The 251,266-nt window shown below is 49.0% G+C and overlaps 1 protein-coding gene across 7 annotated transcripts; it reads right to left on the bottom strand.

The window, feature by feature from the left end:
• Window positions 1–30,016: 30,016 nt before the first annotated feature.
• CACNA1E (calcium voltage-gated channel subunit alpha1 E) lies at window positions 30,017–248,895 on the bottom strand. Of its 7 annotated transcripts, none has more exons than XM_043520850.1 (48): window positions 247,963–248,895; window positions 227,432–227,537; window positions 226,711–226,850; window positions 197,179–197,282; window positions 194,264–194,416; window positions 192,181–192,362; window positions 155,389–155,492; window positions 124,886–125,001; window positions 120,437–120,490; window positions 119,914–120,003; window positions 119,318–119,527; window positions 117,353–117,465; window positions 116,893–117,005; window positions 116,585–116,716; window positions 116,134–116,206; window positions 114,527–114,644; window positions 113,907–113,974; window positions 110,512–110,609; window positions 107,017–107,073; window positions 101,995–102,612; window positions 100,330–100,619; window positions 93,718–93,877; window positions 92,907–93,036; window positions 90,456–90,515; window positions 88,941–89,047; window positions 80,862–80,873; window positions 77,151–77,247; window positions 75,225–75,385; window positions 74,126–74,263; window positions 73,145–73,346; window positions 70,854–71,018; window positions 69,705–69,815; window positions 67,730–67,813; window positions 67,469–67,594; window positions 66,687–66,752; window positions 63,431–63,522; window positions 62,613–62,778; window positions 60,547–60,674; window positions 57,677–57,773; window positions 49,405–49,510; window positions 45,706–45,813; window positions 45,022–45,122; window positions 44,500–44,606; window positions 40,229–40,337; window positions 37,707–37,835; window positions 35,476–35,656; window positions 33,001–33,191; window positions 30,017–31,130 (listed from the first exon to the last, which is right to left on the bottom strand). In XM_043520850.1, exons 1-48 carry the CDS (start codon window positions 248,226–248,228, stop codon window positions 30,591–30,593), a joined length of 6,879 nt encoding a protein of 2,292 aa, XP_043376785.1. In that variant the 5' UTR covers window positions 248,229–248,895; the 3' UTR covers window positions 30,017–30,590. The 7 variants fall into 7 exon arrangements, with proteins under 7 accessions (XP_043376785.1, XP_043376787.1, XP_043376786.1 ...); XM_037907417.2 differs by lacking the exon at window positions 57,677–57,773 and adding an exon at window positions 51,352–51,448 and having other exon boundaries at window positions 30,018–31,130; XM_043520852.1 differs by lacking the exon at window positions 80,862–80,873.
• Window positions 248,896–251,266: the final 2,371 nt, after the last annotated feature.

The following is a 251,266-nucleotide window of genomic DNA, read 5'->3' as shown; positions in this document are numbered from 1 at the left end:
CATCCCTGCGTGGGAGCTGTAGCCCAGCTCAGGACAGGGCCAGTTTCAGGCTTATCACCCCCCCATTTCACACACCCAGAGGCACCGACTCTGTGCGTACTCCAGGGCTGTTTGGCGGCGGGTGAGAGGCACTGGGGGGAGGGGACGGAGCAGGGGCGGGTAGAGGCGGCACGAGGGTGGGGCGTGATCAAGGGAGGGGGCGGAGCGGAATGGGAAGATGTGGCGCGAGGGCGGGGCGTGTTCAGGGGGTGGAGCGGGGCGGGAAGAGGCGGCGCGAGGGCGGGGCATGTTCAGGGGAGGGGGTGGAGCAGGGCGGGAAGAGGCGGCGTGAGGGCGGGGCGTGTTCAGGGGACGGGCGGAGCAGGGGCGGGAAGAGGTGGCGGGAGGGCGGGGCGTGATCAGGGGAGGGGGCGGAGCGAGGCAGGAAGAGGTGGCGCGAGGGTGGGACTTTGAGGGAAGGGGCGGGGCCTTGGGCTGGAGCGGAGCACCCCGCCGGAAAGAAGAAAGTTGGCGCCTGTGCGCACACCAGTGTTATGTTGACGTAACTCCATTGGTCTCAACAGCGTTAGTCTTGGTTTAATGTCAATGTAGCAAGGAGGAGAAACCCAATGTGTTTTCCCCCTCCACTGTCTCCTCCCTTCTGTCTCCATTCAGCCTCCTCTCCTTTTGTCACCATTGCCGGTTGGTCAGCTGCTTTTAGCCTGCAACACATTGTCAGCAGCTTTTGCATCTGATGGCATCTGCTCCAGTTAGAGACGCGGAAGTGTTTACTTGAGATTCAGAGCACAATTGGAACGGCTGCTCAGGTACCATGCTGCTGGGCGCCTTTTGAATACTCAACTGTAGAGACGCTCAGTGCCAGATTATAATCTCATTTACACTGGGCTAAATCCAGAGCATCTCCTGGTGAAATAAGTGGAGCTAGTCCGGGATGTACACCAGTGTAACTGAGATCAAAAGCTGGCCGTAGGATGGGCTTGTTTGGCGGAGAAAGACTCTGTGAAAATACACTTGCTGATCTGGGGTGGAGTCAGGCAGAGACATCAGCCACTAGAAATTTGTTGCCTGGGTTGTTCTCTTCCAGCAAAAGACGTGCTGAACTATGGTAAGAAAAGAAAGATTTTAGGGCAAAAAAAACCCCTGTCTCGCCCCGACGTGAACAGCTCCTGCGATGGGCTCAGGACACATGGATAACTTAGGGTTGCAGTTTGCACAGAGCAGACCTTTCTGCCTCCAGAAATGGCACGTGCATTGCTGCTGGATTACCGTAAAGACCGACCGCCTCTCTTTGCCAGACACGTAGATACCCGCAGGAGGGGCGTGGTAGATGATCACTGATCCGATTAGAGATAGATGCCCCGCCCTGAATAACAATGTAGTTTCCATACATCTGGTAAAAACGCTGGCATAGATGTGACAGCCTAAGGCAGGGATGAAATGACAGCGCAGAGCAGAAAGCCAGCTGTGACCCTGCAATGAGCTCATAGGCTCGCTGGCCTTGCTGCCATGCTTCAGCCAGGGTTTTGATGCCGTCACTGTAGAATCAAACAGAAGGCAGAGGTAGTGCTAGCCACGATGTAGCAGCTGCCAGCGGGTGGTCAGAGGCTAGGACACACCGTACCAGTCAGTACATGGGGTCCCCAGGTTCTAGGCCTGCTTCCTGATCACAGTATCACAGCAATGAGCCGCAATGGGACCCTTGTGGCTGCTACACAGAAGCTATATCAGGGGAGCCAAAGTCTATTGCTTGTCTATTGCTTGTCCCAGCAGATGATTGATTTTGGCCCCATGCTGCGGGGAACGTGGCCAATCTACGACTTTGTCTATATCTGGGCTCAGTGCAGGGAGATTTCATAGAAAACCAGAGAGCGATCTGTGTGTTGATGAACAGCCCTGGCACTAAAACACTTTGAAGTCAGCTCCCCTTTCCCCGATGTCGCTCCTGATTCAGATGCTCCACAAGCCCGCTCAGGAGAACAAAGCAAAGAGTGCCATTTGCAACCTTATTTCCCCACATCATCCCCAGTCAAGAGTGACGCTGCCTAGGAGAATGCGGGTTTACCTTGGGTTGTTCCATAAGAGAAGAGAGCAGATGCCATTGCACCACTCCTTGGAGCTCTGACTTTCCAGAGAGCATTACAACATCTTCAGCAGTGCTTTGCACTCCAGAACAGACGGCTCAACACCCGGTTGGTTAGCCAAGTTATAGTTAAATTGGGGGCGTAATAACAACTCTCATTTGCCCTAACATTCACAAGTGTCCGTCACATGTGAAAGCACAGTAGCAATATAGGAAATAAGACAGGGACATCTCTTTCCCTTTTTAAAGATAAATTTGGTTTCTCCCATACACCCTCTAGCTGCCTCATAGACACATTATCATGCAGCCGTATTAGGACTTTCTGGTTTTAAGTATCACTTTAAAGTGTAAGTGTGTAAATTCACAAGCCACCGCTTTATCGTCAACAGGGGTTGGCAAGTCCAGTGAGCAAAAGGCAGTCTCCCGCTGGCCGTGCTGGCTGGCACTGTGCAGAGCTTAGCTCAGCCGGAAAGGGCTCTTTGCACCGCTGACACAGAGCGAAAGCTCTTAGGGAAAGCACAGTTCTCTGCCATCGCTCTGACTTTCACCGCGGCCCCTGCCAAGTTGGCACGACTCACTTGCGCTGCAGAGATTTTTGAGATATGGCTCATTCGACTCCAGTTTCCTTCCAAGAAGAACCCATGTCCTTGTGATGTACAGCACGAAGCAGGCTACGGTGAGAGAGGGTGCTACAGCAGAGCACTACAGGCCACACCTGTCCCCCCAGCCAGGGAACCTGTATGCAGCCATACCTTCTACGCTACGCCCCAGGGCAAGTGGGACGAGGATGCTGAGACAGTTGGCAGGAGGGGGCTGGTCTACTAAAAGTGAAACCATCGCAGTCACTTTCCATGTCAAGGGCGGAGAGAAGGAGCTGGAGTGTAAACATGCTGAATCTAGGGCAGCCAGAGCACCCATGCAGCAGAGACAGCCTGTGGTGGGCTACATATGCCTCCCCGTCGCCTCCTGCCACAGCTGACAAAAGGTTATAGTGGCCCAAGAGCCCAATTAACCTACCAGGCTGCACTTGGAGGGGTGTGAGGCCTAACTGGGGATCCAATCCAGCTACGGAGGGGCTGGGTCTTCATAAAGGGAGGAGCAAGTGCCAGAGGAGGCCCCGGGGGAGAGGCAGGTGGGGGAACAAACCTGCTAGATTACACCCTGAGCTGGAAGCCTGATTGGAGTCCGGGACTGCAGCCTGCTGAAACCCTGGGTAGAGGGAGAGTATGACAGCCCCTGGGTTGGGAAAGTGAAACCCGGGCATTTAGGATGGGGCTGGGACAGTCTGAAGCTGGGGCTAGCCTGCAAAGAAGGCGGCTGCCAGCTCTGAACCCAGCTGGGTTGAAGATTCAGTATTTTGCTATTTTCTGTCAGGCTTTAAGTGAAGCACTTTGAGGCCCTGCAAAGGGATGGACTTGTACCTGGCTTGGCCGGAGGGCCAGCTCACACCAGTGGCCGAAATAGGCCAAGGAGGCATGGGAGAACCGGAGTTCCAGCTGTTGCAATGCCACATACAGCTGTGAGGGGGCATGGTGCAGTGGCAACTTTGCCACACACCCTGATGTCTGGCGAAGCATCCGTCATGGCCAAGGGCTCACACCCTCCAGGCCTCTTCAAGGCCAGCTTCTTGGTGCAATCCAATCTGCGGGAGGCCCTGCAAAGAGTTCTCAGAGAAATGACGGTGTGTAAAATACACGAAGGTGCCGCTTCTCCCTCCCTAGGCGTTCCCCCATTCACATATTAGAGCTTCTCCAGGTCCCCGCAAAGGGTCTGAGTGGGCAGAGAGAGGCAAAGGATGAAGCTAAAGGGGATACTCAGGAGGCGAGCAAGGTGGGGTCAGTTCGCCAAGGTAATGGCAGACACCTGAAAGGGGAAGCTGGTCTGAATACGCCTTCCATCCCTCCTCAGACAGGGGGAAGGCAGGTTTAGGAGGAAGGTGTTACATGCCCCAAGCCATCGCCATGAGGCACCTGGGGGCAGTGGGTAGGGAATGAAAGGGCTTGAGGATAAAGGTTTCGCTCAGGCCAGTGCAAGGAGCTCACCTTTGACAGGCTCAGGATGAAGCTACACTGAGCTGAAGCGGGGTGGGAGGGTCATTGGGGATAGCAGAGGGAAGTGAAAGGGGGGAAATGGGTCACTTTCAAGCCCCAATCTTTGGGGCGAGACTCAAAGCGCCTCAGACTTTGTTTTCATCAGGCCTCATCCTTCTCCATGAAGGAATCAAGGCCATTGCTGTCACCTACATTGGGGGGGAAATTGCAATGTCAAAGCGGCTCTCCTTCCGAAGGGGCTGAAATGGGCCTGTTTTCACCTGGCCAAAATTCTTTGCAATATATGTTTCTGATGATCAAAAAATGCTCCCAAGATGACCCCCCTCCCCAGGGTTACAAGAATAAAAATGTCATTAGCTGGTTTAACAACATTTTCAATGCAAAGATGGGGGGAGGAAATAGCAAAAAAAACACCCACAAAATATTTTGAGCGAAACAAAAAATTTCATGGCAACAATTTTCACAAAAAGTTTAATTTGCTTATAAAGGCTGTATTTTTTAAATGAAAAAAAGCCTTCAGGCACACGTTTCAGAAAGACTTACATGACTTCAGAGCCTCATTTTCAAAAGAGACCTGGGCACGTAGGTGCTTAAATCTAATTGAAAATCAAAGGGACTCAGGCTCCTTGGTGGGACTTTGGCACTTCTGTGAATGTTTCACTTCATTTAAAAGGTTCTGACCAGCTTCACCCGTCACCCACAGTGAAGGCAGGGTGGGGTCTACAGCTGCCATACCACATTCCTCTGCTGCCTTGGTGTAAGCATCAGCTTAGTCTCCATCAGCCCCATAGCCCAGGGGCTGTGTTATTACCTTTAGTGCCTGAGGTCCAGAACCACCGAGCCCCCACCCCAAACATTTAAACCAGCGAGTGCTATGGGTCTTCAGCACCTCTTGCAATCAGGCCACGCATTGCTATCAGGTCACTCCTAGACTCACTGGGTGACTCAGTGGCATTTGTCACCATGAATGCTTAACAGCTGGAGTCGGGCACTGGGTTTTTGGGAGAGCCTTCGTTTGGGTTAAATCTTATCTGTTGCAATTACCCTAGTACTGCTTTTGGCAGCCCGGTATAACCCACTCCCCCTGCTTGCTTTTTTGAGTGGCATTCCTGAGAGACCTGTTTTAGGGCCGCTTTTGTTCTATATTCCTGTGGCTTTCACCACAATCTATCATAAGCAGCTGTGCTCTGCATTGCCGTTGTTCTGCTTGGCTATATTTAACCTTTCCATTCCCTCCGGATGAAATGTTTGACTCAGCGGCTGACAGGCTGTGGGGGAGAGCAAACAATGGCTAGAATAATTTTATGCCACTGGATTCCCCTGAGCTGGAGGTGCCTCAGTCAGTTTGAAGCCCCAGCTGAGTGTTTTTTTCCCACCATAAGGGTTCCACTGACTCCATCTTCATTTAGTATGGCCAGAGGCAAAAGTAAGCTGGTACGCCCCGGTACGGCGTACCGGCAAGAGCCGGTGCACTGTACCGGCGTAGCCCAGTGTTGTCGGTAGCTACCCGTATGGTGTTCTGCTCTTGTTCGATGATGATAACAGTCGGCTGTGTGCATGTTCCCTCTGTGTGCTGCCCCAGCTCTGCGCAGATAGCGAACACAGCAGACCCCGAGAGAACCCCTCAGACTCTAGTAAGGTACAAAGGAACCTGAGCCAAGTTTATTGTCAAACGAAGCACAGTAATAGTTCCCTATAGACTCTACAGGGCATACTACGAATTTGTGCTCCCTGGCAATGGACACAGCTCAGTCAGTGGCGGGACACTCCACTGCCCCCGAGGCTGGACAAAGATATGCGCTCCGGGACCTACTTTTATACCATTGCAGGACAGATTACTCATCCTAGTTCAAAGGAATCTATCCATCATGTTGTCCTTTTGACCCTGTCTTTAAGATGCACCTGCCTGTTCCTTGTTATGTCTGTGGAGTGTCTTGCAGCCGTCTTGGCACAAGTTCCTCTCCTTAGCACTTATGTGTGTGTGCGCACGTGCCTCTAACAACCTTTTCTTAGAATCATAGAATCATAGAATCTCAGGGTTGGAAGGGACCTCAGGAGGTCATCTAGTCCAACCCCCTGCTCAAAGCAGGACCGATCCCCAATTAAATCATCCCAGTCAGGGCTTTGTCAAGCCTGACCTTAAAAACTTCTAAGGAAGGAGATTCCACCACCTCCCTAAGTAACGCATTCCAGTGTTTCACCACCCTCCTAGTGAAAAAGTTTTTCCTAATATCCAACCGAAAGCTCCCCCACTGCAACTTGAGACCATTACTCCTTGTTCTGTCATCTGCTACCACTGAGAACAGACTAGAGCCATCCTCTTTGGAACCCCCTTTCAGGTAGCTGAAAGCAGCTATCAAATCCCCCCTCATTCTTCTCTTCCATAGACTAAACATCCCCAGTTCCCTCAGCCTCTCCTCATAAGTCATGTGTTCCAGTCCCCTAATCATTTTTGTTGCCCTTCGCTGGACTCTCTCCAATTTTTCCACATCCTTCTTGTAGTGTGGGGCCCAAAACTGGACACAGTACTCCAGATGAGGCCTCACCAGTGTCGAATAGAGGGGAACGATCACGTCCCTTGATCTGCTGGCAATGCCCCTACTTATACATCCCAAAATGCCATTGGCCTTCTTGGCAACAAGGGCACACTGTTGACTCATATCCAGCTTCTCGTCCACTGTAACCCCTAGGTCCTTTTCTGCAGAACTGCTGCAAGCCATTCGGTCCCTAGTCTGTAGCGGTGCATGGGATTCTTCCGTCCTAAGTGCAGGACTCTGCACTTGTCCTTGTTGAACCTCATCAGATTTCTTTTGGCCCAATCCTCCAATTTGTCTAGGTCCCTCTGTATCCTATCCCTACCCTCCAGCGTATCTACCTCTCCTCCCAGTTTCGTGTCATCTGCAAACTTGTTGAGGGTGCAATCCACACCATCCTCCAGATCATTAATGAAGATATTGAACAAAACCGGCCCCAGGACCGACCCTTGGGGCACTCCACTTGATACCAGCTGCGAACTAGACATGGAGCCATTGATCACTACCTGTTGAGCCCGACAATCTAGCCAGCTTTCTATCTACCTTATAGTCCATTCATCCAGCCCATACTTCTTTAAGTTGCTGGCAAGAATACTGTGGGAGACAGTGTCAAAAGCTTTGCTAAAGTCAAGGAACAACACGTCCACTGCTTTCCCTTCATCCACAGAACCAGTTATCTCGTCATAGAAGGCAATTAGATTAGTCAGGCATGGCTTGCCCTTGGTGAATCCATGCTGACTGTTCCTGATCACTTTCCTCTCCTCTAAGTGCTTCAGAATTGATTCCTTGAGGACCTGCTCCATGAGTTTTCCAAGGACTGAGGTGAGGCGGACTGGCCTGTAGTTCCCAGGATCCTCCTTCTTCCCTTTTTTAAAGATGGGCACTACATTAGCCTTTTTCCAGTCGTCCGGGACTTCCCCCGATCGCCATGAGTTTTCAAACATAATGGCCAATGGCTCTGCAATCACATCCGCCAACTCCTTTAGCACTCTTGGATGCAACGCATCCAGCCCCATGGACTTGTGCTCATCCAGCTTTTCTAAATAGTCCCGAACCACTTCTTTCTCTACAGAGGGCTGGTCACCTCCTCCCCATGCTGTGCTGCCCAGTGCAGTAGTCTGGGAGCTGACCTTGTTCGTGAAGACAGAGGCAAAAAAAGCATTGAGTACATTAGCTTTTTCCACATCCTCTGTCACTAGGTTGCCTCCCTCATTCAGTAAGGGGCCCACACTTTCCTTGACTTTCTTCTTGTTGCTAACATACCTGAAGAAACCGTTCTTGTTACTCTTAACATCTCTTGCTAGCTGCAACTCCAGGTGTGATTTGGCCTTCCTGATATCACTCCTGCATGCCCGAGCAATATTTTTATACTCATCCCTGGTCATTTGTCCAATCTTCCACTTCTTGTAAGCTTCTTTTTTGTATTTAAGATCAGCAAGGATTTCACTGTTAAGTCAAGCTGGTCGCCTGCCATATTTACTATTCTTTCTGCACATCGAGATGGTTTGTCCCTGTAACCTCAATAAGGATTCTTTAAAATACAGCCAGCTCTCTTGGACTCCTTTTCCCGTCATGTTATTCTCCCAGGGGATCTTGCCAACTTCTGTGAGTGGGACCTGCCTCTGGCTCACAGCCCAGCTTTGCTTATCACTGCCTGGAGGTACTTTGGTTCAGGCTTTACTTTAGTTCAGGCTTCAGGCCTCAGACTGGGCCTCTGATACAAGAATTCATGTTTCAGGCCCTCCGCTTACTACACCCAGCTTCCCCAGGGGGCAAGAGCCGGTGCACCGTACCGGAGTAGCCCGGCTTCCCCAGGGGGCAATTTAAAGGGCCTGGGGCTCCCAGCAGTGGCTGGAGCCCCAGACCCTTTAAATTGCCTCCAGAGCCCCGCTGCTGGAGCCCTGGGTTAGCGGCTGCGGGGCTCCGGCGACTATTTAAAGGACCGGGACGGTAGAAGCAGGGGAGCTGCAGGCCCTTTAAATAGCCCCTGGTGCCCTGGGGTAGTGGGAGCTCCAGGGGCTATTTAAAGGGCCGAGGCTCCAGCTGCCTCTGCTGCCCCGGTCCTTTAAATAGCCGCTGGAGCCCCGCTGCTTCCCCAGGGCTCCAGCAGCTAATTAAAGGACCAGGGCAGTAGAAGCAGGGGAGCCCCGTGCCCTTTAAATAGCCCCCGGAGCCCCAGGCTGCTGCTGCTACGCCGGTGGAGGAGGGGAGGAGGGGGAGGAGAAGGACTGGGGGGGCACTTACCTTACAGGGTGGGCTGGGGCTGGCTCTGACTCCCTCAACCCCGCCCCTTCCGCCCTAGGCCCCACCCCTTCCAGGGGCCAGAGTTAGCCCCAGCGTATCAGTAAGTCACTCGACTTACTTTCACCCCTGAGTATGGCTGAGATTGCTTCAGTAGCAACTGGTGATTTCTTTTGGGTGCTTCTTTTTTCCCAAGGGGGGGGGGTCAAGTTGGTTTCCCCTCCCAAAGGGTCCTGATTGCCAGACAGTGCTGAGGAACCGCCCTCTGAGTAGCTTGGCCTCCAAGTTTTGTCATTGCACTGTCCCCCCATCTCCTCCCAATTAGTAGGCACATATCGTTGCTCTCTTAGCAAAGGATTACACATTATCCGCTATGCACTAGCACCAGGTTGAGGGCATTGCTTAGGGATGATTTAAACCCACTTCTTCATACTTTCATCTTCTCAAGGCTACGCTTACTGTAATTCTTTATTCTCCAAAAATTCTGGTCCCTTTAAACCCAGGCTGGAGCTTATCCGGAACAGTGCAGTTACTATCCTTACAGGAGACTGGAGTCTATTACCTTTCCTTGGGTATGTCTTCACTGCAGAGTTAACACAGGTGAGCGGCATCTGGGTCGGAGCAGCTGGGTTAGCCTAGCTCAGAGTGCGAGTAGCCATGCTGCAAAGCTAGACTCGAGCGTATGGTGTCCTCACTGGTGTTGGTCTCTCCTGTGGGTCAATAGAACTTCTGCGGGCTTATTCTATTGTTCTTTGTGCTGCAGTAAATTTCCCAGTGAATTGTGGGAGAACTTGTTTGTCCTTCTGGCCTCACAGGGGAATTGTGGGAAGGCACTGGAGGACTATTAGCACTCCAGTGATCTAGCCTGAGTCCTCATTGCAAAATAGGCAGGTTACCAGCTCCAGTGAAAGCCTCACTTGGGCTCTACCTATACTACAAGCTGAGCCATATAACCTGGGTTGAAAGCACCCCTATACTTAGGTGAGAGGGTTTTGTTTGTGAAGAGAAGGGGCGGGGGAGGCTAAAGCCAAGAAAGACCATTTAAAAGGGCCAATTTCACAAAGCTGAAAATAATTATGAGCCAAATCATCTGAGGGGAAGAATTTAATCAGAAAAATGCAAATGGTAGTTGAGAATTGTTTAAGAACACTTTACTAGATGCCGAAAATGCCACAATCCCATAATTGAAGAAGAAGGTTGTATTGGTTAAAAAAAAGTCAACCTGATTTAGAGGAAACGTGAAGGCAGTTATAAAATAATACTACATAATGAATGGATGAGAGGGGCAGTTGATAGTAAAGAGTATAAATCATAAGCTAGGAATTGTAGAAAATTGATCAGGGAAGCAAAAGGATACAAAGAGACCTCTATGACCCCCAGATCTAAGGAAAATAAGTTTTTAAAATATATTAGGAACAAAAAGAATTGTAATAATGGTATTGGTCCATTACTGGATGGAAATGGTAAAATTATCAATAATAAAGCAGAAAAGGCAAAATGTTTTATAGCTAGTTTTATTCTATATTTGCAGGGAAAAACAGATGATGTAGTCATATCATATGATGATAACATTCTTTCCATTCCACTAGTATCTCAGGAGGATATTAAACAGTAGGTACTAAAGTCAGACATTTTTAAATCAGCAGGTCCAGCTGACTTGCATCCAAGAGTTTTAAAAGAGCTGGCTGAAGAGCTTACTGGATGTTAATATTGATTTTCATTAAGTCTTGGAACAGTGAGGAAGTTCCAGAAGACTGGAAGAAATTTAATGTGTCAATATTTTAAAAGGGTAAACAGGATGACCTTAGTAAGTATAGGCTTGCCAGTCTGACACTGATTCTGGGCAAGGTAATGGTGACTGAGATGGGACTCAATTAATAAAGAATTTTTAAAGGAGGGTAAAATAATTAAGGCCAATCAACATGGGTTTATGGAAAATAGATCCTGTCAAACTAACTTGAAATCTTTTTCTTTATGAGATTTCAAGTTTGGTTGCTAAAGGTTATAATGCTGATTTAATATACTTAGACTTCTGTAAGGCGCTTGACTTGGTACTGCATGACATTTTGATTAAAAAACTAGACCAGTATAAAATTGATATGGCACACATTAAATTAATTCAAAGCCAACTAACAGATGGGTCTCACAATGTAACACTAAATGGGGAACCGTCACTGAGCCTGTGTGTTTCTAGTGGAGCCCCACAGGGATTTGTTCTTGGCCCTATGCTAGTTAACCTTTTTATCAATCATCTGGATGAAAACAAAAAATCATCACTGATAAAGTTTGCAGATGACCCAGAAATTGGAGAGTGGTAAATAAGGAAGAGACAGGTCACAAATATAGGGCAGTCTGGATCGCTTGGTAAGTAGGGTGCAAGCAAACAATATGTGTTGTATTCATGGCTGAATGTAAATCTAGGCTGAATGTAAAGAATGCAGGCTCCAGTTACAAGATGGGGGACTCTATCCTGGGTATCAGTGACTCTGATAAAGATTTGGGGCTCATGGTGCATAATCAGCTGAACATGAGCTCCCAATGCAATGCTGTGGCCAAAAAAGCTAATGTGATCCTTGAATGAAGAAACAGGGGAAGAAACAGTAGGAGTTGAGAAGTTATTTTACCTTTGTATTTGGTACTGATGCGACTGCTGCTGGAATACTGTGTCCAGCTCTGGTGCCATAATTCAATGAGGATGTTGACAAATTGGAGAGGCCTCAAAGAAGAGCCACAAGAATGATTAAAGTATTAGAAAACAGTGATAGACTCAAAAAGCTCCGTCTATTTCGCTTAACAAAGAGAAGGTTAAGGGGACTTGATTACAGTGTATAAATACCTACATGGGAAACAAATATTGAATAATGGGCTCTTCAGTCTAGAAGCATAGAATCATAGACTTTAAGGTCAGAAGGGACCACTATGATCGTCTAGTCTGACCTCCTGCACAACACAGGCCACAGAATCTCACCCACCCACTCCTGTAACAAACCCCTAACCTAGGTCTGAACTATTGTAGTCCTCAAATCATGGTTTAAAGACTTCAAGGTGCAGAGAATCCTCCAGCAAGTGACTTGTGCCCCACGCTGCAGAGGAAGGCTAAAAACCCCCAGGACCTCTGCCAATCTGCCCTGGAGGAAAATTCCTTCCCGACCCCAAATATGGCAATCAGCTAAACCCTGAGCATGTGGGCAAGACTCACCAGCCAGCCACCCAGGAAAGAATTCTCTGTAGTAACTCTGATCCCACCCCATCTAACATCCCATCACAGGCCATTGGGCATATCTACCCCTAATAGTCAAAGATCAATTAATTGCCAAAATTAGGCTATCCCATTATACCATCCCCTCCATAAACGTATCAAGCTTAGTCTTGAAGCCAGCTATGTCTTTTGCCCCGACTGCTCCCCTTGGAAGGTTGTTCCAGAACTTCACTCCTCTGATGGTTAGAAATCTTCATCTAATTTCAAGTTTAAACTTCCTGATAGCCAGTTTATATCCATTTGTTCTTGTGTCCACATTGGTACTGAGCTTAAATAATTCCTCTCCCTCTCCGGTATTTATCCCTCTGATATATTTATAGAGAGCAATCATATCTCCCCTCCACCTTCTTTTGGTTAGGCTAAACAAGCCAAGCTCCTTGAGTCTCCTTTCATAAGACAAGTTTTCCATTCCTCGGATCATCCTAGTAGCCCTTCTCTGTACCTGTTCAAGTTTGAATTCATCCTTCTTAAACATGGGAGACCAGAACTGCACACAGTATTCCAGATGAGGTCTCACCAGTGCCTTGTATAACGATACTAACACCTCCTTATCCCTACTGGAAATATCTTGCCTGATGCATCCCAAGACCGCATTAGCTTTTTTCACAGCCATTTCACATTGGCGGCTCATAGTCATCCTGTGATCAACCAATACTCCGAGGTCCTTCTCCTCCTCTGTTACTTCCAAGTGATGTGTCCCCAGTTTATAACAAAAATTCTTGTTATTAATCCCTAAATGCATGACCTTGCACTTTTCACTATTAAATTTCAACCTATTACTATTACTCCAGTTTACAAGGTCATCCAGGATCTTCCTGTATGATATCCCAGTCCTTCTCTGTATTGGCAATACCTCCCAGCTTTGTGTCATCTGCAAACTTTATTAGCACATTCCCACTTTTTGTGCCAAGGTCAGTAATAAAAAGATTAAATAAGATTGGTCCCAAAACCGATCCCTGGGGAACTCCACTGGTAACCTCCTTCCAACCTGACAGTTCACATTTCAGTTGTGACCCGTTGTGGTCTCCCCTTTAACTAGTTCCTTATCCACCTTTCAATTTTCACATTGATCCCCATTTTTTCCAATTTAACTAATAATTCCCCATGTGGAACCGTATCAGATGCCTTACTGAAATTGAGGTAAATTAGATCCATTATGTTTCCTTTGTCTAAAAAATCTGTTACCTTCTCAAAGAAGGAGATCAGGTTGGTTTGGCACGATCTACCTTTTGTAAAACCATGTTGTATTTTGTCCCAATTACCATTGACCTCAATGTCTTTAACTACTTTCTCCTTCAAATTTTTTTCCAAGACCTTGCATACTACAGATGTCAAACTAACAGGCTTCTAGTTACCCGGATCACTTTTTTTCCTTTCTTAAAAATAGGAACTATGTTAGCAATTCTCCAGTCATATAGTACAACCCCTGAGTTTACAAATTCATTAAAAATTCTTGCTAATAGGCTTGCAATTTCATGTGCCAGTTCCTTTAATATTCTTGGATGAAGATTATCTGGGTCCCCTGATTTAGTCCCATTAAGCTGTTCGAATTTGGCTTCTACCTCGGATGTGGTAATATCTACCTCCATATCCTCATTCCCATTTGTCATCCTACCATTATCCCTAAACTCCTCATTAAAGACTGAGGCAAAGTATTTGTTTAGATATTGGGCCATGCCTAGATTATCCTTAACCTTCACTCCATCCTCAGTGTTTAGCGGTCCCACTTCTTCTTTCTTTGTTTTCTTCTTATTTATATGGCTATAGAACCTTTTACTATTGGTTTTAATTCTCTTTGCAAGGTCCAACTCTACATGGCTTTTGGCCTTTCTCACTTTATCCCTACATGTTCTGACCTCAATAAGGTAGCTTTCCTTGCTGATCCCTCCCATCTTCCACTCCCTGTATGCTTTCTGCTTTTTCTTAATCACCTCTCTGAGATGCTTGCTCATCCAGCTTGGTCTACAACTCCTGCCTCTGAATTGTTTCCCTTTCTTGGGATGCAGCCTTCTGATAGCTTCTGCAGCTTTGACTTGAAGTAATCCCAGGCCTCCTCTGCCTTTCGATCCACAAGTTCTTCAGCCCAATCCACTTCCCTAACTAATTTCCTTAATTTTTTAAAGTTAGCCCTTTTGAAATCAAAAACCCTAGTCACAGATTTATTTTTGTTTATTCTTCCGTTCAGTTTGAACTGAATTAGCTCATGATTGCTCAAACCAAGGTTGTCCCCTACAACCCTTTCTTATATGAGGTCCTCAATACTCAGCAAAACCAAATCTAAATGGCATCCCCTCTTGTTAGTTCAGCAACTACTTGGTGAAGAAATCCATCAGCTATCGCATCCAGGAAAATCTGAGCCCTATTATTATTACTAGCACTTGTCCTCCAGTCTATATCTAGGAAGTTAAAGTCTCCCATGATCACACAATTCCTATTAGTATTTACTTCATTAAAAACATTTCTCTAGCAGAGAAAGGTATAAAAACGATCCAATGGTTAGAAGTTGAAGCTAGACAAATTCAGACTGGAAATAAAGTCAATTTTTGACAGTGAGGGTAATTAACCATGGGAACAATTTACCCAGGGTTGTGGTGGATTCTCCATCACTGACAATTGTTAAATCAAGACTGGATGTTTTTCTAAAAGATCTGCTCTAGGAATTATGTGGGGACATTCTCTAGCCTGTGTCATACAGGAAGTCAGACTAGATGATCACAACGGGCCCCTCTGTTCTGGAATCTATTAATCTAAAACATTCAGGTAAGAGCCCAGGCTAACTCTAGCAGGGAAGAGATTCCCCTTAGAATCACTTCAGCCATACTGCACATTTCACCCACCACACCTCAGGGGGAAGGAATGCAGTCTGCTGGGGTTCTGTAAAACATTCCTCCCACAAGGGGCTGGTTCTAACACCCAGTCCTTGTTTTGCAGCTTCTGTGGGGCATTCAAACACAATTAGCTGAGCTGCCTCCTCTTAAAAATTGTCAGTCAGGGTTATTGGCCAGTAGACAGAGGTTTGAAAAGCCTGGGGGCTCTTTGGGAACCTCCCCCCACACATGGTTTCATCATGGAAGAATTTCCTTTGTCATAGACTTGTGGATTTTAAGGTCAGAGAGGACCATTATGATTACCTAGTCTGACAGGCCTCACCCCAGATGCAAGCTCAATAAGGCATGGCAGAGTGGGAGCACATCTTTTAGAAAGAGATACAGCCTCGATTTAAAGATTTCCCGTGATGGAGAATCCACCACATCTCTTGGGAAGTTGTTCCAATGATTAATCACGCTCCCTGTTAACAACATGTACCTTATTTCTGGCTTCCACTTCTTGCCACTGGTTCTTGTCAGTCTCCTTGTTTAAAGTGCCCTCTGCTCTCGGTATTCTTTTCCCCATGTAGGTCCTTTCAGACATGACTCAGGGCCTGGCTACACTGGAAACTTCAAAGCACTGTCACAGGAGCGCTCCCGCAGCAGTGCTTTGAAGTGCGAGTGTGGTCGCGCGCGAGCACTGGGAGAGAGCTCCCCCAGCGGCCCTGGTAATCCACATCCACGAGGGGATCAGCTCCGAGTGCTGGGAGCGCGGCTTCCAGCGCTCGGCGCCTGTCTACGCTAGCGCTTCGAAGCCCTCAGACTTGCTGCGCTCAGGGGGGTGATTTTTCACCCCCCTGAGCCAGCAAGTTAGAGAGCTCTAAAATGTAAGTGTAGCCAAGCCCTAAGTCACCTCTTCAACTCCTCTTTGATAAACTGAATAAATTGAGCACATTAAGTCTCTTACTGTGAGGTGGGTTTGCCAACAATTGACAGCACAAAGGGGAAAACAGCACACACATTGAAGTAAGAAAAAATACAAAGGCAAGTACAGCAAAAAGCCAAACGTGATAGGTCAGAAAAACAACACTTCACATGTGTTCATTGCTTTATGCCATAAGGAAAATCAGAAAAGAACCACCAATGGAAAGAGAAACAAGTAATAAGAAATGAGGAAAAAGAGGGGCTATAGAGTATCAGACAGATGAAATACCATAGGCTGTAATTCTCTTAGAACGTTACTTAATTCAAGAATGAGAATTTAGGACCTAACTCTAGGAAAGTATCCATATTCATGGAGTCACGTAAGTAGCGTACGCATTGAAGTAAAAGCCTCTTAACACGTGCTTACTTGCTTCCCTGAATTGGACCTAAAAAAAGGAGATTCCAGCCTCAAAGGCCTTTTTCGGTTCCAAAGAGATTAGCATCGTGGAGGCAGTGGACTCGTGTGTCAAGACCATTATATTTATCAGTTGCTGCAAATTCCTTGGCCTGTATTGTTTTCTTCTAATGCTTGAATGAATAACATTAGCCGGGGTAGGATTGATTCGACTCTTCGGCAGGCAAGTACCTTGGCCAGTATTTTCCTGTCCCCATATTCATCACAGAACAATTGGAAAACTGACCTGTTAATCTTTTATGCCAGGAGAGAGTTCAGAATTATTCCTAGGCCACCCCTAGCACGTGGTGTCTAGCTGAGCCTTGAATATCTCCAGTGATGGGCATTCGAGAACCGCCGCTGGCAGGTTATTCCATTTCTCTAAATGCTCTCTAAGGCCCTGGGCTAGCAGAGCTCTGAGTGAGACTCCGCCATGCTTAAAAGTTACGCATGTGCCGTGCTGGACTGCTGCCTGCTTACACAGAACTCAAAAGGACCCTTCATCTTGACTTCAAGAGAAGCAGGAGCTTAGAGACCCTAATTGGGGGAGGGATAGCTCAGTGGTTTGAGCATTGGCCTGCTAAACCCAGGGGGGTGTCAGTTCAATCCTTGAGGGGGCCATTTAGGGATCTGGGGCAAAAAAAAGTTGGGGATTGGTCCTCCTTTGAGCAGGAGGTTGGACAAGATGGGTCCCTTCCAACTCTGGTATTCTGTGATACTTCATCTCCATTTTTCCTCCTCAGTTTCAGTCCATTACTGCTTGCTCTGACCCCAATTACTACTAATGAGACTAAGTTAGCCTGGTCTCCTTTATAACTTCCCCTTACTGCCTGTATTTGCAATCATTTGTCATGTCTCCCTTGGGCTTTTTTCTGCCCTCTGCGATAAATAAGCCTAGTTTTAAATGTTCTAAGATGAGCAGAGTAATTTCCTTGCTCTTTTATTGAAATCATTTATTGGTGCTGCCTTTTTAAAAACAAAATCCTTTTTTAAAACCTATAAAATATTTATCACAGATGCACGGCCTGCAAAACTCTTTCACTGCTGATTAAGAACCAGCTATTGTACTGAGAACCCTCAGCTTTTTAAATAGCTCTGCAAAAATGGAGAGCCTGACACAGAATACATGTTCTGATTACTTTTCTGCACACTTTGGACCAGACGGCCTCCTCCAAATGATCACACTGCGTTGTCTTATTCCCTGCCAGAACTGTGTTCAGAGTAGAGAAGTGCAACAAGCAGGTAAGAGAAAACAGTATCCTGTTGGCTTGTCAAACGCCCTGAAGTTGGCATGAAAGGGGCATGGTTATGACACATATTGAGCCCTGGTACCCTGAATTTTCCTAGTCTTTTTTATTATTCTACAAAAAGCTAATGGCTTAGCTAGTGCACTGTGTGCTACAGATAGCTACACTATGCAAAAGAAGGGGGAGAAACACATGATGCCAAATACCATGTTGGGTATAAACAATTCTTGGGTGTTTTGATGCCAGCATGGTTTCAAGAACTTTTTAATAAACTCCCTCATATACAATTTTTAATTTAATTTCTCTTGTAACAAAATGCTTTTATGACATTCACAGAACAACATGGGTTTTTTCTGGCAACCTTCATGCCTTGAGATCTTCACTGATGTCAATCAAGTCAATTTAGTCCTGTGGATAAAATTGCTACCTCATATTTCAGGGATGTCCATTCCAAATCATCTTGGTGACACATTGTTATTAAAAACTTGTTAGAGCTTTTTCTCACTCTGTTGGCAAAAAATGCATTACTACATTTTCAAAGTCTTAATTATTTATAGCATTCCAAAATCCACGGCATTCAACATGTTTAAAAGACTTTGTTGAAGCAGTACAACATGATATACAGTATTACCCACCAGAATACTGCTATCCTGCCATTTAAGAGCATGGACATGCCTGCAACATTCAGAAAGCTAAACCTGGTGTCTCCATATCCACTGGGGAATGGAGAGATACTTCTGGTGCAAGACCCTTGACCCAAGGTATTAAGCAGGGAGTGCAAGTAAGATGGAGCACGTTGGTTGTGTTTTGAAGGGAGCTGCCACTAAAGGTAGGCAGCTTCACATTGCCCACACAGCCCCAATGGCATATAGTTCAAGAGGAAGGGGTATGGCGTGCAGAAGAACGTTACTGTAATTCCTGGGGAAGGAGTTTGTGAGGAATGTCGAGACCTGATCATGTTAAACTGTTGTGTTTAACGTTTTGAATGGGGAACGTTATATTTCAGTTTGTTAACAAAAATTCTTGTTGAATCCAAGCCAGAGCATAACTTTATTATACAGGTAATGCCAGAGCTTATGCAGGGCTTGGCTAATAACAGGTGTTTGGGTTATTTGGCTAGCTTGTGGCTCTGTTTCATGACTTCGGCTACCATTACTAACTCGGTGTACCTGTAACGTTCCTAATGTGGTGCAAGCATTTTTGTGCGTCACAAGCCAGTGAGAGCAGGATCAAACCCGAAGTCTTATTTTAATGAACTTTTGCAAAATTTTCCATCTAAGAATGTTACCTGCTAGCTTGGTGTGGGCATTCGCTAACTGCCATACATGAACTATTGGAAGCCTCTAGCCAATTTTGTCTTTTTCAATGGGTTGTTTCCAGTGTACTGCAGCTGCCAGACTAGAAAAGCAACAGTGGGTGAGTGATGTCAAGTGAGATCAGAGAGACTGCTAAATCCACAACCATCCTAATGAATAATTATAAGGGAATGTAACTGTTCTGAATGAAACAGAGTCAAGAATGCCACACTGGGGCATGGGCCAGAGAAAGAGTGTCTCACCACCAGAAATGATTGGTGCTGGTAAGAGTTTGTTAAAGAGCGTGCAAAATGACAAGGTGCGCTTGACCCAGTTTTGTGCAATCTACCAGAGTCAACACAGAAATGAAATGTCTTTGAACCACCAAGCAACAGCATGCACAATATAATTAAATGTGATGTCCTCCCAAGGAAGGTCACTCCGTGTGTATTATTGTATGTGCTACAGAACATGTGTAGAGAGGCACTGGGGCAGATCCTCAGCCAGTGTTAAGCATCATAGTTCCATGCTGGAATAATTTAAGTCAGCTGAGGAGCTGCCTCCTGCGTTCTGTTCCCAGCTCTTCCACTGACCTGCCGGATGGCCTTGAGTAGATCACATCAACTCTCGGCCTCTGTTTCCCCTTGTGGCCTTTGTCTAGTTAGATTGAAAACTCCTTGGGACAAGGACTGTCTCTTCCCACATGTCTGTACAGCACCTGATAGACAGTGATCCCAGCTGAGCCTGCTGGGCGCCACTGTGACACAAATCAGAAGAGAAAGAAAAACAGGAAGCCGCTGGGTTAATTCTTTAGAACAAGTTTTTATTTTATTTTTTTCTCTGACAAAAAAACATTAAAGTTTTACATTCCTCCCCCCCCCCCCTTTTTTTTTGGTGGTTTTCCTCTTGGAGCCAAACGAGCATTTATGTTACAATATATCCACCTCGTCAACATGCAGTGCTGAGCTCAGCAGCTGGCTTGGGAGAGGTGCACCCAGACTTCCACAGGGATCACGGCTTTGGGCTGCCAATAAGAACTGTATTTACTGGAAGGGTCTCAGACTTGCCCTGGATGTGCCAGGACTGTGACTATGGGGAAAAAACGAAAAGGGAATGCTGTGTGCCCATTTGCTGAGCATGTACTTTGCACCTCAGCAGCTGCTCTGCTTTCTCTTAGTCAATCCTCACATGCTTCGGGTAACAAGCAAATGAAAACTGCACAGAGTCAACTCCAGAGGCAATGGTTATTGTTGAGAACAGCTGGATGTCTCAGTACCAACTGGGGATCAGTTAGCCAGCTGTGCACTGGTAATAGTATTGTATCAGTGCACCTCCAGTTGGATTGGACTGAGCGGGGTCTGGTTTATCCTGAAACACTAGATCCAGATCCAGAGATTGAACTATTTCCCTGATTTCCTCTGCCTCCCCACAGCCGGCCATGGCCCTCTCCCTGCATGGACATTCTTGTTAGCTCCTCCCCCACCTGATGTCCTGCCGTGGCCCGCTCTCTACATGGAAGTATATTGTTACCGCCTCAGTTTTCCCCCTGCTATGTTGAAAGGTTATTAAGTCATAAAGAACATGTCATGGTTGGATTTAAGAAAACATCCCCTTGGTTTGGAGGTGCTTGCTTCAAGTACAGCAGTGATGCTTGGAACCTGACCATAAGTGGAGAGCTTAGCAGCAGAATCTCATGGGCTTGTCAAGGGGGAGAAAGGTTCTGTTGGCTGTCAAGCCTTCTTTAGGCCATGGAAGATACATTATAAGGAAGCAAAGTTAGTCCGGAGACTTACAAAAGGGTATGCAGGCTGCAACAGTACCTTGAAACAATTTGCTCCCCTAGGGGGAGCCTTTCCCTTAGCTCTCTCATTTTTTGGTTTTACAGGCTGATACAGTATTGTCCCGTTTGCTTTCAAATCCCATGACCCCCTTTTATCCCCTTCTAGAAGTGTAACCACACCCTAGACTCTGCAAGGTAGATCGAGTCAGTCCATGCTCATGGCGCCAGTGAAAAGAAAGACTCCCAACACTGAGGTTCATAGTGTAGCTGCAAACGAACAATTTCTGTATGTTAACAAAACACCAGTGTAGCTGAGTGAAAAGCTCTGCTTAGGCTCCGTATCCATGCTAGCGATGGGTGCTCATTACTTGGCCGATGAACCCAACAGGTTTTCAATAAACCAGCTGGTATCGGCGTATCATCGGATCCAGATGATCCCTCCTCAAATCATTTGGCCGAGGGCTACGCTCGAATGGGGGTGGCAATGTTTTAGCTCGTTTCACACAAAGGGGCAAATTCTGCTCTAGTTCTATAGATGCCAGCCATCCCTCAGTGTTTTATTTTAATGGCACTTTGATTTTTACTGTTTCTCCTCGCTCCTGTTTTTATGGTTTCAACAGCAACTAACTTGTCAAACTGGAAATCTCAAATGATTCCCACCCAAGACCACGGATAGTCAAGAAGAAAATGCTTCCATCTCCTAATCCAAATATGTAGTGAAGTGTCTGTGCAATACATGGGGGGACAAGGGGAGACAGACATTCCATACAGGAGCTGGGAAGTACACAGCTCCCCTGACTGGCAGCTTTAACACCTGGAGAGAGATCCAACCTCCATCCTACTTCAAAGTTTTGGCTCCAGGAGCTGGACATGCCCCTTTCCCATCACCAATCTCAGTTCTGATTTGAGTGTCATGGCTCCACCTTTTGGAGAGAGATTGAGTCTCCATTCTGATTCAAGGCGTTTTGGGAAACAGCTTGAACCGGAGACTGCTTTCATGTGTCTGGAGAGCAGACCAACCTCTATAGGTGCTCAGATGTTATGGCAATAAGCAGAGTGTAAATACTTAGCTTGATCAGATAGATCTCTCTAACCTATCTCAGTCCCATTTGAAGCCTCTGGTGCCATCACTAGGCTGGAAACTCCATCTAAGTCCCGATCCTGCTGTAGTATTCAGACAGATCTGAGCCCACTCCTGGTTCTGTGCTCTAGGATCTAAAGTGTCAACTGATCTCAGTCCTGAATCCAGATTTCACTACTTGCAGAGCCACCTGTAGCCAAAGCTAGATTCTAGTTCCAGCCACGAGCAAATGACCCAGTTGGCAACTTCATGGCCAATCAATAAATTCTGAGCTGAAAGATCCATTATTTCCCTGGTGGCATAGACCAGCACTCAGTCTAGATTCCTGGGGGCCAGGGGAACACACCTTCCCTTCAGTGGGGGGACCAGGATAAGCCTTCATAGGGGAGAGAGATCAGTTTGTGTGCTGAAGTGATATTAAGCTTGAAACACGATTTTAAAAAATTAATATTTCAAAACTCATAAACTTCATTGCACACTTGCTTGTCTCTGCTAGAACCATAATAATGAGACATAAGTTATAAGCTTTAAAACCAACATGAAACAAGGACCCTCTTTATAGTCCTCCCCCCAACCTAATGCACACACACAAAAGACCCCCACCTCCCACCCCCAATAATGTATTTACACAGAGCATGGCTTATTGTCATAAATCTTTTTGCATTTAGAAGGTCAAGATGCAAACCCCTTTATTTACAATATGTATGGGGGGGTCATCTCATCTACACCCCACCCGCCCATAACCACCTCCTATCCCAACAGTTTGTACCATGAGGAGATATGCCTTTGCAAGAGACCTTTGGAACAAGCTGATAGTAGCACAGCTGCCTTCCTGCTGCTGGAGAATCCGAGTCAGTTCCTCAAAGCTGACTGGTTCAGAATTATCCAGCTGCTGATTACTTCCGGTCAGTTCTGGAGTAATTCGTCTTCCCTTTGTTTTGTTTAACTGTGACACATTTCTCTGGTATCAGACTGCAGGACAGTACAGCCATGCACCCCTCCACCCCAGTGCAGCTGGAATAATAAATGTGGGCTTCATCCTTAGGTTTCAGAGGAAACAGCTAACGGGGATGAATAAGGCAGGTCTCACCTCTTGATCCAGACAGGTACTGAGCATCGACAATGTTCCTTAGTCACAGGGAGTTACGAGAGCCAGAATGGGCCTTTTACCGCTACTGATTCTTCCTGTATGCTCAGCCAGGCCCAGTTCAACGCCCACTGGCACCAATGTGAGTTTTTCCATTGCCTTCAGTGGGCTGCAGACCAGGCCTTAGACACCCCCCCCCTCCCCCCGTTGGTTTGCATTCTCCTCAATTACGAGAGAAATGCTAGTTATTTTTACACTAAAGCTTATCTCCGAGGAAATCGAAGGGAGCCCTCACCGGGGAGTGGGTACCAATGCTCCTGAGGATCAGCTTGGTCTGGTCCATGGCCCCGGTGGCAGTGAAGGCCCCAGAGCCAATGCTCAGCAGCTCTCGAGGCTCTTGCTCTTTCCCCGAGCTCCAACATTCCCCAGACCCCTGCCCCTCACAGCTCGCCAATGGCTCTGAGAGGTGGGGAACAAGCAGGTGGTGATGAGGGCCCAAAAGACCTGACCTGGGCTTAGGGTTGCCAACTTTCTAATTGCACAACAGTGAACACCCTTGCCCTGCCCCCTTCTGACCTCTTTCTCTGAGGCCTCACCCTCTGCCCTGCCCCTTCTCTGAGGCTCTGCCCCCACTCGCTCTATCCCCCCTCCCTCTGTCGCTTGTTCTCCCCCACCCTCACTCATTCGCTCATTTTCACTGGGGTGGCGCAGGGGGTTGGGGTATGGGAGGGGATATGGGCTCTGGGCTGGGGGTGTGGTCTCTGGGGTGGGGCCAGGAATGAGGGATTTGGGGTGCTGGAAGGGGTTCCAGTTTGGGGCCAAGGGGTTCAGAGTCCAGGAGGGGGTTCTGAGCTGAGGCAGGGGGTTGGGGTGCAGGAGGGGGCTCAGGGCTGGGGGTTGGGACGGGATGCGGGGTGTGGGCTCTGGGAGGGAGTTTGGGTGTGGGAGGGGACTAAGGGCTGGGGTGGGGGTTGGGGCACAGGTGCGAGTTTGGGCTCCAGGAGGGAGTTTGGGTGTGGAGGGGACTCAGAGCTGGGGGTTGAGGCATGGGAGGGGATGAGGGATGTGGGCTCTGGGGGGGGAGTTTGGATGCGGGAGGGGGCTCATGGCTGGGGCAGGGGGGTGGGACATGGGAGGGGGTGAGGGCTCCGGGCAGCACTCACTTTGGACGGCTCCCCGCAAGTGGCTACATGTCCTTCCACTCCTAGACAAAGGCGTGGCCAGGCGGCTCTGTGCGCTGACTCTGCCCGCAGGCTCTGCCCCTGCAGCTCTCATTGGCTGTGGTTCCCGCCCAGTGGGAGCTGCGGAGCCAGCGCTCAGGGTGGGGACAGTGCACGGAGCCCCTGTGGCCATCCCTTCGCCGAGGAGCTGAGGGACATGTCGCCGCTTCTACGGCCCGGTCAGCGGTGCTCACTGGAGCTGCCAGGGTCCCTTTTTGACTGGGCATTCCAGTCAAAAACCAGACACCTGGCAACCCTACCTGGGCCTCACTGCACTTCACCTAACCTGAGAGGCATCAAGCTCCAGGGAGCTGCTGTGATGCATTGTGGGAGCAACATCTAGCCAAGAAAAGCCCAGCAGCCGGGTGCAGGCTCATCAAAGGGTCTTTGTTCAAGTCTCCTTGGGGGTGTTGTGCGCTGCCCCAAAGCAACAGGGGCTCAGGTAGTTATTGGCTCAGAGCTGCAGAGACAGTGGTTGCTGCTGGCAGACAGCTGCACCGTCTCCAGTTTCACTTTACATGGAAAGATTTGGGTCAGAAATCCCCTGAGCGAGTCTTTACATTTTGGCTAAATGAAGGACTTAAAAGAGTGAAAGGAAATGGATGAGCCTGGACTCATATACAATGGGGCCTGTACTGCCTTCTCCTGGCTGACAGGCGGCCCAGCAGATATGTTCACAAGGTCTCTTCTGCCTGCCTCTCCCTGCCATTCAAAAACACTCCTGTGAGCTTCCTGGGCAATAACATGTACTACAAATTGCAGGAGAGACGCTCTTCGTACTGCCAAGCAGCTACCAAAAGCTCTTTATAACGGCAAACAGATTGGCAGGGGAAAGCTACATATCGGAGATGAGCCTGGACCAAACCCCCAGACCCGGACCGCCCCAACTCTCTGAGCTGAATTCACACAGCCCAGTGCAACCTGAGTCTAAAGCCCCTGAGAGGGCCCTCTGCTCAAAACACAAAATGCCCCACCCCCTCGAAAACACTGAAAGTCAGAGCCACATGCGTAGCCCTGGCAATGACAGCCCAGCCCTTTAATCACTGTTGGTTTGTTTTTAAATGCACCCATCCCCTTATCATCTGGTGTCTGACATATTAAAACCAAGCAACACAATAAATGAAACTGCTACGTTTCTGTATGGTTTGGCAGGTGGGCTAACGAGATCAAGCATAATGAGGTAGAGAGATCCTGCAAAGATGTTTTGGATGGCAGAGAATTACTGGGCAGCCATTTGGACCTTGGGTTAACCCTCATTACAGTCTAGCAGGATGAGACCTGGAAACTGGCCAGCATGGGAGCTGACAGGCCTGATGGGGGATACTGAGAGAAGTTAAGGCGCTGGAAGGGGGTGGTCCAGGTCACTTTTAGGGATGCTTTGTGTGACTTCAGCAGCTGAAAGAGCTGTGCGGGGATGGATTCATCACTTGTTTAGGGTCAGTGAGAGGATCAGATAGCTAGGAGAAGGGTAGGATGGCTGGGGAGGAATTGGGCAGCTTGTTGGGGTGTTTGGGGCTGGCAAGAGGATTTGGCACACAGGAGAGAGGGACAGACACTCCATGGAGTGAGGCGCAAGGGCACAGAAAGGCAGTGAAAGCATTTGGCACCTAGAATACAGATCTTTCCCCCAATCTCTGCCCTCGAGAACTGGGCAGTTCTGAGAGCTGGCTGAAATTTTTCATTGAAACATTTTTTCAGAAACTCAGAAAACGATGTGGGAGGCTGATCTTCACTTCCTGTTGCAGGTCAGCAAATACCACTGGGATTTCTAAGGACCGAGCTGTAGCTTATCCAGTGGGTGGTGCAGAATTAAACATCACGTGTCTAGAGTTAGGTTCTGAGTGGTCGAGGCTGCTGCACAAAATGGACAAAATAAAACACAATAACCCCCCGACAGAAACGAGGGCATGACTGCAAGAAACTAAGCTAAGGGCCACGTGCTCACACTTCCCAGATAACCCACCCCAAACATGTGCCTTCAGAGCACAGCATCCCCTCCTAGTCTGACAAGCCACACCAATGTAACTGTAGATGCACAATTCAGCCATCACGATTGGCTCGAGTAATATAGTACATTAGGTATTATTATTACATAGCATCTTCGGTCCCAAAGCATTTATACAGCCCCTAAGCCAAAGTCTAGTCCTGCTGAAATGACTAGCAAAACTCCCACTGACTTCAAAGGAACCAGGCTTTGGCCCTGTATGTACAAATATCACTCCTCGCCCTACTGAAATGCAACCACCTCTGGGGTGGAAACAAAACAGCCATCCTACACTAGCATCCTTCTGCCACAGTGGGCACAGCAGAGCAGGGGGAATTCAGGCTGGCAGAACAGAATTACCAGAGCAGTTACAACTGGAGCCGGAATTTAGCCACACACTGTATTCTAAATAGTACAGTTCCTGTATTAGGAAGTTAACCCAGATGGCTCAACTTCATGAACTCTACTACGGATAAGCACACTCGTCCCGAATATGCTGCACCACAGTACTGCAGGCAAGCTTACTCATCCTACACTGCTCAAGCCTCTTCCTACAGCTGGACAACCCCCGAGTTCCCCAGCACCCCTTATGCTGAATCCGCTACCGCTCTCAGCAGGAGCAGGATTTTAGCCTATTTATCTGTACAGGTACCTTAAGACAAAAGCTGCTATATAATAATACCCACTCCATTATATTATTGTTGCCAGCCGCTGATTGCTGGTTTGTTCCCTTACATTTGCACATGTGTATGTGGAAGGGAGGGGCCAGGCCATCCTGGGAACACTGGCCGGTTGTTTTACTGTGAAGCGTGGGCAGTCAGCCCTCTCCTCTCAGACTGGATTTATTTTGTGCATAGCTGGACTTTAGGAAAGGAAAATTTCAATTTTCAAGCAGACCAGGCCAGCCAAAAACTAACTGCAGACAAATCCATTCCAATCCAGTACTGCCTGCCGGGTAAGCTTTTGGTCTGCACTCGTATATGCTTTGTGCATTCAGGTCCCAGTTCAGTATAGCATCTAAGCACATGCTTAAATCCTTCCTAATTCAGCGTAGTTAAGCATGTGCTCCCATGCTTTGCTGGAGAGGGATGGATTGCTGAACCAAGGCCTGAACAACCTAAAAACGGAAGTGAAAATCAGCCTCCTACCTCAATTTCTGCATAAAGGCCACTGAATGGGAGAAGAAACGGTTGATTTGCTAAATCTGTCCTTTGGTCCTCTGAAGCACTTGTGCCAGGTACTGCACATTGGGGACAGCACACACAGCTGATTACATATGTGCTTCCCTTGAAGATTATTGCTGAAAGAGAGAAGACAGAGCATGTGCCTAGAAACCCACCTTCCGAGGGAAAATCAGTCCTGTTCAGGTTTTGCTGTTTACAAGAAAGCCACGTCATATAGAATAAACGCGCTCCCCCGTCCTTCTCCCACAGACTGAGGTGCTATGCACGTGCAGAATTGCAGAGCTATGGGAGAAAAATGGCATAACCGCGCAATAAACTGCATTCATCTTGCTCCTTCATTCCCCTCACTTGCACTCTGCCCACTAATCCATCCTCACACCAAGATGACTTCGAACAGCTGAAAACCCTGAGCAGCTCCCCAAATCAACCTGCCACGGAACTGTTTCTTCTTGCCCTCAAATGTGGAATTTCTCCCCATCATAATTAGACTGAGCAGAGGCCCCTTGATAGGTGATCATCATTCCTGACACAGGGACAGCTCGATGGCCAAATACTACATGATGCTGAAGTGCTAGAAATGGGAGCTTTAAGGGGAGATTTTTTAAAGGCCCAAATGGGAGTTAGGTGCCCAATGTTCACTGACCTTCCAATGAGATGTTGGTGCCTAACCCCCATGGGCTCCTTATCCCATTGGAGAGGGGAGATTCTCAGCGAGATACACAGCATGCTGCTCCTAGCTCTGGGCCTTTAGATACTTTGAGATACTGGACCTTGCAGCCATGACGTTTTTATGGTTAATAAAGCTCATTTTAGGTCCTGTTGCACCTGGCTAACAGGTGAAGGGATACAATAAACAGTCCCAATACACCTGTCTAAAACTTGCCCCAAATGGATTGTTTCTGTACACTGCATGGCATTATACAGCACGATGGTTTAATGGAAAAGTTGAATGGGCCCTTGGTTTGGGTTGAGCTGACAATTCACCCCTGAGTAACATAACCTTCTCAAGCCAATGCTAATAAAACCCCGCTTGCATGACACTGTCCCATCAGGTACTTCATATATATATTTTAAAGCTTCTCAAACAAACCTTTTTCAATCCATACGAGATTGAAGGCACGTTGATGGTGCCAATCTGTTTGTGAATTGGGGGAGAACATTCTGCCTAGAACTGCTCCAGAGTGCCCGTAATTTGCCGGTGGAAGAGTAGGCAGCAGGCCACGAGGAGGAAGGTTAAGATTTTGGAAACTGACTGGGGTCACATGGCTCATGGCGAATTGAGAACAGCTGAGAAGCTAAATCCTCCAGTCGGCTTTGAAAATCTCAACCCAGGTCTCCTTGGTCAGATCAAAACCCTCCTCCATTCCAGGTCAGAGGGTTGCCAAGCCCAGGAGAAGTTCCAATGATTGTGGTGATGCAATCCACATCCAGTTCCTGCACCTGAACTAGGGAAATAAAGGATGCTGCCCACATTTTTTCCAGTAGGGACATGGGGACTGGATTCAGTCTGTAGCATTGCCTCTGCAGGAGACCTTGAAAGGCTAATATGCCTGAGTGTCCCTCCATGCAGCGATGAATCTGCTTGGGGAGAAGGACTCACCCCCCAATGGCCATGCTTTCCATCTACACCTTCCATCCCCTCTCTAAACCAATTAGTTTGTTTTTGAAAAGTACTGTGCTCAGTCCTTCAGTTTCATTGTTCGAGAGGGTGGATTCATTTCCTCTGGGTCTCTTGGGTTAGGACTGCGCTGGGCAGAGATTTACATACTTCTCTGCATCACCTAGCCCTGCTCAACTGGCACTAGGGTGGCTCATTAGGGCAGAGTCTGCTCGTGTTTGCCAAAGCAGTTTGCTAGTGCACAAGACTTTCACGCTCAGCCAGTACAAAGGGGCATCAATCAGGACCTGATCCAAAGCCCACTGATATTAGTGGGAACACTTCCACTGACTTTAGTGAGCTTTGGATCAGACCCCTAGTGCACACTCTGTCTGTGCATCAGTGAAACACAGAGGCACCTGAGCCGCAAGGACGGGAGAGTATGGTGCCAGGCCAGCTGCACACACGAGAGGGAGTGGGGAGGTATTGGTGTAAAGAGATATTCCCACCCCTTTCTCTAGATTTTCATAGTCCCATAGCCCAGCAAGGAACTCAAATAAGTGCCCAAGTGTAAACTGTGAAGTGGTAACTTCCTTGGCACACACTCAGATCCTCAATCTAGCTGGTGCTCAACCACATGCAAAAATCACAGCCCAGCCCAAAATAAAACCGCCACCCATGTTAATATCTCCCGGAAGGTGTTTTCTTTTGTTTTAAATCTACCTACAACTGTATTTAGCATTTCAAACAACAGGTCTGCCGCCTTCCAGGCAGGGGAAAAGAGGAGCCTGACCCAGCCTCGTTTGTTCAACTGAACAAGACGCAGGTTAGGAAAAATACCCATACCTGGCACCGTAACTCAAGAGAAAGTCTTCGCCTGCTGGCTAGAGGTCCTGCGGGAGAAAAGTGGCCCTGAAGATAGCGTGCACCAGTTGACTAAAACAAATACCTGCATGTGTATATCTTTATATATACAGCATATAAATATATATACACACACATACCGTATATACACACACACACACCTATAGTTCTCAGTATATAAATAATATATGTATGAGCAAGGTGGTTACGTTCAGCAGCATTGCCCCCAGCCCCTCCTCCCACAATCTCCCCATGGTACAAGCTGTTTTGTTTTGGTTTCACCCGAACCCATCCCCTCCCACCATGCACAGCAGTGGCTGGCTGTGTGCTGGGCCCCAGTGCCATCGCCCGCCCCCACCCCACCTTCCTCCTGGCAGTTTTGTCACTAACACATCTGGGAAGCAAACCAAAAGCCACGGGCAGCACAAGAGAACCCCAATGATGGTGTCTGTGTCTCTGGAAGGGCCCCGCATCTGTCTTGATCATCCCACTCTGACTTCCCAAGGGAAAAATGAAACGTGCTCAAAGCCGCCTGCCGGGATCTTTTGCCAAGCTTCAAGGGAACAAGGCAAATACAAATAAATCTCTGGGTCCTGGCTGCTTCCTGCTGAGTTTTGCTTGGCAGCAGATCCATCCTCTGGTTTCCCATAGGCATAAAGTCCTCTTTCGCTTGGGAGGGGCATTTCCATGGTTTCACACTCATCCCACTGGTGCGTGAGCCTTACTGGACCAGAGGCGTGCAAGCGAATCAAATGCTTCTTTGTGCAGAAAAAAAGTGGGGAGTGGTCAGCGGGTTCAAATTTTTTTTTGCACAAAGATTTTATTTCTCCTGCATTTGATTTTGGGTTCGTTTCATTCCCACGCGTGGCGAAGAGCATGCAACAGAGGGAGGGAGCGGCCTCTAGCACTTGTCATCTTCTTCCGTATCACTTAGCACATCGATGCTAGCCCCACACATCACCCCTTGCGCCGCCCCTCTCCTCCTTCTCCTGTAGTGCCCGTTGGGCATCTGCCAGCCGTGCCGCAGGGGAGGGGCTGACCCGATGGTGTTGGAGCGGCCAAGACTGGTGGCTACAGCAGCCTCAAAGGTGAGCGTCTCCTCCTCGCCGCAGTCTGAGGCGTGGGAGTCGTCGTGCAGGGCCAGGTATGGCTCCGAGATGTAGCGCTGGGGGGTGGAGTGCCGGCTCTGCTTTCCCTGCGGAGAGCTGGAAGACTCGGTCAGGCAAGTGTCGTTTGTCTCCAGGGCCTGGGAGAACAGAGGGGACCCCCCCTCCCTCTCGTCAGGTTGCGGGGAGTTGTCACAGGAGTGCCGCATCATGGAGGCATAAGAGAGGAGCGGCCGTGGCTTTGGTGGGACCGGAGGGAGCTGCCGGCGGCCTCGTCTCGGGGTGCTGGTGTCAGATATAGAGGGGATGGAGCTTTCACTCAGAGAGCCCATGCCCTGCAAAATGGAAGGAGACAATCACGTGTACAGCACAATTGGGATGGGATGGTTTGGTCAAAAGCTGTGTCCTGCCCCTTCAGAAGCCCCTGATGAAAAGTCATCTCTCCATGGCTGTGTCTTCCCTAGAATATGAGGTGTCTTCTTAATTCCAATTAGCCACGGGAGAGCCTGGTCTTGAACTCAACCTGCAAACTCCTGTGAATACTCCAATCTGCTTTGTCTTCATGAGGATTTTACCTTGAGTTACACCTGGGCTACACCTAAAATTCCTCGCTACATTGCTCAGGGCTGTGAAAAATGTCATGCTCTATGCAATGGAGTAAGATCAACCTAACCCCACTGTAGACACCGCTAGGTCGACGGAAGAATTCTGGTGATGTAGGGAAGCGTCTATGCTACAGCATCAACGCCGCAGCAGTGCCCCTGTAGTGTAGACACACCATAGCTAACTCGAGTTAAAAACACACCGGCTGCGTCTACACTCAAACCACTGCAGCTGCATTGCTGTAGTGCTTCCGCGGAGCCAATCACAACAGAGATGAGAGGGGTTCTCTCATTGGTGTAGCTAATCCACCTCCCTGAGAGGCGGTAGCTAGACTGATGGAAGAATTCTTCCATAGACCTAGCACTGTCTACACCAGGGGTTGGGTCAGCTTGACTATGTCTTTGAGGGGTGAGAATTTTTCACACCCCTGAGAGACGGAGCTACGCCGATGTAGCTCTTCAGCATAGAGCAGCTCCTGGTGAAGACCAGGCCTCAGGAAATTAGAACAGAGTAAACGGAGGTGGAAACTGTCTCAGCTGCTCCCACTTTCCTTCAGTGATCTCACAATGGTGTGCATTGGGCCTCACAATCATCCATTTGTGCTTTCACAGTCCTACACTTGTTGCATCACAAAGGTGCACCGACAAGGTCAGGGACGGACGTCTGCAACCCCACATGGCGTCAGTGGTACTTAACGGTGTTCTCAGACACACTGACAAAGAAACTGTTCACATGAACAGGCCTGATTCTCCCCTGCCGTGCTGCTTGGGCAGCTGTTTGCACTAGTGGAAAAGGGGTGTCAAATACTACCAAGAAGAATGGTACCATTTCACACCCACACATCATGGGTGTAAATGATTGGACGAGGGGCAAGGCCATGGAGAAGCTGGGCTTTTGTCTTGGTTGGGGGGATGATAGGGAAGAAAAGGCAAAAAACCCTTAGACTTAAACAGGGATGGGTTGAAGGTGGCTGGGGCTCCTATGGCAAAGAGCTATATGGAGGAATGAGACTCTTCCTCAGCTACCGGTAGCACTACAATAAGCTTTCTAATTGATGGCACATGGCAGAGGACCTGGTACTATTATCACCAGTCCCCTGCTAGATTTACAGAAGAGGCACTTACGTTCCTGGGCACTGTGCTTTCACAACGGCAAACCACACAGGTTGCACTAGGATAATACAATAACACCCTGTGTGGTCTAGTGGATAGAGCCCTGAACGGGGACTCAGGCGTCCTGGGCCAGGGTCTGCCATGGACTGACTCTGTGACCTAGGTCACATCACCTGTCTGTGCCCATGTTTCCCCTCCCACCCATTGTCTGTCCTGTCTAATTAGCTAGGACGCTTTTGGAGGCAGAGTCTGTCTCTTACTATGTGTTTGCACAGCCCCTATCACAACAGAGCTCCAGTGGCAGGTAGGACTTTTCAGCGCTACCATAATATACAGAATAATTGACCAACGGCTGCCTAACCCCAGAGATAGGAGTGCAGGGATCTCCGTGTTTTTACAGATTTCCGGGGGGAATGATTGCTTGCCTCCTTTCCTGCCCCAGGATCCCTGCCTGGAACAATGGTGTTTGGGCTGCTGGTTTCATCCCTACCTGCCTGTTTGGCGTCTGCGACCTGCCCTCGCTGGGTGACCTGGACTGGCGCCGGACAGGAGACTCGCCGTCTGCCTGAGGACTCCTCTCCTCCGAGTTGCAGCGGGAGATGTCCGGGGACAGCAGGTGCTTGCGTTCTTTGGATCGCCCTCGTTCTCTGCCGCCCGAGCGATGTGTCTCGGACCTGTGGCCTGGGGAGGACAAAGCCAGACTGTAAGGCTCCCCAGTGGGACAGCTGCTGCAATTTCTTCAAAGTGGGGGTCCAGAGATCATAACCACTCTAGGAGGGTGCTGTTGTCTTAACTCTAATGTCCAGAGCTCCCTCTCTCTCATACTCTCTCCATTCTGCTAAACCAACACTTCCTCTAGGCCAGGCAGGTGCGGGGCTGTCCCCATGCCTAGTATCCTGTAAGAGCTCCCTCTGCCCCACCAAAGGAGGAGTGTATCTCTACTGCCTAGTATCTTCTTACACCCTCCTCTTCCTCCTAAGCAAAGTGCTCATGACAGCCGTTGTGATTTCCTTCAGTCTGCGGTGACTCTGTTCATAGCAGGGAAATTGCTCTCCTCTGGATAGTTAATGACCTCTTTCCTTGGGACTGACAAAGTCTTTCTCCTTCCTCTTTCTCCAGAGCCTCAGTGCGTCCTCTGACACCATGGACCACTTTCTCCTTCTGCGGCACCTTCTGAACTGTACTGCTCCCTCCTACAATGGTTCTGCTCTTTTTATTGGGCTGTTTCCTCTCTGTCTCTGATGGCGACTCCTCCTGTGTCAAAACACCACCTTGACTAAGCCCCAGAAGGCTCAATTCTCAGCCTGCTGCTGTTCTGTGACTTCTCCTTCTCAGTCAACTTATCTCCACCTTTATGCTTCCCTGCAGCACCACTCTCAGCCGGATGGAACTGTAAGTGCATTTGGTGAGCCCCGCCCCATGTACTTTCGACCTGTCTGAACCAAGTAAACCCCAGGACTCTGTCGCAGCTTCTTTCAGGGGAACTTCTTTCAGGGCCATCCTCAATCACAACTCTACCTCTCGCCTTCTTGGCGCAGACCTCCCATTTGCCTCCACTGCCTGTAATCTTAGCATCTGAACTTTTCTTCTCCCACATCGCCCGTGCCTGTAAACCTGCTCATCACCCGCTCCACAACGATGCCAATGCAAGCCACTGCCTCACTTTCAGCGGAAATTCTCATCCATGCTTGAGCCATGGCAACTCTCTTCTCCATAGCTTTGCCAAGTCCCACCTCACCAGACTCCAAGAGGTGCAGAATGCTGCAGCCCTGTCTCCATACAGTTCCACTGGCTCCCTGGTCACATCAGGATCCAGTTCACACCTGGTTTCTCAGGTCTTCTACAGACTGACTCCAGCTTAGCTTACAGACCTGATTTCTCTCTACTTCTCACTCCCTCTTGGGGCAGCTCATGGATATACACCAATTTTGTTTTGGCCCATCCCTGCATAGCCCCCTCTTCTCCTTCACATAAATAGCACTTGCCAATCTGAAAGCCAGTGGCACCAAACTCAACTGGTGCTGCAGTGAATCCTTTGCACCTATAGTGGGAGCCAGAGTTGAGGATCTGCAGCCACTCATGTAAGGCAGGGATGGCAAAGGTGACCACTGCCAATCCTGATGCTGCCTGGGACAGGGGACAGATGGCATTGCTGCTGTAGAAGAGTGCTGGTGCCTCAGCACAACTCCTGTACATGCTGCTGCCGGCGTGAAGGAGCAACAGGAGACCAGGATGGGGGTGGCCCCCTTCAGGGTTAGAGGAAGAACACCCCACCCCGAGTAGAGCGGAGCCAGATGGACACTGGAGCAAGGGCCTGGTTGGTAGCCCAATCATAGGGGCCTGAGACAGATGTTTTGTGGCCCATGCCAGCTGGAGGAATGCTGGACCGCAGTGGGAGGGACCCCAGACCAAGACCCAAACATGGGCCACCAGCTGGCCTGCTGCAGCTGTTCTGGCACCTCATTTTGGCAACTCTTGGACTGCAGGTGCAACTTTTATAGAACACTATTTCTTCCCTGGTCTGCCTGCTGCCCCCTCTGCTTGTTCAGCCCCTGCTGCTTTTCTGTCATCTCCACACCTGGTACAAGGTAGCTTTCCTCTTTGCAGCTCCTGCATCTCTCTGGCTCATGGACTCTCCATCTATTTTCAGATTTCATAAAAATATGTCTCCCTTGCCCATATTTCTTAGCAGCTCCCTCACCTCCTTGCTCCTTGTGGAACTCTCCGAATGTATAATTTAATCCTGTATACTGTTCTACTGCACATCTCACATGAGAAGAGCAATGAATGATGATAAAGCTAGACTGGACTGGACTTCTAGTTCTCGATTCTTTACCATTGTCTTTGGGCAGAGTGCTCCACGACTCTGCCATACCCAATAGTAACACTGAAGCTCCGCCTGCAGAAAGGAGTGAATTACTCACCCGAAGAAGATTCTTGTACTCTGGGAAAGAGCCCCCCTCACCTGAGTCTGCATTCAGGCGGCGAGCAGACAGCTGCAGCGAGGAGTGGTAACTGCGCCGGCGCGACTTGTAGGTGTTTTCACTGCTTCGCTCCATGGAGAACTCATCCAGCCAGGAGCTGTTAGGACGCTTGTCCCGGATGGTGGAGAATGATCGTCTCATAGAGCTCGTGTCTGTAACCACCTGGAAATGCACCCCATGGGATGATTAATGGAAGCCAGCAGCAGCAGCAGGGGGAGGCAGATAGCCCACTCCAAAGTCAAGGTGTCTAATATCAGAGAAAGACTAGTGCAGTGTCTCCTGCTCAGACACCTTCCAGAAGGGAGTGCAGGAAATTTAACAGCAAAGTCTCCAGAGCTGCTCCAGCATCTATCACTGATTTAAAAAGATAGGGCCAGATTCTCAGCTGGTGTTAATCAGTACAGAAAAAGGAAGTGCAAAGGAAATTCAAAAGGGAAGAGAAAGGAAAGCTCCTATTGGCTTATTCGCTCCCATGTCTCTCTCCTTTTCAATGTACTTGCATAACTACTGCCATATTTCCATGTACTTCTCGGCCTGTCCCCTTCTCACCAGCCCACCATCCTGTCCTTCATCCCCTGCCCTTCCCCATCTGCCTTCTCTCTTGTTGCTCTCATAGCCGACTACCTGCCCTTCTAACTTTATACACTCTCCATATCCTTCACCCCCCTTACACCATTTCTCTTCCATCCCTCCATCCCTTCTGCCACCTTATTCCTCCCCATTCCCTCTCCTCTCTCATCTCAAAGGATCTTTTACAGTTTCCATGCTTCTCCTCTTCCATTCACCATTTCTTTCCCCTCCTGTAATCCAACCCTTGTTTTCTTCCCTTTCTCCACTGTTGTCTTCTCTTGTCCCTGCTTGTATTTTTCTTGCCTTTCTTCATCTGCTTTTCCCTTCTCCATCTTTGTATCCATTCTTTTCCTTCCCTTCTCTCTCCCACCCAATCCCCTCTCCTTGGATTTATCTCCCTTTCTCTTCTTGTGCCTTCTTTCTGACTTGCTTCCCGCCACCTCCCCTTGCGGCTCGTGCATTTTTCCCTTTAAAACAAAGCTATTTCCTTCCATTTCCCTCCAGTCCCTTGGTGCTGTTGCCATATTGCCTCCCTTCCCCACACTGTGTTCAGCCACTCCTCCCAGAGCTGGTAGAGCAGCGTCTGCGTCCATTTGGACTGTCTCAGCCGATTTGGGGATGATTGTGCAGGCAGTATTTGGGAAAGATACAACAAAGAGCCATTAAACATCCATCCATCCATCCATCCATTACCAGGTGCCAAATTACCAGTTCACTCAGTAGCATCAGCAAAGCAAAGTTCTCCTTATCTCCCCACTCCCCAAAGGGCCACTGTAGACAAGCAATGTGGATTTAACCCAAAGAAAGTACTAGGAACATTACATCCCACCCCCTTTGGCATGGAAGGGCCTGTTGATACTGTCCCCACTACTGAAGAAATATGAGGTCCTGATACTCCGTGTCAAAGGGTTATGAAAACAACCCGAGAAAAGCTTTCATGTCTCGGTCAAAACAGAATACGAGACAAACAGACAGAAAAACCAGGCAGACAAACAAAGAGATGGAGCATGGCCTGGACTGATCAGGACAGACTACCCAGGGCCAGACACGTGTGCATATGTTTGGGACAATGGCAGAAGAAGGAAAGCAGAAGTTGGGTAATTGTCAGTACTAATGTTTGTCAGGTGGGGAGGGATACTTTGAAAGTGTTGCATGTTGAATGAAACACCAATGAACCAGTCCCGCTGAACGACAATGGGGGTGGGCTAGGGGGAGCAGAAGGATGGTCCAGTGGTTTGGGTTCTATCTTGGGAGATCCGGGTTCCATTCCCTGTTTCACCACAGGCTTCCTGTGTGACCTTGGGCAAGTCTCTCTGTGCCTCAGTTCACCATCTGTACAATGGGGATAATAGCATCACCCTCCCAGGGGTGTTGTGAGGGTAACTACAGTACGGACTGTGGGGTGCTCAGGTACAGTAGGAATGGGGGTCATGTCAGCACCTAAGATAGACAGTTTCCCAATGCCATCCAGATAGAGACCCACTGGAAAAGCACTAGCGATAGCTGGCACACTGCAGTAGGGCCTGGCAGTGCAGCATCAAACATATCACAGGGAAAAATATGGGCTCTCTTTTCATATCAGATAGCTACAGCCATGTACTTCCACTTCTGCTTGTCCGGCTATGGTTTTGTTTGGTGTTACCTGGGGATCCACAGTCAGGCGTGGCATGGAGGAGGCCCTCCCAGATACAGCGCGCTCCTGAGTGTCCACGGGGAGATAGTTGCCACGGTTAGAGGGCTGCACGCTTTGAAACTCTCTAACCTCTGGCTCCTGGAAATAAACACACAGCCAAGCTCGTGGGATTTTGTTTGATTAGGTCACCACTCCTCTCCTGCCAGTGTCTGTGCTCCTGTTGGACTGGGAACCACTTGACAGGAAGGGAACCTGCCTCTTTCAAATCTCAGGACCAGAGTGCAGTTTTTTGGTTGGCCAAACACTGAGAATGGCTGGATTTGGTATTAATAGCCATTTCAGACTCAGGCTCCATTACAGAGACCCAGCTCACAGGTTCCTGCGCTGGCTGACACCCAGGTAAACTTCACTACTTTTTTATTTTAGCAATGAGAGAAGGAAAACCAAGACTGATTTTTCTAGCTCCCTGGAATATCTACCCTTCTGCTGCTTAGTTTTCTTTTATTTCCTTTTTTTAAGCTTGCAGAATCTTCTATGTTTTGATTTTCTAAAAGATTTTTCCAGTCATGCCCAAGTTAAATGAATCAATGTCACATTTGTATATTTTGGCTAATTTCTGGCTTTAAAAATCTCTTTTGTTTTGGTCAAAGAGGAAAAATGGAAGCAAGTGCTACTGTTTTGGGTTGCCAGGAAGTGACATTAGATAGATGTGGGTCATCATCAGGAAGTGACAATAGAAGGGATGAATTCAGAGACCCCCTCCTTCATAGCCAGCAGTCTCCACAAAAGGTTGACCAGGCAGTTTCCATTTTTGGCTGAAGGGCTGAATTGTATGGAGAGGTGCCGTGTGTGTGATACAGAATTCACAGAGATAGTGCTACAAACTCTGAGAAGCATACAAATCAGACTGGAAATGTACAGTGATACAATACTGCAGTCCAACAAGTGTAAGGGTGGTGCCCAATGCACACACGTGGACATATATACACATACACAGACACTAGTGCTGCTGACTGGAATGTGGGCATATGTGTATGTTCACGTTTGTGCAACACAGTTCAACATTTCAGTTTCGATAATGGACACCAGCACTGACAACAAGATGAACACGAATCCCAAAGCAGCCGATACCATCGTTCAGCACAGGGTACCCACTGAAATGAGTATTTAATAAAAGGAATCGACCTGTGAAGAAAAGGATAGTTTACTGCATTATATCAATCCATTGTACTACAGCATCACAAAGTCTTAGAGCACCTCCCAGTCTGTGATATTTCCTGTGCACTCATGTCCTGGGCCCAGAAACAGAGAGAGGAGGAACACTGGGCTGCTCAGATGTTCTTTAGAAACATAGTTAAACAGCACCAGGCACATGGCATCCTTAGTAGCTCTGATTAACATGTCGGGCCAGATCTTCAGCTGCTGTAAACTTGCATAGCTCCAATGGAGTCCTGCTGATTTACACCAGCTGGCCATCTGGGTCTACCTGTCAATATGTGGTGTGTGTACATTTTGCATCTCCACACTCCCTACAAACCAGGCCTGTGCATGATCTGAAACATACCAAGATGGGCTCAGAATGCTTGCGCGTGCTCAGTACAGCCGTACAAACATGGGCTCTCTTTCTCCCAAAAGACTACTGGACCACTTGTCAAGTAGCCAGAGGAGCCCATGCACTATACATGGGGGAGGAAGCAGGGCCCTTAGAGTGCTGCATGCGTGAAGAGCCAGCTGAAGCCCACCTGCCTTACAATGGAAGGACTCAAAGGTTAAAACCATGTTAAAAGCAATTCTAGAGAAGGATCTAGCATGAAATGGGTTTCCATATTCCTTTTATGTAGGGCCATCCTGGTGTGACCTCTTTTAGGACTGGACCCAAACCCCACTGAAATCAATGAATGGAAATACTCTCTTTGACTGCAGTGGGCTTTGGATCAGGCCCTTAGACAGGAATACGTCTTAATTTGTTACAGTGGGTTCCAAAAGATAGTTAAGAGATCAGTGTTCTCCCTCTTTTGCTCCTGCTATTGATCCCCTATTGGCAGAAGCCGGCACATCGTGACCTTACATTGTCAGTGACAAGAGATCCACACTTCCCACTGCCAAGCAGGAGGATGCTGGCAAAGAATTTGTTTCCCAAAATCAGGGTAGGGGTAGGGGAGTGGGAGGGGGGTGGAGGGAAGAAGTAGCAAGAGGGTTGGTATTATTGCTTGGACCAGTGGTTCTCAACCTGTGGCCCGCAGGCTGCTTGCGGCCCAATCAGCACAGAGCTTCAGCCCATGTGACATGCTCAGGGCCATACAGGTAGTATTGGATGTAGTATAACATGTTTTGGGCTGCATATGTGGTCCACAATGGAAACAGGTTGAGAACCACGGATCCAAGAAGGTTTTTGAGCGGTGTGCATGTGTGTGGGACCGCCCATGCCCGCAGGTTGGGGCAATAAAATTGGAACTACCTTTTGGAAACAGAGCAGGGCAGTGGTGCTGAGACCATAAAGGAACTACATTAAAGGCAGGGCATTGGTTTACCAGAGATTGCTGCTCCTGGAACTGCCCATGTGTCGAATCCATACAAGCCAGTTGGAATATCTCTTGAGGAGAGAGTGGACTCAGCGACGGGTACCCACTCCGGCTGCTCCTGCAAAGATATTCCAACTTCAGAGAGACAGAGAGAGAGAACAAATCTTCATGCTGCGATCACTGACGGCCTCTCTGACTTAAACCTCTAAAAGAGAAAAAGGCGACCTCATTTCACTCAGCACTGCATTCTCAAAGTTCTCCTGGCTAAAGGCGCTCCTTTGGTGGGTACGCTGTGAATTGAAATTAACAACTTCTCATCTCCCATACAAACGTCAACCTAGCATTCCTGAGTACTGTCCTGACAACTGGCACTTCACTGAAAGGGGACACCTGTTGTGCCACCTGCAATGTGGGAGCACAGTGACAGTTCCAAAATGAGCCTCCACCTGGCGGTCATGCTTGGCTGACAATCACAAGAGCTTTACTGTTCCTAGATTGACATTTTGTTTCTCTGTGAAGCAGTCCAGTTCTTTTGCAGCTAACGGTGGTGCAGTAGTACAGCGATGGCTTCCCCAGGGATGCCTGCGATTATGGGGATGGCATTACTAATGTGACATGCACGTGCCTGGTGGCTGCACTATCTCTGAAGAACAGGGTGTTGTGTCACTCATGACAGAAGTGTCAGTCATGTTCAAGCATTATTGATTTTTTCTTTTCCTCTTTTAAAATTTTTTCAGGTGAATTTAGAGTTGGCGAAAGCCACTAGATTCCCAGACTGAAGTGCACACTGACTCTCAGAAACGGTACAGCAAGAGTAGAGTCAGGGCAAGCTTCCTCATACTGTGCTGCAATGGCCCTCAACTCTGACCGAGAGGGACCACCTCTAGGGAACGAGAGGGTAACACAGTCTTTATGCCACATTTCTCATTTATCCCTTGGCCTCTCTGCTGAGACTGATACAGTTGCCACCGGCTATGGTGGTGCTTGCCTACTGGGAGAAAGGTTGAGACCATGCGCTCACTTCACATGAGCCAAACAGCAATCAGATGGCAAGGACTTAGAATCCTAGAAATTTAGGGATAGAAAGGACCTTGAGAAGTCATCAAGTCTAGCCCTCTACACTGTGGCAGGACCAAGTAAACCTAGATCATCCCTGACAGGTGTTTGTCCAACTGGTTTTTAAAAACTTCCAATGATGGGGATTCCACGACCTTCCTTGGTGGCTATTCCAGAGCTTAACTACCCTTAGAAAGTTTTCCCTAATATTTAACCTAAATCTCCCTTGCTGCAGATTAAGCTCATTACATCTTGTCCTACCTTCCATGAACATGGAGAACAACTGATCACCAGACTCTTTATAACAGCTCTTAAGATATTGGAAGACTGTTATCAGGTCCTCGCTTTAGTCTTCTTTTCTCCAGACTAACCATGCCCAGATTTTTCAACCTTTCCTCATAGGTCATGTTTACTAAACCTTTTATCATTTTTGTTGCTCTCCTCTGGACTTTTTCCAACTTGTCCATATCCTTCCTAAATTGTGGCACCCAGAACTGCACAAAGTACCCCAGCTGGGGCCTCACCTGTGCCAAGTAGAACTGAACAATTACCTCCTGTGTCTTATAGACAACATGCCTCTTGTTAACACTCCAGAATTATATTAGCCTTTTTTGAAGCTGTATCACATTGACTCGTATTCAGTTCATGGTCCACTATAACCCCCAGGTCTTTTTCAGCAGTACTACCACCTAGACAATGATTCCCCATTTTGTGTATTTGATTTTTCCTTCCTAAGTGAAGAACTTACTGAATTTCATTTTGTTGAATTCAGACCAATTCTCCAATTTGTCAATTTTGAATTTTAACCTGTCCTCCAAAGTGATTACAACTGCTCCCAGTTTGGTGTCATCTGCAAATTTTATAAGCATGCTCTCTACTCCGTTATCCAAGTCATTAATCAAAATATTGAATAGTACCGGACTACGGACTGACCCCTGTGGGAATACACCCTCCCAATGTAACAGCAAGCCATTGATAACTACTCTATGAGTATGGTCTTTCAACCAGTTGTGCACCCACCTTATAGTAAATTCATTTAGACCACATTTTCCTAGTTTGCTTATGAGAATTTCACGTGGGGACTGTGTCAAAAGCCTTACTAAAATAAAGGTAATATCATGTCTACTGCTTCTCCTCATCCACTAGGTCAGTTGTCCTATCAAAGAAGGAAATTAAGTCGGTGTGACATAATTTGTACTTGACAAATCCATGCTTACTATTACTTCCAACCCTATCATCTTCCAGGTGCTTACAAACTGATTGTTTAATAATTTGCACCAGTATCTTTCCAGGTATTGAAGTTAGGCTGATTGGTCTATACCTCCCTGGGTCCTCCTTGTTCCCCTTTTTAAAGATAGGCACTATGTTTGCCCTTCTCCAGTCTTCTGGGACCTCCCCTGCCCTCCAAGAATTCTCAAAGATAATTGCTAATGGCTCCAAGATTGCGTCAGCTAGTTCCTTAAGAACCTGAAGATGAATTTCATCAGGCCCTGCTGACTTGAACACATCTAACTTATCTAAACATTCTTTAACCTGCTCTTTCCCTATTGTGGCTTGTGTTCCTTCCCCTGGTTGTCAGTATTACTTGTGTTGAGTATCTGGTCATCATTCACCTTTTTCATGGAGACTGAAGCAAAACAGGCATTAAGCACCTCAGCTTTCTTCATGTCATCAGTTATTAGCTCTCTTTCCCCAGTAAGTAGAGGGCCCACACTTTCCTTTGTCTTTCTCGTGCTCCTAATGTATGTAAAGAACCTCTTCTTATTGCTTTTATGTCCTTTCTTCATGTAACTCATTTTGTGCCTTAGCCTTTCTGATTTTGTCCCTACATGCTTGTGCTGTTCTTCTGTACTTCTCCTTATCATTTTGACCATGTTTCCACTTTCTGTAGGATTCCTTTTTGATTTTCAGGTAATTAAAGAGCTCCTGATGGAGCCATATTGGCCTCTTCCTATCTTCCCTTTGCATCGGAATAGTTTTGACTTATAGTCACTACTAATCTTGACCTGGTTTTAAACTAGGGACCTTGAAGTGAAAAGCTCACTATCTCTTTACCAGTCCCAGGCGCATACTAGTCCTACTTGATCGTACTGCTGGTTGTTCTGCTAATGCCATGCTGGGTTTTCAGTGCTGTCTACATAGAGCTTAGTGAAATTTGTCTTCTGAAAAAATGCAGATTTGGGACAACTGAAACTATTTGCAAATTCACGGTGATTTCGGCAAATTATTTTGGCCCAAGTAAAAAAAGAAAATAAGTTTGAAAATGTCAGAACGACATTATCAATACACAACTTCTGAATTTTTTTTGACAAGATTCAAAAGGGCAACAGTGGGACAACTGCAGACTGAGTGCATCCCACTCCAAAATGGCTTATACCTTGGGGGGTAGGGCACTCACCCAGGAGACCTGGGTTCAAGGCCCTGTCCCTGAATGATTCACACTTGAGTCTACCACATCCCCGGTAAGTGCTCTAACCATGAGGATATTGGGTGTATGGGGGGGGCTCTTCCTCCTTATTTTCTGTGACTCTAGACCAATGGTTTTCAAACTTTTTGTACTGGTGACCCCTTTCAAACAGAAAGTCTCTGAGTATGACCCCTCTCCCCCTTAAAAATTAAAAATGGCAGGGGGGGGGGATTTAATTTAATGAGGGCTTGGGGCTGTCAGCTCCATGGAGTTGACAGCTCGCAACCCCCATGTAACCATTTTGTGACTTCCTGAGGGGGTCATGACCCCCCGTTTGAGAACCCCTGCTCTAGACCTTCATTTCATTTGCTTTTATTAAAAGGATCCAAAATGAAACATTTGAGAAGTTTCCCAACTTTTTCAATTCATTGAAAAGTCCGAGACATTTCAGGTTCGGTGCGTGAATGGAAATATTTTTCCAGTTTTTTGGAACTGCCAACGAACTGAAAAAACAGTTATTCTCATAGTTCTATGTCTATGTGGCTGGATACATGTTGATGCTGTCCATGGGCTGAAATGCGGCTCTTTGTGGTCCTTTGGTAACACTAATGAAAACACACCAGAAACTCATACTTCTGGACTCATCCTACAATGATCGAGATGTTTCTGCTGACTGCCAGGATTTCCTTTTCCCATAGGCTCTGCCTTCTACCCCTATCTGAACCTCCAGTGCCATTCATTCAGGAAATAGAATAATGTCTGTAGGAACAGAAATACCAGAGCAGATATTCTACAGATATTTAAGGGCTATACTTACAGGCCTGAAAGGGTGTCCTGCTGGACGTAAGGTAAAGCTTTGGCATTAGAAAGGATCTCTGGAGGCAGAGATGAAGGCTCCATGCGCTGGAACATAGGGGCGTTTTTCTGTAATAAAAGATAAACAGACTGAGTCTGTTTAAAGTGCAAAACATTTCTGCTGCATAAAAAAGAAATCCCTTGTACAGAAGGTTAAAAGCATGACAATGCTCCCCCTTTCTGAATCCATCTTCTATCTGTTTAGTATAACCTCTACACTGCTATGAATACATTTGCTTTAAATCACTCACCTCTTCTTTTACCCGTCATCTCCTTCACTCACCCATCCCTTAAACCTTCAGACGGTCACTGTCTTAGTGCTGTGCCAGCCACGTGCTGCCAGCAGGTCGAGAATCTGTGTGTGGTCAGCATCTTGTCTGAAGGCCACATTGATACAGAACCCTCGCTCTGAAGGCAGTGTGAGCTCTCCGCTCTCCCCACAGCCAAAAAGCACCAGCCAACTCTTGCAGTGGTTGAACCTCACCTGTTCCTCCAGCTGCTGCTTCTGCTTCTTTGCTTTGCTCTGCTTATAGTAGTCCATGATCATCATGGCTGCATATATTTTGCCCACTGTTAGGTCAGAAGCTGCAAGCATAAGGGGAATACTTTTATGTTAGCAGAATCAAGAGGTGGGAAGGTCTGAAGACTCTATTGCCCACCCCTTTGCGATCTCATGATACCCATCTTACTCTCCTGATCCTCAAAAGACAAACTCTGTTCACTGCTCCAGAAGAAATGGAATTAAAAGACCAAGTATTGTGGTTGGAAATCCCTCCAGATTTAGGACAGTGTGGAGGTGGACAGCTTAGAATCACAGTAATGAAACATTGGAGATATGCAGCCTCATCAGGCAGTTGCTGTAACACCATCAACAGAAAGGGGGAACAAACAATCCTCTCCCCCCCACACACATATGGGTCAGAGGATCCCCCTGATCAAAGGGGTTTGATCTGAGAAGATCACTGCATGCTATTTATTTTCCAAGCGGGTCCAGGGTATTGGGGTGGAGCAAGGAGAAATTTTGCTCGAGTTAGAGAAAATCTCCTCTGGGCTTCTCCTTAAGCAACGTGCTGCTATTGCCATGTTTCTGTTCCCCTTGCGGGAGATGCCTCCCGCACCCTGGCATTGTGAGAAGTTGGCAGCAATGATGCAGAAGGAGGAGACTCACTTTTTGGCAGGGGCACTAGTACGTCCAACATCTTCTGGGACAGGTGAGGCCAGATGGCCAGAATCTCCTTTTGCAGCTCTGAATCCAACTGCTGCCAGTCTGCACCACCTGGAACAGAGAGACAGAATGGGTCCACAAGACTACCGATGGGATGGGCTGCAGGGAGGACGGGAGGTCCTTATGGGTATGTCTACACTGAACATAAGAATGGCCATACTGGGTGAGACCAATGGTCCATCTAGCCCAGTGTCCTGTCTTCTAACAGTGGCCAGTGCCAGGTGCTTCAGAGGGAATGAACAGAACAGGCAGTCATCGAGTGATCCACCCCCTGTTGTCCACTCCTAGCTTCTTGCAATCAGAAGCTAGGGCCACCCAGAGCTTGGGGTTGCATCCCTGACCGTCTTGGCTAATAGTCATTGTTACACATATCCTCCATGAACTGATCTAATTCTTTTTTGAACCCAGTTATACTTTCGGTCTTCACAACATCCCCTGGCCACGAGTTCCACAGGTTGACCATGCGTTGTGGGAAGGAGTACGTCCTTTTGTTTTAAACCTGTGGTCTATTAAATTTCATTGGGTGACCCCTGGTTCTTGTGTTATATGAAGGAGTAAATAATACTTCCCTATTCATTTTCTTCACACTATTCATGATTTTGTAGACTCTACCAGTTCCCCACTTAGTCATCTCTTTTTCAAGCCAGACAGTCCCAGTCTTTTCAATCTCTCTTCACATGGAAGCTGTTCCATACCCTTTTTCATTTTTGTTGCCCTCCTCTGTACATTTTCCAATTCTAATGTATCCTTTTTGAGATGGGATGACCAGAACTGCATGCAGTATTCAAGGTGTGGGCATACCATGGATTGAAATAGTGGCATTATATTTTCTGTCTTATTATCTATCCCTTTCCTAATGGTTCCTAATGTTCTGTTAGCTTTTTTGACTGCTACTGCCACTAAAAACTCATGGCCAGCCCGTGCCAGCTGACTCAGGCTGATGAGACTCGGGCTAACGGGCTGTTTAATTGCGGTGTAAACGTTCGGGCTCAGGTTGAAGCCTGGGCTCTAGGACGCTGCGAGGTGGGAGGCTCCCAGAGCTCGGACTACAGCCCAAGCCCAAAGGTCTACACAGCAGTTAAACAGCCCCTTGCCCCAAGCCCGAGTCAGCTGGCACGGGCCAGCTGCTGGTGTCCAACTGCAGTGTAGACATACCCTATGAGTCCAGCTCCATGCCCTGGGCATAGCTGAACGTAATCCTTTCCGTCTCTAAAGTTAAGATGGATTTGCTTTTAAATGATATGGCACCATGCAGCCATAATTGAGAGAAAGAGCCACTACCAAGTGGCAACTCCGAATGGGAACATCCAATGGCATAAAGTGCTAGAAGGGAAATCAAATCCACATAAAAGCCTCTCACCCAGTGCAGATCTCCCTCCCTCCATCCCCCCACACCTGCTGCTAGCCCACTGTCTCTTCCTTTAAACTAAGTGCTGGTGAAAGGTATTGACAACCTGGGAGAACAGGGGTAACCCAGGTGTGATGTTACTGACATAACCTGCAACCATATAGATCATTGTTGCAACCACTGTATGTATTTGCAGCAAATATTGTACAAAGATTGCCATGTAAGGTGTCTATGGAAAGGTTGTGATTTGCTGATTATGATTATGCTGTCTGTATGTGTGTATCATTTTTGTATTTAAAGTTATAAGTTTTGGCTCTATACTGGCTGTATTTCAAACTTGTGCTGTGCTTCTGGGTGACACCGCAGACAGTTTAGCATCAGCACTGTCTAGCCTGCTTGATGGCCCATTAAGGACCATCAGCTATACAACTGACCCACTGAAAGAAGGCAGATTTACCTTATGATTCAGCAACGCATGCAGGGACATGCCTATGGACAGAACTCTAAGGTTTTTTCATGCCACGTACTGGAATGCTTGTCTTTGGAACAAAGAAAGAAAGGCCACATAACAAGAGACTATAAAAGGCTGCTGCATCTCCTCCATCTTGTCTTCAATCCTGCTTCTTGCCTCTCGAGGGACTTTGCTACAAACTGAAGTTCTGAACAAAGGACTGAATGACCCATCCCAACTGTGGATGTACTCTAGAGACTTGATTTGAACCTGCAATTTATTCCACCACTGCTACAAGCCTGAACCAAGAACTTTGCCATTACTGTATGTAATTGATTTCATTTAACCAATTCTAGCTCTCATGTATATCTTTTTCCTTTTATGAATAAACCTTTAGATTTTAGATTCTAAAGGATTGGAACAGCATGATTTGTGGGTAAGATCTGATTTGTATATTGACCTGGGTCTGGGGCTTGGTCCCTTGGGATTGGGAGAACCTTTTTTCTTTTACTGGGGTATTGGTTTTCCTAACCGTTCATCCCCCTAATGAGTGGCACTGGTGCTGATACTGGGAAACTGGAGTGTCTAAGGGAATTGCTTGTGTGACTTATGGTTAGCCAGTGCAATAAAACCGAAGTCTTCTCTGTTTGGCTGGTTTGGTTTGCCTTGGTGTGCAAAGGAACCGCAGCCTTGGACTGTAACTGCCCTGCTTTAAGCAATTTGTCCTGAATTGGTACTCTCAGTTGGGTACCACCAAAGCCAGCATCGTTACACCAGGCAGAGCCACTGCAAGCTTCCCTATATGGCCTTACCCACGGGCTTCACATTTCACCTGGTGCAGCCACCTCTGGGATGAGAAGCTAATTGCACCCCCGAGACCCATTCAGACCATGGCCTCTTAGCTGAGGCTGTCAAGAAGGGCGCCAGTTCATGCCAGATTTGCTGGCGACATGGATACTTCTCCCATGGCCCCGTGGCTGAGGCCACCACTCTAGTTCACCCTAGTTCACACAGGCCACTGGACAGCTGTGAAATCGGGGTGGCTTTCAGTCTCTTACACCTGGCCCCCAAGACACCCAGTACCATGCTCTGTCCATTGGACTTTCTACTTGTCTCTTGTTATGGACCAAGAATGGGCAGAGTATTGGAGTGAAGTAATTTCCACATCCTCATAAGGGTTATTTTAAATATTTCCCTTTCTAGGGGTCTCCCTCCAGGGCTCCACCCACTCTCCCCCACCTTTCAAGGTCCCACAGGCTGCTGAGCACAGGGTGTGACTTCCACAGGCTCCTATGAATGCTGCTTTCTGCCCTTTGGGCAAAAGAGGTTGCTAGAGAACATAAGGTACTTGGGGTCGGTTTTTGTGATTCTCTTCTGTTAGGAGGAGGGGAGCTCTCCTACTACATCTCTCCCTCTGGCTGTCATGGCCAGGAGACACATTCCTGCTTTCTGAGCACCACAGCTTCAAGTGGAAAGCTGCCCATCATGGAAGAGGGCAGCGTCAGTACTTATGAGGAAAGCAGCTCCTTCTGGACCCGAAGATAGTTTCACACTGGAAAGGTTACAGAGCCAGCCGCAGACTGGGGTTGATTTCTCTCTTGCCTTCTCTTACTAGCAATTTCCTCCATCCCTGCATCTGACCCCAGAGCAATGATCCCACACTTTGCCCTTCGTGTCCCCGTGATGGCAGTACATATTGCTCAGCCTGCCAGAGGAAGCAGATAGGACTGAATGAACGGCCCCCTGCCCCTTGCCAATGTAATAAATAAATCAGCTCCACCACCCATCCCGCCGTCTGCACTGACCGCTCCTGAATCCTTGTGCCGCTGCTCCCCACCCTCACCTTTAGCGATTTTGATGTCCAGCGCTGTTCGGATCAGCGCCATCAAGGTGGAGGTGAAATGGACCGTCATGTCCTCGGCCACAGGCATGTTCATCAGCACCAGCCTCTGCGCAAGAAAGAGAAAAAACAGCAGGCAAAAAACAATATCGAAAAACACATTGAGCAGGCAGGAGGGGAAAAAGCAAGAGAGCATGTAAAACAGCACAGCCAAAAAAAGAAGGGCAAGGATCAGCCCCTCCCTCCCATTCCAGCTCCTTCCACCCCCAATATTCCAGCTCACTGCCTTCCTATGCCTGTCATTTGGCTCTCCAGGACCCTATGCTACAGCCCAAGAGCAACCCCTTAGCCTGGGGAGTGAGGGGATGTTCCCTGTGCTTTCTGAAAGGACTCCTGAAAACTCAGGGATTCGGCTCTGAAAATTACTGAGGTGGAGACAGCCCCGGGGGATCGTTCCATCTCCTGCTTCAGAGCAGCTCTGCAATCCAGCTTCCGCCTCATCCCCTGGGGACACCCCTAAACCATGGGCACTTCTGATTGGCTGGCTTGCCTAGTATGCAACATCCTGGCGCCCCCTTTTTGAGTCTTTCAGAGATGACATTTGCTGGCATATGATCACACATGCATAGGATCCAACTTATCCAAGGGGGAGATAGAGAGAGGGCAGCCGGGGAGAGAGAGGAAGGCGACCAAGGCAGGAGAGGCAGGCCATGCTCCCTTCACCCAGAGTGGGACAAACTCAAATGGCCAGATCCACTTTCCAGAGAGTATATTTTGCTCTGTGTATACATCAGGATTTCCCTCTCCCACACCGACCCACACCCATCCCATCCTTAGTGCTTCCTGCTGCATCACGTACAGCAGTTCTCCTGGGCACGTAGGTTCTCACCCGGCCACAACGCTAGCAGGGGTGTACATGGGAGCAAGAGGGAGTGCTTGTGCGAGTGTTAGCAGCTACAGAGGAATATGTGGGTGCAGAAGCTGTTGCTAGCTGGAACACCGCAGACACTATCAGCATTCAGTAGGAATGCTGGAAGCCAAGTTCCGGGGAGATCCTCCAGTGGCTTTTGAACCAAGTATCCCAGTCCCTGATCTTGGAGTCTCCCTCGTAATTCTCTTTGAGTTTTGTCTCCAACAGGGTATCCCACTCTGCATACCTTTTTGGGCCAGCCTGCCCAGAGCTCAACATTGCATAGCTCCTGTCCCATTCACAGCTTCCTCCCACACCACACATCCCATGCAGCTGGCCAGCAGGTTCTAGAGTGCCTCACCAGAGGCAAGAGCAGAGGGCACTGCGCCAGCAGAGCAATCAAAGGGTCAGTTAAAGATAGTCATTCTAGCGCCCAAAGGTAAAAAGCCCCAGCTGGCAAAGGGATGGGACTCTCACCAGCTCAACCTCAGCATGGAGTGTTCTCTTTCCAGATTGCACGAGCTCTCCCTGGGGAACTAGTGCCAGGCTGGCACACCATGATCACTGCACGTCCAGGCCTACAGGAGGAACCCTCATAGCCTACCATCTTCTCATTTCAACATTTCCAAGTGAGCTGGGCTGGGAGCTGGGAGTATGGTTCAGGGTCATGTAGGTGATGGGACATCCTGGAGTTTCCTCCATCACTTGGAGGAGGCCTAGTTCCAGAGATCCCCTATCAATCCCACCTGGGGGGGCTGTCCAATTGTCTCTATTGCAAAGGGCCTGTATTATCCTTCCACTTCCCATCCTTATACTGAGCCAGATTTCCATCCTTTCCCATAATAGGAATGCTACATCCCTGGGTGTCCTGGTGAGTGTGTCAGACCCAAAACAGAGCTCTGTCAGAGTGGACAGTACCTCTCCTTATGGGGCATGTGATTTCTGATTAAATCAAACCAGGCTGGAGCTTCCTGAGTATTCAACACTTCCCCCTCCCCCTCAGCGCTAGCCCAGAAGGAAGGAAGGAAGGGTTGGTCTACCTTATAGGCCACTTTGGAGGGACATCTCTTGCCGAGGCCTAGCGGTGGTGACATGAGAGTCAGCATTTCATACATCTCAGTGTAATGGATGCGGCCACTGCTCATGGAGGAGGAAGGGGTGGATGGGAAAGACGGGGAGGAGGAGTAAGGGAGGGAGGGTGGAGGAGAGGAGAGGGAGGAAGATGCAGCGAGAGAGAGAGGAGAGGAGAAGAGGCATTCCCAGAGAGCAAAAACAAACAAACAAACAAAATAATAATACGGGAAACAGGAGAGAAAAAAACAAATGGACAAACAGGAAAAGAATAGGAAACCCGTTAATCAAGGCAAATCATACACAAGTGTCTGTCCTGATGCGGATTTATATCACTCCGCACACAGCCCCAGGAACGCCAGCTTAAACCACTCGCGTCTCCAGCTCTCTGCTGCTGCTCCTGGCTAGTTCTACTTTTCCCTGCAGTTTTGGCATTCGCTTCCTAGTCTGAACCCACCCTGCCCACCCCTCCAAAATACAGTTGCGCCACAAGTCCCAGGGCTGTGTGCAAGTGGCATAAATCAGATATACGGCGCTGAAGCAATGGGTTATTTGGGATGTGGTGGCACATACCTCGGTGCCACAGAGGAACCAACCGTGTTCCATGGACTCTGCCGTTTCTGCCCTTTCTGGGTCCCAGGCACTATGTCAAAATGTCACATAACCCATGGCTGGAACGTCGTGTATCCCCATCTTGTAATGTCTATGCAATTGGGGGCAGCGTCTTGCATAGAAGGCAGTGGGCCAGGGTCATTCGTCAAAGGAAATATGCCCAGTTGCTTCCGTCTGGCCCTGTGGATGGAGCACTTTCCCACCATGCACCAGTGCAAAAGGCATGCTAGTGGCTGAGAAAAGAAAACCAGGAGGAAAGTTCTGCATGCCATGCTCCCGCCCCGGCTCTCTCCCACATGCTACTGCAAGTTCCACCAGGTTGGAGTTTAAAGAGTCTCAGCAGAGGCAGCTGTTTGGTCTTCCAAGATTGGAGCTCATTGGGATTCCCCCAAATGGAACAGTTACTAAGATTGCTTCCTTGACGGATTCCCACCTTGTGCTCCTCTGTTTGCAATGACCTGTCCAGATCTGTTGAGCTGAGGAACAGTATCACATATTTGTCATCTGATGGATTTCCTTTCTGGGACTGACCTCTCCCACAATGAGACATTTGGGCTGCACCTCTCTTCCTGCAAATACTGAAGGCAGTTCAGATAGGTCTCACAGGGCCCCCAGGCTTGGCCACTTCTCTTCTGCCCTTGCACCAGATGAATACTTCAACATCTATATTGAAACACCAGATGGATAAATGTAAATGCTTAACAGTGACCGTATTAACTACACACATGGAGTGGCGAGGCAGCCATTGCAGAGGCATCTGAAGAAGGTATCTCAGGTAGAGCTGACTGGGAGAGCGGTCAGTTCTAGAGAGGAAATTGTCAAGGAACAAACATTCCATTTAGGATCCTGACCTCTTTCCCAATCAGATGTAGCGAGCAATAAGGAAACATTAGTAGAGAGAGACAGATAAGGAGGACAGAGGAAGAATATTTCCTCTTCTCTAGTATTAGTCTAGTTTGGGAGCAGCAGCTTCCTCTTGAATGATGCTACCACCAAGGACTGGAGGTACAGGTTGCAGTGCTATCTACAGGTCTTGCTGCATAACCTGGGGACAGCTTTGCAGATTATCTTTGTAGCAGCTGATGCCCTTTCTGTCCAGGACGCCATCAAGGAATGTAATGAGTGAGCTCTGTCCCATCCTGGAATTGGCATATTAGTGTCTGCAGAGACTTCAGAAATGCAGCACTCGATCCAGCTGGCTATGGAGGATTTTGATGTGCTCAAGACCAGGCATTTAGGGCAAAAGTAAACAAATGAAGATGATGTTTCCTGAATGGGTCCATTCCATCTGGGTAAATTTTAGCAGTTCTTTTCACAGCTAGCATGCACCCTGCTCCTCCCCGGAAGTGAGGAGCTTTTCACCAAAATGAAGGAAAAATGATTTCCTGTGAGGCGCGGAAGGAAGAGTTTACCTTGGTAATAAATGACTGATGTATGAGAGCTATGTTATCCTCACAGAACATGCTGTAAGCTTTGTGTCTTCTCAGAGCAAAAATTTCACAGGCTTCTTATCAACACGATTGTGACCAGAAAACTTGTCTTTATGACAAGGAATAACAGGGAAACCGGGGCCATCAACCCAAATGGGGTGGGTAATTGGCTTGTAGCACTGTGGGCAGATCCCAGACAGGCCTAAATTCTGGTTTGGATGGAAGGGACGTTGATCATCTGGCAATCCATCAGTAATTGGACGTCTGCTTTTATAGCACTGTTTATGAATGAGATGCAAAATGTGATGGGTGGAGGGTCTTAGGCTCAATTCTTGGCTGACATATAAGAAATCCAGGACAGGCATGCCTTGTTTCCCAACTTAGCATCACTAAGAGGATCCTGTTTGTATGCTCTGCATAAACGGAAAGGGCAGAAAGCCTGCAGGGGGCTGGGAGACTATACATGGCCTTGCACTGCCCATCTTGGTTAGAAATTACTGTTCAACATCCAAAGTGTCAGGGTCAGATAGTCTGGGCTGTGATGCAGGAGTGGATTCGTTCAGATGGGACCAGTCTGTTGGGAAGGTGAATTGCAGGTCTCTGTGACTGCTCTACTAGGGCTGAACCATGGTGACCATCTTGGACAATTTGTGGCGAGAATGACCATCACTTCCACCTTTTTAAAAATAATCTTTTAATCTCTCTTCCTAGTAGTAGTAGAAGGGAAGTGGGTGGCACAAAGAAGCAGATTTGGCTAAACAGTGAATCAGAGCTTCCTTTCCCAGCAATCTCTGGTCTGCGTTGCTGATGAAGAGCTTTGCTTTCATGTTCTGACTGAATGTAAATAGGTCCCCTGGGGGAACCTAGCTCGTTGGATCTCAGCTAGAATACTTCTCATTTCAGCGACCACTTTGATGTGTCTGTCTGCTGATGGCCTAGCCAGACAGCTTTTATATTCAGTGTCCATTTTTGTGCACTGTCCTGAAGGAGGCCAAGCAACATTCTGCCCAGGAGACTATCTCCATCACTTTGGCATTTAGACCTACCTTCTTGTGGATTTATGCATGGCACAGCCATTGTCCCATCTGAACGAATCAGAGCGTGTTCCTTCTTCACCTCTTCTTGAGTCATCAAGAGCCTGATCGCTCTTTTCTCTTTGATCTTAAATATGTTCGTTGTGCCCCGTGGGTCCCAAGCGTGCTCCTCAAGCTGAAAGGCTGGTGTTTGTAGTCGGAATTTTTGGATGTGGATTGTGGAGGAAGAATGGTACCATCATGTGTGCTTCCTGTTTTCATCAATTGTGGGTGGCACCCCTCCTTTCCTTTGCATCTCTTGTTGGGAATGGTTCTAGGAAGTATTTAATTTGTGCTGGGGCTTGCCAGGGCTGAGCCCCAGCACCTCTCAGCTTGGCAGTTCATAGCCCCAGCACCCCTGGGCTTGCCGTGCCAGTTATGAAAGTCAAAACATTGCTTGAGTCCCAGCACTTAATTGCTTGAGCCCCAACCCTTCTTTCATTACAAATTAAGCACTGGTTCCAGACCTGCAATAGGAATCCCTGAAGCTCTTTCATGGGCACTCTTGCCCATTGAGTGATCTCTATATATAAGCCCAGAAGACTCAGTAGTTGCAGGTGAAGATGGATGGAAGATGCTGGGTTCCTTGACACCATGGAGGTAGTGGAAGTTAGTGTCTCCATCCTGAATTTCACCACCTTCATTGACCAGTCCAGCCTCTAGAGCTCTAAGATAGCCCCACTCCTCCAGATTTTTATCTGACTATGAGGAATTGAGGGGAGAGTTCCAAGCAGTTTTCATGCTGAGAGACGGGCTGTTCTGTCCCTAACTCTGGGACGTGAAAGATCTCCTTCAGGATGGATCGATGCTTCTCAGCATCTCTTGAAGTTGGAGAAGGACTAAAGAAGGGATGGGTAGGGGGAGAATCTGGGGCTCCAAAGTATTCATACTGCGACTCTCTTCTGTATCTACCTGTCAACTAGACTCTCAGGCTTGACAAGTGTAATGCCCATGAATCCACCTGCTATGAATGTAACTTCTTTAGCAGTGAATTCCCTTTGTCATAGTTCTGAGGAGGCTGATGCTTTTTAGAATGTTGCACCAGGACATTGTGGCTTTTGTGAAGTGGGTGGTTGTCAGTGAGACTCTTAGGGCCGCTGAAGAAGCTTAGAAGTCCCTTCTGATCATGTCTTCTATCTTCTTGTCTGCAGGGTATTTTGGGAAGAAAGAACCTCCAGCAAAAATGATCATGCCCTTTGCCAGGAAGGCCACTGCTGCATTGGCTGAAAGGAAGGTGAAGACAGAGTCTTTGGCTTCTCAGCCCCTGTGGAATTTCAGGACTAACCAACCAAGCCTTTTGTCAGGAATCTCCCACTCTTTCCAAATGACTTTTGCAAAGGAGGGATAAAGGGACACACTAACTTTTCTTGTAATTCTGGACAGGAGAGATTTGCTCTTGGCTTTAGCCTACTCCCCATGGTTTCAAACATGCCCAGGGAAAGAATCTCTATGCTTCTCTGGCAGAGGGCTATGTTGGGAAGACAACAGTTCCCGTGGTGTGAAGAAGGAGCTGGTGAAGGAAGATGAGGATCTGGGATGCTTTCTGGCCTCTCTTGTGTTTTCTAGCCATTTTGCCTTTTGGAAGGAAGATTCTCAACCACATCAAAGACGAGTCTATTTTCTTCATTGGGGCTCAGCCCTTGGTGAGGTGGGAGGGGCTTCTGTAACTGATGAGGAAATGCTGGGATACATCTTCCCTGAAAAAGCCAAGATCCCCCACTTGAGAAGGAAAGTTGGAAAGCACGGCAGCCTCTTCACCATGTGAGTCCATTATCCACTTGAGCATAGGGGTGAAGCCACTGGGGATTTTCCCTTTTGGACTGGACCACAGGGGTTGAGGGGACTTTTGTGCTATCCCCAAGGTCATTGAGGACCATCCAGCTTGTTGAGTTCCAGGCGCTGAAGATGATTGACCCACACTCTTGTGACGGTATCCTGGGCTGATGGTGGGGGGATGGGGGTGGAGGCTACACCATGCCATCCAAACTCTGAACCCCCTTCCCTGGTGGAGTGAGGGACTGTAGACTGGGAATGATTGTGGCACAGAGCACCTCTTTTGCAATTCCCAAGAGAGTCTCCTCCCAAAAGGAGCATCTCTGGTTCTTCTGCTTGCTCCACCTGACCTGTTCTGCCAAGTTGGGAGAGAATAAATGGGGAGAAGGAGGCTCAGAGGTTTGTCCTGTTCCAATGCAAAAATTTGGACCCCCTGAGGAAGCGGAGGCAGATGGGAGGAAGATTTTGCTCACTGCTGCCCCAAAACGAGCTTGAAAGATGGGACGGCAAAGGATCTGGCTGGGCGGCCGAGTGGCTGCTTTGTTTGCCCTGCCAGAGGCAGAGAATTTAGCACAAACAGTGGCAGTGTGTGGCCAAGACCCTCGTGGACAAGTCTGAATTGCTGCTGGAAGAGAGGCACAGCCCAGATGTCTTGGACTGGGGGGGAGATCAGAATAAACCAAAGCCATTGAGTCCAGCTGCTGGAGTCCCAATGGGTCACCTGCTCCATTGAGTTGTCATCTTTTTGCATCATGGCAAACCAAGAGCCGTGGTCCCCATTTGTCACCATTATGTGACAGCTCTTCATAGCCACTGTGCACCATGGTAGAAAACTGCAGTGTCCTGCGAGCTACCACAGCGACCGAACCTCTGAACAGGATTCCAGAGATTGATCAATGGGGTCTTTGCCTCGGCCACCTGCCTCGTTCTCCTTTCTAGTTTGCGCTCCCTCTTTCCGGTGACATTCCCGCACCCCTGGCTTTTATTCCTTCTCATCCTCATCCCCTAGTTGTAAACAACATTTGGTCTCCATTCATCACAGGAAAGAGTTCCCATTGGGACAGCTCTGTGATTCTTGGAATTAAAGGTGCCTTCTCTGTGCCACAGGCAACATTCACATGCTGCACAAGCGTTTTGGGAACTCCAGGGTTCTCTGCTTTAGGGAGGAAGGCAAGGGACTAAATTTGTCTAAATCCACATCAATGGGGCTCTAAGACGGATCCCCCTCCCCTGTACCCTAAGGTAACAGCTGCTGGTTCTGGGCGGGGTTGGACCTCTTTAAACTCGAAGGAAAGCAACGTGAGGGTTCCCTTGTGAGACGCAGTGGTGGTGGAGCAGAGGAGGGTGAAGGAGGGGTTAATGGTGCGTCCCGTTGCCAGGTTATGGCTGGGGACTGGGAGGCAAACCTTGCACGCCACCCTGTAGGGGCAGTTCTTTCCCAGGCCCAGAGGAGGCGAAATCACCCGTACTAATTTGTACATATCCTTATACGGGATCCTGCCGCTGTAAAGGAAGCACACGTGGGTTAATAGGACACTGAAATAACGGAGAAGAGGAAACGAGAGCTTAACCAGGGGTCAGAGACCTAGTTCAGGTCCATGTCTCTCTCTTTCTGGCTCCAACAGACCCAGACTGGAGAAGGCTGTGAAAAATCACCACTATATAAGCATAGCTACCACCTTCTCCACTCCAAAGGGGTTAGCACCCTCATTCTCATCCAAACTGGGGATTCCCCGTGGAAAGTCTTGCCCTAAAGGTGCACTAGCTCAAATACCCCAAGTCCCAATAATGCCATATCGCAAGTCTACAACTGGTCAGAGTGATCTGAAATCCAAGGACATGATTGTACCTGAGTACACAACTACTTGTTTAGAGTTCTAGGAATCTTTGCACTTTTATGGAGTTGCACCTAGTTATACCAGCAGAAAATTTGCCCTACATGGTCAGTTCATTATAGAAATAAGTTAATTAATCCTTACAATATTTCTATGAAATCAGTAGATGAGTATATTTTAACTCCATTTTACAGATAGGGAAACTGAGGCATGGAGAGTTAAAGTGACTTGCCCAAAGCCACCCAGCTGTTCAGTGGCAGAGACCACTGAAGCCTCTCTGGCCACTATTAGAAAAGCCAGGGGGTGAAGCTGCTTTGTCTGTTATTTCCTCTGGTCCCGCCACACTTTTCTCCCATACCCTAGGGAGAAAACCATTCAGAACAGAGTGCAGGCAACTGGACAGAGTACATGGCATCCCTATGGGTCCCTTTATTTAATGTAGCTGGGGGCCTCTGATGACATTCATTTATTTATCTATCTATCCCCTTCTCAACACTTAGACCTGCAGCTCCATTCAGGTGACAGGACCCACTCACATCTAGTGACCCTTCCCCACTCAGCGACGGGGATTAGAGCTGCCACCAATTTAAAAATTAGTCTAGAGCAGCTTGTTTCCTCCCGGTGTTTCCCATAATAACCGGCTAGACTCCATGACAAAACAGCATGGGCTCTCTTGCTTTGTGAGACTTGGGTGAGAGCAGGCACTGTACCACATTTGGAAAATGCCATCCACAGGGCCTGACAGCAGGTTCTTTCTTTGACTGGACTGAAGAACCCACGGTAGCACCCAGTTCCCAGGGCAAAGAGCACTACGAATTGCTGGTATCAAAATGTCACCCTTCCTAAACTTCTGAGGAGAGAATGAGCCTGCTTTGCGCTGCTTGGACCTCCCGAGTGTACATGACCATAGCTTCTCTGCTCTACGGCACCATGCACTGAAGTCTCAGAACTGTACGATGCATGTGCATCTGGTAAGAGGACAGCCCTGCCTACTCCAGCCTTGGGGATGCTTTCACAGCGTGGGATGCTGCTGATGAGAAGCAGTCCTGGGGAGATGGCATCCACTCACTTGAGTCAGGCTGGAAAAGGTGCTGAAGTGGATCACGCTAAGGACAGGTACTGTTAGGAACAATCACTGCCTGGGTTAGCTCTCAGGAAGCAAAAAAATCAGGTTGCAAAGGCATGAGGGTGGATTGATTCCAAATGGTGAGCTTCCAAGTGGAGCAGGGCTCTGGAGCTGACATCATCTCGTGCCTGAAGCCGATGCAGCACCGAGTGTACGTGGTTTCAGAGAGGCTCCCCAAAGTGCTGACCCAACACCGACATGAGATGGAGCCCTGCGGCACTCGCAGTGCCAGTGAAGATCTGCACCCAGAGGGGGCACTCACAGTATTCCTAACGCTGATAAGGGCTGATGCTGTGACCAATAGCCTGGATGCACTCCCAGTGCTGCTGAGGATTAGACCTCAGTAAGCTGCCCCAGAAACACTCCCAGTGACCGCAGGCATGCAAGCTGAAAGCAGACTTCCTGGAGCACTACTGGGGGTTGTGTCTGGAGCAGTCACCCTAAAGTACTTTCGGCTCCACCCCAATGGCCATGTGAGAGACCACCCTGATGCAATGCTTCTTCTCCAGTGTGGCAGCGCTAGATTGACTTGCTCTCCCAAGTGGGAGCTCTCTTTTCAGAGGGATCCTGGAGCAGCTGCCTGAGGAATCATTAGAGGATTCAAAAGCCTTCTCTTGTCTCAACAAGGATGAAGTGCATTGGCTGTATTAAATCTAGCCCTGTCCTCAGGCTCATCCCCATCCAAAGCATCTCAACCCTTTCTCAGTGTCTGAATAAGGTCCTGAGCAGCTAAATTAGCAGGAGCCCAGCTACCTTCGCAGTCTCTCTGCTGGGCTCACGCATTGATTCAAATGGCGATTTTGCACACTCCGGTGTACAAAGTATTTGGGGGCTGGAGGAGGGACAGTTGCTTGCAGAGTGTCTTGAGGGCGTGGGAATCTGATTGGCAGGAGGAAAATGAGAAAGGAGGAAGATCCAGAGCCAACAGTTGGAAGGTGGCGGTGTGCGGAGGTAGCCGGGGACTACCATAGGAGCTACAGAGAGGGATGCAGCAGGAACATCCAAAGGTTTGGATAAACACTGTACGTATTACGCTTATCTGAAAAGAACCAGCCAAAACCTTTGGACTTCAGCCCATCGCTAGTTATCAAAGGAGCAGGATGCCCGGGGGCTATAAGGCGGCCCACGAGCAGGATGGTGGCTCCGTGCCATTGGACCTCCTGGGAGCCAGCCAGTATTTTCCTCTCACAGCTGCGTGTTCCAGCAGCTCTGATTCCCTTCCCTTCCCTGACTGTCCCAGGTATTACAGCCAAATGGATTCCCAAAAAAGGGGCTTCAAGAGGCCAGGGAAAGGAGGAGGAAGTTGGCTACATACCACGCAGCTCTGTCATATTCCGCCCAGATCCGGACAAACTCATCTAAGTGATGAGGCCCCAGGATGGAGGAATCCCGAGTCAGGTATTCAAAATTGTCCATGATGACAGCCACAAACAGATTGAGCATCTAAGTGAAAAGGAAAGAGACAGAGAGAAAGGGATGGAGAGATAGAGACAGAGCATAAAAGAGGGAGGGAAGATGGGAGAGTAATATATGGAAGAAGACAGAAGAAAAAGGAATCTGTAAATAAAGAGCATGGCAGTTTTGTGGCAGCTCCCCCATGCACAGAACTCCTATTGAAGTGCATGCGTGGAGCAGCTACAGAATCAGATGCTTAATTGTCACACAGCCCAATAGTAATATTTTCAAACACAGCATCTGACTAGGTGCATAGTGTATCACAATGGAAATAGCCTCTCTTTGGTGTGTCAGTAGCACCAGGCAGAGGATTCCTCCCTGACACAGTACATGTCAACCTGCGTCCATTACGCTTGGGAGCTGTGGATTGTACTGGTCTGAATGTCCCACTAAACACCAGCATTTAACCTTTTGGCAGCCGAGAGCATGAGTAAGGAACCACACCACACTGGGCAACAGGCAAGCAGGCAGAAAGGGTTAGTACATCTGCATGACTCTCCTGGGCTGTGTCTAGCTAACCAGTGAGAATCTGAACAGCACCTGGGCTCTCCTCACAACAGTGACTTGGCTGAGTCAGGGATCAAAGAGCACAGAAGTGAGGAGATCTAGCTAATGCCTTCCGACAGTGCCTTCCGAACCCCACAGCGTTCTTTAGCTGAGGGGTACACGGTGGAGGCAATGACCTTTTACCACCAGGATACTACACCATTACATTTGGATCACCGCATTTCATGCCCAGGCTCTACCTTTTATTACTTCCATTCCCTTACATACAGTGTCCCCTCTTGTCTCTCTGTCTGTCCCTCTCACTCGCATTTTCTCTATCCCACACCTTTGTCTTCCTTATGAAGGATGGGCAGAGTTAGACACCTGACTGTAACTGGGGTTCTCCATCGCATTTCTGGCTTAGGGGCTTTGCTGTACAGGGAAATTTACCTGCATTATGTAACTGGTGCTATAGTTAAGAATATCCAGATGGAGAGTATATAGCCATATCTGGCACAACAATGGCATTTTTTCAGTGTAGCTCATGTCGCCCTGGAGGCATAGCGGTTCCCAGCCGTGAGGACCTGGAGAGCTACTTTACCTTTGAATGGAGTCCCAGGAAGCAACTGTGAACTGAGACCAGACAGTGTAAGTGGAGCTCTGATACATGGACTGATACCACCTGCTTTGATCAGCTACATGTAGGGATGCCAAGAGCCACAGGCTGAGTGTCAACTGATTCAGTGCACGCGCGGATGGTGCCTTTCCCATGCACCCTCCTGACTGCACCCCCTTTTTTACAAAACAATTGAGTTCACTTCCCGCTCCATGAGTAGGCTCAAATGTGTGTGTGTGCATGCACACGCTGGTGGGGGGACAACTGTAACTCCCCCCAGGTTCCTGCCCCAGAGAGCACACATTCTCTTTTGCAACCACAACTTCCCTGTTCAATGGAAAAATAGGGACAGAAGGCAGATACGGATCACACACATCGACTTGACCCAGACAGCAGGTGGGCCTGCTCTCCATACTGGCAGTCGCAGGGCAGATCATTTGAAATCCTAAATTAGCTGCAGGGCAAAATCTTGCTGAGTTGTATTCGTGACGAAAGGGACAGGCCTCTGGGTTAAAACAGCCCCTCCTTACCCCTGTCCCTGAAACCAGCTAGGCATGGCTCTTACAGTGATAAAACCTTTTTTGCTGTCCCTGGGGTAAGAGTGCTAGCTTCTTTAGCAACACGGGGTCACACCAGGTAATGGAACCTGGAGCAGAGAGCAGAAGGCGACATCTCCCCGAGTCTCTCTGAGAGTGAATCCCACCCATCGTGGAGTAGCGGAGGAGAAGGGAGAGTAGGGTGGGGATGTCCCTCGGTTAGGAGCAGTCGGTGCTGAGTCCTCCCCAGAACTGAGAGATCAATGGAGTGGAAGGAGGCGAACTCACCAGGAAGGAGCAAAAGAAGATGAAGGAAACAAAGTATACGTAAGCCAGATCTGTGCCACAGTGCTCATTCTCATGCTGTCCGGACGTTGCCGTGGTGTCTGGCTCACAGCCTTTGCCTTCCAGGCATGACAGCATGATCTCCTGCCACGCCTCACCTGTGGCACTCCTGCATCCAAAACACACCCACCATTAAAAGCTGCTCAAAGCAGAGCCCCTCACTGCTCCACAACTTTACTACATATGAGTGGGATGCTTGGAAATTCACCACAACTCTCCCTTTGTAAATAAAATCTGCCAGCTCAGAACTTATGGTCTCTGCCAATAACCAATGCCAGCGGCTTCTGAAGATGGCATAAAACCCCCATAATAAACTAAACTATACAGCACTGTATCACGGTGGGAGGCAGGTGGCTTCCTGACTCCAGCTAGTGATCATCTTATGCTCTAAAGCAAGAGGAGAAAGGACCCTTGAATTCCAACCTAGATGGCATGACTGCAGATGCTGTTCATAGACACAGCTGTTTCATTTCTATCCTGCAGCAGCAAGTTCCACAAGTCAGAAATCCAATGCCTGAACGTCAGCAGCCCAAGGAGGATGGGGAGATTAACAGCTCCAAGTGTAAAGCTAAAGAGCCATTATTGTATGTTTGGAGCTAAGGGACTTGTGATCCCCACCCGCTTTTTCTAGCTGGGGCACCCCAGCTGATCTGCTGTGGCAGACACTCCTGCAGCCAGGCAAGCCTTCAGTATTATGACTCAGGTAGGGATGAGATGGGGAAAACTGATATGTTTAGTAATGATTCAAAATGCACTTGTACCTAAAAAGGAGCATAAGGGAGGCCAGGAAGCTGCGGAAGTTGTTGTGACGGTTAATGTGGCTTTCTTCATCTAATTTGATATTCCCAAAAACCTAAGAGCAAAAAGGAAAGAAAACTCAACACACAAGAACTGCCAAGCCAGGAAGTGTACCGACCTGCGCAGCCAGGCACTGGCATCGGTTACCTTCCCTCCCACCTGCCCGTGGAGCAGACAGCCAGTCTGATCTCAGCAAGGATTACACATCACAAAGGCTGCTCCTTCTGCTGGAGTGCATCCTTCAGGTCAGAGAGCAGTTACACTGGCTATCACCAGGGGAGGGACTGCATTAACACAGACAGACACACATATGTGGGGATGGTGAGGAATCCATCTGGCCAGCAGCTGTCTCCTTCAGAAGAGCAGATCAGGAAAGCCGTCAAATGCTTTTCACACTATGCTATCAAGAGGTTCTCTTTGTAAAAGGGTAGTAACGCCTTGGGTTAAATTCTCCCCTCTTTCAAAGCATGTTGGTGCAACTCCATGAAGCCAACCCATCGGTAATAAATGACGGGAGAATCCGGCTTACTGAATATACAGTACAGACCCGTTTACGCGCAGATGTCGGGAGTCAAGCCGTCACGACCGCGTGTTGACGGACTGTGGGTTAAGAGGGCCATGCTGGAAAAAGTGTCTATGATTCACCTAGAAAAAAACACGGTTATTTTCTGCTCTTTCTGGCTCGCATTTTTTTTTCTTTCTTATGAAGTCTGTCATTCGCCACAGATGAAATGCGTTCGCGGCCGATTCATTGGCTGATCGGCTTTCTCCAGAAATCGATACCTGCGCTATGCCGTGACGCTTTTTAAAACGACCTATAAACCCCTTGCTGGCTTGGAATGATTCATCCCCTGTTAAATTTCCAAATTTTGCTGCTTGGGCTTGAAGAATTGGCCCACTGAGTGGCGTTCCTTTCAGCCTTTCCTGAGCAAACCCCGTGTGCATGGCTTTGCCTGCTGTGGGCTTGGCTGACTAGCGCACAGGTTTTCGCTTAAGCCCCACGGCAGAATTGATATTTTGTACAAAGCCATTCAGTTTAGATTCATTTTTTAGCCAGCCTCGGAGAGCAGATTTGGCAAGCCCCATATCTTTTGGAGCTTTGGCCTGGGTTTCTCCGCTATTTACTCGATCTATTGCAGCTAGCTTTTCTTCTGCAGTGTAGGAATGCCGAAGCTTGCCCTCTGCCATTATATTAGGCCTACGGTTAACATTTTCTAATGTAGTATATATATATTATATCTCTCTCTTGCGTGACAGTGACTAAGCGTGCGTGATACGTCTTTACCAATATCAGTAAAGACTTACAATACGTTTCCGCTCCACACTTCCTGTCGATTTCTATGTCAGTGAGTTAGTGAGCAAATCTGTAGCACTATATAGCAAGTTCCTGTACTACGTGTTAACGAGTCTCGCATGTTAAATAGGCAGCACTGGGAGGCATGGCGCTACCACGCGTTAAGTGGATTCGTGCATAAACAGGTCTGTACTGTATGTGCAGACATTTCTGGTACACCTCAATACATGAAAGATTGTGAAGCGCTCAGATATTATGTCAATTGGGGCTGTATAAGTATCAAAGACAAAAGAAATCTAGATATGATGGTTGCTGCATCTTGTGTGTGTTTCAGTGAGCTTTGAATACATGCATCTTGAGAAAGAGGCACGGTCTGAACACAGAACTGGAGCCAGCTAAATTCTAAATCTGACTCTGACAGTGACACTTAACTCATGCCTCAGTTTCCCATCTGTACGATGGGGATAATAGTAGTGACCTACAATCCTGAGGTGTGGTAGGGCTGAATAAGTTTGTGTCTGGAAAGTACTTTGAAGAGGAAAAGTATTGAGTTAGTATCATTACGTATCTATTCTACTTTCAGCATACCTAAAAATACACTAACTGCTGACTATTTTTCCCACAAAGGGTTTTGGAACGTGTAATTGTAGAATATTTTCTGCCTCCAGCTATTTTGCTCAAACACCGCCCACTCAGCACTGCTTGGGGAATTTGTTCACAAAGGTGTTAAAACAAATCAAATACTATCGCACCACAAGGGGGATTAAATCTGATAGCACTTGTGAGGGGCTAAGAAAGCCTGGATGGGGGGGTGGGGAGGCAGGGGAAAGCAGCCAAAAATAGACCAATAGAGCACAGTCAGTCAAATTTTTTTGGGGAAAACCCACTAAACAACTAAATTTCCTCTCAAACAAAGGAAACCAGATTCTCTATCCAGAGCAGGTGGCAATGACAGCCCTAGCAATGACCTCCCCTTCCCCCGCTAGCCAAAGCGCTTCCCAGCTGTGAACGTCAGGCAGTTTTACTTGTCACGATGCCTCAATCACCGTGGAACGAAGCCCTGAGTATTAATAGGCAAAGCTGCCTTCCCAGACATCGAGTGTGGGTCTTGGACAGCCTTCAAACCACAAGATCAATCCTGCAAACCACATAAGCATCTGCTTAACTTTAAATGCACGAACAACCCCATTGACTACAGTGGGGCTACTCCTGTGCTTATGAGCTTTGCTGGACTGCGGCCTAAAAGCCTGTGTTCTGCAAAGCGCTGAGTACCCTCAATTCCCACTGACTTCAACTGAAGGATCAGGCCCTAGCCCTGGTTTCTGCAACACGAGACCTTCCCAAACCCATACAAGGATGTTGGGCAATAGAGATTAGCGAGAGGAACCAAATCACCAAAGGCTCTTGCAAGGATCCTGTCAGACACGATATTAGTTGTGAACTGGATTCTGCAGGTTGGGGCCAGATATTGGTGGGACCTGAGTCATTCCTAAGGTTTTAGGAACTAAAGAGTTCTTCTTGGAAAGAAAGAGGTAAACTGAGCTGTCCATGTGGATTGCCCACTTGAGCATAATATGAGAGATCTCTGATGATGTAATCCACAGGAAGGGTTCCATCCATGTGAACTACATCACTGGAGTCACGGTGACATAATCCCTGGAGAAGGCAGCCTGGAGATGTACATTGTCAGAGGATTCTGGGGGACACACACTGCAACCTGTGGGTGTATTAAACACTACAGCTCCTACTGCGCAAGCCTTCAAACCTCTTCAGCACCTGACCTGGTCAACAGACTCCAACACAATAAGCAGATGCTAGACTGGATAATGCTAAAGTGGATGACAGAGTGGACCACTCTTTACTCTGTCTGCCCCAGGAGAAGAAGCCTTGTAGGAACATACGCACACCTGGACGCCTTTGCTTACCTGCATCCCAATGATTGCATATATGAAGAAAAGCATAGCGATCAAGAGACAGACATATGGGAGGGCCTGAAAGGGAAATACACAATAGTCTGGTTTAGCACGGTAGAGGCTTCAGAATATTAGTAAAATGCAATAGCTTGTGACCTGTGCTAACCCTGCTATTGCCTATTGCAATTAGTTGCAAAGAACCAGTCAGAATCACACTCCTTGCTGGAATGGTGCAACATCTTCCTGACTGCTGAATTCCAAAACAAATAGAGGGACTAGAAATTAAAATGCCACATAATTGTGGTTTACAAAATACAGACAAAGAATTTAGCCTATGCAAAAGTACAACACCCAACAGCGCTACTGTCAAACAGCTGGCAAAGCATGCTGCGTACTGATATGCAAATGAGCACATCCAAAAAGACCTCCAAGGACCCTCTGGAATGGTGCAGTCCCCTCCCCCCCATTTTTTGCAAGGAAGGTTTTATTGTTTCTCCCTCCTGCATTTAGAATTAGAGATGGGTTAATTTTAAAAAGTTCAGAGGGTTGGTTCATATAAACTCTCCACACTTTGGATGCTGATCCAAAATTTTCTGGTTCTTCCTGAACTCCAACAGCTCATAAATATCATAAGAATAATACTTAGTCCTGCCAAGAGCGCAGGGGATTGGAGTAGATGGCCTCTCGAGGTCCCTCTCAGTCTTACAATTCTATGATTCTAAGAATGACCCAAGTTGAGTAACTGTTCCACCACCACACCTGCCCCCGACAGGGGACACTGATGTGTCCTTTACCTTGAAGGACTGCACAAAGGTCCACAACAGGATACGGATGGTGTAGCCCTGGCGGAGTAGTTTGATGAGGCGAGCTGCCCGGAACAGCTTCAGGAAACTCATGTTGAAGCTGCTGGTGTTCACCAGCTGTGAGAAGATCAAACAATCAGAAGAAGGCAAAAATCACTACATCTATCTACACCCCCAAGGAGAGGCAAGGAGCAAGGCACCGCCCTCCAGCCTTCTATCACTGGTACAAATGTCCAAGGTCAGAATATTCACCTTGGTGTCTGTCAAGATGATTTCTGTGATGCTGCCAATCACAGTGATGAAGTCAAAGATGTTCCAGGTGTCCCGGAAATAATTCTGCAAAGAGATCAAAAACATGTAGATGGGGAGCACAATGATGTCAGATTCAGGCAACGCTGAAACACATGCCAAGTCTTCACACATCACCACCACCACCACCACAGATATTGTCTTCTTTCTGTGAAACCAGCCTCTGGAATACTGTCTTGTGTCTGAGGGGGTTGTAGCCCAGAACATATCTATGGTGAGGCAGATTTTCTATAAGGTAACTCTTGCATTGAATAGGCCAAACTGCTAAAAGAACACACAGAATTCTCTTGCATTGTCAAAAGGGGAATATAAGGACAGAGAAACTACTGCAGTCCTTCCTGAAGGCACAATCACAAGCGGGTGAGCCCAGAGCCACAGTTGTCTATTTAAACTATGCAGCGGAGTATCTATCTATGAATATTTAATATAGTCAGGTGCCTAAATGGCTATCTACAACTTCTGAAGTCAATGGAAGTTTCGCCTGAATAAGAATTTCAGGAACCGGCCTACCAATAACACTTTGCCTTTACATAGCACTTTCCATTTGAGGAAATCAAAGTGCTTTAAAAAGGTGTGTAAGTATCATTGTTCCCATCTGATAGATAGAGAAAGTGAGACAGAGAGAGAGTGAGAGCCCAGGAAGTCAGACATGCAGCCGGAAACAGAATCCAGGTCTTTTGATTCCCAGTCCTTTGCTCTAAACACTAGACCATGCTGCCTCCCAGAGAGATAGATCTATGATTCAGAAAAGGGTTGCTGATGTGCTGTGCACCCCAAGCACACATGCTGCTGGGATAGAGGAGGGCTCTTTGCCCTCACAAAACTGTCCACTGACTGGCTCAATATTCTGTCTCCATGTCACGGAGGGCTGTACACGGAGGTTGATTATTCACTATTAATTATTTTTTATCAAGTGCAATAGGTGTACATGGCCCCCCGTCAGCTTGCAACAAAAAAGTCACTGCCCCTTGCATCTTGCAATCTAACAGTAATAGTTCAATGTAAGTGTGCCATATGCTGGACTGCCATAGTGGAGAGCAACCAGATGTCATCCAGCAGGACAGGTGAGAAACAAAAGGAAAAAGAAATAAAGAAAAAACAGAATCAGCTTTTCCTAAGGGTAGCTGAAGACAAGAAAAAGTGTTATGTTCACAAACAACAGATTCCTTGGGCTGAATAATGAGATAATTAGTGGGGAGTGGCTGAGACTCAAGGGAATGATAATTAAATATGAAGCCTTTCACCACTATATTACCAGTTCCAATCTGGTATCAACAGTTATCAATGAATGGGTATTTCATGGCCTGGTTGAAAGGAATTAGGAATCAATCCAGTTCCTAGTGCTCAGGCATCAATGTAGTATCAGCTGCCAACACAACTGGTAATAAACTGGCACCCTGGTTAGCAGCCTCAGCAAAAAGGACAAAGGCTGAATAGGTCTAGACATTGAATTGCCCAGGTGGGGAGGGGTGACAATCTGAAAGCTGTCACCAGCAGTAAATTCACACCAAATATAAAAGTCCATTAAAAGTAACATCACCATTTGGGTTCAGCAGTGGGGGTGACTCTCAGTTGCTCAGATTAAATGAAAACCCCAGATATTTCACTCTAAAATGTTGACTCAGGAATCTGGAAAGCTCCAGATGTTGGGCTGGGAATCTGGAAAGCTCTGGACTGACCAAGAAAGCAGGTAGACATCCAGTGTCATGGTGCTTAAATACTCCAACACCCAGAATAAGTACAGCCCTCAAGAAGATGCCAGAACTAAATACCAGTTACATCCCAGGAAGCTACTTCCCATTACTAATGCCAAAAGAAGAGAGTATTAGCTACACACTAGGAAGCCAAAGTCCACTACCACTGCCAGTTGAACTGAGTACCCAAAGCTGGCATGGAGTACTAGTACCAAATCACTTACCAGGAAGCCAAAAGCTATGATCTTCAGGACGCACTCCAATGAGAACACCATGGTAAATGCAATGTTCAAGTACTTAAGAGCCAACTCATATGTGTAGGGTGCGGAATAGTACTGCCAGAAAGAGAGAGAGTCAGAACCATCTACAGTCAGCTACCAAAATTGGATATTACAATGAACCTTTAGTTCCATGGTAGGATTAGGCTTTGCCCAAGCCCCTGAGATTTATCCCAGGTGTTTAACTATTGACTGGCTAGTGACAAGCCCCCCACCCTTTTTTTTAAACCAGCTACATATCCAGTAATCCTCATTCTGCCCTTCCGCTTTGTTTCTGCTCAGGGGAGAGGATGGAGCTGACGGGAAGAAGGGTCTCCCAGGGGGCAACCACTGCTACATGCTGATCACAGAATCAGCCCACATCACATTACAATCGCCAGTGTCCCACTAATTCATGAGTTCTTCTGTTGAGGGCAATTGTTGTTGCAGCATCACTGCTTGTTACCTACACTGTTCACAACGTAAGGGTGTACTGAACTTTCAAGTGTGCGTTTGTGCTCTTGAAAGAATTTCCTACAGGCTATGGGGACAGCAACAACAGAGATGGGCCATATTAAAACAGGAGAGTATTAGCCATCCTTCTCAAGATTTGAGGAGATGGAAGTTGGCACTTCAGTGTAGAACATGCAAGTGTCTGCACAAGGAAGACAAAAAAAAAAATCCTTGGGTGGAAGAACCTCATTTGGGCAAGCAAATCATTTAGTCAGATTCCTAACGTGGGTGTGAAAAATGCAGGTGCCGTTTCAGAGGCTGGGGTGAAGTCCCTTTGAAAATCTGGCCTGGTGTGTCTTCGGGATTAATTGCCTTCCAGGTTTCACAGCAAGGACTGTGCTCAATGGATTGAGTGCAAACTGGAAATATTTGCTTCAGTAATAAAGACACCAGTGTAAGAGCCGAGGCTGTGACCACATCTGCTTCCCTAGTCAACTACACTAACAGACATGATATGATATGGGACCTGGGTGCCAAGACCCCAGCATCTTCTTAAAACAAATAACATACTTTCTAAATCCCTCCCTGTCTGTTTCACCTCCTCTCCAATTCCCTACACAGAGGCATGTCATCCTGGACCTCTGGTCTACCCGGTCAGCTCACCTTCATCATCAGCACCACGGTATTCAGCGCTATCATGGCCATGATGGTGTACTCAAAGGATGGGGAGACCACAAAGTGCCAGACGCGGTACTGGAAGGTGTGTCGGTTTTGAGGCATGTAGCGCGTGAGAGGTTTGGCACTAATGGCAAAGTCAATGCACGCCCTCTGGAACAAAACAAAGTCTGTTAGCTTGCACTCAGCTTCCCATCTTTCCTCCCACTACCCATGATGTCCTGTTACTAGTTCTCTGCTACAGGCGAATGGAAGAGAGTGAATATTGTCCTCCTGAGCTGCATGAATCCCAAGTCCCTGGGGGTTTCCTGCATGTCATTACGCAGAAGTGTGCTGACAGCCGGGGTAGATGAGCTGGGGAGAAATTGGGCAGAGTATCTGTCGCTATCAGGATCCTCAGGTCCTCCTCCCCTGGAGGTAGGTGGGTTGCCTGGGGCCATGGAGGCTACTCCGATCATTATGCTGGAGACGCAGCCCTACAGAAGATCTTCTGCCATTCGGAGATCTTGGGGGATGATGAGTTCCCCAGCACCCAGCTGAGCTAATCAAGCTGAATGTGGGGAAAGGATCTGTCCCAAGAAGCAGAAGGTCACTATAATCTGCAGCAAAATTTATACCCTGTGATGTAGTGAAACAAGGCAGGATTTTCCCGTGACTGCACTGTAATCAGTTTCTCTCCATTCACATTCAGCATAAAATAACGGCATGAGTTAATGACGTTACTACTGTGGTTTAGGCTCAGCTGGAATAAACTTAGTCAATCAGAGCATGGGGACCCTGTACACTTACTGAGCTGTTACGTGACAGTTATTTTCAGAAACTGTCTCCTATACAGATCCCCGTGTCCTACACTGCCCTCCACATGCACACACTCCCTACAAACCACATGATCACACCAAAGCTGCGGCCCCAAATACTTATTTTATCCAGCTGACAGAATGTAAAAAAACTAAACTTAACTGAATTATGTCTCAAAATGGTTTCTTCACTAGACGTTCCAGGCGAGTCAGACTAGGGTTTTTCCTGTGAACTCAGTAATAGCCATACCCTGGAATAATGAACACGTGTGTCCTTCCACCTTGGCATTTCTTTAGGCCAGGATATGGTTGTTGCCACATGGACAGGAAATGGCCTCAAATTACCATCTGAAAATCACCCATTATTTGGGAGCACTTAGGCAGTAACAGCACAGGAAATCCAGGCAGTTACATGTACGCCCACACCTTGAATACTGCGGTACAGTTCTGGTTGCCTCATTTAAAAATAGATATATTAGAATGGGAAAAGGTACAGAAAAGGACCACAAAAGTGTTTAGGGGGATGGAACCGCTTCCATGTGAGGAGAGATTAAAAAGACTGGACTGTTCATCTTGGAAAAGAGAAGACTAAGGGGGGATATGATAGAGGTCTATAAAATCATGACTGGTGTGGAGAAAGTGAATAGGGAAGTGTTATTTACCCCTCCATATAACACAAGAACCAGGAGGTCACCCAATGAAATTAATAGGCAGCTGGTTTAAAAGAAACAAAAGGAAGTACTTCTTCACACAATGCAGTCAATCTGTGGAACTCTTTGCCCAGGGATGCTGTGAAGGCCAAAAGTATAACAAGGTTCAAAAAAGAACTAGGTAAGTTCATGGAGGATTGGTCCATCAATGGCTATTAGCCAAGATGGTCAGGGATGCAACCCCATGCTCTGGGTGTCCTTAAGCCTCTGACTGCCAGATGGCGGGACTGGATGACAGGGGATGGATGACTTGATAGTTGCCCTGTTCTGTTTATTCCCTTTGAAACACCTGGCGTTGGCCATTGTTGGAAGACAGGATACTGGGCTACATGGACCAATAATGCAGGATAAAATGAAGATGAGGAAAATCATTTTCTCTTCCAGTCTAGGGCAAAGCCTCTCTGGCAAGGAAGCAGACCTTGATTCACAGCAGCCACAGATGGGTTTCCTTTATAACAATAGCCTCCTTTTCAAATAGCTGGGAAGCCTGGTGAACTACTGTTGGCTGCATGGTCAGGACAAAAATGTAATTAGTGAGAATGACTCAAGTGTGATTAAAACATCCTATGTTCCAGAAGTAAATGCAAAGGGAAGGCAGATGTCACATAAGCTGGAGTCTAGGCTGAAGAGAACTTTACTGGATTCCAGCCAGACTTTCACATCACATGCCTTAGCCCTCAGCTCCACCACTCTATACCTGAAGCTGTCTGTTGCCACAGTACATGAAAAACAAATTCATCCTGCCCTCTGCTCTCCTGTTTTAATGTGTTACCTCATTCTTCTCCAGACTGCACTCCTCCATCATTTTGTCTCCTTGCTCCTGGAAAGTGATGATGATGAGAGCCACAAAGATGTTGACAAAGAAGAAAGGGAAGACCACAAAATACACCACGTAAAAAATGGACATCTCCATGCGGTTACTGCGGCTGGGCCCCCGGTCCTCCTCAGTCACATCCACTGAATGCTGCAGCACCCTGGATGTACACGGAAAAAGAAAGGCACAAAGGGTCACATAGATGCCAGTGGCTGGTCCATTCTGGATGCCTCTCCACAGTGTACTTGACTAGGAGAACATCATGTACCCAATGGTACCACCTTTAATATTCATCTCCATCTGTCCCCACTGCGCAAACTGGTTATGGTGATAAAGCAAACCTTCTACCTCACCTGTTCAGTCATGGACACATTCTGACAATTCTGGTTACCTGTTTCATGACAAGATATTCCCCTCTCCTACATTACAAGAGTCCCAGAGCCCTTCCCATTTGTCTACCCTGGCTGGTGGGCTTTGCCAGAGTTAAACATACATCCCTCATAAAAAAGGGGTATCCCAGAGCACCCCCTTGTTCACACACATGGAAGCAGATTGTCCGAGTTCAGCCAACATGGTGAGTGGACTAGCCCACAGAGTTCCCCTTTGACTTACGCTGGGAGACTGACTGGTCTCAAATTCCCCTCAGGCCCAGTCAGGGTAGTGGACTATCCCAGCATTCGCCTCCCAAGAAGAGAGCTGGTTCCACCAGGCTCCTATACCCATTAACTGGTGAGAGTTCTCACATATTGATATAATTTCTTGACCTATCTCCTTCCCCCCAACTCTTCTCTCAGTGCCTTCTACCCCTTTCCCAACTGGAGAAACCCAGTTACTATCCCTACCATTTAAACAGCTCTTCAAAAGGGGAATGTGAAGTTTCTTCATGAATCCTGTGCCCATGGACACCTGCAAGCAGACAAGACCAAGCACAATACTCACTGTGGCCACCCCTCTCCAGTGGAGACAGTGAAGAGCGTAAGCAAAGCCCAAATGATGTTGTCGTAGTGAAATTCATGGCGCTTCCACTCACGACACTTCACCTCCATCTTGTTTTTCTCATGGTCCACGTAGTTGCCTCTGTAAGGTTAGGAGAGAATATCAGGACCTCTTTATACTGCCAGGACTGAAGAGGATTTAATTTTGAGGGGCAGCAGGGACACTTTTCTCCCCTTGTAAGGATGGAGAAATCTTGATGGGGAGAGAAAAATTAAGGAAATTGGAGGTGGGGAGAAACAAGATGAACAGGTTGAAGGAGACAGAGAGAAGGGGAGAGAAAAAGCAATCAAAAAGAGAAGGAAAAAAGAAACCAGACTGGGAGAAGAGTGGGGCGAAAGAGTCAGGGAAAGATTGAAAGAAAAATGAAAGAGAGAAGGAAAAAGGGAGAGCTTGTAGGTTGAGGTTGTAACAGAGAATGTGGCAGAAGGAGAGTTCAGAGCTCATGTGATTCTTCAGGCAGCTGCACCTCCAGATTCTTAGCCCATCACAGGAGTTAATGTGAACATTTTGAACAGGGCAGCAATTCAGAATCAGTTTTTTCCCCATGGAATTTTTAATTGAAAAATGTGCTAGAAAGCAGCAGTGATAGTGCAGGAGCTGCCCTTGGAGCGAAGGAAGCACAGCTCTGGCTTGAGGAGACCAGTCTGTCTTTAAGTGAGATGGGAAGCTCACTGTTCATTTAAAGACAGGCCTTCCCTTACTGATCCCACAGTGGCCTTCTCCCCGGAATGGCAGGGACCATGCTCTGAAACGCAGCAAAATTTCACTTAAAGGATGAGAAAGGAATTCAGCCCTCACGGAGTCCAGACATCTGTACTAGTCCTTTAAACAATGCTTTGTGGCTTTGATTCCCTGGGAAATGAGGAGTGGCTCCAACCCATGACCAAGGACTTACTTCACACCCCAAGCATCTGAGGGGGTGAAAGACCAGAGTTTTCACTACTAGTCCTTCATGTATCTACTTCTCTCCACACCACGGGCAGGAGTGGATGTCTTTACACGGGAAGCAGACTGGATCATGCACGCTGCACAGTGTACCTACATGCAATCCTTCTCTGTGTCCTTAGAGCTGTCCGTACAGTAGAAAAATTTGCCCTTGAAGAGCTGAACAGCGATGACTGCGAAGATGAACATGAAGAGCTTGTAGACGATAAGTATGTTGAAGACATTCTTCAGGGAAGTCACTACACAGTCAAAGACAGCCTGCAGGAGAATGCAAACCCAATGGCATGATTCACCATGGAGAACCTATGTATTTTGTCAGAGGGTGGGACCAAAGCTACCTAAAAAGGACATTTGAGGAGATGTGACTCATTCCTGGTAGGAAAAGGTTGCCAGAAGCAGACACTGTCCGAGGCAGAATAGGCTATTTTATAAATGACCAGAACATCCCAAAATCACTTACGGGAAAGCATTGCCCCAACGGGCACAAAGGATATTTATACCATAAAAAGGTTCTTCACAACCATGTCTCAGGGCAGGATACAAGACACCACAGTACAATTAGCAGTACTTAAGAACAGTTAGTGAATACTTATTTATTTAGCCTCACCTCCAACAAGAAGACAGACTGGATATCTCTAATTACAATTGAGAGACACTGTCCTGTATGGCAGGTAGGCCTGAGGAATACAGAACTGCAGGTAGGTGCCCCAGACAGATATGAGATCCATAACCTTACTTGCACTAGATGTTTACTCTTTCAGTGTGATCATTCTTACCAGGGATTTCAGACAAAAGAACGCTGCTGTTTTGTAAAATATGCTTTTCGGAAATAACCTCGAGAAGGCTTACTCTCAACGGAGTACACTTTTTAAATAAGTCATTAATGTAAAAGCATTCAGCTGCTTTCAGTATACTACCAGCCTTGGGCTTTTTAAAACTCAAGTTTCCATGTATGTGTCCTGTGACCAACCCAGGGTGTGAAAATGCCCGTGCAGCTGGGCTTGTCTTTTTGTTCTCTGTTTGTGCAGCACCTAGCACAACAGGGTCCTAGTCCATGACTGTACTAGACACTACAGTCATACAAAGTAGTAATAATTGCCAGAGCAAATGAACCCTTTGGCCCTCTGCCGGCCTACCTGTGCTGGCAAATCAGATAGGTAGACCTCTGCGCTATCACTTGCAGCAGGTGAAGGCTGACTTTAAAAATCGGGCTCTGTGAGTTCACTCTTGCAAGGGAGTATTTTGTTTTATTTTGTCTCCGCTTCATGCAGGCTCCATTGCAGTATTCTGGACTCTATTCTGAACTCCGCCAGACTAATTAAGTCAGAACGGCAGGGGGTGTGAGAGATACTTCAGCCAGCCTCGTGGAAGCATCAGAACGACCAGCAATGCTGAAAAAGGAACAATTCTCAGTGCAGAAGGAGCTCAAGCAGCCTTGTTGGGATCTAAAGACAGACCTTTAAATTAAGAGCTGAGTTTTCCCGAAGTTGGCTGGTGGAGGGATCCAGGTCTGGGGGTTCGATCAGCCTACCAATGTCAGCATCCAGGATCTGGGGGCTCGTGTTGAGGCTATTTTTCATTGCAGTGGCAGGTTAAATGATTCCTGTATATTGTGGGTGCTGAAACAAGGTTCTTCAATCCCACATCAAACGGGCATTTAAGAATCCACACCTGCTTTACATGACTGAGTATCCATATGTGAAACTTAAGCCGTCTATTATTAGTAAGGTGCCATGACTGAAGACTGAGTCTGTAGAAGACCTGTAAATCAACCTGTAAGGTTTGTTGATTTCTTTGAGGTTTGGGAATGAAAGGCAATTGATATAAAATGCAAGCACTACTCTATCTATTTCTAACTGGGAATTGGTCCTCATTCTGTCAGCTGGAATTCAAATACAATGAGAGAGGAAAGAGGAAGGATCTCTCTTCTACATTGGGGGACACTCTCTGATTGTTACCTCACCAAGATTCTGTCTGAACCTGGCGATAAACGGAACCGAGGACAGAGAATTTTAAGCATTACCTTGAGTTTGGGCAATCGCTTGATGGTCTTCAGAGGCCTCAAGACCCGAAGCACACGCAGAGACTTAATGGTTTTGATATCCCGGCCTTTGTTGGTCCTACAGAGTTGGAAGGAGGCACACACACCCAAAAACAAAACAAAGAGAGGTAATAAACTTCCAGAGTTTGGGAGGAACTCACTGGAGATATTCAACAGCTTTCACTACTTCCCAAAACAGGGACACATGAGAAATCTAGGGCCACAGGCAGCCTAGGTGAGAGCAGGTGTCAATCTATTAGCATCTGTGGGGCTGTACCTGCCTCCAGAAGCAATGGGGTGTTCAAAACACATACTGAAAGTGTTTGCTAATGAAAAATTAGGACTCTCTGGATCAGAGGAAGTCAAGCAGACCACTAAGCTCAACATCAGCTTTAGTGCATTCCCTCTTCAATGAGGATCAACTTCAGTAGCAAATCTTGTTATTGTGAGAAAGACTGAGGTAACAAGGTTAAAGCTGGTGAGCCAACACTTTCGCTGTGCTGGGCCATCTGTTTCAAAGGCACCATGCCACGCAGCATTCCTGCGGTGTCATAAACTCATGCTGCCTGGCAGGTCTGAGTTTGTTTTCCTAATGCAAACGCTTTCTCTGCTCTGTGCTATTTGCAAACGTGAAGAACAAAATGCCACCAATGTTGCAATTTTAAAAAAATTGCTTCTGCTTTAAGAAAATTACCTCTCTATAACAACAATAATGTACAAAATAGAAGAATGCAAATTTCCTTTGTTGGCAAAGTGCTCTATCTACTGGTATCTAGCACAGATTTTTCTATTGCTCTCTTCTCTAGTATCAGCCTTCTCTGTCCCACAAGAAAATCCTAGAAAAGCTTAGGCCATGTCCTCAGTTGTTTCATGGCTGAAAAACCTGGGCACACTCCCATTAACTAGCCTACTATTAGCTGTGGCTTGCTGGGCTGAGGAATGCTTTCCCTAATCAGTCTGACAGGTAATCTATAGCATAAGTTTATACTATGGTTATAAGGAAAAAAACAGATTTTTGTGAAGGGAAATGCTGTTAAAACCCTGATTTAAACTGTGATTTAAAAAAAAAAAAAAAACCCCAAACCCCAAAACCAAGGCGGGTAGCTACCACTATTGTGATCTGAGAACAATCAGAATCTTATTTTGTATTGGTAAAATATACAAGGCTTTCAGTACACTGTGCATCCATCTGCTGCACTTGAAAACCTCTAGAAGGAGACTTATGACAGAGGGTACTTCTAATTGCACGGCTCCTTTTGTAAGGGTTAATACAATAGAAAGCACAATAACAGACAGAACCATAAACAGATGCAAAGAAAACCACTAATTAATACTCCTCAATAACAGTACACCACCACAAATACCCCATTTAACGCAACTGCACAAACATTGGGATTAACCCACTTCATGCTCTGGCACCACCGTTACTCTGTGGGAGATGTTTCAACACATCGAGGCCACTCCCGGAAGTATTTATCAGACTCTCCTGGCCTGTGGCGCTGCTTGTGCAATTTTCACCTCCGATTTTTTATAAAGCTTTTGGGAGACAGACAATTTTTTATTTGGAAGGCAAACTTGCAGCCCATTTTCTCAACCCAGCAGCGTGAGGGTCCCCCGGTGAGATGTTCTCCTCACGAGGAATAGGCTGTGAAAGGGATTGGGGGGGAACATCTAGCTGTCAGTGGCTGACATATTACACTCGGACTGTGTGAGCTTTTTCTCATGAAACCAAGAGCTCATGAGGGGTTTCAACAAAGCTTGCGGAGTTTAGGGTTAGGCCCAAAATGTGAAATCAGGAAGATTTTGCCTTGTCTCAGGTTTCTTTTGGCTTGGCAGGTCCTGGATCACCATCTCCAAACAGGCTTCCTCCTGATCTTTTGGTATCTGCTGGGGGGAGGAATGCGGAAACCTTGGTGGCCCTTAGGAGCTTTTCAGGGGCAACTGTCAGATCCTACCCTGATCCTCCTTCTTCAGGGAGGTGGAGCAATGGCAAGACAAGTCAGCTCTTGCTAAATGCTCAATAAGACAAGCATCTCACAGTGGGACCAGAAAATGGTGCTCAGACTCTATTGCTGTGCACCGCCCTTTGCTTTATTCTGGGACTGAAACGCCAATAGCCGAGTGCACCCTGGAGGTCTCAGCCCCAGACCAAGGTAAAGGGCAGTGTGAAGCAGCATAAAGTGGGACTGGAGGATCATTTCTCATTCCTATTGCTGCAGGATGGAAAAGGATAGGGCAAAGCACCTATTTCCTGAATTTACCTGCTAAGGATTTGCAAGGAGTGGGAAAGGAAAAGTGTTTGACTTGTTCCTTTCTCTGAAGCAGAATGGGGAGGGGGACAGGTCATATAGCCATCCCTGAAAAGTCAGTGGGAGAAGAAGAGCTAGCTAGCCACAAGATTTCCACAGAAGATGGCAAAGTGTAGGTGGAAAGCCCAGGTCTGTTGGGGCTTGTGATCCTCGCCTGAGATGTGGGAGAATTAAGGGATGTCAGGGATCTTCTCCCTCTGTCCCTGCTGAGACCAAGGAAAGGGGCTGCCGGAGAGGGATTTACAATGCCTGGTGAAAAGCATGTAGAACTCTCCATAGTTTTAACCTGGGCATTGGTAAGACTCAGCAATTTCAGCTTAATTTCATGCAGCATTGTCTCGTGTGTCTAAAACACAAGGGGTGCACATACAGACAGTGGCCCTTTAAAACGGCCAACGGAAGTAAAACCATTATCTGTTACACTGCTCTAAAATGAACACCGATGACTGAACAGTGCTATTTCTTCAGTGAGAACATGGGAGTCTCTTCCACAAGATACTCTATTACCACATGGTTCCCAGACAATACTTCTAGGAAAGTTACAGGCCGGCTCACAAGCATTTTGACTAGTGGCCCCTGGGAACAATGTTATCAATCACTTTTCCCAAAGGAAAGGAACTCAAATGTTTTTGGAGACGATCTTCAGGTTTCTTTTCATTCTGGGGTCCAAAATTAAACATACAGGACCTGATTCTGGAGCTATGCTGGTCTATGCCACCCAGTTGAAGGTGATAATTCACTCCGCCTTCTACCACTTGAACACGGAACAGTCCAAACAGCAGAATGCAAGGTTTTGAAAGCTCGGCCAACTGATCCCTCTGATTGGGGTAGCATCTGCTACTGCTTTATGAAAAAAGAAGGATAGGGCATATAACCATGGCTTCCTAATGTACCACGGACATGGTACTCTTCATCGATCTCCACTGTGTGTTTATTTCCAACACACACATACACACACACAGAGAGAGAGAGAGAGAGAGAGAGATCTGTGTGTTCTTCTATCTATCTTGGAATACAAACCCCTCTCTCTCTCCTTGTGAGGATCTCCCATATACACCTGGTGATGTTCCACCTGAGGCCCAGTTCATTGAGCCCTGATAGTCACAGCTGGAAAGATTGAGTATGGGGCACAGAACTTGCATCCTTTACAATGTTCTGATGTGTGCACCCCCACAATTTTGATTTCCCCACCCCACTCCACTTCTTTCCGTCTTTACTTCCTTAGCGTGAAGTGCTGATGACTTTGCAAGGTGGAAAGGACAAATGTAGGCAGGAAGTCATATGGGATAAGAAAACTTCAGTTACACAGACAGACAAACCAGCTTCCCCAGAAGTCCATTTTCCCTGGCTTGTAACCCCAAAGAGAATCAAACAGTATAATTACCCCAATGTATTCCTGTGGGTGATCCAGTCAGGCAGCAGCAAAACAAAAACGAACAATAGGTGGGGAGAAAACAGAGAAGATAAGAAAATCCAAGAGAGAAAGAGAGCCAAGGATGACAGGGAACGAGATCTGCATTAGAGTGGAATCACAAGCCCGTCTCACAGCCTTGGCATTCTGATATTCTACACATTTCAGCACTACAAGGACATGTTTTGCTTGCCGCCCCCTCTCCCCCACCCCCTCACCCAAACTCAACCCAACCTGAATTTAAAAGGCAATCTGTATATCCACGGTACCACTAAGATTTCCTTTACCAGGAACCACAGTTCCAGACATTAACCTCTTCTCCATGGGAAATCAGGAAGGACTAACCTGGAGCCACCCCCCTCTCTTAATCCTGATGAACATACTCTAAATTTGGATGAGAAGAGGAAGCTGATTTGTAGCTGAGGTGTGGTCACTATTATAAGAGAAGCCAGAGGAGCGTGGTATTCTGGATGACACAACGGGCACAAGCCCTACCTATGTCCTCTCTGAACAAAATAGACAGAACATGAAATGAATGTGGTAGTCATCCCAGTCTGGTCCCTGAAGGACATGTACATGGAGCATTATATACTTTGGAGGCTGTATATATAAAATAACTAAGCTAAAGGTTTGACTGTGGGGATTCACTGGAGCTGTGGTCTCTCTGGAACTGCTGTTGTGCCAGGCTTCTCCCCTGTTGGTTCGAAAATTGGTCTTTCATATGAACAGAATGTTGCTGAGAATGTAGCTGGTTATTGTGTTATCTCTAAACCAGGGGCAGACAAACTTTTTGGCCTGAGGGCCACATTGAGTTTCCGAGATTGTATGAAGGGCCAGTTAGGGGAGGCTGTGCGGCCCCCTATCTGCCCCCTCCCCTGCTTCTTGTCCCCTGACAGCCCCCCCGGGACTCCTGCCCCATCCACCCCGCCACACTCCACTTCCCCTGACCGGCCCCAGACTCCCCTCCGCCCCTGACTGTTCGCTACCGCCCCATCGAACCCCTCCTCTCATTCCTGACTGTTTCCCCGGGATCCCTGCCCTATCCAACCACCCCTTCTCTCTGTCCCCTGACTGCCCCCGGGACTCCTGCCCCATCCACCACTCCCCCTGCTCCCTGTCACCTGACCGCCCCTAGATCCCCTGCCCCTGACTGCCCCCCGCTGCCCCACCCAACCCCCTCTCTCCTTCCTGACTGCCCCCCGGGACCACTGCCCCCATTCAACCCCCGTTCCCCGCCCTCTGACCGCCCCAACCCCTATCCACCCTGACCACCACCCCAAACTCCTCTGCCCTCTATCCAACCCCCCCTGCTCCCTGCCCCCTTGCCATGCTGCCTGGAGCACCGGTGGCTGGCAGCGCTACAGCTGCGCCGCCCAGAGCACCAGGACAGGCAGCCGTGCCGCCCAGCTGGAGCCAGCCACGCACCGCGCAGCTCAGAGCACTGGGTCAGGCCACGGCTCTGCAGCTGCTCTGCCCCAGGAGCTCGCAGCCCCGCAGCCCAGAGCATTGCGCCGGTGGCACAGTGAGCTGAGGCTGCGGGGGAGGGGGAAGAGCAGGGGAGAGGCCAGGGGCTAGCCTCCCGGGCCAGGAGCTTAAGGGCCGGGCAGGAGGGTCCCGCGGGCCACATCCATAGTTTGCCCACCTCTGCTCTAAATGGACCAGGATTTGCTGGAGACCGTTTAGCCGACTGACCATTAGATTTGCAGTGGAATAAAATTAGGTGAAATCCAGGTTAACCAAACGGCAGTTTGTATGAAGATTCCCACCTCTGAGTTTCCTCTACATTGGCACTGCTACCAGGAAGCATATGCTGGGAGCTCTGACTCTGAGCACTAGCTCTGGCTTGGATTTAGATTCAGACAGGTGTCCACTAGGTTCATCTGAACTCTGTAGCACTGAAGGTTTTGTTAGTTTCTAATTACAGGTTTTATCTCTGCAACAGTGGTTTTCAGGGCCTTGTGACCCTGACCCATCACCTACACACATGGTCTATTATGAATCAGCTTTTCTATGAGACTTACCACCACTCTCAATCACCATAGTAATGAAGCTCTTCATATCCCTCCCTCACGGGGGTGTTGGTTAAGTATCAGTCTCCCTATTTCACAGATGGGGAACTGAGGCACAGAAAAAGTGATTTGCCCCAGGTCACACAGAAAGTCTGTGGCAGAGCCAGGAACTGAACCCAGGTCTCAAGTCACAGTCTTGCGCCTTAACCATCCTTTCTATGGGAATTTCCAATGGTTTATGCCTTACTGCTCCTCTCCTGCCCTGGCTTGGGAAGGAGGCTCACTCTGACATTAGCAAATGGTTGCACAGGCAGAGTTTCATGCGGTGAGTTTCATGAGGAGACTTCTCAGGACTACGGCTCATCCCCAACCATCAAAACAAATACGCTTCTTTTGTTTTCAAAGGAATCGGACTGGGAGACCCACAATTTGGCTTTAAAATGCTGCTTCACGCTAGTAAATAAACTTTCATTGACAAATTTGTTGATTAGCAGCAGATGACGGGAGTTTCTTCCCATATGAGTGAGGCCTCCTGGTAGGCCTGGAATGCTGATGGAAACCTGTCCACAGCTTGCTTTGGTGTCTACCCTCTGATGCCACAGAAGATGGGGCAGGCAAGTTCTGTTTTTTCCTGCAAGCTGACAAGAACTGGAGACGCTACTCCAGACTGTCACCTCTGGGTTAGAGTGCTGTAATACTTTGAGGCCTCATAGAAAAATGCTGCACAGACTCCCGCATGCCCAAAAAAACTGCCCAGAGGTTTCTGGAATTTCCGCGCACACTCAGCACTCTTGGCATGCCACTCCTCTGAGGGAGCGCTGCTCGCCGCTAGCCCTGCCAAGGGCACACGAAAATTCCAGAAACCTCTGGGGAGTTTTTTTGGGCGTGCAGGAGTCTGTGCACCATTCTTCTGTGAGGCCACAAAGTATTACAGCACTCTAACCGAGAGGTGACAGCCTGGAGTAGCGTCTCCAGTTCTTGTCAAAGAGCAAATTGACAGTGCCTTGGTGATTCATCCAAGGGCTCCCCATATTTATTTGAGCCAAGTCCCTGCTAGATATCTGCTGAGGCCAGTCAGAGCACGACTGTGAAGTAGGTGAAAGTCTGATGAAGCAACATACTTTTTAAAATCACTCTCCCCTGGATATTTAGAAGCAGTTCCCAGCCATTGTCCAAAATCCTGAGCTAATGGAATCATTTAAAGATAAAGTTAGATGTGGTCTGTTAACTATCATATTCCAATTGATGGAAAAACAGAGCCTTTATTTTGACTTGTCTAAACATGGGTTTATTATAAACTGGGTTTGTTTGCATAAATAGGGCTCTATATTATTAGTATTATCAGGGTGCAGGTGAGGTATGAGAGAAGATGAAGAGCATATCAACAGGTGCTGCAGGTTAGGATTAAGATATATTAGCAGTTCTATGTGGAGATTTGCTCTGTAGCTATTTACACTTGACCTCGCTTTGGCTAGGGCTTTAATCAAACCTAAAAAACCACAAAACTTGCACTATTAATGTTATTCTGAAATTGTTACTAGAGACAGTACTGAAAGTTCTTCCATGCTGGGTGTTAGGATAGTGCTGTTTGCTCGTAACTCCAAGAGAACTCAGACCTGCTACTACCAAGGGATGGAAAGACATGCTTCTATCCCAGCTGTTCAGGGCCAAATTAATGAGAGGACTGACAGGACCACGGCTCGAGCTCCCCACTCTCAAGAAGTACAGGGGCTCAACCTTTTATAATATTGTAGAAATGGCTATAGCCACCTTTGGTGAACATGTAAAGCTGCAAATGAGTGCTGCTAGTTTACATAATACCTATTAAGAGCATGAGGGGAGACAATACCTAGCAGTGTATTTAGTTATTATTAATTAATTATTATTATTATTATTTATTAAACAGAGACCTTTGCAGGTATGTTGGGGGGTTTATGTAGGCTACATTTAGTTAGACACATTAGCTCTCCAGGCAGAGTTTGAGTAAGAGGCGTTAAGATGGCTGCTCTCTGTGATGGCATACCAGAGTTTTAGGTGACATGGTGAAGTAGCAGGTGATCTATGGATTTGTGGCTTTACAGATCTGGGTTTGTCTGGATTAGTTTTTAATAACAACCGGGCTGTGGCTATTTGTTTGGAAACCTCACAAGAACTACACAAGGATTGCATGGCTATTTTGTGACAAGTGTGCGCCATCAAACAATAGACTGAATGCTGTGTATCTAGAGAAGCCATTCTTCTGACATCTGGCCTTGTGCACATTGGATTGCATCAGATACACTTTACTGATTCCACAACCATAGGGAAGCATCCCAGGGCAAACCTCCCTGAATGAAGAGAAAGTGTCAAAGCTTGTACAAATTTACAGAACATTCAAATACTCCATGAGTGTTCTAGCGTTTCTTCCCATGAGAAATGCTGAAGGTGATGACATACCTTTGTAAGGATATTCTATACATGCCAACCTCCTCTCCCCGCCTCCCCCCTACCTGGATTCAGTGTTCCATCTCTCACTCACTCAGCTCAAGTCTCCCGATTTCAGGACTCTACCACATTGCGACTGATAACAAACATAACAGACTGACATCACCCACAGACTTAGTGTTATGGGTCGCCACAAATATACAGCAAGGCCGTAAGACAGCCCCTCCTTCACAAATAGCATGGCAGTAACCCAGCTAGATGTGCAAATACCCAGAAAGTCCAAGGCTGTGTGCCTTTGTTTTGCTCCCACAAAAAGCAAAGGTGGACGAGGGAGAGGGGTGCATGGCCCCTGTGTGAAAACCAAATTCCACACAAAGAAGATCATCCAGGGAAAAGAAAAGTGAATTCAAGAGCAACCTGGAAGGCGCTTCCCCTTGAAACCACAATGGAGCAAGGCAGGCAGCTATGGACATTTATAGTTGGTGAACATTCTGCATCTCCACAGGAACAGAGGATGGCAGCAGAAGGTGCCAATGCCTGGCAGTGCCCAGTGCCAGAGAAAAAGCTCCACCCACCAGGCTGAGGAGGGGACAGGCAATCCAAAGGAGAGACAGGTGTTCTTATAAATGCTTTATAATGTAAAAGCCGATTGGAAATCACAAAGGAGCAGCCGTCATTATGCTGAGGCAATTCTTCTCTTCTTTCCCTACCCAAGGTTATGAGTATCAGATCATTCTTCAAAAACAGGAGAAAACTGCCCCAGGAAAAATTTGCAGGTTTACATTATAAAGTGCTCTTGTACATGGTGTAAGCAGCTACTGATCTATATATCTAGCACTACTACGTAGGGCAACATATATGTTTGTTGCAAACATACATGAAGGCATGTAGGCCTTCTCTGTGTTGGAATTTTGAGTGTCTAAACCAATGGATAGAATGCTTTCCATTGAGAATTCAGCTGCTCCCCAATGCCAAAAGATAGATTCCCCTTCTTAAAGATGGCCATAGTTGTAAAGGAGCCAGTTGCCAGTCACTGAGGAAGCCAGGTGGGTCTGCAAAACACTGGGGACAGAACCTGGGCAATGTCTGGGTTGGTGGGAGGGAGAGAATGTGCTGGTGACAGCGTCAGGCTGACAGCTCTGCAGACTGAAGTTCTGTTTAGCCACAGAACAGGCACAGCCCACGTGGTAACAATGCAAGCTCCCCCACATTGCCCTGCTGATGGGCCCCAAACTGACCAAGAAGGACCACCAATGTGGGTGAGAGCAGCATAGTCACCACGTGCCATTCAATCAATCTTTGTCTTTCTGTTGAGGCTGAAAACCAGGGGGTCGGTTAGTGCTAATTGTGGCAGTGGTTTTTGTGATGCAGACACTTGTCCATTGGGAAATGGCCTGAGAAGCCACCAACAGCCAGCAGACGGTAAGAACTTTCAGTAACTACTAGCCTGGATCTGAATGGCGACCAAGATGTGGAAGGCTCCATTACCCTACTACCTATTCCTCGAGCTGCGTAGCCTGTCCTTAATTGCTGGTATCCCCAGTACAAGCAGCTATCCTGTGTGGAGCCACAGCCAGAATAGTAGCTCAAATGAGTATGAGTTCAATCTCCACAAGAGAGAGAACCTGGACAGGAGGCAGGAAGACCTGTATTTTCTCCCACCTGATAGAGCCACTATACAGCTCCTGTGGCAATGGCTGACTCTAAATCACCTGAAGACTATCCAAGGAGTCAGAGTCATATCCCCACCTAGCAGAGCACCTGCTCAGTCACCTGGCAGCCTGGCTCAATCCCCAAGATATGGCACCAGGTAGGTCCCAGAGGGCTGACCTCATTCCCCCGCTTCACTGGTTGGTTTCTGGTTGGGTCCGCAGGTGCATGAGCTAACCTGGTCAGATGCAGAGCCAGCTGAATTCTCCAGGGCTCTTGGCAAAGAGAGAGCCATGACTGAAAGGACCAGAGAGTGTGAGAGAGAGAGCAAGAGCAAGTGCATGAGCCAGTGAGAGAGAGGGAGCGAGAATGAGCAGGTGTATGTGCCGGGGGAGCGGGAAAAGTGACACGCAGAAAGGGGAGTGATGGATTATGGCCCATAATCCATCAAGTGACCTCAGGCCTCAGGATCCCTGAGGCCCCCTGCACAGTACCTGAGCTGTGGACAAACAGAGGGCTTCGCTCTCCACGACTGTCAGTCCCTCCCCTTCCACCAGCACTAAAGCCACGAGCGCACGTTTCAAAGGCACAAAGAAAGAACAACAACATGACAAACTCACAGCATGCTGGCACACAGGACCCTGCTCTCCGCTCCTTCCCTTCTCAGGAGGTACCTGAGCACTGAGCAGACACTGCTCAGCAGGATCATTGGCCCTCGAGACGTCCTTCTCTGAAACTCTTCTTCTACTGTGCCCATCGCCATGGGCTCAGAGCCCCTAGATACCCACCCCCATCCTTCCCATGGAAGTACAGCCCAGCCCCCCACTGAGCTGACACCGCATGTCCTCACTCAATGGGAGGGAGGGGGCTGGGCAAATTGGTAGAAATTAATTCCAACCCCCAAATATCTCCCTTGGAAACAGAAGGAAAAAAGCCAGATCCTCATTGACTGGGGCGAGGCCCTGATGAGGTCAGCATGAGGAGCAGGTATGCTCCTTTTCTCTGTCCCCGTCCCAATGCACAGAATAAGCAGGGCAGTGCCATCCTGGTGTAGTGCCATCGCCTTGGTAACAGTCTAGGTTGCAACCACTTGGCTTCTGCGTGTTCAGGAAGGTCAGCATGTCAGGTTCTTCCCCCACCCACACTGTGTGCTAAGTGCAAAGCATCTCTCCTGCTCCGAATGGCTTTTAAACGGCAAGCCAGTCCTCACGCCATACCCCTCTGAGATTGAGAAACTGCATGCCACAAGCCTGCACCTGAAAATGGAGAATGCCGATCAAGGCGAAGCTAAGGAACTACAGAACTTCCTGCCCCTTGGAACCGGCCTGTCCCTGCTGGCTAACGTACTGCTCCCAGGATGTCCCTGATAAGGCAGCTGGTGGTACAGAGGACAAAGGGGCTAAAACAGCCAGTTGTGCTGCTATCTTTAATGAGGAGCACAAACCTGTAGCATATCCTGAGGGAAATGCCCTCCCCTCCACCAGGAGGAGTGTGATGGGAACTGGCCAGCGGATGTTATCACTGCATGGGACTAAGTGCTTGTTTGCCAGTACCAGCTCTGCGTCACACCGTACTTGTGTCACCTCTATCCACCTTAGGTATAATTAGCAGATGCCTAACTCCATCCCTGCGACCCCTGCTCTCCTTCCTTCTTCCCCCCTCTGCCTCCTCCTTTCTTCCACGTCTGAGGCTGATGTCCCTGGCTGACGTCCCCACCAACGCTGACAGGGAGAAGCCAGCAGCCGCGTTGCTGGGTGGTCGGGCCAGGCTCGTAGGACTCTGTCTCTGCAGTGTGACTGTGGACCGCCAAGGGAATGGGAGGTATTCAGAAAGTGAAGGAGACCGAAGGAGGAATGGATTCACAAGAAAAACCCAGCTGGCTCTTGCTGCCATCCTAAGCTCGCCCCGCCAAGAGCGACTCGACACGCCGCCCTGGGAAGGCAGCGTAAAATGGGAGACAGCCACTTACGCCAAGGCGAAAGCCACCAGTGCCCCGACTACCACGATGAAATCCAGGATGTTCCAGAGGTCTCGGAAGTAAGAGCCGTCCTGCAGGATCAAGCCCTGGTCTATCATCTGCAGGGAAGGGATGAAAACACAGGCAGTAAATACTTCACTTAGCACCATCAAGTAAAAACCGCCCCACAAGGGGCCAGATTTGCAGGGTTGCTGAGGACCCCACTGGTCCCATTGACTTCAGGGAGCATCGTGGTTGACCAGCCCTTGGACTCTGCTGAGCTGAAGCTGCAGGGGGCTGCACCAGGGACACCTGCTCCTGGGCCATCTTGTACCTACATAAGGGGCCTGGTCATCAGAGGTGCTGAACACTCAACTCCCACTGATGTCAATGGGAGCTCAGCACCTCTGAACATCAGGCTTATTCAGTTGCCTAAATATGGATTAAGTAGGTTGACCAGGTAGCAAGTGTGAAAAATCAGGATGGGGGTGGGGGGTAATAAGCGCCTATATAAGAAAAAGCCCCGAATATCAGGACTGTCCCTATAAAATTGGGACATCTGGTCACCCTCGGATTAAGGGGCCTAACTCTAGGCACCCAAGTGTAGAAATCCTGGCCCTAAGTCCTTAGAGGAGCACCACACAGACTCAGCCCCATGGAATTCAAGAGGTGGCCAGTAATAACAGCACAACAATAAGCAGTGCCTATATAGCACATTTCATCAGTAGGTCTCAAAGCGCTTCACAAAGGAGGTCAGGAACATTATCCCCATTTTACAGATGGGGAAACTGAGGCACAGGGAGGGAGGTGACTTGCCTAACATCACCGAGCAGGCCTAGTGGCCTAGCTACGAATAGAACCCAAGACTCCTGTACCCCAGTCCAGTGCTCTCCCCACTGCATCTCACTGCCTCTGTCTTGTTGGGATGCAGTCGGGTCAGGATGTGGAGGAGGTTCCACAAAGGGGGTTTTTTTAATCCAAATTTAAGACAGAACTAACCCCAAGCTGTGATTTCGCATTCTGTTCGCAGCAATGCTCAGACAATTTCTACTCACAACGAGGAAGTCACAGTAAATTGAGACTGTGCCCACAGCCCCCCTTTTCCTCCCCACTCTGCCTGACCTTGCCAGGCTCACTCGGCGCTAAGGGAGAGACGGTTCAGGGCTAAGTTCCGCTGCCTGGAGTCCCCTCACCTCCAACAGCACGGCACAGCTGGCAGTTCCGCACGCCAGGCAGTGACAGGGCGAGGCACAGGAACGGATCTGGGCGGCTCCAGGGATTAAAGTGACAGCCACCCTCATTTACTTTCTTCTGACCAAATATGTTGGGCAGAATTTTGCACAGGCAGAGCAGCGGCCCGCGGGACAGCCCTGACAGCCTCTCTGCTAGCCAGCAGGTGGCAGCACTAAGGAAACAGCTGTAATTTAAGGGGACCCTGTTGGGAAAGCAATGCACGCCCGTCCTCCCGCTCCCCTCTTCAGCACACCTACACAAGCCTTTGGGAGCTCCTCCGAGTGATTCTCTTACCTTTATAATCATCTCAAAGGTGAAGACACCCGTGAAAACGTAGTCAAAATACCTCAGGACCTGCGAAGACAGAGCAGAGGCAGTGGGTGTTTGTGAGGAACATCCCCTCAGGCTGCACACCCTGGGCTCACTCGTGAACCCTCCTAGGGACGCACATTAACTCCTCCACCACTGAAAATCAAAAGAAGGGCCTACATTCTTGTCCTGGAGCCAAGCTAGGAAAGAGCCCATTACCCAGGAGCACGGCACAGCCAGAAATGTAATCCAAGTATCCCATGAAAACTTCCTGGCCATTCATCAAGCCGCTACCTATGCTATAAAATCTTGGGTGTCTTTGTGTCTCAGCCAGGAGGAGCTGGAGGCCTCTCTGCAGAGACTTGTGGCTGGGATGCCCAGTTCCCACCCCTGCAGGTAAAGCCCTCTGTTCCACTAGCATTGTCGCCTCCCCCCAGCTCATGTACCCCACCAGAGCTAACCCATCGCAGCCACTGGGTCTAGAAATCATTCAGCGCTGGGGGCAGCTAAGGAGGATTTCCAGTGGCCTGGGCAGTAGCAAACGCTGCTTTGATTTTTTACTCAGACCAGTGCAACAGGAATGCAAACCCTCCGTGTCCCTGCAGCGCAGTGAGAAATAACTGGGGGCATGCTCATCCTTCCCCTCCCCCACTTCCATTCCGTTCTGGCCCTGCTCTGCTCCCCCACTTCACTCTGCCTCCCATTAACCTTCCCTCGCTGCCCACTCCAGGGCTCCCTGCTGCTCCTGACACAGCACTGACTTCAGATTCCTTCCTCCTCTTCTGCAAACCCTCCCTTCTCCTGTTAAAGGGGCAGCGCCCCGCCACTCTGCTAGCTGGGGGTGAAATTCACTGCTGTGCAGGGTCAGCACCAGGTGTGCATCCTCTTATGTCCCCCCAAAGACATCTTAGATCCTGCACAGCCTTTGGGCTGCCACTCTGCACAGGGATGAATTTCTGCCTGCAAGAACATCAGTAGAAAGGGGACGATTTGACTACTGTGACATGGTATCCTGGGGGCAGTGACTGACCGGCTCACCTGAGCTGAGATTCACTAATGCCAGCTTCCTGACTCACTTTTCCTGTGCAGTATGTGTCACCAACAACAGAGACAAGTAAGGATTTGCCATCCCAGCTTGCTAAATTCCAACTCTGGTTCTGCCCCATGCAGCACGAATGGCTGGTTTCAGGAAGCACTCCTAGAAGGGTCCCTCCGTTCTAGGCGTGAGGCCATTCTACGTGGCTTACAAAGTAACCAAGGCTGGTCTGTGCTTTCATCCCCTGCTCAGTCTGGTTGGTCTGTCAATGCACCCAGGCTGCTTAAGTGCAGGTGAGATCAGATCAACAGCTTGTCCTCCAGGAACTGACAGACGTAACACACCGATTACATTGCCACAAAATACCGGCTACAATAACACCAGAACAAACTGTGATTTCTCATTCAACAAACGAGCCCCCAATTCAATTTTCCTTGGACAAATCAACACAAAACCTTTTTCCTAGCCTCCCTTCTGCTGGATGACGTGATGTGATAAGATGAGACCCACGTCTCTGTCCTGCTCCCTCTCTTTCTTGTGAGCCCTGTCAAACCACCAGCCTCTGTTCACGCTGTTCCTGTGACCATCTCGCGGCACAACCCCTCACTCAGTCTCCTTTCCTTTAACCTTGATATCCCCCAGCCCAACTCAGGCTATGTCTTCACTGTTAAGAAAAGGTGCAGTTTACTGCAGGAAAATCACATGCACTCGCTATCTTGCTGTACTTCCTACTGGAGGCCAGGCTCTGCAGTTTTACCATGCGATACACTAGGCGAGTCAGTTACAGGCAAAGATATAGTGCCAACCTTACCTTGCTATGTCATGGGGAAAACCACAGGTGCTTTGTCGCCCCCAGGATTTCAAGGTGGAATAATGATCAAGCGTTAGTTCTTGGGCAGCCTCAGTTCACTTATCCATCACATCGGACAAGTACCACCAGCCTGCCTCAACCATCCTATTTCCTTCTCTGGCCTGACACCATATCCTCTCCCATCAAACATCCGCCCTTCCTGACCCTTGGTACGCAGCTGTATCTTTCTCTCCCAGCTGACTCTGAGGCCCCCACACATATTCCTAGACTTCAGATCTCCCTCTCTCTAATAGCACGCTAAAGGGTGCCAGGTTTGGAAATGATACGTAAGCATTTGGTTGCTCTGAGGGTTTGTAGTTCTGAACTTGACGCTGAGGCAGGATTGTGGGTGTCATGTGGATGGGCACGTGCAGTAGCAAAGAGGATGCTGGGGAATATATCCCAGCATGCCATCTGCTACCACTCTGCAAAGGAGCAAGACAAGTTAGCAAGTACAAATGCTCTTCCGCCTCTCCCCGCTTTGTTCTAAGCACAGCTGATGGACTGGGCAGGAGGGGGCGGGGAGATCAGTAAGAAAGCGTGCAATCACTTTATTCCTATCTGAGTTGGTCAGGACAGGGTCCTCTGCTGCCAGGGCAATGCTGCTCGCGGCAATCACCAGGAGGATGCACATCTCGAAGTAGCGCAGGTTCACAATGTAATGGCAGGCCCGCCGCACTCTGCAGGAGAAACAGTTCAGAGCAATCAATAGCTGTGCGTCTACATTACCCAGGCCTTAGACAAGGTTACACACAAAAAACTGCATTAAACAGTCATTGGTTCGGTTGCACTCAGAATTAGGAAATGCCAGATTTGTGGTTGCCTGTGCAACCTTAATTTGGCCCCCTGTGCATTGAATCAGGCAGGGATCTTCTGTGGAAAAAACAGTCAATGAAAATGTAATTAAAGATCACAATGCGCACGTTGGGGGGACAAATGGAATAGAGCCAGGCATTGTAGGAGCTGGGCAGCTGGAGTCACAAGGAGTCCATGCACCAGCAGGAGCTGAGCTCTACCCCTGTATGGCTTCAGGGGTAGCAAGCATCAGGCTGCTCATGCATCTCCCAGCCCTGTTGTGTTGCTGAAGCCAGCTGGGCATCTGAGGTTGCTGCGGTAGCTGAGCAGGTGGGTGAGGGAGCCTGGGCCAGTATTGCTCCTGCCCCCCTGGAGCTGAGGAAGCAGCAGCAAATACAGAAAGTTGGTGGGGTGCAAGTAGGGGGCCCCAATGCTGGCTCAGGCTTCCCCAGCTCCTCCAGAGACCCAACTGGCTAATGGTAAAAACCTACAAGGCCCTGACCCATCAGATCCTTCCCTTCTCCAGGGCTCAGTTATTCCGGTACAAAGACCAAAGAATATCTCACGGGTTTGTTGTGCTGAAGATAAACATGGAGCTGTGAGGCACCATCGCTTTGCCTGTCTCTGAACTTTTCTCCTTCTTCCGTTTCTTCTTCTCTTTCTCCTCATCCTCTTTTGTCTCTGCCTCCTTTAAGGGGCTGGCTTCTCCATCCGTCTTGTTGCTAACTGCAAAAGAAATCAGTCCTTTTACTGACCCAGCAGGCTAACAGCTGCATGAGACATTTACCCTGGATGAAAGTACAGGACATTTTCACAGGTGATGGGCTGACCATGTCAACAGCTACAACTAGCTTTGGCTGCAGAGCTAGTGGTGGGTCAACTGGCAACTGGTTGATGGCTTCCTGCCTGGAATACACTGTCACTCCCAAAAAAAGCTCCCTTGCAAGAGCACTTTCAAGAGAGTATTGCACACCGAGGCTGCTGTAAAACTTCATGCTCTTCAGTCATTGCTCTGGCTGCTGCCTTGTGAGTGCAACAACAAAAAGAGCAGGAGTACTTGTGGCACCTTAGAGACTAACAAATTTATCTGAGCATAAGCTTCCGTGAGCTACATCGGATGCATCCTTTTCTTTTTGAGGATACAGACTAACACGGCTGCTACTCTGAAACCAACAAAAAGAATGATGCACACTACTCAACGGCCTAAGAATATCATTTCTCCACAGCGAGAGGGACTGTGAACGGCAAGATTGCTGTTTTACATTCCCACATCCAAGTTCTGCTGTTAGCGAGAGACAGATGAAAAGGAAAGGACAGACACAGACTGTCACGCAGAGACAGAGACAAGGGCTCTAATGAGGCACTTTTTTGTGGTGATGTTTAATTAATAACACAATTTAAAAACTCTCACCTTGAAGGTGAGGGGAAATGTTCCTCTCATTTTTAGGGTTTGATTGACAGGCAATCAGAGTGGGATGGGTTCACTGTAGATAAAGTTTAATTTAGTGTTTCGCATAGGCCTTGGCAATAGGGAAGGAGACAGAAGGGTGGGAAGGAGACAGGGAATGAGGGAGTAGGGAGAAGGAGACAGGATGGAGGTGAGAAAGGGGGAAGGAGAGAAAAGGGGAAAAGGGAAAAGAGAAGGGGAAAGAAGTCATATGAGTGAAGATGGATGGGAAAGAGGGGAGGGAATGAAAGAGACAGTAGGAAGGAGAAATGGAGAGGGAGAAAAAGACAAGGCACAGCCTGAGAGAAAGTGGGCAACTAACAACCACTGTACAGCAAGCCACGACTGTGAGATGCATCCGCACAGTGCAGGAGTCAAGACCAGAATCAGGGGCTGAGTTGCACATTTGAGCACAGCACATGCCCAAAGGGGAGATGCGTCTGTTTTGCCTGAGGGCTGGAGGGTTTGTCCTGAGCAATATGCATCAGGCTGTTCCACCCTCCTGGCACAGGCCTGGCCTTTTTTCTAGCACAGCTCTTGCGGGGGGAGTTTCCCTGTGAGCTCAAAGCACGGCTGAGAGACTCCTCCTGCATTTCTGTGGTTAGTGGAAAGAAGGCCTTGCCCCGCTGGGGATCGGCCTCGGTTACAACCTCCAGTGTAGCTGTACTAATGCAAACCGCTCGTGTAGAAAGGAAAAATCATGTTTCACTCCAGTGCTGCTTTTCTTCATCTGCTTAGTTGTTACAGCAGTGCCTGAGGCCAGGGGTGGGCAAACTTTTTGGACTAAATGCCACATCTGGGAATAGAAATTGTATGGCGGGCCATGAATACTCACAAAATTGGGGTTGGGGTGTGGAAGGGGAGTGAGGGCTCTGGTTGGGGGTGTGGGATCTGGGGTGGGGCCAGAAAGGAGGAGTTGAGGGTATGGGAGGCGGTTCTGGGCTGGGGCGTGGGGGAGGGCTCCGGCTGGGGATGCGCACTCTGGGGTGGGGCTGGGTGTGATGTTATTGACGTAAACTGTGACCGTATAGATCATTGTTGCAACCACTGTTATATATTTGCAGCAAATATTGTACAAAGGTTGTCCAGTAAGGTGTCTATGAAAAGGTTATGATTTGCTGGTTATGATTATGCTGTCTGTATGTGTGTATCATTTTTGTATTTGAAGTTATGAATATTGGCTATATACTTGTATCTCAATATGTTTTGATTCTAAGTAGCCTCAGTGAAGCATCTGGTCAGCTTCTTAAGAAAGGACTATTCTCAGTAAGTGCCCAATCAAGAAACACTTAACTGACAATGGACTTTGGGAGACGCCAATCCACATCTGAGCTTTCCTGGGAACGTTCAAACTAACATGTAAACAATGGCGTTGGCCTGTAAAGAACTGAGTCATGCATGGACATGTGACTTCCACGTGCAGAGAATATAAAAGGTCCTGAAAACCCCTCCATTTTGTCTTCAGTCCTGCTTCTGACCTCTGGAGAAACCTTATTACAAACTGAAGCTCTGAACAAAGGACTGAATGACTCATCCCAACTGTGGATGTACTCCAGAGACTTGATTTGAACCTGTAGTTTATTCCATCACTGCTACAAGACTGAAACAAGAACTTTGCCATTACTGTATGTAATTGATTCAATTTAACCAATTCTAGCTCTCATCTATATTTCTTTCTTTTTATGAATAAACCTTTAGATTTTAGATTCTAAAGGATTGGCAACAGCATGATTTGTGGGTAAGATCTGATTTGTATATTGACCTGGGTCTGCGGCTTGGTCCTTTGGGATCGGGAGAACCTTTCTTCTTTTATGGGGGTATTGGTTTTCATAACCATTCATCCCCGTAATGAGTGGCACTGGTGGTGATACTGGGAAACTGGAGTGTCTAAGGGAATTGGTTGTGTGACTTATGGTTAGCCAGTGGGGTGAGACCGAAGTCCTCTCTGTTTGGCTGGTTTGGTGTGCCTTAGAGGTGAAGAACCACCAGCCCGGGGCTGTAACTGCCCTGCTCTAAGCAATTTGTTCTGAATTGATACTCTCAGTTGGGTCCCACCAGAGGCAGCATTGTTACACTGGGGATGAGGAGTTTGGGGTGTAGGAGGGTGCTCTGGCTGGGGGTGTGGGCTCTGGGGTGGGGCTTGGGATGAGGGGTTTGGGGTGCAGGAGGGTGCTCCAAGCTGGGATTGAGTGGTTTGGAGGGCAGGAGGGGGATCAGGGCTGGGGCAGGGGGTTGGAGCGTGGCTGGAGGCTCAGGAGTGCAGGCTCTGGGTGGCACTTACCTCAAGTGGCTCCCGGAAGCAGCAGCACGTCCCTTCTCAAGGTACTATGCAGAGGCACGGCCAGGTGGCTCTGCATGCTGCCCCGTCTGCAGGCACCGCCCCTGAAACTCCTGTTGGCCGCGGTTCCTGGCCAATGGGAGATGCGGGGGTGGCACTTGCGGCAGGGGCAGCGTGCAGAGTGGAGCCCCCTGGCTGCCCCTATGCATAGGAGCTGGAGGGGGGCCATTCCATTGCTTCTGGGAGCCGTGTGGAGCGGCCCCCGACCCTGTTCCCCAGCTGGAGCACCGGAGTGGGGAAAGCCCCAGACCCCGCTCCCCAGTGGGAGCTCAAGGGCTGGATTAAAATGACTGGCAGGCCAGATCCAGCTTGCAGGCCGCAGTTTGCCCACCTCTGTGCTAGGCACTGTACAAACACAGAGTGGTAGACAGCCCCACCAGGAAGAGCTAGCAGTTGAACTAGACCAGATCCAGGGTGGGAGAAGGGCTCTAGCACACAAGCAGAGTGAACAATGGAATGGTAAGTTTCAGAGTAGCAGCTGTGTAAGTCTGTATTCGCAAAAAGAAAAGGAGTACTTGTGGCACCTTAGAGACTAAACAATTTATTAGAGCATAAGCTTTCGTGAGCTACAGCTCACTTCATCGGATGCATTCAGTGGAAAATACAGTGGGGAGATTTATATACACAGAGAACATGAAACAATGGGTGTTATCATACACACTGTAAGGAGAGTGATCACTTAAGATGAGCTAATACCAGCATGAGAGCCGGGGGGGAGGGCGAGGGGGGAAGAAAACCTTTTGTAGTGATAATCAAGGTGGGCCATTTCCAACAGTTGACAAGAACGTCTGAGGAACAGTGGGGGAGAGGGGGATAAACATGGGAAAATAGTTTTACTTTGTGTAATGATTTCAACAATTTCCATCCCACCATCAACCTCAGCCTGGACCAGTCCACACAAGAGATCCACTTCCTGGACACTACGGTGCTAATAAGCGATGGTCACATAAACACCACCCTATACCGGAAACCTACTGACCGCTATTCCTACCTACATGCCTCCAGCTTTCACCCAGACCACACCACATGATCCATTGTCTACAGCCAAGCTCTACGATACAACTGCATTTGGTCCAACCCCTCAGACAGAGACAAACACCTACAAGATCTCTATCAAGCATTCTTACAACTACAATACCCACCTGCTGAAGTGAAGAAACAGATTGACAGAGCCAGAAGAGTACCCAGAAGTCACCTACTACAGGACAGGCCCAACAAAGAAAATAACAGAACGCCACTAGCCATCACCTTCAGCCCCCAACTAAAACCTCTCCAACACATCATCAAGGATCAACAACCTATCCTGAAGGACGACCCATCACTCTCACAGATCTTGGGAGACAGGCCAGTCCTTGCTTACAGACAGCCCCCCAACCTGAAGCAAATACTCACCAGCAACCACATACCACACAACAGAACCACTAACCCAGGAACCTATCCTTGCAACAAAGCCCGTTGCCAACTGTGTCCACATATCTATTCAGGAGACACCATCAAAGGGCCTAATCACATCAGCCACACTATCAGAGGCTCGTTCACCTGCACATCTACCAATGTGATCTATGCCATCATGTGCCAGCAATGCCCCTCTGCCATGTACATTGGTCAAACTGGACAGTCTCTACATAAAAGAATAAATGGACACAAATCGGATGTCAAGAATTATAACATTCATAAACCAGTCGGAGGACACTTCAATCTCTCTGGTCACTCGATTACAGACCTAAAAGTCGCAATATTACAACAAAAAGACTTCAAAAACAGACTCCGACGAGAGACTGCTGAATTGGAATTAATTTGCAAAGTGGATACAATTAACTTAGGCTTGAATAGAGACTGGGAGTGGATGGGTCATTACACAAAGTAAAACTATTTCCCCCTGTTTATTCCCCCGCCCCGCCACTGTTCCTCAGATGTTCTTGTCAACTGCTGGAAATGGCCCACCTTGATTATCACTACAAAAGGTTCCCCCCCCCCCCCCCGGTATTAGCTCAGCTTAAATGATCGCTTTCCTTACAGTGTGTATGGTAACACCCATTGTTTCATGTTCTCTGTGCATATAAATCTCCCCACTGTATTTTCCACTGAATACATCCGATGAAGTGAGCTGTAGCTCACAAAAGCTTATGCTCAAATAAATTTGTTAGTCTCTAAGGTGCCACAAGTACGCCTTTTCTTAATGGAATGGTAGCAAGTGTCATGTTAGTTCCATAATTTTTTTTTAGCGGGTGTGTATTTAGTCAGGAGGGGAATCAGCTAACTGGGAAGAAAAGGGAAAGGGGTGAAAGGGACAGAGCAGGGGACAAGGTATGAAGGGCAGGTGTGGAGTGAAGCTCAGGTGACAAGATGCAGGTATGTCTATGCTCGAGGAGACACACCCACACTAGTGCTTAGCCAGCTAGCACGCTAAAAACAGAAGCACAGCTGTGATGGCCCGAACAGCAGGAGAGATGATGCCATCCGAGACGCTAGCTACATACTCAGGTTGACTAGCCCTGTCCCGTCACTCAGGCCACTCCCAGCTGCACTTCTCTTCTAGCGCACTAACTCGATGGGTGCTAGCGCAGGTACGTCTCCTCGAGTGGGAGCAGTCACCTCCCAGCTCCAGCACAGACATATTTGGCGAGGGAGGCAAGGTGGGAGCAGACAGCCGGTCAACAGGGCAGGGGAAGGGAGAGAACAGTTTTGAGTCTTTTGACTGGAACGGCTGAAGGTCTCTGCTTTGTTTGCTCCTGCCCCTGACGGCTGGAGTCTCTGGCTGGTTGCTCTCCGCAGTTTTACCCCAAGGCCACAGTGGAGTGGATTGGGGGAGGGGGGGCGGAGAGAGACATGCCCTGCCTGTTTCCTGCTGTGTGTCTGGGAGCGGGGTTAAAGCAGGGATAAACTGCCCTAGATCAAATCACAGTATAAAGCATTTTTGGCTGTCTACACTAGGCAGGTGCATTAGTGCAGCTGTACTGGGCCCTGGCTACTAATGGCTGAGATCCTCAGTGGAGACGTGGCCTAACCATGAGGCAATGGATGTGAACATGGCGAATCAGAGCTGCAAGTGCCGTTATCCTGTGAGGCAACCTGGTAACCACCCAGCCACAGAAAAACCCCTGTGTTGACTTTCCATATGTGGTAGCAACAGTGGGGGCACTAGTGTCATCTAAGCCCATCCAGAGCATCCTTCGGGACTTAGGTCCAACTTGCCACACAGGATATGGGGCCTTGGCTATGAATTCAGGGTTTGAGGGACGATGGGGTGGGGTGGAGGGTTGACAGTGCTGGGGCTGCATGAATGCTGGAGGATTCTCTGGGGAATCCACAGTGTTCCCACCAGCCCTCAGGGGCCACTGCAAAGGAAGGCAGATCAGAGAGAGGCAAACAGCAAAAGAGACAGGTCCTCACTCTGTACCACAGTGGAGTCTTGGACATCGATCATGATGGTGGTGCTCTCGGTGACTTTCTCCATGTTGGCTGTGACGGAGGACAGCTCGGGTTCACTCCTGCTGATGGCTCTGCTTATCTCCATCTGCAAGCTGCCCAGCAGGGCTTGGTCACTGGTCTCCAGGCCGCTGCAGTCCTGCTCTGTCAAGCTAGCGTTCTTCTCCTCGTTGAGCTCATGGGGGACTTTGAGGGGGCTCATTTCCCGCATAGCCCCAGCAAAGGCAGCATCACTGGCTGGGATTTCATTTGTTCTACAGGAAGAAAGGAGGAAGGCAAGGGGAGAGAGAAGGACAGGTGGGATTGTGTGGGAAGAGGTGGGATGGGGGAACAACAGAAGTGAAGATGACAGAGGGGAGCAGGGAGAGCAAATGGAGAAGACAAAGGAGAGAATAAAGAGGGAGAAATGGAGGTTGGGAAGTAAAGATAAAACAGGGAGAAAGAGAGAGAAATGAAACCATGCGTGCTTTTGGAATGATTGTTCTTGCAACATTAGAAAGGCATCAGCTGGAATATAATGAACACAGGATACAGTGCCCGACCTCCAAAAAGCAACCCTCTGTGTCTTAAGTGACCCTTTTAAAGTATTCCTAAAGTTTTCTGTGCAATATTCTTTCGTTAAAGATCAGCCTCTGATAACCAACCAAGTTTTCATTGGTCACTTGCATAGCTGGTTAAAATGGATTTCCCAGTATTTCGTCAGTAAAGGGAGATCTGAAGCACTCCTGGAAATAATGACTATTATATTATTTTTATATTCCTATTTATTAGCAGCTGTTGGATTTGGCTCTGGTGTGCATTGAACTTTTCTCAGCAAGTTCCTCGGGCTACAGCGACACCAGCTGGTGAAGGCAGAAATAACAAACAATTCTATAACATTTTTCATCCATCGCTGTGCTCCAAGTGCTTTAACATCCTATTGCTGGAGACTCCTCTTTCCTGAGACAAGGACTGCCCTGTGTCCACGAAACCCCATGCTGTTGTATTCAATTAGATTTAATGGATTGGGCGTAGCAGCCATAACACAAATGTTACATTTCATGTTGGACCTTGTAGGGAGATGGGGGGAGGGGTCCCACTTAAACCAGGAGCCACGAGGTTTGCTGTCCCTGTTCCCGATCTGAAAATACTTCTCTTATGCCAGAAACTAGACATAGACCTGGTCAGAGCTTTATCACCTTGGGAGGAGACAGGGAGACTTCCCAGACCCTGGAGAAATGAGGATTACAGACCAAATCAGTGCCTTGTTTAAAAGCCAGCAGATGATGGTATTCTACATGATGGCTTACAGAAAGGTTACTACTGCACCTCGGGTGATTACTGGGGCACTGTCTGGAGCATTGTTCTGAGCAGTGCTTCCTGCCTAGGGGAGGGAGCTATTGACCAGGATCAAGGGACAGACTGGCTCCTCAGGACAGACTGGGTGGGGAAAGAGAAGCAAAGCAAAAATGGACTAGAGGCTGCCAGAGGCTGGATGACAGATGAAAGGAAGGGCTCATGCCTGGGGATGCAGAACCATTGAGAGATCGGCCCACCCACACTGCCCTCCCACTCCCAGGCGCCAGGCTTGCCATCTCTCCACAAGAAGGAGCTGCAGATCATAGCCGTCAGTGATGGTGTGCCCTTTACCTGTTCAGCTCCTCGCCCGCCAGTGGCTCCTCCTGATTCGTGTCCTCTTTCCCCCCTTCATTTCTGGCCTGCTGTCCTTCCGTGGGATTGGCTTCCTCCAGGCTGGCCTCTTGGCTGGCTGACCTGCTCTCCAGGGCCCCAGCCGGCTCCTTCCCCTCAGTTCTCACTCTCCGGTGCCGGCTGCGCCTCTGGCTCTGCCTCAGCCGTGCTCGGTCTTCAATCCCTGTGCCTCCCCCTCCACTGCCTCCCTCCTCCTGCTCAGTCAGATCACAGTTCCCATGGCATGATTTCTGATGCCATTGTTCCCTGTCTCTCTTGGCTCGAGGGGATGGGCTTTTCTCGTCCTCTTTGGTGCTTGGGCATGAGTTGGTGCCTGCAGTGGGTTGGTCCAGGCCTTCCGCCTGCGGGTGCTCTGCGCTGCCTCCATGATCCTCTTCACCCTTCTCCAAGGTTACATTTTCCCCAGGCATTTTCCTCCTGAATATGCTGGCGTGAGGGTTGATCAAGGGAGGGGCGTCCTTGTTGAGGCCCTCCTGGCTGGACATCTGCATGTGCCTACGGAGCTGACTGGTACGCTGCTCCCACACCGACATGTGATGTCGCCTTCTCCTGTCCCTCCTGGGAAAGGAAAACAAAGGGGTTCAGGCCACCTCTGTGCTGTCAGAAACCCGAGAACCCACCCCTAGACATAGAGCGTGCACCTGGGCCCAAACGGACCCACACGGAGACCCTCATCGCCCTGCTCCTTGGGCAGGCGCTTCCCACGCAGCGGGCATGCAATGCTACCAGTCTGACTTGGGAGCGTTCTACACCCACTTGGCACGGGTGTCAAAGCCTACACAAGACGCAGGGCTCTGGAAAATCCAGCCCAATGTATAGGAGAGCTCAGACATGCAGACACATAGGCTCTGTACATCAGAAGACAGAACCCCACAGCTGGGAAGGCCCATACACACAAGCATGTGTGAGCCTACATATGCAAACACAAAACCAGACACCTACAGACACAAGGGAACGTGGGCGTGCATGAGCCCACACAGGCAAATACATGAACACTTGAACCCGTGGAGCCAGTATATGTGGAACAATGTATACAAAAATATGGATGTTACAATTGCAGCTCTACCGACGTAAACACCTAATGCACAAATGTGCCATTGTACCTAATGTACAAACACACATGGGCCACTCTACGCGAAATCCAGAAGCCGCTCCAAGCAAAATCATGGGCAGACGTGCACAAACATTCGTTAGCAGTCTGCTGGTCTCATCTTGAGAACGCGGTGCATCCGCTGACAGGGATTGCGCTGTTTCGTTCACGCTGTTCAGGGTGACGTTGGTGGATAATAAGATCATTGCTATCCCAGATTAGTCCAAGCAAAGCGCTCAGCTTCGTGTGCATCACCAAGACCTGGCTGGCGGATGCAGCTGCCCCTACACTGACCGAGATTTCCCCCAGTTCGGGATGAGCTGAGAGAAGTCAGAGCAATAGTGGAGTCATGTTATTTGCATCTAAATCCAGAGGCAGGCGGTGCCCTGTTCAGAAATGGATTCGTCTTAGGCTATGTCTACACAAGAGACCTTACAGCAGCACAGCTGTACTACTGCAGCTGCACCACCGTGCGATCCATCGTGTAGTCACTCTATGCCGGCGGGAGAGAGCTCTACCCTTGACACCTCCAACAAGCGGCGGTAGCTATGTCGGCAGGAGACGCTCTCTCACCGGCACAGCTCTGTGCCCATCACCGCTGGTGCTGGCGAAACTTTTGTCGCTCAGGGGGATGGTTTTTTCACACCCCTGAGTGACCTACATTTTGCCGACATAAGTGGTGGTGTAGATGTGGCCTCAGTGGCATACGTGTCCCAGGAGAGAATGAAATTGGGATCACAATGTACAGGCTGCCATCGCAGATTTCCCATGCCTGCTGCCTGGGTATTTGTCTAGGTCAGTGTTGGAGTCACTGAGGCTTTGGGCTGGTTCTTGTTTACACTACGGCCCCTTAAGCAGCGCTCTGGCATTTACACTGACACCCACATCAGGGCCTCTCTTCCCTGTCAGAATGGTGCTGAGGGGCCTTAATATAAATAAGAATCAGGCCTGTACAGCACTGGGTGACCCCAAGTCCACACTCAGGGCTCCTGGGAGATCTCAGAGCTGCTATGAGTACTATCGGAATGGCCCCAGCGACTTCTGGCTCTGCACAGATAACTGGAGGTGAGGAGGATGAACTCCTGTGTCACGCTCTCATTATAGCTCCTTCAAGTTTGAAGTCAGGACCCTCCGTAATTCCCACTGGATCAGAGGATTTATTTTACTGGACTGACAGACTTGGTTGGTTTCAGATCTCTCTAAGGAGAATACTGTGTAGCCAATGGCCCACTCTAACAATGACCTGATAGGAAAGTATGATTATGTTTTGTCTATTTAACGTCCTCTTTCCATAGATCTTCCTCGCAGACCACAGTGTTATCCAGGTGGCTTGTGATGGATTAAATGTCAGAATGAGCCATCATCCCATTAACAGGATTCAAAAAAGAACTAGATAAATTCACGGAGGATAGGTCCACCAATGGCTATCAGCCAGGACGGTGTCAGCAGGGATGGTGTCCTTAGCCTCTGTTTGCCAGAAGCTGGGAATGGACGACAGGGAATGGATCACTTGATGATTATCAGTTCTGTTCATTCCCTCTGGGGCACCTGGATTGACCACTGTTGGAAGACAGGATACTGGGCTAGATGGACCTTTGGTCTGACCCAATATGGCCGTTCTTATGATCTGTTCATTCTAAGGCGGACTGAGTCAAGTATTTTTGCTGCAAGGATTTCTTCATTTACTTCCTAGGGAGCATAGATCAGATCTAGACTGAAACGGACTCCCTCCATGGCAGCAGGGCAGCGTCTGGAGGGGATAAATGCAGTATCTTCTCTGGCTGAATTTCAGCCTGTTTCGCTAGAAGAGCTCTAATTGCGCCAACGGATAAAATCTAGCCTGGGAATTCTGGGCCTATTATTGGATAACAGTAGAACCACCTCTCTTGGGGAGGGCAGGATGTTAACCTCCTCCAAGTGAATATTCTCAGCATCCAGCTCAGAAAACCATCTTCTAATGTTGCCTGTCTCTAACCTTCCTCTGGTGGGGAAGGTCACTGGGAAAGGCATTCCAGGCAGGTGTGGGGTCATTTGGAATCCTCAGATTTCCTTGACCCCTTTGAGTCTGGCTTTCTACTGTGTGGCTGAGATACTGGTAGTCTTCCTGGTAGCTGACTTGCCTCTAGCAAAAGCTGACGGGCAGATATCCATGTTGATTCTTTCAGATCTATCTTTCCCCACCCTTTTTTAAAAAAAGTAATTGAATTTTTTTCTTCCAAAAATAAGGGGAGAATAGGGAAAAAAGACAAAAGAACAAAAAAAGTAAAGGAATGTGAGGGGAAAGAAAGGAAAGGAAAAGAAGGGAGAGACCAGGAGGGGAAAGGAGAGCAACATCTCAGTTTCCATCTGCCAGGAATTAAACAATGGTTGCTAATTAGATGTGCCTTCGTCACCTTGCAAACTCTGGTTCGGTGGTTCCGTTCTTCCCTGATGAAGAGATTCCAGAGGATAGTGCTTGGCAACTGCTCACTTACCCTCACGCACAGGATTCAGTTTTGTCACCCCTCCTCTTCAATGTGGACGTAAAGCCAGTGGGGGGGGGGGGGTGCGTTTGGGCTCCATTGCCATTGACATGCAAATGACAAAGAGATGGAGGTCTTTGGCATCAGACCCAGACTGCACAGTCTCCTTGTTGACTCAGCGTGTAGCTGAAACAGGAGTTTGGATAAGAGTCCAGCCAAGATGTAGGGTGGTTGGGTAATGGACGTCAGGTATAAGGTCTGCCTCTCTTGTGGAAAGGGAGCTCTTACAGAACTGGGAGCATGGTGTGCTTTTATCCCATCTGCTTCTGGTTGAAACAATGGCAAACTTTTATCTTGGACATGAACTGCATCCCAGCGATCCAGACCCGTCACCTTCAGCTTGGACTGCTGCAATATGGCTTACCCAAGGCTATCTTCAAAGACCAGCTGGAAACTAAAGCTAGTGTAGAATCCAGCTGCCTGCTCACTGAGCAGTACAGGGAGCTATAGCGATAGGGAGCATGCTACACCTGTTCTGCAACATCTGCACAAGCTGCCGCTTCCCTGCTGGGTAAAAAAGGGGCTGATTTTACCCATCTACAATGCCCTGTGTTGTCGGGGACTTTACCCCTGAGTGCCCCCCCCCCCCACACACAGACACCACTGCACCAGCTGAGATCAGCTTTTACTCACAGTCTTTCCATCTGAATGGCTGGATGCAGGGCATTCTGAGTGAAAGGCTCTCACCTCTTGTGCTTGCTTCTCTCCTGGTCTGACAGAGCCAGAGTCTCTTGGCCAACAGGGTGGCAGTAATGTTCATCTGCCTGCTCGGCCTAGTGCCTTGGCAGGGGAGGGCTAAATTCTGGGGAAGGAGGTTTGTACACGTACATTCTCATAGACACGCTCAGAAGATAGGCTGATGGGTGTGTTTTAAGGGATCAAATAAAATCTTCAAAATATCGCAAATGTGCACACAAACAGGCTTCAAAGGACAGACACCCCCCCCACAGGCACACGGACATACACTGATAAACGCACGTACAAGCAAGCACACGCATACGGCACAAACATATGCACAGGCAGACACATGCCGGCACACACAAATAAACAGACACCAGCTCACATGTACCTACAGTATCCGCACACACACTAAAGTGCTAACCTACACAAGCACACACAGATACAAGCAAACGGAGGCACAAGAGAGCACACTTAGTTTAGACACACACAAATGCACACACACACTAACAGATGTGCAGAGGCAGGAGCACACACAAATCATATGCCCAGAGGAGCAAACATACGCTCCAAAATAGGCTATGTAGAGGCCTAAATTTAGCACACACAAAAATACATGTAGCCACATATGCACACAGCCACTCACAACACACAACCATATGGCACACATACAGTTGGCTGCTGCGTGGCTCCCACATCGACATGTGGTGTCTCCTCCTTCTGTCCCTTCTGGGAAAGAAAAATGAATGGGTTCAGTCCACCTCAACCCTGCACGGACTTGCACACCGCCAGCCACAAGCAGAGAAACCCTCACACTCCTGCGCAAACGCATACAGTGATTTCAAGCATCCATCACCAGCATGCACGTGTGCGTAACTGCACAGCGTGCAGATGTATGTACAAATGGAAATGGGTTCATCACACCCACAAACTTCTACATAAACACGTAGAGATCATGGAGCAAATACTTTTGCAAACAAATTCATCCATTCACACACACGCAAACAGATTTATACACAGATATGCACATACTGATACAGGCATTTCAAAGGTGTTGGGCTGCCAACACAATAGGGGCATATAGCATTATATATATACAGACACCTGCGCTCACTGATCCTTAAATATACAGCACCTGATTTTCATTTACATGAAGAGCCCTTCACACTGCTTTGACAGTATAAAGGATTCCTAAAGAGGGTTATGGAGAATTATGCCCATACACTTACTGTATGCATTCAGTCACATATACATACACATGCCACCTAGAACATATGTGCATGAAACACATGCAAATAGATGTACAGAAATGTACACATTTTGCCAACCCATATACAAATCATACATATTGTGCATACATATGATATAGGCAAGGATATATTCACAGACTGCACACAAGCAAGAACTTGGTACCCATACAAAGTACATGCACATAGGACATGCAAGGAAGCAATGACTGCATGCACACAACTGCATAACTATACACTCATCACCAGGGATAAGAATGCTAGTCCTCTTTGTACACCTCAAACAAAGGTATACAGACATGCAAAGAAATATTCACAGAGTTACACATTACTAAAGGCATACGTGCCCACATGGTGACTTCATGACTGATATTCACACGTGCAAATACCAATGCATATGTATGCAGTTATATGCCAGAACAAATGCAGATGTAAAAAGTACATGCTAATATGACCATTTCTACTTTCAGTGGCAAAAGCGTAAACATGCCCATGTGCCAAACCTGCAAACCCATCTGCACATTAGGCACTGACATACCACACCGCACACCAAACCCATCTGCACATTAGGCACTGACATACCACACCGCACACCCAAACCCATCTGCACATTAGGCACTGACATACCACACCGCACACCAAACCCATCTGCACATTAGGCACTGACATACCACACCGCACACCAAACCCATCTGCACATTAGGCACTGACATACCACACCACACACCCAAACCCATCTGCACATTAGGCACTGACATACCACACCGCACACCAAACCCATCTGCACATTAGGCACTGACATACCACACCGCACACCCAAATCCATCTGCACATTAGGCACTGACATGATGCACCTTACACACAAACCTACCCATGTGGTAGGAACCTATGCACCACACACACAAATCCATCTGCATGGAAGGTACCTGTGCACTGTACATGCGAACTCATCCACACAGTAGACACTCATGCAAACCTGTCCATATGGTAGGCATCCACATCCCATTCATTCAAACCTACCTTCATGGTAGTCACCCAGTCACCATATACACAACCCATGCATATGACAGGCACCCACATACGTACAAATCCACCCTTGCACACACATGCCTGCACACAGATACACGTACTTCCATAATTTCACTCTTCTTCCCCACATCATTTTAGCATTAGGTCTTCTCCTCTTCACCTTTTTGTACACTCTACTTTAATTCCCACTGTTCCTACCATTGGTACTCCTGCACTAGCAACCATGGAAGTGCTAGAGTAGACAAGGCACAAGCAGCTGTCTAGAGCTCTGGCCAAATTCGAGTTCCCCGACCACCATTCACGCTAGTGCAGTACACTGTACTGGCAATGCTTGGTAACCTTTGATGGAAAAGTCTAGTGTAGACACAGCCTTTGAGTATCAAACTTATTCCACCTATCACCACTTCCTCCCAATTTTCCTATATCCATCCATTCTCTAGTCTTCTGCTATATTCTAAATCCCTTCATTTCTTAAAATCCATCACTCACTCTGTAGATCCAGCAGCCAGCTTCCCACACACTGACAGCCAGCATGGCTCTGGAGAGCCCACCGCAGCAGTCAGACTATGAGGTCTCTCCCCAAAACCATTCCCCAATATAGCCTCTTCCACTTCCACAGAAGCGTCACATAGGCAGTTCCTTTCCCAGGGAATGGGCAGGTCTTACAGCATCTCTGGCCCAACTAGAAGTAGGACATGCCAGAAATCCAGCAAAGCAGCCTGTTCTCGTGACAATCTCAGCCCAGTGTTGCAGACCCAAGAAGTTCAGGCAGTTTGGATGCTATCTGGAGAAACAGATGAAGTCAGGAGCTTCCCTGAACCTTCACAGTGGAGCTGACCAGAGGATGACAACTTTGTTTTGCAAAGGATTTCAGCATTTGGTTTTGATTAGAATCGGAATGAAACATGAAAACTTCAAAATCCTCCACGGAAGGAAAATTCCATAAAGATTTCCTTTAGGATCAAAATATTTGTCTTGAAAAAAATCAAAACATTCCATTTTGACTTCATTTTAGAATACCAAGTACAAACGTTTGAAACTCAAAATCATTTCAAAACGAAAAATGGAAATGTTCTGTCCCCAAAGTGACATAATGGGATGTTTCGACACTGGCAGAACCTTTTTGCTTTTTTCCCCCCCCTGAAACAAAATCTCAGCAAAATTGACACAATTTCCCAAAGCGTTTAGATTTCTATGGAACTGCTTTTTCTGATGGGAAATGGTTCTGTCGGTGTTGTTCTGACCAGCTCTAATCCAGAGACTCACTCATTAAATCCCCTTTTTTGCCCCCATAATGGAGTCACTGATGGTTGCCCCCCAACCCCTGCCACAATGGAATTGTTAGTGGGCGCTCCTCTTACAGAGGAGCCAACAGGGCTCCTTCCTCCTCCTCCTCCAGGGATGACTGTGGGGTCTTCTCCTTTATCAGAGGACTCAGTGCAGACCTCTTGCAGAGGGCGCAGGTCTCTGACTTCCCACTCTTAGCACATGCAGAGATGAAAACCTTCTGTATTGCTTCTATATAAAGACTGGAGCTTGGGATGTTTAGGACAGCAAGCGCAATCAGTAACCAGCGCTGTCTGTTGATGTAGCTACCACCTTGAAACTGCCAAGATCCCCCATAATTAACAGCAGACCTGGCCCCTTCCTATTGGTCTGATCCAATTGTGTTGCTTCAACACCATCAATGAACGGTGCCCTTGCCCTGCACGAGAGCAACACCTCTGTGTTACCTGTACCCTAGGTGTGCATGCATATGTACATGCCTCACATTGGTGCTACCCCTTGCATAGTCCCCTCTCTCTTTCACGGCATGAGTGGCTATCACCATGAAGAGCTTAGGGACAGGTGGAGGTGGTTGCTGACACGGTGCATGCGGAGGGTGACTCACTCAATCGCGGGCATGTTTGGAGCAGACATCGGGCTGACTTCCTTGGCTTTCTGCAGGGCGTGCTTTTGGTTAAAAGCCTCCTCTTCCTCCTGCTCATCCTAAATGTCAAACAAAAATGTCTGTTACCAGGGAGCACCAGGGAGCTTACATCCATCCAGATGTTGCATCCAGATTTGCGTGGTTATGCTGGATGCAAGATGCTGCAAACCAGGCCTGGTGCAGCCAGTAAGAAAAGGCTCGAAATGAAGCCACCAGAGTTGACATGAGCCTTCTGAATTGCCCAGTGTGGTTTTTATTTTCACAAAGCCCAGTCAAAACTGACATGGTTTCCTCGTTATGCCCAATCTTTTCAAGGGTTTTCTCAGCAGGTTAGGCTCCAGCGTAGTGCCCCATCACACAGTATTTGCCATAGCAGGACCTACCCAATCTGGCATTCTGACTCTGGCAGTTGCTAAAATATGATGTTTATCAGGAAGTAGACAAAAAAATCCCATAGTGCTCCTGACTTATTATGACCAGAATGTAAAGACCAGAACCCAGGATACCTTCGATACTGCTGCAGGGAAGAGGGGGAGTATATGGTACTTCCTTCCCCCCAAAAGACATGTGAGGGGAAAAGACTACACTGAAGAGAATGGGACACTCCCTGCACCTCACAGACCCGAGCACTGGCAGTGTGGGAGCTGAGAGGGGCAGAATGGGGCACCCTCTGACCCCAAACCAAGCAAGTGGGACAATGGGCGGGGCAGAGGGGTGTGCATGAGGATGAAAATTGGGAGACCACCTGCTTCAGTAGGTGTGTGGGGAAGACTGGTGCCACTCCGCTCCCAGAGTATGTGGGGAGGAGCTGAGGAGAAGGAAGCTCACCCTGCCCCCAAAGTGTATAGAGATATATACGTGCACAAGCACATAATGGGGGGGAGGGTATTCACAAGAGCACAGTGTGTGGGGGGTGCATGCGAGTGCTGGGGGGTGGGGGTGGGTGTAGGGGGGAGCGCAAGGGGGTGCATGTGTGCACATGCAATGTAGGGGGTACATGCAGGGGTGTGGTGCAGAGGGGGGGCTAATGTCTGAAGAAATATTTCCCGGGACAATTCTCAGCATAAGCCTGGGGCAGTTCTGTGTATCCCGGTGAATTTTAGCAGATTTTCTCTAAGATTACTGAGGAGATTGTAAAAGTTTGGGGCTGGGATAAATTACTAGATATTTAGGTGCTTATCCATATCTGCAGATGCCCCATATGACCCCTGTATCTCGCCCCAACTTCCGACTCCCCCTTTCTTTCTCCTTCCCTGAGTCTTGCCCAATCAGCTACTGCCCCTGCCAGTATCTGCATAGTGGGGTCTAGTGGCAGGGGGCAGCTATTCTAGTTAAAAGAGGAAATCCAGCAGCAGCAGCCAACCCTGCCTAGGCATGGGCCAGGCCTGGACTCCCTGCCAAAGCTGGTCTGATCCAAGGCTGCAGTCTCTGTACTGGGCAGCATGGACGTTTAGATATTTCTCTGCCTGTCTGTCAGGGTGGTCGGGGTCCATTCTTGACCCTACCTGGGATCATATTACCCTCATGAGTTTGGCTGAGTTATTGCAGAAAGAAATGCCATTTGTCGCCTTATGTCCATTCAGCCCCAGTAAAAACCCAGCACACTCTTTCCTTCATTGATGCTGCCCAGAATCAAGGATGTGAGGAAACGGAGGTGACTGGGAAAGCCTAGATTTCAATATCTCAGGTGCTTCCTTCCCCACTTCGGCCACATACACTGTCCTGAAAGCATCAGAGCTGCACCAGTCTCCTCCCTCTGAAGTTAGCGAGGCAGTGACAGTAGAGAGTGGAGGTGATAATCTCCCTGCGTGAGTCACCCTATGGTCACCCCTCCCCGTCCCTCTGAGGTGCCATCTGCACTACCCAGGAAATGAAGTCCTCTCGGCTCTGCTCCCCAGTGGGAAGATACACATTTGTGTCCGTGTCCCCGCCCCGAGGAAAGTTAGATAACATAATGGATTATTCTGCTCCATTTCACTCGCCTCAAGCAAATCCGATTTACACAGGTGCTGGAGGCTACTCGCTGAGCCCTGAGAGCATAAGGAACAGACAGACCACAGAGGAAATAGGCAGCATGGAGCCTCTACACTTTGGGGACCAACCCATTCTAAGACTAACAATGATCCTGGCTGTTTTTACCTACACGCAGCAATCCAGATGGTGTCACAGCCCAAAGACTTCCCAGCAGGGCACTGAAGTCTAGTCTGGCATCGTCCCAAGCTGCGATTGTTAACTAATGATAACTGCACCAGTGTCAGACACGTAATAGGTGAGATGATTTTAAAATTGTTTGCACTTTCCATTTTCAGAATGCTGGATAAATGTTAGCTAATGACTCCTCACACCACACCTTGGGAGTGGGAAATAGGCTAAACTGAGGTGGAGAGATTTTGGCCCTGATTCAGGAAAGCACTTAAGCACACGCTTTAGTTTAATCATGGGTTTGAGGACTTCAATAACTCAGCTCAAGGCTAGGGGTCTATTATAGGAGTGAGTGGGTGAGGTTCTGTGGCCTGTGATGTGAGGAGGTCAGACTAGATGATCATGATGGTCCCTTCTGGCCTTAAAGTGTATGAGTCCATGTGTGTGAGTGCTTTCTGGAACAGGGATGGACTTTAGCACGTGCTTTCCTGAATCAGGGCCTAAGTGACTTGCCCAGTGGTAAGGGCTTGTCTACACTTGAAAATTACTTCAGAGTAAGGTAGGGTGGAAATCTGAAGTGCAATAGCTATTGTGGAATAGCTATTCCGGTCAATTTTCCCCATGTAGACAAGCCCTAAATCAGTGGTAGAACCAGGATTAGAAATCAGGCTTTCATCTCCAACCTCAGCCCACCAAGCCATGCCATCTTTCTCAAGGCAGGAGCTCAGTGATGCAGGGTCTTGATACTCTTGCCCTTCACCAACAGAAACACAGGTTCAAATCCTGCTTAGGTTCCAAATGGAAGTGAGGTTTGGTGGTCATAGCCATCGCACTCTTCAAAACTACTGCCCAGGAGAGGCCCAAGGCTGGAAGAGCAGTGCATGACAGAGATGCATTGACAGAACTCTGAGGGGGAACCGGGCTAGAACAGCAGGCGTGGGGCAAGGTTAGCACTGAGAAGCGGACAGAGGCCAGACTCAGTGCAGCGTTACCAGCCCTCCTCTTCCATAAGCACTAAGTTTACTCACAAATTTAAAATCAAAGAAGGAAAAAAATAGGGAATGGGCTTCCCAAGTGACCATGACAAGGACTCAGAAGTGGATTCCTGGGCCATATGGCATGGACCCTGTGTGGGGTCCATATGGACAGTCTGAACGAGGCTCATTCTGTAATAAGGTGTGGGGGGGAGGGGAAAGAGCATTCGCATCCCTTACCTTTGTCAGTTCCTGAGCATTGGCTAGGTTGTCCACAGCGATGGCCAAGAACACATTCAGCAGGGTGTCTGGGGGCGTTAAGAGTTGACACATCATGTGATAATGGCCTGAGCTTCTACAGTGACCAATGAGGGAACACACAGGACCCCACTCCCTTGACACAGAGGAACGTGCCGGCTTCAGAGAGAGGAAACCAGCACCACTGAAGGGACCAGGCAGTTGAGGGGCCCTACTTCACTTCAGGGATAAACCCTCTACTTTTCAGAAGCAGAAAGAGGCTGGATTTGAACCAGGGTGGGAGGGAAGGGGTCCCCCGGCCAGTCTATAGCATGGTCCCTCAGCAGGAGACAGGAGCGCGGAGTGTCAGGGACACACTTTTTCCTCCATGTCTGAGGGGGATGATTGTGGGACCAGGCTCCCACCCTGGCATTTGTGGTGGGATAGCTGTAGGACAAGTCTCTTACCCCTGCCAGGTGAGATGCAGAAAGGAACTTGGGGACACACACTCCCTTAATATGAACAGAGGACTGAGTCGCTGATGAGCAATGGGAGGAGTTATCCTCTCACAGAGAGACAGGACAGAGGGTGCTCTCTCTAAAACGTAGCAACCAAGAGGATACAGTTTCCAAACAAGGTGAGGATGATGAAGTAGATGGAGGACCACATGCCTGAGCGGACTCCGCCCTGGGAGCGAATCCCGTTGTACATCACCTCGTTCCAGTCCTCGCCCGTCAGGATCTGAACAAACAAACAGGCGGCACTATCACCCACGCTATTATTTTACATATAGCCCACCAGTTTTCTGTATGCAAATGTGTGCAGGAGGTGATCCAAGGATGGAGATCTTGTCTCACGGACGATGCTGCCCCACAGCTGGATTACATGGGGGAGCAGAGATCCGCTCTGTGGTGAGGAGTTAGGTGTCTTCCAGAGATTTTTGGAATCTACAGCATGTGGGAGTAGAACTCCAGCTTTCATTTAATTTAGGGGTGTGGATCTTCACTCCTTTATGCCAGCGTAACTCACTGAAGGCAATGGAGATACACTGGCATAAGCCCCCATGTAGCTGCATGGAGAACCAAGCCTTAAGCTTAAGAACATAAGAATGGCCCTACTGGGTCAGACCAAAGGTCCATCTAGCGCAATATCCTGTCTTCCAACAGTGGCCGATGCCAGGTGCCCCAGAGGGAATGAACAGAACAAGTAATCAAGTGATCGATCCCCTGTTGCTTATTCCCAGCTTCTGGCAAACAGAGGCAAAAGACGTGTGAGGGAAAAAGGCTACACTGGGGGGAATGGGACACTCCCTGCACCTAACAGACCCGAGAAATGCCAGCGTGGGAGCTGAGAGGGGCAGAATGGGGCACCCTCTGACCCCATTCCTGCCCATCCTGGCTAATAGCCATTGATGGACCTATCCTCCATGAATTTATCTAGTTCTTTTTTGAACCCTACTATGGTCTTGGCCTTCACAACATCCTCTGGCAAGGAGTTCCACAGGTTGACTTTGTGTTGTGTGAAGAAATACTTCCTTTTATTTGTTTTAAACCTGCTGCCTATTAATTTCATTTGGTGACCCCTAGTTCTTGTGTTATGAGAAGTAGTAAACAACACTTCCTTATCTACTTTCTCTACACCAGTCATGATTTTATAGACCTCAATCATATCTCCCCTTAGCTGTCTCTTTTCCAAGCTGAAAAAGCTCAGTCTTACTAATCTCTCCTCATACGGAAGCCGTTTCACACCCCTAATCATTTTTGTGGTCCTTTTCTGAACCTTTTCCAATTCCAATATATCTTTTTTGGGATGGGGCGACCACATCTGCACACAGTATTAAAGATGTGGGCGTACCATGAATTTATATAGAGGCAACATGATAATTTCTGTCCTATTATATATCTCTTTCTTAATTATTCCCAGCATTCTGTTTGCTTTTTTGCCTGCCACTGCACATTGAGTGGATGTTTTCAGAGAACTATCCACAATGACTCCAAGATCTCTTTCTTGAGTGGTAACAGATAATTTAGACCCCATCATTTTATATGTATAGTTGGGATTATGCTTTCCAATGTGAATTACTTTGCATTTATCAAGCTTCTAGATTTTTTGGTTCTAAAGAGAACTTCAGAATATGAACCACCCCGGGTCATGGATAAGAATCAGATAGGCGGAGGTATTGACTGTATGGTAGAAAAATCCAGCTGCCTCGTTTTCACCAGGCCCCTACCTGAAACACTGTCATGATGGCTGCAGGGAAGGTGTCAAAGTTTGCAGAAGGAGTCCCATCCATGAAATTAAATCTGAAAATGAACCAAAGGGAAATGCTGGAATACAGAGGTGGCACCACATCACTGTTCTCTGTCCTCTGAGGTCTGCTGCTCCTATAACAGCCTACCCCATCCATTCACCACTTCCCTCGACTTTCGCTTCTTCTTTGTCCCCATTTCACCTTTATCATGAGACAGGTAAGGACCCCGGAGCACTTGTGCAGGAATCTGAACAGACATCGTGCCCATTTTGTCCTGAACTAGCCTGATCTAAGGTCCTTCAGAAAAAGGAACGTTACTGGTAATCTGGTGCCAGTTGGTGGGTCAGTGTCTTCCTTGAAAGGGTGGGAGATGATATTATTCACTGTAAATAAAAGGGCTCCAATCTTTCCTGGCCTTTCATACACTTACCTGCCTCCAAACAGCTGCATTCCCAACAGGGCGAAGACAACAATGAAGAGGAAAAGGAGGAAGAGCAAGCTGATTATCGACTTCATGGAACTCATCAGGGAGACCACCAAATTCCTCAAGGATGCCCAATACCTGGAAAATGCAGATGATACTGTAGCACTAGCAATAGGACTGTGCAGGACAAGGGGAATCTGGATCTGTGATGGCAGCCAGATGAGAGCGAGGAGCCAGAAGGGGAGAGTGAAAGGGCCAGGTGGGCCGAGGGGTAGGGAGCCAATAGGCAGGGATGCATGGTCCTCTTTACTTACTTTGTTATTTTAAATATTCTCAGAAGACGGAGGGCTCGTAAGACGCTGATCCCGAAAGAGGTGCCTGGTCTGAAGACAGCCCAGACCACTTCAAAGATGCTTCCCACTGTGACCTGGGGGATCAGAAACACACATGAGAATAGAGCCTGTGTATATAACATGGGCCTAAAGTGTCAAGGACCACAGTAATCACAGGAAGTCCCCCTCAGGTGTGCAACTCCCTTTGATGCCCAGCCCTATGTAATCAGAAGCTAGTAGTTTGGATCTCAGTACTGCTATAACAGACTATGTTGCTTGCCTTCCTATCCCTTCTACAAGGCACACCCCCTCCCCACAGCCCTCTGGAAGGACTGTCCCATTCCCCTTCCCTCTTTAAGTTATGTTGTAAACGCCCCGCCCCAAGACCTGCAGACTGTTCTGCTGTCCTACAGCATTTGCCCTAGTTTCATGTGCTGCTTACCCCACAGTCAAAGCAGTTGAAAGAGGAATGAAAGTAAAGGCGCGGCCCCATTCCATACATCTTTAAGGACATCTCCAGGAGGAAGAGCCCAAGGAACAGGAACTCTGCATAGTCTGAAACGGGGAAATTCAGGTGCATTAGCTACACATCTGCTTCTCCTTATCTGTGCTTAGAATACAGTGTAAAGAGCTGATACAGTGACCCCTGCATGGGGTGTCAGCAGACAAACCTTCAGCACTCCAGGACAAACCTCTACCACTTGATCTAAAGGAATAACTCCATTAGCTGGTTGCAGCTGTAGGTTATTAAGCTCTAGTGGCCCAGCCACTAGAGGGGGACATGACAGACTTTACCAATGTGTTATGCTGATACCAGAGTTTATGTGACCTTGTGCAAAGACAAGCAGAGTCCCCAAACAGACCTCACTAATCAAACTCAGCACATTCTAGGAGATAGGACAACCAGACAGGGGGATCAAAGTCCTTTTCACTGACTCTGTAGGGAAGGAATGTGGAATTGGTTGCTTCTCTCTGGAGATCTAGGAAGGTTGTGTGGATCAAGCTGCTTGCCTTCATGAATCATAGATAACTGCACCCCCAAACTAAGTTTTCAAAGGGCGTATGTTATCAGGGAGAGTGTCACAGAAGAATGGGTTTACTCACTTAAGTGCACTCACTTCTGCAGTAGAACACAGCTGTGGTTTAACAGCACACAACAAACACTACACAACAGTTTTAGGGGCAGAAAAGAAGAACTTCTCTAAATTAAACTGCAGGGGAACTTTCGTAGCCCTGATGGAATTACTCCACAGCTGGAATCTGGCCAAGACATGCACTTATCAGCTGTACGCTTGTGAAAAGTGTCACAGGATCTTTCAGGAACATGAGTGGCCAAGTCAGTTTTCTATATTGTCCAAAAGGTAGCTCTCATTAGAACCAGCTGCCATACTATGCCGTCTTGTGCTGACATCTCAGCAGACAGCTTCAGAGACTTGAGCTGAATCCGTATTTGAATGGGAGTCTTTCAAGGTGTAGCAGGAGTCGTATACATTCAGTAGGTATCACTATTCCTACCCTGTGAGTACTGAACCAATGCCCCAGGAGCACTATGTTGCTGTCTGTAGGATGAAATGTAAAACTGAGGTTCTGATTATTCATGGCTGTCAGTTCATGGCCGTCAGATATGTGGCAATTTTTTTAACTCTGGTGCCCTGGACAAACTCTAATTGGGAATTATATTCTGTCTCCCCACAATCCTCGTTGGATTCAGTTGGCTGCAATACACTTCTCATTTGTGCCCAGATCTCTTGTGTTGAGCCATAGTTCTCTGTTAAACAACTCAAGGACGGCTGCATTTCTGTGCTGGGACAAAGGATTCCACTCCGACCTGTCTCAGAGGGTGTTAATTAGTCTTTGTTCATTACATTACTATAGCAGGGTAAACTTACTGTTATGTCCCCACTTCACACTGATACAAAACAGAGTCACTTCCCTTGAAATCTGTATTGGATCTGAATGACATGGGTCCAGTCAAACTCATTCTTGTTTATCTGCTGGGAGGGAAGCAGAACTGAAAAGGATTTCAGTGATAATGAGCAAGACCTCGGGCATCAGTAGAAATGGGCTGTGTACAATATTCTGGATGGCAAGCATGATTCTGATCTCCCGCCAGGTTCGTGCCAGTTTGACTCCATTGATCTCAATGGAGTTCACTCCTGATTGACACTGGGGTGACAAGAGAATCAGCCAACAGCTAAAGATCTTCCTGTAACAGGCTGTGAGTTGCTGCCCCCTCCAGTCCTCCTGGAAAGGCAGCAAACCATGCCATATACTGATAGTCCTGGGGCTCCAAGCACCCACATGCCTTGCTTGCACAGATGGCTGACCCGGGGTCAGGGGGACTGGTGTTCTGTACAGCCTGTGTCGCTGTAACACACCCAGACAAAGAGGGGGACCTGGAACTCACAGAGGAGGTGGGTGAGCCACGGAGGCTGGTTGTGATGGACAATGGCCACACAGGCAGTGTTGAGAGCCACCACGCTCAAGACGGTCCAATAAAACACTTGGGATTTCACCATATGGCGAACGGAGATGCGCAGAAGCCGCTCCTTGTGCCGGAAATAGGAGGCACCATCCACTTTAGCGCTCCTGATGCTGCCACGAGCGAGAGGGGTACCTGAGAGAGAGAGGCCAGGAGAGAACAATGGAACACAGTGGTTTTGCTCAGCAGAGGACCTGACCAGGTCAAACTCCCTTCTGACCAGGGGATGGGAGGAATTATTTCCTCACTCAAGGGCTCCACTATGGCAGGATGGGCTTAACCTGCCAGCTCCTATACAAGCTCTGTAATGCAGCAGAAACAGGGAATATCCATTCCCTGTGCTAACAACGGACAGAAACATAAGGTCTTCGCCCATGTCCACTTTGGCTTTGCTCCCCACAGGATTTTAGAAGATGCTCCACATCATTAGAGGACTTGTAGGGAGGAGACTCTGGACTGCCTTAGCACTGGGCTCCAAGTCAGAGTCTTTCACACTGGCTGGCGAACAAGTCTCCACTCACCCACGGAGGAGATATCGACGCAATGTTCGTCACTTGAGTCACGATTCACGGCTTCTGTCCGGTTCCTTTTGATGGTTGCTCTCCTGAGCACTGGAAATGAAGAAGAGGGGAGCTCTAGTTACCACTGCATCTAAATGCTGAGCACAGACTGTTCGACTGTCTCCTACCCAGGCTGTTCCTTGGTACCCAGCTAACCCGGTAACAGGGGTCTCAGTAACTGAATGGGGCTGCCATCCAGTTCCCAGCACTCAAGCAAGTCCGGCGCTCTGTACCGAGAGAGGCTGCAGATTGGCTCCATGCTCTCTGGCGTGTTGCACCCTCCCTAACCAGGAGAGGCTGCTGTTGAGCCCCACCGCTCTAACATGATAGCCTCCGGTTAACCAGCAGAAACAGTAGTTTGGGTCCCAGCACCCCCGACAAACACGTATCTGGTTCCCATTGCTCTAGTGAGCTAAACTGGAGGTTGCGGCTGGAGGCAGAAAAGGGAATGCAGCTACATGAGCTAGCTTATTGTTTTCCTTACCTTCCAAGGCTGAGGTCCCAGCATTTTTATTCTCTTCAGCCAGCATTACTTCTTCTGCAGAAAAACAAATGGTTTAGTAAATTGTCTCCAAGTGTCTGATATGCCAGGGAATGAAAGAAAGAAAGCTCAGAGCTCCCACAGACCTCATGTCTGGCGCTCCCAGCCAGAGAGAGGAGGAAGGGCAGTGAGGAAGAAAGAGACAGAGAACCCGTCAGAATCAGAGAAGTGTAGGAGTGGAAGGGACCTTGACAGGTCATCTAGCCCAGTCCCCTGCACTGAGGCAGGACTCAGTATTATCTAGACCATCCCTGACAGGTGTTTGTCTGACCTGTTCTTAAAAACCTCCAATGATGGAGATTCCACAGCCTGCCTAGGCAATTTATTCCAGTGCTTAACCACCATAACAGTTAGGAAGTTTTCCCTAATGTCCAACATAAATCTCTCTTGCTGCAATTTAAGCCCATTGCTTCTTGTCCTGGCCTCCGTGGATAAGTAGAACTATTTTTAACCATCTCTTTATAACAACTTTCTATGTACTTGAAGACTGTTACCATGTCCCCCCTCAGTCTTCCCTTCTCCAGACTAAACAAACCAAATTTTTTCAAGCTTCCCTCATAGGTCATGTTTTCTAGACCTTTAATCATTTATTTGTTGCTCTCCTCTGGGCTTTCTCCAATTTGTCCACATCTTGCCTGAAATGTGGTGCCCAGAACTGGATACAATACTACAGCTGAGGCCTTATTAGTGCTGAGTAGAGCGGAAGAATTACTTCCTGTGTCTTGTTTACCACACTCCTGCTAATACAAACCAGAATGATATTCGCTTTTTTTGCAACCGTGTTACACTGCTAACTCATATTTAGTTTGTGATCCACCATAGCCCTCAGTACTCCTTCCTAGGCAGCCATTTCCCATTTTGTATTTGTGCAACTGATTATTCTTTCCTAAACTGAGTATTTTTCATTTGTCCTGTTTGAATTTCATCCTGTTTATTTCAGACCCTTTCTCCAGTTTGTCAAGAGCATTTTGAATTTGTTTCGAAGGTGAAAGGCAGCATCCATTACAGGAGAAAGCCATGTAGTGAAGTGGAACAGTTCCACCACATGACAGCAACATGAGATAACACATGATTAGTCAGGAGATGCTGCTGCATTGCCATTCGCGTTGATTAGAACCGTACTAATGTGCAGTGGAGACTGGGAGCTCCACCATGGCTTCCTGCACCTTGTGAATGAGCAGATATGATTTGACAGCAGTGGAAAGAGTCAGCTACACAACACTATGTCAGCCAATCGGAAAGAAAAATGACTTCCAATCCACTGTCCTGCTGCCTCCTCCAAGAGGTAAGCTCTCTTAAAGGCCAACAAAGATGTTTAATAAGTAGAGCCGGGCTATGTTTTTAGACAAACGTTTATTCATTTATTCGATGAAAAATGCAGTTTCAGTTGACCTTAAACTATTCACAAATTTTGACACAAATCATTTTGGTTAGTCACAAAATGGCCATAGGAGGAGGAGGTGGTCATGCTACCACCCCTCCATTATAACCTTTCGCCCACTGATTAGGGCACTCCCTGGGTTGTGGGAGATGCAGATTAAAATCCCTACTCTAGAACAGACCCAAAACGGGACCTTTTCAATTCACCGAAAATTCTGAAAAATTTCAGATTCAGTTTGATGAGAACTGATTTTTTTATCCAAAATTCTTGGGTCTCCAAAACATGCCTGGAAATCCCCACTCTCCCTTGCAGGATTCCCAGTATGCCCTGCTTCCACTCAGAGCAGAAATACAATAGAAACAACACTTTGTGTTGTATTTGGGGGCTTATTTTTCTGTCCCCAGCCAGAACCAGGAAGCACATAGGCATGAACCAAAACCCTAGATCCAAACTCCCCCAAAACTGGAGAAGTCTGGAACTAGATTTACAGCTGAACTTTGTGGCTCAGGCAAATCTTGAAGTTAACAAAACTTCTGTGAATCTCAACACATTGTTGGTATGAGTTTTGAATGAAGGTGCAAGTGTTTTCTTATTTTATCTGAATCCACTCCCCCAATCCTATTTAAAACCCCTTCCTACGCACCATGCCCTAAACAGAATCCTTTGGCTAAATTCTTCAGTGACAAAACGAGGACATAAGTGACACACTGGTGACAAGTTAGAAAACACGTGTGATATCCAAAGTCTATATCATGCCTATTTGGAAATCTTTAGCTGTGCAGAAAAAACCTTCGTTTTCTTAGATTCAGTCATAGGTTGGGAGCTGGGGACGGAGTTGCTCACAAAGGGACCATGCATCCAGTCAGAAAACCCTGCAGAGGTGGAACTGGCTGGAAAGTGACTAACTGACCCTCACCTACTCTAACTTATGGCCCCACCATGGTAGATAACTTCAGAAAATTCAAAGCCCACTCAGGCCTCTCAGTGTGGCAGGAAGTCTGACCACACAGAGTTTCAATATTTAAAATATGGAATTGGCACCTATAGATAACTCCTACGTACACACACAAATCTTTGTTAGAGTGAAGTGAAGCGCATGCCGGTGGTATGACTTGTATACGACCTTTCAGTCATGTGACAGTTAAAAGAAAATCGCAAAAAAACAAACATTAGAAACCAAGGATATTCAGGGTTAAACTAGAAACCCAAATCTGCGAACATATGAATGTTCACAGCTAAGTTACCAAACTGCCTTAACTCTGTTCCCATATAGATGCTAACCTATCATTGGCCCTTCTTTGCATGCACAATATTAAAAATAGGTTTCAGAGTAGCAGCCGTGTTAGTCTGTATTTGCAAAGAGAAAAGGAGTACTAGTGGCACCTTAGAGACTAACCAATTTATTTGAGCATAAGCTTTCGTGAGCTACAGCTCACTTCATCGGATGCATACTGTGGAAAATACAGAAGATGTTTATATACATACAAACCATGAAAAAATGGGTGTTTACCACTACAGAAGGTTTTCTCTCCCCCTACCCCACTCTCCTGCTGGTAATAGCTTATCTAAAGTGATCACTCTCCTTACAATGTGTATGATAATCAAGGTGGGCCATTTCCAGCACAAATCCACATTGTAAGGAGAGTGATACACAAATACACACTGTAAGGAGAGTGATCACTTTAGATAAGCTATTACCAGCAGGAGAGTGGGGTAGGGGGAGAGAAAACCTTCTGTAGTGGTAAACACCCATTTTTTCATGGTTTGTATGTATATAAACATCTTCTGTATAGTATGCATCCGATGAAGTGAGCTGTAGCTCACAAAAGCTTATGCTCAAATAAATTGGTTAGTCTCTAAGGTGCCGCTAGTACTCCTTTTCTTAATATTAAAAATAAACTCCCCGGAATGTGGGCTTGATAATCTGGTTTGTACATCTACGTTTCCAACACAGCTCCTAAGTGCTATGCTGGGTCATCACACCTGCTGAGGCTGTTTTCCTGAGAGCCCTGAGTTCATGATCTGAGGCCGGGAGGGTTGTGCACGTGGAGATGTGTTAGCTCGGTCACTAATGACACCTGGACAAACGGCTGCCCCATGGAAACATTAGCGCTGAGCTCCTCCTGTGCTCAGCAGCTCCTAGGATCAGCTCGTTCCTGAGGATGGGGAATGCTAGCATACTGACAGCAATCGGTCAGATTCCTGTCCGTTTGCTGTGCATGACCGCAATGGTGGTCATACAGCAGCATCAGCACTCTGGCTTCCGTGCCACAGTGAGCTCTGTGCAGGAACAGGGATCTCCCTGCGGGGAGCTCCCTGCGGGACTGGTGGGTGGAGGTTGTATGGAGCACTAGAATTGCGGCCAAACTACTTGGTACTGAAGGATAAGTATGAATTTCTGATTTCCTCAGGGCATCCTTACGGGAGAAGAGCGAAAATCTTTTAGCTGTGTCATTGGGCAGATATGTTAATGGCCACTAAAGTTAGCGCCAATGCTCACAGGCTACAAAACACGTTGTCCCACCCACTCCGCCTGGGATATAGACCTGCCTTGTTGTGCACATTCAGTATCACAGTGTACCAAGAAATACACACCCAAGCCAAATCCTGCCCTCACTTCGACCCCCGTCACCTCCTCGGATGGCAGTGGACTTGCGCACTTGTAACCGAAGGCAGAATTCAGCCCAACCGTGGCACCTTTCATGCCCTTTGGCCTCCAACATGCAATTCAGTCACATGTGACTCAGCAGAACCCTTTCCGCCCCGGTGAAATATTTTGTGGGGGAAGCGTGCGGCAGAGCCAGTCTGGGTGTGGGGGAGAGGCAGAGAACCGCATGGACCCACAAGCTGTACAATACGGAGCTAATTCATTAATCAGTGATGGCAGCCTCCGACTTCGCAGGCATCTGCTGAACTACAGAGCGAGCGCAGCAGCTCCCCTCCCCCGAGCCAGTGGGGTCACCCTGTCAGTCACATTGAAACACTCACCCTAGGCCTGCCACCAGCCTTACCTGCTTTGTCTATCCAGGCCCGATAGCCATTCAATTCCCGTTCAATCTGCTGCTGGCGCCGCAGCTTCATGAAGGCTCTGCGGTTCTCCACCCGCTCTCGCTCTTTGGCAAATTCCCTGTAGACACAGAAGGGCAACGTTGGTTTTATTGAGGGATCGTGGCACGGCTGGGATAAAGGAGAGGTGTGTGTGCGCGAGAGAGAGAGAGAGAGAGAGAGAGAGCAGGGCAGCATGGCTAGGGCAAGGGGGTGTGTGTGTGCACGGAGGCATGACCAGGACCATGGGAGGGGGGTGTGCGCGTGCACAGGATGATATGGCGGGGATCATGTTGGGGGGGGGAGTGCACATGCAGGGTGTTATGGTTGGGACCATTGATGTGTGTGTGTGTGTGTGTGTTTGTGCACGCGCACACAAGGTGGTATAGCTGGGACCATTGGGGTGTGTGGGGGTGTGTGGGTGCGTGCAGGATGGTATGGCTGGGACCATTGGGGGGGCTGTGTGCAGGCTGGCACAGCTGGGACCATGGTGTGTGTGTGAGTGAGTGAGTGCGGGGTGGCACAGCTGGGACCATGGTGTGTGTGTGTGTGTGTGTGTGTGTGTGTGTGTGTAGGGTGGCACAGCTAGGAACATGGTGTGTGTGTGTGAGAAAGAGAGAGAGAGACAGAGAGAGAGTGCAGGGTGGCGCGGCTGGGACCATGGTGTGTGTGTGCGCGAGCGCGCATGCAGGGCAGTATGGTTGGGACCACTGGGATGTGTATGTGTATGTATGTGTATGCGTGTGTGGGTGTGCGTGCAGGGTGGTATGGCTGGGACCATTGGGGGTGGGGGCGGGGGTTTGCAGGGTGGCATGGCTGGGACCATGGCGCGTGTGTGCGTGCATGCGCATGCGTGCAGGACAGCACAGCAGGGTCAGTGGCAGGGCTGGAACACTTGGGGTAGAAGGGTGGGCCCGGGGCAGCATGGTTGGGACAGGGGACAGGGGACAGCTCTCAGGGCACAATGTGGGGTGGCAGGCTTCGAGGGATGGACAGAAGGATACCTGGGAGGAATGGGAGGAGAGCCAGCATGGTGGAGGGGTGGTCACACAGCTGGCTGGCTAGGGCACAGAGAAGGCAGAGGGATGGCTGAGGCAGATGGAAACACTGCCCTCAGACTGAGGCACACGGAGGAAGGGTGGCTGGAGCAGATGGGTGAGATGAACAGATCTACTGAGCCAAAGCATCAGTATAACTGGGATGAAGGGGATCAATGAGTGGGACCATAGTACTGATGGAGCAAATCTACAGTGTGGTGCAAGGAGTGTGGTGAACAGGTAGGAAAAGTAAGGAGGGGTGGGGGAGAAAGGAGTGAAGCTGATGAATGTGCAATGATATCCCCATGTTCTCCAGCATCCCAGACCAGGGGCAGTCCTGCCCAGCACCAATGCATGGTCCAGAGGGGCAGGTTATGGCCCAGATACTAACTCAACTCTCCCTCCTCCCAGTGCTCACCAAGGTCTGCCCCCTCCCCCCCCCCCACCACCCTCAGACCCCTTTCAAAGGTGTGGGAGGCACGAGTGGGCGGGACATGCAGATGCTCTGCAGACTCCTTGGCGTCCCTCCACTTGGATGGGAGGAAAGAAATAGCAGATGGGACCTGAGAAGGGGCATGCGCAGTGGGTGAAGAGCCAACCCTGGGCAACCCCAGGGGGTGGGCAGACTGGGGCAGGTAGAGCCAGACCCTGCAGTGCTTGATTCAGGAAGCCAGGTGAGAGCGTTCCTGCTGCATGAACTGATAGTCTCTCGGCCCATCTCCCAGAGAGATGCTTAAAATGCAACTCAGTCACTACGTGCTGGCTTGTAGTAGGCACAGCTCCTCTTTACACACACTGCAGTGTTGCTGGGAGGTTGGGGGGGGCAGAATGCATTAAGACAAAATTTATTCCACTGCAGCCCTGCCATGTGCTCCATGGATCTGTGCAAGCTGGGGAAGGCTGGGGTGCAGACGTGAGAGGATGGGAACTCCCAGTAACTCCAGCCTTCTCCAGCCACAAGGCGAAGGCGAGCTGGCCTCTAGACTCGCCTCTCTCTCCCCACCGCCGCAGAGCTGACAGCCCAGCACGGGAATGAGGAGGAGAATCAAAAATGACCAATGTGACCCAGGTGAACACATTTTTCCATGCTTGCTGCATGGCACTGACTGAGCGCTGCGATCCCACCCGGCCAAAGAGACACTCCATCTCTCAGTCATGGAAAACAGATCGGGCAGATATTTTAAGTTTGCAGCCTCCTCAGTGCCTGGCTTCAGGGCCCCTTCTGCCAGGACAGCGGGAGGGTCAGGGGGGAGAACGACTCTGAGGGGGATGGGCAGAGGGCCCCTCAGCATGCCACTCGATTCACTGACAGTTCATGGGTTTGCTCTGAATCAAGGGCCCAAGGGTTTGGGGATTTATCCTTTGAGGCTATCTGCATGCCCCTTCTGCTCCCAGACAGCTCTCAAACACTGAGACTGCCCCCCCCCCCTCCCCAACAGGGCTCGTCCAAGGTGACCCAGGCCAGGAAGGCTGTAGCAGAGCTGGGAACCCAGCTCTCCTGAGTCCCAGTCCGGGGCCTTAACCACTGGACCATCCTACCTCTGTTGTCTTATTTCTCCTTCTTATTTAGTCACCCATTCCTTGTTTGAGGGAAGGCCGTTCATCACGTGTGCACTAGCACAGGGCATTGGGGACATTTTCTAAGCCAAAAATACACAGCTATACATCTGGGCAAACCCTACAGTGATTCAGCTGCATGGGAAGTCATTTCTTTTCCTCAGGTTTACTCGTACAGCACAGAGCACACTGGGTCATTTGGTGCAATGATCATAATGCTCAAAGCTCAGCTAAATCTGATCAGGTCTGTCAGCAGGAGCCCCCGCACACCAATCAGACAGGGGCAGATGAGGAAAGGAAACAGAGGAGTAGCCTTCCCTATTTTAATACTTTACTATCTTTAAGAAGAAACAAACAGATTAGTAAGTTTCAAAGGAAGATCTGACACACAAGTAAGGGTTCTCTCTGGGGCACCGCTAATGATCAGCCCTCCTGCTTCATAGTCCAAGCTGTTCCTCACTCAAGAGACAGGAGGAGATTTCCCCTCTGTGGGATAAGGTTGCATGACTGGGGCTAGATTTTCAAACAGAGCTCAACTCCCAGTTAGGCACCTGCACAATTGGGCCAGGTTTTCCAGAGTTCAGCACCCGACATGCTGAGCTGTTTTGAAAACCTGGCCCAGTTTGTGGGTGCTGAGCTCCTTTGAAAATTCTGACCTTGGGAATTGTGTGTGTGTTGGGGGGGGGGGGGGCGTGGACGGGTTAGACCTTTCTCTGAAAGGTCCAGGTTTGGCTATGTCCAGAGAGAGGACACTGGACTACTGGGTCTGGTCTGGTGTCTCCTATAGTTACGATCATAAAAGGAAACCACAGAAGCTTAAATCTATGACTGGATTCCCTTTGCACTCCAGCATACACCTGTAAACATCAGGAAACTCAGAGTAAAGGCTGAGATTCCTTCCTTAACCCACCACCATTGTACTTGCATGCTACTGGCTCACCACCCTCTGAGAATCTTACCTACTGCAATTCCTAGGCACAGCACGGGACAGCTAGAGAAAATGGAGTTTCTGCATCAACTCTAACTTACTCCTGACTGGTTAAGCCCTTGATGGCACTAGAACTGGAGGCATTTGTGGCTGGAGACCCAACTACCGCGTGGGTTAACTCCCAGCTCCATGGCAGCCATGCCTGATGCAGGAGCTGCTCCTCCATTTCCACCCATCCCCATCCCTTCTGCACCTGAACTGAGGGTCAAAGGATTAATCAACGTGAGGGAGAACTTCTTAAAGGTTTGTAGGGAGACCCCTCACTCAGGAGAAGCTGCTTTGCTTTAGTGATCAGCAATGCACGCTTCTCTGATTCAGTACAAACAAAGCTTTTGTGTATGGATTCAGGGTCTCTCGCTGTTGTCATAGTAACCCAGTCAGAAATGCACCCCTCCGGGATGGGCAAGCCTGCAAGATGCAAAGACATACTTACATACACGCAGACAGCTCTACAAGGCTGCACACATGAGCATTAATGCTCATACACTGGAACACAGAGGCTCACCCATCTGTATGTTTTGCACTCCCACATGCTGGACATACACAAAGAAAAGCACACATATGCAGACAAATCTGTGACCATACTAGCACATATATACACCATGCCAATCATTCGCAAAAGAAAACATGCACACACCTGAGGCTTCACACTCACGCCCCAGATTACTCAGACAGCAACACACACATAGAGCCTACCCAAATGTATGGAAACACATGAAAGAAAGAAATCCATAAATACAATCTTCTGCAATCACACACATGATCAAAGATGTACATGCAAACAACATATATACACACAGGCAGGAAAACACACAAACACATATACACACCATGCACCAGTGCAAACTTGCATACATACATTCCCATAACTATATATAGATATGCATATGCTAATACGCAAATAGAACCATATACCTATACTTACAGTCACTCAAAATGCATGATCATATGCTGACAATTCTGGTTTACAAACTTGTGTACACACATCAGTGACCATATCCATGAGCAAACATGCACCCTTCTGTATGCTGCTATACAGAATGACCGCATACCAATATGAACAAACACGCAGGACTACATGCACTTATGTATGTATGGAGCAAAAGGTCGATGCAGAAACAGAAACATGGGAGAATACACCAAGTAACACACCTATGGAACTGAAATACACAGGCTCATACACATACTGCTTGCAGGCATGGCACGCACGTCAAAACAGGAACCATATGCATGGAGGCTCACATGACTACACACACTGTACAAAGTGATGCATTTGCTTTACACACCCACACATGTATGTTTAGTCATAAGCATACGATGACACATGCACACACACACACTCTGTGTTGCCACTTGCATAGACATAATACTTTCAGGATATGAACCTACACATACAACCATACACCTACATAGACTCCCACTCCCATACCCACAGTGGGCCAAATTAATCTCTGCTGTCACTCCACTGAAGGAAATGTATGCACAAGTGTGAAATGTATGAATTCTGCACATTGTGCCCAGTCATACATAGGCACACACATGCTGGTGTGTGGTATGTATACACACACTCACATACACACACACACTGAGCACATGGCTCAGGTAAGTGTCAGTCACAATACTTGAGCAGGTACAAAAGCCGATGATGCATGAAGAATAAGGCACAAAGAACTTCACTTCATATACTGCACCCCCCTTCTGGCCCCGCAGCATTCTAATTACAGCATGAAAGAGGCATGATTATGAAGAACAAATGGCTGTGTTCTTTTACAAGACAAGTGTCTCACGCTTCTGAGATCCCAGCAGCCATCTCCCTCCCCAAAACATTCCAAGGAATCTAAAGAATTGTATGTCTGCTTTAGAGGGAGTTTGAGTTTATTACCCAGGCAGAACCATTACACACTTAGCACTGTGTGGACATTTTTTTGTGAAAAAATTTTTCTGACTGTTCCCAGAATCCTTTGGTTAAGAGCCCCAGACAATCCGAGCATTTTTAATTCCACCCCAGGAAGGTTAAGTTTCCTGCCGGTTTGGTGTTCAGCATCAAACAGCTCTCCCCCTCCATCTGCGGACGTCAGACTAAAATGAGACCTTCTCTACTCCTACACTAGAGGAGGAGGAGGGAGGAGAGCACTGAGAGAAAAGGAGACTGAAAATGGGAGAAAGAGGGAAGGAGAGGAGAAAAGGAATGGGAGAGGGGATAAGAAAGAGTCTTTAACAGCCAATCAGCAAATAGGCTCACAGCTCTTGGCTTAATATTTGGGAACAAGGTGTGTGTACAGGATTGCAGAGGGCAGTAAAAAATATCTGTGCAAAAGTGTCTATTCTGGATCATTCATTACCTCCTGATCTCTGCTCACCAGCAGGTTCTGGGTGCCACAAAACAGGGAGATGCCCAACAAACTAAGTGGTTGTCTACATTTGACATGCTACAGCTGCTTCCATGTAGCCACTACCAACGCTGACGGGAGAGGTTCTCCACCCACCTCCCACACAGGCGACAGCTCTGTCTACACTGGGGGTTAGGTCGGCTTCGCTTCATACCCCTGAACAACGTATCTGGGTTGAGCTAACTTTTTAGTGCAGACGGGGCTTAAGCTAATTTGGGTCAAATGTTGGGCTACCACGCCTCCCAGTTTGTTCTGCTGCTTGAGCTCATTGCTTTGTCACAACATCATTATGTTCCTGATACCACTTCATGGGCCACGTAACAGCCAGCAAGCCCAACATGCAGGGCAAAAGCCAGCAGAGCTCCAACTATCTTGTGAAAGTGAGCACGACTGGCTGCCCTGCTGCTGCTGCAGGCAGCTGGTGTTTTAAGACCCACTCTCCTCCAGATGAAAAGCTCAGGTGAGCGGGAAGGAGTATCAGTTTCTGCAAGGTCCTGGTCCCCACTAGGTGGATGCGCTGGCTAGGAGGTCTATTTCTGATTTTCATTCACTGTGTGCCAACAGTGGGCCCTCCACTGCACGGAAGATACAGGAGACACATCTTGGGTGAGATTCTCTGCTGGTGCACTTCAGCACAGCCACAGGCAATAGAGCAATGCTGGTTTACCCCAGCTGAGAATCCGGCCCCATCTCTCTTCCCTCTTGCCTGTCCCTGCCATCTTATGAAATGTTTGGCAGCTCTCACTTTGGCTGTGCGGGTGGCCTTGCCTCCTTTATCTGAAGGAGACGCTTGCTTAGCGAGAAGCTGTCGTAACTGCGCAACAATGGTGAAAGGGATGGAAGTGAGCGTCTCAAGAGGCTCAGTCTGTTTAGCTTAAAAAGGAGAAAGTTAAGGGGTGACTTGACCACGGTCTCCAAGTACCTACCTGGGAAACAGACACTGGGTAATCGGGGGCTCTTCAGCTTAGCAGAGAAAGGTGTAGAAAGAGCCAGTGGCTGGAAGTTGAAGGTAGACAAATTCAGACTAGGACTAAGGTGCAAATTTTTAACACTGAAGGTAATTAGCCATGGGAACAACTTACCAAGGGCTGTGGCAGATTCTCCATCACTGGAAATCTTTAAATCAAGATGGGATGTTTTTTCCAATAGGTAAGTTCTAGTTCAAACAGGAGTCAATACAGGGAAGTCCTATGGCGGCCAGACCTAGACCTTCACAGTGTTCTCCTCTGGCTTTAGAATCTAGGAAATGCATCCAAGAAGCAACCCAGCCAGAGAGGCGGTTTGGGAATGAAAACAGCCATTTTCAAGGACTGAATCCCCAGGGAAGCCAATGGAAACTTCCCCTTCCCAATCCCCCTTTCTGCAGCTTTATTAGGCACAGTGAACTCACATCCTCTCAGCGCATGAGGCAGGACACTCCAGCGCACCCTCCTTAATCCTCATTAACGGGGTGGGGTTTACACTGATGGTCTCTTTCCATTGCAATCAAACCCCTGTTTGGGAAGACCTAATTTGGGGGCTGATGCTGAGAGAGGGTTTCCTGGGTGTGGTAGGTGTTCAGCATGTCCAGGGATTGGGCCTAGTCCACTGCTACTGTATTTTCAAAGATAAAATTTGGCAGATTATGAAGCTTGAATACGGGGCTAATTGCTTTTGTTCATTAGGAGGAGGGGGAAAAATAAGTTAAACTCAATGTAACGAATTAATTCATTTCAAAGAGACACAGTACCAAGCAGGGCAGCAGCGGAGGCTGGTGACATCTGAAAGTGGGTGGGCAAAATTGACAGATCAAGGATTGCTCAGAACCAATTTACAGCACTGGGTAAAGATAATGTAGCTGAATAAGAACCGGGCAGGCAAGGCTGATTGACAGCCATTTAGAGACATTCTAAACCAGATGGAGGGAGGGCTTTTCAAAGGAGCCTAGAGGTGTGAGGTGCCCAACTCCCATTGAAAGGCTTTGGGCAAGGGAATCCCACCCTTGGCATATCAAGGGCTTGTCTACACATACAGCGCGGCTGTGGTGCAGCTTCACCGATGCAGCTGTGCCACTGTAGGGTTTAGTGAAGACGCTTCCTACACCAACGGGAGAGCATCTCCCATCGGCGCAGGTACTCCTCCTCCCCAAGGGCTGGTAGCTGTGTGGATGGGAGAAGCCCTCTCGTTGACATAGCGTTGTCTATGCTGGGGGTTAGGGTGGCACCACTCAGGAGCGCGGATTTTCCACCCCCCTGAGTGACGTAGTTATACCGACGTACATCTGTAGTGTAGACCAAGCCTCAGATGGAGGAGGTGGAGGGGGAGTTCTCTATGATATTCCATTTTCCCCTTCAAATACCTCTGACTGGACAAACCCAGCCAAGGAAGGCAGGGCATGGCTCCCTCTGACACAACACTTGTGTGAGCTACTCCCTTCTCTCAAGACCTAATCTCTTTGCCTCTGCAGGTACCCAGATCCTGCAAGCCTAAGAAGTGTTGGGGATCCAAACTCTGAGCCCACTGAGAGCACTGGGCTGTCCCGGCTGCCCCATTCTTAAAACAATGGCTGGGTAGCACGCACACCCCTCAGCACACTACAGCCTGCAGGCCAAACTGCCGCGCATGAGCAGAGCCCCTGTTCCTAGTGTTGGTGACATCCCATAACGCTCCCTCTCTGGCAGGTGAAGCACAGCAGGTCAAACTCAGCACTGGCTTAAGGAGGTGAAAGCCCACTGATGTCAGCAGAATGACGTCCACTTATGCGCCGGGGCTGAGGGCGACCCCTCAGCACCTCAGGATTGTGTTCTGTAAAACTGATGCCATTCACTAGTGACTGAGAGAAACAGTGAGGGTTGTGACAGGTAGCACAGGAACTCTGTTAAGCAGGGACTGGAGAGAAGCGTGCCATCTGCCCTACACAGGCGGGCACCATCATAACAGTGTGCCCAGTTTATCTGGGCATTCGGAGCACAGATGGTACAATTCTTCCCTTCACTGTGAATTCTCCTGGTTCCTTGCTGCTCTCCAGTACAACCTTGGCATTCCTTTCATCTGGTCTGAGAATCTGTTAGGTACTATCTGCTACCAGGATCCAGACGTCACTAGACACCCTGACCGTCAGCAGTGGGGAGTGTTTCCCCTTCCCTACAAGCACACATGCTGTATAGGAGAGAGAGGGATTCTTTAGCTAAATCAGGGTCCCCAGGTCTGTGCGTGAGGAGCATACGTGTCTTCATATTTAAAAAAAAAAATCTCACCATGACAATTGGCTCCCTTTTTGGCAGATGCACCGAAGAAACCAAGGGTTGCATGGAGATTGAAATCCTCTGGCATCCTACAGGTGCTTCCCTTCCATTCAGGCTTGGTGCACACTTTAAGATCAATCATGGTAACACTATCCATGCTGTGAACAAAGAGCCTCCATATCCAAGGCCACTGATCCAACACCTTTCAGCAGCACCAAATGCACCACTCACAAAACAAGTAAAACCTCTCTGAATCCCAGCCAAGCCAGCTCTTTGGACTCCATTTCACCCCTTCCATAAAGTGGTTTGGAAGCTAAAGCTGAGATGTGCACAGGGAGTCCTCAAGTCAGATCTTTGGAATCTAGTTTCCAGATAACGTTACGGAGGGTTCACATCTGCCATGGTAAAAGTGGACTGGCATTTTTGCAGTCTAAGTCCTGCTCCCAGGTTCCATCTGTGTCCCTCGATGTCAGGTGAGCTCTTACAGAAAGATGGCAAGTGCTTTTCTGCTACACTATTCTTTCCAGTATATTTGTCTAGTTAGGTATTTATACTTCAGTTATCACTGTGGCATCTGAACCCCAAACTCGGGTTATTATTGTGTGAAAGCTATGGCAAAGAGATGGGTCTTAAATTTCGTCCTGAATGCATAACTGACCAAGCTGGGGTTGACTATAGGTTTAAACCAAAACTTCAGTGGTAAAACCATGGGCCTCTCCCACTTGAGCTAAAGGATTAACTCCATTAATTGACAGCTGTAGCAAAACTCTACTTTTGCAGAGCAACCACTAGAGGGGGACAAAGAACCACTCCATTCTAGTGTGGGCTACAAAGGCAATGAAATGAAGGCCACTCAGCTCTTATTAGAGGAAGTTCCATTGCTGAAGGTTAGCCAACAAAGAGACTGTCTCTGTTGATCCCCCTCTTGGTATAGGGAGTTGCACTGTCCCTGAGGAGTGCTGCTGTCATGGGAGGGTTTCAGCATAGTGGAGATGCTGTTTGAGATCTCTCAGGTCCAGCCCATTGACCACTCTGAAGGTCAAGTTCAGGAATTTTAACAACCTGGTATTTGATAGGGAGCCAGACCAGTGACAGAAGCACCGGAGTGATGTGCTCATGTTGTCTTACCCAGGTCATTAGGCAAACCGCCACAGACGTTGCACCCGCTGGAGCTTTTCAAATGTCTACTTTCATTTCCAGGTACAGTGTGTTCCAATAATCTAGTCTGTAGGTCACAAATACATGGCTTACCATGTCTGGACCTGTCAAGATAGGTCATAATCTTCTTGCCAACTGCAGGTAGAAGGTGGCAGTTTCAACAGTTGCTGCAATTTGGGTACCTAATATCCGTGAGGAGTCTAAGAAAACTCCTATGCTATGTATGGTATATGATGGGGAGTCAAACCCCATGGGTAATGATATGGTGTTGGCAAGGTCTTGTAAATGTCTCCCTCTTCCCACCAATATTCCTCTATCTTGCCTGGGTTTAGCTTAAGATAGCTGTCCTTCCCCCAGGAGCTGATTTCACTCAAACACGGGGGACACTAGCAAATGGTGCTATTTAAGTTTGATGTGAAGGAGATACAGAGCAGGGAACATCGTGTGCATCTTGCTGCCATCAAAGACCATGGTGTCTTTACAGATCCTCACCAGTATAAGCTGATGTAGCACCACTGACTTCAGAAGCTGTGGGTTCTATTCTCAGCTCTTCCAGTGTCTTCCAGAGCCTTGGGAAAAATCATATGATCTCCTTGTGCTTCAATTTCCCTCATCTTCAAACTGAGAACAATTGGAACCAACTTTTTCAGGTGCTTAGAGAGCATCAGTTGAAAAGCACAGTATAAGTATTAAAGCTGAAAACTAGTGGGGAAAATTGCCCGCGAATATTCATGCAATTACGAAAGCAAATTTTGATTCAACTGCATTCACCACCCATTCATGTTCACTTCCTGGGAACATTCAAGTGCTCAAATTGAATACTTCATTAGTCAGCTAAAGTGAATTTTGAATTGTATATTTGAGCGTCAAATTCACAATCCATGCTATTTTGGTTATAGGTCACCTTGTCACAGAACACTCACAATGGTCTACATTTTAAACAGTGACCAGTAATCTTAGTGCCTCAATTTTGGGTACTCATCTTGAGTCACCTTAAAGGGGTCTGATTTTCTGAAATACTGAACACCCAATCTCTTAAAATCAGGCCACTTAAGCAGTCTCAAGTTGGATGCTCAAATGCTAATACCAGTACCGAGTTTATAATGGCGCCAGTGGTGTCCTAGTGCCGGGCCCACACTCAAAAGGGGCCCCAGCCCAGCCCACTCGAATCTGTGTTGCTCCCTGAGCCACCAGCTCCTCTCCACCCTCTGGCCCTCACTCGCACACTCCTCTTGGCCAGCTGACCCAGGGCTTCCCTCCACCCCCTAGCCCTGCCCCCCGGCTCCTCTCCACCCCCTGGCTCTCCTCCCGCCCACTGCTCGCTCCTCTCAGCCGTGAGGGCTCCTCTCTGCCCCCATCACCAGCAGGCAGCAGACAGCCACAAGGCCTAGTGCCTGGGGGTGCCCTGCCCAGTCCAGTCTCTTGTCCTGCAAATAAGCACTTGCAGGTTTCCCAGCCAAGCTCCATTAGTGGCTCTCCTTGGGCCCCCTTGCTCTGGCTCCCTGCCAAGCCCCTTCTGCTCCCCTACAAACCCCACGCAGAGCAGCACCAGCTGTGACATCTGGCAGGTGCAGCCTGCTCCACATGCGACTCTACCCAAGCTTCCTGGGGCTCCCACCCTCTGACAGAGCCCAGCCACTCCCTGGCTCAGGACTGTTCCTCTTACCGGGGCAGAGGAAGGTGGATGTGCAGTGGAGAGGGGCTGAAAGGAGATGTAGTCCCTTGCTTTGCAGATCCATCACCCTGAGAAGCAGGGGATGGGGCAATGGGGTTTCTGAGCAGTGGGATGGGGAGCTGAGCAGACTTGGGGAAGAGATGTTCAGCTGGCAATGGTGAGGACTCCCAGCCCCCCGCCCCCCGCTGTAACCACTAGACCCCGCTTCCCTCACAGAGCTGGGGATAGAAACCAGGAATCCTGGCTCCCAGCCCTCCCCCCCATGCTCTAATCCACTAGACTCCCCTCCCCTCCTAGAGATGGTGAGAGAACCCAGGAGTCCTGACTCTGAGTTTCTCCCTTCTGCTATGCCTAGGGGCATGTCTAGTGAAGACACGATAAATCGACCACCAAGCGCTCTCCCGTCAACTCCGGTACTCCACTGGAGGGAGAGGCGCAGGCGGAGTCGACGGGGAAGCGTCAGCAGTCGACCTACCATAGCGAAGACACCGCAGTAAGTAGATCTAAGTACGTTGACTGCAGCTACGTTATTCACGTCGCTGAAGCTGCATAACGTAGATCGATCCCCCCCATTCCCTCCGCCCAATGTAGACCAGGCCTAGATTGCACTGCCTCCCAAGAGATGCGAGTGCCCAAGTGTGCTTCTAAATCACAGAAAATAAGCATGCGAGGAGAAGGAGCAATGACACCAGTGTGGCTGATCTGTGACCCTAACGCGGGGATTCATTAATTCAGTCAGTCACACATACAGAGCAGGTCTCATTCCCTCGAACAGGGGCCAGACACACACTCTCCAGAACTGGCCGGCCCATCTCTACTCAAATATCTTTGTCTCGCCCTACGCCCGATTCACAATGAAATATCCACCCTGCTCCGAGCCAGAATGACCAGTCCCTCTGCTCCTTCCACCTGCATGGTCTGAATCGCTGTTGCCTGGTGTCTTACGAACCTGGGTTGGCTGGGGCCACCGCTGTGGTGCAAGCAGTGCCCATTGTGGTCTCTCTCCAGCGCACTCCTTGGGTGACCCAGGTGGAACCACCCAGCCAGGGGGCTGCAATTGTGTTAATGACATAGGCCCAGGTGGGTTTGGAGCGTTCCCCTGCAGGAGCCTGTGACAACACATGTTTGCAGAGACATAGAGCCAGCATCTTCCAAACAGTACAGACTTTATTTTCCCCCAGGGCTACGAAGCATTCAGGGAGGTAAGTTAACGTGGGGGCTGGGAGAAATTGTCCAACCCCAACTTTTTTTCCACTGAAAAATGCCGATTTGGGTTTGAGGTGGGTTTGGGCCTGATTTTAAGCCTGGGTACTATGGGGGCCCACAAATATGTTTGGCACCGGGCCCACAAAAGTTTAATCCAGCCCTGGCTGAGACACCCAAAACCACTTGTAAGTCTCAACATCAGGCCAGTGCCGCAGGATTTTATGTAACTAACCCCCACAACACAAATTGTGAACATTTCCAACAAGCTTTTCACAAACAATCAGCAGAGCAAGGATTATTTGCCAAAGAGATTCACAAGGAATTCTCAGTAATGAACATGTTTGAAAGACAAGATCCGTTGGTGAATAATTCATGAACAGAAATAAAAGGGGGGAACTATCAACTCAATTATTTGATGTGGATTTTTCCACTCAGTTGTAAGAAGAATATTATTTCCTGTAAAGTGGGGATAACACATCCCAACCTCGCAAAGCTATTGTGACCCTCCTTGTTTGTAACGGGCTCAGAAACCTTCAGATGAAAGGTGCTACAGAAGTGCAAAGCATTCAGCAGCTTATTGAATATGGATGCCCACCTGTCTACTGAATATAGATGACCATCTCAAAGGCTCCTTTGCTTGAATTATGGGAAGGGATTCAGATATGATGGTGATGGTACAAGAACCTTGCTAGAACAGAACAGAATTATCTGGGTGCGTTTTGCTCACTATTCAGGATATTATCGAGCAGATCAGCTTCTTGTTTCTGTAAATCCAAGATGCACCTTGCGATGTCAGTTGAAATAACCTGGAGAGTGGCTATTTATTATGGATGTTCAGAGACAAATGGGAAGATCTCTTCAGATGCAAGTGTTTCTCTACCCCCTTCCCCCTGCCTTTCCTATTCAAAAGTAGTTCAAAGAGGCCACTTTCACAACTCATTAAGTTGTCATGGCAACTGGAATTTTCAAGGTTTATTTTCCCTCCCCTCTACTCACCATCACCCCTCCCCAAACACACACACACACATACATCCTTGTCGGCTTCATCAAAGCTGCTTCTCCAGAAATTATACTCTTTAAAGGAGAAGAAAACACAGTGCTAGTTGCAGTGAAGTCCAAAAAGGTATTCCTTGGTTGTGTTTTTCTGCCTCTTAACATCTCTCATGATCTCTCCCCACATAACCTTTCCATCTTCTAGAGACAATTCTCCCTCGCCACAAACCACCCACCCACTTTCCCGGTAAACTATTATCTCGCAAGCATTTCTTTTTCACCCTCCCAATCCAGCTGGAACACCGCCAGCCCCGGGTTTTGCACGCAGCCAGCCAAAACCCCAGCCTCTGTCAAAAATGTGCACTCGCTCCTTTAACAGCTTTATTATTAATCGCTAAAACTTAATCTTATTCATCGTTTGTTATGCCTCCAAAATTGGCTGGAAATTTTTTTTTTAAATTAGGCGAAGTGAAAAGATTTCAGTGATGGCTCAGAAGCTTCTTGAAGAAACTGAAGAATGCTCTCCGGAGACTGAGAACACTAGAGTAACCCAACCTGAAAGAAAGAAGATCTTAAGACAAAGAAATGTTGCCAAATTGATCCTTTAATTATAACGTTAGTCGTTTCTTTCAAAGGCTTAGTAGTGTGTGGGGGGGGGGGGGGGCGGTGTTTCGGAAAAGACTTAAAAATGGAGAAAATGAGATTTAACATCACCAGAATGACTGCAGGCAATTAGAAGGGGATTTAAATCACTCTCTCATTTGGTGCAAGGCAGTTGGATGGGACTTTTCTGGCCCTAGTGGTTAACTTTTTGTGCTGTTCTTGGCTCCTACTTCCCAGCTGAACCACTTCAGAGCTGCAAATGCTGTCTCCCTCTTCTTTCAGGCAGAACTCCATTGCCCATCACACCTCTATAAACTCAAATTATTGCTCCTGACAGTACTGAGCTGGAAGTCTGAGATTGTGGGTAAAGGAAAGGACACGGTCAATGGGTGGATGGTCAGAAGTAACGTAGGCAGTGGCAGGGCCACGTGTTGTACTTTGGGGAATAGAAGTAACGGGGAACTGTACTGCAAACCACATGGGGAGACTGGGAGACCTGCTTGGCATGGGAAGACAAGGAGTTTTTCTGCAGGAGTGGGAATAGCAGGAAGGATCATGGACAACACACACTTTTGGGCCAGGAAACTCTATGGATCCTGGAAGTTATTCAATCAAAGCATGGTTCATATTTCCTTTATTCTCCCTATTCTAATCTATTTTGTTCTTAAGGACAAGCTGATTAGTTTGGCACCTTTTCACACACCTAGGATTTAACCAAAGCAACTCTTGGACCATAGGAAAAAGGACCTCTCCAGGGTCTGGCTTGGCAGGGAGATAACTTATATTTAGGTATTAAAGAAAGCAGTGCTGGCACTATCAGTGCAGGACCCAAATGGATGGGGAATTTGCTACATTGCTTTTGATCCACACCTTGAATACTGCATGCAGTTTGGGTCATCCCATATGAAAAAGGATGTATTAGAATGGGAAAAGGTACAGAGAAAGGCAACAAAAATGATTAGGGGTATGGAACACCTTCCATCTGAGGGGAGATTAAAAAGACCAGGACTGTTCAGTTTAGAAAAGAGATGGTGGATCTGATAGAGGTCTATACAATCATGAATGGTGCAGAGAAAGTGAATAGGGAAGTGTTATTTACCCCTTCACATAACACAAGAACCAAGGGTCATCCAATGAAATGAATAGGCAACAGGTTTAAAACACACAAAAGGAAGTAATTCTTCACACAACACCCTGTGGAACTCGTTGCCAGGGGATGTTGTGAAGGTCAAAAGTATAACTGGGTTAAAAAAAGAATTAGATAAATTCATGGAGGATAGGTCCATGAATGGTTATCAGCCAAGACGATCACGGATGTAACCCCATGCTCTGGGTGTCCCTAGCCTCTGACTCCCCGAAGCTGGGATTGGATGACATGGGTCACTCACAACTGCCCTGTTCTGTTCATTCCTTCTGAAGCATCTGGCACCAGCCACTGCCAGAAGACAGGATACTGGGCTAGACGGGCCATTGGCCTGACCCAATTTGGCCATTCTTGTGATCAGATTTTTGTTAGTTTTGATTTGTAGAAAAGCAGCAAGAATTAATCTGATCCAAAACTTTTCACACAAAAAAGAGCCCAATTAGAAAATTACAGACCTGCCCTATAAAGACATAGGACCAGAGCCTTGGCTATAGGTGAGAAACACAAAGCATAGCTCTAGTGGGGTGCAACAGCAACATCAGCTTGCTCTGTGCCAGGCCAGTCCCATTACATTGGCCAACAACCCCAGGGGGCCAACATCATCGCCAGAGATCAGTAGGATATAGGAACACTATAGACACACCCCTTTCTTCCTAGCCACCCCCCACCCACACACATCACCAATAGCAAATGGGGTGGCACAGGTGTTATAACACTCTACTCCACCAGAAGATCCCCCGGTGGCTTTAGGGCCATAATTAACCAGCAGTGGGTGTGCAATGACCACACCACACTGGAGAATCTGGACAGTAATAATCATATCACCCTTAGAAAAGGATTAGATGTTTCTGTGTTCTGGTTAAACTGTGGCATGACCTCTGGGGTGCAAACAGCCTAGACCAGCGGTTCCCAAACTTGTTCCGCCGCTTGTCCAGGGAAAGCCCCTGGCGGGCCGGGCTGGTTTGTGTACCTGCCACGTCCGCAGGTTCGGCCAATCGCGGCTCCCACTGGCCGCGGTTCACTGCTCCAGGCCAATGGGAGCTGCTGGAAGCAGCGCGGGCCGAGGGACATACTGGCCGCCACTTCCAGCAGCTCCCATTGCCCTGGAGCAGCGAACCGCGGCCAGTGGGAGCCACGATTGGCTGAACCTGCGGACACTGCAGGTAAACAAACTGGCCCGGCCCGCCAGGGGCTTTCCCTGCACAAGCAGCGGAACGAGTTTGGGAACCGCTGGTCTAGGCTGTTTGCACCCCAGAGGTCATGCCACAGTTTAACAGCCAGGGGCTGACTGCTGACAGAGGTGAGCAATATAACCTAAAGGCTATAAGATTTGGACTCAGTCAGATTTCTGGTGGCAGTAAATTACCTGGCCCAATGCCCTTTCTCCGGCTTGTGCGGATTCAAACCTCAGCTCTGTCGCCATTGTGTCCCTAATGAAAGCAGCTGCCCTGATGAAGTGAGGGAGTGGGGCTGCCTTTGAGTTAGCTAGCCTATGTAGGACTTGAAAGAGAAGGAGCAAGACCTTGAACTGTACCCCAGGATTGCATTAGCAGAGAATAGAGTATTAGAGTAACATGCTCAGGCTGAGCTGTTCTGCTTAGCAGCTCGTGCTGTTGTGTGTTGCACCATCTCTAGATGATAGAAACCATCTTTTCTTTGTCAGGTCAAAGTAGAGCACATTGAAGTAATCCAGTCTCCTAGTGTGAAAAACTCTAATCACTGTGGCTCGCTCTGTATCTGGGGGTATGTCTTCACCAGAGAGTTAGCCTGCGCTATAGCCTGGGTCTTGCCCCAAACCCTTCTTCCGTCCACACAGAAAAAGCTCTAACCTGGCATTAAGCCTGATTTATCAGGTACAGCTGAGGGTACAGGCTTGAGGTTGGGTTTTGCTTCAGCCTGGACTGGCAACCCTCCTGACTCCGCAGTGAGTACACTGGCTAATCATGCACGGGTGCACTTAGCCCTCCAGTGCTATCCCACAATTCCACCCGGGCTCTGCTTTCTTGTCTAACAGCTCCCTTTTTCTCCATCGTTTTTTAAACCCATGTTTGCCTGCTACATTTCTGCTGTTCTTCCACAGCATTTCGGTAGAGGTGCCATCCAAGAAATCCTTTTCCTGAGCAATCAGTTGGCCATAAGCTGGGATGTGAGATCAGTAAGGCCCATCACTTGGGGAAATGCCCCCAAATGACACCTTTATGTTTAGTGGACAGGAAAGAAACAGAGAGTCCGTCAGGTGCGCTATGTTGTGGTCTGCAGACTGGATTCCTTAATGACAATCTTCATTAAAAGCAGGGCTGTCAATTAATCACAGTTAATTCAAATGATTAACTCAAAACAAATTAACGACTAAAAAATTTATTACAAGTAATATCCATTTTAATCGCACAGTTCAATAATAATAGAATACCAATTTATTATAAATATTTTTGGATGTTTTTCTATATTTTCACATATATCGATTTCAATTACAAAACAGAATACAACGTATACTGTGCTCACTTTATATTATTTCTGATTACAAATATTTGCACTGTAAAAAAGATAAACAAAAGAAATCGCATTTTTCAGTTCACCTCTTACAAGTACTGTCATGCAATCTCTTTGTTGTGAAAGTGCAACTTACAAATGTAGATTTACATTTGCCCTTTTGTAGCCAGCATTGCAAGGTATTTACATGCCAGACATGCTAAACATTCATATACCCCTTCATGCTTCGGCCACCATTCCAGAGGACATGCTTCCATGCTGATGACACTCGTGACACTGATGACACTTGAAAAAAATAATGTGTTAATCACATTTGTGACTGAACTCCTTGGGGGAGAATTGTATGTCTCCTGGTCTGTGGTTTCACTCACATTCTGCCATATATTTTGTGTTATGGCAGTCTCGGATGACAACCCAGCACATGTTCGATTTAAGAACACTTTCGCTACAGATTTGACAAAATGCAAAGAAGGTACCAAAGTGAGATTTCTAAAGATAGCTACAGTGCTCGACCCAAGATTCAAGAATCTGAACTGCCTCCCAAAATCTGAGAGGGACGAGGTGTGGAACATGCTGTCAGAAGTCTTAAAAGAGCAACATTCCAATGCAGAAACTACAAAACCCAAACCACCAAAACAAAAAATCAACCTTCTGTTGGCGGCATCTGACTAAGATGATGAAAATGAACATGCGTTAGTCTGTATTGTTTTGGATTGTTATGGAACAGAACCCGTCATCAGCATGGAAGCATGTCCTCTGGAATGGTGGCCGAAGCATGAAGGGGCATACAAATGTTTAGCATATCTGGCATGTAAATACCTTGCAACACTGGCTACCACAGTACCATGCAAACGCCTGGTCTCATTTTCAGGTGACATTGTACATAAGAAATGAACAGCATTATCTCCGGTAAATGTAAACAAACTTGTTTGTCTTAGCAATTGGCTGAACAAGAAGTAGGATTAAGTGAACTTGCAAGCTCTAAAATTTTACATTGTTTTATTTTTGAGTGGTTATATAAAAATATAATAATTCTACATTTGTAAGTTGCATTTTCATGGTAAAAAGATTTCATTACAGTACTTGTATGAGGTGAACTGAAAAATACAATTTCATTTGTTTATTTTTTTTATAGTGCAAATATTTGTAATCAAAAATAATAATATAAAGTGAGCACTGTACACTTTGTATTCTATGTTGTAATTGAAATCAATGTATGTGAAAATGTAGAAAACATCCAAAAAGATTTAAATAAATGGTATTTAATTGTCTAACAATGTGAATAAAACTGTGATTAATTGCGATTAAAAAAATAATCTCATGATTAATCATGATTAATTTTTTTAATTGTTTGACAGCCCTAAGTAAAAGCTCTCGCTGCCAAATGCTGTCGGCTTTCGCCTTCAGAACTGTTGCCATTCATAATGAGTAAGTCCACTTGGAGGTTATTTACCAGAGTATTAGACAGCAGCTCCACACTAGCGGAGAGAGAGGGCACAACCTGCAAAGGCAATCGTACAGTGGCCAAGTTTAATGCATCGCTAAGAACCACGTAATATCCCACCAGCAATCCATGCCAGCACATGGGCTAGTACAGCACCATTGTGGACACAGTTACACGAGAAGCGCTTTGCTGGGGAGACACTCCACCCATGCTAAGACAGCCCAGCTAATTGCAGGGAAGACATACCCTAAGAGGTTAGGAAGTAGCCTCTTGGCCAGCTAAAGGTGAAAGAAGCTGTTTCCGACTACATGCTATCTGGGTATCCATTAGGTTGTGCACCATCTTTACAGGATGGCACGCACCCTCAATAGAGGGTGAGGTCACAATTTTCATTGGTTCCTTCAAATGCATCCCACTTCCCACCGGCATCGTCTTCTCCTGAGTACACACAAGATAGCTAACCCTTTCTGACACTGGAAGAGCAGCGAGACAGCACTGCACATCCTAAAGGAGAGGTAGAGCAGAGTGTTGGGAGCACTTTGGCAAGACTGTATTCCATATCATCTCATGATTTCACACAGCAGCCACACATGTGTGGAATAAGACAGGTGATAGGACTGAGACCTGAGGAACTGGGCCCGTGACAGCTCTCAGAAAGGAGCTGCTGTCTGAGAGGAAGGAGCTAATGTAATTTAACCAGCTTAATTTGATTCCATCTATCACTGGTGAGGTCCAACAGGTCAGTGACAGCTCATGATTGAATAACGTCAAATGCTGCCAATAGCTTAATAGAGCTAAGTGTGGAAGTTTGGCCCTTGGAGAGTGCCCGTCAGCATTACAAGTTTTGTCTCCATGCCAAACCCATGTCTGAAGCGAAATTGGAAGGCCTCTTGGATCTCAGAAGAGGTGTTTGCACTGCTGGAGCTAGCCAGCCATCGATTTCTGATGGATTGTACCCAGGAAAGGAGAGGTTAGAGACAGGGCATTAGTTGGCAGGTTTGTTGGCATCAGATGATAATTTTCTGAGCCCAGACCATATCAGTGCATGTTTTGGGGATGCTGAGAGTATGTGATTTCAGAGGAAAGCATTGCGGGGCTCTGTTAGAAACTACCCCCTTGGGTTCCACAAGTCACAAGGGAAAATGTCCCGGTTCACATTCGATGTCATGGCTTCCCCAGTGGCTTTCAGAATCTTTGCTTGTAAAGCTGGCCTAAAATCAGTCGGGAAAGGAGACGTGGCTTCCTTCTTTATCCCTAAAAAGAAAAGGAGGACTTGTGGCACCTTAGAGACTAACAAATTTGAAATCTTCTTTGTCCCTGACTCTACTTCCCAAGAGCTAGATAGTGTCTCAGACGCACTCAGACTGACACTCGCTCCAACTGTCTCAGACACTATTCCACAAAGCAGTGCAATAGCTTGATGGAAATACTTATTTTATGTCTAGGCATTTCATCACCATAGCACCTCAATGTCCCATGCTATCTGACTGCAAATAAACCTAGATCTGTGCAAAGAGTCCGGACGTGACAGACTCCCTAGGTTTTTGCAGTCTAACTATGACACTTGAGAGTTTAAAGGGAGGTTTTTGGCCTCTGGAGTACACCCCAAATACTTCCCGTAACACAACAGAAACCCTAGGCACAAAGGATGTATTATAAATTAATAAAGGCTAAAGAAGTCAAACAACATGTGTTCTAACCACAGCCTAATGCATGAACATTTTTATGACAATCAGACTTCATCCGACCGTGCATCCCAGAAGAAGAAAAGTTTTCTACATTTTTGCCATAAAGGTCTCCACTGGGCACCTGTTAATGCTCCAGTAGTTGATATTAAGGGAACAGCCCAGATTCCCTGTCACACTGGGGCCTTCCTAAACCCAGGGGTGTGAGTTCAATCCTTGAGGGGGCCATTTAGGGCCCTGGGCCAAAAATTGGGGATTGGTCCTGCTTTGAGCAGGGGATTGGACTAGATGACCTCCTGAGGTCCCTTCCAACCCTGATATTCTATGAAATCTAAGTCACAGCGATTCACATTATGCCCCTCCCCCTCACAGCCATCCAACTTTCTGCTGCTCTGGAGTGAAGCTTCGCCCCCTCCTGCAGCACTGCAATGGCAACATGTGCAGGAATCAGAGTAGCAGCCGTGTTAGTCTGTATTCACAAAAAGAAAAGGCGTACTTGTGGCACCTTAGAGACTAACCAATTTATTTGAGCATAAGCTTTCGTGAGCTACAGCTCACTTCATCGGATGCATTCCGTGGAAATACTGTATTTTCCACTGAATGCATCCGATGAAGTGAGCTGTAGCTCGTGAAAGCTTATGCTCAAATAAATTTGTTAAGTCTCTAAGGTGCCACAAGTACTCCTTTTCTATGTGCAGGAATGTCACACTCTCGGTCTGTTGTCTGGGCATCTTGCAAAAGCCTAATCTTCTTCACCTATCTCGGTCCTCCTGGCAGCTGAACAGGGTTGCTGTTCCCTAGGTATCTAGCACACCACTAGATCATCACCACTGCCAATTAGGCGAACCACCCACTTGCATCCCTCCCCAATACAAATCCTCCTAAGAATAAATAAACAGTGGAAATGCCAGCCAGTGCCTGGGAAGATCACTAGACAGCTATCTCCAATGCAATGCAATGCAATCAGCAACGAGTTACCTTACCTAGGCCCAGAACAGACAAACACCAAGACCTCAGCCTTACACAGAGCAAAGAAAGATCTGTGATCAGCAGACCCTTTGCCATCCACAGTCTTACTGCTGATGGGTCACCCAACCTGGTCTGCATCACAAACTCTTGGCTGGCTGACACTGCTGGACCAATGTGAGCTCACATTGTCTCATCTACCTAGGGGACTCTAGTCGTCACACACCCAGAGCAAAGGAGGGCAAATATGGAAGCAGAATAGCCATTCCCCTCTCTTCTGGGCTCAAATGCAGGAAACGTTCACTAAAAACAAAATCCTTTGAATGCATCTATTTAATCTGTGATTCCTTAGACAAGACTAACCTGGGAAATCTATAAACCTCCACACACCCACATGGTGATTAAGTTCACAAAATTCACTGCCTTGAAAGACTTTAACGTCAGTGTAGATGATGCTTCTGACAGGTCAGCCCCAAGCCTCTTATCCTAACCTTCCACACTATGTTTCTCATAGGCATACTCTGAACCAGCACAGATACCTGGACACACACTGGCCTGAATCCTAATGCTGGACATGAACATTCGTAATGCAAGAACCACCCAGTTCCAGTTGTATCACTTCCTCCTCTAGGAGGAAATAACTCCCCCTTATTGCAAGGCAGTGAGAATCCCACCCAACCCCCACTATGGTCTGCCCCCCAAAAAACTCTTGGACTTGGCCAGATTCCAGAATTTAATTATGGAAAACTCTACCCCGCCAAGAGGCCACAGAGAAGAGTCAATGAAGCAATACAACCACTATCTCTGATGGCTGCTATAAAGCACTCCCATCCACCCCGTCACGCACACAGATTGCCACAGTTTTTGAACGATTTATGACAGGAAAAGAGGGGAAGAAGAAAGCTTAAGCATCAGAGATGAAAAAATGAAGTCTGAAACAGACAAATTTGGACCAACTTTCCTACAAACCTCCATCACTGCCGTGAAGGAGGCAAAGAGAGCGTACCTGTTCCTTGCCATCCCAGACAGCAGATTTACACCCCACAGAGCCTACTGTTGTGAGGTTTACTTTTCCACATGGAGAAGATCACCCACATACAGAATTACCTCACAGACCACCAGGAACAAGCAGAAAGTGGGACCACTTCAGACATCAGCAAGAGCTGAGGGAATAACTGGTTATTTGGTTCAGTGACCAAAACAAGACATCAAAAAAACCCAAAAAATATCTGGTTCACTTCAAACTGAAACTGAATTTTTTGTTTTTTTCTTGCAAAAACAAAAAACTGAAAAAGTTTAGTTTTGGTCAAACGAATTGTTTGAACATCCTTTCAAAATGGCGTTTTGAAACAAAACGGTTCATTTCAAAACAAAATGTTGAAATGGGTCATTTAGACTTTTAAGAATTTTTCCCCCTGTGTTTTATCCAGCTGAAACTATATGCCAAATTTGACACAAATTCACCAATAGTCTCAATCACCCCAAAACTGCATTATTCAGCGTATTTACTATTGGACTGAAAACTTTCGCCCAGCTCTGTCAGCTAATCTGAGGGAAGAGCAGAAAGGACAGTTCCAATTTTCGATCCTGCACCTTGAAACATCCCAGAGCATTTTACCAGCTTCACAAACAGGAATTATTCCATCTAGTGCTGGGTAATAGCTGCCTGTGGGGTGGTATCCAACAACAATTCAGCGGTACTCATGAACTCTACAGAACCACTGAGAACGGGAAATGAAGAAGAGTACCATCATGGACTGAAACCTGAGGAGAAATGAATTAGGCATAATACCGACCTGGATGCTAGGCTCAATATCCCGACTCTTACTTAAGTAGATCTACAGTGAGATGGGAATGTTTCATCTGAAAAATAGCACGTCTCTACCACTGCTTCCACTAGCGCTAAGCTGGGACACTGTGTTGATTGTCTGACATTAATATCGAAGAGGACTAAACATCTGGGTTTGACATAATCAGCCAGTGAATGACATCTGAGGAACACTTATCTGACATTACAGCTATTATACGCCCTCCATAACCCCCTGTTTATTATCCAAATCATTATCATTATTATTATTCACAGTGTCTCAATGGTGCTCAGAGCCGACATCAAATAGTACAGGACAATGGTCATTATGCATGTTGCAAAATGGAACTGCTGTTTCCGTGGTGTCCTTGTCATAACTCATTCCTCCTCCAGCTGCCTGGATGCATTAGGTGACTAAGGATAGAAAAGGGCCCTTCCAAGCACTGAGCCACCCCAGAAACCAGAAAGGCTGCATCCATTCATTCCCAGGCATTTGGAGTGTCAAGTCATTACTGTCCTACCAGCATGACTCCATGTGTCACAACGCAGAGCAGCGCATGGGGCTACGAAGCCCACACACCTGCACTGAGCTCCCCGGGCTTTACAATGGAAAGTCAGCTTGTGGGATACATTTTCTCCCCCCACATGGCTGTTCATGGACAGCCCCAGTTCAGTCCTTCTGTGCAGACCTTCGGAATGATGGAAAAGGCGGATTAGGGAGGAGATCGACTTGCTGAAATTGTTCTCTTCTTGCTCATCTCATGCTTTAAGCCTCTGACAGTATTTCAGGACATGCCGGTGCAGTTATGGTTCATCACCATGGAGACAAGAAGCTCTGTTTCTCTTCAATCCCCAGCTAATGGGTTTCATTAAACTCCCATGTCCTCAGAGACAAGTAAAACGGTTCCAATGTTGCTGTCTGCACGCACTCGACCCCGCACTCACAGCTCAGCCATACCCTGCGCTCAGAACTGCACCCTGCACTCACACCCAAAGCATCCACACCCTGCACTCACAGAGAGCTCAGCCACCCCCTGCACTCACACACAGCTCAGCTACAGTCCGCACTCACAGCCACAGCCCGCACTCACACACAGCTCAGCCACACCCTGCACTCACAGCCACAGCCCAGCCACACCCTGCACTCACAGCCACAGCCTGCACTCACACACAGCTCAGCCACCCCCTGCACTCACACACAGCTCAGCTACAGCCCGCACTCACAGCCACAGCCCGCACTCACACACAGCTCAGCCACACCCTGCACTCACAGCCACAGCCTGCACTCACAGCCACAGCCCGCACTCACACACAGCTCAGCCACACCCTGCACTCACACACAGCTCAGCCACACCCTGCACTCACAGCCACAGCCCGCACTCACACACAGCTCAGCCACACCCTGCACTCACAGCCACAGCCCAGCCACACCCTGCACTCACAGCCACAGCCCGCACTCACACACAGCTCAGCCACCCCCTGCACTCACACAGCTCAGCTACAGCCCGCACTCACAGCCACAGCCTGCACTCACAGAGAGCTCAGCCACATGCCCCACTCACACACAGCTCAGCCACACCCCGCACTCACAGCCACACGCACACCTTGCACTCACACAGCTCAGCCACCCCCTGCACTCACACACAGCACATGCACACCTCACACTCACACTCAGCTCAGCCATCCCCTGCACTCACAGCTCAGCCATACCCTGCGCTCAGAGCGCACCCTGCACTCACACCCAAATCATCCACACCCCGCACTCACACAGAGCTCAGCCACACCTCGCACTCACACAGAGCTCAGCCACACCCCGCACTCCCAGCCACACCCTGCACTCACATACTGCTCAGGCACAGCCCACACTCCCAGCCACATCCCACACTCTGAGACACACCCTGCACTCACACTCAGCTCAGCCACACCCCACACTCCCAGCCATATCCCCCAGTCCCACACAGCTCAGCCCACCCCCCCCCCGCACTCCCACACAGAAAGAGCAAACACACATAGCCACATCCTATACTCACCTCACTCTCTCACACGCATGTTAGGGCTTCACTTGGATCTAGGGGTCTGATTCCCAGCTCGCGTAGACAGACTCACACTAGCTCCCATCAAGCTGGCATGCTGAAGATAGAAATGCAGCCAGGCAGCAGCAAGAGACTACATGGACCAGCCACCCTGGGTGCACTCTCAGCATGGTGCTGCTGCTCACCCCTGCCCAAGCTGCACGGCTATGTTTAGCATGCTAGCTGTATGAGAACTAGCACTGGTATGTCTATTTAGGAATCACACCCCTAGCTCCAAATGTAGACACAGCCATACACATGTCATAGCCACGCCCATGCCCTAGATCCTGATCCACAAGCTCCATAGCTAACCAGCCTGCAGCACACACTACAGGTCCCACACACTCTACTTCTATGCTCTAGCCCCCTATGCCCCACCTCCCAACACTCTCTCTGTGTGCCCACCCCCTACACCTTAAACACCCCCCCACACACCTGACACCCAAACTATACACCACACACTCTCCCCCCAGGAACACAACGATCCAGACCATTTTCCCTGATGGCTTTCGGCATCAAATGGGAGGCTACATTAAAACACAAACTTCACATTGAGGAGAGAACAGCCAGCCCTTCCTGCCCTCATTGCTCTGCCCCCAGTGAGATGGCTCAGCTAGAACCACCCAGGTAGAAGGAAACACTCCAGTTCAGCCTCTTGCTGCCCCTGCTCCACGTCTTGCTGCCAACACCCCTTTCCAGTTCAGGATTTATCTGCACACCAGTTCTCCCCGGCTGCTGCAGCTTCACAGGCTCCTCCCGAAGCTCATGAGGCATCTGTCACGACAGCGCTGTGAGCTCTCCAGCCAAAGGAGATGCCATTCCTGGCTTTAAAAGAGATCCCAACACCAGGGCTGACTCAGACCAGCTCTGGAAAGACCCCCTAGACTGCATTTTCCATTCATATTGTGCCAACTGTCCCTGTCTAGGTGGGGTTGAGGAGCCAGACAAGAATAGAGAAAGCAAAGTATGTGTGTAGTGTTAGTAGTGACGGAACTATACGTGCTCTGGTTGGCTACTCGGAGCAACCGCCCTCTATGACCCTGTGATACCAAGACAGCGTCCCAGCCTGGTGACTCGACAGCTCTTCACCCCCAAACACAAAGCATCATGTGACACTGCATCAGCCGTAACAGCAAGACACGAGTGACAATCCAGGTCCAGACACCCCAAGTGGAGAACTGGGGAGCTGAACCCAAAAGAATAAGCAGCTGAGTCAACTGATTGGAGCCAATGGTATTGTGTTATAAAAATGTTTCTAGTACGGTCTTTTATTAAAGCTTGTATCTGAACTTAATGATCATTATGAGACATGTGCAGAGCATAGTTATGAATTCATGTATATATAGAGAACTGAGCTCATAAACTTCAGCTCCACCTCACAGCAGGACAGCGAGCAATCAGACAAGGCGAAGTACCCTCCAAACCAGGTATTTACACAAAACCAGACACGTAATGAATAATGATCCATTGAACAATCCAGGAAAAGACAATGCTGGGCCACTGAAGTTATTGGAAAGACATTGAGAGACCTGAGGATTTCCTCACTTTGAATATCTATAATGACTGAAGAAAATAAACCTGCAAATCCCTTAACTATGGAAGGGGTTGGAAGTAAAAGGCATTCGGAACTTGAGGGACAGCCTGTAGGCAGGAAGCTATCCATGAAAGGCTGCTGGGTACGCTGGGAAATTGTTCAATGGCAATAGATAACTTGTATTAGCGAAGGGATTTTATCTAATACAGAAGTAAAGTCTGAGGTTGCATCTTTTATGTTTCTTTTCTGTGTAACCGGTATGTGTTTGCTCTCCCCTACTATTTCATCTCTGAATTTGTGGTTTTTCTAGTAAATAAACCTTGTGTTTATTTTTATCCCAAGCAGGTCTCAGTGTGCAAACTGTGTGGAGTGTGGGGGCCAAAGCGAACTGATAACTGGGGGGCTGGTTTCACACCTTCGGGGCAGGGGAGGCAAACCAGAGGGGAAAGGTCTGAGTGTCCAGTAATTAAGAACTTAGGGAGGACAGATTTGGGGAGACTCGGCACTGAAATGGCCATTGGGGTCACCCCGCCAGGAGTAACTGGGCAGGTGGAAGCCAGGATGAGACCTTGTGCTTGTGGGCAAGCTGCTGGTGTTGGCGCTTTCAGCCACAGCAGCACAGCATTAAGTCACCCCAGGGTTACAGGGCAGACGGTGACAGAACCCCTTCCTGGTCTGGGTGAGCCTCCAAACACCACAATGAGGCAGTAGCAGCTGGCTGTATGGCACCAGAGAGCGAGCCCATTACATTGTGTGTCTCTTGTCTTTTAGCACGGCTGGGGAGATTCAGAAAGGCTGGAAATGGGCTGAGCTTTCACATCATACCAGAGGCTGGGTGGAGTGACAGGGCCCAGCAGCCCGCCTGCTAGGCAAATGACCGACTGTGTGACCAACCTGTGGCATCCTCCTCCCCGGGAGAAGCTACTGAGATGTGTGGAGCTGGTGTGCTGAGGATTAGCAGGGAAGGTGGTGTGGAGGGCAGAAGTCTGTGTCATGCACTAAGCCGAGTAGAGAGAATGTCCAGCATGGTGAGACAAAGCCAACTCTAAACCTAGTTTCAGAGTAGCAACCGGGTTAGTCTGTATTCACAAAAAGAAAAGGAGGACTTGTGGCACCTTAGAGACTAACCAATTTATTTGAGCATAAGCTTTCGTGAGCTACAGCTCACTTCATCGGATGCATGTTTTCTTCTTTGGAAAAGTAAACGTCTGGTGAGACTGGGGCCATGTCAAGGGAACTGTGCGCGGTCGATAACTGCAAGTGGCATTTGATGCTCCAGAGACACTTATACCAAAATACAAAACGTTCTGCCCAGACCAAAAGAGGACTGGCCAGCAGCAACAGCGGTACAATCACATCGACGAGCTGGGAGGGACCAGGGGGCATGAGATACGTTAGTCTTGCTAATACAGCTGCATCAAGGGGGCCTTTCTCACTCCACTAGTGGCTGCACTTCTGAGCAGGCAGCCGTGGAGGGAACAATGCAGCTATGAGCAAGTTCACAGCTATTCACAGATTCCAAGGCCAGAAGGGATCACTGTGATCATCTAGCCTGACCTGTACAGCACAGGCCATAGAGCTTCCCCAAAATAATTCGTAGAGTGTGTCCTTCAGAAAAATATGCTGTTGTGATTTAACAATCGTCAGTGATGGAGAATCCACCGTGACCCTGGGGAAATTGTTCCAGTGATTAATTCCTCCCACTGTTAAAAATGTACACCTTATTTCCGGTCTGCATTTGTCTAGCTTCAACTTTCAGCCATTGGAACGTGTTAGACCTTTCTCTCCTTGATTGAAGAGCCCAATATGAAATATTTGTTCACCATGCAGGTACTCAGAGACTGTCATCAAGTTATTCCTTAATGTTCTCTTTGCTAAGCTAAATACACTGAGCTCCTTGAGTCTATCTACCCCAGCTTCTCCTGTTAACACATCCCAGGATCACTTTAGCCCTTTTGGCCACAGCGTCGCACTGGGATCTCATGTTCAGCTGATTATTCACCACAACCCCCAAATCTTTTTCAGGGTTCTGCTTCCCAGGAGAGAGTCCTGCATCCCCTAATATGGCCTGCATACTTTGTGTCTAGATGTCTACATTTACATTTAGCCATGTTAAAAAAACACATTCTTTGCTTGTGCCAATTTACTGAGCGATCCAGATCGTTCTGTCCTCTTCATTATCTACCACTCCCCCAGTTTTTGTGTCATTTGCAAACTTGATCAGTGATGATTTTATGTTTTCTTCCAGGTCAATGATACAAAAGTTAAGTAGCTTATGGACAAGAACAGATCTCTTTGGGACCCCACTAGAAACACTATTGCAGGCCAAGCCTTCCCCAGGAGGAGTCACTGAAGGGAAAGCTGAAGGAGGGCTGAGCACGACGAAGCTTCCAAATACCCCAGTGCTAATCCAAGAGCAACCAGTGACTGGGTCAGGACACAGCAGGGTTAACAGGGGTTAATGGACCCAAAAGAAGGGGAAAGCAGCTTGCTTACCCGGAAAGCACTCCCAGGACAAGGTTAAGAACAAAGAAGGAGCCGATGATGATGAGGGGAATGAAGTACAGCCAGTTCCAGGTGGCTCCTAAGGCATCATTGGTCTGAAAGGGAAAAAAAAAAAAAACAGCGTTACACTGTATTCCACCTCTGTGTGACCATGAAGGGCTCCAGTTACTTCATCCCCCAGGGTCTATAACCAGGGCTCTGTGTGCCCCGGGATTCCACAGCCACAGAGCCGTCTGCAGAATCATGCTTGTTGCCCAAGCGCCATAGAACTGGCTATTCCACCCTCCCACCCATGTAATTCATTGAAGTTGCCATTTGGTACCCAACACTGGATGGAAGCCTTTGCTCCCTGCCTCCACCCTGCCTGTGCTGTCCTGTGCTGTCCTGTCCCTGTCAGGTGCAGCTCACCAGCACAGGCCCCCTTGTATGGCCCTTTAAAGGGCAGAGCAGGAGCCAGAGAGGGAGAAACTGGCTTGGCATCTTCCTGTCCTGAGCCAAAAGCACATCCAGACCTGCCCTGATCCAGCTAGGGAGGAGCCAGTTGTCGCACCTTGGAGCGGTGTTGTTTGGAGCTCTCACCACCAGGCTGGATTAGGCTGAGGAGCTGTGCCATGCTCAGGCAGCTCTGCTCCCCGCTCAGCCCTGATGGATATGGGCAGGGGTCTGGGGAGCCATGGTATCTGCAGAGCGGCACCACAGCAGGCCTGAGAAGGAGAACTGAGGCTTGGGAGGGAAGCTGCTCTAAACTGGCTCAGCTGCCCTTGTTTCCCCAGGGACTGTGCAGCAGTGACCTGCGGTGGGGGTGGGGGGCTGAGCTCAGAGCTGGGCCGGGTGGTAGTGAGGTTGAGAAGAAAAGGAGGAGTTGTGGCACCTTAGAGACTAACCAATTTATTTGAGCATAAGCTTTCGTGAGCTATAGCTCACTTCATCGGAGGTTGAGAAGGGAACTGGAGCTGTGAGTGTTAGAACTGGCCTGCATGGAAAGCACTGAGTGCCCAGCACAGAACACCTTATGTGGTGCTGAGCTGCTGCTGGCTTATGAGCTTCCTGGACAGTCAATGCTCAAAGCTCTGCATGCCAAGCTGCAGCAGCCTGGAGGGAAAGTGAGAGAGGTTGGCGCCCGCTCTGACACTGCACACAGTGGCATACAGCCAGAATCCCAGCTCTGGCTTTATGCCAAATCTTTACACAAACATCAGGAGCTGGGCACTTGGGGGTTTGCATGCAAACTCTTACAGAGTCCCAGTTCCTCTGCTTCTGTTCCAGTGCTTTTCCCCAAGCGTCTCCCTCCAGTCATGTCCCAAGGGAAGGGAGGGGAGCTAAACTGATTCATTAGCTGGGCTGGCTCCTGGCAGCAGGCTGCCTGCTGAGCTGGACTGGGGTGCGAAGGGGACGGATACTGCAGGCAGTAGGCTGGAGGCTGTGCCAGAGAATTTAGGGGGCCTTGCCCCATAATACACGGGGCCTTGGCTATTGCACTGCCCTACGGAAGCACAGGTCAAATAACAAATGAGTATTGCTCATGTCTGAGTCTCCTGGAATATAGCTAAGGCGGCTGGACACCCTGGCTGCAATGGAGAGAATGGCACCACGTTAACTGCAGGAGGTCAGACTAGATCAGGGGTAGGCAACCTATGCGGCACGTGAGCTGATTTTCAGTGGCACTCACACTGCCCGGGTCCTGGCCACCGGTCCAGGGGGCTCTGCATTTTAATTTAATTTTAAATGAAGCTTCTTAAACATTTTAAAAACCTTATTTACTTTACATACAACAATAGTTTAGTTATATATTATAGACTTATAGAAAGAGACCTTCTAAAAACGTTAAAATGTATTACTGGCACGCAAAACCTTAAATTAGAGCGAATAAATGAAGACTCGGCCCACCACTTCTGAAAGGTTGCCGACCCTCGGAACAGATGATCACGATGGTCCCTTCTGGTCTGAAAATCTATGAGTCTATGAGCTCGAGTATGGACACAGACACTACCGGTCCTACCAAACAATGTTTTATCTTGATCCAAATAAAGGATGGAGAATCGTACCCGGAGACAGAGTGTCTGAGCAGGCCACGCCTTGGCATACTAGAGAAGGCAGCTGAAATCTGCTCCATTATATGCAAACCAGGGGAGGTTCTCAGTCTCCTGACACATAGCGAATGCTGCCCTCCAAGGGAAAGAATGGGCACAGCTCCAGGCCAAGTCTTCCCCTAAAACGGGTCATCCCATGCACATGAACCAGGAACCCCTCTTCTCTTCCCCACCTCTACTGCAGTTCTGTGCTCTCTGCCCTAGTGTGACAAGAAAGCGGCAGTCTCATTACGGCTTGGGACCTCTAGCGTTCCTCCAACACAACCTTCCTCCTCTGGACTGGAACATGGAGCCAGGACTTGTGCCAAAGGAGGGAACTGGCACAGACACACTGCTCCTCTCCTCGTTATCCCAAAAGAAATTGACTGATGACCAGAACTATCTGAGAGGAGGGAGGAAGGTGGCAGTTTGACTCATGTATTGCTCTTCTGGATGTGCAGATGATAATGCTGGCTCAGGCCAGGCACGGAGCAGACAAGTGCTGTGTAAACTTCACTCGCACAACTCTGCCAGTCTGACCCACAGAGCAGCCTCTGCCACTCCAATCCTGGCCCCGTCACACTGTTCTGCTGGCGCCCCTCAGGGCTGACTTGCAGCATCTCCTTGCTATTCCAGGGCCCCTCAGAACTGCTGTATAAATACATCTCCTGGGTGACCTTCAGCACCCTCCGCTCTTCCAGCCCTGTTGTTTCTGATAACAAAGCTCAGTCACCGCCCCATTATTTCAGAGCTGAGCCTTTCCTACACACAGTGCTGCCAGTGCACTCTGTAAGCTGAGGAAGTGGGTGAATACCTAGGACCAAGGTCAGCCAGCTCATTTCACACACTGAGAGTCTAGATTGGGAAGCTATTTCCCTACTCCATCACCTAGAACCGCTCAGAAGGCCTCCCACTAACTGAATAGCAGCAGAGACTCGGACTGCTGAGAGCATCTGCCTGAGCCAGTCACCTCAGCGGATGACAAGGAGTCCTCCCCTGCCCCACAGGACAGGAACACGCTCTTGGTGCTCCTCGCTCAGTACAGACAGGAATTTACAGTGCCAAACCCAGGCTGAAATGTGCCTCTCCCCTTTCCTCCTCCACCAGTCCCACAATGCCATCTCAAAGCTGGGGTAAAAACTCTTCCTCCCCACAGAGCCTGGATTCTAGCTATACACCATCGTAGGCAGTGCAAGCATTGGCACCCAGCCCTCTCTGTCACCTCCCCTCCATGCCACCGCAGCTGACCAAACTTGAGGATACAGACACTGTTGGTCCTAGCATCATGACCTGACAGGTGGGTGGATGGGGACACATTTCCTCCTCTCTCCCCGCTATAATCACACCTATCATTGTAATGGCCTCCCACTAGGGCGCGACCAGCCCGCGGACGGGTGGGAGTCAGGTTTCGCATTACAATTAAGGAAGAGATAAGCAACTTCATTGCATAGAATTCTTCCTTCTCAACCCGGGCCACGCTTCACAGATGCAAACTCTGTGGGTTTTGTATTGCTTAGCATGGTGTGGACAAGACAAAAGAGAGCCCAGAATGAAGTCAGGCGGGGAACGTGCAAAGAGAAAAACCTCACATTCCGCTCTGTGCATGGCTTCAGGCCTTACCTCCTTGGAGAGAAGGATGGGTCTCAGCTGCCGTGTTTGGATGGGATGGAAACTTCTCTAGAGTCCAAGAGTGTTTGGATTTGGTATTTTGCTCCATCCCATCCAAACATGGCAGCTGAGACCCATCCTTCTGTCCAAGGAGGTAAGGCCTGAAGCCATGCACAGAGCGGAATGTGAGGTTTTTCTCTTTGCACGTTCCCCGTCTGACTTCATTCTGGGCTCTCTTTTGTCTCGTCCACACCATGCTAAGCAATACAAAACCCACAGTGTTTGCATCTGTGAAGCGTGGCCCGGGTTGAGAAGGAAGAATTCTATGCAATGAAGTTGGCATCTCAGCTAGAGGCTGCCAATGTTTGTCTTTCTAGTTTGGGGTTATTCCAAGCACACGTCTAGTCTGACCATGTCGTTGTTAATAGCGTATCAACCATCCTGCATTATGGCCTCACTGGTGAGACTCAGAGAAACAGAAAGAGAAGATGCCAGCGCCCAGGAGAGCACTAACCACAGGGCCAAACCATATCAGCTTCAAAGGCTTCTAGCAAGCACCGTTCCGTAACATCTCAATACAATTATTCACTGAGCCTTTTAATAAAGCAGTGCCCCATCTCCACCTCACTGCCACTTCCTAGTTCCCATTCGTCCTCTTCTCAAGTCATCTGCGCATGACGCCGGCCCGAGCAGTGATGCGGCAAAACGTGACCGTCTGGGGGAGGTGGCATCAATCTTGTGGGAATGAAAGATTCTTTTTTTCCTAACGCTAATTAAGCCCTCATTTCCATCTGACTCATCGGCAGTGCATCTCCAGATCAGCCAGGGTAGGAGCCACCGCGAGTCTCTTCAAAAAGAAAAGTAAAGTAATCTCCAAAGATTGGAAGAACAGGCCAAAAAAAAAAAAAAAAATCTCCAAGGGGGGAAAAAGCCCCCTTCTTAACGGGAGATGACAAATTGCTGGCTAAAACCCCTGAGCTGTGACATTGGTTCCTCACTTTCTGTGCCTCCCAGCCCTGCCTTGCCTCCCAAAGGCTTCTAATGAAAGTGAAGCCAATGCACTAAATCAGGAGTGGGCAAACTTTTTGGCCTGAGGGCACATCAGGGTTGCGAAAGTGTATGGAGGGCCACGTAGGGAAGGCTGTGCCTCCCCAAATAGCCTGGCCCTACCCCCTATCCGACCCTTCCCACTTCCCACCCCCTGACTGCCCTCCTCAGAACCCCTGACCCATCCAACCCCCCTTGCTCTTGTCCCCTGACTGCCCCCTCCCCAGGACCCCCTGCCCCGACAGGCCCCCCGGGATTCCCACCCCCTATCCAACCCCCCGCCCCGACTGCCCAGACCCCTATCCACACCCCCTCCTCCTGATAGGCTGCCCGGGACTCCCACGCTTATCCAACCCCCCTGTTCCCTGTCTCGATCCCCCAAGAACCTACGCCCCATCCAACCTCCCCCTACTCCCTGTCCCCTGACTGCCCCGACCCCTATCCACACCCCCGCCCCTAACCACCCCCCAGGATTCCCTGCCCCTTATCCAACCCCCCGGTCCCAGCCCCCTTACCATTCCGCTCAGAGCAGCATGTTTGGCAGCCGCACCACCCAACCTGAGCCAGACACGCTGCCACGCTGCCCTGCAGGAGCACGCAGCCCCACCGCCCAGAGCACTGCCCGCGTGGTGGCATGGCTGCAGGGGAGGGGGGACAGCAGGGGAGGGGCCGGGAGCTAGCCTCCCCGACCAGGAGCTCAGGGGCCGAGCAGGATGGTCCCGCGGGCCATAGTTTGCCAACCTCTGCTCTAAATGCTCCTGAAAAGACCGAATCAAGGCTTTGAAACAGCTCCTGCCATCAGCCCAGAACAGACTGTGACACTGAGTGTTGGGAGGTAGTGAAAAAGGGCCAAATGGGACTACATCCCCTGTCCAGGAGGAAGGCAGCCCATTCCCTGATCCCCCCCAAGACAGCGCCACTGTACATCACTGCCTTTCTCTCTGCCCTAATACCTGCCTGCTGATGCTCCCAGGCTTTGTGTCTCTCTCTTGTTGTCTCTGCCTTGCTTTCCTCACCTGCAGACTCTAATTACTGAGAGTGACACACAAACGAGAGAGGGATCATGACAGACGGTGAAAGCAGCTTGGGGGCGGTGGTGCACCTGTGCCGGGAAAATGGTCTCAATTACCAGCCATTTCAGCCGTGACGCAGCGGCAATGTTTTCTTTGATGAACGTGCCCAGCTGGGGGCGGTGCCACTTCTTGAAGTAAACAGTCACACACGGCAATTATCACATTAACCTCCGGAGGGGAGTACGGGAGAGATGGGCGGATGGATGAGGCGGTGGTGGCGGAGCGGGGATTAGAACCCGTGTCTCTCCACGCTTTGCAGGCAGCGCAAAGAGGGGCGTCTCCTGCCTTTCCCAAGTCCTTTGGGGAAGACGGGAAATCAAAGCCAGATGAGAGGAGAAGCCCAATTCTTAAAGCACCGGAAAAATGGAAGCAAAGCTCCCATCTCTCCAAAGGCATCTGCCCTCAGCCAGGCTGGGCTTGGGTGCGAGGCAGAGGTTCATTCCTCTTCCAGTCCTTCATATGTCTCTCCAAAGGACCCTGCATTTTGAGAGCTCTCCTTGTTCCCTTGATATCCTCCCTTCCCAGCATGTCCCTGTGCCCTGCTGCTCACCATGGCTTGGAAAGATGGATCGGGGGAGCCATCCCTTCCCTGCCCCTACTGACAAGCACCATGCTTCTTCCCAATGGCCTAGCTCTCAGACAGACCCTCCCACCCCCCACCCTCATGGTAACAATCAGTCTCACCTCCAGCTGGCCTCCCAGCCTCCAAACTTCCCCCTTCACACATGTTCTTTGTGGGAATCAGCCTGAGGCCCTCACAAAGCTAAGATGGCATGGGGCCCTCCTGAGCAGTGGCCTGAGCCAGACAGCTGCCTCCTAACTGGAGCTTGCTGGGGAGGCCAGCTGGGGAGTGACTACAGAGAATTCTTTCCCAGGTGTCTGGCTGGTGGATCTTGCCCACATGAACTGGTCGCCAGATTTGGGGTTGGGAAGCAATTTTCCCCCAGGTTAGATTGGCAGAGACCCCGGGGGTTTTTGCTTTCTTCTGCCACATGAGGCATGGATCACTTGCAGGTTTGAACTAATGTAAATGGTGGATTCTCTGTAACTTGAAGAGTTTAAATCATGATTTGAGGATTTCAGTAACTCAGCCAGAGATTAGGGGCCTGTTACAGGAGTGGGTGGGTGAGGTTCTGTGGCCTGCTATGTGCAGGAGGTCAGACTAGATGATCATGATAATCCCTTCTGGCCTTGATGTTCATGAGTCTATAATGAGAGGCAGTATCTGGGATAGATACGGGTGTTGGGTGGGAGCTCCAGGCACCACGACAACTGATAGAAGCAAACCTCTGGAAAGTTAGGAGTCTGGGGTGTGCTGAGCATGAGAGTGGTTGGATCCCTACCCAGACTCCCTCATCTAGGCCCACTCAGCCACTCCCAGCCCCAGCTAGAACCAGGAAAGGTAACGGTGCATAGGAATGAATCACAACAAGGGGCAGAGTTGATCAAAATCTTTCAAAGCTTGAAAGCACAGAGGTCCTGTCTGAGATTGGGGTGACAACTGTTTCACTCATCCCTAATACTGACATGGCCTTTTGCATTAAGCTACCTTCTCCCCCACCCCAGTGTAGGTGAGGAGACACCCTGGCCGTTACTAGATGATTAAGGCAGCATGGCCTAGTGGGTAGGGCACTTGACTGGGGTCCATTCCCAGCTCTGCCACTGCCCTACAGGGTGACCTTGGGCAAATCACTTCAAATCTCTATTTCCCTCTCTGCGTTGCCCATTTTGACTGTAAGCTTTTTGGGGCAGGGACTGACTTGCTCTGTGTTCAGACAGCATCTCACACAACGCAGCCCTGACCTCAAGTGGGGCCTCTAGGCACTACTATGACCTAGATAATCATGCACCTGGCCTAGATAGTGCTGGGGACTCTGACTCCAGGTAAAGCAGACCAGGACAAAGTTGCCAAGAAGAACCGGGTTTCAGCTCACAGCCTAAGGGACTGGCTGGTTTATTTCCTTCATACTTCTATGTGAACTGACTGCAGGGGGGCCAGTGCCGGATTTATAGCCCTGGACTCTGTAGTCCTCTCTTTATCTACCAAAGAGGCACAGCGTGGGCAGCAGCTATCCCCCTCCGGTAAGGCACGGAGGAGGACACACTCCTCTAGGCAGGAGGCATCTCCAGGCTTTCTGCATGTCAGTCCTTGGGGCGGGGGGTGGGGGAGACAGGGGAGGATATGTGCGGGAGCGACAGCCACCCATTGAGTGGGAAACAGACTCAATAGCAAGTAGGTAGGAACTTTCTGTCACTACTGACCGGGGGCAGATTCTCACCCCCTGATCTGGAAGTTCTCTATTCCTTTCCCAATCACCCAGAGCATCAGCCTGACCCCTCCCAAGAAGCCCCAGGTCCCCAGTTCTAATTAGCTAGGCCACTAAGCACTCTCCTTTCCAGCCTTTCTGCTGCTCCCCCACATGCCAGCCTCTCATGGATTTGCCAGGACGCTCCAGCCACACCGCCGGCAGCATCTGCAGCTTTGTTTGAAGTGCTCTTCAAAGCAGGAGCAGAGATGAAAAGTCACCATGGACTTTACCAGCTGGAGGGAGACTGTTTGCCCGACATGCCAAAGGGATAGGGAGCCAGGGCGGGGGTGAGGAGAGGGGGAGACAAGAAATGCAGTAACTTGGGAGACAAACCACACAAGCTTCCTTCTGACATTCAAAGTGACTCTGGCAATGCCCAGGCTTGTGAAGTCCCAGGTCAGCAAGAGCCTTTAACAAACGTGCTACGGTTCAAGATTGATACTGGCTTTTCCCCCCACCTTGCTTTCTGTCAGGGGATCTCCAACCGCTTTACACTCACTCGTCAGTGCCCCCGCATTATAAAGTATTATGCTCATTCTTCAGCCAGGGAAACTGAGGCATATAGGGGCTAAAGGCAACATCTTCAAAAGCTTGGGCAGGTGCAGATAGGCATTTGGGAGCCTATGGGCTCAGGGGGCAGTTGGGTGCCCAAAAGTTTTCCAGCCATGCCAGCGCTGCCTGACTGCCTTGGGGTTTCAGCATCCCAAGAGGGAGACGTATGGTAGGAGGAGTCACTGTCACAAGGCCTTGGGACACTCCCGGGCTGCAGGTTCGAAGTCAAGCAAGCAGAGCAGATGGACAGCTTCCCACTCAGATGCTCCTGGCAGCCCCCAGCACACGGGGACCTGGCAATCTCAGGGGTCAGTTGCTTCCTCAGGACCCTGGTAGCTGTTCCTTAGGTATACTGAAGTTAACTACACTTTGGGTGATGGATCGGGGCTCTCTCTGCAGCTGGCCACAGCTATGAACTCCCTTCCAGCAACTACCAGCCTGGCCGCGGATCACCCCACCATCAGAATACAAGGTGAGGTCTGCCTCGTCATGCGACGCTTCCTCCCACCAGCTCCCTGTAGCTGGCAAGGACAGTGAGCAAACATTCCCGACCAAGCAAGCACAACTGCACAGCATCACACAGGGAGCAAGACGGATTGCTTGTGTTATTGACACATGCCCTGCACTGATATGGAGGGTGAGTTAAAACTACCTAGACAGGGGACGATTTGCATTGTCTCTTCCCCCCACAGCTGGTTTAGAACAAGCTACATACAGTGTGTTGGGCAGACGGAATTCGGGGCGGGGGTTGTAAATTGGGTCAAGACCGAGCAGGGGAATGAGAAGGATGTTGGAGACAATAAGGGAAGGATTTTGATTGGTGAGCCGGACACTCTCTATGGCAGTTGCACACTGTATTTGTGCACAGCCCACGCTTGAGTAAAAGGCATTTACTTTATCCCCCGGGGAAATAAAAATAGCTGTTCACCTCAACAATGCAACACATCCTGCTCCCTGACTGACTCGGTGACAAGAGACCTCAGGCGGCACGCTGAATGTTCGCATGGGAGCACAGCCCTCTCCAGCCGCTGGAAATGAAACCCAGGCACCAGCAAAGAGATTCAGTCAGGCTCAACCAATCAAGACGGGAGTTCAATTGGAATGAGGCTTCCTAGGGAATTCAGCACCCTGGGATTTTTTTTTTTTTTTTTGCCACCTTACAGAGCAGCGTTCAGAAGCAGATTACAAGCAACTTCACCAGGATTATTGCTTAATAATAACGCCCAGAGAACACTTTACCATCTGTGGAATTCAAAGCGCTGTATAAAGGTGGCTCAGGATTATCGGCCTTATGTGAACTGGGGAAACCAAGTCAGAGGATGAAGGATTCATCCCAAGGTCATGGATCAGGGCAGGCTTCCTGGGTGACCCTGGGCAAGCCAGTCACTCTCTCTGGGCCTCACTTCTCCCTCTGTAGCAAAGGAATAGCCCTGCCCTGCCTCACAGGGGTGTATGGAGGATAAATACCTTACAGACTATGAGGGGCTATGGTGAGTGGCACCAGAAAGGAGTGTCTGATATGGGTGGACAGTAGCTGAGCAGGGAAGAGACCCCAGGGATCCTGAGCCCCAGGTCAGTGCCCTCTCCATGGGACCACACTGCTTTTCCTTGAGTCCCAAATGTAAGGAATTCCAATTCATCCTCAGAAGCCCTGAGAAGTTTCTCTGACAGCCCCCCTGCAGATATCCCAGCCTAACCAGGGCTATCAGCAGGAGTGGCAGAACCTGGCAAGATTAAGGTGATCTCTAGTCTGACGGTCCCACCCTCACTGCTCAGGGAACTGGGAGAGGAGAACACGGGCAAAGGAGAATCTCAGCTTGCTGCACCTGAAAATGGGCACAAGTGTTTCCCAAACACTCACAGTGGAACAGCTCCCCTAGGACCGCATTCCCTCCCTTGTCACAGCTGCCATAAGGCCCACCACATTTGCACTAGTGCTATACCCACATCTTAGCCTGCAATGCCCCTTCCCCCTCCTGACAAACACTGGCTGTTGGGGGCAGGGCAAGGACCCCACTTCTCCCACCAGCAATCTGCTCAGCTGCTTTGGCACTGGGTAAGGGGCATGTCCCATCAGGAGGCATCTGCACCCGGACAGAAACGGAGCATGGCTTTGTTAGATATTGCTGCTGAATTGAATCCCGACCCATCTCAATGGGAGCACAGTAGCATCGCAGTTCCCCTAGTTCACACCAGTTTTGCCAAGGCCCTCAGCTGGGGGATACATGTGGGCTGGATTTGTGCTCCCCAACCCCAAGTCCTGTCCCCCCCGCCGCCGCTGCCAGCCCTCTGTCTCACGCAGCCCACTGGTGTAACTGCACCTATTTTGTATCAGGGCAGAGTCCCCTTGCAAGGTCCGAGCCGGGGCAATTCCCTAGCACTGAGGTTTAACGCCCACTTTGCGCCAGTGCGGCTGCCAACACACACAGTGGGGGGCACAAAGGTTCCAGCCAGCTGTAGTCCCCATGACGGCTGCTCATGTCTACGTAACATTGTCATCGTCCTTACAGCCATTAACAAGATTTAAGTTCTGGTCTAGCAGCTCCAAAGCCCACCTCCTCTACTGGCAAAGCTGAGGCCTCCATTCTGCGCGGTGCTGAGCAACCTGGCTCTCCCCCCGGTACAGCACGTACATCCATCCTTAAACAGAAGTTACTGAGATTACTCAGGTGCTTAAAGGCACGTATCAGCTTCAGCATTTTGTTAGATCGGGGCCAGAGCGCCTAGCGCCTCGCAGGACTGAGCCTGAAATGGACAGCTCCTTCTCTGGCCCTTTAGCAGAGAGAAGTGCTACAAAAGCACAGCTTTCACAGGATAATAAAGCGCTACAGTGCATATATTACAAACACACACCTCCTAATTGAAGCCCATCATGACAGGAAACCAAGCACGTCCTAACCCTAGCCGTATGACCTATTGTGTTTGTGATATTTTGACATGTGCTGTTTCCTCATATTGGTCTCCACCGAGCCCAAAGGATTTGCATTTGATCTACATTATAATCCTTCCATATCAACGATTCATGTGCAAAGACAGAGGTTAGAAAAGCGAGCCCAGGACAGGCCTAGCAACCTGTGACAGTTGAGAGAAGATTGGTAGGGTGGAGGGAGAAGGGACACACTTTTAGGGGCTGGCTGAATATGGTGGTTTTAGGTTCTGATCCCTTTTTCCACTGTAAGTTTAACCTTTTTTCCTTTCAATTAAAGAAAAGTAACTTCTTTTCTAGTGGAAGAGAACCTAGTGCTAGCACAGAACGTTGCCTGGGCTGATTTACACATGTGAGACGGGCTTGATCCTGACTGGGGTTGATCTCCTGCAATTCTCATGGCCAGCGGGGAGTGCTCAGCATCAGTCAGGACCAGCCTTCACCAGGGTATTTAATTTTTGTTAGCATTTCTCTCCCACTCCCTCACCCTGCTAGCTCCAAATTTTACTCACTCTTTAGCACTGGATTTTTGGGTTCATATACTTAGCTTGTGGATCTGCACTGGGTGTTAGCCATGGATGTTATAAATGGCCTGACTGACCCTCTCCCTGTGTCATGCTAACACTGCTGAGCTGCACAACGGTGCTTGAGCAGAATCCCCTACAGTGCAATGGAAAGAGGGCTCCTCGCAAGATGGTCTTCACATGGGCCTTTGGCATGTGCTCACCCTCTGATCAGAAAGAGCTCAAGCCTGTTGCCTTTCAGAGCTCGCTGCAAATCTAGTCTCTTTAATTCAGTTTCCAGAGGAGGAAATTGCTGTTGGAGGAGTGGATGTCTAGGGGATGGGGATTTATTTACATGAACCCTGTACAGTTCTATTAGCTATGCCTACTGCCATAGTTGGTGGGGTTGCTGCTGGAACCCTTCTCTTGAGAATGCATTTGTAACGAACAGTTAGGGGCATACAGAGTATAAAATAAGGCCTCATTTGGGCTTTTAAAAATCCAAAGAAATCAATATATTAAGTGGAATGCAAGAGCAATTTTGCAACCTACATGTATCCTTCCCCGGTCTGTGTTCATATGGGGTGCACCTGCCCTGGGTGGAGGGGACCATCTCCTATCTAAAAATAAATATAAACATGCCATTTTAGCAGCTAGTCTCTGTTCCTTTTCCTAGTTACTTTTTGTATTGTGGTAGAACCTAGAGGCCCCAAGCAGGGATCAAGACCCCACTGGGCCTACACAGACAGAGTCCCTGCCTCAGAATTTCTACAGTCTAAACTTCCTGGCCAGAAAAGTAGCCAAATCCACCTATCCCCTCAAAACACAACCAAAAGTCTCTGCAGCCTGTATGCAATGGACCTTCCTGCACAAACTCATCTACATTAGCAGATAGTCACTGACTGGTGCTGGGAATCCAGGCCAAAGATGCACACAGTTTGATTGGTATAACATACAATCATTACTGTCACCAGCTTTCCATGACCTACTCATGGAATAGACTGTGCTGTGGTGGAAAAAAATGATGTGTACACAAACTTGGCCTATAATTCTGCAAATCTGTACCTTTCTGCAAAGAAAACCTCAGGGTTAGCTGAGGGGCCCATGTCTGCCATGGGCTGCAGGGGAGCTTACATTCATTTCATGCCTCTGGCAAGACCTCTAGGAATTTTCCACCCATTCTCAAATTCACCCACACAGAGATCCATTAATACTGCCATGCTACCAGCAATAATGCTACCACCTGTCCACAAGAATAGCTCCAGCAAGAGAGACAGTTGCTGCCATGAATAAGTAGCATCTGTGATGTCCCAGGATGCGGGGAGCCTTTAAGTAATATTCTACGGCTCAGTATTACAATAACTAACTAACATCTTTAATTACTACATCCAGTTTGGCTGGAAATCCGCCCAGAGTATCCCGTTCCAGTATGCCTGGTGAGAGACCTGAGAAGGATTACACAGGGATTGTCTCTAGTTGGGGCATTTCAAAGTCTTGCTTAGAAACGGGGAGGGGAATTTCTCAAGGACACTATGGCATCACTCAGACATGAGATTAAGTCATTCCAGGTCACAAATAAACTCAGCAGCAAGTTGACATGCCAAATACCTGCCTGGCTTGAGAGCAAAGTGAGGTGGAAGTGGCTGACAAAGGAGAGTCTCTTGTATAATCTCACCACAACAGGAGGGATATTAATGTCATATAAAGCAAAAGTAATGAAAGAAAGGTTTTAAACTAAGGATATTAGCTAAAGTCAAAATTACCACCAAAGGGATCCACAGCCTTTCGCCCTTCCCATTTATACATTTGAACAAGAGGATTTGGGGGAAAAAGAGAAAGGCAGCTGTTTCCAGTAGTCTCTTGTCCAACATCCGCATAACTCTGTCTGCCTTAAAGTTCACAGCTGGTTTTATACTGACATCTCATTTAGAGGAAGGGTATTTTCTAGCAATCAGCCAAATTGGAACACTGGGTATTAAACCACTTCAAGAGTAGGATCCAGACCCAAACTTTGCAACTCCGTCTTCTCTCAAAACGGGCAAAACACTCCCAAACTTTGGAGATGTTGGGATCAAGGTCTGAATTATGTGGCTCAGACCCATCTCTACAATCTTCACCTGGAGTGCTGCCTACCACCCCATCTTCAAACCTCTTCCTCTGTCCTGTCCTGACATGTAACACATCCCCACGGAAGATGGATCCCGTTTAGGGGGACGGACATATGGATGGACTTGCACAGTGATGAGCTGCCAAAATCTTAACAACAGGTTCCCTCCTCACCCCACGAGGGGGTCGTTGCCCACCCCCGCCCCCCCGGGACTCCTGCCCCATCCAACCCCTTCCCCTGTCCCCTGACTGCCCCCAGAACTGGGCAGGAGAGTCTCATGGGCCATCGTAGCAGGTGCCCAGCCCACCCCTAAGAGCCAGATGCACCTGCCGGGGGGCATGGGGAGTCCCGGCGGTGCTTACCTGGGGCAGCTCCCAGGAAGCATCCGGCAGGTCCCTCTGGCTCCCAGGGGCGGGCGAGCGTAGCCGGGGGAGAGCAGAGGGAGCGGCCACTCCCCCCACTCATCACATCAAAAGTGATGCCTTAGGCGCCAACTCCCTGGCTGCTCCGGGGCTGGAGCACCCACGGGGAAAATTTGGTGGGTACGGAGCACCCACCGGCAGCTCCCCACCCCGTGCCCAGCCCCAGATCACCTCACCTCTGCTCCCCCTCCTCCCCTGAACGTGCTACCCCGCTCTGCTTCTCCACGCGCCCCCCCACACACACACACTCAGGCCGAGGATGGCGGAGGTGAGCTGGGGCGGGGAGCGGTTCCCCTGCGCCCCGCCCTCCCCCCCCCCGATTACCTGCTGTGGCGCAGGCGGCCCTCCTCACCCCCCCCACCTCCGCCTCCCTGGGCCTGAGCGGGAAACCATGGCCTGCTTCTCAGCCTGCCCCAGCTTCCCACGCAAACAGCTGATTCACGGGAAGCCTGGGGGAGCGGAGAAGCGGAGCAGGGCGGCACGTTCAGGGGAGGAGGCGGAGCGGAGGTGAGCTGGGGCCAGGGGTGGGGCGGGGAGCTGCCGGTGGGTGCTCTGCACCCACCAAATTTTCCCCTTGGGTGCTCCAGGGCTGGAGCACCCAGGGAGTCGGCGCCTAAGGTGCCACTTTTGGCCGGTTAAATTTAGAAGCCCTTTTAGAGCCGGTTGTCCCTCGCAGAACAACCGGTTCTAAAAGGGCTTGTAAATTTAACAACTGGTTCTAGCGAACTGGCTCCAGCTCACCACTGGACTTGCACTGAAAAATGAGACCAAGCAGGAAAAACCATCATGACTGGAATATTACAAGCAAAGAGTCACGACGTTCCCCCTGCTCCCAGCCCCAAACACCCTGCCACGCGCTGCAGAGCTGTCCATAAGGAACCAGATTTACTTCTTCACCTTAATAGCTGTAATCTGATCTCCTGTATGTATGGCCATGCTTTATTCCTGGCTGCTGGTGCCTGGCATCCATCGGCTCCCCAGTTACTGTACATGGTTTGAATGAAAATGCTTTGCTTTTCTAAATTAGCTTAACAAGGAAATTGGTAAATTTCCTTTGCAGAACAAGGGCTGCTGGCTCTTAGGGGGCTGGACTGCTGTTCTACAGAGCGCTGCTGAGGCATAACGGTCAATTATGGGTGTCATGTGACTAAGAATGCACATACTACTCTGAGGATTCGATAGTCAGGATCCTCCCAGAGCCCCAAAGCCAGTGATGCTGTGCTCAGCAGCTGTGTTTCTACTTTCTCCTTTGAGCTGACAGTTGGCCACTGTAGGCAAAATGCAGGTTCCTCCTACCTTCCAGGAGATCTGAATTTAGGACTTAAGTTTACTCCCTCGGTTCCACTCTGGCAGGAGCTGGAAGCGCTGTGGAGGCAGCCATCCCACCTCTCGCACCAGAGGAAGACCCATGCATGGTTTACTTGTGATCCTTCCGGCTGATTCTGTCAGGGCGGTGGCTGGCTCTGGTTGGCGCAACGTGGGGGCTAAAGCAGGGGAATTGCAGGGGGATGTTTCTAGGAATCCTCACACAGGTCAGCCTCAGGCTCTCCTGTTCATCTAAAATTTGGCCGATTCTAACCCAAATCCTTTTGCACAGTTTGGGTTTGAGTCCCCCACAGCTAGGCCCCTGCCTCCCCTCCGGCTCCCCAAATGGGGTAATCTTTGCAGGTTGCTCCCCCATAGGCCAGGCCTCTCCTCCTGCCCACTCACTGGGGACTGGATTCCCAAGTGGCAAGGCTGTTGTGATCACCCTAGAACCTGGCAGCCCAGACTCAAGACATTTCAATGAGCTGGCAGTGGGGGTTTAGCAAGTTCTGACTCCCACCCTGCCCTAATTCTCAGAACTCTAAAAGGAGCGAACACAACTCCCCTGCACTAGGAGGCCCTTCTGCTCTAACTCAGGACTCCACTGACAGCCATTACTAACACCTTCCCCATGCACAACTCCCTGGCTCCCCAGAGCCTTTTTATTATGCAGAGGGAGCTTGAAAGAGGTGACACCTAGTGGTCTGAATACAAACCCAAGAGCCAGGAACTCCCAAGTTCTAATTCTTGCTCTAAAGTTGACTCCTCTTGAACCCTTGCCAACTCAGATAGACTATTCCCATGCAGATAATATTTACGTACTTACAGGGCTGATGAACTTTTCATTATGCAATATTTGTAAAGTCCTTTGCACTCATCATCTATTAAACTCGACAGCTTGGGGTGGTGTCTCTGTTTCCACTCTAAAGCTCTGTCACTGGGTGCGTGAAACTTGAATGTCAGGATTCAGACTGAAGCACGTACTTTGCTTTTCCAGCAGGATGGATCCCATAAGTTTCCAAAAGGTAAAATAAGTTTAGGCCATTTTCCAGTTATAAGGAGAGATGGATCCAAACTGCAAGGCTATATACTGCCACCCATCACCATCATATTTGAGCACCTTCTGCATAAAATCAATAGCAAGATTTCATGGAATCCCTGGCACTTCTCCCTTTATAGGGTCAGAACTCTGCTTAGAGCAGGGTTTTTTTGAGGGGCGTTTGGGACTAAAAGTGGGGTTTGAACTGTGAGCATCACTTATGGTGGAAAGGCTTTCTCAAAGAGGACGGCTTTGAAATGTTTTCCGAAGATAGTCAGATTCTGGATTTGCCTGATCTCCCCTGGAAGATTGTTCCACAGCCAGATCCCCTAGACAGAAAATGCTTGATAGCAGATGACAGGACAAGAAGTAATGGTCTCAAGTTGCAGTGGGGGAGATTTAGGTTGGATATTAGGAAAAACTTTTTCACTAGGAGGGTGGTGAAACACTGGAATGCGTTACCTAGGGAGGTGGTGGAATCCCCTTCCTTAGAAGTTTTTAAGGTCAGGCTTCACAAAGCCCTGGCTGGGATGATTTAGTTGGGATTGGTCCTGCTCTGGGAAGGGGGTTGGACTAGATGGCCTCCAGAGGTCCCTTCCAACCCTGATATCCTATGATTCTGTATATGTACTTTGCCTAGGCTACCCCACCACGCAGCATGGTATTGTGGGCCAGTCCGTTTGCACTGATCTGTATTACATCCCACTAGTCTAGCAAGCAGACTTTGTCCCCATGTTTGAAACCATTTTCAAGCAGGTTTTAGCCACACGTGACCCACTAAAGATGGGCCTGAACACAAAAGCTTGGGAATGTCTGGATCCAGGTTCTGGTTCAAAGCATAAAAGAGGTTGGGGTCAGAGCAGTGACAGCATCAGAATGGGCCCAGTTTGCAAAAGACTGGTTTTCTCATTTTAGAGGTTATGAAGATTTTAAATCTTCAGTTTGGAACTTGCTAAAGTCCTTGCAAATTTATATCATGTTAAAGCGCTTCATAGATTTGCAGCCACTTTGAAATGGGAAGTAAGCCTCACGGTAAAACCTACTGCATGGGTACGCACCAGGATTCTGAACTGTAGATCAAGCAACGAAAAATAAGAGAAGCCTAACTTTAAGGTATGTATGTGGAAAAAAAACCCAAAATGTTCCCAACTTTACAACTACCAAATCAATTTCCTTCCCACTTGGTTTACTCCTTAGCTCCCAATGAGATCTGAGAAACAAGCCAAACTTGTACAAAATCCATTCGGCCACTGGCAAGGTATGCATGCAAAAAATGTCTGACTGGAATGTGTCAGGCTAGGATTTAACCACCAGATACTGTAAGTCCCCGGGTTTAGAGCTAACAGGCTTGCAATGCTATAAAGATTCTGTACAAACCTTAGTCTGGAGCCAGCTGGCCTCTCGCACTAATAAACACCACTGTTCCCGTCCACAGAGGGGAATACCCAGCACATGTGATGATATAAAACAGGGGTGAGCAAACTATGGCCCGGGGGCCACATCCGGCCCTTCAGACATTTTAATCTGGCCCTCGAGCTCCTGCCGAGGAGCGGGGTTGGGGGATTGCTCCCCACAGCTCTCAGAAGCAGCAGCACGTCCCCCCTCTGGCTCCTATGCGTAAGGACAGCCAGGGGTCTCTGCACGCTGCCCCCGCAGCTCCCACTCGCCAGCGGCCAATGGAAGCTGCAGGGGCGGCACCTGCAGACGGGGAAGTGCACAGAGCTGCCTGGCTGCACCTCCACGTAAGAGCCGGAGAGGGGACATGCCACTGCTTCCGGGAGCTGCTTGAGGTAAGCGCCGCCCAGAGCCTGCACCCCTGACCCGCTCCCGCACCCCAACCCCCTGCCCCAGCCCGGAGCTCCCTCCTGCACCCTGAACTCCTCATTTCTGGCCCCACCTCAGAGTCCGTAACCCCAACTGGAGCCCTCACTCCCCCCCTGCACCCCAACCCCCAATTTCGTGAGCATTCATGGCCCACCATACAATTTCCATACCCAGATGTGGCCCTTGGGCCAAAAAGATTGCCCACCCCTGATATAAAGGCTGTATTAGCATTTGCTTACTTTGCATAACCCACTTTGCTTTGCCACTTGCAAGTAACGTAGCCATCCAAAACCCATATCAATAAACCCTTCCTACCATGCCACACCAGCACATTGTCTCTCTGTGTGCCTGTATGTATTACACTCTCTTGTATGTACATACACACTCACTCACTCTATTTCCTCTCTCCTTCTCCCTAGCCGCTGCTCTTGCTGGTACAGAGTCAAGCAGTCAGATCCTCACACATTCTGGGCAGCAGCACTGCTGAGAGGGCTGGAATCTGACAGAAATAGCTGAATAGGTAATAAGAGTTGTGCTTGCTACAGAATTGCTAAGAGCACTGGGTGTTGATTAAATTTTCATACCTCCCAGACAGGGATTTTTGTATCTTTTTTGTTTTAAGCACAAGAAGGGCTTTTTCTTTTCTTTTTGTAGCTGCTCCAGCCTGAGAAGCTGGTGCAGCCCCAGGGCACTGCTCCTGCTGCTCACAGGACCCTTTATGCATGCTGCAATGCATTAAAAACCTAGCACACTCCTTCCCGCCCTCTGGATCCCTCCCCTACATACATCTCTCCTCTGCATTTGCCACTTCTCTGTCCCTGCCATGCTGCCCCTCACTTTCACAACCTCTCTCTCCAAAGACACCCCTTTATTTTCTGCATTAGGAAAGGGCATACTAACAAGCTTGCACACCATTTGGGAAACTAGCAATTAGCCACTGCTTCCTCCTCGCTTCATTATTACAGACACAACCATTTAACCCAGGGGTGGGCAAACGTTTTGGACCGAGGGCCACATAAGGGTTGCAAAATAGTATGGAGGGCCACGTAGGGAAGGTTGTGCCTCCCCAAACAGCCTGGTCCCCTCCCACTTCCCACCCCCTGACTGCCCTCCTCAGAACCCGCAACCAATCCAACCACCCCTGCTCCCTGTCCCCCCCTCCCGGGATGCCCCAGGACCCCCCCCCCCCCCGCTCCCTGTCTCCTGACTGCCTCCCCCCCGAACCTCCACCCCATCCAACCGCCCCCTGTCCCCTAACTGCCCCCCGGGACCTCCTGCCCCTTATCCAACCTCCCCCTCACCATGCCGCTCAGAACGGCAGGACAGGCTTATTGGAAAGCCTGGGAGGTGGGCGGGCGCAAGGCGCACGGCCCGCACTGCGAGCTGAGGCTCCGGGGGGACGGGGGACAGCAGGGGAGGGGCCGGAGACTGGCCGGGAGCTCAGGGGCCGGGCAGGACGGTCCTGCAGGCCGGATGTGGCCCGTGGGCCATAGTTTGCCCACCTCTGCTTTAACCTCTGCCCTGCTGCTGGAGCAGCAGGGTGACTGAAAGCTCCCAGCCAGCCCCAAAGCAGCTGGCTTAGCAGGCCATGCAGAGGGTTTGCTAAAAGGCTGAGCCAAGCCTTTCCTCCTCCGACGCCCCCAGGCAGTTTTCTGCGGGGTGGGCGTTTTGGCTACAGAGGTCTCTGCTTCGCACGCCCTTTTTGTAGGACAAGGGGTGTGACAGGTCATGAAGCACAGCAGGCTTCCATGGACAGAAATTGGCTCTCCCAGCCTTCTCTCCAGTCTAGGGGGGCTGGCCTTTCGAGCTGGGACAGCTGGGGTGGTGGGGAAGCAGAGGAGGGGCTTTCAGTGGGATCAAGGAAGCGGGCATATGAGGACTTCAGCACCTCAAGGATGGGGAGAAGGAAAGGGTGCCCACTCCTCACCAAAGTGACACCTTCATCTCCCACTCCCCACAGCCCCGTGTGTCTGGCTCCACACATAGGGGAGAGCTCTCCTGAGAGCTCATGCAGAGATGACAGGGGTGGGGAAACCTCAGAGAAAGTGCCAGGCCTGGCGGTGGGGAGGGGGGCAAGGTGTCTTTGAGGTTCACAAGCTCAGCCAGCTTGTCGTCAGTGGCACCAGCTCAGATGTCCAGGGGCTCCATCAGATGGCTGGTTTTCTGGGTCACAGACACAACGTTGTGGCAAGCTCTCTGCCGGCATAACTCCACTGACCTTCACGCAGATGTATGAGCAAGGAGTTTGGCCCACTGTCTTCTCTGAAAAAGGGACTACTGGGGAAGATGGAAAACAGGGAACTTCCCAGTCCCCCTCCCCGAATTCTAGGGATGGGCAAGCAGGGCGGGTGCCCTGGGCACCAACTTCCAGGGAGCTGTGCTGACGGGGTGGGGGTTGTTTTTGGTTTCTTGCTCCACTCTGATTGGGTAGTCTTTTCTCCCCCTCCCACTGATTGGCTGACTGTAGGGTTTTGGGTTTTTTTGGCTCAGATAGCGGGGTGGGGGGAAGCACCGAAAACATTTCCCACCCTGGCTGGCTAAACGGCTATGGCCGCTACTGCCCCAGCGAATGGGCAGCGCCGTGAGGCTCTGGGCTGCAGCAGGAGGACGATCTAATGAATGTACAAATTTCCCAGCACAGCACTGTCCTGGGAGCTCTCGCCGGAGAGGAACGGAAGCTGGGGAGACAGACTGCACACCAGGGCCTGGAGGGGGAAGCCTGGATGCACCAAGCACATCATTCTCTGCGGTGGCGGTTAAAGGGGCCCATAAAACAGAAATGGGGCTGAGCCACCATGTTCAGAGACAGGTGCAAACTTTCCAAACTTCAAGGGGGTGTGACTGTGACGGGGGAGAGGAGGAAGGGACTGCAGGAGCTTCGTTTGGTGAATTGGTACAGATCTTGAAATAGATGGATTAAAAGTATTGATGAGAGCCAGATTCAGTACGTGTAATGCTAGGAATGATTCCTGTGCAAGCTCTGTGAACATACCTCAGTCCTGGCCTGCAGCGCACCCTATGCTATTCCTATCCTGGATCCCCTCTGTACTGGTTCTACTCATCCACCCCACCCTTGCTTCAGAAAGCCACGTTCTGCTCTGCTGAAATAAGGAAGACAATAAGTTCAACCAGTTCTCAGCTCTATGTGGGACACTTTAAGATTTAAAACCATCCCCATGTCACACCATTGCAAGTGAGAGCCAGATCCACCTTTTCTTTTACCTCAAATAACCCTCCGAATGTTAGATCTTCACAACTTTGGGTACGTCTGCACTGCAGCTGGGAGGGCGCTTCCCAGCTTGGGTGGACTGACACGCCAGCTCTGCTCAAGCTAGCGTGCTAAAAATAGCAGTGCAGCCAGGGGTGGCATGGGCCGTGCCTCAAGCTCGCTGTCTGAGTCCATACCCAGTGGGCAGGCAGGAGCCTGAGCTGCTCCCTGTGCTACCTGGCCACACTACTATATTTAGTGCAGTAACTGGAGCACAGCTAGCACCTGTCCGTTACCTGTGCTGGGGAATACGCTCCCAGCTGCAGTGTAGACGTACCCAGAGAGAATTCATAGAATATCAGGGTTGGAAGGGACCCCAGAAGGTCATCTAGTCCAACCCCCTGCTCGAAGCAGGACCAAGTCCCAGTTAAATCATCCCAGCCAGGGCTTTGTCAAGCCTGACCTTAAAAACCTCTAAGGAAGGAGATTCTACCACCTCCCTAGGTAACGCATTCCAGTGTTTCACCACCCTCTTAGTGAAAAAGTTTTTCCTAATATCCAATCTAAACCTCCCCCATTGCAACTTGAGACCATTACTCCTTGTTCTGTCATCTGCTACCATTGAGAACAGTCTAGAGCCAGCCTCTTTGGAACCCCCTTTCAGGTAGCTGAAAGCAGCTATCAAATCCCCCCCTCATTCTTCTCTTCTGCAGACTAAACAATCCCAGCTCCCTCAGCCTCTCCTCATAAGTCATGTGCTCTAGACCCCTAATCATTTTTGTTGCCCTTCGCTGGACTCTCTCCAATTTATCCACATCCTTCTTGTAGTGTGGGGCCCAAAACTGGACACAGTACTCCAGATGAGGCCTCACCAGTGTCGAATAGAGGGGAACGATCACGTCCCTCGATCTGCTCGCTATGCCCCTACTTATACATCCCAAAATGCCATTGGCCTTCTTGGCAACAAGGGCACACTGCTGACTCATATCCAGCTTCTCGTCCACTGTCACCCCTAGGTCCTTTTCCGCAGAACTGCTGCCTAGCCATTCGGTCCCTAGTCTGTAGCGGTGCATTGGATTCTTCCATCCTAAGTGCAGGACCCTGCACTTATCCTTATTGAACCTCATCAGATTTCTTTTGGCCCAATCCTCCAATTTGTCTAGGTCCTTCTGTATCCTATCCCTCCCCTCCAGCGTATCTACCACTCCTCCCAGTTTAGTATCATCCGCAAATTTGCTGAGAGTGCAATCCACACCATCCTCCAGATCATTTATGAAGATATTGAACAAAACCGGCCCCAGGACCGACCCCTGGGGCACTCCACTTGACACCGGCTGCCAACTAGACATGGAGCCATTGATCACTACCCGTTGAGCCCGACAATCTAGCCAGCTTTCTACCCACCTTATAGTGCATTCATCCAGCCCATACTTCCTTAACTTGCTGACAAGAATACTGTGGGAGACCGTGTCAAAAGCTTTGCTAAAGTCAAGAAACAATACATCCACTGCTTTCCCTTCATCCACAGAACCAGTAATCTCATCATAAAAGGCGATTAGTCAGGCATGACCTTCCCTTGGTGAATCCATGCTGACTGTTCCTGATCACTTTCCTCTCATGTAAGTGCTTCAGAATTGATTCTTTGAGGACCTGCTCCATGATTTTTCCAGGGACTGAGGTGAGGCTGACTGGCCTGTAGTTCCCAGGATCCTCCTTCTTCCCTTTTTTAAAGATTGGCACTACATTAGCCTTTTTCCAGTCATCCGGGACTTCCCCCGTTCGCCATGAGTTTTCAAAGATAATGGCCAAGGGCTCTGCAATCACAGCCGCCAATTCCTTCAGCACTCTCGGATGCAACTCGTCCGGCCCCATGGACTTGTGCACGTCCAGCTTTTCTAAATAGTCCCTAACCACCTCTATCTCCACAGAGGGCTGGCCATCTCTTCCCCATTTTGTGATGCCCAGCGCAGCAGTCTGGGAGCTGACCTTGTTAGTGAACACAGAGGCAAAAAAAGCATTGAGTACATTAGCTTTTTCCACATCCTCTGTCACTAGGTTGCCTCCCTCATTCAGTAAGGGGCCCACACTTTCCTTGGCTTTCTTCTTGTTGCCAACATACCTGAAGAAACCCTTCTTGTTACTCTTGACATCTCTTGCTAGCTGCAGCTCCAGGTGCGATTTGGCCCTCCTGATATCTTTCCTACATGCCCGAGCAATATTTTTATACTCTTCCCTGGTCATATGTCCAACCTTCCACTTTTTGTAAGCTTCTTTTTTATGTTTAAGATCCGCTAGGATTTCACCATTAAGCCAAGCTGGTCGCCTGCCATATTTACTATTCTTTCGACTCATCGGGATGGTTTGTCCCTGTAACCTCAACAGGGATTCCTTGAAATACAGCCAGCTCTCCTAGACTCCCTTCCCCTTCATGTTAGTCCCCCAGGGGATCCTGGCCATCTGTTCCCTGAGGGAGTCGAAGTCTGCTTTCCTGAAGTCCAGGGTCCGTATCCTGCTGCTTACCTTTCTTCCCTGTGTCAGGATCCTGAACTCAACCAACTCATGGTCACTGCCTCCCAGATTCCCATCCACTTTTGCTTCCCCCACTAATTCTACCCGGTTTGTGAGCAGCAGGTCAAGAAAAGCGCCCCCCCTAGTTGGCTCCCCTAGCACTTACACCAGGAAATTGTCCCCTACGCTTTCCAAAAACTTCCTGGATTGTCTATGCACCGCTGTATTGCTCTCCCAGCAGATATCAGGGAAATTAAAGTCACCCATGAGAATCAGGGCATGCGATCTAGTAGCTTCCGTGAGTTGCCGGAAGAAAGCCTCATCCACCTCATCCCCCTGGTCCGGTGATCTATAGCAGACTCCCACCACTACATCACTCTTGTTGCACACACTTCTAAACTTAATCCAGAGACACTCAGGTTTTTCCACAGTTTCGTACCGGAGCTCTGAGCAGTCATACTGCTCCCTTACATACAGTGCTACTCCCCCACCTTTTCTGCCCTGCCTGTCCTTCCTGAACAGTTTATAACCATCCATGACTGTACTCCAGTCATGTGAGTTATCCCACCAAGTCTCTGTTATTCCTCTGAACTCCCCCTCCCAGTGCCAGGCTTCTCCTGACTGAGGGTTAATCTCTCTTCATTTGCTTTAACTGCCCGTTTCCTGCCTGTGTTTGGTTTTAAACTTTTCTCTCTTGGGAGCTTCTTCACAGTCACTGGTATGCAGTTAAACCAGAGCAGCATGGCTTTGAGCTTTGTCATCACTGTGGCAGGGAAAACTTCCCAACACCTAGAAAGCAGCTACTAGAGGAGGAAAAATCCAACAACACATTCTCCTTCTTTCTCAGCCAAGATGCAGAGGGAGCAGGGCTGATGCTATGACGAGAACGCAGGGAAGTGATAACAAGGAGTCCTTCTCTCTCTGGATATGATCACTTCAAAGCAATGGCTCTCTGGCAGGTTTCACCCTAACAGAAACAACAAGGCAAGAAATCGTGCCATTTGCGCCACTGAAGGGCCCGAGCATCACTCATCTCAACCATTTCAGAGGAAGGGGCTGGACTCAGGAGATCACAGGGGAGATGTGAAGATAACTACATTACGGATTGTGAGGAGCTCGGATACCATGGTGATGGGGCCAGAGAATTACCTAGGAGAGCGGCAGCATAGTCTCATGCAGGGTTCCCCAAATTGGGATTGCGGAGTCATGCCAAAAATCTATACACACACACACACACACACACACACACACACACACCAAATAATACATTGAATTTTAAACAGATCCATAACTTAAGTCCTGTAATGCTATGTCCCTGTAAGGCCACCATACTGTGGAATCTGAGAACCACAGTGGTTCAGCACAGAGCCAGGGCAGGTGATGGTGATTTTGGGCAACTCCCATTTTGGGGTGCCCCATCTGAGATCACAAGAAGGGGCCTGATTTTCAAAGGGCAGGTGTTCAGCTCTTTGGGAAAATCAGGTTCCTTTAAAAGGTGTCTCAAGTAGGGCACTCAAGAATTTAAACCACCCCAAATCACAGATCACTTTAAATAATCTTGGCCTTAATGAGAGAGAGAGAGAGAGAGAGTCAATACTCAGATCATCGCCAAGGATCATGGCTGACCTAATGCTGTGTATTACAACATGATGTCCTCTATGCATAATCCCAATATAGGCAGAAATTTCAACTCTAGCTCCCAATACATGTTTATGCATGGAACCATTTGGGCTGTTTCTGCTGGGCATCCATCTAGAATTACTCTCTTGTAAGGTTGACTCATTCAGTGTTTCACATTTCAGCTTGTCAAGTTTGGTGGCAGAAACGTGTAGCATTTGAGTCATATTTACTTCAAACTCCTCTTTCTGCAGCAACTTGATTCCCTATTTATAGGCAATCTTGAAAGGAGTTTCTGCTGTCAGCAGCTCCATACCAGGCTTGGATTTCATATTTAACAAGAACATTTGCCATTTCATGATCATTTACAGACTGCTGTTCAACTCCAGCACAAGCGGGACTTCCTGTTCCACAGCTTCAAACCCTACCAGGTGGGATCCCTCCTTGGCCTGACCAGTCAGCCTAGCTTTCATATCATGAATACAAGGTCTACTTTTCTGTCCACGAGCTGACACAATCTCTAACGGGAGATCATTCCCCTTTTTGTGTGTGTGCGGTATGCCGGACGACTTCGCTCAGTTTCAATAGCTATTTTGAAACTTGTCTTTTGTCCATCTGTGTCAAATGTCAACCTCTAATCTGTCATAGCATCTTGCTCTGGAAATTTAAGAGGACCAGCCAAGAACTCAGTTTCTGCATCCTCATGAAAGCATTTTGCTCTTCTGTGCAGGTTGTGCTGAAAGCGACACGCTTTTGAAACATGGTTGCATTTTGTGGCACAAATGCCGTTGCAGCTCTTTTGCTGGGCACTTCTGCATTATGCTCCAATTCCTCCACTTTTATTGCTTGCTAATCTGGTCTGTATCCTGTGTTTATGCCTTGCCATGCATTTTTAATTAGAGGCACGTCTGCTTGTTCGCACTCCCATTTGGGAAGTGTGTTTCACTTGCCCTGCAAAAAGCCATTATTCTTTGCAAAGTCAAGTCTATTTCTTGCAATAACCTTGCTGTAGCTTGGTTATCAGTTACCGCACAGATAACTCAGTCTGTAATTAGTCTATTTGTGAATTTGAACAATTCACATGGCTTAGCTTTACTAGCTCTATAACATAACATATCAAGAGGCACACTTGGCAGCTAGTTACTTATCAGGACAACATGCCTTTCCCAGTGACATTCTTGCCAGAATCATGGCATTCTTGACATCCTTGAATGACTGTGTAGCAGTTTGCGGTGCATTTCATTCTCCCACTGGAATTACGGTAGGTCTCCAATGCCTCTGGTCCTGCCCAGTGTAACAGTGTAGAGGTTTTCAGCCTACCCGGTTTCTCTGCAACCTCAGTTGCTTCTGGGAAATCTTGAAAGTGTTTCATCCACCCTCTCCATTCTCCACCAGGTTCCCTTCCAGATTCAGGTGGTTGCATTTGCTCCAGCAGTGACAGAAAGGTGGGTTTGTCTAATCACACATGTTTAACTGCCACTGTGAGACTTCAGAGTCCAGGACACAAATTAAGCTAAGTCTTGACACCATATAATAAAGGTGTGATACAGAGGAGTGCTGTATCACACAATGTGGTGCTGGGTTGTGCCATGGCTGGGCTGTGGCTAATGCTACAATCACCAGCTCCCAAGGTTTAGGAAATGATTGTTCTGTGGCCTGAGCAAAGGACTAGAAGTCAGGAGCTCCTGAGTGCTAATCCCAGCTCCCCCTCTGGCTATGGACAAGTCCAGTGTTGTCGGCTCCTGGAAGTCTTGCTAGATTTGGTATTTTTTCTTAAAGCCCCAGGTCCTGGAGTCATGTGATGAGAGTGTATCTTAAAATCATTATATTCTTATATTTGGAAAAACTATTGCAGGTAACTTTTAGAGATTTCTAGGATGTATTAGTTATGATTCTCTTCTCCCTCCAAAACCTGCACAGCAAGCCTCATGGAGCCAGATGCTGATCCCCATACTCCTGCTCAATAGTAGGTACCCCATAACAGTCCCACTGCAGTCAGGGAGTACCTCATACTCAGCGAAGGACACAGAATATAGTGGGAGTAAAGGTATCACATTCTGGCCCCTGGTAGCTAATAGGGCACCCTGGCCTAACAGGCAAAAGAATACCAAAAAAACCCCCACAAACCAATAAATATTGTCATGGTTACAAGGCTAGCGGCACCTCTGTCCAATTCTCTGGTCTTTGAGTGCACCCCCTGAGGGGTGGAATTCCACAGTTTCCCCCCCCCCCCCCCCCATCTTTAGACTGGGCATTGGGCTATAATACCCTGAGTATCCAACCTGCTTATCCAGCAGGTCTGACTGGCTTCAACATCTGTGGCTCTTCCCTTCAGGGGACTATGACCAGTGGTGCATAGTGCCCAGACAGTCTCTGTAAAGCTTTTTTTACATTAGCAGTAGAAAGAAAGCATCTAGAGAAAAGGGATTTCACAAGAACCATCTATCTTACCTGCAGCCCTACCATCCTGTGGTGATGACCTAGATAGGCCTAGCTTCACCAGACACCACCCACAGCAGGTGCCTGTGTCACAACCTGGTTCCCTCAAACAACTATCACCTTCTTCTTGAGAGAGAGCCTCTTTGAATCCTGCCACAGTTATTTTGCCCTGTGCTGGGGGCCTTCTCTTGTCCTGGTCCAAGCCAGTTTTTTGCTTGGCTGGAGAGCAGGCAAATCATCAAAGCTAACAGTCCCACCATTGTCTCTTATGAACTCTCAAGTGTTTGCTTGAGACAATCTTTTCCTTCCTTCCAGACAGTCCCTAGTTGAGTTAAACCAATACAGACATACCAAAAACATCCCAATAACATGTTTATTGCAGCCCACCCCACCATGCATGCTTTACACACCGCTGCTGGGATGAGGAGAGTACATTGCTTGGTGTTGTGTATGTGTGTGTATATTAGAGAGAGACATGGTGGGTGAGGGAATATCTTTTATTGCTCGTGAGAGAGACAAGCCTTCGAGCCACACAGAGCTCTTCCTTGGGTCCTTGACAAGTTGACCCAATAAAAGATATTACCTCACCTACCTTGTCTCTCTCATATCCTGGGACCGACTCGGCTACAACTACATGGCATATGTCTATTCGAGAGAGGCAGGCAGACCATGCTGCGTTTGCTGGGGTTTCTGTTCAGCTTTCAGTCCTGTGTCTGGGCAGGACTCCAAATACAGCTCTGAGGGAAACCACTCATCTTGCTGTCAGCGAGGTAAAATTGGCCACGCACACTGCCCCATCATGGGACTGTCGTTCAACACGCGCCAACTCCAAACCTCTCCACACTCGGGAGGGTTGCAGCTGTGTGCGGATAAGCAGAAACCCTGCAAGCAGGTGCAGACACATGCTCACATATTTTCAAGATTGAATGCCTTCTGCTGGTCCTGTTTCTGAAGTCTCTAACCACAACTGGCCTCTTCATTTATGCTAACTGCCCACTCCCTTTCCCCCAAGCTGGGTGAAAGCTGCTCAGGGTCCTGTAGAAATACTCTGGCTTGTGGCTTATTTGGTCAAAGAGGATAGTCTAAAGCCGAATGCAATAAATAAGTATAGTCTCAGAGCAAGGGCACGCGCTCTGCCTCACACACAGACTGAACACCAGTAATTATTCTCTGCAGTAACCTTCCCCAGGCACTCAGGGCTGGTATTATCAGCTTCTGTTGCTTGTGCCGCTGTAAAGCAAGGACTTTGTCTCTCTGTCGGAAGGGGCTGGTGCCACCCAGCGCGTGTGCCTGAGAGCAGCTCAGCAGCCCCTTTCCCTCCCAGCAGGGGGAGCAGAGCTGCCACACCTGCCCTCTGGGGCTGCTGGGCACTCCAGCTCCAAGGAGGACAATCTTCTCCCACCACCTGCTTCACCCGTGGGCGTTTGCTGGTGCTTTCATCTGAGCCACGTGATGCGGGTCCCACGGGAGTTGTGTCATCCCCACAGAACGCAATTATCCAACTTCAGTACGTGTGTGATTAAAGAAGGGGGGAGAAGAGAACAAGCTGAGGGAAGGGGTGGGCCGGGCTGGATGGGGAATGTTGAGAAGTGTCACTTAGCTAATTGCCAGCTCTGCCCGTGTCAGGCAGACGCGTGCTGTCAGGAGCCTGAACTCTGTGCACTCGTGTGCGCACACCTCTCCATCTCCCGCTCCGTGGATGTTTTGTCAGGAGCCGCGCAGACTAACAGGCTGTGCTGCGAGGCGCTGGCAGAACAGTGGGCTGGCCCAAAGGCAGGCTCCCCTCGGAGTCAAAATACGTGCTGGGGCAGGGTCTCACCATCACAGCAGCGGCGCCTGGTGTTTGAATCATTGTGCAGGAGACGAACAGAGTCCCCTGGAGAATGGATCAAATGCCACATCTCCTTCCACTGGGGAAAAAGGCTTTGGGTGGACCTACACGTGCGACCTTTGATCATGCTAGCATGCTAAAAATAGCACTGTGGCCATAACAACCCGGGCAGCAGTTCAAGCTAGCTGCTTGGAGTACAATGCCATCCAAAATCCTAGGTAGGTACTCCACCACCCCACGCCACTGCAGCCACAGTGCTATTTTCAGCACACTAGCCCAATCAAAGCCAGCATGTGTATGTCTGCCCATGCTCAGAATGGCACCTCCCAGCTGCAGTGCAGATGTGCCCAAGGCTACAATGCATGATGGGAAGAATGCATCCTGGGAAGCCCTAAAGAGCATGGCCCCTGAATATGCAGCTCTTCCCTTACTCCTCTGCTGATGGAAGCCCAGCGCCCTAACCAGAGATGGCCATAGTACATGCAGAGAGGTGCAAATGGAAGTCTCAGTCCCAGTGAACACTGATAATTTGACCGTGTGTGGGAACGAATTCCATTCACATTAATTCCAGGAGTCAGTGTTTATATAGTTTACATTATGGTGATAAAGATGCGAGATCACCGAGCAGGGGAACTTCTGTGAACCCCTTGGACATCTATCAGAGCTGCACAGCCTTCGGAAACAAGAACTGGGCCCCAAACTAAAGCCCAAATCTGCGCCTGTATTAAACCTTTTCTGAGCACAGATGGGCTTGAGCCACAACATTTGGATCAATATTTGGGTTTCCACAAAATCCAGGGTTATTTAGATCCAGGATTTCTGTTTGGATCCTCTGTCTCTGAGCTTTGCAAATGAGCTATGGAGTTGTTTGGGCTTATTGGCAGCAGTGATGAGTGGGAGATCCCTCTTGTGCATTTCCACACTTCCTGGGTTTGGTGGGTCCACAATTACCAAAACAGTGCAGGACAGGCTGTTCCCATGGGATCTCTGGTCTGGCTGGAATTTGAGGTTACTGGAAGCCTCATGGGACTAGATGTCCGGACTGATTTCTAGTCTGAGGAGGACAGGGGAAACAGAAGCTGAGCTGAGTCAAGTCTCCAAGCCTTTTGAGGCTCAGTCGGCACTTTGTAACTGTAGATGGGTAACCAGCGGTGCTTGCATACTAGAATGCAAAGCCTGCAAGGATACTGGTCCAACTGCTTTTTGGAAAACACTTTGTACAATGCTTGATTGGGGCTGTCTCCATTGGCCTGCTGTGTTTCTTTGCTTCTGCGTATTACATGGTGTGCAAGGAGATTTGGGGTGCTTGTGAAAAGAGCTGTGCATAAGAGGGGCTCAAACCATGAAGCTCAGCTCTCGATCCCCTCCACCCTCAGTTCCTTCTGGCCAGAAACTCCGACAGCGGGGAGAAGGGACGGGTCGTGGAATGGACATGAGCAACACGTCTCGAAGAACACCAGTTACGGAAAAAGGTAACTGTCTGATTGCTCATGTCCATTCAACTTAGGTGATGCCCAGCAGTACCCGTGGAGGTGGGTAAGGAGTTCACGGACGTGTAGATTGCAACACAGCTCTGCCGAACCCAGCGTCGTCCCTGGCCTGCTGCATGATGGCATAGTAGGCTGTGAACGTGTGTACCGAGGACCACGTTGCAGCTTTACAGATGTCCTGGATCAGAACGTGCACCAGGAAGGCCACTGACAGTGCCTGCGCTCTAGTTGAGTGGGCTCTGGTGATCGGCAGCAGAGGAACTCCCGCTATCTCGTAGCAGGTCTGAATGCAAGAGATGATCCAGTTAGAAATCCTTTGTGTGGACACTGGGAGGCCTTTCATCCTATCAGCTGTAGAGGTGAAAAGCTGAGTCGACTTACGGAAAGGCTTTGTCCGATCTAGGTAGAAAGCCAGAGCCCTTCTTATGTCCAAAGCGTGAAGGTGCCTCTCTTCACGAGTCTCATGCGGCTTAGGGCAGAAGACTGGAAGGAAGCTGTCCTGGCTCATGTGGAAAGTGGACACCACTGAGTGAGAACTCCTTCCAGGACTTTCCCGGGATCGGTCCACCATCGCAGTGAGGTAAGTACCGTCATGGGGATGGTGACAACCTTCTCCAGGTGGTCCCTGGACCGGGAGTAGACCATCCCTAGCCATTGCTGCAGGGGTCGCATCCGGAGCCTGGCGTGGTGCACCACATATGTACATGCTACCACGTGACCTAGTATGCGTAGGCAAACCATGGTCGTGGTCAGGGGAAATGCGGAGACTTCCACAATGAGGTCTGTCAGTGCCCTGAATCACTCCAGCGGCAGGAACGCCCTGGCACAGGTCGAGTCGAGCACCGCTCTGATGAACTCTATCCTCTGTACTGGAACTAATATGGATTTTTTGTCATTCACCAGGAGGCCAAGGCGATGGCACATGCCCAGTAGCACCACGACATCCCCTTGGACCTGTAGTTTCCCTTGACAAGCCGGTTGTCGCGGTATGGGTAGATCTGGATGTCCCGGCATCTGACGTAAGCCGCCACCACCAACGTGCACTTGATAAATACCAGTGGTGTTGTCGCTAGGCCAAACAGAAGGACTGCAAGCTGATAGTGGTCGGGACCTACCGTGAACTGGAGGAAGCGTCTGTGTCCCTCGAAGATGGCGATGTGGAAGTATGCATCTTTCAGATCAAGGGAGGCGCACCAGTCTCCCGGATCCAGGGAGGGGATGATGGAGGCCAGGAGACCATGCAGAATTTCAGTTTCGCTAAGTAGAGGTTCAAGTCCTGCAGGTTTAGTATGGGCCGCAGACCGTCCGTGGCCTTAGGGATTAAAAAGTATCGGGAATAGAACCTCTTGTTCCTGTACTCCACTGGAACTACATCCACCACACCCAGCGGTCGCTCCCCTGATTGGTGGCTCTGTCCCGATCGGTACTGGTCGCCTCTCCTGGGATCTGGCTGACTTCAATGAGCATCTGGATCGGGGCCTCGGGGACCGGCAGAACTCGGTGGATCCGCAACGGCACCAGGCCGGTGATCTACACCTCACACTTGATGAGCGGGACTGGGACGTGGAGTGGGATCAGGAACTAAAGCGGGCTTGGCGTCGTAAAGATGTAGCCGCATGGGGTGACACCACCCTGGGGGATCGGCGACGGTCTGGAGAACAAAACAGTTGGTCCCTTGACCTGTCCCTGCAGTGGAACCGGTGCCATGGAGATTCCAGGTGCCGAAACTCCTGCTGGTGGGGACGCGTGCCTCCAGAGGTCTGTGCCCGGTTACCAGCGAGCCATGCCTCAAGCCTCACTGCCCTTGTCAAAGGTCCAGAGACAGGATGGGACTATGAAGCTTCTGCCTATCATGATCAGAGATGTATCGGCTGCAAGAGGGTGACCATTGGCGGGACGTCCCCCACAACGGGGAGCAGTGCCGGAAAGGTGGAGACTGTGGTGGTCTCAATGCAGGTTTACCCCGGGACCAGGACCCCACAGGGGCCAGAGTGGGCAGCACTGGGAAGGAAATAATGTCCTGTGCCGCTTGGAGGGCCTCCATCTTGGACGGCACTCAGAGCTGAGGACCTCCGCCGCTATCCGGGGTAGCTGGCGGGGAGTGGGCTTGTCTACACTGCTTGACCTGAGCTGGGGCCCTGGATCCCCAAGGGGGTGAAGAGGCACCCGAGATAGCACCTTGGTCCAGCCCAGACTTGTCCTTTCCCTTGTGGGAAACTGGAGATGTTCCTCGTCCTGTCTTCCTGGGCTTCTTGGCTGGAGCCATGGAAGGAGACTGGTGCCAGCTTGTAGATGGTACTGGCAGGGTGCTGCGCACCAAGGTCATGATGCTCTGCGCCGAATCAGAGCGCTGCTCTGGTACCAGGGTAAGGGCAGACTCCATCAGGAGCGCCTTCAAATGAATGTCACTCTCCTTCTTCGTCCTGGGCTTGAAGGACTTGCAGATTTTGCACTTGCCACTAATGTGACCTTCGCCCAAGCACAGTAAACACCTATTATGTGGATCGCCAATGGGCTTGGGACTTTTACAGCGATCGCAGAGTTTAAAGCCTGGGGACCGGGGCATGCCCTGTCCCAAGGAGAAGTCTCTTAGTCTCTAACCTAACAAACAGGTTGAACTAAACTAGAGGGAAACTATATATAGTAATCAATTTATTTGAGCATAATGCATCCGATGAAGTGAGCTGTAGCTCACGAAAGCTTATGCCCAAATAAATGTGTTAGTCTCTAAGGTGCCACAAGTCCTCCTTTTCTTTTTTGTATACACAGTAATATTTGCAAGAGGCAAATGAGTTTGATCGAATGAAACGCAACAGCTCTAGCTGAAGCAGACCAGTTCCATGCACCGTTTCTAGAGAAACAAAACCAGTTTAGGAAGGAGTGTGCCAGGAGAAGAGAAGGATGGATTGGGCATGAGAGACATTTAAACTAAACACCTGACTTCCACAGAGGGTAAGCTACTAATGTGAGAAACAGCCTGCCAAAGGCAGCAAGAGGAGCTGCGAATGTACATGCACTGAGAATAAGAGCAAGGTTTTGAGCAGAAAACAAGATTGCAGAGTACAAAGGCTAGTGAGGTAGGCGGGGACAGAGACGGGCTGCAGTCCCAATATTCCTAAATTAACAATAGGCGAAGAGGCAGAGAGGCACATTCCCTATCAAGCTCAAGCCGTGTGTAGGAGGAATATGTACATCTTATCTGTAAATTAGCTCACTGTCTCGTATGTGCATGCATCACAGAGTGAGAGCCACACACACAAGGGCTAAGATCCAGCGTTCACCCTGATCTTCCCATGCTATTGCAGGACATTGTGTGGGAGACGCTAAATAATTCTAACAGGCAGCTCCTATTTCAATGCTTCAAAGGAATGGAAAAAACCCCTCAAGGCTTTCTGTGGGAGAAAATCTCATTCCACCTCCTAGTCAGTTCTGCGTGGGCAGCCATCACTACAGTTAAGCCTGTAATCCCATTTATACCCTGAGACACCACTGGTGTCCAAGAAAATATTCTGTTTTAAATCCCAGGAAGGTAGATTCTGCCACTCACTTCCAGGCAGAGAATTCCAGACACTGAAGAGCTTCTTAGAAGGAGGAAGAACAAAGCCCCTTTGTGGATTTAACTTACTATCTCTGTTTTCTTGCCGTGTTTGTTTTACCCCTTCCTCTGCAATCCCCACACACACACAGCTGTTTATTCCCTCCCAGAAAAGCCCTGTGTTTTATATACATGGACTAGGACCCTTCTAGAGTTTGGATAGGCCATATTGTGTCTCTTGCCACCATAGGGTTAGGTTAGCACCTCTGCTGACAAAATACACATTCAAACTAAGGGCACCTCTGCACAGCATCCAGGCAGCAGAGTCTGCCTGATGTGCTGCTCTCCAGTCACTGGGGTTTGCTATTCCCAGATCTCCCCGTGATACAAGCCTTTCTACAAACTTCTGTATGGGCTAGACAAAATGGGACAAATACATCCTGGTGTAACACTGCTGGTGTCAGCAGAAATTACACCAGGGATGAATCTGGCCCAGTTGTTTCTTGCCCAGACCTTAAAACCCATACGTAAAACCTCAGCCCCACAACGCAACACCACCTGAGACGTTGTCAGTGTCTAACACTTGTAAGGTCCCTTACAAAGAAACAGCCTCAAAACTCAGGCAGCTTCATCAGCGCATCAAGGAACCTGCTCCACAAACGTGTAAGGCACAAAATCTGCCCCGTGTCATCATCACACAACCCCCTCTCCCGCTCTCAAGCAAAGCAGCACGGCTCATGCATTTATCGCTCCACTCACAGGAGGCTGCACGTGTTACTGAATTCCAGCCCTTGCCGAGCGCAGCGAAGCACACCTGCAGTCATGCTGCAATCTTCAGTGAAGTTTGGCATACACAGTGGCTGCAGTCTGTTCGTTCCGCGAGGACTGGGACCGGTTGTGCCATGAAAGGTGCTCATGGTGTGCTGGTTGCCAACAGGGGTGAGGGAGGAAACTGTGTAGGGCTGAATCTGATCCTGCCCATTTTTCCCAAAGCCCCACCCCTCAACTGAAGGTTCGTTAGAGCCAGCACAGGGGACAGGTCTTTGCCATTTGACCAGCTCTTTGCAACATATCACAAATCCAACCACCGATGGGTGCAGAGTTGCATGTGGCTCTCCAATTAATTAGTTTTTCCTCCTTCTCAAAGGTACCCAGATGTGCAGTGGAACCAGAACTGAGCCCGGCCTGCGCTCACCTGTAATTGTACATCCCACCACTAACGAGCAGCCCCATTTCCATCATCAGCCCAAACAGGAGACCCAGGAGAGCTCCACAGCCTGGAAGCTTTGTTCAGCAAAAACACACTTCACTTCTGCTTCTCCAACCCGTGGAGCTTCTAAGAGCCCCGAGTACCACCGCAGCCTCACTCACATTGTACAGCACTGTGGTCCACCCTTCCATGGTAATGCACTGGAAGACAGTCAACACAGCAAAGAGGATGTTGTCAAACTGAGTGATCCCGTCATTGGGACCAATCCACTCCTTGCACTCGTAACCCGAGGGGCATCCCTGCACCCCACACGGATGTGGGGGATCCAGTTCTTCCAGTTCACCTGCAATCATAAAAAAGCAATGCCCGGAGGGCACAGAGATCAGGGAGGGGCGGAGGAGACGCAGAGAAGCAGACAGAGCCCAGCCCGGATACCCAGTGGAAGGCGAGTTGGGACGAGCATCTAGCTGTGTTATTAAAGCTTTCACACTTGGGGGGACATTAGGTCACTGGAATGTTCATGGAATCCTGACCTGCAGTGCCCTGATTTTCCAGATTTACTCCCCCACTTTCTGACCCTCAATGCTCTGCCAGTACATCTCGAGCTTGACCCGAAGCACTCCTTGCTAATGCAGCCCCAGGGCTCACATGCCTCTTTTAATGCACCTCACTCCTGACCTGAAACAATGCTGGGCCTTCTGAATTTGGCCACTCCTGAGCAGGGATGGCTGGTCGTGTTGATGTATGTTAGTATGTTTCTTCCCATTCCCCCCAAAACCTTAGACTGTGAACTCTTTGGGGGAGGGACCTCTCCCTTCTTGCCTGTCTAGAAAGCAGCTAGTACACAGTGGGCACAATAATCTAAAGAGGAGGGTTTTCTTCTCTGTATTGAAGTATTGTCAACCCTCATGACAAGTCTCATGATGCTTAGTGTTTTCCTTAAAGCCCCAGCTCCTGGAATCCTGTGATTACTTGAGCATCTCAGGGGAGTTTTGTAAAGCAAGTTTCTAGCCCCTATAATTGTGAAGAAAATCTTGAAAATGTGACTCAAGTGCACCCAAGAGGGTGAAAAACCCAAAGGCAAGTAAAACCCACATTGTATTATCATCATCATTTTAAATCCCATTATTTGTATGCCAATCTCATGATTTTTGAGTCCTTATTCATGATTTTTGGAACACTTACAGTTGCCCATGCTAAGTCTCAGGAATGGGAATCCTCTCTCTTTAAATGAGATCAGCTGGTATTGGATATGAAGACAAGAACAGATATTGGGGATGGTTTTGATTGATAGAAACCACTCATAACAACATCAGTCACTGGGCCTCAGAGCACACGTGCACCCGTTATGGTCCTTGGGCCCTTTAAGAGCTGGCATTCTGGGAAACAGTTCTCTACAAAGGACTGAGAGTCCAGAGGTCAGCTTTTGGGAACTGTATAAGGGATAGCCTGAGGGCAGTATGGGGAAAGAGGAAGGCTGAGCCTGGAAGGGCTGTTGGGAGGTGATTGAGTTGCTTTGTTCTTAGCTGGATTTTACTTTGTTAAGCCCTGAGGAAAGAGACTAGCAGTGACTTATAATTGTTTGTATTTACCATCTCTGGCTGGAGAAGCTGCCCGTTATCTCACAGTAAGGTTATCCTTGGCTGGAATCTATTACAAAACCAATCCATCTCTCCATCCCCACTGGAGAGCTGGCTAGAAAATGGGAAATATAGTCATGACAAATCTGTTTTTGCTGACATTTTTCTAACCATGAATGTTTGCAACCAGCTCTACCTCACTGCCACCCTCCCTGGCTGATAGCAGGCTCAAGGAGAGGAAGACGGAGTGTGGCGTTCAGTAAAAGAAGAGAGGAAATCACTGAGCCCAGAGCTCCAACAGGAACATAGCAGTGAGAAGAGGGAATGACCCCTGAGATGGCCTGACTCCAATTCCAGCGGGCATTGTGTGGAAATGGAATTTCTCCCCACCATGCACCAGGGACCAGCAGCTCAGTCTTTACTCAGCCATTGTGATCGTGTGGTGACAGTTGTGTGTTACAGTCTGAAGTGTCAATACCACCATGCCACCTGCACGCCGCAGCGTGGCTTATGCCTTGCTGCAGCCTGAACCAGACAAGCTGGGGTTCAGCGTGGCAAGGCCACAGAGTGGCTCATACACAGTCAACCACCTCATCTGAGCTGAGAAGGGTGCTGCTCACAACGGCTTGCCATGCACAACAGAGTGGAATGGCAGCCCGCCTACCTGAATTATTCGTGTAGCAAGCTCGGTGCAGTTTCCCACTGTAGAACTCCAGGCCGATGATGGCGAACATCAGAATAGCGAAAAAGAGCAAGAGGCCTATCTGGAGAAGGGGCACCATGGCCTTCATGATGGACTTCAACACGATCTGTAAGCCTGGGGAAGAGGAGAGAGGACACAGCTCACTGACCCTCCCACCACCTTGCCCAGCTAACAGCAGAGACAACATCTCTCCCTTTCCCTACAGGAGAGGCTCTTGGTAAAAGGATGGTGAGCTACAGAGATGTAGAAGGATCAGTAATCTGCCAAATGGGACCAGGCAAAGCACAGTGTGAAGAAATCTTTGCCAAATAGGCATCTGCCACTCCCATAACCGCCCAACATCGACTTCTGGGTTTTTGGGAACTTTCTTCTCTCCACTGCAGCTCTTTCTGGGCATATTCCGCCTGTGGAATTTCCACTGAGATCTACAGACTTCTGCTCCAGAAGCAAGGGTAGAATGGGCGATAGAGACATGCAGTGAGGATCAGGGAGGAGAACTTTGTCCCTAGAGGACCAGCATGACCTAGTGGACAGGACAATGGATTCAGGATGGGTTCTGTTCTTGACAGTGCCTGCTGCATGACCACAGGCAAGTCAGTTCACCTGTCTTTGCCTCGGTTTACCCCCCCACCCCATGTTTGTATTGTTTATTTAGACTGAAAGCTCTTCAGGGCAAAGATAGTCTCTTACTTTGTATTGTGCAGCACCCAGCACAATGGAGCCCTGATTTAAGTTGGGGCCTCTAGGTGCTACCATATAAAAACATCCACTACTCATTCGGATTTGCCTCCCGAGTGGCAACTGCAAGGTAAACAGGTAGGACCATATTTCAAAGTCCCGCCGTAACGGATGAAGAATCACCTAGTAGCCACTGCAAAAGCACACCTGCATGCAACTGTTTGTGAAAGAAAAAAAAAAAAAAAAAAATCAAGAAACTGCACGTACAGCCGCCAGTGTCCATGCGCAGGTATCTAGTTTGTGCATCCAAATGCACGCATTTGTGCATGCACAACGGGTAAGTGCACATCCTGCATGGCTCCCATGTTGTGTGTGGCCTTTGATTGCTTCCCTCTAAACAGCCCACCCATGCATTCACTTTGGATAACAATGGGGGAAAGCCATCCAGAGCACAGAGTTTTGCCAAGTACCTTGCAGAAAGGGAGGTTTTTAAGGATTTTCCCCACCTGACTTTGACAGGGCAAGAGGAGTGCCGACAGCAGTGCCAGGAGCCAGGCATGATGTGGGCCAAATGCAATGGTGTGTTTTCTCCACACTCTGCTCTGTCACAGCACCTCGCTCCTGACCTGTTCTCCCATCTCAGGGCTCTCCTGAGCAGGGACCGCAAGTGCTGGCTTGCTGTCAAATTTATATTTTAAAGAGTGGATTTTGTCCTGGTGAAAAGTGCCAGACTGAGACGGGACAGATGAGGGGTACAAAGGATAGCAGCACAGCAAATCTCTCCCACTATTGCCCTGCAACTGCGCCACCACCTTTGAGGAAGAGATGAGAGGTTCAGTTTCTGTGACTACAAAGTTCCCAGCCTCTCTCTCGAGGCGGTTGACAAGAGAACCACTCACCGTGAGGCTGGATTCTGTGACACGGCCCTGTGTGCACTAGAATCTGGGTCAGGACCATCCTACACAGACCACTGACCAGCTCTCAGATGGAAATTGACTTATGATGCAGGGGAGAGAGGCCACCCGGTGAGCAAGAGGTGGAAGGCATCATATCCCATGACAAATCCCTGCAACCGTAAACCAAGTCACATCCAGTTCCATTGAGGACATTCTGCTTGTGACCAAATTCCTTACTTCCCAGAGGTCTCTCTTCAGAAGCGGGAGCCTCAGGCATTAACTTACAGTCCCCCTCCTAGCCCCTTGCCGCTCCCTCATTTATTAACCCAGCAAGCCATACATCTAGGGCCCAGGAGAGGGACAGATCAGGAGCACCAATAGACTGATTCCTTTACTTGTTTAAAGGGAGGGAAAAAGGAAATCACTAATGGATACACCGCAGCCCTGGAGGAATCCACCCATTGCCTTCTGGGATGGGAGTGGAATTAGAGTCTCTGGCCTTTGTGAATCCTGGGATTCCCAGTTGTGCTCCACCAGAAAGCATTCAGCCTTGTTCTAGATCAGGGCCCCCTGGGGCAGAAGGGACGGGGGAGGCAAAAGGGGCAATTTTCCCAAGCCCTCCCCAAGGTTGAGCGGGCCACCGAACCATGTGGCATTGTGACCTGGTGTGAGGGGTCACTGAGCCACTCAGGTTTGGCCCGGTGACCCTTGTTTGGCGCAGCAGCCCCTCCGTCATGACAGTGGGGCAGCAGAGCCAAACTTGTGCAGTGCTGTGACCCTGGCGTGCCAGGTCACAACGCACAGCATGGGGAGCTGGGCCCATCCCCACAGCATGGGAACTAAGCACTGCTGTGGGGCGAAAGCAGGGCATGCTCGCTCTAACACCACCACTACGCTCCCCCCCACCCTTGTCCCCATAGCATCCCCCTCAGTGGTAATTTTTTGGAAAGGGTGGGGGCTTCATTGCAGAATTTACCCCTAGCCCCCCAAAATACCTCTGTGTGGCCCTGATCTAGATTCAGGGGTGGGCCCCAAATCTTTGCAGGCTGAATTTACCCCTCTCCCTTCCACATCACCAATGGCACCTCTCCTGTAGAAATCTAGGAGAGGGTGCACTCCTCCCTGCTGGAAAACATCACTGGTGAAATCATGGTCCCGCCGAAGTCCATGGGAGTTTTGCCGTTGACTTCCATAAGGCCAGGATTTCACCCTCTGTCTCCAGCGGTGGCATGAGTGCTTTCCCAAGCCTGAGGGACATACACAACTCATGTGCCCCACCAAAGAGTGGGAGATCGAACTTACTGGGAATGCCTGAGACGAGCTTCAGAGGCCTGAGCACTCGCACTGCCCTCAGGGTCCGCAGGTCCACGTGGGTGTTGAAGTGAGTTCCAGCTGTGGCAAGGATGCTGCAGCCAGACAATGAGAAAGCAGAGTTATTAGCCACAGAGACTTGGCAGTGCAAACGTGCCCGCGAGAGGGAGACATCGTGACTGGGCCATCACAGACAAGGCACCTGACAACCTGAATTGGTGCACCTTACCCTCCAGTGAGTTAGCAGTGATTGCTGGGGTCTAAACTTAGCAGTGTTAATGGAGTGATAGAGACAATAATTAAAACAAAACACACTGTTGCCAGGATCCGCATTCCCAGCTGGAGTGCGGTGCAACCCACCCCGCATCGTGCCAGGATGAGGAGTCATACTCTTAGCCTTTGGCTCAGGTCCTCAGAGTAGGCCGGTCAGCATCAGGTGCAGCTCAGGACCTGGGTGGGGATGTTAAACCAACTTCATGTCTCCCTGATCCTGGAGCAGCTGAGCATCAGTTGGGTCCCAAGGCACAACTCAGAGCAACCTCAAGGCTGACTTAAGTTAGCCCCCCAAATTCATTAAGACAGACAAGAGATCGTCCAGACATAGCAGTTCCCTGGCCATACCCCCTACACCAAGAACCAGGAGGGGTGGCCCAGCAGCTGCCAGCACTACATCACAAAAGGATGCATAGGGCCCCAATTAAGTTTGTTTTTTCACTGGCAGACCAGCCCCAGGTGGCTGCTGGAGCAAGGATCAGGCCCTCAATCAGTGCCAGGAGTCACACGCAGTCTCTGAGTGCAGTGGGACCCAACCAGCCACACACTAGAGCACAACATGGGCCTGATTCACTGCTGCTTCTCAGCTCATGCGACCATTTACATCTGTGCAAAGTGTGCGCAAAACACCCCCGAATCAGACAGGTAATGTTTGACACTCGCTTTGCACAGGAGCAAGTGATTACAGTGCACGGTCATGGAGAGCCAGGCCCCACGATTCATGCCCTGCTGCTCTAACCATTAGCAATGCTATGTAATTATGCTCTGGGTTTTTAGACTGCCAGGACGGTGCTCTTCAGATCTGTACTTTGCCTGCTTGGGATCAATTTAATCTCTCTCCAGGGCACTATCAGTCTGGAGCAAAGACAGTGCTCAGAAGATCAGAGTCTTTGCCCGGGTGGTTAGCTACACGTCTCAGGATTAATGCTCCGCAGGCTCAAGGTACCAGGCTCCCTGAACCTGGAAGTGCCACAGAACGGCAGGACAAGGATGGAGATGAGACTTAAGAATTAAAATGCAATTAGCAATCAGGGTGGGTAGGGGAAGCAACAACTGGGATGGGTTCCTTCTGCGGGGAGGTTATATGCCCACCCGGCCTCAGCTGCGTTGACCCCAGATGGCACGCTCCGCTCGGGTGTGACTGGCATTGCCAGACTGGATCGTGGGTGCTGCGTGTCACAAAGCAAGACGGAGGGCCACACTGGGATTAGACTTTCACAGATAGGCAAAAGGAGGTGGTGGAGGTTCTCCCTTGAGCAACCCCACCCCAGGGTCAAGCACAACAGTAGTGCTGGAAAGACAGGACTGCTCAGCCCTGACTCCTGCTGGCTGAGGGCAGGTAGGAGAGGAGCTGGGGTCACAACAGACAGAGCTCACAAGACTGCCCGGGATGTTTTAGAAGGAGGAGACAAGATGGAGAGTGGGGCAGGAGGAGGGAGCGACCTCAGAGCTGTTTGCAGCAATCCAAAAACCAAGGAAAACTGGGTCATTGTTCCACTAATTTATCTAATTACAGGCCAGAGCAGCTCTGTGCTAGGTCTCTTGTGTGCAGAGCAATTAGCAATCTTCTCTCTCTCTACCCTCCCCCCCCCCCCCCCGGCCGCCGCCCCAACATACAGTAGGTACAAACCTACCCCCTTCAGAAACCAGAGTTCTGTTTCCTAGGATACACAGACAGGAGAAATGATCTAACATAATCAAAATAGCTCATTGCATCTGATTTTTCCCCCTTTCTGTTTATCATGCTGGATTCAAAAGGGGTGAAATGACAAGCACTGGGAGACAAACCTAAGTCCTGCTTAATCTGGGAGGTAGCTGCAGCTGTGGTGTTCTGACCCGACAGTCTCATGCCTGGGCCACCTAATCCCACAATATCCCACCCTGGATCATGGTAAGATCCATAGGCTCCGACCACATGCATGGCTGAACAAAGCATCCCCTTGCCCCCCCACAATCAGAACCCAGCTTCAGCTGCTCCATCATGGCCCCAGGCTAGGGACAGCCTCCCCTTACCACCCTTGGGGTGGGTGCACTTCTGCTGCCATGACTCGTCCTCCTCCTCCCCTCCAAACACGCCCCAGGGCGGGAATTTGAATGAGAAACCAGGCAGCCATGAAGAGGGAAGATCTGGTGGAACACAGGGAGCCTTAAGGAGGGGGTTGCTGGAGAGAAATGGGAGGAGAGGACATGGGGTAGCGAAAGGCAGGACTTGACACCAGAGCTGTGGAGCGAGAGAGAAAGCCCAAGGAAGAGCGGGGAGGGATCAGGTATCAGACCTTGCCACAGTACAGGAATGCAGAAGGGGCAAAATGGAGAGGAAGGCAGGAACAGAAAAATGGGTAGCAAGAGGGGATGAAGGGAAGACAGAGTGGGGAGCAGGTGGGAACTGGGAGTGAAGGAGAGAGCAAAGGGGTTGGCTTCAGGCTACAGAGGGAGGAGCCACCAAGAAACTTTGTCTCCCCATGTTAGACTTGTCCCTCCCTGCATCTCCTGCCCAAGGAAACTTCTGCCCCCCAAACACGTTGCACAGCCATTCCCAGACTTCTCCACTAGCACTCCCTCCTCACCATGTAACCTCAGCCATCCCCACCATGCCTAACCGACACGGCCTTTAGTCCACTCCCAAAGCACCCTACCACGCTCTGCCCAATGCTCCCCCTTTGCCGCGATCAGTAGGCCCCACCGGCCCAGCCCCTAATCTGACTTTCCCACCGTGCCCCACCCATGGAGTCTCTCCTGCCACTGGGGTCTCCCACAACGCCTCCCAAGCATCTCCCGCCCTTCCCTAGAGGCTCCCCAGAAAAGGTGTACAAAGGCCATTCTAAAAAAAAACCCAAAGAGGATTCTAATGTTATGGTTTCCAGAAAACCTTGATAGCAAACAAACGAGAGAGACTGGAAAACATCCGGTCTAGACTGCACAGAGAAGGGAGCTGGAACAAAGCCAGTGAGGTGGCAAATAGCCAGGCAGCTGCTGATAAGGATGGCGTGTGTGCGTTTAATGGGCCTTGCTTTCCAGCCTCCCACAGTCATAGTGGTGACATGCTGCATTATGCAGAGACCTGGACCCGGCAGAGATGTGGCCAGCTGTTGCACGTTGGGTGGTTATGGGCTCGCCTCTTCCTCTAGATGAGGAGGTGCGTTTGTGCTGCAAGCCCTTGCTTTAAAGCCCAGAGAACTAAGAGGTTTGGGGGACCTGCACCTCTCCTCTGATCCAATACTCCTACAGAAAGAGAAGGAGTGTCCTGGAGAGGTCCTCACCCTGTGAACTCACCTCCCCTGAGCCACCACAGCTCCAATCTGTTGGCATGCTGGTAGCCTCCTTCCCCCCACGGGGATTTGAGAAAGGAGGGGCAGGACAAGAGCTGAGGTCAGATACAGTTTAGGATTCATTTAATCTCTGCTTGGCTATTTTCCAGTTTGAAGGGGATGGGAGCTGCTGGCTTTTGCCCATTTTGCCACTGTGCTTTTAGCCCCCAGTTCAGCAAAGCACTTATGCACGTACCTTATTTTAAGTGAGTCGCCCTATTGACTGCAATTAGACACGGGTGTAAATACCTCAGCAAATGGGGACCCCTTACTTAAGTCAAGGGTGCCTAGAAGCCCAGGATGGCTGCTTTGTTAAACTGGCTGTAAAGTCAAAATCAATAGACATAAGTTGTGGTTGCACTGTAGTATCCAGGAGGGGGCAGGCAGAGAAGCTGAGATTTCTCCCCTTCCTTCTGACTGGTAACTAGAGCCCAGGCTGTCACAGTGGGCTCCCCACTTCTCCTGCAGAAGGAATTATAGTGTTACACTCTGGCCAACTTAACATGCATTTTAGAGCTGTACCAACTCCATGCTTTAGGTTGCAGGGGTGCCAAAGAACCTTTCCTTCAGCTTCACATGCCTCCAATGTTTGGGGTCCAAATGAGCCTTAAATGTCCAAGCAAAACCCAATTTGAAACCAAGTTTGATACAGTTTTACACCTAAACTATCTGAACCTGCATCCCAGTGGACAAAGACCCGGCCTCGGCAACACCCACCTCTCGCCCGGACAACAGCAGTGTGATATACCTGGGCAGGAAGCCTTCAGTGCTTAGGAAATTCCAGTGCTACGGAACACTACAGTGCATCTCGTCAGCAACACAGGCTACCGTGAGCACATCAAACCTATCCTCTGCTACCTGCGCTGACTTCCCATAGAACATGAAATCAAGTTCAAGGCCTTGAGTCTTACCTGCAGGGTTCTCAGCAACTTTGTCCCGGGGTATCTAAAAGACCATCTAAATTCTGGGGAAAAAATGGAACTCTCTGACACAAGGGTAAAGCTAGTCTGTGCAGGAACTAGAACTTCCTCGGGGGCCAGTCTGAGACTGTGACTTGAACTCACCCAGGAACAAAGGACCATCACAAACCTCCCCACCGCTCCCAGCCCAAAGTTCATTTCTTTTCCCAGCCTTCTCTAACAGAAACATATAGCAAGCTGTGTGTATGTGGGTGTAATTAAATTCCCAAATGAGACACTTCACTGCACATACTTACTTCTCCACCTGGGGAGAGGATGAGAGAACAACCGTGACAGATGCTAGTCATGTCGCTTAATGCACTATTGGAAGACACTCAGATACTACAGGGATGAGCGCAGTATAAGAACCTATATAGAATACTTTTGACGCAAAGCCATAAATTAACCCCAATTTATTTGAAACGTTGGGGACCTTTAGATGAACCTTCTCTAAGGAAACCCTGTATCAGGGCAATACACACCACTCTCAATTAGTGACTAAGAGGGGGATTCTCTTATGGCAATGTGAAGTACTCACTGTCCCCACTCAGGGGTGTGGGGTCCATGGATTATTTCAGAGCAGGTTTGAACAGATTATTTAAGCAAGACACCTGATGTGCCGAGCAGGAGACAGCTCTGAAATCTGCTTGCAATCAAAAGGATCACCCTGGGTATTTTTCCTTCTAGGGTCTGACTGTCAGAAACATGAGCTTGCATTACGAACACTAAAGCAGATAGTCAATGCCCAATGGAATATGCAACTGCCCTTGCACACACTTTGATATTCACAACAGGTGCCACTTAAGAGTAAAGAAATGATTGGATCTCTCAGATAAATTGCTGAGCAGGCTCTTGAGCATCTATTCCAGCATGCAAATGTATACTCGTCTCCAGTATTACCAGAGATGGGGCTGACCCAAACACATGGATCCCCATCCCAACACCCCCAAACTCTGGAGAAGTTTCTGAACCATTTCTGAAGACCATCTCTAATTATTAGTAGCGCACTCAAACAGGACTATTACTTTGCATGTCTGTAGCCCCTTCCATTTGAGGATCTCATAGCACTTTACATAAATGAATGAATTAAGCCTCCAAGCACCCCTGCAAAGCAGAGAAGGGTTATTACCCCTATTTTCCAGCTGAGGAAACAGAGGCAGAGAGAGACTTTGGTTGAGGTGTTCAGTACCAGAAGAATTGACCCCTGCCAGTCTAAAATCAGAGAAGGAATATGGATCAGGACTGACACAGAGATCCATGTGGTTGTTACCGTCAGAGGAGGTGGTATTTAGACATTTCTTAAAGGAGATGAGGGATGGGGTGTGGCAACCATTAACCAGGGTTTTTTTCCCCACACACGAAGGAGGCACTGAGTCCAAAGTGGGTCCTTTCAATCTGCCACGCCCAAGATGGGATGCAACATGTGGCAAAGACTCAAATGAGGGTCAGAAACAAAAATCATTGAGGGTACTTGAAATGCTGCAGGATTCTTCTCTGGGAGGATTTCTAGATCCTCCACTTCATGGTCCTTTATTTCTGGAACAAAATTATTCAAAAATAAAAGCAAGTAGATGCCAAATGTTTGCAGAATGCAGGAGCTTTGGGACCCTTCCTCAGAATGAAAGGTACAGGCATTGAATTAGTCAAAAGCTGGGTCCAAACATACTTGAACTTTGTACCTCTAGCTCATCTCCACTCATTGGGCGGAGACTATTTAGGTCGCATTTGATATGAAGATTCCCTTTGTAAAGGGTTAAGAAATGATTCACAGATGTCTCAATAAATGGCTAATCAAGACTAGAATACAACACTCCACTCGGTTTTTTTAGAACCATAGTTTAGGAACTCCCATAATGTTGTCTACTGAGCTGTGTCTCACCATCTAACACACACACTAGTCAAGTATGTTACAACAAGGTACAATTTTCATAAGCGCCTCAGAGCCAAAGGTATTTTCTTATCTGCAATGGCACCTATTAGATGTTTTTGACAATCCCAGTGGGCACCTATCGGCAACTTTAGGCACATAAATATAGCCCTAAGACTTAGGCATTTATAAAAATTTTTACCCAACATCTATTAAACATGTATTAAGCTTTTTAAAACTACTTCTAATTGGAACTTTATTATACAGCATGACCCATATTTGCATGTGTATACAATTCTGATTTACTGAGAAGAATCTCATCTGTATGACATTTTGTTCTCCATTTCCTACAAATCAAATTACACGGGGCAAGATCTGAATCTGAAATCATTTGGGAAAGATCCTCTTTGGGTTATTTGTTATTATTTCCTTTTCTCTGTGCTAAGTGGCTGCAATGTTACAAAGACAATTTAAAGAGCTCAAGCAATTGTACCAAATCCTTATTTCATTCTAGTGTAACAAACCTGAGTATAGAAAAACATGGAAACCTGTTTAAGGCAATATAGAAAACAAGCTAGAACTAAGCTGTATACAGACTATCAACCCATGTATTTTGGGATATAAAACAACCACTCACTGCCTGGGGTTAGGAAGGAACTTTCCTTTCCTAGTCTCCCCTGGATATCTTGTTGTTTAACTTTTCATTATGGGGTTCCTTGCTCCATCTTCTGAAGCATCTGGTGCTGGTCCTTGTTAGAGAGAGATATTGGAGTAGATGGGCCATTGGTCTGATCTAGTCTAGCAATTCCAATGTCCTTAGAACAATTTAAATTCTATCTAACAGCTATAATAAACACAGTTTATCCAAGGTTGAAGCACTAATAATTATTCCTTATTTTTAGACAGAGACCCAAACTAAAATTATATCTCACAGTCCAAGTTATCTGAAAAAACTGCTAGATTGGTCTATAAGAATCCCAGTGATCTCATGCTTTTCATCACACATATTGACAAAAGAGAGAGAAGGTGTTTTATAGGCCATGCAGGCAAAGGGTTAGTTTTTAACTCCTGAAGGAAAGGAAAAAAAGATTTCAGGTGAGAAAAGAGCAGAGAGAATCTATCTGCATGATGCAAATGAGGGCAGAGGCAGGAGGGGATGTAGAGGCTAATGAGCAAAGTGCAACTGATTAGGGAGCAATCAAAAGCAGAAAAAACACACCTTGGCAAATCTGATATTGTGTGTGCACAACTGGGTGATTATTTATTTACAGCATTTCAGTTTAATTAGAAAGCTCCACTCTGTAACTGTGTGATTGTACATTCTTTGGCCCTGACTCTGATCACCCGCCAGCAGTGTAATTCCATTGGGTTGATCTCACCTACCGCAAATTAGCAATGCTCTACAGAAGTCAATGGAGCGACACCGATTTGTCCCAGCTGAGGATCTGGCCCCAATGATTTTAGTGCTGTTACTCCTGATCTGTCCCAGTGTGAGGGATTAAAACGTCAGGCCCCTTCTGCTTAAGAACAAAAATGTGTATAAAAAGTTTCATTGCAACAAAGCTCTCAACCCACCACAAATAAAGCTCTTCCCCTCAATGCCCCATTCAAATCACCGGCTTGGGGAAAGCTGGAAAAAAATCAATGTCTCACAAGTACTCTTAAGATCAACAAATCTGGGTTCTGTCGAAACAAGAAAATTAACTGGAGGCTTGATTCTCCTCTCACTCACACAAGTTCTATTCTGGTGCAAACTGCATCTACTTCAGTGGATTGACACCAAAGTCTGTGAGGTCAGAAGTAGGGTCTAAGTGTGCAACTGCATACACACAAAAACATCCCTATTCCTGATACCCCACTGGCCTGCACTTTGGATAATCATTAACAGCTGTTCAAGTGAGGGCAAATTTCTAATTTGGGAGCGTTTCACACCCTATTTGCTTTCATGTGTCCACTATTACTCATTATGCCCCCCTGAACAACAAACATTTTAGTGACAAAAAGCACCCGTGTGGACAGTGCTTCATTGGCAGGAGCTGTGCTCTCAGCGGTGACAAAGCTACCGCTCCTTGATGGTGGTGGTTTTATTTTGTTGCCAGGAGAGCTCTCTCCAGGTGATAAAGATTGGCCACACAGTGCACTTTACAATGGCTCGGCTGCAGCAAAGCTAAGAATAAGAGCAACATTCCTTTCATCCTTATCCTGGGATTAGGCAGAGGGGTTACTGAGATAGATGGAAATCTACCTGCAAAGGGCTTCAGTACAGGCACGTAAGTTTAAACCAGGCAGGTGGCAGTCCCTGTTGTGGGATGTATGATAAGAGATACCTACCAAGATATTCCTTGATTAGATTTGAACACAGATTCGCTACCATTTTCTTTTCAGATTATTATTTCTCAAACTATGGAGACCCATGTAATGGTGTCCCAGCTGGAGATAAAAGACCTTTCTTCTGAAGCAATCAGAAGTCCAAGAGCAATGAGAGGACGAGCTGAGGCAGACACCAATCAACTCAAAAACTGGGCAATCCAGGGTTGTCAACTGAGCAATGAGCAAATTAACATTTATAATGAAATGAAAAGGCCCCTCAAGGGTTACTCAGCCACTTAATTCTGCTAGGGAGGCTCCTTCACAATTAATAGAGCAGGTCAAATTATTCACTGCAAATAAGTTACCAGATGAATTTAGCCCTTTTTTTCTGCTGGTGAATCAACCCCAGTTTGTACAAATGGATCCATTATTATTACATATTTGCCCAGTACTTCAGACAAACCAATTTCAGCCTAGGGAATGTTTGCAAACTGTTCACTTGGACTCTCCATTATACATTATTCCTGGTTGTTCACTTAAGCCACGTGGCATTGCTCCCAATCCCTTCTTGGATTGACTGAAACATGTGAACAGGGGAAGAGAAAATAATGATGAGTGAATTCACGTTCCCCAGACATCTGTGCAAATAAGATCCCACTCCTGCGAATCTCCACAAAGAAAGACTAAGACAGGGTACAGGCATGGACAACGCAAACAACCACTCGGAATTCAAATGACTGTGAACAAGCTGCTCACCCACTCACATAGTTAAACAGAAGGGAAAAGGTGAACATCTGGAAATTACTGATATTTGTCTACGTTCCTACTCCTTTTCCCTAAGGATGCAATTTCTACACCAACAGTCTCATCATCAAACTCCTCTTGAACTGCTCCTCAGTCAGAAATGCCAATAAAGTTGTACCCCATGGTCTAGTGACTCTCTAGATGTTTTTGGTTGTCCAGAGATCATCTTGGTAGCAGGTGCCTTTCCCAAGCTGCTCTAAAATACAGTGCACACAATGGGCCCACATCTTCAGCTGGTATACATTAATGAATTACAATAGCTTCAGTGGCACTACACCAACTTACGCCAGCTGAGATCTAGCCCATTATGCAGAGTCCAGGCTCACCTTTCCTTGGTCACCTTTATTAACAAAAATAACATGATGTGCAGCCAAAGCCTTGTCTTCAGGCATGGCTACTGCTCTTTGGGTTCCTACCTCAGGAATGGTCATCTCACGCTTTAGGTCCTCTCTGCCTCAGATCCAAGATCTCTGTAGACAGAAGGCCACTCTCGCTTCCATTATACCTATAAACAAGCCACACCTGCAATACTGAGTCAGCAAGATTCACTTAGCATCTCCTTAACCACACCTGCCGACAGGGCTGACTCACAGAATTGCCAGCCTGCTCCCGAGACAGCCACCCCCATTGGCTTTGCACCCTCTTACAGTCTCTTAGCTATTCTGTATCTGGATACTTTAACCCCAGACAACAGCAAAGTGCCCAGTCTCTTCAGAGGCTTATTGCTTGAGAGCTGGCTCGAAACTGCACAAACTGCTGAGCGAAGCACTGCAATCCGGGCTGGGGGAGCATCCATCCCATATCCTGTGGGCCAGGCCTACTGCCCACAGCTACAATGTATCCAATATACTTACGGTTTCAGAGTAACAGCCGTGTTAGTCTGTATTCGCAAAAAGAAAAGGAGGACTTGTGGCACCTTAGAGACTAACCAATTTATCTGAGCATGAGCTTTCGTGAGCTACAGCTCACTTCATCGGATGCATACACATATGCATACACATATACATACACATGCATATGCATCCGATGAAGTGAGCTGTAGCTCACGAAAGCTCATGCTCAAATAAATTGGTTAGTCTCTAAGGTGCCACAAGTCCTCCTTTTCTTTTTGCGAATATACTTACGCTCATGCAATATGGGGATGCAGCACCACGGTGTGACGGCACCTAAGGCTAGATGCTGAAATGTGCTAGAGCTCTGCTTAGCAAGCCGGGGGAGAGGTAGTGCAAAGGTGATGCTACGTCCACTGGTCCTGCAGCCAGCCAGGGGAAATTCAGCTCCCTGCACATTTTAAAGCAGCCTTGAGACTGCTGTCAGTTTTGCTGGCTAGAAATGGCTGTACCAGCCATTATGCTGGCAAGGGTCACCCAACGTGCAAGGAATTCCAACCCCAACCTAAATCATTTAGAGAGACGTGAATGGGTTTCAATTGCCACCTCCCCTTCCCCTTCACAGGGTACTTCTCTCACATGCATAACCATAGCACTAAATATGGTTACTACTGTAAAGACTGAATTGGTGGTCATTACCTGAGGTATCCCAGAGGTAGGGCTCTCACAGGCTCCAGTAAAGAGTTTGTTTGGGGAGGGAGACATTAATATTCTCTTGCTAATTTTTTTTTCTTTAATAAATGAATAGAAACATATCAACCCCAAATTCTGAATTTTGGGGGAGTGTGGATCCGGCTTTGAATTCCACAGACCAGCTGTACGGGAGAGGACCAAAACCCTGGCTCTGAGCACCCCTGAGTTGCGGGGAAGTTCTGATCCACACAACTCCAGATCATCTGTAAAAATTAAGTATCCTCCTGCTGAAAGTTTTGGGTTCCTGTTCATGGAGCTTGTGATGTTTCAGATGTGTCAGCTGATCTCACCCTTTCTGAGAGAATTAAAAAAGCCATGTATTAACAAGCCTGTGTGAGCTGTGAAAATGGCTGTGAATTTTACACCTCCTAGCAGGACTTTTCACATGTGCTTCCTATCCTGGAAACTAAAGACAGAGGAGTTCAAGCATATCATAGCTCTAACCAGGGCTCGGCAGCAGTCATTTTGGCTCAGTCACGGATAACAGGACCCTGTACTTTTGAAAGTGCCAATTTCACCGAAGGAGGATTTAGGAGATCACGTATAGCAGACGGACTTCTGGAGGGATGGTGCATATCAAGCCCAGGATGGTTCCTGCCACCTGATGACTATTCATTAACATACGTACAATGAGTTAGTTGGCTCAGTGCACTGGTGACCAAATCACAGAGACACCATGACTGGCACCCTTCTGGCTGGCACTCTCAGGCTGTGTCTGTACTGGGGGCAGGTGCCCTGATTTCAGTCCCTGATGAAGCCGTGCCATGGCAAACCCCTAGTGTGTCAGGATAAGCCGTGATTTGCACTTATGCACTTTCCCAAGGTCCCCAACAGTGCAAATAGCAGCTTTGCCGATCTACACTACGAAGTTAGGCCCGGCGAGCTACGTCACACCCAGATGTGAAAAATTCACTCCCCTGAGAGATGCAGTTAAGCTGACCTATGCGCCAGTGTAGACACAGGTCGACAGACAGAGTCTAGCTACCGCGTTACAGAGAGGCAGATTTACCTCAGTGATGGAAGAATAGCCTACAGCTGTGCCGCTGTAGTGCTTCTGGTGTAGACATACCCTAGGGCAGAGATGGGCAAACTATGGCCCGCAGGCCACATCCGGCCCACGGGACCCTCCTGCCAGGCCCCTGAGCTCCTGGCCCAGCAGGCTAGCCCCTGGCCCCTCCCCTGCTCTTCCCCCTCCCCCGCAGCCTCAGCTCACTGTGCCGCCGGCGCAATGCTCTGGGTGGCGGGTCTACGAGCTCCTGGGGCAGCGCAGCTGCAGAGCCCGGCCTGACCCGGTGCTCTGTGCTGCGCGGTGGCGTGGCTGGCTCCAGCCGGGCGGAGTGGCTGTAGCACCGCCAGCCATCGGTGCTACAGGCAGCACAGTAAGGGGGTGGAGGAAGAGGGGTTGGATAGAGGGCAGGGGAGTTTGGGGGGTGGTCAGTGGCTGGGGATGTAGATAGGGGTCGGGGCGGTCAGAGGGTGGGGAACAGGGTGGTTGAATGGGGGCAGGACTTCCGGGGGTGGTCAGGGAGAAGGAGTGGTTGGATGGCGCAGGGGTCCTGGGGGGCAGTCAGGAAGGAGGAGGGGGTTGGATGGGGCAGCGGGGGGCAGTCGGAGAAGGGGTTCCAGGGGTAGTCAGGGGACAGGGAGAAGGGGTGGTTGGATGGGGCAGGGGTCCCGGGGAGGGGGCAGTCAGGAAGGAGATGGGGGGGTTGGATGGGATGGCGGGGGAAGTTAGGGGCGGGGGGCAGTTAGGGGGTGGTCAGGGGACAGAGAGAAGGGGGGGTATGGGCAGGGGTTCTGGGGGGCCCGTCAGAGGGCGAGAACTGGGGGGGGTCAGATAGGGAGCGGGGGCCAGGCCATGCCTGGCTGTTCGGGGAGGCACAGCCTCCCCTAATTGGCCCTCCATACAATTTCTGAAACCCGATGTGGCCCTCAGGCCAAAATATTTGTCCGCCCCTGCCCTAGGGGTTCACCAGTGCTGTTACACTGATTGTTGACCAGTGACGGCTAAAGCCAGGGTAAACCCCAGTGTAGACAAGACCGCAGCAGAGATGCAGAAGACTGACTGGGCACAGAGACTGAGCTACCCTCTCAGCTCTAGCAGTGACCCCATCAGGGCAGGGCACAAGGAAAGAGAACAGCCTGTGTTTGGGGCATGGCAAAGAAGGAAATCAAGTCTCAGAACTCCACGCAGACTCTTGTGCAACAAGCCCCCACAAGCTCATGGAGCACACTAGAGTCTGGTACTCAGCAGCTGCTGGGGAGGGGGAGCAGGACTGAATGATCCCTAGCACTCTGCCCCCATTGCTGGGTCTTGTGACGGGCAGGTGATCTGACCCTGGGAATGCAGGGAGGGGTCACAGTTCACAGGGGCAGACCCTGGTCTCTTGGATTGAATCTCTTCCATTGTTCTCAGGCCTGTCCCTCTATTACTATCCCCTCCCACAACCATGACGGGGCCCAGGAGACAGCCCCCTGCCCGGACCCTCCCCTCCCCCGTTCCACAAAAACACCCTGTGTGCATGCCAAGGAGGGGGGCACTACCACCCCCAGAATCACATCCAACAGAGGACCAGTCTGATACTGATTGGTATGAAATCCCCCAGGCCTCTCCTCCTTGGCACACTTCTAGGTTCCTAAAGCCATTAAGCCCTGAGATGCCTTGTCTGCACAACACATAGTTAATAATGAAGGATTTGGCTGGATGAGCTGATGTTTGTGCAATGTTATTTAAACAAATGATCCTGTGGACTCCTAAACTAATTGCGAGGGAGACTGGAGCCTAGCCCCAACACAAACAGCACAGTCACCAGACAGCTCCAGAGGCGCAGCCAGGCACAGGCCCTCTGCTCCCACAGCAATCAGTCCCGGGGGCCAGCTGCATCCAGCATGACGTCTCCACCAACAAAGAGACGCACCCAGCCTCTGAAGGAGTTCATTATACCTCCTTTGAGCTGGCACCAGTGGCAGCTTTAAAGCCAGCTCTCCGAGATGCGGCATAGCAAGGATATCTCAAACCACGGCCTAAAGACATCCATTATCTCTTAAGAAACCAAGAAAACCAATCCTCACGGATTAGGGCTGTAAGTCAGTGCCCCGACCTCGTCCCCACCCTACACCCTGCCCCAGAGATGCATGGATTTAGACCACACAGCATCGAGTCAGACTGTGAAACTAAGAGAAACACAAAAAGAAAAGGAGTACTTGGTGACACAAGTACTCCTTTTCTTTTTGCGAATACAGACTAACACGGCTGCTACTCTGAAACCTAAGAGAAACACAGTGGTTTTGACTGAGTTTCACTCCGGTGCTTGCTTGAACCCACAGTTCAAAGCAACGACTGGGGGATAGAGTCCACATGGATCAAACCACAGGGAATATTCAGATGCACCCACGTGAACCAAAATTGCCATGCTGCTCTTACGGAGCATGCTGCTCTTACGGAGTTTGGGCCAAAGCCTAATGAATTCAATGGGAGGCTCTTCATTGATTTCAGTGAGCTCTGAGTCAGGAGACAGGCCCAGATCGCAATGTTCAGCTCCCGATCCAAAGCCTGAGGGGAGTTTAGTTACGATGCTCTGGCTGGGCCCAGTTCTAACACTTAGCCTATAGTTAGCAATAGATACTGTATCTCAATACAGGCATCTGATTAGGAATAAACCCTTTAACCTCTTTCCCCCTCGGGTCACATTTCTAACCAGAACTCCATCCAGTCAGCAGGTCCAAACTTCCACCAGCCACTCAGCTGCCTGTGACTCAACGGGAAGAGGTCTGTATTAACACAAAGAAATGGAAGTCAGAGAACAGGGACAGAGTTTGGTTTTATTCTTTCCTTGCTGGCATGACGTGAGGGCTTTTCTTCCTACTCAGCTCCCCATGTGACCTAGGACTTCTAGCACATAGAAATTCAGGCCTCAATCCCATCTCAGCAATCTCAAAGGCCACGGCATGGGGCATGCTGGTTTGGAGGGAAGAGGCCTAAGGTTTTCTATAAGGTCTGATGGGTTCGTGAAGGAGGAAAGGGTAACCCAGAAGACAAGGGGCTGCGGAGGAGAGACAGGGATTCATTTCCAAACAGCCCACACATTTCAAAACGCTGCCTGAGGTGATGCATGGGGACGCATGAAGCTCATGGACAACACAGGAGAGGCAGTTGGTGTAGCTCCAGCGACTTCAGTAAAGCAACACTGATTTGCACCAGCTGAGGATCTGGCCCCCAATGTTAGTAACCTGAGGAATCCAACTCCCACAGGATTTAAAAATAAAGAAGACCCTTCTAAACTCAGTTCCTGTTTCTAAACAGTCTAAACTCAGTACCAGCCTTATGATACCAGCCCCTTCTGTTCCCTGAACCCCCATCTCTCCTCTTCTGGACTGTACCCCAGCCCCGATCTCCCTGAAAACCTGTCCCCAGAGCTGGCCTGATAGGGTTAAGAGTTAATTGCCCTGACGCAGGACCAGCTGTGCAGAGGGTGAATTTCCCCACATCTGGTCCTTTCTGCCTAGCTCTCCAGGTGACTCTGGACCATTTGCCACTCCTCGTTACTCATATTTCCAAAGGGAAACTTGCTACTGACCCTCTGTGCAGCCCTATCCCTTGATCTCATTCTCCATCAGGACACTGGGAGTGGGGGGTTCGGGGAGAGAACACATCTGGGAAACAAAATGGGAGATGACTGCCTAGGAAGGAGTACTGCGGAAATGGGTCTGGGGTCATAGTAGATCACAAGCTAAATATGAGTCAACAGTGTAATACTCTTGCAAACAAAGCAAATATCATTCTGGGATGTATTAACAGGAGTGTTGTAAGCAAGACACAAGAAGTAATTCTTCTGCTCTACTCCACTCTGATTAGGCCTCAACTGGAGTATTGTGTTCAGTTCTGGGTGCCACATTTCAGGAAAGATGTGGACCAACTGGAAAAAGTCCAGAGAAGATCAACAAAAATGATTAAAGGTCTAGAAAACATAGCCTATTATGGAAGATTAGAAAAATTGGGTTTGTTTAGTCTGGAGAAGAGAAGACTGAGAGGGGACATAACAGTTTTCAAGTACATAAAAGGTTGTTACAAGGAGGAGGGAGATAAATTGTTCTCGTTAGCCTCTCAGGATAGGACAAGAAGCAATGGGCTTAAATTGCAGCAAGGGCAGTTTAGGAAAAACTTCCTGTCAGGGTGGTTAAGCACTGGAATAAATTGCCTAGGGCGGTTGTGGAATGTCTGTCACTGGAGATTTTTAAGAGCAGGTTAGACAAACACCTGTCAGGGATGGTCTAGTTAATACTTAGTCCTGCCATGAGTGCAGGGCACTGGACTACATGACCTCTCGGGGTCCCTTCCAGTCCTACAATTCTATGATTCTCTCCCGAGACAACACAGGCATGACTGGCAAGCAAAAAGATTCCCTCATTCACCCGCTTTACATATAAGAGCTGCTTCAGGTGGGGGGTGTTATACAGAACTGGGGAGCCTGTCCAGCCAGGCAGTTAGAGTGGATGGAAGGAGAGGAATGACAGGCAGACACGCAGCCAGTCAGAGCGATACAAAGTGGAAGTATTTCCAGGTGAATGATAACCTAAGAACATGAGAATGGCCATACTGGGTCAGACCAAAGGTCCATCTAGCCCAGTATCCTGTCTGCCTGTGGCCTGTGCCAGGTGCCCCAGAGGGAATGAACAGAACAGGTAATCATCAAGTGATCCACCCCCTGTCACCCATTCCCAGCTTCCTAGCCCATCAGCTGGCTCTGAGAGGACTCGATCCTGCAAGGTGCCGAGGGCCTCCTGGGAGATGTTGCTGGGAGCCCTCAGCTCCCACTAGAGTCAGTGGGAGTAGTGCCCCTCGAGCATCTTGCAGGTTCGTACCTAGAAAGCCTGAACGGAAGGTGGCAGGTGAAGCATTGCTCAGCAACAGAAAGACAGCTTGATTCTGACAGGAGCCGAACGTCCCATTCACATCAATGGGAGTTTCAGATGCCCAGCACCACCCAGTATCAAGCCCAGAGATGACGACAGAGAATCAGTTGTCTCTACAGTCGCCTCCTGGGCTGAGAAAGGAACGTGGCAGAGACTCAGACTGCAGGAACCAGATGGCCTCAGTCATGTCTGTGTGGGAGACACACACAGGGACTCTCTGACCCCATTCATTCAATGAAGCTGGCAGGAGGTGCCCCCTGGAGACCCGGCCCATATGCTGCGAGTACACACGCAGCTCTGCCTGTACGAAGCCTATCCCTGCCTCTCCTGTGCTCCCACCACCTCCCCAAAACCATCTTAATCCAGACAAGCCACTCACAGCGCGAACCCTCCCCTCTCCTCCCACACACCATCCCCTTTGCTAGGCTGGGAAAATGGCATGGCCCTTGCACGAGGTGACAGTGTCGCACACATCCTGTCACCATCGCATATGGCACATGAATCATTCACAAAGCCCTGGAATTAATTATTCATCGAATCTAAAGACTAAGCACTTTCCTAATTGTCCTGGAAGAACAGAAAAGGGGGGAGAGGGGGAGGGAGATCGGGAAGGCATCATGTAGGTAACCAGCAGCATTCATGATTCACTGATTTAATAAAAGAGAGAAGGGGGGGCTCTTGTCTGGGTTGACCAGAGAATTAGCTTGTATTCAGAATTAAGGTTGCCTCTTTGTTTGCCTTATAGGACAACCTCATGCACTGGCACACAGCCACATTTCTGTGGCCACATAATGCCATAGACTTCCTCATGACAGTCATGCTGCTGCTCAGGGTCTCGCTGTTAGATAGGCACTTCCTGATGTTATGGTGTATCTCCTCTCTTACGGGTGTTTCTATCCATGCCTTCCCACTTTCCAGTCAAGAAACGCCCTCGGTAACTTAGACCCACATTGTAACCTGCCTTCAAGGATGGACATTCACTGAGGAATGTCTGTGAGGTTCACAGTACCCATCTCTGAGAAAGGAAAGCAGCCCTGAAAGGCCCTCCCCACTTTGTGCAGGCAGCAGGTCAGTTAAAAATGCAGGGCCTTGCACCTTGCATGTCAGGGGCTCCCATTCAGAGTAGGTCGTGTTTCGACAGGCCTTTAAACGAGGACACAAGGAATAAAGCAGTGCAGGCACAGACCCACTGCACATCCTCAGGGACGCCCTCACCTAAGAAGCGAACGGAATTGAAATCGTGATCCATTTAGCTGTTGGCAGGTGTGACTGGACCCATTGCTAGCTAGGAAGATCTGGGATCATTCTCAGTTCTGGTGGAAGAGAGATCCACAACCGTGAGACACCTGCCATAACAGCACTGGTCTAGTGGGTCTCTGAGCCATCATCCCCAGTGCATGCAGCTGCTGTTACGGCAGCACAGACCTGGGAATACCAGCGAACACACTGGGGGGGATCCCGAAATCGCTGCCTGTGCCAAAGGGAGGTCGGCAACTCTCCGAGCTGGGAAAGGAGGGAATCTACTCTAGAGCAATTCACACAAATGAAATACTTTCTCTCCCAAAGAGAGAAAAGGCTTTTAAAGCCTTTTAAGCCAAATTGGCAATAAAGAGAAAATGCAGCTAAAGGGACACAATTACTGCGCTGTTTGTGCTCACAGCTCTCCACTGGATACAAAAACAGGGAGATACAAGCAGCTGGGTAAAGATACAGAGGTGCCTTCACATGGGATGACACACACACAGCATGCGAGGCTGCACATGCACACACACACCCAGAAACAGGGACATCAGCTCCCCCCTTCCACAGAAGGGGAAAGATTCCCTGCTCCTCCTCCGCCAGCCACCCCCTTCCCCTCTGGGCAGCTCCTGACAGTGCATCAAACTTTAATGGGTTCATCTCTCCGCAGCAGCACAGGCTGAATACAGATGGATAGATACAAGGCTCTCTGATGGCTCCCTTATTGTGAGGAGGAACAGGGTACTCAGGAGAGAGGGGGAAGGAAACAAGGAGCGGTGCCTTCAATACAGTGCCTGCATTCAGGGCTTGATCCAAAGCCCATGGGAGTCAGTGGAAAGACTTGGTTTCAATAGGTTTTGGATCAGGTCCAGAGAGAATGTACCTTATGCTGTGCTTGGGTGTTCAGTTAAAGACCTGCAGGTAGCATTTGTCAGCCTGAGACAGATGGGAAGAGCACACAAATCAAGCCCCCTTAAGTGGGGAACATCTGAGAGACAGCGTTGTCTGATGGATTGTCCAGGACTTGGAGCCAGGAACTCTGGGGTTCTAATCCCAGCTCTGCCAACCATGTGCTACGTTGACTTTGACAAGACAGCTTCTCTGTCTGTACAGTGGAGAGTATGATAGTGGCCTCCCAGGAGTTTTGGGGATTAGTTAATATGTGTGAACTGCTAATGTCATGGGATACTAGGTGCTAGATAGAGGAGGAGTAGAGCGCAGCTGCACAGGAAGCAAAGAGCTCCATTTAGGAGAAACAGATGATATTCTTCCCCAGGGTAAAAGGACAGAGATTTCCTTGATGAGCGGGGTCAGAGTACTGACTGGAGCAGGAGCTATAGGTGGACAGACAGCTGGGTAACAATGTTCTCTTTCACCTGTTGAAATGGAGATGTTTGCTCTTGGGAAATAACTCGCTAGCAATTCTCTGTATGTGTGTTTGTGTGGATGAGAGCGAGAGAACACATGCACGCATATACCCGTGCACAAAATACACCCATGGGAGGGAATGACCTCACAGGCTCGGCACAGCCACCTCCGTGGCACCATCTCCTCTTGTCCATGGACTTGGAGGACACACACCATCCTCCCTCAAGCCTGAAGGGGAATCAGCCCCAGAAGGCAAACTCTCTTGTGCAGAGCTGCTTCACACCTCATGGGGGTACCAGAAGCAGCCTCCTGGGCAGGATTCCATTGGAACCGCGCAGCTTGGAGATGCCAGCACATCTCAAAGGATCTGCAAAATGTGGGGGCTGAGCTGCCTGCTACTCTGCTAGTATAGAGGGGGACAAGGGAAAAGCCCTTCCCCTAAGCCTGCCCCTTCAATAAATAAAAATATGGAGGAAATTCTGGGATGGGAACCTAAGAGCTTTCTTCCCCGCCTTGTGCTAACCCTTCTAGGGGATTCCCGGAAGGAGAGTAGAGATGGGGCCCATGACCATCACGTAGGAAATGTGTCACCAGCTATGGGAAACAAATGCTCCAGAGCTGCCCCTCTGCCTCTCAGTCTTTTCTAGAGGTTTACAACAATAGAAACACAGCTGTTTAGAATCATAGAATATCAGGTTTGGAAGGGACCTCAGGAGGTCATCTAGTCCAACCCCCTGCTCAAAGCAGGACCCATCCCTGACTAAATCATCCCAGCCAGGGCTTTGTCAAGCCTGACCGTAAAAACTTCTAGGGAAGGAGATTCCACCACCTCCCTAGGTAACGCATTCCAGTGTTTCACCACCCTCATAGTGAAAAAGTTTTTCCTAATATCCAAACTAAATCTCCCCCACTGCAACTTGAGACCATTACTCCTTGTCCTGTCATCTGCTACCACTGAGAATAGTCTAGAGCCATCCTCTTTGGAACCCCCTTTCAGGTAGTTGAAAGCAGCTATCAAATCTCCCCTCATTCTTCTCATCTGAAGACTAAACATCCCCAGTTCCCTCAGCCTCTCCTCATAAGACAGTTTAACAACTGTCCCCTGCACCTCAGCCCAGCCATGGCACAGCATGGGCTGTAACTGCAAAGAGGATTTCCCAGCGAACGGCACAGCTGGGATAGGATGCACCAGCAAACACTGCTTACCCCCCATCTGGAGGGACTCTCACCCAGAATTCCCCTCGGCACTCCGCAATGGAAGGTCTATACCTCGGAGGCTACTCATCTTTCCCTCCAGTGCAGGCTGGTTCTGTCGGGCCAGTTGTGAGGTGGTTAGTGGCACGGCGCGTGTGTAGAAAGCCGCAGGAGTGGCAGGCTTCGCATGGCACTACCTCTTGGCACTGCGAAATGCCAGTGTTTGTTCGTTCATTCATTCATTCATTCGCCCTGGCCACGTTCCACCACATGAAATACCTTAATGAAAACCACAAAGCCCCCAGGGCTTCCAAGAGGCATTCAGGTACAGCAGCCATTATTAAACTCTTGTTAAAAGGCCTGAAGCTAGTACTTATTTTATTGACCCCAATTTATTTATCCTGGTTTTACACAGTCAATAATTCATCTGCTGTTTCCCGCATCATCACCACTCACACAGAACTAAGGCTGTGGGAGCAGAGGACCAACGAAATCTAGCTGGTTTACATCGATCCTCACTCCCTCTAAGCCCTTCCCCAGGCAAGTCTATTCTCTGCATTCGACAGCTGTAAATGTCAAAGAATTGGATCTGGCAGGTATCAGTGAGGCTTGATGGATCAGCAGGACCACACTAGAAGCCCGGCCAATAGCATCTGCAATTAATAAAAGCTGGGTCTCCCTACAAGTTTGCAAAGACTGTCTTTTTGAATATTAAAAAAGTTCTCCCAACTCTGTCTCTCTCTCTGCTGTGACTTGTCATTTTATTATTACTGTAATTGCTATGGGAAATCCAATACAAATTCTATAATACTAAAGAATCACAGTGTGCAGAGCACACCCATCTAACTGTTTGCAAGGAGTTAACCCCTTTTTTTCTCCTTCCCTGCTTTCTAAAATTATTTCATGTGAATTTAATTCAGGTGAAAGGTCCCTGACTGACAGCTCTAGGGACAAAAGTCCTCTCTAAGTCTATGGAGCAGGTACTGCATGGTTGGACGTTGGCAGTGTAAGCTTCTCCCACTGTCTTGTCAGGTGGATAGCCACCATTAGGGGGCAGAAGGGAGTTGATTCTCCAGACCCATTCAGTCCTTGGTGTCTCTGCTGAGACTAGCAGTCAAGATGGTAATTGGTGTCAGTAGTAGTGTCCCTGTTTACATAAATTATGAGTGCTAAGATCCTACATATGCTCAATAGGCAGTTTTCTAATGTTGATAATTATGCTAATTTCCAGCCAATATTTGTCCATATTTGATCATGGACATACTAGTCAACGAGAGCTGTCAATTCAAATTTCAAAGGCTGGCCAATTTTTAGTTGTGTGTAGGGAAAAATGAAAATATATATATACCAACAGGGAAAAACACATTTTCCACACAAACACTCATACCTCCAAATGAAGAACAGACTTTGGCTCTCATTTAAAAAACCCCATCCTTTCAGATGAAAAGCAAGCATGGAAAAAAAGCATTTTTTCAGAAAATTATGATTATATGGAAATACAGGTTAGAAACAGAAAAAGATGATATACTTAACTGTAGTGTTAGCTGTGTCACTGTCAGACCAGCTGCCAGCTCATGCCAAGACCCCAGGCCTCACTGAACACTTACAAGTGGATAGCTGGAAAGCACTCTGACTCACCTGTGTGTTAGCATTATCCAAATAATTTTTTTTTTTTTTTGGCAAATACAGACTAACACGGCTGTTACTCAGAAACCTGTCATTATCCAAATAGATTATTAGATGTTACATTGATAAGAATGTGTTTACCATGTTTGGACTTTATAAAATGTTTGTAGGATGCTGCATGTATTGATCTCACTTATAACCTCTATAGCCCTTGGTGTAAAGTTTGCATTGTAAACCTCTGTAATTGTGTAACTCAGCAAACAGGAAAAGAAGCATTAATTAAAGGGCTAATCCCGCCTACAAGATGGCCTTTTGAAGGCAAATGAGGTATCGTGTAGCATCAAAGAGAGAGGCCCTGTTGATTGTATTCCTAACTCCCTCCAGGAAGGAGAGACCTATGCATGAACTCATCCCATCAGTTTGGACTCTGGAGTGAAGGGGATAAAAATTTCTGACAAGAAGAAACTGAATCTCCTTCATGCTGTCTGGACCCTGCGGGGCAAAGATTCCTAAACATAAGCAAAGAGATCATCATACTGCTTAGCATGGGTTAGCCCTGAAAGACATTTTGAATTGACAGATTACTAAAACTCTGTCACTAAAACTCTGTCACTTGTCACAGACGGACACTCGTTTGCATATAGATGCTCACTTGCTTTAACCTGTAAATAACTCTCATTTCTTTTTCCTAGTTAATACATCTTTAGTTATTTATTACAGGATTAGCTACAAGTGTTGTCTCTGGTGTGAGATCTAAGGTACAAATTGACCTCTGGAAAATGACTTGTCTCTTGAGACGAGGAACAACCTAAATATTTTGTGATCTTCGGTGTAAATGACCATTTATCACATATACAAGATGGGTCAAGTAATAACTTTTATTGGACCAACTTCTGCTGCTGAGAGAGAGAAGCTTTTGAGATACGCAGAGCTCTTCTTCAGTTCATTTATCAGATAGTCTAGCTCGCCCGGGTGGCAAGACGGAGTGTCTAAAGGGACTGTCTGTGACTGCATTACAAGACGATTGTAGTTCTTTGGGAGTTCACATTTGTTACTAGGTTTGTGAAATCTAATTATGAAGATGCCACCAGTTTGAGGTGTCTGCCTTGCTTTTTAAGAGCCTGCCCTGAGGTTAGAGAGGCAAGATTTGGGGAGGTGATATCTTTTATTGGACCAGCTTTTGTTGGTGAGAGGCATAGGTGCTGACTCCATGGGTGCTCTGAGCACCCAGGGGAAAAAATGGTAGGTGCTCAGCACCCACCGGCAGCCCCCCTATCAGCACCTCCCCCTCCTCCTAGATTAACACCTTCCCCTCGCTCTCCATGTCTCCCACCCGCAATCAGTTGTTTTGCAGCATGCAGGGGGCTGGGGGCAGGAGCGAGAATGCAGTGTGCTCGGGGGAGGGGGAGGAATGAGATGGGAAGAGGCGGGGCAAGGAGAAGCAGGGGTGGGAGGAGGTGAAGCGGGGTGAGGCAATGAGGGAAGGGGTGGAATGGGGGCAGGGCCTGGGGCAGAGCCAGGGGTTGACTACCCCCCCCCCCCAGCACAATGAAAAATCGGCATCTATGGTGAGAGGGACAAGCTTTCGAGCCACACAGAGCTCTTCTTCATGCTCTAAAGTTGGCACTCTTGGTCATGAGCCACTCCAGATCGCGTGATGTTAGCTACCAAGTAGAAGCTAGAACGTTAGTCAATTCTGATTATTGGTTTCCATTGGGATAAATATCCAGATTTATTGATCTAAGAAATAAATATTGATTGAGGCAAAGTCAATATCAACACAATAACAGGACAGATTCGCAGCTTGTTCGTGGAAACATGAATCCAATATATGTGTTGTTCCATACCATCCAAATGGTTCCATCATAAAGATCTCAACAGCCCTACATTAGGGCCAGAGATTTCAAAAGCATAACAGCTTTTCCTATTCGACACTTTGTAAAGGGGGGAAATGAGCTAGAGGTCTGTGAAAAAGAACACTGTCTTAACTCCTGATGAGCCAGTCAAGAACCAGATATCTGTGTGTGCTGATTGGCTCGTCAAAAAACTATCACTATCTAGTCAAGATGCAGTCAATTATGTACGCATTCTGATTGGTTAACATTGATCCAGACTCCTGAACTGTTTAGCTCCTCAGAGATCAACAGGATGGGCTTCTTTCTAAACTCCAGAGCAGTTCCCAAGGACCATATCTTCCACTTCAATGACAGTATCCTCCCTCCCCCAGGAATTTTTTGGTATCCGGGAGCTTCACTTGATAAACCTTGAATAGCCTGTATACCCCATTATCCTCCTGAACAGAGACTTGTAAGCTCAAACACTGAAATACTTGTTGAAAGCAAATTTCAATCTGCACATTTGATTGCAAAATCCTGCATTTGAACCCAGCTGATTAGTTACGTAAGTCACCTAGGCAGAGGGCAGAAACAATATTACCTGACTTATGTAACTAACCAACCCAGCATGAACTTCACAGCGCAAATATTCACCACAAGCTATTCATGAATGATTGACAGCCCAAGAATTATTTGCTGAAGAAATCCTCTAATAATTTAGAACAGCAAATACACTTGGCAATTTCATGATCAATCGACAAATCCATTACACAGAACAACAAAACTTGTTCTGCATCTTACCCACATCTTCCAACCCAGTGCCCAGAGCAGCAGGGGTTCACAAAATCCCATCAGGTAACACGGTGTGAAGGCAAACACTACACCAATGGTAGTGTCCTGAGTATGCCACAGCACTCAAACCTCAGCCTACCTCATCTCCTAGTTACACAAGCTTTTACTTCTCAGATGTGACAGCATGGATCTTAGTCCAAGCACAGAACCGGGTCTTGGATGGGTGGGAGAGATGGGCTCAAGCATTGCAGTGGCCTCCTTAGAAGATCCTTTATACATCAAACATCAAATATTCTTATAACAGGTGATCCATAGAAGAATGGGGCTGGGAGAGGTGCATCGCTGGCAGGGTAAAAGCCATGCAACAGCTGGCAAGAGCAAGGTCTCATGTGAGGGAGGCAGGAGGAGGTGCTGCCCTCGGAACCACCCCCAGAAAAGGGAGCGCTTTCTCAATAAACACCGAGGACACTTGCTGTTGAGGCCTATGCGCTTGGTAACTGGGTCCCTGACATTTGTCAGCATATCGGGGTTGTATGGAGCTAACAGCCCTTCCTGGACGATTGATTCCCTGGCACCAGGCCCAGAGCACAGAGAAGCTCGGAAAGAAATTGGGAACGTGTTCAGAGTGCTGACTCAGCCGCCTGTCAGTCATGGTCAGCAGGGAGAGAGGGGAAAGGTGACTGGTAACCTTCCCCTGCAAGCCAGTGTTTCCCCATGTCCCCACACTGAGAGGAGGCCTGTGCCAGAAACTCCCTTTGCCTCTCCACTGAAGGGCCCTGGGGTGGTGAGGGCTGTCTACACAGCTCCCGCCCATGCAGCCCCCCTCCCACATCCCAGGGCATGCCCAGCTTTTTGACAGACAGATTCAAGCCAGAGCCTCCTGCTTATTCCCCTCCATCTGGAAGGCTGCCTGCCCCATCCGAAGCCCACTGGGGAGCTTCCCTTCCATGTTTCTGTCAGTGTAAATAGGGGGTGAGGTTGTCTTCCAGGAGACTGAGGGGGGAATATCCCTGCAACCTCCCCCCCATCCACCCCCCCAGGTGACATGAACCAGCCCAGTCACAGGGGCTCATCTGGAAGTCTGCTTCTCAGGGGCTATAAACCAGGAAACCTCCATCCTGGAAAGAAGAGAGGGGCTTGCCCACTCCACCCCAGGGAGGGCAGGGGGTGAGGGGAATGGTACTTCTCTGGGACATCTGCCGCCCTGAGGCATCCACAGACTTGGCACAGCTGACTATCTCCTTGCTGCTCTGGGTCTGCCACAGTGCAAGTCTACAGTTTATGTATGCGCCAGTCCCCGGGCAGCGAGTCACAGCCAAGGCCATCACTGGGGAAAGAGAAGGGGGATGCAAAATGATGCTGGAAAGACACTGATCTGTCTCAGCAGAGGCCGCTGCTCCCCGCCCTACAATCATTCACCTGGCCCAGGAGCCAGCTTGGAAAGCTCCCAAGAGGCTACCGAGATAAGATCAATCTCACTGACCCTGCTGCCTCTGCAAGCCAAGCACTGCTGGGTCGTGGGGAAGAGAAACCAGTAGTTGACCTGGCTGCAATAAGGAGCAGCACAGCCAGCCATGCCCTCACCAGCCTGACAAGGAGGGATAGTAGGAGGGTGCCTGGGGGAAGCGATGGCTCAGAGCAGTGGAAGAGGGTTTTCTCAGTGTGTTCAACATTGCTAAGGAGTAAGAGAGGAGGAATACCCCCACACACACACACACCCAACTGCTCCTCCTAAATCACAGCCCTTCGGAGTGTGAGTGTTTGTTGTACGTACAGCCCAGAAGTGAGCTAGCTGCTAAGGTAGCCCTGGAGAAGGGTCAGACGTGGCACTGCCTGCCAATCAGATTTCATTGGTTCATAGCAACCTTTCAGGGCTGAAATAGCTTCCTCAGCATGGGTACCAGCGAGAGCAGACTCGGAGCAAGCTCCAGAGGGAAATGGCCTGAATGTGCCAGTGGGTGAGCATCGGGCGACGGCACAAGAAGGGGATGGACAGCAGAGCCTGAGGGGCTGCTCTCCAACTGGCAAATGGCCAAGCCATTAAGAAAGGGACACCAAAGACAAGCCCATGAGATCATCTCCAGCTGCAATTCCACACACACCCAATCTCCAGGGCACAGGACCACCCCTCATGCCTGTGCATTGTAGGGCCATTGTGAGTCGCATCCCATCCAGCGTGACCCAGCACACTTTACAGTTTGAACTTATGGCACACCAGAAAAGATGTTGCAAATCCACCAGGAAATAGTCTATCTCCTGCTTGTTACTCTCTGAGGAGTGAGGCACGTCCTCTGACAAACAGAAAACCATCAGCAGAAAGCAGAGATGTATGCGCTTCCCATCAAATCCCTCCAGGTCCTGTGATCACTACTAGCACTGGGCAGGCAGAATCCATGGCCACAGTCCCTTGCTCCTTCACCCCAGTTCTTCTACCAAACAGACATTTCTAAATAGCAGACCATCTGTCAAACATGCCAGCAACCAATCAGAATCGCCCGTCACTGTACTTCTGGCAAGACCCCCTTCGTCTCCCTCCCATCAAAGCAGGGAACCAACAATGCCCCAAGTAATGCATCCTGCCTAGTGGACACTGAACAGTGAGTGGATGATACTGCCCCATGACGGCGTACTCCTGGAGACACACACATTCATGCACTCCCTGGACCTGCCTCATTGGCTTTAGCAGCCAGACAAGTGACAGAACTCACTGCAATCAAACAGGTGCTCCTGCATGGACTGTCCCAACATGGAGTCTCTCTAAATGCAACATGGAATACCAGCCCATCAGCGTTCGTTTCCAGGAGACGTGGACGGGCAGTTGCAGCCATGAGCTATACCTAGGCAGCAGACATTTGAACAAGATGGCCAGTGCCACCCTTAGCCTTGTTTTATCCCATTTCCACAACCTGCCCATGTGGTGGGGAACTGCCACCTTCAACAACACTCCAGCCATTTCCTCTTCGGACCTTGTACCCAAGCATAAACCTCCCCAGCAGGCATGACAACGTAACCGAGCTCTGGGATTCAGGTGTCCTGGACTCTACCCCAGCTCGGTCTCTGATTAGGCAATAAACCTTGGGCAACTCACTGCACCTCAGTGATTCAGTTACCTTCTCTGCAACATGGGGGGATGTAATAAAACAGGGGATATGCCAGGCTTTATTAATTAAGCACTTCATTAATTATTATTAATAATGTGCATTGAGATCCACAGATGACAGGAGCCACCTGCTTCTATATACTAAATTGGCTTCTTTGCATGGACTGGCAATATTTCAATCAGCACAACACGTACAAAGGACTAGAGCTGCAGTCTGGATGGGTTTTTTCCCCACTTTGAATCTTGCATGCCAGTTTCCATACACTCCAGTTTTCCAAAGGTCCCTGTCCAAGAAGGATTCCACTTGGGAAGCTAAGGAGTCCTGATCATTTGATTTGTCTTTGCAAATTATCATCATTCTAGCAAGTTTACCAAAAGAAAATGATGTTTGTTTGCTTTCATATTATCTATATGGAGACTGCTAACATCTTCTGATATCAGATCCAGAGGTGAAACCTGAATCACGAACCCAGGGATAACCATCAGTCCAGTGACACATGGCATGCCCAACAATTCCCAGGAGTCCAGAAGTGCTTGGTAGACAACCATCCATGAAGTCAGCACCCCGCCCCAGCATAATGGATTGCTGCGGGGAGCATTATGTGGAAATGGATTCCCACATGGAACTGCTTTCATTTCTGTTTTTCTTCATTTTATTTATTTATTTTTATTGAGAAAGCAGAAGCCAGCTCACTAGTGACTGGGCCCCAGAAGGCACTTTTGGAGTGGCTGGTAGAAGAACCTTTCCATGCCCCAGTTCTAAAATTCTAACACAGGCCCTGCTTCCAGTACCAGAGCTGACCAGCTCCTCATCAAAACTATCTGTCCTTCATTTTGAACAGGAACCCCCCACACGCTCCCACTTTCCTATTTTGCTTTTCCACCACAGAGTCCCAGTGTCCAGGTGACACCACTGCTCTAACTGAGGAGAGCTGAACATGACTTCATCATCAAAAGAATGAGGTCATTCTCTTGCCTGTGAAAATAAGCATGTCACGAGTGGAGCATGTCCAGCCCCTGCCAAGCTGGGGGAGCGAGGCCCAGGATTAAAGCAGACTGAAGTGCAGCTCCCAGCCTTTAATAAGGATTAGTAAGTAGCGCTAGTGAAAGTCAGGCCCCAAAGGAGCACAGCATTTGGTTAATGAGGTTGCAACGCAAACATCTGTGCACTTTCTCTCCTTTGGGGATGTATTTTAATCCCTGACAATGGATTCAATAGGGAAATTTTCCCAAGATCTTGACATTAGACCCCTACTTTTACACCATTTGGGACCTGCTGTTGGATCCTACCACACAGCACCCTCCTCACCAGTCTTTTGGCCACACCACTTCACGCACCGAGGAGAACTTACCCGCTGAGGACTACGATGAAGTCCATGACGTTCCAGCCGTTCCGGAGGTATGAGCCCTTGTGGAAAACAAATCCCAGAGCAACTATTTTAATCCCAGCTTCGAAGCAAAAGATCCCAATGAAGTAAGGCTCTGTCTTCTCCTGTGGGAAGGGACGAAGCAGATTGGTGAGAGAGGGAGTTGCAGCAAACCTCTGGAGGGGAATGCTGCTTATGCCTTTTTATTTAACATTGTGCTGGAGTTTGGCTGTTCCACCATGCTCACTATTTGACATTGGACCTCACTCTGCGTGCTCTGCTCTCAACACACTCTGAGGCCCCACAAAACCCTTGAATAGTTAACTGCAGGCCTCAGGCCTCATCTCTGTTCCCCAGTCACCCTCCCTGCCCCACTTTCTAGCTGATAACCCTTTCTGAGACCTTCATTAATAGCAAGTATCCCTGCCCACCCCCCAGAGTTGGAGAAGTCTTTCAGAAGCATGAAGAGCCCAGAGGAAAGCTCCAGCCACATTCCATCCTTCCCCAAAGACACTCTGGGATCACCACCATCAGAGAGACAGAAAGGAGATCACACCTCCAGTCTTCTGAGAAGCTGTAGGCATCAGAGGCTTAAACCTCAGCAAATGTGTTTGCCAGTGGGCTTGCTACCAGCTAACACCCACGCCTGTGAGAAAGCTGCAGCCGCTTCCAGGAGAGAAGGAAGATACAAGAGAAAGGCACTTACTAGTCGTCGGGACATGGGTGTCTTGTCATCCTCGGGGAGGTGCTGCTCCAGCGCTAGGACGATGCAGTTTGCAATGATGGTGGCCAAGATCATGTATTCGAAGGGCGTGGAGGGGACAGTTAAGGAGCAGAAATGACATAACAGAGATGGAACAAGACTCTAATCCACTTCCTTCCTCACCCTTTGTCGCTACTTGTGACTGCTCAGGAAGCGATCACCATTTCTCCTCGCGCATGCGCGGGTGCGCACACAGCAGCCAGATAAGCTTCCATTTTCCTGAGCTCCTATCTGGCGGGGTGAGACCTACTGATTCAGCTGTTTGGAAATGAGACAAGACAGCCAAGAGCACCAAGCCCATCAGCAGCTTCTCGCCAGGGATCCAGTGGTGCCCAGTGCTCCTCCTCCACCTGGTAACTACTGTGCTGGCACTGGTGATGGAAGGAGGCCAGTGCCTACGGTGTGCAATACAATGGACTGGGCACCCATAGTAGCTTTGAACTAGGACCATGCAGGATGCTGGGGAGCCGGAATAACATACAAAGATGAATAAGTACAAAGGTTTAAAATTGCCCACAAGCCCCCTTCAGAGCCCACATGAAAAGCCATGTGACCCAGCAAGCCTAACAGATCGGGCTGCAAAATATAAATGTAAAACTCCCCCATACTTTCACTGGGAGGGAAGGGCTTTATCTTCTCTATAAAGGTCCAACCCAGCCAACCCTCCCTCACCAAGCTCTGCTGAGAACCTGGAGGAAGCCCAGCTCTTCAAAGATCCCACATAGGCTCACACACCCTCACACCACTCCTTCCCCACTCAGTCCTACCTGCCATCCTCAGGCAAGCCCCTCACCTGTCATTTCCTTGGGACCTCTCTAGCCAATAAGTGCCCGTGCTGGCATTAAATACAGCCCCCAACGTGGAATTTAACATCAGTCACCTGCGTTTATAAAAGCCTAGTTCAGCCCAGCTGGCCTTGGGAATTACAGACCAGTCCATACTCTACCATTTTTGGCTAAGACCCAAGGCAGAGAAAAACTGGGCTTACTCGTGCATCTGACTGATTTCTGTCTGGTTTCAGGCAAGGACACAGGGCTGAGTCTAGTTTGTTAGAGTCATAAATGAGACTCTCCCTCCAATGGACAGAGGAGATCTGTCCTTCCTTGCTGCTTTGAACGTGTTGCTCATTGTATTGCACTGCATTGCCCCGCTGGTCAGTTGGATATGACTGGGGATGTTTGGAACCCATTTGGGCCACCCCGTTTGTAACATCGGTTCAATTCCTGTCAGCCTTGTAGCTCGGATGCTATCTGCAGTTACCTAGGGATCAATGCAGCTTCCTCTGCTCTGTCATTTCTGCACGGTATCTCTAGGAGCTGTGAGTGAGGTCTGGACTGAACAATACCCATTTCCCCATTGCCCCTCTTCAGCCTTTGAGAAGGTTATTAGGCATCTGGGTGCTTGCAGTGGGGAAATGAGATATTGGATGGCTTGGAATTGGCTGGAGACTAAACTACAGCTCTCCAGGCCAGGGGCTCACTTGATTATATAGTGTATCGCACAGCCCAGCACTGAGTATGCTGTCAGCACTTAATAAGGAATAAGAAACAAAAAATACGGCAAGGCTGAAATTATCTTAGCTGGGTCAAAGAGGTTATGTGAGGAGACTTTCCACAAGTCAGCCATTCGGTAGTGGAAAGTCCCACAGAGGGCAGCATACCACCGGACCTGGGGGGCGAGGGGAGGAGGGTGCAATGGGGAGTCCCTCAGAGGGCAATATACTCTGGACCTAAAGGTTGGATTTTCAGAAGCACTCAGCATTGGCCCAACTCTGCTCCAATGGGAATTTCCCTGTTGATTTTAATGGGAGCAGAGTGAGGCTGATGGTGAGTGCTCTTGGGAATCTCATCCTGAACACAGCTTTAGAGCAGGGGCTGATCTCAGAAGATTTGACATTAGCTGGGGTCACAAGGATCTCCAGGTCGAGTCCTGCCTTCGCTCTGCAAGCACTGCCAGCCCCACTTGCCTGATTCTCCTCTTCCTCCACAAGCACTTTCGTGCTCCCAGGCAAAATCCATACAGTTACTGCCTTGACCGCTTCAAAACTCACCTCTGCTGTAATGCATAAGGACTTTGCCCTCTGACAACAGCTGGCAGCTTTGCTGCTGACTGGCTGAGGATGGCGTGCACCCTGGCATATCAGTCCCCCTGGTTCCCCTAGCCCACCTGTTATGGCTTGGATTTGAGATTGTAAGCTCTTTGGGGCAGAGAATGACATTGCCTATTTGTTTGTCCTGTGCCTAGCACAATGGAGCCTGACCTGGCTGGCCTCTAGGCACTACTGCAAGCTGCACATTATATAACAACAACAACACAGGTTTTTGCCAGCTCAGCTGCGGCTGTAATTCTCCCCCACTGATCTGATAACTCTTACGCAGGAGGCCCTTTGTGATGCCGAGGTCAGACTGTGCAATATGCACTTAATGTGGGCTACTGAAAAGGCTGATCTGTCAGCTCCTGCCATTATGTGGCCTCTCCATTATTGCTGGAGAGTAGGCAAGGCGGAGCTTTGGGGCTGGAATGCGCTATGTAGGGACCAAGTATTAATATTATTACTGTTATTAATATTACCTGCTGCTGTGCGCCCTTCACCACCTGGCAGCGTGGGCAGGGATCGACTTTAAAAGGTTGGGGGGTTGACTTTTCAGGCCATTAATGGCCTGGGTCCTAGATGCCACTTCTGACTCCCTGGGGTATGTTCCATCTGGCTTTCCATGATCCAAGGAGATATGGCTGTTGGGCTCTGATCTCAGAGCTCCCTCCCTCCCCCTGTTTAGCCCAAACACAAGCAAAGAGTAAGGCCTTTCCAGAGCACATCAGTGCACCTCTCTCTTTCCAAAAGCCTGTGGCCTGACACACCGATTGCACTGGCACGTGGGTGCTAATCACCATATTTCAGCCTCATGAACCTGAGCTTTGGCAACTCTCCCAGGGTCTGGCCTTTAGGGGCTGATCTGCAAAGAGTCCCAGCACCGTGGACCCCCAAAATCAGTATCATCATCCAATATCTATAACATGATGGTCCCCCGTCAGGATAGGGGACCCAGCGTGCAGGACAAACACAGGAAATGGACACTCCCTGCTCTGAAGATGACAATCTACCATCAATGGGACTTCAGCCAGGAGTAAGGGGCTGTCTGTAGAACTCTGTAAGGCCCAGCATTTAGATCCCAACCAGTGTGGGTGCACCTTGACACCCACAAGGAGGCCCAAGATTTTCAAAAAGCAACGCCTCCAAGTACAGGCATCCACTCGAGATGCTTTGGCAGAGCCTGAGTCTCAGAGGTGAGTGACAATTTGGGCCCTTTAAGGCATCTCAAGTTGAACACCCCGAAATGGAGGCAAACAAAATCACCGGTCTCTTTGAAAAATCTGGAAGAGACCCCACCCAGCTGTAAGGCCCCAGGCGCACCGATCTGACTGCAGGGCCTGAGTCTTTATGTGTTTTATCATGAAGCAGCTAGGGTCCTTGGCAAAGAGAGGTGATACAGCATACACATGGCAACTAATTATTAGGATTATTAGATATCCTCCCTTCAATTTAGATTGACCCCACTACAAATCACCTAGATATTAACATTCTCCTAATTGGGGGAAGGAGGAATAAATTGAGGGTTCTTCACATTTAGAAGAGACCATGAAGCCTAGCCCCCCTGATCCTTTGATCTCAAGACAGCTGTGTTAAACAAGGCGGACACATAAAGAATTCCCTCCTCCCATCTGGCCTGCTGCCCAGCAGCGCCAAAACAAAGCACACTTCAGAGCTAAAGGACGACAAAATCCTTGTCAATGGCCACTGATCTTTAACATGTCTTTGTAATAAAAGTACAATTGTCATCAATGAACACGAGGAGACGGGCGATGCTTCCTAGCCCTGCTACCTCGCAGCTGGGAGGCAGGAGGAGGGGACCTTAGATACACCACTGTTTCGGGATGGAGAGTCATGTTTCAAGAACAGTGAGATACTGATGGAGAACAGACACCTCTTTACCCTGCAGGTGAGTGAATCAACTGCCATGCTCCTGCCTCCTGGGGGACATTTTCCTCCCAGAATTCAAGAGGAGGCAGTAGATCCAGTGCACCAATTCATTGTACCGGCTGTGTTATGGGAATAAAGATCCTGGGCAAAGTGAATAGCAGTGGCTGTTTACACGGCTGGCAGGAGGTCTCCACAGGTGCCTCTTTTAAATTTGGGCTTGATCTTCCCTGTAAAAGAAACTGGGTGAATTCCAGGTCTCGTGACAGACTGGGAGCATGGAGGGGCTGACTGGACAGGTCTGTCAGTGCTGTGCCCTGAAACGCAGTGATGTGCCCAGGGGGACCCACTGCACCAGGCAGCAGCCTAGCAATTAGGGTTCAGCATTAGCTCAGAGAGCTAATTAGGCCCAGTTGAGTTCAGTTAGGCTCAGCACTTTTCACAGAGGGGCTGAGCTACTCCCCTGGGAAAAACACAGGAGGGGGTTGCTGACCAGGAGGCAGGATAGGGAGCCCTGGGGAAGCAGAAGTGCAGTCCCGTAAATTGGTTTCTGTGTTTGTGTTGGAGCTGGCTGGCTGGAGAGCTGCATGGCAGGAAGGGAGCAGCCAGGGACTTCTGCCAAGTGTGGGCCACTTGAGTTAAAGCAGAACTGAAATAATCCTGACAGGGAGGGATTGTGCGTTTAAACCAGAGCCCCTGTCAACTTCTCCTCTCCAGCTGCCCCACCCTCTGGCCCTGCCATGCACTGGTTAGATAGAAGCATATGCGCAGTGCAGCCATCCCATGGCATGGCTCTGCCACAGCACTTCACTAACCCCACCGCCCCTCCTGCTATGCCAGGACCCACACCCTCAGTCATGTACCTTAGTCCTGATCTGCAGTGCCCTGCACTGTCTCCTCTGCCAATCCACCTCAATGCCAACCTGCACTCCCTGGGCTGGTCCAGTTCTCTGGTTAGCATGGACTGTCACAGGGGTGGGGATGGCTCTGGGATCTGAACAAACATCCACTGGCGAGGGATTACGTTGAGACCAAACTACTCATTTCCACCATTTCTCTTTCTGCGCAGGTCCTTGTAGTGCCCCATCACCATCGAATCTGAACTTCTCCCAAGTATTTAAAGTCTGAAGTAACAATCTCTCTCTGTCTGCTTTCCTCTCCCCAGCCTGTAGGAGAATAGTTTGATCAGTGTAGAGGGAGGGATGGGAGGAATGTGACTTAAAGCTAAGCAGAAGTGATGTCTGCATTTAGCTCTGAAAGTGGAGAGGCCCGTTCCCTTGGCAGATGTTCCAGAAGTGAGTTCCACCGCTTAGGCCCATCTCCTGGCCTAAGTTCTACCTTCAGAACTAAGGTAGTTCTGCCTCCTGCACTCAGAACCGCCCCCTGCTGGTCAACAGTATAATTGCTTCCCTGAAACAGCTGGTGATTTGGGGGTGGTTGTGATGAGGAAGCGGCAATCCAGGACGAGACCTGTGGGCAGCTTTGAATAGTGGGCCAGACAGACCTTGAACTGGACTCCCATTCTATAATGAGCCCATGTAGAGAGCTGAGCACCAGAGTGACTTCTGGTGCTAAGCAAATGGGCTGTTGTGCTTTACACTGGCTGGAGCTTTTTTAGGGCCTGTGGCTTCATTCCTAGGCACACTAAATTACCCTACTCAAGCCTGGAGATCACGAACGTGCATATCACCATAGCCAGGTCTGTGTTCCACAGCATGGGGCACAATCTTCTGGCCAGACACAGGGAAGGGGGCATTCTTTGCCACCACAGCTAGCTGGGCATCCTGTAGCACTGAGAAGTCCAAAAGGGCTTGTAAGTGGCAGACCAATTTAATCTGAGGCCAGATGCCCCAGATCGTGGGTGAGACTATAGAAGTGGGACGCTCTTCAAAGCATTTCCCTCTTGCTACCATCCTCGCCTCATTCTTGCCTAGGTTAAGCTTCAGCCAGCTGCTCTTCTATCCAGGTGCTGGTTTTGGATAGGCGCTGGGAGAGCTAGAACATTGTGACATCTATCTTTGCGGGAGAGGTGAGATATAGGGTTGGGTACTGCTGGCACACCTATACAAAGTTAGGACTGAGCCTTGCATAACTCTGTGGCTGAGGGCTTTGGAGGTGCAGGGAGTGTTGACCCTCTGGGTTTGGTCTAAAACCTGAGCAATTTTTAGGGCATGTCCCTTCATTTCTGCAGCTTCCTGAAAGCAGAGCAAGAGTATCGCCTATCTGGTGACCAAAGACAGGCTTTCAATCCATACCGCCGGTGATCTCGCCAAGACGAGCAATTGCAGAAGCTAAGAATTCTTTAGCCTGGTATGGAGAGGAGCTGGGGATTCAGATGAGGTATGGAACAGACCAGGTCAGTCAATGAAATTAATGGCCAGTAATTTAAAAACAAATCAAAGGAAATATTCCTTTATGTAGCACATAGTCACCCTGTGGAATTCAGTGCCATGAAGTCACATCCTGTTATTGACATCCTGTTGCTGATATTAACTATGGCAGCATTAATTACGCTTGTCATTAGAAAGGATAAGATTGAGGCGAATCAAATCTCCTGCTACAAAGCATATGCTGGGCACCCCAGCGGTCAGGCAGGAAGGCGTTGGCCACCTGCAGCATTGCACAGTGTTGGGCCTTATGGGAGGGTGGGTCTCATCAGACAGGGGCACTACCAGAGGCAGGACACTCTGAGTGGTGTGGCAGGTTCTCCATTCTCAGATGAAAAGCGATAGATAAATCTATGGTGCCACCACCCCTCAAACTGGGGATGTTCTGTGCTCAGTCGTAACATTTACCTCGCAGGGTGGGGCCAGAAGAGAGTGATGGAAACTGCCATGAGGTGACCAACCAGGTATCAAAAATTTTCCCAGGAGGCTTTATATCAGCTGTGATTTCCCTTCAAGGCTCCTGTTAAGGCCACACATTGCTTTGTTCCCCAGCCACACCAGTCAACTTCCAGCAATTACATGAGAAACAATATTTGAGCCACAGGCCTGTTTTGGCTCTTTTGTTCCCTTTTCCTGAAAACCTGTGAGCAATTAACACTGGCTCAAAGAAAACAAGTGCTTTAGCAGTGCTGTTACAGCAAGCAAGGTGAGCTATCAGGCTGGAGGGAGGTTACCAGTGGAGTTCCTCAGGGATCGATTTTGGGACCAATCGTATTTAATCTTTTTATTACTGACCTTTGCACAAAAAGTGGGAGTGTGCTAATAAAGTTTGCGGATGATACAAAGCTGGGAGATATTGCCAATTTAGAGAAGGATGGGGATATCATACAGGAAGATCTGGATGACCTTGTAAACTGGAGTAATAGGATGAAATTTAATAGTGAGAAGTGTAAGGTTATGCATTTAGGGATTAATAACAAGAATTTTAGTTATAAGCTGGGGACGCATCAATTAGAAGTAACGGAGGAGGAGAAGGACCTTGGAGTATTGGTTGATCATAGGATGACTATGAGCCGCCAATGTGATATGGCCATGAAGAAAGCTAATGCAGTCTTGGGATGCATTAGGCGAGGTATTTCCAGTAGAGATAAGGAGGTTTTAGTCCCGTTATACATGGCACTGGTAAGACCTCACTTGCAATACTGTGTGCAGTTCTGATCTCCCATGTTTAAGAAGGATGAATTCAAACTGGAACCGGTACAGAGAAGGGCTACTAGGATGATCTGAGGAATAGAAAACCTGTCTTATGAAAGGAGATTCAGGGAGCTTGGCTTGTTTAGCCTAACCAAAAGAAGGTGGAGGGGAGATATGATTGCTCACTATAAATATATCAGAGGGATAAATACCGGAGAGGGAGAGGAATTATTTAAGCTCAGTACCAATGTGGACACAAGAACAAATGGATATAAACTGGTCATCGGGAAGTTTAGACTTGAAATTAGATGAAGGTTTCTAACCATCAGAGGAGTGAAGTTTTGGAATAGCCTTCCAAGGGAAGCAGTGGAGGCAAAAGACCTATCTGGCTTCAAGATTAAACTCGATAAGTTTATGGAGGAGATGGTATGATGGGATAACATGATTTTGGCAATTAACTGATCTTTAAATATTCATGGTAAATAGACCCAGTGACCTGTGATGGGATGTTAGATGGGGAGGGATCTGAGTTACTACAGAGAATTCTTTCCTGGGTATCTGGCTGGTGAATCTTGCCCATATGCTCAGGGTTCAGCTGATTGCCATATTTGGGATCGGAAAGGAATTTTCCTCCAGGGCAGATTGGAAGAGGCCCTGGAGGTTTCTCGCCTTCCTCTGTAGCATGGGGCACGGGTCACTTGCTGGAGAATTCTCTGCCCCTTGAAGTCTTTAAACCATGATTTGAGGACTTCAATAGCTCAGACATAGGTGAGAGGTTTATCACAGGAGTGGGTGGGTGAGATTCTGTGGCCTGTGTTGTGCAGGAGGTCAGACTAGATGATCATAATGGTCCCTTCTGACCTTAATATCTATGAATCTATGAATCTAAGACAAGTCCCTAGGCACTAGATCCACTTGCCTAGATGAGAAGTGTGGGGCTGGCTGGCAGCACTGGAGTCTCTCTCCTCCCGCAGGGTCTGTTTCACCCTGACAAGTTGTGCTTGCTATTTCTCACTCCCTTCCTTTCTGAGACAGATGTTTAATGCCTCTCTCTCCTTCCTGCAATCTTTAAATTTGATTATCCCAGGACAGAAAAATCCAGATGGAAAAATCAGGTAGCTCTGATAGATGCAGGAACCAGAGGGAGACATGAATGCTGTGGCTGGGGCATTACAGAGTGGGACAGAGGCAATGGCACTGTCTGGTAGGGCAGCGCCCTCTAATCTCTGTGAACACAGACACAAGCTGAGCACATTCCACTCAGGGCTTGTCTACACTGGCAATTTACAGCACTGCAAGTGTCTCGCTCAGGGGTGTGAAAAAACACCCCCCTGAGCGCACCAAGTTTCAGCGCTGTAAAGTGCCAGTGTAGACAGTGCCCCAGCGCTGGGAGCCGCGCCCCTCGTGGGGGTGGGTGTTTTAGAGGCTGGGAGAGCTCTCTCCCCGCGCTGCGCCGCGACCACACAAGGCATGTTAAAGCGCTGCCGCGGCAGCACTTTAGCGGTGCCAGTGTAGCCAAGCCCTAAGAGGGGAGAAGTGGCTTGTAGCCACCTGACCCTTAACACAGAGGTGTGGTGCACAGAGACAACGGGGGCGGGTCAAAGAGCACAAGCGTTGGCCTAATTCTTCCCCAACTGAAGTCAAAGGGAGTTTCACTACTGACTTCAAAGGGAATAGAATTAGGCCAACACCCATCTCCTTTGGGAATCCCACCCTCACGGCCCAAGCATGTGCTGCTCTTACACCAAGTGCAAGCATTCAGATGGACATTGAGCATTGCAAGCAGGGATCTGTAGCCTCCACAGGCCCCATACCTCCAGACCGAAGACGGCAGCTTTGCTCGGCCCCATTCTGTACAAATGAGGTGGGATTCTTGGGCAAGTTACCAATGAAGCCCTCAAACGGGTCAACGTTGGGTGTTCCTGCCTTTGTGTTACCCCTTCCTCCAGAACACCTAGCACTGAGCGAGTGTCCCTGATTAAGCTGGCCCAGCCAGTGTGAGGATAAGGTTCCTTCACTCAGATCAGGGGAGGAGTTAGGACCAACATTTTCAAAAGTGGCTTTTCATTTTCAAAGCCTCATGCTTTAGGTGCCCACCATGTGACACCTTGACCCTACATCTCAAGCAGCGCTGAGCAACCACAGTTCCAGCTGAAATCATTGGCCACTCTCAGCACCTCGGAGAATTAGGCCCATGGTCTCTCAGTTTGGACCCAAGACTGAGGCACCCCAAATCAGAGAGCACTTTGGAAAACTGGGCTGTAAATGGTCTGGAGATCCCCAGATTCCTCTGCCCCACCCCAAGAGAGGTAAGAGTTGGAAACTATTAGCAAAAGGGTGAGGGGATAGTCAATAAACACTAAAATCAGTCTGCCTTTCATTCTGCCAAGGAGGTGATGATCCTCCCAGCTCAGAGTTGGGGACCCCCCAGAAGATGTCCTGGCTCTCTCCCACTTCCTTCCTTGTTAGGTGTCTAATTATACAAAACTTACAGTCACCCAAAATGCACAGTAACACTTGCCTCCCTCTGAGCCTAGTAATGAGAGCCTGTCTCTCGCCAGCTCTCTCATTTTACCTTCATCTAGCTTCTCGGATAAGATCATTAGGGAAACAATAAAAATAGGTTTTCTTATTGATTTATCCCCTTATCCAATGCTCTCTCCCTTGAATAGTTGACTTGTTTCCCTAGCAACTCAGCTAATTCCAGCCGTGCTGCACACCTGCCGTTTGTTAATTTCCTTCCTGGTGAATTTCAAGCTGGGGAAGGAGATGAGAGGCCAGTGGCAGCAGTGTTGACTTGTTGTTAGTCACCAAGCCAGGCAGAAATTAGCCCAGGCTTCAGCAATAACCCACACTTCTCCCTCGCCCCCAGCTATCTCCTGCCCTGGGACCACTCCACTAGGTTCTGACCTGGTCTGGCTTGAGCCATAAGTCTGTGTAATAGTGACGATGGTGCTCGGTGCTGAGCCCTCTTCCTCCATCAACTACTGATTACATCAGAGAGATAGAGGCAGAACTTTTTTTGCAGTTACCACGTGGGGATTAGCTAAGCAGAGCAACAGAAGGGAATGTGGAGCTCTTTCCCTTCTCTTAGGAAGAGCAGCCAGCTAAGGAATATGGGCTTTGGGGGAGCAGCCTCTACGCAACTGGGTGCTTCCCTCTGGTCACAAGAGAGTGTGCATCTACACCAGAACCGACCACAGGAACAGGTCTAGGATAAGAGCTAAAACCAGATTCACTCATGCAGAAAGCACGCCCAGATCCAAGCCCTGAAGGGGGATTTATGATTCTGACGGCACGCTGATGCAATATGCCCAAATGGCTGGATAGGACATAAATCACACCCTGGCTGAGTGCTGCAGAAAGCCTTCACAGATTCACCTGCAGCGTCTGTGACTTAGTGATCTGAAAGCAGTGAGATCATGCTAGCTTCCCTCCCTGCCTTCCTGCCTCTCCCTGCCTTCCTGCCTACTCCCTCCTTGCCTTCAGAAATGAAATGTGCTGGTAGAAGGGTGGGATTGAGAGGAATGGGGGCTGGGATACATGCAGCATCAAAGAAGCTATGCTAGCATCTGCATAGAGGCTGGACCCATTTAAAAGTCTGCCTTAGAGAAACCAGCTGATAGGGGCAGGAATTCAGTTCCCATGTTTATTAAATCAGGATTTGCTACACTGCCTCACCAATGATCCCCCAGCCCTGCACTCGAGGAACCAATTTCTCCGAGGCTTCTTCTCCGTCTCCATCTTCATTTGATTCTGACTTCCCCCACCAATAGACCCTAATCCAAACCCTGGAGGAAGCACTCCCCTCTGAGATGAGAGGGAATTCAGCCTCTATATTCATTCATTCATTCATTCATTCATCTCTTTGCTCCCAATCCCTTCTTCCTTCTGCTTGTCCACCACCAATCTCCTCTCTCTCCCTCCGCATGACGTGACCCCTGTGAAGGAGCCTTCTCCTCCGCAGCCCCTGTCACTTGAACAGCCTTCCTCTCCCTGACTCCCCAGCGCTCCAGCTAATTCCAAATCACAGCTGAAAGCAATTCTTCTCTTCTCTGCCCCTTCCTGTTAGACGCTGCAAGGTATTCTGGGATACATTTTGCATGAAAGATTCTATTCACAAAATAAAGCTGTGGTACTGTCCCAAATTCAGCCCAGAGTTTCTCCAAACCCCCACTTCACTAACCCTGCTGGGGCAAGGAAAGGGGACGCAAGAAAGTGAAGAACCTTTCTTCAGTGGGTAGGGAAGTTTGTTTCTGTCTTTAGTTCAATGCTCTGAACACTGGAATTTCGATAATGGTCTCATGAACATACTCAGTCTTGTGACATTCATTCCTCTGTCCAGTTCAAGTCTGGTTTAATGCTTGGAAGAAGACTGAATTACTTCTCTAAACCTATCACCCACACACACCAATTGCCATTGGGTACACAAATAGCACTGAAAGTACTCTATGCATATACCTTATATGGCATATATTTATATAATGTGTGTGTGTGGGTATGTGCATTTGATTCATGTCTCCATATGGGGAGGAGCTGCAGGGCTGTCACGTGGGTCTGCTGGTCCCTAAGCGACTGCCACATTCACACCACCACCTGACAGCTCTGGCGGCACCACGATTGACGGGCTGTGAGTTACGTGGGCCCAAGCACCACAGGATGTGGCACCCACAAGGGGCTTGATTGGCAGTGCTCCAGGAGTCCCTGGTTGGTCCAGGCACATTATTAAGCTGGGTGGGAACACTAGGAAGGTGCCCGGGCAACTAGGCGGATCCTAACCTGGCTGCTGTGACAGACCCTGCTCCTTTGCCTTGCTTTGGTTCCTGGCTTCCGACTCCAGCTCTGACCTTTAGTTCCAGCCCTACCCACTAGGCATGACTGCCCAAACCCTGACCATGATACAGATACAAATAATGGGCCAGGCCTACATGCCTGATATGGTCCATTTGTCTCCAGTAGCATGCAAGAACTGTGAAGGTGCCTAAACTGAGCAGCTAGGGAGCCCCAGTTGCAGGGAGCCTGTCAGAGCACGGCCAAAAGAAGAGGTATGGCTGATGCGTGCTGCACTCCAGCAATCCTCAATTGGAGCTGTGCCCTCGACAGGGCTGTTACTGCCAATGCAAGCTAAAAAAGCGCAGAGGCTGCTCTAAATTGCAGAGAGCGCCAAAGAAGCTGACAGCAGCCCCCGGCTATTGGGGGAGCACAGATGTGGTGTACAATCACCCTAGCCCCTCCTCCTCATCTCTTCACACCGATGTCTTGCAGCGAAGAGACCTCCATCATACCGGAGGATTGGGGCTATTGAACCTAATTCTCCTTCTTTCATATCAGTGCCATTTAGTTGACTTTAATGAAGTTATTCCTGATTTAGGTCAGTCTATGTTACAGGGGGATCAAACTTAGTATCTGGAAGCATTAAAAAAACATGGTATATGATTCTAAAAGTTCACGCTCTAAATCTACATAAAGGGCCAAATTCAGATCTGTGAAAGTGGGCACAACTCTACTGCCTGCCCCCACCTACATAAGGTTTGAATTTGGCCATTGTAATTTATACATATATACACATATTAATAAGTTGTATGCATGTGGTTTTTACCTGTCATATATGCAGTCATATATGTATACAAATCTTTTTTCTCCACCCAGCCTTGCCTTAACTGGAAACCAAACCTCTCTCTCTCTCTCTCTCTCAAACAAAGAAGAATCACATGTGATTTTGCTGCCTTAACATCAGTTTTTTAACTTTGGTTACCATAGCAATGGGATGCAACTTGGTGTCACCATGACAACAGCTGCCTCTGTTTAAATTCACCATCTGACAGGCAGCCTCTCTCTCTCTCTCTCTCTCCAGCTGTCAGAAAGATGGACCTGCCATTACACCTACTCCCAAAGCAGGCTTGAAATCTAATGAATGAAAGGCAAAGAAAGCAGCACTGAAAGAACCACAGAAAGATGTCAGAAGGCTCAGAATGTTTCTCCCAGGTAGCATGGTCATGCTACCATCCCGAGGATACGCCAATGGATTAAGTTACTCCCATTAGGAAATCCCCAGTACTAGCCAGTTTTGTTTCAAACAAGTCCATGCAAAACTTTTACTGCTCTTCTAAAGGCTCCTCTCTGGGCACTGATCACCTTTAACAGGGCACTGCAGTGCATAAGCCAGCATGCTGGAATTGTGGCTGGGCACGAGAGACAGGGAACTGCAGTCAGGCACCCCCCCACAGCTGGTCCGTGCTAGGTACTAACAGGGCTCTGCTGTGCACTGACAGGGTGCTGTAAGAAGGAAGCGCCTACCGATGGCCCTGGCTGGGCACTGACAGAGAACAGCTGGGCATCAATAGGGCGCTGCATAAGGAAGCTTGCACAGCGGGTCCTCACTGGTCATTGTCACGGCATTGCTAGAGTCCTCACTGGGTCCAGACAGAGTAATGCAAGGAAGATCCTCAGGGATCTTCTCCACTGCTTTGTACACCTGTGCAAAGTGACTGCATAAATGGGGCAAAGGGTGCAAATGACCTCACAGGATGCAAGGCAGTGGAGAATGTGGCCCCCGCTATCTGGGATCTCAATGGGTGCTGTTGCAAAGTGGTTGTCACAAGACAACCTCTGCCACAGGAACTTTTGATGCAGATGACATCAGAGCGAGCGCAGTAGAGAAGATGTAATGAAGGTGAAGGGAGAGAAAGAAATGTTGTCAGGAGGCCAGCAACAAGCCAGCTTAGCCCTGCACGTTTGGGCCATTGTGTGAATTCCTCCAGTTAAGCAGGATGATTATGATACACACACTGCCACTAAGTCATTACACCCAGCACAGCGGCAGGTGGTTCCTGAGTCGAACAGGGTTAACTAGCACTTTCTGAGGTTTTAGACAACCACAATCAACACAACTGTCCTTCATCTGAACAATCTAATACGTCTCAATGAGGCTCCTTTCTGGCGTTGTTGGTTTTCAGTGGGCAGTGCCAATGCTGCCAGCAAACAGGAATGCATCCTCAGTCTGTGTATCAGTGATGTGAGCAGAAAATTAAACCATGTGCATCTCCTACAGAACAAACTCCACAGACTAATTCCAATTCCAGTCTAGTGGAGGGACAGCTAGGCTGCTATGTCCAAACCTTAGCTCTGGACTTTCTGTCCCTGGTTCGGAACGCAGTACTAATGGAAATGCAACTGGGATGTATTTGAATTACAGCTATCTTGTAAATTACAACTATGTGGAAATTCACCGCCATTCTGTCCCAGACTGGCACAGGGTTCCTGGGGGGAGGGGTTTGAATTAAGCGATTGCTGCATATAGGGTTCTGGCCTTGATTAGCATAGGGATGTTGGAGAAGAGAGAGTCAGCTGCAAGTCTCAAGGAAGGCCATTCTCCCCCTCAGTGTGGATGGATAAATATTAACAAGGGGATACATACAAGCATCAAGGGGACCCTGTGCCCCCTGTTGTTTATTGAATTAACAGGGATACCAGGAGAGAAGCAGAAAGGGGACTGGAACCAGGGACCAGCAGATCACACACAAAGAGATTCTGTTTCTCTCTTGAGATAAGATACCTGCAGAAAAAGTGCCCACTATTTATCGCACAGGTGTCCAGACAAGCTGAGGGTGGAGGATGAGGCAGAAGAGAATAAATTCTCTTCTTATTCATACCCATCGGTTTGGTCTCTCTTTCAGAGAAGTATGGCAGAAGAAAGACAGCTATCAAAACAGGAGATTTCTACAGCTGTCTTTCCTCTACCATAAGGGCCTCACTGAAGCCAATGGGACAACTCACATGCTTAAAGTTTAAGCACATGCTCAACTGCTTTGCTGGATCAGGGCCAGAGTGCTTAGAACCTTGCAGAATCAAGCCCCCTAGGTAGCAACACAGGGGTTAAAAAATAAAATACCAGGATATTCCTCCAGCGGACCCTCTGCAGTAGCTCTCATGCACCTCCAGATCAGCCCAACAGCTTTGCATGTCAGCATTCACCAAGTAATCCTCGGAAAGCCTGCATGGCCAATGCATAATTCATGAAGATGGACAGGAGTCAGTCCTTGGGAAAAGGAGCCATAATCATAACACAGCTTTTGGTTGCTTTTCCCTCCCACTTTCTTTTTTCGGAGGTGGGAGTTGGTCGAGTTGTGGTCAAACCTGATTAATAGAAGATGAATTGAGCAGATATTGATAAGCTGCTTCCCATCTCACACTAACTGAATTGTAGTTCTCCAGGCAGCCAGGCAAATGAAATAAAAACAGGAGGTCTGGGCATTGACAGCTGCTCCTCTGACAGAACAAGTGCAGTCAAGGGAGCAGAAATGGGGCTTTGTTTTTAACAGATGTAATTCAATTTTCATTTGAATTTTTAAAATGTCTTAAGAAAAACAATTCTAATGCTCCTCCAGCTAAAATACAACCAGCTCCTGTTCAGTATTTTGCACACTAACAGCAAAAAAGGGGCAATTCCACCTGAACTAATAAATCTGGTTTTCAGTTTTGTATGACTGAGGATTGGATCCCCCACAAGAAAAGAAAGCCCTTGTCTCATATTTCTCTTTCTTCCTCCTTATGTATCATCCCTGTTTACACTGAAAAGCAAAACTGAAGAGGCTGCTGGTTATAATTACACATTTACCCAGCAGATATATAGGCCTGAATCACCAGTTCCCGGTTATTTTTATCCCTATTACCTAGTCAACTGGATTTTGATAAAGAAGGCACCTCTCCTCCCCCCACCTTCCTGATCCAAGTTGGTTTTCCTCTGTGTTATGCCCGTGATAACCAGCACCAATCACCGCTGAAAACAGCTAGCCTCCTACCTTGGGCAAGTCACCCTCTCATTTACAGTGGTCAAGATCTAATACTCTCCTCCATCAACTAGTTTGATTGCAAGCTCAGAGGCGGTTCTGGGATTCAAACAGCAGGCTTTGCTGTAGAGTGTGGAGACACTCACACAACTGTTTGAAGTCAGTAGCACTGGTTAAAGGCACTATCCCTTTTAACTGATTGCACCAGTGTACAATTACAAGGAGAAAATAACAAGTATTTTACATTATCTGATAATAGTATGCAATTACCATGCCCCCTCATTATAAGCTTAGCCCTGTCCTAAATTATTGCACTTTGAGCTCTCACTCCACTGAAGTGCAATATAAACTGTCCTGTCATTCCAGACATTTTGCCACAGCACAAGATGATGGTACTTCCATGCTGTCTAAAACAGAAGGATCACAGTATTATGCTGACAGATTGAAAAGATTAAATGTTCACAGCATTGGCGCTTTGCCTCTAACCGCATTTCAGTTTTCATTCTCAGTGCATATTCCACTCTGTCCAAGACACACATTTGTTGTACAAGGTTACTGTCAAAAAACCCCGTCAACGTAAGAGATAGCAGAAGCTACCAGGTAATGTGCTGAAGAACAGCATGAATGCTTTCAGGTCGATGAGTTCCCTGGAAAGAGGAGACCTTCATTTGTTCCATCTGTTCAATGGACAAGTGATCAGAAGGAGACCAGGATTCCAATATTTAAATTAGAACTGTGCCTACTATTTGCACGGGAATATAGCATTTACTTTGACAAATGTAACTAAAAGCTAAACTACTGTCATGCTTTGTAAATTCTTGGGAAGAATAATGTGTGTGGGGAGGTTAAATATAGTGGGAAAACACTATGAATATAAGCTGTATGGGGCAGAGACTGTTTTTATATTATGTATGTGTACAGCACCTAATACAAGGGGACCCACTTGGGGATTCCAGCCATCAGCAGCATACAAACAAATGATGATAAAGCAAATTAATTAGCCCCTCCCTCCATCTCACAAAACAAAGCTTATGAATAATTTGGCATGTTTTGGAAAATGAGGCTTATTCATCTAAGAAATGGCATGCGGTGACCCAAAGAAATTTGCACAGATGTTCCTGGGCTCTAGATATCTCTTGATGCTTGTGATCAGACACCTCAGCCCAGACTGCAGAGATGAGTAATACATTATATGGATAGTTAGGAGAATGAGATTTAAACCTATCATAAAGCATCTGAAGTATTTAATAGACTTAAGCAGCTCCTTCAATAACAAAAAGCCCTTTCATTTGCCTTAACTACCTTGTGTGCACCGCCAATGGCCTAACGTCTTTCATCATGTCACTCAGGGGGATTGGCCCCACTTCAGCAAAGCACTTGAGCATGTGCTTAAGAGTTTTGCTGAACTGGGGCCTCGGTGTTAACAGGACTATTTTCTTGGCATATTTTTGTTCAATCAGTCCATCTAGCCTCCTTTTATATTCTAGCCTTTCTAAAAACAGCCCTTTGCAGTGGATGAAGGGAATTTTCATTTGGTACCAGGGCAAGTTCCTTTACATCCAAGCAAGGAGTCGTCAGCTCCCTCAAGCAAGCCAAGTAGCGTGTCCGGGGAGAAAAGTAATGGCCGAAACTATGGATATTTGTCACTGCAAGTGCAAAATATAGGGCAGAGTTAAAAAGTGAACATGGCCAGCTCTAAGCTTGTCAGCTTGGCTCCCTTCTGCACCGAGGAGGCTATGAAGAGAGCAGTGTGAAAGCAACCCATCTACTACATCCTACTGCAAAATTTCCAGGGTGCCCTGCATCCCACCCAACCCAACACAAAAATCTTCCTTCTCCAATACATTGGACAGCAAGCGATGCAGGGTGAGCTCAGGGGTTCCATTGTGCTGCCAACACTTTACAGAGGGCGTCCTTCCTGGCACACGGCTGACCACAAAGAGGGAACTGTCCTGGCTGAAGCATCAGCAGGAGCTGTACCCGTGCCCTGGCCAGAATCTCCCGGCGAGAGCCACGCAGTGCCTGTAGGAACGCCGCGCGGTGGGGAGCTGTCTATGGTGCTGAACGCGTGCGTCGGAGAAGGGCTGATGAGCAGGGTGGAGACTGGGCTGCTGTCTAGGAGGGAGGGGGAGATCTCTGCAGCGGTACTAGGAGCTCCCTGCGGGTACACACGGAAGGAGAGGAGAGCTCTCTGAGCCAGTGCCCGGCGCTGGACACAAGGGAGGGGCTCCTGGGGTAACCCCAGGCAGAGTTCTCGGCAGTGTTGGATACCACAGAGCTGTCAGAGAGGCTGTAAGGGGGGCGTCCTTCAGAACAGGGGCCGCCAGCAGCTCGGGAGCTCTGCACGGGGCTGAGCAGTGGGGGCATGGGGAGCACCCACAGAACAGCAGCTGGGGGGGGGGGTGAAGCCAGGGAAGGGGATGGCTGAGGAGGGGGAACAGCAATACCCACCCTGGTTGGGGAGAAGCTGGACAGCAGTGCACAAGCTTCTTGAGGCCCTGAACCCACCCAAGGGATTTGCACTCCCCTGCCCATGGGCGCCAGGTTTGTATAATTTCTGCTGGTGCCCAGAATGGGTCCAAGCAGAGCCAGGACTGACCGGCCCTGCCCCCGCACTTTGGGGGGCCCGACGCTTCAGAGGGATGTGGGGTCTAGGGCAGCCTGAGAGGTCAGTGGGGGGCCTGGTGCCACCAGCAGCAAGCGACCCAGCCCCAGCCCACCCCACTCCACCAGCTCCTGGCATTGCTCGGGGGAGGGGGTGGAAGCCGGAAAGAGATAGGGCAGGGGCTTGGGGGAAGGGGTGGAATGAGGGAAGAGGCAGGGCGGGAGCTTGGGGAAAGGGGTGGAGTGGGGGCAGGGCAGAGCAGGGCAGGTCAGCACCAGGCCCCCCACTGCTGCCAGTGCCAGGCCCCCTGTTTACCCCTAGGCTGCCCTGGATCCCAAGTACCCTGAAGCTTGGGGCTCCCCAAAGCACGGAACCCTGGGCGCTTGCCCCGCCTGTCTTATGGATGGGATGGCTCTGATTAAATATAAGCTCAAACATTGGTGGAGCCGGGCCCATGTTCCTGAATATTGGTGGAGCAGGGGCACCACGGGCCCATATAACTCACCACCTAAGATTAGGCAGCCGACCTCAGCTCTGGTACTCAAGCCCAATAGAGGCGGGGGGAGTGGAGGAGGCCTCCTCCAGAAATTTTCAGCATCTCACTCTGTCACAAGTGGCAGCGACCTAGTTTCTTGTGCACCCTGGGCCGTTGGGTGCCAAAACAGTGTAGCTATCCCTTAGCAGTTCCAGCACAGCACTGAAAAAGGCAGAGTTTTCCTGTGTGTCTCAGTGGGGGCCTGGGGAGGGCATGGGAGCCCCTGGGAGAGAGGATAAAATGAAGGATTTATTAGAAGGCAACATACCAGGAAGCAGAGTCCTGCAGAATCAAGGAGGGGTCTGTTCCCATAAAGAGAAACACAGAATCCACTCTCCACAATGCCTCCTCCATTCCAGCAAGTAACAAAGAGCAAAAGGATTTCAAGACCTTTGAGGCTTGGGGAGAAGGAGGGAAGAGTCATCAGTGAACTAAGGGGGACCCCTGTTAAGTTTCTCTGCGTGTCTACAGAGTCGGAGGAGACGCTGAGGAGCTGAGCTGTGAGTTGGTTGTAGGTCCGAACTCGGACACACACACACACCCCCGCACCCAAGCTTCCTCGCCAGACATGACCCCATGGGTGATCCAAAACTGAGTCTCTGGAGTCAGTTGCAGGGACCAATTTGATTCTAGCCCAGAGTTCTTAAGTCAACTAACTGGAGCCTTTATTCCCGACGAGACAACACACTCAGCTTCCGCTCTCCCTGCCAAGCCCAGGAAAGGGGAGAAAGAGACAGCCTGAAAACCGAAATTAATGCAAGCCTGGGGGGGACAGGGGGTGGAGAGGAGCGCACCCGATTACCCCAGGCACTCTGCCTCCATGTGCCAAAGATTCTGGACTGAAAGCAGAAGGCAGGCGCTTACCTTAGACACACTGCTGCGTGCCTGCCAGCTAATGCAACACACATGTGGTGTGGAATTGCACCGATGCAAATCCGGGCACGAGAAGCAAGGGGTTTCCCCAGGGCAATGAGGGGGGAAAGGATATGGCCAGTCGATGAGCTTCTTGGCGTATTTCCTGACCATGTTATCTTCCCCAAAGAGGAAGAGGGATCTGTTGACTGTGAAGCAGTTCTGTCGGACTGGGATGGGGTTGTACAGAGCCATAGTCCTTGCCCTCTGCGCTTTGGTTTGCTTGAAGGCTCCCGGGGTCGCTCCGGAAGGCGCGGGGGGTCCCTGGCGGATCCTGTTCTGCTCACAGCCCGCATCTCCGGGTCCCAGGCGGCCAGCCACCGCCTCCCCAAAGCGAGCCATCCTGGAAGAAAACAGAGAGGCGATCCGATCAAGGCACCCACCAACTACCAAGCAACAGAGCCGGAGGAGGGGGAAGGGGGGTGAAGCGGTCCCAGTCGGCAAGCCCCCGCTCTGAGCTGCTCAGTCTAATGGCCAGCGCTCTGGGTCTCCTCCATTCCTCTGCCTTTCAACACCAACCCCGAGGCATGCTTTAGATCTGGCCGCCCGCGAGACAGAGCTGTTCTCCCGACCGCCCCGCCGCCTGGGCAGGGAGCAGGCAGGCTGCAGGCAGACGGCTGTCCCGGAGGGTAACAGCTTGCGGAGCTGGGGGGGAAGCGGCGGAGAGGCTGAGTCCCTTGGCGCAGCCCCTAGGCAGCATCCGCGCGCTCCACCCCTGAGCCGGGGGTTAAACCAGGCGCAGCATCGTCTCGGGTCTTTGTTGCAAACCAAAAGGCCAGGTCCGATCCCCGGCTGCCGCCTTTAACCCCGCGCAGGAGCCGCTCCAGAGCCCCCTCCGCTCCGGCCGCTCAGAGCCTCCGCGCCTCCAAGCCTTGCCATCGGGCCATGCAGCCGGGCGGCGCGAGCAACAGGGCGCGGGGAGCACCGGCGGCAGGCCGGCCCCGCTAGAGCCCAGCGCTGAACTTCCTCGCCAGGGGCTCCATCTTCCGCCTCGGCCTCCCAGCGGCTCTCTGGCGCGCGTGGAGCAAGGCGCACCCCCCAGTCCCGCCCCGGCGCAGGGCGGGGGGATGCAGCGACCGGGGCCGGCGAGGAAGCTGCGGCGGCTCCGCAGCCCCGCGTCCGTTAGCGCTCGGGGAGCCAATGGCAAAAATCCACCCGGCGCCTTTCTTTGGGCGAGCGAGAAGCCGCGGGAAGGAGGCGCGGGGGGGGAGGGGGGAGGCGCTCTGGAGGGAACAAAGAAGCGAAGTGGAGTCCGCTCCAGGGAGCTGCTGCCTGGCTGGCTCGCGCTACTCTCCCTTCTCCCCGAAGGGCCACGTGGGGAGACCCCTCCCTGGCCAGGCAGCCCCCAAGCGCTGAGCGCGGGCAGGGATTTAAAGCAACCCCCCCCCCCCCCACACACACACACACACACACATACCGCCCTTGGCGCCACAGCCCCTCTGCCCGCTCCGGGGAACCTGCCGGCTGCCCAGCAAAGCGGCCCCGGAGCCAGCAGCACGCGCCCCGCGCAGGGAGCCGCCCCTCCTCTGCCTGGCCGCCCGGGCTCCCGGCACGGGCCTGGTGGGCACCAACTCACCCGCCGCGCCGGAGGGGGCCGGGCGGGTTTGGCTGCTGCTGGCTGAGGCTCTGCGCTCTAAGCCTTGCGCGCCCCCAGCGCCGGCGCGAGCCAAAGCCGGGTGCCCTCTGTCCCTGGCTGCCTCGGATGGGCTCTAGCTCCGGCCCCCGCTCCACGGGATCCCATTGCCACCCTTCACTTCCGCCAGCCAGCGCCAGATGTGCCAACGCTGCCTCTAGCACCCTCCCAGCAACGAAGGGGTCACTGGGGCCAGCACCTGGCCACTGACCTCCAGTGCTTCAGTTAGTGGGTGCCAAGGAGGGTGAGCAGACCTCCCCAGATTAGGGACTTTGTCTTATATACATAACTATCCCCCCACAAAAGAAGTGTTCCGATTTTTCACACTTACGATCCCCTCACCTCCTGCCCAGCTTTGGAAACCTTAGCCTCCTTTCCAGAGGCGCTGAGCCCCCAGGACTCCAGCCAGCACCAAAAGCTATCACCAGTGTACAGCATCTCTGAAAAACCAGGCCCAGGTGTCTGGAGTTGGTCACCCAAAAGCAGAGGCCCACCCAAGTCAGGGGCCGCTCCTGAAAACATTGTTTTAATGCTCTCTATCAGTGGCCCCCAATCCACCAGAAGCCCCACTAAGCCCACTTCCAGATGTGGTCTTTAAAGCTTAAATTATAGATTCATTAAGGCTGGAGCTGTTTCCATGGTATGGTTGGACAGGGCTGGGCACAGTGGGCCCCAAAGTGCTACTGTCATAAATAATAAACCACAACACCTGAGTTTTCTTTTTAAGCAGAATGATCACCCCTGCTAGAAAGCAAGCTCGGTTTGGTAGGGGGTGCAGAGAACAACCTTAGAGCACAGGCCTGCTTCAGAAGGCAGAGTGAAACTGGGGTTTTAAAAAAAAGGGGGTGGATGGGTGGGTTGGGTTTATTTCAAACCCAAACAGCTGTTAGGACCCTGTTAACATTTAGATTTCCTGTCTGCTGTGTCTCCAATCACCTTTGCTCCGCACAGCACTGATCTCACCAGGGAATTGAATTATAACTGGTGGTTTCAGTATGGTCTTACCGGATCCCTTAGAGCGATCCCATTGACATTGTCTTCCAACTCCCCAAGGGAGCAGAGCACATGGCCCACCCTGAGAAGTTAATGGGTTCCCAGAGCCACCCAAGCAATTCCCAGCACAGAGGCAATCCAATGGATTTCATTCCCTCTTCCCCCCCACCCCCAAGCTAACAGTTTGAACTGTTTGTGAAACTCTCATCTTTTACTCAAACCAGGGAGTGAGCTTTTTCAGTAAGTGGGGGGGCGGGGTGAGCAGTGTGTGGTGAATATTCACAATCCGCATGGTGCTGGTAAATTTTATATAATCACATGGCACTGCCACTGATTCTGGTCACTGATGGGATGGCACACGTGTAGCTAACCTGTGTGTGCACACTGTAAAATCAACAACCAGCCATACAATCTGACATGTCCTTTGGGCCAATATTCAAGAATCCCTGTGTACAGCCATCTAGGAATGCGTATTCATGCTGGCCAGCTCCAGCGAGCATGAGGGGACTGCCAACGTGCCATGTGGGACTCATCGTTTCCTTCTGCATGGGAATGACTGGCCCAGCTCCTGGGCTGTGCATTGTGCCTGTTACACTGGACTGCTGGCAGAAGGCAGCCCAATAGGAGCCGTAGCTGGTAATGGATGAATCATCCCACAGGCAGGTGGCACAGAGCTGGCGTGGCTTCCCTCTGCTCGGACAATCCTCAGCTACTGGACTGGTTACTTGGGAAATCTCAGAGCTTGGCAAAGCTC

The sequence above is a fragment of the Chelonia mydas genome, chromosome 8 (genome assembly GCF_015237465.2).
Source record: "Chelonia mydas isolate rCheMyd1 chromosome 8, rCheMyd1.pri.v2, whole genome shotgun sequence".
Taxonomy (NCBI): domain Eukaryota; kingdom Metazoa; phylum Chordata; order Testudines; family Cheloniidae; genus Chelonia; species Chelonia mydas.
This window is presented reverse-complemented; position numbering and strand designations above follow the sequence as displayed.

What these genes read in the sequence shown, in the direction of transcription:
- CACNA1E (XM_043520850.1), bottom strand. Translation starts at nt 248,228, where the DNA reads ATGGCTCGCTTTGGGGAGGCGGTGGCTGGCCGCCTGGGACCCGGAGAT. An exon ending in AGCGATTGCCCAAACTCAAG is followed by an intron (nt 75,386 to 77,150) that starts GTAATGCTTAAA and finishes ATTCTCCTGCAG; the next exon opens with GCTGTCTTTGACTGTGTAGT. An exon ending in TCCCTTATGCTCCTTTTTAG is followed by an intron (nt 62,779 to 63,430) that starts GTACAAGTGCAT and finishes TTTTGGATGCAG; the next exon opens with GAGTGCCACAGGTGAGGCGT.